The 248,389-nt window shown below is 37.2% G+C and overlaps 1 protein-coding gene across 1 annotated transcript; it reads left to right on the top strand.

Moving 5' to 3' along the window:
* Nucleotides 1-47,558: 47,558 nt before the first annotated feature.
* On the top strand, nucleotides 47,559-201,014 carry LOC131669470 (steroid receptor seven-up, isoforms B/C). The gene is made up of 3 exons (XM_058944359.1): nucleotides 47,559-47,916; nucleotides 58,683-59,234; nucleotides 200,675-201,014. The coding sequence occupies exons 1-3, from the start codon at nucleotides 47,559-47,561 to the stop codon at nucleotides 200,947-200,949; spliced, it is 1,185 nt and encodes a 394-aa protein (XP_058800342.1). The 3' UTR covers nucleotides 200,950-201,014.
* Nucleotides 201,015-248,389: the final 47,375 nt, after the last annotated feature.

Here is a 248,389-nt window from a genome sequence, read left to right as displayed (position 1 = left end):
TCCTCAAAAAAGTCCTCGAAAAAGTCCTCAAAAAAGTCCTCAAAAAAGTCTCAAATTAGACCTCATAAAAGTCCTCAAGAAAGTTCTCAAAATAGTCGTCAGAAAAGTCCTCTAAAAAGCCCTCGAAAAATCCTCGAAAAAGTTCTCAAAAAAGTCCTCGAAAAAGTCCTCCAAAAAGTGCTCAAAAAAGTCCTCAAATTAGACCTCGAAAAAGTCCTCAAAAAAGTCTTCGAAAAAGTCCTCAAAAAAGTCCTCAAATTAGTCCTCAAAAATCCTCAAATTAGACCTCATAAAATTCCTCAAAAAAGTCCTCAAAATAGTCGTCAGAAAAGTCCTCAAAAAAGTCCTCATAATAGTCGTCAGAACAGTCCTCAAAAAATTCCTCAAATTAGTCCTCAAAAAAGTCCTCAAATTAGTCCTCAAAAAAGTCCTCGAAAAAGTCCTCAAAAAAGTCCTCGAAAAAATCCTTAAATTAGTCGTCTTATACGTCCTCGAAAAGTCCTCGAAAAAGTCCTCAAAAAAGTCCTCAAAAAAGTCCTCCAAAAAGTCCTCAAAAAAGTCCTTAAAAAAGTCCTCGAAAAAATCCTTAAATTAGACCTCATAAAAATCGTCAATAAAGTCCTCAAAATAGTCCTCAAAAAAGTCCTCCAATTAGTCGTCATAAATGTCCTCAAAAAAGTCCTCGAAAAATTCCTCAAAAAGTCCTCAAAATAGTCCTCAAAAAAGTCCTCGAAATAATCCTCAAATTAGTCCTCAAAAAAGTCCTCAAAATAGTCCTCAAAAAAGTCTTCAAATTAGTCCTCAAAAAAGTCCTCGAAAAAGTCCTCAAATTAGTCCTCAAAAAGTCCTCGAAATAATCCTCAAATTAGTCCTCAAAAAAGTCTTCAAATTAGTCCTCAAAAAAGTCCTCGAAAAAGTCCTCAAAAAAGTCCTCAAAAAAGTCTCAAATTAGACCTCATAAAAGTCCTCAAGAAAGTTCTCAAAATAGTCGTCAGAAAAGTCCTCTAAAAAGCCCTCGAAAAATCCTCGAAAAAGTTCTCAAAAAAGTCCTCGAAAAAGTCCTCCAAAAAGTGCTCAAAAAAGTCCTCAAATTAGACCTCGAAAAAGTCCTCAAAAAAGTCTTCGAAAAAGTCCTCAAAAAAGTCTCAAATTAGTCCTCAAAAATTCCTCAAATTAGACCTCATAAAATTCCTCAAAAAAGTCCTCAAAATAGTCGTCAGAAAAGTCCTCAAAAAAGTCCTCAAAATAGTCGTCAGAACAGTCCTCAAAAAATTCCTCAAATTAGTCCTCAAAAAAGTCCTCAAATTAGTCCTCAAAAAAGTCCTCGAAAAAGTCCTCAAAAAAGTCCTCGAAAAAATCCTTAAATTAGTCGTCTTATACGTCCTCGAAAAGTCCTCGAAAAAGTCCTCAAAAAAGTCCTCAAAAAAGTCCTCCAAAAAGTCCTCAAAAAAGTCCTTAAAAAAGTCCTCGAAAAAATCCTTAAATTAGACCTCATAAAAATCGTCAATAAAGTCCTCAAAATAGTCCTCAAAAAAGTCCTCCAATTAGTCGTCATAAATGTCCTCAAAAAAGTCCTCGAAAAATTCCTCAAAAAGTCCTCAAAATAGTCCTCAAAAAGTCCTCGAAATAATCCTCAAATTAGTCCTCAAAAAAGTCCTCAAAATAGTCCTCAAAAAAGTCTTCAAATTAGTCCTCAAAAAAGTCCTCGAAAAAGTCCTCAAATTAGTCCTCAAGAAAGTCCTCGAAAAAGTCCTCAAATTAGTCGTCAGAAAAGTCCTCAAAAAAAGTCCACAAATTAGTCCTCAAAATATCCTCGAAATAGTCCTCGAAAAAGCCTTCAAAAAAGTGCTCGAAAAAGTCTCAAATTAGACCTCATAAAAGTCCTCAAAAAAGTCCTCAAAATAGTCGTCAGAACAGTCCTCAAAAAAGTCCTCAAAATAGTCCTCAAAAAGTCCTCGAAATAATCCTCAAATTAGTCCTCAAAAAAGTCCTCAAAATAGTCGTCAGAAAGGTGCTCAAAAAAGTCCTCAAAAAAGTCCTCAAATTAGTCCTCAAAAAAGTCTTCAAATTAGTCCCCCAAAAAAGTCCTCGAAAAAGTCTTCAATTAGTCCTCAAAAAAGTCGTCAAAAAGTCCTCAAATTAGTCCTCAAAAATTCCCTCAAATTAGTCGTCAGATAAGTCCTCAAATTAGTCCTCAAAAAAGTCCTCGAAAAATACTCAAAATAGTTCTAAAAAAGTCCTCGAAATTAGTCCGCAAAAAAGGTCCTCGAAAAAGTCCTCAAAAAAGTCCTCTAAAAAGTCTCAAATTAGACCTCATAAAAGTCCTCAAAATCGTCGTCAGAAATGTCCTCAAAAAAGTCCGCAAATTAGTCCTCAATAAAGTCCTCAAATTAGACATCATAAAAGTCCTCAAAAAAGTCCTCAAAATAGTCCTCAAAAAAGTCCTCGAAATAATCCTCAAATTAGTCCTCAAAAAAGTCCTCAAAATCGTCGTCAGAAAAGTGCTCAAAAAAGTCTTCAAATTAGTCCTCAATAAAGTCCTCAAATTAGTCCTCAAAAAAGTCCTCGAAATAGTCCTCGAAAAAGCCCTCAAAAAGTCCTCGAAAAAGTCTCAAATTAGACCTCTTAAAAGTCCTCAAAATAGTCGTCAGAAAAGTCCTCAAAAAAGTCCTCATATAGTCCTCAAATTAGACCTCGAAAAAGTCCTCAAAAAAGTCCTCGAGAAAGTCCTCAAATTAGTCCTCAAAAATTCCTCAAATTAGACCTCATAAAAATCCTCAAAAAAGTCCCTCAAAATAGTGGTCAGAAAAGTCCTGAAATTAGTCCTCAAATAAGTCCTCGAATAAATCCTCAAATTAGTCCTAAAAAAGTCCTCAAATTAGTCCTCAAAAAAGTCCTCGAAAAAGTCCTCAAATTAGTCCTCAAAAACTCCTCAAAAAGTCCTCAAATTAGTCCTCAAAAATTCCTCAAATTAGTCGTCAGATAAGTCCTCAAATTAGTCCTCAAAAAAGTCTCGAAATAGTCCTCGAAAAAGCCCTCAAAAAAGTCCTCGAAAATGTCTCAAATTAGACCTCTTATAAGTCCTCAAAATAGTCGTCAGAAAAGTCCTCAAAAAAATCCTCAAATTAGTCCTCAAAAAGTCCTCAAATTTGTCCTCTTAAAAGTCCTCGAAAAGTCCTCGAAAAAGTCCTCAAAATAGTCGTCAGAAAAGTCCTCAAAAAAATCCTCAAATTAGTCCTCAAAAAAGTCCTCAAATTTGTCCTCTTAAAAGTCCTCGAAAAGTCCTCGAAAAAGTCCTCAAAAAAGTCCTCAAAAAAGTCCTCCAAAAAGTCCTCAAAAAAGTCCTCCAATTAGTCGTCATAAATTTCCTCAAAAAAATCCTCGAAAAATTCCTCAAAAAAGTCCTCAAAAGTCCTCATATTAGACATCATAAAAGTCCTCAAAAAAGTCCTCAAAATAGTCCTCAAAAAAGTCCTCGAAATAATCCTCAAATTAGTCCTCGAAAAAGTCCTCAAAATAGTCGTCAGAAAAGTGCTCAAAAAAGTCCTCAAAAAATCCTCAAATAGTCCTCAAATTAGACCTCATCAAAGTCCTCGAAAAAGTCCTCAAATTAGTCGTCAGAAAAGTCCTCAAAAAAGTCCACAATTAGTCCTCAAAATATCCTCAAAAAAGTCCTCAAATTAGTCCTCAAAAAAGTCTTCTAATTAGTCCTCAAAAAAGTCCTCAAAAAATCCTCATATAGTCCTCAAATTAGACCTCGAAAAAGTCCTCAAAAAGTCCTCGAAAAAGTCCTCAAATTAGTCCTCAAAAATTCCTCAAATTAGACCTCATAAAATTCCTCAAAAAAGTCCTCAAAATAGTCGTCAAAAAAGTCCTCAAATTAGTCCTCAAGAAAGTCTTCAAATTAGTCCTCAAAAAAGTACTCAAAAAATCCTCATATAGTCCTCAAATTAGACCTCGAAAAAGTCCACAAAAAAGTCCTCGAAAAAGTCCTCAAATTAGTCCTCAAAAATTCCTCAAATTAGACCTCATAAAATTCCTCAAAAAAGTCCTCAAAATAGTCGTCAGAAAAGTCCTCAAATTAGTCCTCAAATAAGTCCTCGAATAAATCCTCAAATTAGTCCCAAAAAAGTCCTCAAAAAAGTCGTCGAAAAAGCCCTTAAAAAAGTCCTCGAAAAAGTCTCAAATTAGGACCTCATAAAAGTCCTCAAAAAGTCCTCAAAATAGTCGTCAGAACAGTCCTCAAAAAAGTCCTCGAAAAAGTCCTCAAAAAAGTCCTTGAAAAAATCCTTAAATTATTTCTCAAAAAAGTCCTCGAAAAAGTCCTCAAAAAAGTCCTTAAAAAAATCCTTAAATTAGTTCTCTAAAAGTCCTCGAAAAGTCCTCGAAAAAGTCCTCAAAAAAGTCCTCAAAAAAGTCCTCCAAAAAGTCCTCAAAAAAGTCCTCAAAAAAGTCCTCGAAAAAATCCCTTAAATTAGACCTCATAAAAATCCTCAATAAAGTCCTCCAAAAAGTCTTCAAAAAAGTCCTCGAAATAGTCCTCGAAAAAGCCCTCAAAAAAGTCCTCGAAAAAGTCTCAAATTAGACCTCTTAAAAGTCCTCAAAATAGTCGTCAGAAAAGTCCTCAAAAAAGTCCTCAAATTAGTCCTCAAAAAAGTCTTCCAATTAGTCGTCATAAATGTCCTCAAAAAAGACCTCGAAAAATTCCTCAAAAAGTCCTCAAAATAGTCCTCAAAAAAGTCCTCGAAATAATCCTCAAATTAGTCCTCAAAAAAGTCCTCAAAATAGTCCTCAAAAAAGTCTTCAAATTAGTCCTCAAAAAAGTCCGCGAAAAAGTCCTCAAATTAGTCCTCAAGAAAGTCCTCGAAAAAGTCCTCAAATTAGTCGTCAGAAAAGTCCTCAAAAAAGTCCACAAATTAGTCCTCAAAATATCCTCGAAATAGTCCTCGAAAAAGCCCTCAAAATAGTCCTCGAAAAAGTCTCAAATTAGACCTCATAAAAGTCCTCAAAAAAGTCCTCAAAATAGTCGTCAGAACAGTCCTCAAAAAAGTCCTCAAATTAGTCCTCGAAAAAGTCCTCAAATTAGTCCTCAAAAATTCCTCAAATTAGACCTCATAAAATTCCTCAAAAAAGTCCTCAAAATAGTCGTCAGAAAAGTCCTCAAATTAGTCCTCAAATAAGTCCTCGAATAAATCCTCAAATTAGTCCCAAAAAAGTCCTCAAAAAAGTCGTCGAAAAAGCCCTTAAAAAAGTCCTTGAAAAAATCCTTAAATTAGTTCTCAAAAAAGTCCTCGAAAAAGTCCTCAAAAAAGTCCTTGAAAAAATCCTTAAATTAGTTCTCTAAAAGTCCTCGAAAAAGTCCTCAAAAAAGTCCTTGAAAAAATCCTTAAATTAGTTCTCTAAAAGTCCTCGAAAAGTCCTCGAAAAAGTCCTCAAAAAAGTCCTCAAAAAAGTCCTCCAAAAAGTCCTCAAAAAAGTCCTCAAAAAAGTCCTCGAAAAAATCCTTAAATTAGACCTCATAAAAATCCTCAATAAAGTCCTCCAAAAAGTCTTCAAAAAAGTCCTCGAAATAGTCCTCGAAAAAGCCCTCAAAAAAGTCCTCGAAAAAGTCTCAAATTAGACCTCTTAAAAGTCCTCAAAATAGTCGTCAGAAAAGTCCTCAAAAAAGTCCTCAAATTAGTCCTCAAAAAAGTCTTCCAATTAGTCGTCATAAATGTCCTCAAAAAAGACCTCGAAAAATTCCTCAAAAAGTCCTCAAAATAGTCCTCAAAAAAGTCCTCGAAATAATCCTCAAATTAGTCGTCAGAAAAGTCCTCAAAAAAGTCCACAAATTAGTCCTCAAAATATCCTCGAAATAGTCCTCGAAAAAGCCCTCAAAAAAGTCCTCGAAAAAGTCTCAAATTAGACCTCATAAAAGTCCTCAAAAAAGTCCTCAAAATAGTCGTCAGAACAGTCCTCAAAAAAGTCCTCAAATTAGTCCTCGAAAAAGTCCTCAAATTAGTCCTCAAAAATTCCTCAAATTAGACCTCATAAAATTCCTCAAAAAAGTCCTCAAAATAGTCGTCAGAAAAGTCCTCAAATTAGTCCTCAAATAAGTCCTCGAATAAATCCTCAAATTAGTCCCAAAAAAGTCCTCAAAAAAGTCGTCGAAAAAGCCCTTAAAAAAGTCCTCGAAAAAGTCTCAAATTAGACCTCATAAAAGTCCTCAAAAAGTCCTCAAAATAGTCGTCAGAACAGTCCTCAAAAAAGTCCTCGAAAAAGTCCTCAAAAAAGTCCTTGAAAAAATCCTTAAATTAGTTCTCAAAAAAGTCCTCGAAAAAGTCCTCAAAAAAGTCCTTGAAAAAATCCTTAAATTAGTTCTCTAAAAGTCCTCGAAAAGTCCTCGAAAAAGTCCTCAAAAAAGTCCTCAAAAAAGTCCTCCAAAAAGTCCTCAAAAAAGTCCTCAAAAAAGTCCTCGAAAAAATCCTTAAATTAGACCTCATAAAAATCCTCAATAAAGTCCTCAAAAAAGTCTTCAAAAAAGTCCTCGAAATAGTCCTCGAAAAAGCCCTCAAAAAAGTCCTCGAAAAAGTCTCAAATTAGACCTCTTAAAAGTCCTCAAAATAGTCGTCAGAAAAGTCCTCAAAAAAGTCCTCAAATTAGTCCTCAAAAAAGTCTTCCATTTAGTCGTCATAAATGTCCTCAAAAAAGACCTCGAAAAATTCCTCAAAAAGTCCTCAAAATAGTCCTCAAAAAAGTCCTCGAAATAATCCTCAAAAAAGTCCTCGAAAAAGTCCTCAAATTAGTCCTCAAAAATTCCTCAAATTAGACCTCATAAAATTCCTCAAAAAAGTCCTCTAAATAGTCGTCAGAAAAGTCCTCAAATTAGTCCTCGAAAAAGTCCTCAAATAAGTCCTCGAAAAAGTCCTCGAATGAGTTCTCGAATTAGAAAATTTGAAACATTCTATCATTATTTTATTCAATATCAATAAACGTGTTTATAATTTTAAATAAATTATTATAAGCTACTACAACCGAAAAAATTGAATTTACCTTCGTCTATTTCATCTTTTAATCTCAAATTCATGAATTCATTTTCCGCAGTACATAGTTTTTATGAACCAAATGGTCTTTGTCTTCAGATAAATTTTTCATAATTGCAAAAATAAAGTATTTTATTATGAATTTATTAAAAATATTTGCAATCTATGACTCAAATGACTATTCGATTTGCTGTATTAGCCTGTTTACTGCGTATAAAATTTACTCCAAGTCATTACCCTAACAATTACTGGTTCAATAATTAAATATTTTTACATTCATATTTATCTCACTTATTGTAGAATTCATCAAAATTGAATGAAAATAAGAAAGGACCCATCAAGGATATAATTGGAATGGTTTTTTAAAAGGCTTTTCGTGACTATAAAGGTTCACTAAAAATATCATAACTCGCGTTTTAGCTAATAGAAAAGTGAAGAGAAAAGTAAAAGTAATTTAATTTTAATTTGTATTTATTTTTTGACTTACTTATAAATGGTTTTAAAATATGACCTAGGCTGTTCTTGCTCTAAGACCCTTGATGAAAAGTACAACTGACTCACTAACCGAACTAAACTGCAACTGCAACTGCACTACTAACCAAATTGAATTGAATTGTACTGCTTATCAATTCGAAAACTTAATTAATCTCTTTAATAAGCAATGACTTAAAGCCCCTTCCTCGGCCCTTCAACGCCCAAAAAAACTGATCTGCCTGAATTATGAAAAAACTCGACTGTTACAGACAAGGGCAAGAAGCCCCTTTCTCAGGCCCTCACGCCCTAAACAAATTGTCTAATTGGAGGAAAAGAAATTACTCACTCTTTTTTTCTCCGTCCTCCTCACACTTTTCATCTTAAATATAAATTCGACTTTAAAAGAGAAAGCACAACTAATGCAAGTGTTCTTTTATACCCTAGAGTATTTCTCGTCGACTGAGAATACCTCTGGAGCCTGTCTCGACGACAGAAAAGACCTCCAGAGTACCTCTTGACGACTGAAAAAACCGCTGCAGTATTTCTTGAACCTTTCGACGACTGAAAATACCTCGTCACATTCGTCGAAGACGTCCTCCTGCATAACCAGACTATAGCAAGTTGAACTTCTTCATTACTATTTTTGGTTGCAAAACATAATTAAATGATGATCGATAAGTACTGTCATTTGGGAGAATACCGCCCAATTATTTTCCACTGTGTTTCGCCGTTTTGATAATCAAAAATAGTTTCCTGGGATTTTTAATACGTGCGTGAGTGAGTGTAGAGGCAATCACAGCAACAACATGCGGATAGCAGCATTAAGTGCTGCAACAACAGTTTGGAAGCGAGCGAGGCAGCGCAGCTGGTTCCTGAGGAGCACCAACATTAGATTTGCTTCAACAATTACGGCTGATCACCATAATTGCACAGTAGTAGATAAGCAATGTATGTTCTGGGACACAAAGGAGCCGCCCGATGAAGGTGTGAAGGTAGTGACACCTTTTAATTTATGGTCAGACCCCATGTTGAGTGTCTAAAAGGCATTTGATGTACCTTTGACACCTTCCGCGTGCCAGTGGGCCCCATGCTGAGTGTTTAAAGGGCAATTTGATGTTGGTTTGACACCTCGCGCGCGCCACCAATGTATAAGGGATATGTGTATGTTCTGGGACACAAAGAGGCCGCCCGACGAAGGTGTCGCGATAGTGACACCCCATTTAATCGCGATAAGGTGAGACCCCATGCTGAGTGTTGCATTTGATGTTGTTGTTCCGCGGAAGTTGTCGTTTGACAACTTCCGCGTGCCAGTGGGCCCCTTCGAGGGGGCCAGTGCCCCCCCCACCCACCCACAGAGGTTGTTAAGGTAGGATGCTGTAGAAGTCGGTAGGGTGTTTGGTAAACTATATGATGGTCTCTCTCTCTCTCTTTTTATCCCTCTCTCTCGCTCTCCTTCGATAGTAGGGCGCTTATGCTGGCTGAGTGTGGACCCTCGGAGAGAGCGTCTCTAGCTTGCTAGGCGCGTACACCGTATAGTGCGGATGCTGTTTTCTCTCTCTCTCTCTCTCTCTCTCTCTCTCTCTCGCTCTCCTTTAATAGTAGGGTATTTGGGCCCTTGGAGAGAGGGTAGCATATAGCTTGGTAACTATATGCTACTCTCTCTTATTTCTCTAAGCAAGCGCTATAGTATTTTCATTAGTTTTCGGGAACCTTTCAACCTCACAGTTGATTTTATTCGAATATTAATTAATAAAACTTATAGAATTTTCGTTTAATTATGAATTTATTGTTCATTCAACTATACATTGAATATAATACAGTCTGTCTATAATCTTTATTTTCAGTAGTTGACATCGCTATATTGAAATATTGAGTTAAATTTTTATATGTAATATTGTCAACTTCATCAATACCTTTCATTTCAGATTGCTTCAGTCTAGCTTTTATCCATGAAAACAATCTTTGTGCATTTGTAACGGCACATACAAAGTTAGCTGGTTTATTATAATGATATGTACATATTGTTTCTAATAGGTAAGGTAATGCGCTCATTGGTGGACATCTCATCTCGCTTTCAAGTTCTAAAATTTTTCTAAAAAAGGAAAAAAATTTTTAATTAATAATGATTTTAATTTAAAAAAAAAAATAAATAAATAAAAATACTTACTTTTCAGGTAAAATTTTTTATAACCATTGTTTCTTTTTTAATCCTTTTACATAAATATTTCTAGAATTATTTAAATGATTGTTTAGTACACGTGCTATATTTTTATATGGAATAAGACCGGATTTCCATAATAAACCATGATGATACGTTTCTAAGAAATGATTCACTTTTCGACACTTGAAAGGAAGTTGAAACCAATGATATGGTGGTTCGAAGAAAAATACAGTTGGAACGGTATCTACATCTAATGGTAGATATGCGAGTTCTTTACAAACAAAAGTCTCGTTTAAACTTTGAAAGCCTTGAAAATCTATTACGAAATCCATTTGAAAAGATGCTGAAGTTAATGTGAACTCTACTAGTTCTCAAAACCGTTATGAGAGTAGAGGCACGTGTTTGTTCTATACAAAGCCTATACCTTACTATTTGAAAGTAGAGGGCGCCATAGTCACCATACCTCACCAATCGAAAGTATAGGGCGTCATAGTCACTATATAGTATGGTTATAGATATTTTTTATTAAATTCCAACAATATATATAATTTATTTTCTTTTTTATTGAAAAGCATTGTATACATTGATTACATAATGTCTTGTTAATTTCAAACTAATTTTTTAACATCACCACTAATTGGGTTATATTGTACAATACGATCATGTAATATTAAGCAGTAGGCTGCAGTATCTTCAAATTCTGCAGTTTCAAATTCTAGGCGAACATCGACTGGAGCGCTTTTTAATGTTTCATTTTGTTTGGAGCAGTCTATAACTATTAACGGCACTTTATTAATGAAATCCTTTTTATTGAGTAACGGCTCGTTTTCTTTACCATAGTAAGCATTTTGAAAATTAGTATACATATCGTAGACAACAGCATACTGATTTTGATTGATATTCAAATTGAGATTTCCATACGGATAGCATTGTGAATTGATGAATAGCTTCACATTACTAATATTACAATGATCAAAATTACTAGAATTAACACTCGCCGAACTTTTACGTTTAGTTTGAAAAGCTAAAATAACAAAGTGAGGCTTTTCCAATTGATTGGAAGTCTTAACACTCCAAACGTGCATTGATGTACGTGGTAATTTTGGATACTCATACATTTCCCAAGTACGATATCTCATTGTAATTGCACGATCTCGTCTGATCTGATTGAGTAATTTGATTTTTTCTTTGTCTGCAACCATCACATATGGCATCAACAATTCAACCTTAGTTAAAGTAATTTTTGTTTTTTCTGAAGCAGCAGGATTCCTTATTGGAGCAAACAAAATAGCATTCAAATCATCTCTTGATCTTGTGAGAATAAGTTCATGCTTGACATTGACTACAATTTTCCGATAATCTTCAGCAAAGCCCATCAACATACTAAGAGGTATAGTAATATCAAAAAAACCTAGAGCATTACATATTAAAACTTCATTGTTATCACCATTCCAACCGGCATTTTCAGCGATAGAACTCTGACTTGGATTGAGTGAAAGCCAATTTTTCATGAGAGTTGTTAATCCTACATTTTTCACTTTATCAATTTCAATAGCATTTATTTCATATCGTATTTCCTCGAACAAATGAGAGAGGGCGTTGTTGACTAATAAAGTGTTCTCCACTGTCGTAGTACCGTCCGGCTTGGTCAACCTACCACAAATATAAATCATACTGCGCGATGGAAGCAGAGATAAATCTTGATGTTGAATTGCTATATGAATTTCATCGCTATTATTGAAATATGATAATGAATAAGGCTGATGCGCATGAACTTCATAATGAGCTATAGACTCATCGAAAGCGACAGCTGAATGGATGTCTAGAATTCCCTCTATATTGTTGTTGTTGTTTTATACAACACACTAATATGCACAATATTTTCTTCCACGATTTTCGACGACTTCTATTCTCAAGCTTATCAGGAATTGAACGTTCTGAGGTGTGAGTGGTCTGATAGCTCGCTGTTGACTGGTTGCTGTTCGACATTTTTGTCTTTTAATATAGCCTCGGCCGCTCTTTATATTGTAAATGATACCTATTATTAAGATATGGTCTTTATATATACTCGCACTGTGATGACTTCTCCTCGAAAGTTAACTAGGTTTCCGTCTTGATCAACTATACGAATTTGAAAATGATCAATGCTCCTCACAGCGACTGGAAGGTAAATAACGTGAGAGGGAACTTCTATAATTTTATATCCAGGTGGGACTGCTGGGAAAAATTCATGTATAGTATGTACTTTGCGATCGTTTATGTAAGAGCCTGTAGTAATATTACACTCTACACGTAAAGCATTGACTTTGAGATAGTGACGGGTAAGTCAGAACTATGTGATTCGTTTTCAACGAGCGTGCGTTTAGTGAAGCCTAAAATTGATCCAATAGAATCTTCTGGTTCAAAATGTATTTTTTGACTGCACTGAATGACACTACGTAAAGTATTATTATTTGGTTTTAGGCTAAACGATATACCTTTAGGTACTAATGCGTCTATGAGAAAGCTTTCAATATCTTCTATTTCGTAGCTACCAGTCGGTAAAGTGATAGCTTCTTGACCTTCAATGTAAAATATATTATAACCAACGTCAATGTTTGGTATTGAATTAAATATCAATAGATGAACTAGACCAAGAACGTATTTTTTGTTTGCTATCAATTCGATCGGTGGAAAATAATATGATTCGAGTACGGATGATGCTCCCGAGAGACTCAACGTTAGTGTATTCTCCATTACAGATTCATATCAAATAACAGTCATTTGTCGAATGAGTATTTTTTATACTAGTTGTCTTTTCTATAGTTTGTTTAAAAGAAATTTGAGACAAAGATGGCCGCAATTATATGTATTAAAATCTTGATATCTAATATAATTATACATGATTCTATTAACTTTGAGATAAAGCAATAGATCTATAGGCGGCTGTAGATTACCAAAACTATCAAAATACATAACCTCATCGCCTTTCTTTTTATATGCTACCCAATGAGTACCTGGCCCCCGTTTATTATCCAAATTTACAATAGCTGTCTCTTGATATCGAGGTCCATCGGTCGGTAGAGCATAACGCATAAAAACACCTCGAAAATTTGCAATTTTTAGTATTTTAGCATATTTTCTTATATCATTATCTGTCAGTGCTCGATTAGGTAAAGTTATTTCGACCTTTTTTTTTTAAACCTTTTCCACTTGAATATGGTTTCAGATGAAGACCATAACCTTTACGATGTGGTTTCAAATAAAGTCCTTTACCAATAGCAATAGCTTCCATAGTTTTATTGTGTCTATGAGCTACTTTGAATTAATTTTGAACGGCCTTAGCACGGTTAACAACTTTTGCTATTGAAGCAGCTCCTCCAGCTAAAGCTCCAGTGGCGCTCAAAGCGGCAAATAATGGAATTAAAAAAGGAAGAGCTCCACCCACTTTAATAGGAATTGGTAGAATACGAGGAATATTTATTTTTCTTCTTCCTCCAGCCTTCTTCACAGCTTCTTTAGCGCCTTTTATCGCCGAACGAATGACAAAGAGTGATTTATTACTAGGTACAACACTTCTCGAGGCAGCATTAATAATTTTTTTCAATGTAATTGATAGATTTTTACTTTTTACATTTGTCTTTCGTCGCTGTCGTTGTTGTTGGCGATTTTTTAAACCCTTACCTCGTTTCTTTCCTCGTTTTAAAATTTTAATCCCCATACCAAGTTTACTTTTAACTTTCATTATGTTGGCTATAGCAAATGCAGCAATTTTCTCACCAAAACAACAGCTGACACTCCCTATAAATTTCGATATTTCAATAGTACTGTTAATGACTTAAATTCAACATTACATCCGCTTGATTCTACATTTGAATCCGCTGTGTCTATTGCTGATGCTACTGATGATGATGATGAAGACGAATTTAGTAAGACTAGTGAATCAACACGTGATAGAACTGCAATAAATTTAGACAATGTTAGTTCAAATGTAACTACAAAACAACAAAAACAGCTATTGGATGACTCGACTGTAGGAAACTATATTCGACTATTGCATGAACCGCAACAGAAAAGTAATTTAGACAAGACATTTGGCGTTCGCTTGCATGAAAATACATATGTCATAGTCAATTCTCCAATTTCTTTCCAAAACGATAATGTGACTGTGAATGATAAAGCATTCAGCAAGACGCCTGGATTAATGGAACTTCTATTTCGTAAAGAACCTAATTCTAAATTAATCAGTTCATCCGATATTGAAAATTATATAAAAATTCTTGAAATCACTAACGCTCATTGTAAGAGATATGAAAAAAATGGAGAATATCGCAGTAAGCGTGTAAATGAATTCAAAAAGTATATTGGTCCAAATTTATCTTTAAGTGGTAGTGCTAAGAAGCGAAAATTGACTATTGATGGAAGAGGTCTTTTTCCTAACTATAAAATAGCAAGAAAAGGAACATTATTTGATTATGTATATTGGGATGATCCAAACGAGCTCGTTGATCGATTGACATTGCTTATCGCCGAACAACCCGCTGGTAATTCTAGTCATATTAATGAAATTCATTCAATCATTGAAGAATTACGCGAAGCTGGCTATATATATTAAGAGAATCGTAAATATTCCTCAGTAATAAAATGAGTGTTGATGTGTTTGGACGTATATTGAAAAAAAAGGAGGGTAATCAAGGTCCCCCTGGTATAAGGTATAATATAACTAAAGACGGACAATACGACGCGAATGACAAAAGAATTTGTTATATAGCCGATCCTCAGGAGAGTAACAATGCTGTAACTTACGAACGTTGCAAAAAACTAGTGAAGCTAACGTCGCTACGCTTACGACTACAATAATTAATCTGCAAAAAACTAGTGAAGCTAACGTCGATACGCTTACGACTACAATAAATAATCTTAAAAAATCTTTAAATATAATAAGAATACAATTACGATCGTATGGAGAAGCGATTCAATATTTACAAACAAATAATAATGATAATAAGGAGAAAGAAATAAGGATTAAGCCGTCTGACTTTTCATTCATTCAATTATAACAAATAGATTGAAATAATGAAACATCAAAGAGTGGTGGATGAGTTACATAAACCAGCACGTCGAAACTATCCTCGCCGAAAAGTCGATAAACGCCGAATAGATGAGACGTGGCAAGCTGATCTTGTTGAGATGCAAAGCTATTCTAGAGAGAATAAAGCTTTTCGCTATCTATTAACTATTATAGATACGTTCTTTACATATGCTTGGGGAGTTCCAGTAAAACAGAAAACTGCTACAGATGTCACTAACGCATTGGAGTCTGTATTAAAAAAGGGACGCATTCCTAAAAATCTCCAAGTGGATAGAGGCAAAGACTTCTACAATACAAATTTTCAAAGTTTAATGAAAAAATATAAAATAAACCTTATAATCTATTTTATTTTCCTTCGAAATATTACTAATCTCATATATAAACAATGGTTAAGGAAAATCCCTCATGTAATTAATACAACACTCTTGAAATTTCTCAACGTTTCGCCATAAATTCATGGCCTCTTCAGGAAAACTTTATTAACAAAAAATTTTATGAACAATTAAAAACTTTTTTTTTTAAACAAATCGACATGATCATAACACTACAGTACACATCCAACAATAATAATAAACTCATTCGTACTCACAACTATAGAAAACCTAAGTCATAGTAATGTTAATTAATAAAATATTTTTACGATTCAGAAACAAACCGAAAAGTCAGAGATATAAAATGAACTGTGAATTTCAAAGTGGTACAACTGTCTATATATACTAGAAATGTCAATATAGTAAGCAATTTAACAACCAATCAGAGTCAAGCACGAAACGGAGATGCCCGAACAATTCGAATCACACAAATAAAATTCAATGACAAGAGCGCAACTCTTTTACAACATTTACAATCCGACAGTATTGTTTATTGAGAAGCTTCACATCTTCTTTTCTGTTAATCGTGTTATCACTAATATTAATATTAATCATCTCAGATGTAATTCTTTTTTTGTAATTTGATTCTCTATCCAAAATAACTGTTTTCCCAATCAAATTCATGGTTAGGAAAATTCTCTATGTGAGAAGATACTGGTAACTTATTTTTTCCTATTGAATCTTTGTGTTCTTTAATTCTCTTTTTTAAACTACGTTTTGTTTCCCCCACATAATTCGCAGGGCATGATTTACAATTGAATTTGTAAACGACTCCAGTTTCATCCCACTTTGACAATTTGTCCTTGCCTAGTTTAATTATATTATTGAGTTTTTTGCTTAAAATAGGAACACATGTGATTTTAAATTTCTTAAAGATAGAATTACAATTATAATAAAAATTCTCACATAACGGCAGTGGTAGTATAGTGTCTTGATTATATTGTTTATTATTGTGAACTGATTCAATAATACCTTTGATTTGTTTGTATCTATGTTGTCTTAGTCTACGATTGATATTTGAGTTTATGAATTTAATCGGATAATTATTTTGTAATAATGTTTTTTTTATTTGTTCAATATTAGCATCATGAAAGGTCGGATCTGATAAACGTACTGCTCTATCAACTAAATTAGAAATAATATTTTTCTTCTGTTGAATAGTGTGATTAGAATTGTAATTCAATAGTCTGCCTGCCGAAAGTGGTTTCTGATACCAATTAGTATAGATAGAATTGTGATTTCGGTAGATAGTTACATCAAGAAAATTTATACTGTTGTTTTGTTCTATTTCATATGTGAATTTCAAATGTCTGTTATAGCTGTTAAAAATGTCTAATACTGATTGTACATGTTCTTTTTTTATACACAAAATTGTATCGTCAACATAACGGTAATAAAAAATTGGAACACAGTCAAAATCCTTTTTAAGTTGATCCAAACAATAAATTTCTAAGTCATCCATGACTAAATCTGCAAATAATGGCGATATTGGGGATCCCATTGGAGAACCAAACATCTGTTTATATATTTTATTATTAAAACAAAAATAAGTATTATCAAATATGAATTTGGTAATATCAATTATTGTATTGAATGGAATTTTTGAGTGTGATTTTATTCTATTGTAACGTTTGTCTAAACTTTTGATAACCAAATCACAGGGAATGTTCGTAAAAAGAGAACTTACATCAAGCGAAAGTAAATTATAATCATCCGGAATATATATTTTTTTAATCTTATCTATCAATGAAAAACTATTTTTAATATATGATTTGGGTGGTTCAATACATTTTCTCAGATTTTTATCTAATACTTTTGAAAGAAAATAAGTAGGGCTATTTATTAGTGAAATAACTGGTCTAAGTGGGCAACCACTTTTATGTATTTTAGGTAATCCATACGCTCTCGCTAAAGATGTATTAGTTTGTGTGAGATTGATTCTATTATATCTCTGATCCAAGAATTCTTCCTCATTTAATTGTGATAATATCTGATAAACCTTTGATTGAAGATTTTTTAACGGATTTTTTTCAACTATTTTATATGTATCTTTATCAGCCAACAATAATTCCATATTTCTCATGTAATCATCCTTATTCAAACATACTGAAACATTACCCTTATCTGATCGTGTGAAAAATAAATTATTATTATTTTTTAAAAATTCTTGAGTTTTTTTGTAATCTTTAGTAATTTTTTTCTCGTATGTACTAATATGATTTGTTTGTCTACAAGCGAATTCAATGTTTTTAATTAAAATGTTTCTCATTTTTGGAATGTTTTTTGGTTCTATGTCTACGTTTTCATCTATTGTCAAATCAGAATTATTATTTCTTTTACTGAATTTACTAACTGCATATTCGAAATTTTTTATACTGTTTATAATGTCTTTTTCCGATAATCTATTTTTCAAATTATGTTTTTCACCTAAAGAAACAATATTTGTGACTTCTTGTGGAAGGCTAACTTTTGACAAATTAATTACCCATTTGTCATTGTTTTGAGGATATACAACTAAATTTTGTTTATTAATTAATTTATTTAATTTATTATCTAACCTCTTTTTTGTATTATTAAATATTTTTGTACTTTTGTTTTCTATGTATTTTCGAAATTTAATTAGCATGTATGAATACCTGTGAAATTCTTTGAAAAGAGAAGCCAATGCATTGAGACGTTTTCTAAGAAAATTAATATGTATGAACAAGTCTGTGCAGATTTAGTCATGGATGACTTAGAAATTTATTGTTTGGATCAACTTAAAAAGGATTTTGACTGTGTTCCAATTTTTTATTACCGTTATGTTGACGATACAATTTTGTGTATAAAAAAAGAACATGTACAATCAGTATTAGACATTTTTAACAGCTATAACAGACATTTGAAATTCACATATGAAATAGAACAAAACAACAGTATAAATTTTCTTGATGTAACTATCTACCGAAATCACAATTCTATTTATACTAATTGGTATCAGAAACCACTTTCGGCAGGCAGACTATTGAATTACAATTTTAATCACACTATTCAACAGAAGAAAAATATTATTTCTAATTTAGTTGATAGAGCAGTACGTTTATCAGATCCGACCTTTCATGATGCTAATATTGAACAAATAAAAAAAACATTATTACAAAATAATTATCCGATTAAATTCATAAACTCAAATATCAATCGTAGACTAAGACAACATAGATACAAACAAATCAAAGGTATTATTGAATCAGTTCACAATAATAAACAATATAATCAAGACACTATACTACCACTGCCGTTATGTGAGAATTTTTATTATAATTGTAATTCTATCTTTAAGAAATTTAAAATCACATGTGTTCCTATTTTAAGCAAAAAACTCAATAATATAATTAAACTAGGCAAGGACAAATTGTCAAAGTGGGATGAAACTGGAGTCGTTTACAAATTCAATTGTAAATCATGCCCTGCGAATTATGTGGGGGAAACAAAACGTAGTTTAAAAAAGAGAATTAAAGAACACAAAGATTCAATAGGAAAAAATAAGTTACCAGTATCTTCTCACATAGAGAATTTTCCTAACCATGAATTTGATTGGGAAAACAGTTATTTTGGATAGAGAATCAAATTACAAAAAAAGAATTACATCTGAGATGATTAATATTAATATTAGTGATAACACGATTAACAGAAAAGAAGATGTGAAGCTTCTCAATAAACAATACTGTCGGATTGTAAATGTTGTAAAAGAGTTGCGCTCTTGTCATTGAATTTTATTTGTGTGATTCGAATTGTTCGGGCATCTCCGTTTCGTGCTTGACTCTGATTGGTTGTTAAATTGCTTACTATATTGACATTTCTAGTATATATAGACAGTTGTACCACTTTGAAATTCACAGTTCATTTTATATCTCTGACTTTTCGGTTTGTTTCTGAATCGTAAAAATATTTTATTAATTAACATTACTATGACTTAGGTTTTCTATAGTTGTGAGTACGAATGAGTTTATTATTATTGTTGGATGTGTACTGTAGTGTTATGATCATGTCGATTTGTTTAAAAAAAAAAGTTTTTAATTGTTCATAAAATTTTTTGTTAATAAAGTTTTCCTGAAGAGGCCATGAATTTATGGCGAAACGTTGAGAAATTTCAAGAGTGTTGTATTAATTACATGAGGGATTTTCCTTAACCATTGTTTATATATGAGATTAGTATAAAATAAACCTTTATTCTACTTATAGCAATCTTAAAGCATCAATTTGTGAACGTTTCAATCGAACACTAAAAAATATTATGTGGAAAAAATTCAGTTTAATAGGAAATTATAAGTAGATTGACTTTCTCCCCAGTTTAATACAATCTTATAATAATCGAAAACATCGTACTGTTATGTCTAAGCGAGGAGATGGTACAGCCAGACGTAATAATATATTCAAGTATTGTCGCGTTGGTAAAGGTTGGATCTTAGTCAGGAGTTAAGCAGAGGTTGGTTAAAGGGATAGCGCCTTTATTATACGTAGGGCGTTTTAAGTAAATAAAATAGTTTCTTACCTTATTAGGATTGGATTTCAGAAGAGGTTTTTTACGAACAGTCTCAGGTGTTTGCGCTTGATTTAAGGTTTATTGTTTAAAGTTAATTATAATACTTAACAGAGTATAATCCCGGTTCTAAGTAGCCGGATAGTTAGACTTAAAAAATAACTTTGCGAAACTACCAAACTGCTGAATCGTCAACGGTGTACTACGTACTGTGTTGTGCGAATTCCAATCCAGCCTTTTTATACCGTAGGCTGATATGCCCCTTCCTGTGTTTTCGCTAATTTAATATGCGGTGAGTAATATTCGCGGAAATATTATGGATACGTGCTTAGACTAATCTATCCCGCTAGATAGATTTACAAATCTTCCCGGGAGGGTCGGTATAATAGAAAACTGAATTATCGATACCCGATTTGTTACCATAACTTATAATTCGTCACGTACTTTTTCTTACGTATCGACGTGACATGCCCACCCCTCGGAGTCCTTTGCTGATAGAAAAAGGGACTAGCGTTCTCCGAACGCTACTGTAATTATTTGGTATGAGTATACTTTTTGTTTTTGTTGTTTTTTTTTTGTGTGTCTTATATATATATATATTATTATTTTTTTTTTTGTGTATTTTTTGTGTTGTTTTTTTGTGTTTTTTTTTTGAGATTATTTTTATTATTTATTATTATTCAATTATTCTAAGAATAGGAAGGACTGGGGATAGGATTACAGCAACTCCAATCGATGAACCTGCAAGCTCCTCTGGAACCTACATAAAAACTCCTTGCCAATGCATTTGGCACAGGGGGCATTACTGAGCATAAAATGCTCCTGGCGGACACATTCGGCATCCATGGCTAGTTGTTGATCTTTTGAAGCGGCTGCGATGCGTGCTCGGCAGAAGAAGCATCCCTGCCAATGTGCGGTATCTTGCCCGCACACACGGCATGGATTAAAAGGGGCTCGTCCGAATCCCTCTCCTCCATAGGTTTCTTCGAAGAGGAATCTTAAGTGCAGGTGTACGTGATGAGCCTCCTGGAAAATACACCGCGTCAGCTCGTGGTAGTTCCAGCCTCCGTCGTCGTCTAATAGCGGCAGTTCGGGATGTTGCATGCTCGTCTGGGCCTTCCGGTTCTCCCCTCTTGTAAGTAGTCGTTCCATCGTTGCCGCCGACGTCCGACTGTTGCATATTTGTTCCGTCGTCCAAGATCGATTAGCCTTCTTGCATGGCGGGCCGAGTGTGGTAGTTGCCGTATGTTTCATCGTGCTGATTTTATGGAGTGTCTGATATGACAGGGGGTATGTCAGCGTTTTTATACCTTTTTTATTTAGAGAGCGGGAAGAGTTGGAGGAGTGTCTGCCGTTTCGGATTTTTGGAGTGGGACCACTTGCACGGCCACGGGTGGGGAGTGAGGAGTGTCATAGTTGATTGGTAGCCTAAAATATTTTCCGTCAAGTAATGTCTGTGCAGATTTGCAGATCATTCTTTTTTGAGGAGTTAGTGGTGGATTAATTTCTTGCATTGGTATATTTTCGAAGCCGCGGTCTTTGTTACTGCACACTCTATATGCGCAGAGTATGCAACTTACTGCGATTACGGATACGACAACGATTACAATGGTTACACATAAAGTTAAATATACGTGCAATAATTTCGCTCGGTCCGAGTGCTCGTATCTGTTCTGATTATTATCTATTTTGTCTGTAGTTATCAAAGAGATTTTCGGAATTACAAAATTTTCCGCCTTTAGTTTTTTCTTTGCCCCTAAATAAATATAGTGGCTTGTTCTAAGTTCGCACGGCTGGGGAATCTGTATTAATCCGGTACTATTCAAAGGAAAGGGTTGTACTACACCGTTACAATTAATATCAAAAGAAGTATTGAGAGTCACTGAGTATCGCAAAACATTATTTTGTAACGTTGGTATAAGATAATAGTCAGTTTCGGAGCTAGTTTCAAGTTGGCAAAATACAAGATTTGACTCTTCCGGTGATGTTAACAGGTTAAACTCGCAGGAATTATTGTTTGGCTTGCGTATAGTCGGGCGCGGGCACAGATAGAAGGAAAAAATACGTTTACACTCGTTATCAATTAAATTCTTGCTTACAAAGGCATGGGTAGCTTCTCCCTCTGTCACAGTCAGGTAATCACTTTGTGGTCTAATGAACTTAGCGATTTGGTTAGTTTTGTTAGAATACTGAAATACTGGCAGCGAATATAATTTGAAACTCTGTGTATTGCTGCTTGCAACAAGGGGAAAAACTACTTCGACAATGATGTTCTTACGAAAATAGACTACGTTAACTTTTGCAATTTGTTGTAGTGTTATGATATTGATTTTTGACATATGTACTGGCAACTTTAAATTAGTAATTGCCTTGATAGTTTTTATCGCGTTTAGCAAAAATTGCGGATTGAAAGAAAATTGTTTGTTTTGCAGGAGGTGACGTACTTCAATTGATATGTAAGTAAACTTATGTAAAATGTCGTTAATTTCGGCTAAAATAAGGCTAATGTGTGTAGAATTATATACTGGGCTCATTGTGCTAGTAATGAAATCTGCGCGAGATTTTCTAAAAAGCAAAAGATTTGTCTCTGATTGTAAATTATTTTCGGTAATATAAGATAAGTCATACTCGCCCATTTGTTCGGTCAAATTACTCTCGCGCATATACAAGATATCTTCCAGGGCCTTATCGGCATGTTCGAGTAAGAAGCTGTCCAGCGATGCTAGGGCATCCCGCCCCCCGTTGGTAGTGTCAAAAGCGTACGCGTTGAGAGAGGTGCTGACTGCTTCGTTGATGTGTTAGAGTTTTTTTATTTCTTCATAGGCTGTGTATATAGAATTTTTGATGAAATCGTTTATCTCGATTGAGTTGCAAGCTGCAGATATTTTTTCCAGTGTTTGGGTGAAATTGTAATGAGAGTTAAGCACTAAGTTGATGTCGACAGCGGTGATAATATTCCATTTTTCTTGAATAAATCGTATGGTAGGTCCTCTTTCGAAAGCGATTCCAGGCTGACTATCATATCACTTTGTAATTGGTTGATTTTGGCATATGACGGTAGTTAGTAGACTGATGAGAAGTACTCTGGGTAGGGGCATTTTGCTGGTGTTAGCTGGAAGAGTTGTTTTTTTTTATTTTTAAAAATTTTTGTCTACCGTTGACTGCGATTTTGTTAAAAAGCTCCATCCATTCCCAATTGTCTATTTGGTCAAAGATGTTTATTAGTGTGGTTGGGGAGGTGTTATAGTTTCTACGGAAAAGGAGCGGTGCTACTCGTGGGGACGAGTCGGAAGGGTAAGTGGTACTGGAATTGAGTAGTTCGCTGAGCATTGTATTTTTATCTTGGATGTCGCGATGATTACTAGCGGTGTAATGTGTTTGTGTAGGTGTGTTTTGGTCAGTGTGTTTCTCAAAGATATCTCTTATCTCTGCTATATATTTCATGGCTATTTGTAAGCAGTTAGAGTAGTGTTCATGAAATTGTTTTAAAGAGCGGATGTTTTTTGTTCGGAAAGGTAAAAGGCTGTTAATGCCGGGTGGCTTAGGGATTGAGTCTATAGGCAACTCGAGGTTGGGATAATGTAGAACAACATAATTTATGCAGTCTGTGCATTTAATGCATCGTATGGCGTATGGTGGTTTGTGAGGGCCGATGATTTTGACGTAGACAAGGTTATATGATAATTGTTGTTGCATGGGTAGGGCGTAATGACAATTTGTGCAAGTAGGTGAAAAGTTACTATTTACATTATAAGTAACTTCTGCTTCCATTAAATTAGATTTGTTATGCAATGTGTTTTCAGTATGAGGTACTTTGCTGGGGGGTGATTGTTCATTAGTGTTATTTTTGTACATTTTTTTGGGAGTTTACGGAAGGAAATTGATAACAGGTAAAGTCTTTCGGTGTTTAGCAGCTGGTGGTTACTGCAATGTTTTGTAGTTACTTGTTAGTATCCTAAAAAAAAGAAAATAATGCAAAACAGTTATTTTTTTTTGTGTAATGTTCAGTGTTGTTATTTTCTAAAAGACTCTGATATGGGACGGATTGAATTTCTTTTCATACGATTGATGTCTATCAGATTTTTTCTATTTGTACGGCATGTGAGCGTGCGTCTTGTAATTTGTCGTAAAACGTAAAAAGGCAAACGTAACGTCTGATTTCATGTTTGAGGCCTTTAATAAAAATGTAAATAGCTAATTTTTCTCTCTGAGTTTCGTCTTCTGTAACTTCGAATAAAAACATTTGCGCGGCCTTTCCCATGACAATGTATTTTTGTAAATATGTATTTATTCTGTGTCCGAATTCTATTGCGGTTTCGTCTTGCATTTGAGTTGATATACTTAATCTCTTGTTTTCTATTATTAAGTCTTCTAGTAGTTTTTTTTTGGCTCTGTGATCCATGTTTTCAGACATATAGCTATTGTTGACGTTTATGTTCTGTTGATTAACGGTGGAATTTCTGGTTCTGATAATACTGGATATATCTGTCTCTGTGTGTAGCTTGGTTTCTGGGTCAATTGATCGTCACGTTCAATTTTAAAGATAGTAGTTCGCTCTTCGGGCTGTATTGCCGACGGGGCTTCCTTGTTTAATTTGTCTGGGTTTGTTCCTCTTTCAGGTTTCCTAGCTAGGTAAAGTAGCAAGTTAGTCAAAGAATTCCAGAATGCGCCAAGTAGGTGTATGCTAAAGCCATAGAGGGAATGAAGGGCATAACCGTGTATAATGGTATCAAGGACAAACTTAATTGCTCTAAAGATCATCAGGATGGCCAAAACAGCGGCCCTCGCTGATCCCAATGTAATGAATCGAGACCATAGCGATTCCCACGTGGAATTCGCAATACGATTCAGGGTATCTTCGTCGAGTAGTTTAGCTATGGATATTCCCGGGGCTAGATTGGATTTTCCAGCAAAACCGAGCGCGATTTGATTAAGAACCGCGTTCCGTTCTGTAGGGAACATTATAAACGTGCGAAGGTGTTCGATGTCGTTATATGTGTAAATTCCGCTTGTTGCCGTGTTTATGGGGCTATTATATTCCCAATTTTGCTTGGCCTGTGGTTTGATTATGTGTGGGGTTTCTTGACTAGTGACATCCGGAATAACCTTTACCCATGAGTCACCGAACTTATACATTACCGACATTTTAGTATCGCAAGCGGTTTTGGTTCCATATTGTTTTATTATATGCGTACGAGATGTGATAAACATCGGAGTCTCACCGCGCGTGACCGGTAATTCTTGGTAGCATGTTTCGGCCTTTCTAGATTTGACTTCGGCAGATACGCATTTAATAATGTGTACTACTTCACCCGCCAGCATGGCCATGTATCCGCGTTCTCTCATTAAATAATATGCTAAAAGGTCCGGGGATAAAGTGGCAATATTTAACGCATTCGTAATAACTTTTCTTTCTAATTCGCATTGCTGTAGTAATACGTCATGGTATAATTTTTGCAAATGATTTTTGATATGTTTTTCAACAAATAATATTTTTGAATTTACATAAGCGAAAAGATCTAGATCGTGCATATTTTTAACTTTGTTACAAATGAAATGTTCACCGAGCCGATTTTCTAATATGAATAATCTCGGGTGTTCTGTTTTAATAATTTCGAAACCGCATTGTATCATTTTACCGAGGTCTTTGAAGGCAAAAGATATATCCTCAGAATCTAATACGTAAAGTGGTCTTCGGTCATTGCCGATCTCTGTTACTTTAGTGACGGGTCCTGAATATAGATTAGTATACTTGCTGGCTTGGCACGCCTGAGACTCGGTTCTGTCCCAGAATGCGTATCCGAATATGCTATCAATGCAACGTTTTTCAGTAAATTGACAAGAAGTTCCGGACTCGAGTTTGATTTTATTTGTTTCCAGTGTTACAGAGTTAAATCTTTCTTCGAGTGATACTTTAACATAGCCGGTAACGTGTACATTGCTGAATGTGCCGTAAGGGTTGGAGAAACTTCCTGCGTTAGTGCAAGTGCCGTCTGGGGCAATGTATCCTGCCAATTCTATCGGGTGTACGGTTGTTTGATTTATCATTAAGTTTTGTACTAGATTATCGCTGATCGTCATTATTCGATAAGAGTGCATTTTAACGCATTCTTCTCGTGTTACTTCCTTAATATATTCTATTTCGGAAAAAGGGGGGGACCATTCGTGAGAGAGCGCGCCGCATGTCTTGGCTGATCGTTTGACCTCTATTTTGCAATAACGAACTTTTACAGTTGCAAAATTATTAAGTTGGAGGAGGGATATTTCAGTTACAGTAGAATTGATTATCGGATTAGGAATGTCGCATTCAGCAATATCTACAAGAGAGAAGGTAGTGAAGTTAGTAAAACGTTGAAAACAATCATAGGCTATGAAAGGAGTGACTATTTTCAAGTATTGTTGAACAAAGATGCTGAGAATTACTGCTTTCATCTGAAACATAATTTTTCAATTACTACTTGTTTCGATGTACGATTTTTTTAAACGATTGGCGTGGACCGTTCGAGTTTCTTTTTCGTTTATTTTTATTTGAATATTTTCTTTTTCTCCCACTTCCAGGACCAAGTAGGAATCGGCAAAGTGACTGCCTGTGAGTTAATGAGGCTTTGGGCCGCTTTTTAGAAAAACCCATTGACCGACTTTGAATTTGCTAGGATTTGTTTTTTTATCATATTGTATTTTGGTTTTTTCTTTATATGTTATTAATTTTTCTCTAGCTATTTCATGTATATTGTGTAACCGTTTAATCAAGTTTTCCACGTAGCCTTCGTAGGAAGGTAGTAAATCTTGCTCTAGCAAGGGCTCCGTGCTTGGTAGGCGTGGCTTGCGAGCGAACAGTAGTTCCCATGGTGAGAACTGGTGGCTGCTGTGCCAACTCGTATTATAATTAAATATAGCAAGTTCGACATACTCGTCCCAATTTTTGTTCTTGGAAGTGAACATTTTTAGATACTCAATTAACGATAAATGAATTCGTTCAACATTGTTAGCCGTTGTAGTAATATGCTTAATTTTGAAGCGAGCTGCAATACGTTTCATTAGTTTTGAAGTGAAGTTAGTGCCTCTGTCACTTACTATGACGTTAGGTGCTCCAAAGGTACATATTAGTTTTTTAATAAGGTTATCAGCTACAGTAGTAGCTGTTTGGTCTGGCATGGGTGCCGCTATGGCGTATTTGGTAAACGTGCACATGCAGGTAAGTAAGTAAGCGTTTGCCGTTTTGGTAGGCTCGAGTGGGCCTACCACGTCTATGCTGACTTTAAAAAAGGGAACTGGTGGGGTATCGGTTATGATCATTTTTTGTTTGACATTATGCCTATTTAATTTTCTCAATTGGCATGGTAAGCATTTTTGAATGAACTCTTGCACATGTTCCTTCAGGTGTACCCAATAGTATTTATTCTTAATACGTTTGTAAGTTCTATTGCAATCGTTATGACCGCCTATAGCTGAACAGTGGGCCTCTTCGATTACTTGTTGACGATGCTCGATGGGGGCGAATACTATAAGTCCCTGACAAACTATAATCTTGACTCCAGTGTATTTTTTATCATTCGTAAAATTTCTAAGAAATCGACGAGCTCAACCTTTTTACTTTGGGCTATACTGACGGTTTTAATTTTATTTTCAGTTATATTTATTACTAATTGCTTCAGTGCCTGGTATATATAATTTCTAATGTTTTCGGTGGTCTCTCGAGTTTCATGATGGATTGGGATAATGAAATGCATCTTGTTTCCTATCTTGATTGTAGTGGGAACGGCTAATTGCAATTTGTTCATTTGTGGTAGTTTATCATGTTTAAATAAACTCAGTGCACCTTCATCCAGGGGGGGTAGAAAATGTGTCAGTGAAGTATAAGTAATTGTCTCGCCTCATAAATAGTGCATCCCGACAATAGATAATGTTTTCATTGGGTAAAGTCACGGGTCCGGTAGGGGAGTTGGCTGAGTCTTCAAGCATCACGTCTTTTAAAGAGGTCATTTCCTGTTTTGGTTGTGAGTCCTGTTTATTTTTAGAGTCTTGATTATGAGTATTATATTGTGTGCCAATTTTATTGCCTTCAGAGCAGTACGTGTTTTCAGTAACTGTAGGGTAATTAATATTCGTGTCAGTTTCCATTACTGACGTGTCTACTTCCTGAGGAGGCGGATTCTTTTTCTGACGCGGCAGGAGGGACTTGATGGCTTCCAAGTATTTTGCACTTGGTTGTCGGCCCCTTGCGCATCGCGTGGTCATGGCGTGCGTATTTCCTCACCTTTTTGTATTATCATCTAGTCGAGCTGTCAAGACCAGTGCTTGAGCCGGATCTTGCCTAGTTGCTTGTAAATGCTTATTGAGCTGTTCGACTTCCTGTATTGGATTTCGAGAGAGTGCATCTACATTGACATTCGACGCTCCTTTTTTATATCTGACTTCGAAATTAAAATTTTGTAACAATAGTCGCTGATGAGTTGCTTGTGAATTTGGGTCACTTATTGAATATAGATGTACCAAAGGTCTATGGTCAGTAATGATGATGAATTTTCGGCCGTACAGATAAGGTCTGAATTGCGAAATATTCCATACTATTGCTAATAGCTCGAGCCGGATAGCGGGATAATTACTTTCAGCAGGTGTGAGGGTACGTGAAATGTATGCTACAGCGTGCTCTCGCTCTTGGTCGTCAAATTGGGAAAGCGATCCTGCGATTCCGATTATAGATGCGTTATTGGTAAGAAAAAATGTTCTGTTGAAATCTGGGTGTTTGAGCACCGGAGGTTCACATATTTTATCGCGTAGAGTCTCGAAAGCTTTTTGCTGCTCTTCCGCCCAAACGAACGGCTGGCGTTTCTTTAATAGAATAGTAAGTGGTTTTGCGATCTTAGCAAAATTTTCTATAAATCGTCTATAGTATCCTGCTAGGCCGAGCCATTGTTTAACGTTCTTTGGCGTACGCGGGACTGGGAATTCTTTTACTGCGCGCAGTTTATCGTTGCACGGGCGTAGTCCGTCTTTCGAGCTTACATGACCGAGGTATTCGATTTCCGGGCGTAGAATTTTGCATTTCTTCGGATGAAGGACCAGATTAGTTTCACGAAGGCATTTCATTAACTCGATGATGCCCTTGCAGTGTTCGTCGAATGTTTTAGAATATACGCAAATATCATCGAAAAATTCTACTACATTTTTTAAATCTGATACTAGTACATTTATTTGTGACAGAAAAACTGGTGCGCTAGTTTTAAGTTCAAAGGGGGAGCGACAAAACTGATACAAGCCTGACTCGCATTGAAATGCCGTTTTGTGCCTGTGTTCCTTTTTAATACTTATCTGATGATATGATGAATACATATCAAATGATGAAAATAGTTGCGCACCGGCCATTCGTTCAAATAAGTCGACAGGTAGAGGGACTGGGAAATGATAATCTGGGATAATTTTATTTAGCGCGCGATAGTCAAATACGATGCGCGGTGATTGTGGTTCGCCATCTTCCGTATTCTTTTTGGGCACGCAAAAGACTGGTGCGCAATATGCGCTAGTTGATTTTTCAATAATACCTCTTTCTAGCAATTCCTGCATTTGTTCATTTATAAATTTACTGATCTGCGGGGGGTGCCTAAACTGTCGTAGTCTGATTGGTACTTCGGAGGTAGTATAGATCTCGTGTTCGATAATACTCGTGGCCCCGAGCTTGTCGCCCTTAACAAAAAATCTGTCGCTGTAATTTTCGACGATTTCTTCAATTTTTGTTCGTTGATCTTGTTTGATATGGTCCAATTTAATCAACTGAAGTAACTGTTTGACTCTTTCGTGACGATTATTCGTTTCTGGGTTAACAAGCAGTGCTGCGCAATGCGCTCTAGGTACTTTTCCCCTAACAATCGAGCGGGCCGTTAACAATGCACTTAATGCGTTACTAGCTATATTTGGCTTTTGTAAGTTACTTTGTGATTTAATAATTGGATCGAGGTACCTATTTAGTATTTCGAGCAAGTATAAGCGATCGCTATTAATTTCAGATTCTTTATTATTTAGGCAAATAATAATACTGCTAGTTAATTCTCGTATTGACGGGTAATCTGATTCTGATTTTTCTGATTTTTTAATCATTTCCGATGCTTTGTTTAAAGCGTAGGGTAAATCGGATTCGTTTTTCAGAGTTTGCATGCGCATGCCAGAAGTTACAGATACAGAGTTAAAGTTAAGTTTCTCGGAAAGGTAGTTAACAGACAGGTTGTACAGTTTGTTGGAATCTGATTTTTTTAGTGCTTCTCGGATTTTGTTTTCAGACGGCTGAGGTATATACTCTTTAGAAGTCAGTATATCACCTTGTTTTATGGCCTCGTGACCATTTTTTTTACATGGGTTTTGTATATAGGTGCGTTCGTCCTCTGAGTTTCGACTGCTAGGTGCAGTAGCTTTCTAGTAGGGTCGTCGACCGAATGCAAGGAGTTATTGCCAGGCTGTGCCTGTCCTTCGTTTACGAGAGGTATTTTGCTGGGTGCCTGGTTAATTTTTTTTGTTACGGGAATAGCTCCAATGTAACAGGACTTACTTTCGGTGATAATTGAGAAAAACAAGTCATTAATTTTTAAGAGATTCCTGGCGTAATCAATATACGCTCTGTATTTTTTTAATGACTCGCTTCCTATTACACCGTCTTCTAATATAGGAAAATTTTCCGTTACTAAGTGAAAATCTAGTACAAAGTTATAAAAGGTTAATGAAACTTTTCCCAATGTCGAGATACTTTCTTGCGAGATTCCCCGTAGTTCGTATTTGTCAAAGATATCTACGTGGACATCGTCTGGTTTGCTTGAAATTTTAAGTAGTGAGACTGCTGCCTCGGTGTCTACGATGAAGCTAAATTTTTGTTTAGTTGTTTTTATTTCAAGTTGAATTGTTGGTGACTGACTGTTAAAATGTAAAAGGATGCTTTTTTGTGCGTGCGACGTTTGAGGCGCTGTATTTACAGGGGCTCCCGGGCAGCGCCGAGTGTCTGGGAACCCTTGTCTTTTTCCGCCTGTTGTAATTTTTGATTTCTGAGTTTTCGTTTTTCGCAATCACTCTTCCAGTGTCCAGTTTCTTTACAGTAATTGCAAATCGAGGAATTAATTTGTTGTAATTTTTCTTGCGAATTTAAATTGACTGGGGCGCTTGTTTTTACTTGATTTTGGGCGGCCTAAAATGGCTGATGGCTGGAGCGGGGATTAGTGTTATTGTTAGCTGCCGCGCGAGGCTCCGCCCACGGCTGCTGTTTGGGCTGCTGCCGTTGCTGTTGCGTAGTTGGCCGAGTTTGATTTTGATTCTGCGGTATCCAATACCAACAGTCTTTAGCTGTGTGTTTTGATCTATTGCAAATTTGGCAGATGCTACTATCTTCCGATTTCATTAATCGAACCGGCTCTATTTTAGGTTGGATTAGCGCTTTTACAGTTTCGGTTATTTCCTCAGGTTCCTGTACGTTGAATTCTCGTTCAATTTCTATTGCTTTCGTTGTAGCTAATTCTAAATTTTCCCTTACTGCTGCTTCAAAAAGTTCGTCAGCCACTGTTTTTATTCTATTAGAAAATGTGATTACATTTTCACCACGTTTTTGTTTTAAAGTTGCCAATTCGCCTGTTAATTGATTACAATTTTTTGCTGATCCGAACAGTAGGTCTAAAAATTTAATCATTTGTTCTACATTATCAAACGTTTTTCCTTGCACGCTTTTAAGTGCTTCACCGCTTAGTTTAATTTTAATTAACTTGGCGAGGTCATTTTCATTGATTGTCGGGACTATGCTGCGTGCCTCTCGACAACCGTCGATAAACAAGTGTAAGGGTATGTTAAATCCGTCGAACTTAGGTACGAAGTTAACAGCGTCTTTCAAGCTAAAATTTTTTATTGGCGATACTATGTTTTGAGTGGAATTCATTAGTCCCATTCTAAAAGTCCCCGGTGTATAATACATAGTAAATGGGCTGCTTGTAAAATTAGTTTTGTTTGTAGGGGTAAAGTGTCGAGTTGGAGTGAAATCAACTTTTTCCGATTTATTATGAGTCATTTCTGGTGATTTGGAAGCGGACGGTGTGTTAGTCATAGATACGTTTGTAGTGGGCGCGTTGTACGTGTCTGAATTTTCAATTGCTGTCTCGTAACTCGTTTGATTTTCGATGAGCTCGAGTAATGGAATTTCAGTTTTATCTAATTTTAATTTTTCAAAATTTATATCCGTAATAGCGTTAAGGAGGAATGCTGGATTTAAATTTGTACTAGTCATTTCAATGAGGATGTCAAATATTAAGTCATCTTTACATAGAAAGTCTAATGGGCTTGTATCAATGTAGTCTTGTAAATTATATTTTAATCTTTGTAATTCTTTGACTCGGGTAATTTGCTTTGTTTCGGTGGGTGGAAATCTTTGATGCAGATATGAGTAGTTCCCTAGATTTTTGAAGATTGGAGCGTCGTAAAAATTAAAAAAAAAATTAATGGCACATCTACGAAACATGATTTTTCATATTATAGGCTGTATAAGTACCCTAAAAAATTCAGTGAACATGATTTTTTTTACATGTTATTTTAGAAAAACGAATAGGAACAAAAATTATTTTTTCAACTATACAAAATTAATTTACAAGTATGATTAACGAAAAAACTTTATTTATTAAATCAATTATTTTTTTAACAATATAACAAAACATTTTATACATAAATATATTACAATCACAAACAAATGATCACAATTTTGGTCCAAATTTGAGTATACGCTAATTTTTTGTCGCAATAACTTTATTCTTCCTAGCCTTTTTCAATTTACTATCTGTTTTCGCACCTTTTTTTAATGAATTAACTTTTTTGGCTTGAACAACTTTTTTCATTTTGCTTTTTGTTTTTTTGTTTGGTTTGTTTTTTTTGTTTGGTTTGTTTTTTGCAACAATAACTTTTTCTGTACGACTTGTTTGTTTTTTAACGCATAAATTCCATCCGTTTTCAATTAATGAATAATGCTTACATGGTGGATTTTTAATGCAGTGTAAACATGACAGATAATTGAGAAATAATTTTTCTGGCTCCTTTTTAGTCCACATAAGTTGGAAAATTTGAGTTGATTTAGGTGCTGCTTTGATATTCGGATTTACTAATTTATCAATTTTTTCCACGTCAGATAAATAAACAGGGAAAATTTCAATTTTACTATCAGGTGCACGTTTGACTGCATCTATCATGTCATTAACTGATAATATATCAGTACCTGATAGCACGGCTTGGTCACAGATTCTTTTTACTGTACCTCCTGTTGCATCAGCCGAACTTTTGCCGTGTCCAGGAGTTGAAAAATTCCACGTCGCATGATGAAGGCCTAGTTTTTTACAATGGTATTGGAATAACTGAAAATTAGTCTTATTTTTGTATTGAGTCGATGGGCCATCGCTCTGAAAATGAATAGTATTTACTGATGGCAAAATCCTTTTTATTAATTCTAAAACTGGCTGTAAGTGAGCCCAAATTGCCGCTGCATCATGCCGCAAACATTCTGAGGTAGTACAAAAAGATTTACATTTTAGTTTACCATCCGCAAGATCTATATAATAGAAAACCCCAGTGTGTAAAGAAATTTGTTTTCTAGACGCCCCGAAATGGACTGCTTGAATTTCCTTACAGTATTTGCTGTTGTAGTTTTCAGAAAAGTCAATAATAATTTTGACTTCATTCCGTTTTAATCGCAAAGTGTTTTTTTCATGGAATGAAAATTGATGGTTAGTGTCATAGACATGTTTCAAAAATGATGAAGTTTGAGAATTTACTTCATTAATCAATTCAGACACCGTACACATTATTTTCTTTTTCAACGTCACAGTTACATTGAAAATTTTATTTTTCGCGCCAACTCTTGTTTCTTTCTCAGTTACCCATTTATAATAAAACGTATCAACATCATCCTTACAATTACTAACTTTTTTATCTTTACATTTACTATATGCTCGATACATACAATCTTTATTTTTCACGTCACAAACAAGAGTCTTAATAAACTTCTGGACATTCTTATACGGCAATAGTTTCAAATAAGCTAATTTGTTTACCAGAAATTCAAAGTTTGCATGAGGTTTGCACAAACAAGTATCTTGAGATGAAAATTTTTTTTTCAAAATCCAAAATGGTCTGTATTTATAAAATAGCGATTTGGATATTTTGAAAGTTTCTTCACTTTTGTATTTTCTGTATAAATTAAACCATGAATCAGCTACATATCTTTTTCTCATAGTCACACCATTTTTCGTTATTGTTTCTCGTATACCTGGAGCTACAGAAGAATTTTCATCTTTTTCTAAAAAATTACAAACCGCACTTTCGACTTTTTTCCTAAACGCTTCTTGCTTCTTTCTTTGCCTAGCAGCCATGATTTCATCTGCGTCGATCATTTCTCTTTGATGATACTCACTAGCGATTGATTTCATATTTCCCATTAATTTATATTTTTTAACTATTTTTCCGGATACTAATCGAGCTAACGTGGATTTTTCTGATTGCGTTTTTGTTAACTTTTTATTGTTTTTTAACTGAGTTTCTAAGACTTCGCAATGTATTAACTGTTTCCTAACCGCTTCTGAACCTTTCATTTCAATTTTCTCAACGCGATCAATTATATCATGTTTTTTCAGTGTTCTGTGTTTAGCTAACAGTTTATAATATTTTGATTTGTATCGATTGGTTTGTTTACTTGTATGTTTACGCTGAGCAATTATCTTACGCTCTAATTTGGCATTTTGTCTGCGCAGTCGCGTTTCTCTCCTACGCGAAAACAAGAGAGCTCGTCTCAAACGAGTGACTGTCTTTGATTCTTTTTTTTTCTGTCGAACTTCCTTTGTACAAGGCAATCAATACTACCTTCGTTGAGTAAACATTCATCTCGGCCGTCATTGAAACACTTATTAGTTTTACTTTTTTTAACAGGAACAATTTCATCGCACATAAAGTCACTTTCAACAGAAATAGATGAGTCATTCACACATGTTTGAAAATTAGAATTTACTTCTATGGTATTATCATCACTTGAATGTTTTCGCTTACGACGAACAACACTTTCACTAATTTTGCACTTTGCGTTCGATTTCTCAGGCCTTGTTGTGATTTGACTACAATTGTTTTCGACAATTACTTCCACTTTATCACAGGCAGTTTTTTGTTGACATTTAGGATCATTTATACTGGTGACTGAACTTACTAATTTTGTTTGATTAAAGATATGCAAACGTTGCTTTTCTTTTATTTTTTTTTCCTCTGCATTTTTTCTTTTCACAGCAATTGCTTCTCTTTTCAATCGTAATTTCTTTTCTTGAGCAGTTTCTTGCTCACTTTCAGTCTGATTTTGAGTCACTGTCATAACGGTATGCTATAATATAATATGAATCAATGAAACGTAAAATCTCGCTTTAGAATAGGCAAAAAATATTAAATTACTCATTTAGAAAATTACGGGTGTTATTCGTACAAAATACCGACAGTAACTGAAGACATAGATTCAAAATATGAGATTGATTTGCTGTGTTTACATTATACACGACCGGTATAATACGCAGCAACATAACTAGTTCATACGAACTTCTGTTATCAATTGCGTCAGATAAATATAAAAAATAATGGTTATTAGTTGTATACTATATATAAAGTTTCATTATCCACTGTGTACGCAATCAATTTCCATAGTTTTAAAAAATTGAGAAAATATAAATTTTTACTAAATTTATTGAATATCACTTTCTCAGAAGAAAAAAATATTTCTGATATAGCAATGCTATTTTTAATTAATATATACTAAAAGCTAACGTTCACAGTTATAATAAAATATTTATGTATATTTTTTTAGATGTGCCGTTTGTTTATGTGTTTTTTTGAAACCGTGTACGTTTGATCATATAGACTTTTCCATGATATATATATGTTATTTATTGAGGCACAGTATTTGGCAAATAAAATTTGCTATTGTTACTGCAGAAGCAACTTTTTCCATATTTGTAAAATTAATTACCATAAATGTTACTTTCATAAAATAGCTAAATAAAAAAAAATAAATTTATTGATAAACGTTAGTACCTGGAAAATTTCGGTCATATCTTTTTTTTGAAAATAGACACATCGATCTAACCAATATAATATGAAAGTACAATCACTAAATAAGTTTCTATGTGATTTTCAGGATATCAGAAACAAAGTTATTTTTTTTATTGCCTGAAGAATTACAATAATTCGAAAGAGTACCCTCAAAAATTGCAAAATTTTGTCCATATTTTCGTGGATTATGGCTTTTTATCATTGGTAACATGTAGAAAACTTACAAACCTATGTTTGTGACCATATTTCAATGAAAATACATCATTACTTAAGACTCAAAATACTCAGGTTATAGCGCAAATCACTAGTACCAGCAATCTTAAAAAATGTAGGGAATTACTCATATGTGAGACATTCTGTGAGCGTAGGCTCCCTGTTTGTTGTGAAGTTTGGTTCTATTTCGCCAATTTTTTTTTGTTAGTATTTTGAGTGTGATTAGTTTTCGTTCGTAAGGTGTTTCGACCATTGTAATTTTGCGATAAGATCCTAATTACCAAGAAATGAGGGGCCCCTAATTGTTATGTCTAAGTGAGGAGATGGTACAGCCAGACGTAATAATATATTCAAGTATTGTCGCGTTGGTAAAGGTTGGATCTTAGTCAGGAATGAAGCAGAGGTTGGTTAAAGGGATAGCGCCTTTATTATACGTAGGGCGTTTTAAGTAGATAAAATAGTTTCTTACCTTATTAGGATTGGATTTCAGAAACAGTCTCAGGTGTTTGCGCTTGATTTAAGGTTTATTGTTTAAAGTTAATTATAATACTTAACAGAGTATAATCCCGGTTCTAAGTAGCCGGATAGTTAGACTTAAAAAATAACTTTGCGAAACTACCAAACTGCTGAATCGTCAACGGTGTACTACGTACTGTGTTGTGCGAATTCCAATCCAGCCTTTTTATACCGTAGACTGATATGCCCCTTCCTGTGTTTTCGCTAATTTAATATGCGGTGAGTAATATTCGCAGAAATATTATGGATACGTGCTTAGACTAATCTATCCCGCTAGATAGATTTACAAATCTTCCCGGAAGGGTCGGTATAATAGAAAACTGAATTATCGATACCCGATTTGTTACCATAACTTATAATTCGTCACGTACTTTTTCTTACGTATCGACGTGACAGTACAATAAATATGAAGCCAAAAGACGTAACTAAAGAAAATGAAATGCAGGTCTTGACACGATTCTCTTACGATCATCGTCTTTTCAAAAAACCGAAATTCCAGGTAGAAGATAAAGTGCGAGTAAGCAAGTCTAAACACGTTTTTGAAAAAGGATATACGCCTAATTGGTCTACAGAAATTTTTACTATTCATCGTATTTCGAGAACTATGTACATATCCTGTAACATATCACCTACTAGATTACACAGGCCAACAAGGTTTCAGAACCAGAGACCAGACATAGCACACCTAAAGGATTTTAGTGCGCTGAATCCAAATCCGAGCTCAGAATTGCGCCAGCACATCAGAATTTTGAGATATCCTAACCTAAATATGTGAAAATCACGTTTTTTGACTATATTCGGTACCTTATAACATTGTGAATAAATTTTTTCACGCAAAACTGATAACGGCATCTGAAAGAGCAACTCTTGGTCTACAAAATGCACTACCGATTTTTGTTTTTATGTCTTTTGGTAATGGAGATATCATCGTTTGAAATTTAACACCTATGAATTTGTTTATACTGCGACACTATAGAACGAGTGACCAGACATAGCACACCTGAAGGATTTTAGTGCGCTGAATCCAAATCCGAGCTCAGAATTGCGCAAGCACATCAGGATTTTTAGATATCCTAACCTAAAAGTGCGAAAATTACATTTTTTGGCTATATTTGGTACCTTATAACATTGTGAATAAATTTTTTCATGCAAAACTGACAACGGCATCTGAAAGAGCAACTATTGGCCTACAAAATGCACTACCGATTTTTGTTTTTATGTCTTTTGGTAATGTAGATATCGTCGTTTGAAATTTAACACCTATGAATTTGTTTATACTGCGACAGACCAGAACGAGTGACCAGACATAGTACACCCGAAGAATTTCGATGCGCTAAATCCAAATCCCAGCTTAGAATTGCGCCAGCACGTCAGTATTTCGAGATATTCTAGAAGGCTATAATCTGCGTGGCCATAACCCTAAATCCGTTAACCCCAAAACCCTCGACCCCTTAACCTTTAACTGTCCCCTTAACCTTAAATCCGTTAACTCTGTAGCCCTGAAACCTGTGATGTTATAACCCTCGATGCCGTTACGCAAATCCCAACCCTTAATGCCTGAGCCCAGTAATTTGCGCCACAAGGAATCGATGGCTATTGTATCGCAGGTTACAGGATTCCGAGGTGAAGAAATTCAGGGTTAAGTTGGCAGGTTTTATTGCCGCGCTTGTTATAACCTTCTTGGGTTAAAATATTTGGGGTTAAGGGAACGGGGATTATTGCATCGAAGGTCACAGGACTCGGGGGTTAAGGGATTTAGGGTTAAGTGGACAAGGTTTATTGCCCGGCAGGTTACAATGCTCCAAGATCAGGGATTTGAGTTATAATAGTCGAAATTCATTGCGTTGCCGTATAAACCAATTGATAAGTAGTACATTTCAATTGACGATAAAAGAAGACATAAACTAAAGATTATTAGTGCTTTTGTACAATAAGAATTGCTTTTTAGATGCCGTTGTCAATTTTGCACGAAAAAAATTATTCGCAATGTTATAAGGTACCGTATATAGCAAAAAAAACTTGATTTTCGCACTTTTAGGTTAGGATATCTCAAAATCCTGACGTACTAGCGCAATTCTGAGCTCGGATTTGGATTCAGCGCACCAAAATCCTTCAGGTGTACTATGTCTGGTCACTCGTTCTGGAGTGTCGCAGTATAAACAAATTCATAGGTGTTAAATTTCAAACGACGATATCTACATTACCAAAAGACATAAAAACAAAAATCGGTAGTGCATTTTGTAGGCCAATAGTTGCTCTTTCAGATGCCATTATCAGTTTTGCATGAAAAGATTTATTCACAATGTTATAAGGTACCGAATATAGCCAAAAAACGTGATTTTCACATATTTAGGTTAGGATATCTCAAAATTCTGACGTGCTGGGGCAATTCTGAGCTCGGATTTAGATTCAGCGCATCAAAATCCTTGGAATATATTATGTTTGGTCTCTGGTTCTGAACCTTTGTCAAATTTTGTTGGCCTGTGTTATCAAGAAAATCCCATTGTTGGTGGTTTTTATGAGCAAGAACTACAGAAAGCTATGTATCCTGATATTTATCTTGTAGAAAAAATTCTCAGAAGAGGGGGTAATGAAGTCTATGTAAAATGGCTTGGCTTTGATAATACTCACAATTCTTGGATAAATAAGGAGACTATACAACAATGAATTACAAATATAAATTTATATGTATCTAGATTGTATTTAAATAAATAATTGTTTTCATTTATAAATATTACATTGTTTTTTTTTATTTTAAGGATAAGAGCCCCAACCTTCGCTCTTACCTGTGAGGTACTTCCATTTTTTATATTCGACACTAGTGAGTCCATTAAGACAAGTCGAAACCTGCTTTAATAGAAACACTAATGACTCTTTTACCCCTCCAGAAATTAAATTTATATAATACAATCTTTATTGAGATCTAATAAGATATACAAATACATTTACTTAATATTAAATTGAAATCGATCACATCCATAATATTGAATAAATAATGGATATTTTTGTACTCTATCAAAAAGATAAATAAAAAGATCCAAATGATGAATTATCGCTCTTGACACTTGGTCCGGTAGAACAATGTCGAACTCACAATCGAGTTCAAGAATAATTCGAGATTCATCTTGTCTCATGAATGTTATTAGATAATTCTCATCTTCATGCAATTCATAATGACTTTTTTCAGGAAGTATATCGAAAAGCTTCATTCCAATGTTATTCAACATTTCAAAATTCATCTTGCTGTAGGTAAAGAGATCTAGAATGTTACGTATTCTTCTTCTAATACTACTTCTACTACTACTACTTCTACTACTGCTCTCACTGCTGTTTGTACTGTTACTGCTGCTGCTGCTACTGCTGCTGCTGCTGCTACTACTGCTACTACTGCTACTACTGCTACTACTGCTACTACTCGATTCTTGAGGCAGAATGAAGCTCTTCGAGGCTCACAGCTCTTTTAAAACCTTTCCCCACTACTTTGGTTTTCGAGCCGCCACAACTGCCTCCCTCTACTTTAAATTAGATTTCGATTTTATTTAACATATATATAGTGTGATGATTTTCTAATATAGGACCAAGCATTCTATTCATCATCAATATACGTTTCTTGAGTAATACTCGTGATATAACTTTATTCAATTCAGCAATACGTCTTTGGAAACGTTCGTGATCTCGTGCTATTTGCTCCCAAATACCTTTTCTAGAGTCTTTTTCTTCGTATGGAAGATGATGTATTTTAACATTCTTCGCAAACCATACATGCTTAGAAGAGGAGTGAGATCTCCTGTTTTCTCTTATAGCTGGCATGGCTAAGCTTCTACTACTACTTCTTCTTCTTACCAATGCTTCGAACAGAATGGTATTCCTATTAACATCTTATCGATATTTTCCGAATATAACCCCACTACTTCGTTTTTCGAGCCGCCGAAATCGCCCCCCGCCTTCTCTCTTTCTTATTTTTTGTTAGGGAATGGTGAGAGACCCAACCATCGCTCTCACCTGTGAGGTGCTTCCACTACTAACATTGCTTATGAGACCTTTACACTAAGTCGAAACTCGGCAGAAAGAACGCATAAGTAATTACTTCAACCTCTCCAAAAAAAAAAAAAACTATTGAAAAAAGGATTTGAAGGAATAATTAAATTAGGATTAAAGATATACTTAAAATTTTAAATATAAATTTATTTACTATTTATACATTTACATATTATGCTAGATTAATTTTTAAATTCAAAATTTGAGCCTTCTCGATGGTAAATAAACAACTCCTTTTTTTCCATAGTCTCGAATAATTTTTTCAACATATCTTCATCTTTTTCTAACGCTAAGCTTACTCGCTTAGGTAGAAAAATTTCGAATTCGTCGTCTACTGTTATAACAACACTGAATCCATAACGAGTATTAAGCCATCTTAATTTCATTATAATGTAGGTGCAGTTATTTTCTAATTGTGCCATCGTTTTTCTTAGTAAGAATGCCGATTTGGTTAATTTATTAATTGATGAAAAGTCCATTCTACAATAAAAAAATCATTCAATAATTAATACTACTAGGATATATAGTGAGAGAGCTACTAGTATACAAGAAACTTACTTTTAAGAGAAAATCTAGAAGTCTAATAGGAGAACTAGGAAGAGAGACTACTGCTGTGCTTGAACCTACTGCTGAATAACTGCGACGGACTGAATACTCCTCAGACTTCAGTCGCCATGTCTGCCGCTGTCCCCCACTCTACCGTTGTCCCCATTCTCTCACTATTCTATCCTTAGTCTTTTCCTAACTAAGCCTTCTTCCTCCCCACTATTACTACTCTGTTCTGAGCGACTTCTGTCGGAGGTTGGAGGAAGCTTACAACTTTCTTGAGGATTTTCTTCCATTTCTATGATCTTTCTTTTCCTGCATTGTTCCGCACTCTCGATTTTAAGCTTTGACGTTTCAATAGTTTTGGAATGACCCCATGGAAGTGTATCAGGATTTTTATCGAATATACATCGTTTATCATCATATGGACTTAGTGCTACTTTCTGCACTCCTTCTGTTCTTACTTGATGCAATACACTTCGTATATTACATTGCTCACGCCTAATAATTTCTAAATCCAATAAACAGTTTCGAAAATCTTCATGATCTATTGTTTTTATGACAGTATGTGTTTTTACGCCTTTTGCTTTCTTTATTGCTTGATGGTTTTCTATTAGTATACTATACATTTTACTTCGAAGTCCAATGAATTCTCTCATAATATTACCATTGCATTCATCTTTCATAATACCGAGAACCTTTTTATTAACTAACGGCATATTAAACTGATTATTTTCTGAGTAATCTGATGTATCAAATTTATTGATATCTTCTTTCATTATTTCATATATATCAACATCTTGAAATTCATATACGAGGCTATCTGTATCAGTATAAAGTAATTTTGCTTTATGAGGTAGACTTTCTTTTATGTAGCCATAGTGGAAGTCATATACTAATGTTTTTGAGAGATCTAACACACAAAGTCCAATATATATTGGTTTTTTAAAACTAATAGACGTCCATGATAACTGTATTGCTACTAAATTTTCATCAAAGATTGAACTACTATGAAAGTTGGGTTGTGCGATCCATGCTTCTGCTCCATATCTATCACTCCATGCACTAATTAATTTAACGTCTTTTCGTTTCCTTTCATCCTCCATAGTCTTACCGTATACTCCATTAATCATGAGTTTATAGAATAACTTTTCAAATTCATTTTTAGCTTGTTTTCTTTTTTCTGTATTCAAATCTACATAAGTTTTAAGCCACGGCTTTTGATTAAACTGAAGTGCTCTGTGTATTTGTTTTATTTTGAGTCCGTATTTAATAGCCTGCTTTAGCGCTCTATAATGAATGACATACCGTTCTTTATTATACAGTGTAGTTAAAAGTTTTTTTTATCTTGATCCGGGTGGTGTGTTATGTTCAAGAAGGTCCTTCTGTTCGTCGTGTAGTTCTTTTGGATACTCTAGATCAACTTCTAAAATATATCCAACCTCATTATTATCGGAAACATTGAAAAAATGAGGATCGTCGATGTTAGAGACCTACTTAAAATTTTTATATGGTAATGATTGCGTCATCGCCCATCCATATAAATTGTTAACGTCAAAGTACATCAATGTCTTGCTAGGTTCTTTTTCATTATATTCTGAGCCCACATATCGATTATTAGCTTTTGAGTATCTATTACAGTATTGACTAATACCTCCTCGAATGCCTTTTTGGATGAATAAAACCATGTCTATATCGGTTAAAAGTTCTAGCTCAATTTTTGTACACTTTAACATAGCATCCCATGTTAATCCAGAAGTAGTATAATAGTGTGCTGGGTTGAGTTGATACGCGTCCATACAAGTTTTACGAAAATTTTCAAAAATATCGGCTAAGAGTAATACGTCATTTTTTAAATATAAATCAGAATACTGTCCTAAATCAATAATGTCAAATGCATTACACACTTTTTGAGCATGCTCATAGTCAGCTACAGATATGTTGCTATCTATCAATTAACTATGAAAATCTTCGATAGGTGGTAATTGAGTCTGTTTTAATCTTTCAAAACTGTTAACATACTCATATGGAAAAACGCCTTTTCTCTTCAATTATTCTATTTGTGTTTTTGTATATTTATCTATCTTGAATTCATGCTCTACGATATTTAGTTTGGTTAAGTATGAAGATAGTTTTTCGAGAGATGATGGCATAAAACGAAACGAATCAATAAATCGAAAATTTATAGTACTACCGTGCACGTGTTTTGTAAAAGCTATATATCTTTCCTTGTTTTCAGCTAAAAGCAGCACCTCTAAATCGACCCGTCAAATGACAATGATCTCTGACTCTTGTTTCATCAGGTTGAAAATATTTTCTACAAATATGACACATTTTGCTCATCTTGAAATCCATTTGATTACGCCATGAAAGATTCATTTCTATTGCATTCTTATATATTTGATTCATTTCATCTAACAAAATCTGAAATTGTTTGATAATCTATTGTGCGGGTGATTGTTCTTCATTCAGTTTTTTTCTATACATCTTAAAGACTGATTTGGAATCATCATAACTACATTTTATATAAAGCCCCACACTAAAGGCTTCATGATCTTGGAAGGATCGTCCGTTATTTACTGGTTTCAATAAGCACTCTAAATCAGCATAGATAATAAACGGAACCATTTCTTTTCGATCATAATGATTAAATTTCAGAAGAGGAAAATTAGGTAGATTAACTCTATATTTATTTAATTTTGAACAATCAGTCTCATGAATATTCAATTTTTCTTTATTATTAAAATAGTGGAGACAGCGTTCACAGAGATAAATTTGTGCAGTATGTTTCGTTACTTGACTTCTAACAAGAGCAGATAAGTTTTTAATCCATACATAGTGGAATTTTAATTTGAAATTATCACTGTTATTTGATCTATTAGATTTTTCTGTTTCATTCTCATCAATATAATCGCTTTGTAGTAACAAAAGATTTACATGCTTATCTTGTTTTAAAGTTGATATATAATATGGTGAGACTTCGAATTTCAAACCGTATTTTTTTAGTATATATAGATTTATTGAAATACTATTTAATTTTTCAAATTTAGGAATATTCTTTACCTCAACAGGAAAGTTTATATCATCGAATTTCAATTCATTCGCAAAGGGCATATAATTTTGAACTCTTTCGCTATGAAATCTAGCTGGATGAAGACAGGCAAGCATAGCCCATTTAAAACATTCATTATCTGTATTTTGAACGTTGATAATTGCTTTTTTATCTGCTATTTGTTTTGGTAGTTGAATATATGAGCCAGGTTTGAAAGGATTAAATTTATTTATATTAACAGTAATACCGATGATAGTTTTTAATGTCCAACCGGAATCTTTTTCTTGAAATTCTTCTAAATTTTTAAGTATAACATCTTCAATATTTTCTTTAACCCATTACGTCCCAAATGGACGATTTTTTTCTACTGTTTTCAATTGATTTTCTAAATGTGAAATCGATGTTAAAAAAAATCGAAAAAGGACATTTCTGACGTAAAATTGTCTGTACTTTCGATATACGGTGTCAGAATTCTGAAAAAATGCATATTAACAAATTTATAATTGTTTATTTAACAAAAAATGCGAAATTTTGAGTGGTAAAAATTTTGAAATCCTTGTTTTCGAGTTGAATCTAAATGTAGATCTTAATAAATAGCACATAAAAGACGTCCTCGCATCCTGGACTTTAAGTTATAGTGGTAGGTTTTTCGAAATTCAACATGGCGGCATCCAATATGGCGGTTCAAAGAAGGACATTTTTTGCTACTTTGCGTAATTTTTTGAAAAATAATATTTTTTTACCAATATTTATGAAACTTCGTGTACAGGGGTTTTTTGGGTCGCTGATTACGAATTAATTATCGGATTTTTAATATTCAAGATGGCGGATTCATTATGGCGGCTAAAAATTTAAAAATTGTCTCATTTTTTATAAAAATTGGTACTTGTAGGTCTTTTAAATCACTGATTAACAATTCATAGGCAAATTTTTAAAACTTTACATAGCTAATTCAAAGTTTTCTATCCTGTAACAATATTCTAACCTAAGAAAATGCATGTATAAGGGTGTCTTGAGCTTATGTCATGTATATACTAACAGTTTTCAAAGTTTTGAATTGTCGGTTAAAAATATGGTCAAAAGCAAGATTGATCAATATTTTCAAGCTTTTGACTACTAGAATTATTATATTCCATATTTTATAAAACTTCTGATCGCAATAAAAAATTACGAAATATTTAAAAATAAAAATAAAAAAAAGGAAATAAAAAAATAAATAAATAAATAAAAAAATAAAAATAAATAAAAAAAAAATAAATAAAAAAATTTAAAAAAAGGCTCCCTGTGTTGCGTTCGCCTCTTCGTGGTGAGAGCTGGGCAACGGCATATTTTTTGACGGCTAAGTAACGTACTTTATTTCGATAAAACATTTAAAACCCGGAAAATTCTCAAAAACTGACTATAACCTGAGAAAATTTTCGAATTTTTCGACGCCATATTGAATCTGTCATCTTGCCATCATTTTTCATTTTTCAACCGCCATATTGGATCCGCCAACTTGAATTTTAAAAATCTGATAATTAATTCGTAATCAGCGGCCCAAAAAACCCATATATACGAAGTTTCATAAATATTGGTAAAAAAATATTATTTTTCAAAAAATTACGCAAAGTAGCAAAAAATGTCCTTCTTTGAACCGCCATATTGGATGCCGCCATGTTGAATTTCAAAAAACCTACCACTATAACTTAAAGTCCAGGATGCGAGGACGCCTTTTATGTGCTATTCATAAAGATCTACATTTAGATTCAACTCGAAAACAAGGATTTAAAAATTTTTACCACTCAAAATTTCGCATTTTTTGTTAAATAAACAATTATAAATTTGTTAATATGCATTTTTTCAAAATTCTGACAACGTATATCGAAAGTACAGACAATTTTAAGTCGGAAATGTCCTTTTCCAGTTTTTTTTAACATCGATTTCACATTTAGAAAATCAATTGAAAACAGTAGAAAAAAATCGTCCATTTGGGACTTAATGGGTTAAACCATAATTTAAGATCTGTCGTTCTATAAATAGAAACATTTTCGGTGTTGAAATACTTTACTTGAATGTCCTCTACATTATCTTTTATTACGATAAATTAAGCTGACATTTCTATATTTATTTTTAGAGTATTATGAATTGAAAGATATTTTGGTATTTGTAATTGTAATAGTTTACTTGCTGCTTTTAAGAATGACTTTATATCTGTATGTTCTTGATTAGCTATGAATGCAGTAATGATACATTTTTCAAATGCTGAATTTATTTCACGCCAAATAACTCCGTCCCCTTCAATTTGGTTTGGAATGACTCGTAATGAATTAACATTTCCTCCGACTTTTACGGAATTATTTAAATTAATTTCGATTGAATTCAAATGAGTAGCGCATGTTTGACATCTCTGTCGTATTGCTCTACTTAAGTTGAGCCGTAACATATATTCTTCAAGAGAATGCAAAGCGGTAATTATTATATTTTTCCATCTAATAAAATCATCCTTATTAGCATCTGAGTTGTAATAGGCTTTCCATAAATCGCGTACTGTATTTTCCAAATAAGAAATAGAAGCCATTGTAATGAAAATGCACGTGGGATAACTAATAATACTACTACTACTACTAGTACTACTACTACTACTACTGCTTATCACTGCTAAGAAAGCTAGTGAAGCTGGCTGTCTCGAAAGACTGCGCTCTTTTCCAATCGAGCACGGCTTTTAAGCACTATGGTGGCGCTGAAAGCAGCGATTTCGGCGCTGTAGGTTGAAGAGGGAGTAGTCAGACGAAAGGTAGGAGGTGGGTTAGAGGGTGGGTGGGTGGTGGCTGCGCCTAGCAAGCTAGAGACGCTACCCCCTCTCCAAGGGCCCACACTCAGCTACCATAAGCGCCCTACTATCGAAGGAGAGTGAGAGAGAGGGATAGAGAGAGAGAGAGAGAAAGAGAGAGAAAGAGAGACCATCATATAGTTTACCAAACACTCTACCGACTTCTACAGCATCCTACCTTAACAACCTCAAATTCAATGAAAAATTATATCTTATAAGCTACAACTGAAAAAAATTTTGAATTAAGTATGAATGATCTAGAAAAATTTATTGTTATCATAATGATTACTATTTTTAATTCGAGAAAGAATCTCCGTGACTATTGGTCAACTAAAAAAATCTTACAATGTCCAGTTATTTCTGAACTTATGACAAGAAATAAATTTATTGAAATCAAGAAGAAAATAAGATTTTATAAACTTCAAGATGAAAATAAAAATGATAAAGTCTGGAAAATTAGAAGTTTATATCATTATTTTCGTGAATATAATTTGCAGTTCGGTTTTTTTGATTACAACTTATCAATAGATGAGATAATGGTAAAATATTTCGGGAAGTTTGGCATAATAAAGTGTATTAGAAATAAGCCAATAGATTTGGAATAAAATTATGGGCCCTTTGTTCCTCAGATGGATATTTATATGAATTGGATATTTATATAGGTAAAGCAGGACTCGATGAACCCTCTAGTTGCTGTTTGTTTGGGATCGAACGTTGTTATCAAGTTGCTATCGTCTTTACTACAAGTAACTAATAAAGAAGATCTTACTAAGTATCATGTGTATTTTGATAATTTTTTCACCAATCCAGATCTTATGTTACATTTGGAAAAAATTGGATTATCAGCAACTGGGACGATCAGACAAAACCTCGTCAAAGAAAAAGTTGAAATGCCAAAAAAAGCTGAGTGGGGAACAACTATCGCTCTCAACGATCAAAATTCCAAACTGAATTATATAACTGTGATGGATCCAAACCTGTATCAATGTTATCAACAAAATTTGGGGATGAACCGAAAATGGAAGTGCAGCGATGGTATGAAAAAGCTAAGAAGTCCATTCTTTTCCCTCAAGCGTTTTCTTCCTATAACCAAAACATGGGTGGGATTGATTTGCATGATCAACATTGCAATGCTTTGATGCCTTCAATTAGGAGTAAAAAATGGACATGGTGTCTGTTCTTACGACTTATTCAGGCTTCATTGACTAATACTACTGTGATTTATAATAAACTGCACCCAGACTTGCCTAAAGGTTCAAAAGATATTGTGCAAGAAATTTGCGAATCAACGTCCTAACAAGCGAAAGAGATCAAGTGACACATCACTGCATAAACACGTAATCAAACAAAGTACCATATGTACAAAACATGGGGTATTATCGTGTGAGATGAAAACTGAATTTTATTGCCAAAAATGTGCTATACCCATGTGCAAAAGACACCGAGAAGATCACGAAAATAAAACTGAATAAAAATTCAATCGAATTACATGATCAATGTTTGATAGCTGTTTTTCATGACAAATTGAAGTCCGACAAACAAATGTTACATATATTTTTTTCATGTATTTTCCCGTATAATCGATTCCCGTAATCAGATTTAAAAAAAAATTACTTTTTTGGTAATTTGTTTAAATAACTTTTTATAAACAATTGCAAATGGCAAAAGAAAAAACACGGGTATTTTTTTTTCGATTTGCCTATGAATGGCATAGTTAGTTTTTCGCTATCAAATTATTAATTTTATTCCACTATTTCTAAAGACACTATCTAATAAATACTCTATTTCTAACCAACTTAAATTTTCTACATGTTTACTCTGAGCAATACAGACTTCAGTTTGATTAGTATTAATTAGTAAATCTCTTAATATTTTTAAAGTAATGTGTATATAATCCTTAATATAAGTTAACGATTCTGGGCGGTCTCCTCGTATGCAGAGTCCAAATTGATGATAATTCTTCTTTTTCTTTTCTTTTCAGACTTCACCCACTTGTAAGATTACCTTAGTATTAATTTTCTTATTTTCTATTAATTTTCGAGCGCCTTCATCACAAGGTTGTCCATTGCTGCTTATAAAATAAGCAACATTGTCGTTGCGCACATGTATGGCTTCTTTAACCTTAACTATATTAGCGGTATCGTTGTCGTTATTTACGGACTCATCCGAACTATTATTCATTGAGTCCTCTTCGGAATCGGGATCTTGTATATTGTGAGGTAGATTCTGATTGGGTCGCACAGGTATTTTGGGTATAACTTGTGCCTCACCTTCAAGTTCACTATCGTCTAGATCACTTTCTACGTAATCAAGTATCTCATTTCGAGTTCTTTCGGGGTAACGTTTTGAAACAACTTCGACAGATTCAGGTATAGGCAACTTCTCTACGGGAGGTGTTCTTGGGTGTGGGATAATATTTTTATTATCATTATTAATAGGAATTTTCCGGGGTCGTCCGCGTGGACGTTTTATTGGTTTGATTTCTTCAGTTTCCTTTTGAACTACCAAAGGGTCAGATGACTGTTCCAATCGTTGTCTTTGCCTTCTAGTAACTACATTTATTTCAGGAATTTGATGTGTTTTGTCTGCTTCGGTGATTACAGATATGTAACTATCATTTTCTTATGTTGGTATTTTCCGTCTTCTAAAAGGAATGTAAGTGTCTCCTATTTTTATTGTCTTCGTGTCAAAATTAACACTTACTTTACTAGAAAAAAGGAAATCAGATCCTATTATGCCTTTGCAATTTACAGGAAAGTCATTTTGTACAATATGGAATTTCATTGGCATCTCAAATAATTTCAGTGTTATTGATCCTAAAGTTCTATGGGTTAAACCATTAATATCTATTAGGTCAATTTGATCGGTCTCATCATGAATTCCTAAAGCATACTTTTCCTTTATTAGACTCTGTTCAGATAAACTATTAATCATATACTGTGTCCATCCGTATTTTGGATTATATATATTCAATAAAGGAGGTTCTTCGTCAACGAGTGGCGTATATAAATTATAAATTTTTCTATATTTTTGCATGTTACTATCACTAACAACAGGTTTTATTGCGTCACTTTCGTTTATGCTATCGTTATTATAGTTTATCTTCGTACTGGTGTTGTATAAAAAATTTTTACCTATGATTCCGTGATATGGCATTTGACAATTTGCAACAACATAAAATACTATTTCATTTCCGGCTATTGTTAACTTGACAAATCCACATTCTTGGTAATCATCTTCAGCAAAAATACTCTGCATGGGTAAGATATTGGACATTTGGATAGGTATATCGTCCGGTACACAACAGGATTTAATGATATTGGTAGTGGAAGTAGAATCAATTAAGAATTGAACCTCTTCACCTGTCTGTTTGCTAATATAAGAGTAAACTAGATTTTTAATTTCTCTATCATTCTGACGTATATGTTTTACATTAATTGGTTCTATCGGATTCCGTGATAATGCATTGGCTGTTGCATTGGCTTTACCTGGGCGATAAATTATCTCATAGTCATATTCAGAAATTTGGAAACGCCATTTCAAAACCCTGGTATTGAGGTCGGCTGACTTAAACCAAACTAAAGGTTGGTGATCAGTAATAATGGTGATTTTCCTTCCGAAGACATATGATTTGAAAGCTTTGATACTGTGAATAATTGCGAGCGCTTCCTTTTCGTAAACCTCGTAATTCAACTCCGGACCACGTAGTACTCGAGAGGTGTATGCGATAGGTTGGTCTGATCCAATAGTGCCTTGTGAAAGTATTCCTGCTATTGCAATTCCAGAGGCATCCGTACGGATTATGTAATCTTTATCAAGATTTGGGAATTGTAATAATGGAGCGCTACACAGCAACTCTTTAAGTTCACAAAATGAACTTTCGATTTTATCTGTCCATTCAAACACCGTATCTTTTTGCAAAAGTCTGGTCAAAGGTTTAGCAATTTTCGCAAAATCTTTAATGAATCTACGATAATAGCCACATAACCCTAAAAATTGACGTACAGCTTTAACCGACTTTGGTATTGGGAATTCCTTAACTGCTTCAATTTTTTTCGGATCTGGTTCTAGACCATTTTCACTTATTATATGACCTAAGTAATTAACTCGTCGCATTAAAAATTTGCATTTTCCAATCTGCAATTTCAATCCTGCTTTTCGTAATCTTTCCACTAACATTCGGAATTTGCGATCATGTTCTTCAAGTGTATTTGCATATATAACTATATCGTCTAAATACACGAACAGATCTAACCCTTGAAGTCCGCGGAGCAACGTATCCATTAAACGTTGAAAAGTCGCGGGTGCATTCTTTAATCCGAATGGCATACGCACAAACTCATAGTGACCGAAAGGAGTACTGAAAGCCGTTTTATGCGCATCTTTTGGGTGCATCTTGATTGAGTCTTAGTCTCGACGTCATAACCGTATACCCATGTTTCGTCACCTGTTATAACCCTGTTGAGAAAATCTGGATCATCGTTGACGTCATTCAGTAGCTCTTGGGCGATGCTCATGCGACGTTTCTTTTGGTCGAAATTGAGCAATTTCGGAACAAACTTCGCTGACACACGTCTCATGTCTAAAACACTCGTCAAAATTGATTGGCACGAACCAAATGAGATGCCAATATCATCAGCAATTTCTCTAATGGTAATTCGACGATTTCCCAACACTATTTTCTTCACTTCTTCAACATTCTCATCAGTTGTTGATGTGCTGGGGCGTCTAGAACGAGGTTCGTCGTCGGTGTCTTCTCGGCCTTCTTGGAAGAGTTTATACCACTTGTAAACATTTTTTTGGCTTAAAGTAGACTCACCGTATGCCACTTTCAGCATTTCAAGTGTTTTGGAACATTTGATTCCATTTTTCACACAAAATTTAATGCAAACTCTTTGATCCATGTTTTTAGACAGCAGCAAATCGTGGAGCACGCAAAACACTTCTAACCTTGATGCCTTTCACAAACAAACCAAACATACTACAAAGCTGAAATTTGGAACGTATGTTCTAGACGAGTGTACCGACATAACCAAATAAAAAAGTCGAAGATCGAACGGACGTAGCCCGCTAAATTTCAAAATTCACCTTACTTTTTGATCACACCTCGTACATACATACATGATGTACTTACATATATTGCTTTACATGCCAATGTCTTGAATTTCATATGTCAGACTGTAGTGTCAGTATAAGGAAACTAATATTTTTCAATGATTCTATGCTTCATAATCTACAGTGAAACTCATAGACACATGTTTTTTACAGGTCAGGCACACAAAGACCAATGTAAAAGGGTTTTCTAGTGTGAATAGTGGTCCAAGATAGTTGTATTGCAACTATATTTTCGTCAAAAATAGAGCTACTATAAAAATTAGGTGGGGCAATCCGCGCTTCTGCACCATAATGACCAAGCCATTGATAAACTAATTTAACATTTTTTCGTTTTCTGTCGCCTTCAATTGTCTTCCCATAAACAGCGTTAACCATTAGCTTATAAAATAATTTTTAAAACTCGTTTGTAGCTTGCTTTTTTTCTGTATTCAAATCCACATAAGGATTAAGTATAGGTTTCTTATTAAATTTTAGCGCACTATGAATCTTTTTAAGTTTTAGTCTCAACTTTATAGCCTGTGTTAACGCTCTATAATGAATAACATATCGCTCTTTCTCATAAAGCGTAGTTTTGTCTGAAAAAGTTTTTTCTGAATCGAACTAGGTGGTTCACGATGCTCAGAACAAAGAGGAAGATCCTTATGTTCGTCATATAACTCTTTCGGATACACTAGATCTACATCTAATAACAATATCTAGCTTAGGTAAATATGATGCTAATTTCTTTCTAGAGATGAAGGTATAAAAATAAACAAATCAATAATACGTTAATTAATGAATAACCCTGAACATGTTTTGTAAAAATTATATAACGCTCTTTATTCTCTGCTAGAACAGGAATTTTTCCTTCGACATCTAGATTAGTAGCGATTTCTGTTACGATAAAATGAGAGTCATAACCTGTCAAATTGTGAAATACTACTGGAATGAAATTGTCCTGTTTATAATTCAAATTACAATGATTGTGAGCAGATCCTCTAAATCTACCAGTTAAATGATAATAATCTCTAGCTTGCCTTTCTTCTTCCTTAAAAGTTTTATTGCTAAAGTATTTTTATATACTTCTTCCAAATGAGCAAACAATATTTTAAATTGTTTTATAAGCCATTGAGCAGGCATCTCTTCTTCAATTGTTTGTTTTTTATAAGACTCATACTCTGACTTACTATCATCAAATATACATTTTATATATAATCCAATACTAAAAGCTTCATCTTCTTAAGTAGATAAGCAATGTATGTTCTGGAACACAAAGGAGCCGACAAAGGATGCCGCTAACGTATAAGGGATATGTGTATGTTCTGGGACACATAGGAGCCGCCCGATGAAGGTGTCACTAGCGTGACACATTTTAATTTATGGTCAGACCCCATGCTGAGTGTCTAAAAGCCATTTGATGTACCTTTGACACCTCCCGCGTGTCAGTGGGCCCCTTCGACAGTGCCCCCCCCCCCACCCACCCACAGAGGTTGTTAAGGTATAATGCTGTAGAAGTCGGTAGGGTGTTTGGTAAACTATATGATGGTCTCTCTCTCTCTCTCGTTCTCTCTCTCTCTATCCCTCTCTCTCGCTCTCCTTCGATAGTAGGGCGCTTATGCTGGCTGAGTGTGGACCCTCGGAGAGGGGGTAGCGTCTTTAGCTTGCTAGGCGCGTACACCGTATAGTACGGATGCTGTTTTCTCTCTCTCTCTCTCTCTCTCTCTCTCTCTCTATCCCTCTCTCTCGCTCTACTTCGATAGTAGGACGCTTGTGCTGGCTGAGTGTGAACCCTCAGAGAGGGGGAAGTGTCTCTAGCTTCCGTTAGCAGCGTTTATATCTCTTCCACCAAAGATGAAATTTCTTAAGGTAAGAATATTTATTATTATAGATAAATACATTTTTTATTTAATAATTAAATTTTTAAAAATGAATTATATTTTTTAGATGAATGTTGCCACTGATGCTGTGGATAGACACTCCATGAGTAGCATCGAAAATGCCCTTCCACCGACAATCATCGCTACCAGCAGCAGCAGCAGCAGCATGATTTTACATACCGCTAATACCACGAGCACGCAGAAAGTGGTAACTAAGGTAAAATGTATTAAAATAACCCCGGACCCTAGTGTATTTTCTTGTTTTAACAGGAAACTTACACGACCTACCAAACCATGTGGTAGGAAAAATAATTAAAAAATTAAAAAATTTTTGCAATTTAATTATAATTTAACGTAATTTAATATAATTAAATAAATTGATTTAAATTAAAAAAAATATATATATCTCTCTCTCTCCCTCTCTCCCTTCCTCTCTCACTCTCCTTCAACAGTAAACATGCTGACTAGATGCAAGTCCTAGGAGAGGGGGTAGCGTCTCTAGCTGCTTGCTAGGAGCGTACACCGTATAACCCTTGGAGAGGGGGTAGCGTCTCTAGCTGCTTGCTAGGAGCGTGCGCCGTATAGCCCTTGAAGAGGGGGATAGCGTCTCTAGCTTACTAGACGCATACGCTGTATAGTGTGGATGCTGCTCTCTCTCTCTCTCTCTCTCTCGCTCTCCTTTAATAGTAGGGTATTTGGGCTCTTGGAGAGAGGGTAGCATATAGCTTGGCAAGCTGCTCTCTCTCTCTCTCTCTTTCTCTAAGCAAGCGCTATAGTATTTTCATTAGATTTCGGGAACCTTTCATCCTCACAGTTGATTTTATTCGAATATTAATTAATAAAACTTATAGAATTTCCGTTTAATTATTAATTTATTGTTCATTGAACTATACTGTTTTTAAACTATAAGTTAATGTCACGAATATTATTATTATTAACAATGTATTATACTCCGGACGGGCAAACCGAAGGTGCCGAAGAGATAATACGCGGTATTAAATAAGTTCGGAATTAGGAATGGTTGATTGCGTGTTACAAATGATAAGTATTAATTAATGAAAATACACAAATATGACTTTAATGAGATTATTAAAGAACGGAGATACTCATCTGGCATAAAAAACCCCAGTCGTAAGTGGGGGAAAAGCCATCGAGTTCCGAGATAATAATTACAGAGCTTTTTAGTTATTATTTCCTATAAATAATGCGGAAGTCAATCATAAAGTAGAAAACTACAATACTAATACAAAAATGGAGAGAGAAATATTGGTTGCGCTCACAATAAGCTACCTGAGGCTCGCTGAGCCTGTACAATTCGCACGGTTGAATGGCCATTCAAAGCAAAAGCGTGTGTTCGATTACCAGTCGACGCTAACATAGGAAGAGGGAGGGAAGGTGCTACCACACACACACATACATACATCGGCGTACCGCAGCCCCAACGTCTTGGGCACACAAAACTACGATACCACCTGGTTTGCCGACTGATGGGCAGGAAAGACCTGGTAGCACCCCGGAGACGTGAGAGCGTCCTCCACTGACGTAGTCAGTCCCCTGAAATGCGTCACTGGGATCACGAGACACTGGTGAGTCAGTCGCACACAAACACTCTCACCCAGTTGAGCACGCACAGTTTCTTTTAGCTCGGTGTCGCGGACACGCACTTGCCGTGGATGAAAAGAGGACGCGTCGCGTACAACCTTTCGGGATATACGGAATACACGATAGAGAGCAGAGAGTGTCGACCGTAGCTGTCGGGTTTCGGGAAGTAACTAACTCTTCGTCGCATCATTCGAAGACGCGAGAAGAATAATCGGAAAAAAATTCTCCCTACTCTTGAGGCCCTCCGAGAAGAGCCTAATGACTACATTGAGACATGTGGTGCGCAGATGTGGGAAATGCGCGCTGCAATTGGCGACATGCAATAAACAACAGACGCTCGTATTCCCATCTGTAAACGTGCCCGAACGCTGACGTCGATGGTTTATTGTCCGTGCGTCGTTCCTTGTATTGTTACCGGTCGCTTTCTCTTTTTTTTTTTTTTCGAAGCGTAAATGACTCGAACATATACATTGAATATAATACAGTCTGTCTATAATCTTTATTTTCAGTAGTTGACATCGCTATATTGAAATATTGAGTTGAATTTTTATAAGTAATATTGTCAACTTCATCAATACCTTCCCCATACCTCACTAATCGAAATTATACGGCATCATAGTCACTATATAGTATGGTTATAGGTAGTTTTTATTAAATTCCAACAATATATATAATTTATTTTCTTTTTTATTGAAAAGCATTGTATACATTGATTACATAATGTCTTGTTAATTTCAAACTAATTTTTTAACATCACCACTAATTGGGTTCTATTGTACAATACGATCATGTAATATTAAGCAGTAGGCTGCAGTATCTTCAGGAAAATCGGTCCGAGTTGCAAATTCTAGGCGAACATCGACTGGAGCGCTTTTTAATGTTTCATTTTGTTTGGAGCAGTCTATAACTATTAACGGCACTTTATTAATGAAATCCTTTTTATTGAGTAACGGCTCGTTTTCTTTACCATAGTAAGCGTTTTGAAAATTAGTATACATATCGTAGACAACAGCATACTGATTTTGATCGATATTCAAATTGAGATTTTCATACGGATAGCATTGTGAATTGAGGAATAGCTTCACATTACTAATATTACAATGATCAAAATTACTAGAATTAACACTCGCCGAACTTTTACGTTTCGTTTGAAAAGCTAAAATAACAAAGTGAGGCTTTTCCAATTGATTGGAAGTCTTAACACTCCAAACGTGCTTTGATGTACGTGGTAATTTTGGATACTCATACATTTCCCAAGTACGATATCTCATTGTAATTGCACGATCTCGTCCGATCTGATTGAGTAATTTGATTTTTTCTTTGTCTGCAACCATCACATATGGCATCAACCATTCAACCTTAGTTAAAGTAATTTTTGTTTTTTCTGAAGCAGCAGGATTCCCTATTGGAGCAGACAAAATAGCATTCAAATCATCTCTTGATCTTGTAGCCTACTGCTTAATATTACACGATCGTATTGTACAATATAACCCAATTAGTGTTGATGTTAAAAAATTAGTTTGAAATTAACAAGATATTATGTAATCAATGTATACAATGCTTTTCAATAAAAAAGAAAATAAATTATATATATTGTTGGAATTTAATAAAAACCATAACCATACTATATAGTGACTATGATGCCCTATACTTTCGATTAGTGAGGTATGGGGAAGGTATTGATGAAGTTGACAATATTACTTATAAAAATTCAACTCAATATTTCAATATAGCGATGTCAACTACTGAAAATAAAGATTATAGACAGACTGTATTATATTCAATGTATAGTTGAATGGACAATAAATTAATAATTAAACGAAAATTCTATAAGTTTTATTAATTAATATTCGAATAAAATCAACTGTGAGGATGAAAGGTTCCCGAAATCTAATGAAAATACTATAGCGCTTGCTTAGAGAAAGAGAGAGAGAGAGCAGCATCCACACTATACAGCATATGCGTCTAGCAAGCTAAAACCGCTATCCCCCTCTTCAAGGGTTATACGGTGTACGCTCCTAGCAAGCAGCTAGAGACGCTACCCCCTCTCCTAGGACTTGCATCTAGTCAGCATGTTTACTGTTGAAGGAGAGTGAGAGAGGAAGGGAGAGAGGGAGAGAGAGAGAGAGAGAAAACAGCATCCGTACTATACGATGTACGCGCCTAGCAAGCTAAAGACGCTACCCCCCTCTCCGAGGCTCCACACTCAGCCAGCATAAGCGCCCTACTATCGAAGGAGAGCGAGAGAGAAGGATAGAGAGAGAGAGAGAGACCATCATATAGTTTACCAAACACCCTACCGACTTCTACAGCATCCTACTTTAATAACCTCTGTGGGTGGGTGGGTGGGGGGGGGGGGCACTGTCGAAGGAGCCCACTGGCACGCGGGAGGTGTCAAAGGTACATCAAATGCCTTTTTTCTTTCAAACTTGAAAAAGTCACTCGCCGGATAGATAATGAGGAGGTAATCGCTGCCACGGAAGCCTACTTTTCGGACCTCGAGGAAACGTATTTTTCAGACGGGTTAAAGAAGTTGGAGCATGGCTGGGCCAAGTGTATCGAACTAAAAGGAGACTATGTTGAAAAATAAAACGCCACTTTTTCAAAATTTTCGTTTTTCGTTTGTAGGCTAAGTACTTATCGGACCACCCTGGTACCTACGAAAGAGGGAATCTTTAAATCGAATTTAGCCGATGTTACTTTATTTTTAGAGTATCGAAAATATTCTAAAAAGAATAACTCCCCATTTTATAAAGGCATACTGCTTATATTCCAAGATTCTCTACATCGAATATTACTACAATTAACTTGCATAGATACAATGTTACATATAATACACATAGCTGCACCAAACTTTGAATTTGAATGACAGTCATAATGTCATTCAAAAGACGTCGAGCGCTCGCTTAGTTGCATCGTCGCAACTGTATTTTCAAAATTAATATAATCTTGAAAACAAATACAATTCAATATTTACAGCGAATATTAAAATTACTAGCATTACATTTGTCGTCTTTCTTAATAAATTTTCATATTAGATCTTATCTCAAATTTTGTTAGTTCTATAAAATCGGCATTAATATGACGAAGTAGCCCATATCTACAGACGGTCAACTTGACAGATATTACTCAATTTCTATTAAAATTAATTTGAAACCTTAATATTTTATTACTATATAAATCTTCCATTAATATTTCACACGTATAATTCAGTATTATTATTTACAGCTGTCCAAAGAGGCCGAGTACCACAAAATCAGCACGGTACGCAAGGTTTAGTAGGATCATTTCCTTCTATAAACGACGAATCAGTAACATGTGTAAATCGAGATACGCATCCATATCTATCTTCTTATGTAAACTTATTACTGAGAGCAGAACCATATACAACTTCAAGATATAATCAAAATTTACAAACATATAATGTAATTGGAATCGAAAATATTTGTGAGGTAGCAGCACGACTTTTGTTTTCAGCAGTGGAATGGGCCAAAAATATTCCCTTTTTTCCAGATCTTCAGATTACTGACCAAGTAGCATTATTAAGACTAGTATGGAGTGAGCTATTTGTACTTAATGCAAGTCAGTGTTCTATGCCTTTGCAAGTGGCATCTCTCCTGGCAGCTGCTGGACTTCATGCTTCACCAATGACTGCAGATAAAGTAGTTGCATTTATGGACAATATTAGAATTTTTCAAGAACAAGTTGAGAAGCTTAAAAATTTGCATGTAGATACAGCAGAATATAGTTGCCTTAAAGCTATTGTTTTATTTACAACAGGTACTCATTCTCATATAGATGTACATATATATGTATATATGAACAATTGTATACTTATTTTACTTTTCGATTGAAAATAGTAATGTAATATATTATAATACAATATATTATGTAATATCAACGAAGACACGATTATACAAGAGTAAGCCTGTGTATAAGATTTCCCAGTTAAAATTTGACCGAGAGATAGCGTGCAGATGATCCGGTGAGATATTTCGGTAGCAAGGCAAATCATAAGAGAAAGTGCTCGATAAAAATATAGAGTAGAGAGAGGGAATTACAGTTACAACGAGTAAACAGTCCCTCAGAGTCAGTTCTCCATCTCTCTCACTCATACGGATCTTCCCTCTCTCTCCCGCTCTTCTCTGTCTCTTTCATACTCACTCAAGTATAGTTTTTCCTCTCCCTCTATTACTCAGAGATTTATCACGAGATATTTATCATGAGTCGCGCATTTGAAATGTTTAAATCCAGTGCAAAATTGTTTTTAATAACGGTATTTTCAATAAATTACAATTTTGCTGCATATAAAAATTTTATTTTATTTTTTAAATGGTTGATTAAAAAATAGACATTAAAAATTTATTGTATTAGCAAAAGACACTTCATTTCAAGTTCGTGTTCCGCAATTCGTTTTAATTTGTTATTGTACAAATAAGAAAGACCGATTTGGGAATAAGGCCGACACAGCCAAAGAGTTCAGCATAATTTGACAGCGAAGTAGACCGAATGCTGCGGATAATAATCCTCTTACCTATTACTCAAAAAATTGAGCAACTAGAATGTCAATAAATAGTTATTCAACTAACAAGTCTTTGTTAACAAAACAGTGATATAGTAATTCTATAAAAAATACTATTTATTCTTGTTTGTGAATCATAAAAATCCCACTACGTTAACAGAAACTTTAACTTGAAAGTGATAGGAAAAAGGATTATTAGAGACATTTTTATTTAAGCATAAATAATTACGTGATTACATTTAATTAATGATATAAAACAAATTGAATGCCTACTCTTAGCTAATATTGTTTCAATATTAATAAGCTAATATTAATAGATAAGCAATGTATGTCCTGAAACACAAAGGAACCGCCAATGCATAAAAGATACAGTGCCGGTCAGCCACTTTTACCCCCCCACGGGCAAAATCAATCTAACTTCAAAGTTTTATATCTCTGGTAGAAATTAACGTACAGAGATGCGCGTGGGTGCGTTTGAAAGGTCTTTCGGAGAGCTTTCAAATGATATGACTCACGGTTGCCATCGATTGTTTTTTTAAATTTTGCAACAATTATGCAAAATTGAAAATTCTGAAATTTTTTTATTATTTTTGACAATTAGCCAATTTTGGAAAAAAAATCATACGAAAATTTAAAGTACACCATTTTTTAGCTATTACCAAGCCCTATCTGAATCACTCATCAAAAATTTATTTTCGTCAAATATGACGCGCGCACGGGCATTTTTTCCTGGAAGTGACAGTTTTTTTCAACATTTTTTATCTCCGTCAAATTGTAACAATCGAAAAAAATTTATAGGAGAAAAAATGTTTGTTTTTTCACGTAGAAAAAAAAATTATTGCAGTATTCTACTCACCGGATCATGGCTACATCCACCCCGGAATCACGTTAGCATTCATTTAAGATGGAGCCACTTTTAAGACCTTACCAAGGGCCTACGCTTTTCCGCGATCCTCTGCTCGCTCTTTATGCCGATACTCCACAGTGATGGAGAAGCCCATGCACTCTCACAGTCCCGTCCCGCCGTAGTCAAGCTTCGATCTCCCCCTGCTGCATTGTTGCGTCTTACACTGCTACTCCCTTCGGCTCCATCGATATGATAGATCGTTCAAGCTCGCTTAATATATATATCTTGCTTCACGTAATTCTTCAATGACTGAGTGAATTTCATTAATATGACTAGGATTACCAGCTGCTTGTTCGGCTATAAGTAAGATTCGTCGATCAACAAACTCATTCGGATCATCCCAGTAGACAAAGTCAAATGAAGTGGCTTTTCTTGTAACTTTGTAACGAGGTTAAAGGACTACTCCCACCAATAGACTTTCGTTTCTTAACACTACCGCAACGTTGTCGAGAACAGTTAAGTAAGGACCAATAAAGATTTTGAATTTTTTTACATACTGATTTCATTCATTCATTCATCATTTAATTCAAATCATTTCCCATGAGGATTAGTGTTGTCAAGAATTTTTATATAATTTTCTTCATCTATTTAGCTAATTAATTTAGAATTAGGTTCTTTATGAAAAAGAAATTCCATTAAACCTAGAGTCTTGGTATATCTTTCAACATTCATTAATACTTTATCACTTTCGAAATAAGTAGGCTAATCGCCAATCGTGTATTTATTTTCCTTTAAATGAACACCAAATATTTTATTTAGATTACTTTTCATATTAGGCTCATATAACAGTTAAACGTAGTTTCCTAAAATTAACTTATCATGCTACTATGATAAATAAGTTTTATCTAAATATATAGTTGTATCTGTAGATTCATTATCATCAACAGAATTATCGAATTCATTAACAGTATTATCATTACCATCAGTAGCAGATTCATATGTAGTATTTAACGGTCGTAAAATAGTAGCAAACTCATTGGTTGTACTATTAAAGTAGTTTAATTTCTTAGAATTGTCTGCTTTTGCTGCTTTTGACTTCAATATTTTTTTCAAAGTTGATTATATTATTTTTTGGTAGCGTTTCAATAATATCAGTTTTCTCAGTAGCTGTCTCTACAAGTTTCTTTAATAGATCAAAAACCGGTTTGTTGTCAGTTGTATTAATGAAAGAGAAATAATGCTCTTTTAGTTAGTCTACGACATTTGTAGCAAAAGAATGAAATCCTTTTCTATATCTTTCATGATTTATTGGTCTGTCTCTGACGATAACCAAAAACCCATGATTATCGTCTCTCCAAAATTTTAAACAAATTGCTTTAAACTTTTCCAAAGGCAAATCTGAGTTAACATGATCATTATAAATGTGCTTAATATTCACGTCATCTTGTAGAAACAAAACAAGTAAATTCACATTATCTCGAATGAGATGCTTCGGAATGCGAGCGTACGATTGACATAGATATAAGCTATCTACTTTTTTATGTCTTCCTATATAGAAAAATGCTCTTACGTTATCTTGCTTCTCAGTGGCTATATCGTCAAAAATCATGATAGAATTTGGTCGTGTTTTATCTGGTGAAACATCTGTCTCAGTCTCGCTGAAAGCATGATACTCTGTACCATTAATTGGCTCTAATAAATCTTTCAAAAATTTATACTTGAGTTGATTAAGGGATTTTGAGTAGACATATAGGTTTTCAAATCTATAACCATTAGGATGAGTGATTAATGTTAATAAACAATTAGTTTTTCCGTCCACAGAAAACGGCACGTATACTGTTAGGCAATAGTTCACCATGTGTTTTTTCTTGTTTTTTCGTCTCTACCACTGTATCGAAATTAACGACTTGAAGCTTAAGAGGCTGTTCTTTGAAATCCATGTTGTTTACCCGTCACCGATACCTCAATAAATGAGTTTGTTAAATATAAAAAGACTGCTTATATATCTTTTATTTCATTAACATGTTGTCTTTCAAAGAAGTATAATCACGTACTACAAAAGAAAGACTGGTGTTGATCTAATGAATAAGATTATAAATTACTTGCCTATTGAAGCTCACTTACTTGGATATCAGTATTTTGGTCCTGGTACAAAATTGAACAAACGATTGGCGCTTGGAGATCTTGGTAAAATCCACTAGACGTTGCTTGTAAAGAACACGATATTGCTTATTCGCAAAATCGAGAGGATATTGCTACAAGAAATAAAGCTGACAAAATTCTAGCTAAAAAAGCTTGGAAAAAAGTGCTAGCTAAAGATAGTAGTTTTGGAGAGAAAGTAGCTACCTTCATCATAACCAACATTGCGAAAATTAAAAGACCTAGTTCAGTGTCTCACCCACACTCAGCTCGAGAAGTAGTCTTTTTCTACACTTCTTCACCTACTCTCCCACTTTACACTCTCCCACCTCCCTCAGATATATTTATTTGTAGTAAGTAGATAATGTAATTATTCGCAATTATCTATTTATTTTATTTATTATTTTAATTGGATAAGTAGACAATAAAATTAAAAGTATGCAGACAATTAAATAGCATTCATTTATTTACTTTTCTAATTATACATAGAGTAGAGAATATTGTTGATAATCTTTATTCTCTTCAGTTAACATAGCTATTTCAAAATATGCAGATAAATTCTATAAAAATTATAATCATCTTCAAATGAACCTATTATGTCGATTCCTTGTGGTTTAGCTTGTTTTTGTCTCTTCCTAATTCAAGTATACAATTTTTGTTCATATGCAGCAGCACAGACGAAAACATTATCTTTTTTACAATGAAATACGCATGACGTTTTCAGTGGATTTGATAATTCTGCTAACGAAGGACATCTCATATCACTTTTAAGATCTAAAATTTTACTGTAAATAAAAATGTAATTAAAAATTATCTACATAGGTTAAATATTCAAACATACATTACTAAAACTTTTTTTTTTTAATTTATTTAACGTCGCTCTATTTATGCTCCATCAGTGCTAATCAGCGACGGGAGCTTGTAATGTGTTTGAGAACAAAGCACATGAAACTTTTTTCAGTGGTGCTTGTATCAATCAGCAGGGACTGGGAATCGAACCCGGGCCTATCGGGTTCGAGTCCGTCGCCCTACCGACCGAGCCATTGCAGGCCTCATATTACTACAAACGCGTTTCGCTAATCTAAAGCTCATTAATTATTGACTAGATGTATTTACATTTACCACATCATCTCTGGATCTTTTTTTTTCATTGTATTAACTTTGTATTCTGATAAAACATACTACGTCTATCCGATGTCTCGCAACTTTGCGATTCTAGCTTTTATATTTAGTATGCTTCTGTGATTGTGCGATCGAAATGCATATTACGATCACGATTGTTAAAAAACACTCGGAGCACCAATGCATGTAGCAGAACTGAAATTCAAATGCTTCTTTAAGACTGTTTTCGTTGAAAAATATTCATTTTTTTGTAATGGAAACCCCTCTTTTTGACCCCGAATTCGCACATAGCGCGAAACTCAACACAATACCTTATCCAAACGTCGGATTTCGCGCTTTGTGCGTATCCGGGGTTAAAAAGAGGGATTTCCATTACAAAAAACACTTCGACCTTGAAATGACCTTCAAAATGAGGTTAAAGGTCAAAGGTTTTTGGTGCATTGGGTGGCCTACTCTGTTCTGAACAAATTTTGTAGAGGTCATTTTTCGATATCTTAAAAAGTAAAAAAACGCTTTTAGGCAGTTTTTCAAGCATTTGACCTTAAATCGACCTTCTCAAGGCCATGAAAAAAAATTTTAAAATACCGTTTTGGACGTAAAATTTCCCGCTCTTTCCGAATCCGGGGTCAAAAATGGGGGTTCCTATTTAAAAAAACAAAGTTGACCTTGAAATGACCTTGAACATGACCTCCAAGGTCAAAGCCAAGGTCGTACGGATATGTCCCCATCGAAGCCCAGCAACTTTTGTCTGAAGCAGTTTTTGATTAATCCATTATTTTGGATTCTAGAGGGGGTGTACGGGTGGTCTGGAACACCCTGTATATTATAGTGAAAAACTTCGAAAAGGTTAAATAATAATATTATATAAAATTCTTGTAAATTTTTTTTTAATAAAATTCAATATAAAAAGTCTTTGGGTTTTAATTTTATTTACAAATAAAATACAGTAATGCAGAGAATTGCACAAAGAAAAGAGGTAATATTTCTTTATCGTTACACAACTAGCGAAGATTCGCATAATTTCATTGCTCTAAAGTATAATTCTCTCTATTACTCTCTCGTTTTATCTCATCTGGTTAATAACATCATGCTAATAACAGAAGGTCATTGGTTGAAGTACCCCTCGAGTCGATTGTAGTTACGCACTCTTTTTACCACTTTATTACTATTTCTTTCCTGCCTCTTTTAACTATCCTATCTCTTTTGATATAGCATGATACAAATTATACTCTACTACTACTTTTTCTATACACACAGTTTGCCCACTCTATAATATTATTTCTCAAACTAGATATATAACATAACTGGCTCTTCTTTTCTTCTTTTTGCGGCTATCCACCGTCATCCCATCTTTATGCACCTCTTTGTAGCTAAATGATCCTATCCACTGTTATAGAAGATTATATTTTAGCTGTTATTTAGTACCTACAAGTAAACGTCATGGGTTCACATCGACTATTTTATCTTTTAACCGCTGCAATAATTGACGAATACACCCGAGTCGAGTGAAACAGGAGTACGTTCTGTATAGTATTTATGGAAGCTCAATACTGTATATACAAGGTCAATAGAACTCGTGAAAATGCATTGCTTTTTCAATTTTTCAATTAATCAAATTTTTCAATAAATTCAATAAATCAAATGTTCAAAATCTGCAGTCAAAGATATAAAGTCTGATATAAATAATCGTAGATTATTCCGTGATTCTTACTCGATGTTACCAAGTATCATGTGAAAGATAAATAGTGATATTAGAGAGACCTAGGATGAACACTCACAAAAAAAAGCAGACAACAATGAATATTCGTAGAAAGAGGAGAATGAAAATGAGTTGTGTCGTATACTCGAGGATTAGGATAGTGATTTGTCTGGATACCGGTAAAACTTCGCTTCGAACACATAGTTCTTATGACACATCAGCTACATGGATTGCAACCTGCTCTTTAATGGGAGCATTCATACGTGGAAAACGCCATGCACACTGAAAATTAGGTGGGCAAATTACCGTATACGACTATGTGACGAGAGAAGGCAGTAAGGCTGCTTTTTATTAGCCTCTCTTTCTCTCTCTTCTGCTTTCGGCATGGCATATTGGCCATCGTTGAGGACACAATAAGAATGCACCCAACTTTTGGCCTCTTTGTTTCAGCACTAATGACTATCGAAGAATAGCCGAAGCCGTTCGAAGAGCTTCAGTAATGGAAGCGGACGAATGAGAGAAAAAGAGAGCACAATGCGCACTATAGAGGACTCGGGACAGACGTGTTGCACACGTCTAATAAGCGCTACGTCGCACATCACGAAAAAATGAGATCAAGTAGGAAAAAAGAGTGCGAACCGACGACTGCGAGTACCTCACGGCCTGTAACTGAGTTCTCAGGATGTATCTTGTTGATCCTGTTGAGTGAGCCGCAAGGCCGCTCTTGCCCGCCCTTTTAATAAAGATTTCTTTCTGCGAGAGAGAAAACAACTCTTTGGGTGACTTAGAAGATCGGGCACGATCAGTACGCAATTTTTCAGCCATAAGCACGCATTGAATACGGAAAGAGGTATAGAGGACGGTTAGTTTGCGAACTATCAAGGCATTCACTTATCGTGCAATTCGTTTCCCTCATTCGCTGTAAAATTAGTTAGAGATATTTTAGCTAGCGAAAGTTATACAAATAATTGTATTACTTTCACTAGTTAAGATTTGAGTTATGTTAATTAGAAATAAGATTTTGAGAGTTTGAAATATAATAGTTGTGTGTGATTATTTGTTGAATTGTCCACTTTTTTCTCCTTCGATTGATTGAAAGTGCCCCTCTTATCCTTTTAAATAATTGAGTAAACATTGCACATTCGTTACGACTATATTTTTGCTGTCGGTAATTCTCATTGGGGTATAATTTTCATCCGGACTTTCAGTTCGCAGTTTGTCTGCGACGTTTGTTGCTCTCACACCCTATACTATTCTATAGGCGCGAACACTTATTTCATTTATGTCATTGCATGCAATCAAAATTCTCGGCCATAACATGGAGGCTTATGTGTTGTTGAAAGGCGCAATAAATACAACCGATATCTTTCTTTATTTTAAGTCATTATCAATATTAGAATTGTTATTGATGTTTATCTAATCCTTTCTCGCAGTAAAAATCCGCATTAAGTGTCATTTACCTCTGACTTGATTTTGCGCGCACTTTCAGTTAAGCGAAGTGCATGTATAATAGCATCAGCTTGTTAAGCAGCAAGTCAAGGCGGCAGATAGTCTCACAGCGCTAAATAAAAATGACTTTAAATAATACAGCTCCACAAACCAAAATTGCAAGTACCAAAAACTAAACCAATAAATGCCTATATATTTTCGAGGTTGCTGATTTCAAATCCGTGACTTAGTTTTTATAGCTTTCTTCCAAATTCGACACTATTTATTTTCTAGTTTAGACACTTATAATTTCTTAAAGTTGTTAACTAACTCCTCTAAACCCAATGATGATGTTTTCTTTTTTTATTAATTTTTTTAACAAAATTATCATCATTTATTAGCTTACGAATCTGAGATACGTCAAAACTGTCTTCATTCATTTTAGCATCACTTAATTAAGCAAATAAATTTCGGAGATATTTATAGTAACTTCGATCTTTGTTTAAATTTTTTTCTAATTATTCTAAAAGCTCCAATTTAGTATGCAGAGATGGTATAGAAATTTTTGATAGATCAACAAGTGGACCTTTCATTACATTCTTACAACCAGGATTGAAAGTTTTTCACGGAGATCAGACACTCTTCACATAGTGCTTTTCCCGATCTATTGCTGCTCGCTGTGCCAACAAAATTTGCGCAACCTCGCAGGGATTGAGATTTATTTGAAGCACTTTAGCCATATCTGTTTGATCTTTTTAACCATTGTCTCTTATCGATCTTCTTGACTGGTGGGCAGTCAGCTGCCTTAGGGCAGTTTTTATCACATATGATGCATTGCTTCGATCGATCCACTGTGTTCTTGCAATTTTCTGCGATATATCCCGTTTCATGATATCGATCGTACTATTACGTTGTCTCTCGGAGCCGTACTCAACAGATGATCCAGCTTTTCCTTAGCTTCCCATTTTTCAGCAACCTACTTACAGTAGCTGTGCAAAGCAAAATACTGGAAACTGCGTTCCTGGATACGATGCTCTGACGTTTATGGTATTAGAGCCAACGGAATTTGGCCCTCTTACCACTGCAATGGGTTCTAAAACTTTTTCCTTGGAGGTGACCTCGTCTGTTTCTCAAGACTTAAAACTTGACAGATCATTACAAGCGAACTAGAATTCAAAGACAAATAATAATTTGAACGCAAACTCGATGGTGAGGGTGCTAATAAATGAAATTTACTATTATGAATAATAACGAAATGAATAATGTATACTGCAAAATACATAGCAAGAATAATGCGACTCATTATATACAGGATGTTTCATTTTAATCCGACCAAGCGCATAACCTAGTATAAACAAACGTTATCAAAAATGAACTCTACAAAAGTTGCAGGGGACAGAGGGGGCAACCAAATACTACCATGAACTTTGACCCTTAATACGCTTTTCAAGGTCATCTGAAGGACAAAGTGCTTTTTTAATGGGAATCCCTATTATTGACCCCAGAATCGTATAGAGCGGGAAAAATTACATCCAAAATGATATTTTAAGTTTGTATTTGTGACTTGAGAAGGTCAATTAAAGGTCAAATGATCAGAAAACTGTATTTTTGTCATACCGATGTCTCTGTATAATTTATTAATTAAATTAATTAATTCTCTGATTCTCCATTATGAATTTGTCCCCTATTTATTAAAGTAGATAATTTTTTCAGTTAAAAATAATTTTTTATATTGACTTTGACCCCTGCTTATTGTTACATACAGTTAATATTTAATATAGCACTACTTATTAAATAGTTAAACTAATTAAATTACTTTTGTTTCATATTGTTTTCTTCTTAAATTTAATAGTCGCAGAAAAATTATGTCGTTTTTTTTATCTTGTTATAATCAAAATTTTCACTATGGCAGATTATCCAGCGGCTGAAATGTTTGATATTCTATTGGTTCTTGGTGAATGTAGGCGTAATTACCGAGAAGCTGCTGCTCTTTATCGAAATCGATATCCCCACAAGAAACATCTGACAAGGAAAGGTACCCAACCCGAACTCACCGATTTTGAGGATTTTGATACATATTGTAGAACATAAAAAAATAAGAGACACGTATTTTTTTTATCGACTAATTTTCACTTTTAAGGAGTAAGAACCTCCCTTAAAGTTAACCCCCAAAAAGAGCTTTTTTTAATATCGGTTTAAAATTAATATTTTTCAGTGAAACAAATTGGAGGTTATTTCTTACAAAAGGAGCAAGTATTTCATGGTGATTTGAAGAGTAAGGGTAGCATCCCCTATTTTTAGGGGTTGAAAACATATATTTTTTGGCATAATTTTATAAAAAAAAAGTTTAAACCTACTAAAAAAAATTGGAAAAAATGTTTAAACATCCATAATAATAAAATTTAGTTGACGTCTTTTGATGTTTTAATAAATATTACGTCTCAGGGGGGTAAACCACCCTAACACAAAATAACTGTAAATTGGTAATTCAATACATAATATTTCGTAGAAAGTTTGTATATAGAGGTTTTCGAGGCCGCTGATTACAAATCTGTTATCAGATTTTGAAAATTTAAAATGGCGGAACCAATATGGCGAACGGTAATATCGAAAAAAAAATTTTATATAATAAAAAAGTTTTAAACGACTAAAAAAATTTTAACTTCCATAAAAACTTGTTTACAAATGTGTGATCTTTGTAGCCTGTACACGTGAACTATAGAGCTTTAAACCCTAAACCCCTAAACAACAAATAGGCTAAATGGTTGTACTTTCTAACCAAACGACTCCAAACCCAGACAGGCCGAAGGCCTATACTTTACCGTAGACCGAGTATAGACATATTACCGATATTTTATTCAATCATTTTGTATGTAACAAATAACGTCTCGTTTTATGTTTCAATCAAAGATTATTTATTTTTCTGTTTTTATAAATCAGCATAATTTCAAAAGTAATTTCATAAATTATAAAGTATTTCATAAATTTCATAATTATATAATTTTATTAAATCAAAAAGTTCACACTTTTTTGCAAATGAAAAAACAGGTTAATAAAATTAGTTTATCAACCTCTTTTGCATTTTGTAATAAATTTTAATGTTGTTAAACTTAGGAGTTTTTCATTGTTACAATTATTTCGTAAGCCAAAAATTTTTTAGATAAATTCTTGAAGTTATGATTATTTTATCTATAGTAAAATATTTACAGTCTGGAATTCCATAATAATACTATTTGATACAATTAAATGAATATATCAAAAAATCTAAATTCAATAATAAATATTATTCTCATTATTATTATTATTTTTCATTATCATTGCTATTATCAGTATTACTGTTATTTTTTTTTGTACAAGGAGTTGCGGAATCCTTTTTGCGGATTCCCTTACAATTAGTCTTTCTGACTGAGGGGTTATGTGGGACTCCCCGTAAAAAAAAACAGGCCTACCCACTAAACCGACATCTCCTTCCCCTAGCCAGGGACTATATTGATATTACTTCTGACTGGAGGTTCTGTCTGTGTTCGTCCGTTCGTATCGTTCCTCCATATCTCTTTACGTCGCGTTACTTCGTCTTCTCAGTCATTTGTCAGGCAGCCGGCCGCGTTCTTACATCTTAGTATAGTTTCCGTATAGGTAGCGACTAAGCACCACCATTCGGGTTCACGTAGCATCACAGCCACAATGTTATCGGGGGTGATGCTGCCGACCGTTTCTTCCAGTTCCTGTCTGAATCTTGTCCAGCGCTCACACGCGAAATACGTGTGTTCCGCGTCGTCTCGTTCGTATCCACAGTACTTACAGTCGGGTGTTCGTAGTCTGTTCATATTGTAAAGGTACCGTCGGAAGTACCCGTGGCCCGTCAAGAGCTGGGTGACGTAGAAATTTACATCACCAAATTTCCTTCCGAGCCACAGCCTCAAGTCCCGTATCAATCGTCTCGTCCAGTTACCACCTCGTTCCTCTGTCCATCGGCCTTGCCAAATGTTTATTGTCCTGTCTCGCTCAGCGATTGTCGCGTTCTTTCGTCCTATTTCCGCGCTGCTCCCGTAGATCCTTTTGCGTGTAAAGATCTACGGGTATTAAGCCAGCCACCACCAAAACAGCCTGTGCAGAGACTGTTCGGTAGGAGCAAGCGATTCGCAGTGCGCCCTGTCTCTATACCATCATCATCGACTTACAGTATTTCTTTATCTTCAGGGAGTCTACCCATATTTCCGCGCCGTAAAGAAGGATCGACTTAGCTGTCGTCATTAACAGTCATCGTTTTCCCGATCTTAGTCCCGTCGTATTTACCAACAGTCGACTCAAGGATGCTATCCTCTCTGCCGCTTTCCGGGTTGTTTTCTGTATATGAGGCCAGAAGGTCATCTTCGTATATCAAGGTTTACCCCAAGGTACTTGACTTCCCTCTTGGTCTCCATCTCGTATGTCCCCACCCTCATGTACAGTAGCGTCTGCATGCGTCTTCTCGTGAGAAAGATCAGTTCCGTTTTTTTCTGTTGCGAGTTGTAGTCCGTGGTCTGTCATCCATCGGTCGACTCGTCTCATGGTCTGGTTCAACGCCAGCTGCGCCAGCTCGAGGGACCTCTCCATAATCACCGCCGCCACGTCATCAGCGTAGGCGACGAGGGTCACTCCGAGCGGCATCCCAAGCCGAAGCAAGCTATGGTATAAGCCATTCCAGAAGTCAGATCCCAGTATCGACCCCTGTGCCACCCCAGCGGTGACCTGTTTCGTTACTTGTCCTTCGATCATCTCGTACGTTATCCGTCTGTTTTTTAGGTAATCCTCCACAACCCGAAGCAGGTATGGTAGGATACCGAAGTTGCTTTTTAGCGCCTCCAAGATATCCTTCCACCTGGCCGAGTTGAAAGCATTCCTAATGTCGAGCGGCGCCAGCAATACTATAGATCGCGCTGCGTGACAGTGTCTGTCTAGTTCCAGGAAAGAGTCGACCACCTTTTGGATCGCTCCAATCGTCGATCGACCCCTCCTGGAACCGAACTACAAATCTGATAAACCCCCTCTGGTCTGTATCGCATCCATCAGTCTCGGTCTCAGTAATTGTTCAAAGAGTTTACTAGTCGTGTCGAGTAATCTCAACGGTCGGTAAGCCGAAGGCGTGCCAGCATCGCTCCTACCTTTTGGGATAAGAACGATCCTTGCCACCTTCCACCGATCGCTGAACGTTCCTGTCGTCAAGCACGTGTTGTACAAGTCAAGGAGTATCTCCGGCTGTAGACGAGAGACAAAGCCGGAGAATCTCGGATGGTATCCTTCAGAAATAAAAATATTTAGAGCAGTACAGTCTCTTGTTTAGCGATTTCGAGTGTAAGAATTCTATCGTAATAATTTTGAACTAATATGAGTTCTCTGAAGGTGCCATGTCTGTTTTCAAAGCGAAAACACGCGCAATTTTCGGTGATTTTTTTTAAAAGAAGTTAAAAACTATTTTATTACAGAAAATTGTTGGTTTAAAAGGGTATTTTGAAAAATTATTTTAAAGAAAATGGCGGTCGTTTTATAAAATAACGTGGTTTATCGAAGACTCAATTTTTCATGTTGCTTCCTCCCAGAGAAAGTTTATAATAGTAAAATTTTCAGTTAAAATTTTATAGAAGTAAGTTTGAAGGTGTTTGGAGGTCGAATTACGTATTTTTAGAAAATGTTTGGGACTCGTCGGATTTAGTTTAAAAGATATAACATTTTAAAAAAAAAAAACCCTTTTTATGAATAACAAAATTATGGTTATAGCTAATTGTAAGTAAATTTTCTTTTAGTGAAAACATAAGTATTTTGTATTCTTTCAAAAACAAATTGTACGATTTAAATATCTTAATTTTTTTCATCTGAAGAATGGAAAAGCTGTTATTCAAAATTCGAAAATTCACTATAAATCAAAAATGTGTGACAAAATCAAAATGGATACCAAATTTTATCGATATCCGATGGACAGTTCAAAAACGGTATACGTACATACACACACACACATATCCATACGGACATTTTCTAAAAAGACGTTTTTTGAACTTCAAACGAAGTTTTTTTATGAAGCTGAAAATTTTACTATTACAAAGCTTCTTCTAGGAGGAAGCAAAATTTTAAGACGATTGCTTTTACGATTTTCAAGATATCTTGGTCACCGAAAAACAACTCTGAAAAAGACAGGTTTCGTTAACATGGCTATAATTCCCTTAATTTACAATATTTTTCAATACCAAAATTCATGAAAGTTTTTTAATATATCTACTTTGGAACAAATAATTTGCTGTAAGTAAAAAGACATGATTTTTCGCCTTGCGACTAAGCATAAACCATCATTAGTATGTTACGCATTAAGGGTATTATTTTCAACATGTATGTAACCATGGTACATGAATGTAATAAAGTTTTTTAACAAATTCAAAAAGTTTTTATATAACATGTTAATAAAAACTACCATTTTCGGCGCCTATAAAGTGAACCAAAAATAGAGTTTCCCGAACATCACAAAGTGGAACGAGAATTCTTCTCCAATGCATAAATTAATGATTTGATTCAATTTACATTCGCTCGTTTTATTCTGGTAGAAATGTACACTTACATGCAAAAACACAGCTTGTCTAAATTTTACTGCTTGTTTTTATTTCAGATTGAAAAATGACAATTAATCTGTTAAACGTTCTAAACTTATTATTAGCATACTTTCAAGCGTTAAACATACCAGATAGTGTCACGAATTATCATGAAACAGAGTTGGCTGTACAAAAAAAAGAAATTTTAATAGATGCAACACATGATTTTAACGATGTAGAAATGATTACTGATGACTCTTTGGATTTTCAAGCAGAGTATAATGTAAAAAACACCATAATGCGGAAATAATTGAAGATGAAGTGCAACATCATTTTCCTGATCCGGATATAGCATCAACAAATCAATGTACAGCATATAATGAAAAACTAGATTTTGAATACAAAAAAAGAGCTTTAGATTTTTGGAGAAGTAGCAAAACAAAGTAAAATTTAAGTCTCAAAACAGTGCAAAACAGATTAAAAAAAGTATCATCTATTAGTCAGCTACGTCGTTGGGCTCATTCAATTAATAAAGGTAGCACGTATAGAGAAAAAGTAGCACAAATTTTTTAGTATACCCTGGATAATTTTAATGCAGCTCTCGACAGTGGTTCAATTATTATCCACCATGAACATATAATTCGATCGGCCTTACAAGCTAAAAAAGAAATTGGTTTTGATGATATTAGATTAAAAGCTTCTAAACTTTGGTTACTCAAATTTAAGCAAGCGCACAGAATAGTGTCTAGGAAAATAAATAAGTTCATAACAAGAAAAATGCTAGAAAGTAGTGCAGACCTTACGGTTAAAAAAAAGAATTTATCGATGATGTTAATTCGTGTATACCAAGGATTGGACTCAAAAATTTGTATAATTAAGATCAGAGCGGATTTTAGCTAGAAATGCATTCTGGAATAATATTAGCAGTAGAAGGAGAAAAGCAAGTGCAATGTCTGGTACAGTCAATTTCAGCAACAACGTTATACTATACAGCCACTAATATCAGCTACTGAACAACTGTTGTCACCGCTATTTCTAGTTTTAAACGAACCAAGTGACAAGTTTGGCCCTATTGTAGAAAAAAACATATTTAAACCAGAACACGTGTACGTGGAAGCATCCAAATCTGGAAAATTAACAACAAGTAAGGGAACTAATAACAATTTTTACATTGTAATATCGTTGATCAGTTAATTAGTAAGTCGTTTAATTGCAGATCACTTCAAAATCTGGTTGGAAAAAATATTTTATCCCCATATAGGTCAGTTATAATATTTACAGTTATTTTGTGTTAGGGGTGGTTTACCCCCCTGAGGCGTAATATTTATTAAAACATCGAAAGACGTCAACTAAATTTTGTCATTATGAATGTTTAAACATTTTTTCCAATTTTTTTTAGTAGGTTTAAACTTTTTTATTATGAAATTATGCCAAAAAATATATGTTTTCAACCCCTAAAAAATAGGGGATGCTACCCTTACTCTTTAAATCACCATGAAATACTTGCTCCTTTTGTAAGAAATAACCTCCAATTTGTTTCACTTAAAAATATTAATTTTAAACCGATATTAAAAAAAGCTCTTTTTGGGGGTTAACTTTAAGGAAGGTTCTTACTCCTTAAAAGTGAAAATTAGTCGATAAAAAAAATACGTGTCTCTTATTTTTTTATGTTCTACAATATGTATCAAAATCCTCAAAATCGGTGAGTTCGGGTTGGGTACCTTTCCTTATGAGTCATACAACAATTCGAGAAATTTACCGTAGAGCTCAACAAGGGCAACTAGCACGGGTTAGAGAACGTCGTAATTACAATGAAGAAGATATTCGTGTAATAGTGGTTCTGGCAATGGTTCATTTAAATCGTAACATCAGTACCCGTGACATTCGAAAGCAAACTGATATACCAATGGCTACTGTTTGGAGAATACTAAGAAATTATCGTTATCATCCATATCATATCACTTTGACTCAAGCCATCACATCTGCTGATATGAGATTACGTCTACAGTTTTATCAATGGGCACGACAAATAATTGCCAATGATCCAAACTTTTTCCGATACGTAATGTTTTCAGACGAAGTAAACTTTCTAAGCAATGGCCAGCTTAATCGACATAATTGTCATTATCGGTCGGATATTAATCCGCATTGGCACAGGCAGATAGATATTCAAAATCGATGGAGTCTTAACGTATGGTGTGGAATTGTTAATGGATACTTTAAAGGCCCGTATTTTTTCGATGGAAATCAAATATGCATAATTTTTTACAGTTTCTGAGAGACCATCTTCCAGTACTTCTCGAAGAAGTAGATTTTTACACAAGATTAAGAATGTGGATTCAATTAGATGGAGCTCCTGCACACTACGCTCGAGCTCCTGCATACTACGCTCGAATAATTGAACAATATCTCAATCAATATTATCGTGACAGGTAGAGAGGACGTACCGAGCGTGGTGATTTTGGTGTTCGATGGCCATCAAGATCTCCAGATTTAACATCACCTGATTTTTATTTGTGGGGCTATTTAAAAGATATTGTTTATGAACACGAAGCAACAACAAGAGAAGACATGATGCAAAGAATTCGAACCGATTGTGAAAACATCCCAAGGGCTGTATTACTCAGAACGGTAGAACAATTTCAGCAGCGAATACAATTATGTAATCAAGAAAATGGTGGGATCTTTGAAAAACTACATTGAATTCTAAAGAAAAGTGGGCGGCAAGGGGACTCACTATAACCAAGCACCTCAAAGGGAACACAATCCTATTACGTCCACGTTGTTCTTCCTGAGTAATGCTAATGGTAGGATAACAATTTGATCTTGAAATGACCTTGAATATCGTTAATAGGGTTCAGGACATTGTCATATTTGAATTGTATATTTTTCTATTTTCGGATCCTTAATAAAAAAATTTTCTGTTACAACAAGCACTGTAACTTTCAAATGACCTTGCAAAATGGCTTCAAAGACAGCATGGCATTTTACACAATTACTTTCAAAAGTTATCTTTACAATATTTATTCTACCAAAAAATTAAAAAAACTAGTTATTGGGAGGTTTTTTGAGCATTTTACCTTCAATTCACCTACTCAGATCATAAATACAAACTTAAAATATCATTTTGGATGTAATTTTTCCCGCTCTACACAATTCCGGGGTCAAAAATAGGGGTTTCAATTAAAAAAAGCACTTGGACTTTCAGATGACCTTAAAAAACGAATTAAGAGCCAAAGTTGATGATGACATTTGGTAGCCCACTCAGTCCTCTACAACTTATGTAGAGGTCATTTCTTGATAACGTTTGTTTTAACTAAGTTATGCGCGGGATCGGATTAAAATGAAACACCCTGTATAACTTAAAAAGAAAAAGAAAAATACATGTATACGACTGCCAAAATTCCGTTGGCGTACTCAAAAACGACAAGTAATTAGTTAAATAAAGTTATGTGATGAAATTTAAATTTCTAACGAAATTCGCTAGTCACGTCACGATCAATAGGCGATTGACAATAATATTTGATTTCCGACTGCATCGAAAATGAGATAAGAGTAGGGGTAGATCATTCTCATCAATCAATACTGATCGACTTAGTGGAGAAGGAGGGGGGGGGTGAGAGAGAGAGAAATAGCGATGGGTAGGAGATAAAATGAGAGCATTATTAAATACTTAATTTGTGTATCGATCAATGAATTGACTTTTTCTCGGAATGAGGAGACAATGACGATCTTCTTTAGCGGAAAAATGCCACTACTCCATTTTGCCACTGGTAATGATCTCAGCCGCTGGTAATGATCACACCCTGTTTTTTAAGATCGAGTGATTTAAAAATCGCACTGATAATGAGAAAATACCAAAATTAAATTGACGTGTTTCCGGATTTAAAAAAAAAATGTTTAAGGGGTGTTTCACCCCCTAAAAACGACCCCCGTCAAACTATCAGCAGGTTAATCCACCTAACCCTGGGATAAACAATTTTAGTCGTTTGTTATATCTTGAAATAATTTAATCCTATGCATGAGCGAGCTACCTCAACTAACCAACCTGCCTCTAACCCACCAAACTCCTATAAACCACCCTTACTGAAACACAAGCAGGCTAAACCTCCTAACCCTGGGAATCACGAATTAAGTCCTTTGTTATTTCCTGAAATAATTTAATCCTATGCCTGAGCGAGCTACCTCAACTAACCAATCTGCCTCTAACCCACCAAACCCCCATAAACCACCCTTACCCAACCAAATGTAGGCTAATAGACCTAACTTTGAGAGAATTGAGTTTATCAGTTGCTTTTTCTTAAAATAATTGATTTCTACACCGTACGTGGGGTATCCCATTTTTTTTTAATAAAATATATCTGTAGCTCAAACATAATTTATGACAAATAAAAATATGTTTAATACATTTTATTTTAATAGTACCAAAATGGCGAGTAATATCTCTTAAAAATAAACACGAGAATAACACGAGGTCTAATTATCATTTATAGATGTATACACACACACACACACACATATATATATATATATATATTGCAACGGTAGTCGATTCAATTAATCGAACCGTTCGCGATTCTGATTTTCGCGCGTTAGTTGTAAGTATTGAGAGAGAGAGAGGGCGCACGATCTTTTGAATTAGCAGTTACGTCTCAGCTGTTACTTGTGTAGTACCGCCAAAATAGTTTAGCACAGTGTTCCAACAATTTGCCAATAAAAAAGTTTACTTGGATTTTGGATACGTGGGCAAGGGTGAGCGAGGAAGCAGCAACAGTAGCAGCATAACGGAAGCAGCAGCAAAAGCGACAGCAATTATACAGCAGATTTGCAATCGAGGCAGCACAGCTGATTCGGATCGGAGGAGCACCTTTAATTTGCTTCAACAATTACGGCTGATCACCGTAATTGTACCGCAGGGTAGGTGCACCTCCCTTAATTATCGCGTGACAAAATACATTTGATATTTTGTCCAACGGTGTTAGCGTTAATTTTTTGTATTCGCGTCGAGCGTTAGATCGCGCTAATATTCGTATCTTCTCTCTCTCTCTTTCTTACCGAAAGTTATTTAATTGTAAATCCTATTCGCGTGCGTCAGTCTTTCGGCCCGACAAAGACTGTAGAGATTTTTATTAATAAAATCTATTAAACTTATTCGCCGATTTCGTCTTATAATTTTTCCTAGTAGTTTAAACAATTGGAAAAAGCTTAGGTTTTAATCCTATTATAGCTAGGGGATTAAGTGGATTAGGAGTAAAGTCGCTTACACTTAAAACTCATCGTGTGTCATAAGGCACGTGACTTAAGGTGAGTTCAACTCCGCTTGATCGAAGACAACTAAGTTAAATCAGCTGACGTTAAGGTGAATACACGTATTAACATACGTGTTAACGGAGCGGCGGTTTGCTCTGCATCGTGGGAGTTTGTTCTTAAATAAATTTCTCATTTTGCAGATTTATCCCTCCCGTTACATGGCGTCCAACTGGTATTAAGACCCGTGTCGTGCGAATAGGATTGTGTGTCGAAGGTAATCGACGCACGAAAGAGAGAGACGATTGCGCGAGCGCTTAGGAAGGTTTGAGCGGGTGGAAGAGCGAGATTGTGAGCGGTACGCCCTCTTCTGGGGAAAAAACGAAACCACTTCGAACCTTTTGTTAAAAATTGTTAAGATTATTGTAAAAAGGGCCGAAAGCGATAATTATTGGTAGGTCGAAGTGATTTCAGATCGTACGGGATAATCAGGTGTTAACCTATTTCAGCCACAGTTTGGTGGATAAAGGGCACCTGATCAACGATAAAGCAGAGAGCGCGACCCAAGCGTGCAGTCCAAATATTAGCCAGGCGGAGCAAGCAAACAGCAGGCTCCGACCTTAGGTAGGATATTTTTATAATATTTATAGAAAGTTTGCGGAGACTGCACGCGCTCATAATCTCCTTTTAAAAGGCCTTATAAAAGGAGGAATTAAAAGTAGTAACACTAAATAGTGTACACCCCGCTCATACCTTGGGTGATAGGAAGCGGTAGTGGTCGATTAGGCCGAAATTTTAAACCTCAACCGCATCCTACACCCGTGCGGAGGCAAGATGGCTCTGTTGTCAGCTCAAATCGACAATTGGGCATTAGAGCTGACCTCCGCACAGCGCGAACACTATTTAGCGGATTTGGAACTGCGCAAGGATGGAAGTGTCATCCAACAGGCGGCTAGGCTTGGGAGATGGTTGCTGGGTGAGTACACCGCCACAGATTTTCAAGAGACCACGCACAGCAAAGAGGTGGCGGGGCGCAGGAGGCGAGCCCGACAAGCGTGGCTCGACACAGTCTGTGACGAGTTGGAAAACTCCAACGCGGATGATAACAGCGACCATCCCCTCAGGATCATCAATAGGGAGGGAATATCATTGACTGATATGTCAAGGACATTCACCTGCCCGGACGAGGACTCTGAGGGTGAAGCCAGCCGCCAAGAAGAGAATGAACTCATCCAGAAAGCCCTCCGCACGCAAGAGTAGGAGGAGGGGGAGAGGAGACAGAGCAATCCGGATCCCAGGTCGCAGGAATCCTGCACTCGGAAGGAACCTCAGGAAGAATTATCCTTGAGTGAAGCCTTCCGGGAAATAGAGTATGTGAAGGAGGGAGTAGACCATAACCAAAAGTTGGTAGGTGGAATCCTAGAAACCCTTCAGACTCTGCAGGGATTACAGGTGTGTGCGGAGCGCGAGGCGCAGGACATGCGCATACGAATTCGAAAGCTGGAAGACGCAATGCATGATATGGCCAGTGCTAACCGTTCTTCTCAGCGTGACTCGGTTCAACCGCGCTCCGGACGTAATGTGGACTTTCAGGACACATTCACCTGTCACTACGACTCGGGGATTCCGGGGAGTACACCGGCTCCTCCAAGACTAATACCTAGGAGAAGGGACGTCACCACACCGGAAGTCCTCCAACGAAGAGGAGGTGAAGAGGATCCGGAAGTTTATGGGAGATCCGCACCCGTTCGACAGAGGAGTCGAAGCGGATTATCTGGCACCGGACATCAGATATTCTCAGGGCTCTCCACAACCTGAGATATTGGGAAAATTGTCCGCGGATGGAAATTGAGGTTTGCGGGCAGTAGGGCACAGAGCGTAGATACGTTTCTGTCGAGGTTGGAGGATCTGCGCGTAGGTGCAGGACTAACTGACGACGAAGTGCTTTGTTCCGTATCAGAGATCCTCGAAGGTAACGCGAGGACCTGGTACGATAACAACAAGTACCAGTGGCTCAGTTATGACGAGTTCGTCGCGGACGCCCGGGATTGGTTTGGCACAAGTACGCAACAGCAACAAAGGCTGTTGCAGGAAGCCCAGAACCGGTTCCAGGGTGAGGACGAACTAGTGCGAGACTACGTGTCCAACCTGGTGGCTCTTGTCAATAGACTAGAACCGCCCATGCCCTTGGAGAGGTTATTAGACCTACTCCATGCAAACCTCCTTCCAAGCATCCAAATCCAGCTGCGTCAGAGCGAGATGACGTCGATACGCGAATTCAACAGGAGGGCGACCGAGGTACAGAACACCTTATCTTATGGTCGCCGTCCACGTGTATTCGCTGACCCCAACTCGACGATCTTCCCTCAGCATGCCTACCAGCCGAGCAAAAGAACGGCTGGTAGTAAATCCCAAACCGCTGCAATGGCAAGCGAAGGGAAGGCGCGTGCGAAGAAGGAGGGAGATCCGCAGCGCGGACTGGGCGTGGAGAACCCCGCCAGGAGGCCTACCGAACAAGCATCGGTATCGGCTACGCAAGCTTTCACTTCTGATAAGAAGATGGAAGAACGTCTGGAGGGCATCGAGCGGATATTGCGCAAGTTGGCCACTGACAAGCAAGGCAGCCCTCCAGAACAGCGTAAGAGCCGATGGCGTGAAGGAAGGAAAAATTCTCCTTCTTCCAGGTCTCCTGGCGAGCGGCGAGAAGGGCAGAGGCGGAAGATAGACTTTACTAAGCCTCTCCAATGTTCCGCTTGTGGCAAACTGGGATTTAGTCGCAAGTTTTGCCCAGATTGCAACAAGGGAAACGGCAAGGAGAGCGAAGAGAAGAGGTCATCTTCGCGCCTCCAGTAAATTCGACCTCTCGCTGCGGGTCGCCGATGGGAAACAGCAAGTTGTCGGCGACCCAGGGATCCAAACAAGTCCTGGGAGGGAATCAAGAGAGCCCAGGACATAGCAGTATATTAGAGCGGAAGGCAATTGAACCCGATGTCAGCCCTCGGCAGAATAGGGGAGTGGTTATCCTGAAAGGATCAGATGGCCACATATAGGTTGTGGAGGAGGGGGAAGACTCCAGGGAGAGCCTCTCCACACAAAAAGCTCCTCTGCCGAAGGGATCCACGAGTAGAAGCCAGCCCACCGTCATCGGGGCAGCGGAAGGAAAAAAGCCGCTGAAAAGCACGATGAAAGGAGGCGAAGATGGGACTCGTGGATATGACCCAGAGGATGAGACCAGGTGGTGGTTGCGGGTAGACATAGGTGACTTTAAAATTAGAGCACTCTATGATACCGGCGCCTCATCCACGGTCATGGGTCAATTAGGGCTGAGATTGGCATCGGAGATGGGACTCGGGTTGAATGTGACCAGGGCGGGCGATGCAAGGCTTGCTGATGGACGCCCGTGCCCTATAATTGGTCACGTGATGTTACCTTTTAAAGTAGGGGGAATCACGAAGACAATCAGAGTCGCCATTACGCCGCTGCTCACAGATGACTGCTATGTAGGCGCGAACTTTATAAGAGAGTTCCGCGCAATTTTGGATCCCGATGAGGATGAATTATGACTTAAAGACGCCCAAGTGAAAGTACCAATGGAAGTGGCTGCAATTGATGGTATGGCATTTCTCGCACCGGTAGGACTATGGGAAGCCACGGAGTCACAGCTTGAAGAAATTGAAGACCTCGTCAGAAGGTTGATTCATGACGGGGGTCAGGCTTTAGGTTGTGCCGTGGGGGTTGAGCATGAAAAAGATGTTGGAAATGCTCGACCCATCAAACAGAAGTACTACCCAGTCTCAGATAGAGTGCGAGAGGAAATGCACACGCTGGTCAAAGATATGCTGGAAAAGGATGTTATCGAACCAGCGACCAGCGGATGGTCAAGTCCAGTAGTAATGGTAAAGAAGGCAGATGGAAAATATAGGTTTTGTGTAAATTATCAAAGGTAAATGCAATTACCAAATCTGATGCCTATCCTTTACCATATATGAACGACATCCTAAGACGAATAAGGGATGCAAAGTTCATATCTACTTTGGACTTGAGCAGTGCGTACCATCAAATTCCCTTAAAGGAAGAATCGCGTCCAATATCAGCGTTTACAGTTCCTGGATTAGGGCACTTTCAATTTAGGAGAATGCCCTTCGGACTGTCATACGCAGGAGCGACCTTCCAGAGGTTGATGGACAAGGTGATAGGCCCGGATATGGATCCATTCGCTTTTGCTTACCTTGACGACGTAATTGTGGTTTCGTCGTCCTTTGAGGAGCATAAGCGGCACCTAGAAAGGGTATTAAAAAGAATTCTAGGTGCGGGCCTAACCATCAACAAAGATAAAAGTCACTTCTGTAAGACGGAAGTCAGGTACTTGGGAGTTCTTGTGAACCAGGACGGAGTAAGTCCAGATCCCGAGAAAATACGCCCGATATTAGAATATCCAACACCCCGGACTGTCAAACAGGTGAAGCGATTCATGGGAATGACCTCGTTGTATAGACGTTTTATACCCGACTTTGCCATGATCGCTGAACCTATAAACCGCCTGACAAAGAAGAATGTACGTTTCTCTTGGGAGGAGGAGCAAGAGCGAGCTTTCACGAAATTGCAGGAGGCGATGACTTCCGCCCCAATACTGCAATCACCCGATCCGAACGGTCAGTTTGTACTGCAAACTGATGCCAGTGACAGTGGTATTGGGGCAGTTCTCGCACAGGATGTCAATGGAGAGGAGCGTGTAATAGAATACGCCAGCCGATCACTCAACAGTGCCGAGAGAAATTATACGGTCTCCGAGAAAGAGTGCTTGGCAGTGGTATGGGCCCTTGGAAAGTTCCGGCCGTATATTGAAGGGCATCACTTCAAGGTCATCACTGATCATAGTTGCCTGAAATGGCTCCACAATATGAGAAATCCCACGGGAAGATTAGCGCGATGGGCGCTAGCATTGCAAGGCAATGTCTTCGATATCGAATATCGAAGAGGGGATTTCAATGTGGTGCCAGACGCTTTATCTAGGGCCTATGAGGAGGAGGGGATTGAAGTGAGTGCTATAAATAGTCGCCCGGAGACCACTGACGCCTGGTATTTGCAACAATACCAGGAAGTATGCCAGGACCCACACTCTCACCCTACTTGGAAGGTGGTGGGAGGGAGACTGTATCATTATCAGCCTGATGAGGATGATGAAGGGTCCATCGACAACGATAAAGCATGGAAGCTTGCGGTGCTTAGGGAGAAAAGGTACCAGGTGCTCCAGGAAGTCCATGATGCTCCTACTGCAGGACATCAAGGACGAGAGCGTACGTTCTCCAGGGTTAGGCGCTTGTACTACTGGCCTAAAATGTATGATCAGGTCAGGGAGTACGTAAAGAGTTGCCCGGTATGTCAGCAATGCAAGGTGGAACAAAAAGCACCTTGCGGGCTGATGGGTCGTAGACAAGTATCACGACCCTGGCAGGTGGTGGCCGGTGATATCACTGGTCCATTTCCCAAAAGCTCTCGAGGTTTTGAGTATATCTTAGTGTTTGTAGACTTGTTTACTCGCTGGGTAGAGTGTGTTGCGATACGCAAGGCCAATGGGAAGACAATCGCAAGGGAATTACACGAGAGGATCGTCACTAAGTTTGGTGCGCCAGAGGTATTCTTGTAGGATAATGGAACCGAATTTAATAATCAGGAGGTCGATTCATACCTACAGATGAACGGCATCCAGCGCGCTTTAACTCCCGTGTATCATCCCCAAGCGAATCCCACAGAGAGAGTAAACAGGACACTCAAGACCATGATCACGTCTTACGTAAACCGTGATCATAAGAGCTGGGATGAACACCTGTCAGAGTTCAACTTCGCGTTGAACTCGGCAACTCATAGCGCTGTAATGTCGCGACTACGTAGCCGTGACGTGTAGTTTTAGAATATGTATGATCATTCATTTATTAGTAATTATTATAGTGACAGGAACTTACCTGGGTTATTAATTCGAGTTAAGTTGGCTGTTTAGCTCTATCTTGATAAAGTATATATGAGGTCGGTCGGTAATGATGCACGAACACTCGATTCAAGTAATTATTTATTTATTCAAAGACAGAAATGGTTTCTCAAAAATAACAATAGGTGAATTATACTTTATTCGGCTGTCGCGCGTCGCGAATCAGCCCGTAAGAACTTTAACAAATTTTAATGTTATTGAGTAGTCGCGCGTCGCGAATCAACTGCCTAATAGTCGAGTCTTCTGTTTTTATATTGACTCTTCGGCCCATATTAATATGTTGAGTAATTAAAAAATCAAAATGTCGGGCGCCCCAAATTTTCGGACTACTCATCTTTTAATTTCGCTGAGTTTGTATTTTGTAAAAATGCCGTTCGTTGTTTATACATTATTTCGTTTTTCAATTGATTGCTGATGAAATCAAAATGAAGAAATAGTTACGTCTCGGGACGTAACACCTCCGTGGCTAGATCGTTGTATATCGGTGTGATATCAACGCAAAATAAACAGAGAGAAATGAGAGAGAGGGAAAAAAATAAATAAATAAATAAATAAATAAATAAATAAGTAAATAAATGTGCGTTACTCTTAGTTATTCGGCAATCGATTGAATACGCTTTAATTCTACCTTAATAGTACTTTTAATGTTACGCGGACAATAATACTCCGTATCACGGTATAGTAGAGCTTCATTTCAGGGTTCAATATGTATATATATAACAGATTTGTGTTTTTAACTAATGTGATTCTAATGTGAAAATTGGGATATGTTGCTTCTTTCTGGTGGAAATTTCTTTAGGAGTAGGGACGGAGGATGTGGTGTTTAAGGTCTGATTCGTGAATGGGGTTATTGCTTGTGGGTTCTCATTTTTTTGTTTGTCTATTACTATTTCATCCAATGCATATTCTTCCTCTTTTGACGGAGTTTGGTTTCTCTGTTTGAGCAGCGGTTTGTTAAGTGCCACCAGTAATTGTGTTATTGAACTAAATATGGCTCCTAGCAAGTATGCAGAAATTCCATATATAGAGTGTAGAGTATAGCCTCTGATTATTACATTGATTAGACTTTTACCGCATTGAAATATAATGGCGGTCATTATGATGGCAGAACTTATAGAACCAAATTTAGTTAGTTTGGTGATGAACTTATTCCATGTGCTTCCAGCGATGTTGGTTAATGTTTGTTCTGTCAGTATTAGGTTTGATACTAATCCTCCCTCTACACTTTTGTCGCCTCGCATACTTCTCGCGATTACGTTGAGGAGTGATGCTTTCTCCATGGGAAAGAGGATGTGATTTTGTAGTTTTTGTAGGTCTTCTTGGGAGTAGATCCCACTGGTTGCCAATGATTCTAGTTCCGTCGGTTTCCATGTTATTTTGGTGGTCGGTTTCAAGGTTAGAACTGCGTTGGTTGTTCTTCTCGGAGTTGGTGTCAAATTTATCCATTCGTTTCCTATTTTGTAGTATTAGGGAATGATTGTGTTGCAGTTTATTTCTGTTCCTGTTTTCATTAAGATGTGTGTTTTTGGTGTGAGGTAAAATGTTTCGTTTCTTGAAATGACTGGAAGTTGCGAGAAACATTTGTCTGTATGAAGTAGTTGAACTTCTGTAGGCGTACATTGTATAATATGTACGGCTTCCCCTGCCAGGCGAGCTATGTACCCGGGCTTCTCCATGATGTTGTACGCAAATTCATCTGGTGAGAGGGATGCCAGGGATAAGGAGTTATATAGGACTTTCCTTTCCAATTCACATTTTTGTTGCAATATATCTCTATAGAGGCTTTTTATTTCGACCCTGAAATGCTTTTCTACATACACAAATTTGCTATTGAAGTACGTGAATAGATCATAGCTAAGTATCCCTTGCTTCGTTTGAATATCATTGTCGTACAAAATATTGAATTGGGTTCGTTCATATATAAAAAGTTTTGGATGTTCAGTTGTTATTAAGATTCTGTTGCAAAAACTCATGTTCCCTCTAGTTGACAATGCAAAGGATACTTCGTTCGTACTTATGCTAAAAATGGTTTCATGATCGGGTGAGCTTATTTTAGTGACCGTTCCCCTATACAGTATATCGTATTAATTTTTGAAACAGTCTTCGTGCGGTAATAATGACCAAAAGGTGTAACCTCCTTCCATATCGATACAATGTTGGTCCGAAAACTTACATACTGTACCCGAATTTAATCTTAATCTATCATTATTTAATTCGACTGCTGCATAGCTTTCTAACAAGGTTATTTTTATAAGTCCCTGTACGAGAACATCGCTCCACGTACCAAATCGGTCGGCGTAGGTTGCCCCTGAACAAGTTTTACCCTTAACATTTCCTGCTAGATCTAAACCTACACTTTTTGTCGAGTTAATCCTTAGGTTGGCTATTGTGTGTGTGTTATCATATTTAAAAATACCCGTATCATGTATAGCTTTACAGTTGTCGTGTGATATTTCGTAAATGTATTCTTGGATTGCATTTTTGGTTGGGCCTAAATGACTAAACATACCGCAATGAAAAATTGTTCGCCTTATTTGTATTTTACATTGTATGATTTTCATTGATTTGAATTCCGTTTTTTGTAATAGTTCGATAGTGGCTTGTGTGTTATTTACTTGAATTTCTTGAAAATTGCATTCCCCTGCATCCAAGAGTGAGTATGTTGTAATAGTAGGGTTCGTTGAGCCGCAATTGAAGCCAATAAGTCCTTTGCTTGTTGAAAAGAAGGTGATTATGATTAAGATAGTCATTGATTGTTGCGCCATTGTGTTTCCTGGAAATAGAATAAGATTACTATGCTTGCTTTGCTACGCTTAATTTATTGGCATGAATTGTTTTTGGTTTTCCATTGTAATCGATTACAACACTGCCTTTTTCAGTTATTTTTAATATTTCAAAAGGTCCTAAATATTTATTTTTCTCTAATTTCCCCGGTTTTGGTTCTTTCATGAACCACACTTTATCTCCAATTTTAAAATTTACTGGATTTGTAAATCGCTCATAATAATTTTTTGATTTTTGTTTTGAGATTATTAGATTTTCTCTAGCCATGTGTGATATTATATTCATGTTTTTTATTAAATTCTCTAGGTATCCATTAAAAGTTGGTAATTGTTCGGATTTTTTTAATGGTACGCTAGATGGTAATTTAGCTGGAAAAGCAAAAACTAATTCATGTGGTGTGAAATTGTGACTAGTGTGTATGCTGGTGTTGTAATTGAATTGGGCCAACTCTAGGAGTTCGTCCCAATCACATTTTTTTGATGTAAATTGTTTTATGTATTCTCAAAGCGGATGGTTAGCCCTTTCGACAGATCCATTAGATTGAGGTGAAAATGACGTTGTTTCAATTTTTTCGAAATGAAATCTTTTGGCAATTTGCTTTAACATTTTGCTTCTGAAGTTTTGTGCTCTGTCCGTTAGTACTATTTTTGGAGTTCCGAAAGTACAAATAAACCTTTTTATAAAAGCTTCGCTTACAGCTTCCGCTGTTTGGTCTTTTAATGCTACTAATGTGATAAATTTTGAAAGTTGGTCTTGAATTGAAAGTATGTACCGATTATTACTTTTTGTAATATCGAATGGCCCCATTATATCCATGGCAACTTTATCAAAAGTTTTGAAAGGTGTATCTGTTATAATCATTGGTTGTCGTGTAGGTTTACGTTTTAATTTGTTTCTTTGACATTCTATACACATGGAAATTCTTTTTTGTACGTCGTTCTTTAGGTTTTCCCAACAGTATTTATCTTTAATTCTATTGTAAGTTCGATTCATTCCCGAATGACCTCCTAATCTCGAAGAATGATATATTTCAAAAATTTTATTTCTCTGGTCTATCTCACATATATATTCAACATGATTCATACAAACAATAGTCTTGATGTTAGTTCCTATGAAAGTATCATTTATGATTTCTTCTATTTCTGACCATTGTATGTTTCTTATGTCAATATTTTTTTAAATACTCAGCATAGAGATCTTATTTTGTAATAGAATTCTTTTCAAATTTTTGAACAATTCGGCTAAATCTTGTTTTACTGTTTCCGTAGCTGCGGCAGTGTTCAGGCACAAAGTAAATATTTTTCGTTTACCGTAGTTTAATGTTTCTAAATTATTACTGGAAAAATTTTTGTTTATTTTCAAATTTTTCTCTGCAAGTATGTTACTCGTATTTTTGTCTAGCCCTTCATGTTTTTCAGAGATTAAATGGATAATGTTATCATTACGAAGTTGTATGGAACTTTTGCTATAAATGACATGACCTCTATTATAATCATTATTAATGCTACTATTTTTTATACATTTTTTATCTATATTGTTGGATTTGTATGCATGTTTCTGTTTGCTCTTTTTTTGAATGCATGCGTGATTTGTAATTTGTTCCTTTTTGTCAACATTTAATGATTTTGTCTGTACTACCTCCTCTAAGTTCTCGGTTCTTTTTTTTTTGTGCTCGTGTCATAACACAAATTTTTGGTTCTACCGCAATCCGCGATAAACAGTCAGCTGGACCGTTTTCTTTGCCTGGACGATAAATTATGTCAAAGTCGTAATCAACTAGTATTAGTCGCCATTTTTATACTCTACTATTATTATCAGTCGACTTTAATGAAAGTAAAGGTTTGTGGTCTGTTACTACCGTAAATTTATTTACGAATAAGTATGTTCTAAATGTTTTAATAGCGAAAATTATTGCAAGAGCCTCTCTTTCATAAGTCATATAATTTTGTTCTGTTTTGTTCAAAACCCTTGAAGCTTATGCGATGGGTCTATCGTACCCTAATTCTCCCTGGGAAAGGACCGCGCCCAAACTATGATTCCCCTATTGAAAAAAATGACGTCACAAAAAGACGTCTTTAAATGACGTCTTTAAATGACGTCATTTAATGACGTCATCGGTCATGTCATGGATTGGAACAAAAATGACGTCTTTTGAAATCTTTTTGGACCATCGACAAAAATGAAATGACGTCATTTTCCCAACAAATAACGTTATTTTATTACGAAATGACGTCTTTTGAAATCTTTGTGGACCATCGACAAAAATGAAATGACGTCATTTTCCCAACAAATAACGTTATTTTATTACGAAATGACGTCTTTTGAAATCTTTTTGGACCATCGACAAAAATAGAAAGACGTCATTTTTTCCAACAAAGAACGTTATTTTACTACGAAATGACGTCTTTTGAAATCTTTTTAGACCGTCGACAAAAATTAAATCACGTCACTTTCCCAATAAATAACGTAATTTTCAAAATAAAATGACGTCTTTTGAAATCTTTTTGGTCCATTGACAAAATGAAATTACGTCATTTTTTTAACAAATCACGTCATTTGAAATGTTTTCAAAGTAGGATCAAACGCATGTAACGTAATTTCTCGAAAACAAAATTTACGTCATTTGTAAATAAAATCATTAAAAAAAAGATTAAAAACTCAAGTGACGTTATTGAAAGTCTCAAATAACATAAGCTTTTGCTGTTAAAATGTTACGATCTTGTTTATAATAAATGAAACACATATGATAAATGACAAACATATTTATGAATTAATAATTTTATATTCTAGGCTGCTACAAAAATGATACTTATAGTCCATTTTGATTGATAAATAATTTATAACGGTCAATACAAATTATTTTTTATAAATATTAAAGTTATTGGAAGAGTTATTTTGTCAAAATAAAAAACATTTTAGCAATATATTAAATACTTTGCATCTTTAAGTTGTGCTTAATCATAAAAATGTAGAAGAAATTGTTATCGTAATCAAATACTCAATAAAACTCGTCATTCTCATCGAATAATTCTTGATCCACATCTCTTGCATCAATCGACGGAGAATAACGATTATCAGGATCATCATCTGCATTTATCAAGTTGGCAGGAGCTTCCTCTTCATCGGTTTCTCGATTATCATTGGATATGTTTTTTGCCCTTTCCTGAGATACGATAATACCTAGCTCCCTGCCGTATTTATTAATCTTTCGTTCGACAACTTTTTCTTCTTCTGGTGTTTTTGGGTTGGGATCGATAAAGCCTTTCTCAGCGAGATATTGCGCATATCCACCTGCAAATATAAAACCTATTAATAAAATAATAAATTAACAAAAATTAAAAAAAATTTTGTTCTTACGCTTGAGAGCTTCAAATTTCTTTCGTTCAAACGGCTCTCGATCGTCAACACTTGTAGTTTTCTCGACTTGAACCGCCTTGTGCCAAAAATCTTCATACTGCCAAACGTATGGGGTTGCTACTTGACGTAAGAAAGCTGAAGAGGATTTCTGCTTCAAAGCTTTTTTCCATATACGATATGGAACTGAGACACCGAAATGCAAGTGAAACATTGGTACCTGAAAAAAAGATTTGAATTTATTAATTGTAATTTTAAATATTAGCACTTGCGAGATACGTACTTCGACCATCAATCCTGTTTGCTCACTTCTTTCCACTTTCATCCACTTAGTCAATCTTGGTTTCTTCAGATGTGCTGGTTCAGAATCTGAATTTTCCCAGTCGTCGGTATCGTACAAGCAAGCTTTCTTTTTCTTCACATGAGTATGCTTTGCTTTTTTTTTTGGATTTGTTTATTTCCACCCATCTTTCCTACTCTTGCTATTTTATTCGCATTTCCCTTGGAGGTAGCTGAGCGCTTCTTAGTTGGTAGTCGAGCAGTATTGTTTTGCAAAGTCATTGATGAAGAACTATTTTTATTTGTTGAATTTGAAATTTGAGCTGAAAGTGTTTCTAACGATCGTTCTTGAAGAGGTCCTGATGATTTACTACATGAAGATTTACTGTAAATTGAATTAACAGAGGGGACTGTTTTTGTTGTACCTGCTCGACATTAAAAAAAAAATTATTTTTGAATTACAGGTATAATATTATTTTGTCACACTAACACTTACGAAGAAAACTTGGTAAACGAGAAGTACTAGGTAAACGAGGAGTACTTGGTACAGCAGAAGTGCTGGCTACATCAGAAATATTCGGTATAGCTAGAGTGCTTGATGAACCAGCAATGTTTGGTAACGGAGGTTTTAAGATACCTGGAATACTCATTTGATTTCCTGTATGGATTACATCAATATGATATGATAGTATAACATTGAATACATAAACTTATTATCACAGATATTGTTTACTACGACTATCACTAACCTCGTTGCTGGAGTACAGTTGAATTTGTAGACTTTTGCTCATGAAATCTGGATGATTTTGGAGTACAACTTAATTCTATTTGGGATTCTACTACAATGGACTTTGTTGGCAAGCTTGCAGGCATCTCAACTTCACTATTGGCCTTCTTTTGCATCAGTAGCTCTTCTCTCAGTCTTGCTATTGTGGCATCTTTTTCAGATAACTGTTCTTTTAAGTTCTTGTGTTGACTAGCTTCATCGTTCACATCAAAACTCAAATTTTCCATACCAGCAACTGTGGCTTCAGCATTTTTCAAAACATCATCAATATTCACATGACTGACAGCTACGGGCAAGCCCTACATAAGAAAATAAAATAAAATTGTGTAATTGATAAACTGTTTATAATGATAATTAATAATGCTTGACACATATATCATACCTTCTTCAAAGCTCCATTTTTCTTAGCAAAATTTGAATTTATCACTTGAGGTTCAATTATCTCTGAAGGTTCAGCCGCCACTTCATCTGCATCTTTTTCCAAATGCTCAAGCTCTTTGCTTGCTAGTAAACTCACAACATCGCTTCTACGTTGTTTTTTTATAATATATCTTTTGGGGGGATTTTTCAACTCATCTCGGTTGACTTGAAAATATAGATTAATTATTAGATAATCAAATAACTTAAACTGTATAATTATAAATCATACTTACATGATACATTATACACAACTCCAGGCTCAAAGACCATCTCTCCATCATTGTTCAATCCAGTACTGATGTAAGCGTAGTAAGGAAAATTCTTTCTTTCTGCATCAAAATTTTTGATTTCTTGCGATGACACAACTTTGACATCTCTATCGATAAGAAGTTTTGTTGCAGCCAACAAAACTGTTGAGTTCATTTCATCGCTGTCTTTTTCAGAATTCCTGCTTGGTTTGGATTGACTTGTATGGACAGAGGCAGATGTACTTTTTGATTTAGACTTTTTCTTATGGACAGATTTGTTTGTTTCTTGTGACTGATTTCTATGACCAGACTCACCCTCTGAATCTGATGAACTGTCCCTAGAAATAGTCTTTTTACTCCTGGTTCTGGGCATTTTATCAATTATCTACAACACATCATTTAAAATTAATGGTAAAATATCCAAAATGATAAGGTTTTCTATGTGAAATTTGATATTAAAATCTACTGAATATGTTATGAAATATCTTGTCATGATTTTATTTCAGTAACATCATATTTAAAAAAAGTTTGAAATAACTCATTAGCTATCGAGTAATAATGGGTAATTTTACCACAACCCATTATTTTAGTCTCAAATATTATGATTCAACACCACTATCATTACAACTCAATCACTTCAATCTCACTACCACCTGCAGATTGATTCAAAGTAAATTTACTTAAATATTATCAGTGAGAATATTAAATTACCATGGAATTTACTATTACCTGTATAATACAAAAAGCTATGAAATGTTTATATATTTATTTACCAGTTTATCTAATATCAAAACTAATATTAACAGCATATTCAATAGGAAATACAACTATCAATAGCCTAATTCACAACTTAAATTGCAACACAAAAACTACTTGAATAGCAAATAGGTTATGAATTTGTCAATGTCAAAAATTCTAGCTAATAATATTTTCAAAGTCAATAATAATTTGTTATCTTTTATTTTATACAAAATTATATTTTTTTTATTTTAACTTACCAACACAATTCAGCGGAGAACTATACTGATATTAAACAAATTGTGAGGAGAAAGCGAAACGTGGCTGACGTATGACACTTACGATGCGAGTCGTAAGACAAAAGTTCCGCGAAATGCGATTTTCCTTTTGTTTCAGACTGACAGAATTCAGTTTCTTTGTTGGCGGTGAGCCCCCAAAACTTCGGATTCTCTTTGACAGATACGGGTTATGAATCTTGTCTGTGATTGGTTCCTCTATATACCAATACGAAGCATGCTATAAAGTTACAGCGGAAATAAATGCGCGGCGTGGCGAGCTGGAAGTGCCAAATCAGGCGGGAAAGAAAGTCGAAAAAAACATGCTTGCTACGTTCATTGATAACAGAAATGTTAACAATGTTTAACACAAAAAATAAACATAAAATTACATGTACGTGTAAATGTTAACGTATGTGTGTTGGAATGGATGCGTGGAACTCTGATTCGTTCAGGTAAGCGATATTACAAACCATAAACTTTCATTTTATAACCTCCAAACTTTTATAAAATTTGTTCACAACAGATAAAAATATTTGTACTACACAAAAATTTTGATATATCATGCAATGCAGTCGAATTATTTGGGTAAAGTTAATTTTTTTCAAATAGATTTTATTAAAACCATTCATTCATTTAAATAGCTCACACCTACTCATTTCTATCAAAATTGACTGTTAAAATTTGCTATTATTTCATGTAAAAATATTCAGCTCTATACTGATTGCAGAATAGTTTTGACATTCATATTTTTTCATTGATATTATTTGAGTATACTTAATGTACTTAATGATTATTTCTTTTGATTATTCAGCTTTTTGATATGGCCCATTACAATCGAAGCAGGATTGATCCTAATGCTACAACACCAAGAACCACACGCTACAATAGACAGAGACAGAGGGAAGATGGTGAATCTTCAGATTCTAGTGCTGACAATCAGAGAAGACGAGATATTTACCCAGTACGTAATAAGTTTTCTGTAATTACAATTACATTTGGCATTTATGTATTTAATTTTTTTATTACAGCAATTGTCTGCACTAATAAACTCAGTTAGAAACATGAGAAGCGATTCATCTGAATCAAGTTCTGGTACATCAGTCGCAGATTCTGATACCACAAATTCTCCTGAAGCTCGTAATCCAATATTGAATCACAATCAAGTACATGCAAATATTTCAAGTTCTGTAAGTAAATTACACAAAGTGCTGCAAATAATTATACATATCATTAAATATAAATGTAAATAATCATAAATACTTTTTGTAGGACTCAAATGCATCTCCTCGTGTTCTTGGACATAGAGTCAACATTGGGATGCCGAATGAGTCAGAGTCTGATTCAGATGATATTGTGGATGTAAGTGCGCATACATATATATTTTCAGTTTCAATAAGATATTATGTGATTATTAGGCAGTAGAAAATCCATTTTGTTAAATTGACACAGCAAATGACGTAATACAAAATAGCTTTTGCTGGTTGAAAAAATTTCAGTGATTTGAGTGCCCAGTAAACTATACATTACAAAAAAATCCATCAAGTTATTTTAGTTAAATTTTCAATTACAAAATTGCATGCCTTTCCATTACATACAGCAGTTTCAGCGTACAGTTTCTGACTTATTGCAACTCAAATTTTTGACTGTCGAATCTTATTTGGATATAAATTAACCAATTGGTCCATGCGTCAAATAAAGGTTTTTTGCATAAACCTCAAAATTTCAACGCTGTCTCAACTTTGTTCAACTAATTATTTATTTTGGGATAATGCTATTTTATTTTACTAATGTATATATAAAAATTACAATTTTAATCAAAAAATCATCTCAACTCTCAAAATGGGAACCAAAGAAACAAATGAAAAGTTATTTCTTTGAAATCTTTTATGGCAACATCAAATTAATTTTTATTCCGTACAAAAAGTTTCAGTGCAAAATATATGACTTGACTCTCAAATTGATAACTCAAATTTTCCACTACATAATCTTTATTAAGGGGACAAGCTGGTGTTTATCTTAAGGGGGCCAGGCAGTGTTAAAGCTGAAAAATTAAAATTGATTAAATGTTGTAGTAACAAGTAAAATATTATTATTTTGAGCTTTTATCCTTATAATAGACTGTACAAACAACCATTCCAAGTCCCCACCGATGTGATTTTTCCTTACGTATACCTATTATTGTCTTATGGGCTCAGCATGACCAAAACCTCTTTGCCATAGACTCCTGGGCTGAGTTTTCAACGGATCAGGCTGAAATTTGGTTTAGATACTCTTCATTACATTTGGATCCACTTAAGTGGAGCATTTTTTTGATAATGGTCTCACTTGCTTTGGTAAAACCCATAGAAACCCCATTGTTCACTATTTTACATTTTTTTTCTAAAAATAACTTATTTAAACAACTCCTATACACTTATTCCAAATTCTGCTTCACTTAAGTGGATATAGCTTCCTCTTAACAACCCACACCACAAGTCCCTCATTACTGAATCAAAATTATATCACTACACATCACTCTAACATGTATTTTTGAATACAAACCACAATTACACATTCACTTGATTGACCTCGAGCAGCTGTCAAGTCCTAAGTACCATACAAGGCTTCTCCAGGTCCAATATAAAGTCCACAGTAACATGTAATTACCTCCTACTTTCATCACACTGCAGTGACTCTTATCTTGTCTATCAATTTCCACCTGCAAAAAAATAAAACACATACACAAAGCAACTAAATTTCTTTTTTATGATCTAACACAAGATTTGGACTTATCTGATGGATGCTAGATATCATACATTTCCCTCGGTGAATATAGAAAAACTTGTTGAACTTTTCAACAACTCATATTCAATAAATTAAATTAGAAATATCTCAACACTTAATACTCAACTGTAGAATACACAGTACCAAACTTAACCCAGACCAAGCAGAAGTAATTAGTAAACACATATGACAGGCATGGGAGAGACTGTAGGTGTGTAATAATGTGTTTGTAATTAGTGACAGTATCGTGACGTCCTCGACGGTAGAGTAACGCGGGATTTCGTCTTCGTTTGATTTTTATGTTCGAAATTTTAGGATTAAAATTTTTTAGATGCTTTAAAATTAACAATTAAGTATAAATGTATAAATCATAGAAATAACTTTTAAATTTGATATAGTATGATGGATATAAAGTTTAATTGTTTATAAAATCATCAAAAACCATGCAAATTTAAAATGTTTAAATCATAGTCGGGATGAAAAAAATCATATTATTAATCTTAAAAGTTGGTTATTATGCTTGTCATTGTTTATAAAACTGACATTTACAAATTATTTTGTCAAATAATATGTTTAATAACAAGAAAAATGGCATTTCATCATTTTTTATCATATTACGTAAAAAAATTATAATACTATATAGCGTATATCACTAGAACGTAACGGAATTTTTCAAAACGGACAACGGCATCTTATTCTACGGAAAATTTGCAAAAAAAAGAGTAAGTAAAAAAAAATCGACTTTTTCGATCTGAAACACTGTCTGGCCCCCTTAAAATACTTCAAATCATGATTAAATACAAAAGTAACTGTATTTATGTAACTGTAGCTATTATTCTGAAAGTATAAGTTTAAAATAAATAATTTTTGCACTCCCAGATACCAGAAGTCCACCCGGTTAGCCACAATCATGGTATTAGTTTAACATGCTCTTTTTGGCTTTACCACAGACTTTAAATAAAAGAGAGACGTTATTCATAAATTATAAAAAGGACATTAATTTTATTCAAAGAAAAAATATTTGTTTGGTCTTGTTTTGTCTCTTTTTTTTTCTTTCAAAAATTGACCGTTTTTTTATATGAAAAAATAGACTTCACGATTAAGCCAACCTTGATCAATCTTATATTCCCAGGATGCCCGTAGAAACCGCTTACGTGAACGATTGCTCTTTGAACAAGACGATGACGATGCCAGTGATGAGGACATTCATCGGTTCCGTAACATCCTTGAGAACGGAGAAATGAATGGCGCACCTATTCATAACAGGTTGGATGAAATATTAACAGGTGATGCAGCAAATGAAGTCTTGAACGCGAGAGTTAATGTAACTAAAGCTGAAATTTTTTTAGCAGTCCTTAAATATTCGATAGTTCATAATTTATCGCAATCTGCTATAGCTGACTTGTTTAAAATGTTGAATTTTTTTTTTCGACGTCTGCCTTGCCCGAATCACGATATTTGATTGATCAGATGTTCAACTTAAACGATAGCATCGATTATTATGCTCTTTGTCCGACTTGTAAAAATTTCGTCACGCAATTTAATCGCAATGAAGATCACCGTGCGCATTGTGAGCATTGTAATATAGATTTTTCTTTGAATGATCCGACTTACAGAGATTTTTTTTGTATAATCAATCCGGAACATGAAATATCGCAATTACTTGAAGATCATTGGGCACATTTTGAATCAGTTGCAGAGACTCGAGCGCAAAATGAAGATAATTTTGGTGAATTTTATCACGGTTTGTTGTATAAACGATTGAGAGATTCTTTGCCCGATAACAAAAAAGATACATTCGTAACAGTTACATTTAACAGCGACAGCTCACCAGTGTTTAAAAGCTCTACTTTTTCTGTATGGCTAATACAAGTTATAGTAAACGAATTACCCTTCAAATTGAGAACTTCAAAGCCAATATTATGTGGTTTATGGTTTGGCCAAAACAAACCTAATATGAACATCTTTTTTGAGCCTTTTGTCACAAGAATGAATCAGTTGGCGGATCAAGGTTTAACGTTTAATGTTAGAAACATACCGCGTACTGTCTACGTTTATGCTATCTGCTCTTGCGTTGATTCCGTGGCTCGAGCGCCCATGCAGGGCCTTACTCAATTCAATGGGTATTTTGGGTGTAACTGGTGTTTACATCCAGGATATTATATCGCAGTTGGTCGTGGGGGTAGCGTAAAGTATATTCTCTTAGATGAACCCATTGAGCAGCGAAATCCTGTTGATACTGTGCAGAATATGCGAGACGCTGTTCGTGTTGGACATTCTGTTAACGGGCTTCTGTATCTATCAATTTTAACGTTTTTAACCCACTTCAATATCGTCTTAGGATTTGTTGTTGATGGAATGCATTGTGGTGACGCAGGCATTGGCAAACAATTTCAAAATTACTGGCTTGAAGCAAAAAATATGCCATATTCACTAACTAATGCTGAAATCACTTTGATTGATAACGCATTAAAGGCTTTAAAAGTCCCCAGTAAGCTTATGCGCAATTGTCGTTCTATGAAAGATAGAAAATACTGGAAAGCAAAAGCATTCCAAAATTGGATTTTGTATTATAGCATAGTAGTGCTACTAATGATTCCGAGAATGAGAGGCTACGTTATACATTGGGCATACTTTGTTAAAGCTTATCATATCTTACTACAAGACAATATCAGCAGACGACAAATTATTCACGCACACCACCTATTGAGTATGTTTGTGTCGGTAACAGAAATGATTTATTCCAGAAGTGCGATGAATTTTAACGTGCATCAGCTGCTTCATTTAGCGCAAAGCGTTATCAACTGGGGACCTTTACATTATCATTCTGGGTATGGATTTGAAAACAGTAATGGGCAAATAGTTAAGCAAGTCCACGCTGCAAAAGGTGTAATACATCAAGTATAGTATGTAGAAATGTAGGTATTAAAAGAAGCGAATCAACACTATCCAAATTTGTTTTGCGTCATAACCCAGAATCAGAAGCGCTTGATTATATTGAATATTTAGAAACAAAACAATGTACCAAAGTACTAAAAACTGAGAACGGAAGATATTTTGGTACTTTTTCTCGACCACAGCCTCGTTGGATAAGAGAATTAAATTTGTCTAATGCATCCTATGTATATAAAAAATTAGTAAGAATGGAATGCACATATTTGTCTTGTGACGTAATAAGATTACGATCAAACAATTCTTTTGCAAAAACAGTTGACAATGCTTACATTCAAATTGTTTTTTTCATTGTTGATCAATTAAATAGACAGGAGTATACTGTAGGCAAAAATGTAGATGTAGTTGAAATATTTAACGAGTTTCCTGATTTGAGATCATTTCCTATAAAAAGAATAGCGAATATTGATCAAAACTTACGAGCAATCTCTACTAATACTATAGATAGAACTTGCGTCTACATGAACAGCGAGGATACCTGTTACATTTGTCCAGTTCCGAATCTGAACTCATATTGAGTACTTGTATATATAAGCATTGTACAAAGAAATTTCATTTATCACCAAAGTAACATAATGAATAAAAGAATGTCACTAATGTTTATTTACAGTAATATATTTTAAGCCACATATGATTATACCTTCATATTAATTACCGAAAATACTTGTAAGATAACAAATCGAATAAAATTTGTATTCATCAAATAATGTTATATTTTTTACAAATAAATTGGCTGAATGTGCTCATTTCCCAAAATTTATCAATGACATTACATGCCTTTGATCCTACTTTGAGAACATTTCAAATGACGTGATTTATTAATAAAGGACGTGACTTCATTTTTGTCGATGGTCAAAAAAGATTTCAAAAGACGTCTTTTTGTACTCAAAATAACGTTATTTCTTAGAAAAATTATGTCTTTTCATTTTTGTCGATGGTCCAAAAAGATTTCAAAAGACGTCATTTCGTAATAAAATAACGTTACTTGTTGGGAAAATGACGTCATTTCATTTTTGTCGATGGTCCACAAAGATTTCAAAAGACATCATTTCGTAATAAAATAACGTTATTTGTTGGGAAAATGACGTCATTTCATTTTTGTCGATGGTCCACAAAGATTTCAAAAGACGTCATTTTTGTTCCAATCCATGACATGACCGATGACGTCATTAAATGACGTCATTTAAAGACGTCATTTAAAGACGTCTTTTTGTGACGTCATTTTTTTCAATAGGGTCGACGCGTCTGTTCTAACGATGTAAGGTTTGTTAAATTGTGGATATTGTAGGATAGGTGCTTCGCATAGTAGTTTTTTTAATTTATTTAAAGCTTCCTGTTGTTCATTGTTACAGAAAAATTTTGTGTTTTTATGTAAGAGTATAGTTAATGGTTTTGTTACTTCTGCAAAATTTGGAATAAAACGTCTATAATAATTGCATAGCCCTAAGAACTCTCTAACGTTTTTCGTAATTGTCGGTGTTGGAAAAGCTTCAACAGCTTGTACTTTTTTTTTATCTGGTTTAATCCCATATTCACTGATAATATGTCCCAAAAAGGATACTTCTGTTTTGAGCCAATCGCATTTTTGAGGTTCAAGTTTTAGGTTAGCTTCTCTTAGTTTTTGAGCTATTTCAGAAAAACGTTTATTGACCTCATCCACTGTTTCTCCAAAGATGATTATATCGTCAATAAAAACAAAGCATGTATTGGCGATTAAGTCCCCCAAAATTGTATTAAGAATTCTTTGAAATGTTCTAGGCGAGTTTACTAATCCGAATGGTAAAACGAGAAATTCAAATCTTTCTAATGGATGTATGCTAAATGCTGTTTTGAAGATATCTTTCGGGTGCATTGCTACCTAATGGAAACCGGATTTTAGATCGACAACATGATAAAATTTGGCTTTCCCGAGTTGATCAAATATTTCTGTTATGTTTGGAATTAGATATGGGTCAGGAACAGTTTTTTCATTCAATTTCCTGTAGTCAATTACTAATCGCCATCTAGCTTTCCCGTCTGCTAAGCTTTTTTTCTTCACTACCCATGTTGGTGCATTGAAAGCACTTTTCGATTTCCTTATTAAATTATTAGATATCAATGATTTTACTTCTTCAATAGCAATGTTCCGTAATTTGTGTGGCAAGGAAAATTGTTTGACGTAAACCGGTTTGTTGTCTGTTAAATTAATTTCATGTTGTTCTATATTACATGTACCTAATCTGTCGCCATGTAAAAATACATCTTCGTTTTCCTCAATAAGTTCTTTCATTATCTTATAGTTGTTTCCGACTAAATCTCTCAAATTTGTTTTTTCTAATACTCTTTCCTTGTGGCTTAATTGATTTCCTTCATTTTTTCTTGTTCCTCTCCTAAAAACTTTATGCTCCCCGCGTATACAATTTCATTTTCATTGACGTTGAAATCTATATTTTCCGTTAGTTCAATACTGTTTGGAAAGTTTTCTAAGTCGAAAGATAAATATTGATATGTTTGGATTTCTTCTGAAACAGTATTTTCCGAAGGGAATTCTATTCCTATATTTTCTTTTATAACCGATATAAATTGTTTATAATCGTAATTGTCTGCATAATCATCCTTTGTGTTAGTCATTTCATCAGTACTCATTGCTACATTTATATTGGTAATCATGTGTTCTATTTTGGAAGGGTCTTTCTCTAATTCAGTTTCCAAGTTCGTCATTCCCTTGGGAGAAAAAGGTATTAGTAATGAGCTTTTACAACTTTCGATCTCGCGTTCTACTTTTAAATCTTTTGCAGTCATTGTTTCATTATTTATTTTATCCGTTGTTGTTGTGCAAGGAAATGTAACAGATTCGGGGTCCTCTAGTATATTTTCTCTTTCTAGTGGAGGAAATTTGTTATTTTCCTCAAAGATTTTTGATTCTTCGTAGTGTTTTTCTTTTTCGTTTTTTGTTTTATTTTCCTTATTAATGCCATGTAAAATTTTACTTAAAAATCCCTTTTGTTCTTCTGTTATCCTTGATTCCTCTTTCTTTTTGTTTTCGGTAAAAACGATTGAGTTCATTTGAGTTAACGGTATTGATACAAGTTTTATTTTCCTACTATTTATTTCCAAATAACCTTCATCTAATCTTAACTTATTTTCTTTCAGAACAGGTATGCCAAGAATGCCATCATAAGGGATTGAAAATTCTCTTGGTACAATATGAAAATCAATTAACAACCCATTAATTGTTATTTTTTTCAAACCTAATGTTTGAATTGTTTTATCAGTAATACCGGATAATGAAATTTTTTCTGAGTCCAAAATAGTGTTTGATGGTATACAATCGCTTTTTATGATATTGATTTGAGCTCCGCTATCTATAAGTAAATTAAAATTAACACCCGAAAACGGATTCGGTACCTGTATGTATTGTAACAAATTTTTTAACTTTAGGAAATACATTGGCATTTTAGTTTCAATGATACTTGTAAGTTCTATATTGCCATTACATTCATTATAGAGTTTCTTTTGTTTGTCATTTCGGAGGCATACTTTATTATTTTTTTCCGTTTTGGTTTGCGACTCATATTGTCTTGTTAAATTTAATGCGTGAGTTTCATTTTGGTCATCAATGTCCATTTTTCGTGTTGTCGTTATTTCGTCTCTTAATTCTGCAGCGAGTGACTTTTTATTTGTTTCCTCCGTGCACTCATGTTCGGAAGAATCTATTCGTTTCCCTGATTATTACGTCTGAAACAAGTCGACTCTGTATGATCGGTACGTTTACAAATTGTACAAAATTTTTCTTGGTTATTTTCTAGTGATTTTATAATTGGACATGATTCGACTTTATGACCTGATTCCTTGCAATAAGTACAAATACTAGTGGTTTTTGCGTTTCTTTCTAAAGCTCTCAATTTCAAACAATTGTCAATTACATGATTATTCATGTGGCAATAATCACACTTAGTGTCATTATTTCTTTTCCCAAAATTATTGAATCGTGAAGGTCCGTTATCGTAATTAAAATTTCCATTTCTGCGTTTATTGTCACTAGAATTTGTATTTGAACTGATTTTATTATCGTTACTTCTATTGTTCTTACTATAGCTAACCAGGATTCTTGCCAATTCACAATTATTTGCTTCATGATCTTTTTCTTTACAGATTGTACATATTGCAAATCTACATTCTTTCGTTTCGTCCGCGTTTGGGCAATATTTTACTGAGTGACCGATTTCATTGCAACGCCTGCATGTCACATTTGGGCAATTGCGTATCGTATGGTCGCTGCTGTCGCAAACAGCGCAAAAGTTCGTTGATTTGAAAGATTTTGAACAGTTGTGCGGGGCGTGTCCGCTTTCCTTACATTTCCAACATACTTCAAATTCTATAATAAATGGGCATTGTGTAACTGTATGACCCATCACCTGACAATATTGACAATGATTTCCTTTAACTCTGTTAAATTTTCAACCGTCTATAGAATGCCCCTGAGCATTACAGAATTTACATATCAATTCGATCTTTTTATTTACAATTTTACAATTGTTTGACAGGTGATCTTTGTTCTTACAATATACACAAGCTCCTTTGTAACAAAATAAAGCTTCATGGTTATAGTCCTGACAAATTTGACAATTATATATGTGAATAACATTTGTTGAAGCAGTAACCGAGTCTACATTACTATGAAAGGGACTAGCGATATCACCCCTCAATAATCTTTGTTTTTTTAAATTTGTTTCAATTTCAATAGCGTCTTGTAAAGCAGTGCCCAAATTAATGTGATTTCCTAATTCCAGACGAATGTCTTGTTGTAAACCTTGTTCAAAAATTTTTAACGCGTCAGCATTTAATACTGTTTCATACGTTTTGAAATCTTCGTCAGTTACATCTGCTTCTAACTTTTTCATTTCTTTAATTTGTAAAACTATTTCCTGTAAACGGTTTGCATATACTAAGACGAGTTCATTTGGTTTTTGGATGATTTCTGTAAATTTCCCATATAAACTATGAATATTGTCAAAGGAGGGAAATAGCTGCCTTATCACTTTGATATAATCATTTATCTTATCTATTTTGATGTTTACTAATGCTTTATAAACTTCTCCGTCCAATTTAATTTTCAAAATTGATATTAAACTTGGTTCATCTAACTCAGAAACAATTGTTTTTACGTGTTTCAATTTTTCAATATATTCATTAGTTGTCATATTTTTTCCATCGAACTTTGGAACTAAATCTGCAACGTATTTAAGTGGTAAACGTAACGGTGGCGTCATTTTGTTGCCTGTTTTTATACCGTCGTTATCGACTTGTTCAAAGTTATTTGTTTGGATGATTGGATTATAGAATGCTACTTGTCTGGTCGTTCCGTTCGTATCTATTGTACGTTTCGCGTCTTTGCAAATACTCTCTTCGTTACAAATACCACCAATGTCTGTGTATTCGTTATTATTAAATGAAAATTCGTAATTCTGATCAAGAGTAAAGTCCAAATCTAATAATGAATTTGAGTGTTCAAAATTTTGTGTTAATCGTTTAAGTGGATTTTCTACAGAGTTGTTTACGTCCAATGTATTAAATACTTGTACTTCTTGTACCGTGTTTTCGTTAGGTGTTACTATATTATTTAATGCTTTTTCCGTATTTTCCCTATTAACTCCTTTAGGAGGAGAGTGTACTAATTTCCTTGATCGTTTAAAAGGATCTATAACGGATGTGCTCGGTTGCACTATATCACTTTCCAACTCTGGTTTATTTTTTACCTGAAGCCGCGTCAGTCGTTTTGCTTCAATAGGGCTAGAGAGGTTTTTGTTACTCATTAAAATGTGATTTCATTTAGGATGTTATTTTATATAAAACAAACACCCATTTAGTACCGGAACCAATTGTTATGTCGCGACTACGTAGCCGTGACGTGTAGTTTTAGAATATGTATGATCATTCATTTATTAGTAATTATTATAGTGACAGGAACTTACCTGGGTTATTAATTCGAGTTAAGTTGGCTGTTTAGCTCTATCTTGATAAAGTATATATGAGATCGGTCGGTAATGATGCACGAACACTCGATTCAAGTAATTATTTATTTATTCAAAGACAGAAATGGTTTCTCAAAAATAACAATAGGTGAATTATACTTTATTCGGCTGTCGCGCGTCGCGAATCAGCCCGTAAGAACTTTAACAAATTTTAATGTTATTGAGTAGTCGCGCGTCGCGAATCAACTGCCGAATAGTCGAGTCTTCTGTTTTTATATTGACTCTTCGGCCCATATTAATGTGTTGAGTAATTAAAAAATCAAAATGTCGGGCGCCCCAAATTTTCGGACTACTCATCTTTTAATTTCGCTGAGTTTGTATTTTGTAAAAATGCCGTTCGTTGTTTATACATTATTTCGTTTTTCAATTGATTGCTGATGAAATCAAAATAAAGAAATAGTTACGTCTCGGGACGTAACAGCGCCACCGGATATAGTCCTGCGATGCTCATGTTTGGGCGTCAGCCGGTACCTCCTTTGGCGTTCAGAAGAACCCAAGATCAGCAGGCCCTTGAATGTTCGGAGGGTCAGGCTGTGGAAGATTGGGCCGAACATATGGAGAAGCTTCCTAATTTGTGGGAGAGAGCTAACTCCAAGTCAAAGGAGGAAGCTGCGCGTCAGGCGGCTTATTATGACCGGAAGAGACGGCAACCCGAGTTTAAGGTCGGAGATTGGGTTTGGAAGAGGAACAGGATTCTATCTTCAGCTGCTCGAGGTATTTCAGCTAAATTAGCACTGAAATATGCCGGCCCGTACGTGATTGAAGAGGTTTGTGGTTCCAACACGTACAGGCTAAGCAATCAGCTGGAGATCCTGTCTGAACTCTTCCATGCCAAGGACCTAAAACCATATTACGGTCCGGGTGAGGATGGGGAAAGCGAGGAGGTCATCGAACCTTGCGAGCCGCCAGATGAACTGCCGTCGGAGGAAGCGAACGATTCCGCGAATGCGCGCGAAAATCCGGGAGGGGATTTATCGGATAGCGAGCGGATCCAATTAGCAGCCCCCACGGCCGTAGATAAAGTTCCCACCGAGGCGTCGGATTTACCGGAATCTGCCCCAACTAAGAGAGGTCGCGGTCGACCTCGAAAGGTTCCAGAGACGGTCACCGGTCCAGCGAGGGGCAACAACTTTCCCGTGAAGGAGAATAGAGGGAGAGGTAGGCCTTGAAAGACCGTGCCCGTCGTACAAAGGACGGTTGGGCCGATAAAAACGAGCGGTAACCGACGAGGGCCAGGACGTTCCCACAAAGAATCGCGAGGGAGCGTATAACTCAGTGGTATGCGGCTTATATTAGGATTTTTTCTTCGCGCAGGGAGATTCATCCGAAATTTGTTGTTTTGGATGTTTCAGATGGACCGGAGAATCGTCGTCGAAGAGGAGACCTTCGAGGTGGTCACGCAGATGCTGTTAGATCTGCAACTGGGCCCTGATGCGAGGCAGCTAATTGAAGATCTGCGGAGCTTCGCCAGGGTTCAGTTGGAAGGGACCACCCGAAAGGAACGACGCAATGCCTCGGTGGCAGAGGTTATCCGGGATTCATCGTGGGTCGCCCCGAAGAAGGCTTCTCGGGACGCTTCGACACAGACCGAGGACCAGGACAGTGTCGAACGTCCCAAGTCTACAGTGGACCAGGGGGTGCAGACCCTCAAGTCCGGCGTAACCCTTACGTCGGACAGTGCGAGCCAATGCCCAGGACCCAGGGAAACCTGTGGGGCCTCGCACTGGGTCTGCAATCATCTCCGGATCCCTGAGCAGCCTACTCTTCTCCTCGACTTCAGACACGTGCGTCTGGGGATCAACGAGGTGGAGAGTGCATGGCGGTTCACTCAAGAACTCCAGTCTCAGGTGCAGGAGCATCTGAGACTCTCTTTGAGCCGCCAGGGCGCAGAAGAGCTGCTCGGGGAGTGGGCAGGGATGGCTTAGCGTCAGAGGGCCTACGGAGAGGCCCTGCTGCGGGTGGATAACGGACAAGAGTCCTCCGCAGCGCTCCCGGCGCCGGCTCAAGAGAAGAGAGCCCCGGGAGCTACTGACGCTGGACCGACGCTCACGGTCCATGTGGACGGGCGCTTGGCTCCTGATACCACCATCGTGGTCAGGTCGCAGGATGGACGTGCGACCGCCACGGTGGGAGGCGTGACCATCACCGCCTCACAGGGAGTCAGTGCCCAGCAGTCCCCTCTGGCTGCTGAGCAGCCATCACAAGATCGGGAGGCTGCTCAATCTCGGTCGTAGTTGAGGGGCTGCTACATCTGTGGGGAGCCTGGGGTGACCAGCTCTCAGCGGTGCCCGAAGAAGGCTACACACTGGCGCTACCCGAAACATCGCGCGCCAGGTGTAGCCAAACGATGATGTAGGCCCTGGAGGGCAAATAAATTAGCCGAAATAAAGAAGGGAGTTATTTGTTTTGTTTCCTTTCCTTCTTTATTACTTTCAGGTTCCTGATGGCAGCGAATCGCGGGTATTCGTCCTGCCCGGGTAGTCAGGACTTGGAGGGGGCTGCAACGGTAGTCGATTCAATTAATCGAACCGTTCGCGATTCTGATTTTCGCGCGTTAGTTCTAAGTATTGAGAGAGAGAGGAGGCGCGTGATCTTTTGAATTAGCAGTTACGTCTCAGCTGTTACTTGTGTAGTACCGCCAAAATAGTTTAGCACAGTGTTCCAACGATTTGCCAATAAAAAAGTTTACTTGGATTTTGGATACGTGTGCAAGGGTGAGCGAGGAAGCAGCAACAGTAGCAGCATCACGGAAGCAGCAGCAAAAGCAAATAGCAATTATACAGCAGATTTGCAATCGAGGCAGCACAGCTGATTCGGATCGGAGGAGCACCTTTAATTTGCTTCAAAAATTACGGCTGAATATTCGTATCTTCTCTCTCTCTCTTTCTCACCGAAAGTTATTTAATTGTAAATCCTATTCGCGTGCGTCAGTCTTTCGGCCCGACAAAGACTGTAGAGATTTTTATTAATAAAATCTATTAAACTTATTCGCCGATTTCGTCATATAACTTTTCCTAGTAGTTTAAACAATTGGAAAAAGCTTAGGTTTTAATCCTATTATAGCTAGGGGATTAAGTGGATTAGGAGTAAAGTCGCTTACACTTAAAACTTATCGTGTGTCACAAGGCACGTGACTTAAGGTGAGTTCAACTCCGCTTGATCGAAGACAACTAAGTTAAATCAGCTGACGTTAAGGTGAATACACGTATTAACATACGTGTTAACGGAGCGGCGGTTTGCTCTGCATCGTGGGAGTTTGTTCTTAAATAAATTTCTTATTTTGCAGATTTATCCCCCCCCGTTACAATATATATATGGGTTACATATATATATATTATATGGGTGATTCCAGCAGTTTTTAGAATTGGCTGCGCAGGGGGGTCAGCCGATCTTCTCGGCGATTTTTTCTATGATAGAGTATGTCAAAAGAAGCCTTTTGGCTATCTCAGATTTTCGTTAAAATATATATATGTCCATATATATTTTTTCAAAGTCTGAAAATCTGCCTGTTTTTGGCTATTTTTGAAAAATCGTAGCTCCGCGAGTTTTCAATATTTTTCAACGTGCGACATCTCATTTGATTCGTCTACTTTTATACTTTCAAGAAAAAAATTGTTCATTTATAAAAAGTGACAGCTACCGGGTGTACTCTGACGATATTCGTACGCTTTTTAGGATCAATATAATGCTCATATTCCGAGTACTGTAACTTGGTCAATTTTTAATATTTTTGAACAAGCCGTTTTTTTGTCTTTTTAAGACCTTTCATTTAAGATCCAGCGCATCTCAATCGATGCATTAGAACCAGAGATATAGCCGATAAAAGTTGGCCGTTTTATTAAAAATAGACATTTTCAAAGGCGAAAAAAAAAACTCATTCAATTTTTTTTCTACTTTGAGGCGGTTTTAGTTAGCTTAAATCGAGTAGAACATGCTCTGAAATTTTCACGATATGACCCTTTTTCATTTTCAAATAAAGCGATTTCAAAAATTGGCGATTTCGATTTTTTCAAAAAATGTTCATATTCAAAATTTAGAGTATAAAACATGGATATCCAATAAGGGCATACAAACATACGCTGGAAAATTCGTATCTCAGAAAACTTTTCATATTTTTCGACATGCGGGGAGTCATTTGATTCGTCAACTCTTCCACTGCTGGAATCACCCATATATATTTATATTCGTATGTAGATACATAAATATATTTGCGTAAGAGCCATCGTACGCGATACTACATATATTTTGATTTTTCATAATAATTTTCATCTTTTTCTTTTTTTTATTTATTGGTAAATTAAAATGTATCATTCAACGAATTCCTTACAGAAATGATAATCATCGAAAAAGTGTTTGAAACATAATGATCTTTTACACCAACCACACCGTGTTATAGCAACATTTTTACATGCTTCTACTTCGCAATGTATATTGCAAGGATCTCCAAAACTAAAATCAACAGGGTTATCTGTTTTAGCTGGTTTTTCAGCAATATAGCCGCTTTTATACCAAGCTTGTTAGAAATATTTGTATATCTTGGTGAAGAAAGCTGGTTATGGACGAGAGACTGCATTTTTATGATGTTATTTTTTAAATGTAGATTCATTTCATAGTCCATCAAAATTACTTGATCTGATAAACGTCGAACGAAGTTTTTCCAGATACGAAATCCATAAACATCGAGTGGTTGAATGTTCCCTGTCGTTCCTGTGGGAATTTTTTTTATATTAACAATTTTGTTTGTCGGCATCGTTTCCCTTACAGCTTTATCGCAATGTCCACTCCAAGAGTCGAGTAAAAGTACAGATTGAGGTCCAACATTTGGGTAAAAAATTTCTTTCAACCAAATTTTAAAATGATCTAAAATAAAAAAATGTCAAAATTTTGTTATGTCATTGCATTATAATAAACAAAAATATACTGACTTGTCGTTAATTTTCCAGATTTAGATGCTTCCACATGCACATTTTCTGGTCTAAATAATGAAGATTCCACTATGGGACTGAATTGACCACTTTTTTCTTTTAATACTATAAAAAGTGGTGATAAAAGTTTCCCGGTTGATGATATAGTTGGCTGAATTGTATAACTGTGCGTTGTCGATGAAACCGACTGTACCAGACATTGCACCTGCTTTTTTCCTTCAACTGCTAATGTTCTTCCTAAGTGCATTTCTAATTGCAAACCACTCTGATCTGAATTATAAAAGTTTGCAATGCCGATTTCTGGAATACATGATTTAACATCAGCTATAAAAGCATCAGCATTAGTTTGTAGTTCTTCTTTACTTTCTCATGTTTTTTTGGTGATAAATTTATTTATTTTTCAAGATACTATTCTATGAGCTTTTTTAAATTTTAGTAACCAATTTTGAGAAGCCTTAAATCTTATATCTTCATGGACAACAATTTTTTGAGCTTGCAATGCCCATTTCCGTATATCTCGATGATGCACTATCATACCAGCTGCAATTGTGGCTTTTAAATTCTCAAACGTGTATTGGCAAATTTGCGCAATTTTATCTCGGTAAGTTACATTTTTATTAATTGTTTTCACCCAACGTTTAAATTAACTTATAGATGAAACTTTTTTGAATCTATGTTGTACAGTATCCAGTTTTAAGTGTTTGTTTTTTCCGCTCCTCCAAAATTCTATGGCTCTTTGTTTATAATCAAATGTGATTTCTTCATCATCATTTGTGCACTGATCTGTTGGTGCAAAATCAGGATCAGGAAAGTGATGTTGAAATTCATCTTCTATTATTTTAGTATCAGGATCTTTATAATCTTCATGAAAATCTAACGTCTCTACAACAATCATATCAATATCATTAAACTCATACACGACATCTATTAATATTTCTTTCAATTTTTCTGACAATTTAATTTCTTTGAAATTAATCTCGCTATCTGGTATTTACAAACATTGAAAATATGCTAATAATAAATTGACTACGTTCAAAGGATTGATCTTCATGTTTTAATCTAAAACAAAATCAAGATATAAATACTCTTTTTTGCAGTTGAATAATTTTACAAAAGACAAAAGAAAACCTAGTCTATAGATAGAATTCGATCATACGTTTTTAACAGTTATATTTCACATGTTTACGAATCAAAATATTTGAATAAAATTATATATGATAAGTGACATAAATACTTACGTAGTAGATAAAAACTTTTCTTCTTGTTATGTACTATATTTTCGTGTTCGGGAAATTTGTATGTAAATATAGAAATAAGTTTATTTATAAATCCAGCACCATAAAAAAACTTTAACTTTTTAAATACTTGACTTTTCTTCAACTACTATGAATAATGAAATATGTATCGCAAGTCTTATTATCGTTAAGGGGCGTAGATTTGATATAACTTATCTTCTTCGAGCCATTGATAAGACAAAATTGTAAATAAGATAAAGTGTACAGCAAAGTACAGTACCAACAAAAAGTAAACTAAACACAAGTGAAAATTGAAAAAAGTAAACAGTTTATAAGTTTAGGAATTGAGACTATAATAACTATTTATAACTATTAATATAATCAATTATTTGTTATAATTGTGTCACGTCGATACGTAAGAAAAAGTACGTGACGAATTATAAGTTATGGTAACAAATCGGGTATCGATAATTCAGTTTTCTATTATACCGACCCTCCCGGGAAGATTTGTAAATCTATCTAGCGGGATAGATTAATCTAAGCACGTATCCATAATATTTCCGCGAATATTACTCACCGCATATTAAATTGGCGATAACACAGGAAGGGGCATATCAGCATACGGTATAAAAAGGCTGGATTGGAATTCGCACAACATAGTACGCAGTACACATTGACAATTCAGCAGTTTGGTAGTTTCGCAAAGTTATTTTTTAATCTAACTATCCGGCTACTTAGAACCGGGATTATACTCTGTTAAGTATTATAATTAACTTTAAACAATAAACCTTAAATCAAGCGCAAACACCTGAGACTGTTCGTAAAAAACCTCTTCTGAAATCCAATTCTAATAAGGTAAGAAACTATTTTATCTACTTAAAACGCCCTACGTATAATAAAGGCGCTATCCCTTTAACCAACCTCTGCTTCATTCCTGACTAAGATCCAACCTTTACCAACGCGACAATACTTGAATATATTATTACGTCTGGCTGTACCATCTCCTCGCTTAGACATAACAATTAGGGGCCCCTCATTTCTTGGTAATTAGGATCTTATCGCAAAATTACAATGGTCGAAACACCTTACGAACGAAAATTAATCACACTCAAAATACTAACAAAAAAAATTAGCGAAATAGAACCAAACTTCACAACAAACAGGGAGCCTACGCTTACAGAATGTCTCACATATCTGCATCAAAGATTTCCACCCACCGAAACAAAGCAAATTACCCGAGTCAAAGAATTACAAAGATTAAAATATAATTTACAAGACTATATTGATACAAGCCCATTAGACTTTCTATGTAAAGATGACTTAATATTTGACATCCTCATTGAAATGACTAGTAAAAATTTAAATCCAGCATTCCTCCTTAACGCTATTACGGATATAAATTTTGAAAAATTAAAATTAGATAAAACTGAAATTCCATTACTCGAGCTCATCGAAAATCAAACGAGTTACGAGACAGCAATTGAAAATTCAGACACGTACAACGCGCCCACTACAAACGTATCTATGACTAACACACCGTCCGCTTCCAAATCACCAGAAATGACTCATAATAAATCGGAAAAAGTTGATTTCACTCCAACTCGACACTTTACCCCTACAAACAAAACTAATTTTACAAGCAGCCCATTTACTATGTATTATACACCGGGGACTTTTAGAATGGGACTAATGAATTCCACTCAAAACATAGTATCGCCAATAAAAAATTTTAGCTTGAAAGACGCTGTTAACTTCGTACCTAAGTTCGACGGATTTAACATACCCTTACACTTGTTTATCGACGGTTGTCGAGAGGCACGCTGCATAGTCCCGACAATCAATGAAAATGACCTCGCCAAGTTAATTAAAATTAAACTAAGCGGTGAAGCACTTAAAAGCGTGCAAGGAAAAACGTTTGATAATGTAGAACAAATGATTAAATTTTTAGACCTACTATTCGGATCAGCAAAAACTTGTAATCAATTAACAGGCGAATTGGCAACTTTAAAACAAAAACGTGGTGAAAATGTAATCACATTTTCTAATAGAGTAAAAACAGTGGCTGACGAACTTTTTGAAGCAGCAGTAAGGGAAAATCGAAACTATGCTGGATTTAAAAACTAACTTGAGAAAGACAAAGTAAAATTCTTCATCCGCGGTTTATACTGGGTCATCAAAGCACGCATGGGGGAAGCAGAAAATTTAGAATTAGCTACAACGAAAGCAATAGAAATTGAACGAGAATTCAACGTACAGGAACCTGAGGAAATAACCGAAACTGTAAAAGCGCTAATCCAACCTAAAATAGAGCCGGTTCGATTAATGAAATCGGAAGATAGTAGCATCTGCCAAATTTGCAATAGATCAAAACACACAGCTAAAGACTGTTGGTATTGGATACCGCAGAATCAAAATCAAACTCGGCCAACTACGCAACAGCAACGGCAGCAGCCCAAACAGCAGCCGTGGGCGGAGCCTCGCGCGGCAGCTAACAATAACACTAATCCCCGCTCCAGCCATCAGCCATTTTAGGCCGCCCAAAATCAAATAAAAACAAGCGCCCCAGTCAATTGAAATTCGCAAGAAAAATTACAACAAATTAATTCCTCGATTTGCAATTACTGTAAAGAAACTGGACACTGGAAGAGTGATTGCGAAAAACGAAAACTCAGAAATCAAAAATTACAACAGGCGGAAAAAGACAAGGGTTCCCAGACACTCGGCGCTGCCCGGGAGCCCCTGTAAATACAGCGCCTCAAACGTCGCACGCACAAAAAAGCATCCTTTTACATTTTAACAGTCAGTCACCAACAATTCAACTTGAAATAAAAACAACTAAACAAAAATTTAGCTTCATCGTAGACACCGAGGCAGCAGTCTCACTACTTAAAATTTCAAGCAAACCAGACGATGTCCACGTAGATATCTTTGACAAATACGAACTACGGGGAATCTCGCAAGAAAGTATCTCGACATTGGGAAAAGTTTCATTAACCTTTTATAACTTTGTGTTAGATTTTCACTTAGTACCGGAAAATTTTCCTATATTAGAAGACGGTGTAATAGGAAGCGAGTCATTAAAAAAATACAGAGCGTATATTGATTACGCCAGGAATCTCTTAAAAATTAATTACTTGTTTTTCCCAATTATCACCGAAAGTAAGTCCTGTTACATTGGAGCTATTCCCGTAACAAAAAAAATTAACCAGGCACCCAGCAAAATACCTCTCGCAAACCAAGAACAGGCACAGCCTGGCAATAACTCCTTGCATTCGGTCGACGACCCTTCTAGAAAGTTACTGCACCTAGCAGTCGAAACTCAGAGGACGAACGCACCTATATACAAAACCCATGTAAAAAAAATAGTCACGAGGCCATAAAACAAGGTGACATACTGACTCCTAAAGAGTATATACCTCAGCCGTCTGAAAACAAAATCCGAGAAGCACTAAAAAAATCAGAATCCGACAAACTGTACAACCTGTCTGTTAACTACCTTTCCGAGAACTCAGAAAAAATTAACTCTGTATCTGTAACTTCTGGCATGTGCATGCAAACTCTGAAAAAACGAATCCGATTTACTCTACGCTTTAAACAAAGCATCGGAAATGATTAAAAAATCAGAAAAATCAGTGTTAAGATTAAATGGGTTATTCAGAGATTAGGATTAAAGAATGTGGTTTATTATACAATATATACAAAGGCATGCCAAGCATGCGTCTGCTCTCTATGAGCATCCAGCAACCAGAAGTCCGACTCATAGTCGCGCAGCGTCGCATAGTCGCGCGACTCTCTCACACATACATACGCTAGAGTGGGGAGACTTACATTTGTGTGTCTCTACCACTACAGCTATGCTATCTCTCACGCATAAGCAGAGCTCGCGCTTCGAGAACTGTAGTTAGCTGCGCACAACGCTTCTGCGCAACCTATCTCAATGGCATAATGTACAGACAAATGTACTATATATTCAACAATCAGAATCAGATTACCCGTCAATACGAGAATTAACTAGCAGTATTATTAGTTGCCTAAATAATAAAGAATCTAAAATTAATAGCGATCGCTTATACTTGCTCGAAATACTAAATAGGTACCTCGATCCAATTATTACATCACAAAGTAACTTACAAAAGCCAAATATAGTTAGTAACGCATTAAATGCATTGTTAATGGCCCGCTCGATTGTTAGGGGAAAAGTACCTAGAGCGCATTGCGCAACACTGCTTGTTAACCCAGAAACGAATAATCGTCACGAAAGAGTCAAACAGTTACTTCAGTTGATTAAATTGGACCATATCGAACAAGATCAACGAACAAAAATTGAAGAAATCGTCGAAAATTACAGCGACAGATTTTTTGTTAAGGGCGACAAGCTCGGGTCCACGAGTATTATCGAACACGAGATCTATTCTACCTCCGAAGTACGAATGAGACTACGATAGTTTAGGCACCCCCCGCAGATCAGTAAATTTATAAATGAACAAATGCAGGAATCGCTAGAAAGAGGTATTATTGAAAAATCAACTAGCGCATATTGCGCACCAGTCTTTTGCGTGCCCAAAAAGAATACGGAAGATGGCGAACCACAACCGCCGCGCATCGTATTTGACTATCGCGCGCTAAATAAAATTATCCCAGATTATAATTTCCCAGTCCCTCTACCTGTCGACTTATTTGAACGAATGGCCGGTGCGCAACTATTTTCATCATTTGATATGTATTCATCATATCATCAGATAAGTATTAAAAAGGAACACAGGCACAAAACGGCATTCCAATGCGAGGCAGACCTGTATTTTGTCGCTCCCCCTTTGGACTTAAAACTAGCGCACCAGTTTTTCTGTCACTAATAAATGTACTAGTATCAGATTTAAAAAATGTAGTAGCATTTTTCGATGATATTTGCGTATATTCTAAAACATTCGACGAACACTGCAAGGGCATCATCGAGTTAATGAAACGCCTTCGTGAAACTAATCAGGTCCTTCATCCGAAGAAATGCAAAATTCTACGCCCGGAAATCGAATACCTCGGTCATGTAATCTCGAAAAACGGACTACGCCCGTGCAACGATAAACTGCGCGCAGTAAAAGAATTCTCAGTCCCGCGCACGCCAAAGAACGTTAAACAATGGCTCGGCCTAGCAGGATACTATAGACGATTTATAGACAATTTTGCTAAGATCGCAAAACCACTTACTATTCTATTAAAGAAACGCCAGCCGTTCGTTTGGGCGGAAGAGCAGCAAAAAGCTTTCGAGACACTACGCGATAAATTATGTGAACCTCCGGTGCTCAAACACCCGGATTTCAACAGAACATTTTTTCTTACCACTGACGCATCTAAAATCGGATTCGCAGGATCGCTTTCCCAATTTGACGAACAAGAGCGAGAGCACGCTGTAGCATATATTTCACGTACCCTCACACCTGCTGAAAGTAATTACCCCGCTATCCGGCTCGAGCTATTAGCAATAGTATGGAGTATTTCGCAATTCAGACCTTATCTGTACGGCCGAAAATTCATCATCATTACTGACCATAGACCTTTGGTACATCTATATTCAATAAGTGACCCAAATTCACAAGCAACTCATCAGCAACTATTCTTACAAAATTTTAATTTCGAAGTCAGATATAAAAAAGGAGCGTCGAATGTCAATGTAGATGCGCTCTCTCGAAATCCTATACAGGAAGTCGAACAGCTCAATAAGCATTTACAAGCAACTAGGCAAGATCCGGCTCAAGCACTGGTCTTGACAGCTCGACTAGATGATAATACAAAAAGGCCAGGAAATACGCACGCCATGACCACGCGATGCGCAAGGGGCCGACAACCAAGTGCAAAATACTTGGAAGCCATCAAGTCCCTCCTGCCGCGTCAGAAAAATAATCCGCCTCCTCAGGAAGTAGACACGTCAGTAACGGAAACTGACACGAATATTAATTACCCTACAGTTACTGAAAACACGTACTGCTCCGAAGGCAATAAAATTGGCTCACAATATAATAGACATAATCAAGACTCTAAAAATAAACAGGACTCACAACCAAAACAGGAAATGACCTCTTTAAAAGACGTGATGCTTGAAGACTCAGCCAACTCCCCTACCGGACCCGTGACTTTACCCAATGAAAACATTATCTATTGTCGGGATGCACTATTTATGAGGCGAGACAATTACTTGCACTTCACTGACACATTTGCTACCCCCCTGGATGAAGGTGCACTGAGTTTATTTAAACATGATAAACTACCACAAATGAACAAATTGCAATTAGCCGTTCCCACTACAATCAAGATAGGAAACAAGATGCATTTCATTATCCCAATCCGTCATGAAACTAGAGAGACCACCGAAAACATTAGAAATTATATATACGAGGCACTGAAGCAATTAGTAATAAATATAACTGAAAATAAAATTAAAACCGTCAGTATAGCCCAAAGTAAAAAGGTTGAGCTCGTCGATTTCTTAGAAATTTTACGAATGATAAAAAATACACTGGGACCTTCTGGAGTCAAGATTATAGTTTGTCAGGGTCTTATAGTATTCGCCCCCATCGAGCATCGTCAACAAGTAATCGAAGAGGCCCACTGTTCAGCTATAGGCGGTCATAACGGTTGCAATAGAACTTACAAACGTATCAAGAATAAATACTATTGGGTACACTTGAAGGAAGATGTGCAAGAGTTCATTCAAAAATACTTACCATGCCAATTGAGAAAATTAGATAGGCATAATGTCAAACAAAAAATGATCATAACCGATACCCCACCAGTTCCCTTTTTTAAAGTCAGCGTAGACGTGGTAGGCCCACTCGAGCCTACCAAAACGGCAAACGCTTACTTACTTATCTGCATGTGCACGTTTACCAAATACGCCATAGCGGCACCCATGCCAGACCAAACAGCTACTACTGTAGCTGATAACCTTATTAAAAAACTAATATGTACCTTTGGAGGACCTAACGTCATAGTAAGTGACAGAGGCACTAACTTCACTTCAAAACTAATGAAACGTATTGCAGCTCGCTTCAAAATTAAGCATATTACTACAACGGCTTATCACCCGCAGGCTAACAATGTTGAACGAATTCATTTATCGTTAATTGAGTATCTAAAAATGTTCACTTCCAAGACCAAAAATTGGGACGAGTATGTCGAACTTGCTATATTTAATTATAATACGAGTTGGCACAGCAGCCACCAGTTCTAACCATGGGAACTACTGTTCGCTCGCAAGCCACGCCTACCAAGCACGGAGCCCTTGCTAGAGCAAGATTTACTACCTACTTACGAAGGCTACGTGGAAAACTTGGTTAAACAGTTACACAATATACATGAAATAGCTAGAGAAAAATTAATAAGATATAAAGAAAAAACCAAAATACAATATGATAAAAAAACAAATCCTAGCAAATTCAAAGTCGGTCAATGGGTTTTTCTAAAAAGCGGCCCAATGCCTCATAAACTCACAGGCAGTCACTTTGCCGGTCCCTACTTGGTCCTGGAAGTGGGAGAAAAAGAAAATATTAAAATAAAAATAAACGAAAAAGAAACTCGACCGGTCCACGCCAACCGTTTAAAAAAATCGTACATCGAAACAAGTAGTAATTGAAAAATTATGTTTCAGATGAAAGCAGTAATTCTCAGCATCTTTGTTCAACAATACTTCAAAATAGTCACTCCTTTCATAGCCTATGATTGTTTTCAACGTTTTACTAACTTCACTACCTTCTCTCTTGTAGATATTGCTGAATGCGACATTCCTAATCCGATAATCAATTCTACTGTAACTGAAATATCCCTCCTCCAACTTAATGATTTTACAACTGTAAAAGTTCGTTATTGCAAAATAGAGGTCAAACGATCAGCCAAGACATGCGGCGCGCTCTCTCACGAATGGTCCCCCTCTGTTTCCGAAATAGAATATATTAAGGAAGTAACACGAGAAGAATGCGTTAAAATGCACTCTTATCGAATAATGACGATCGGCGATAATCTAGTACAAAACTTAATGATAAATCAAACAACCGTACACCCGATAGAATTGGCAGGATACATTGCCCTAGACGGCACTTGCACTAACGCAGGAAGTTTCTCCGACCCTTACGGCACATTCAGCAATGTACACGTTACTGGCTATGTTAAAGTATCACTCGAAGAAAGATTTAACTCTGTAACACTGGCAACAAATAAAATCAAACTCGAGTCCGGAACTTCTTGTCAATTTACTGAAGAACGTTGCATTGATAGCATATTCGGATACGCATTCTGGGACGGAACCGAGTCTCAGGCGTGCCAAGCCAGCAAGTATACTAATCTATATTCAGGACCCGTCACTAAAGTAACAGAGATCGGGAATGAACGAAGACCACTTTACGTATTAGATTCTGAGGATATATCTTTTGCCTTCAATGACCTCGGTAAAATGATACAATGCGGTTTCGAAATTATTAAAACAGAACACCCGAGATTATTCATATTAGAAAATCGGCTCAGTGAACATTTCTTTTCTAACAAAGTTAAAAATATGCACGATCTAGATCTTTTCACTTATGTAAATTCAAAAATATTATTTATAGAAAAAAATATCAAAAATCATTTGCAAAAATTATACCATCACGTATTACTACAGCAATGCGAATTAGAAAGAAAAGTTATTACGAATGCGTTAAATATTGCCACTTTATCCCCGGACCTTTTAGCATATTATTTAATGAGAGAACCCGGATACATGGCCATGCTGGCGGGTGAAGTAGTACACATTATTAAATGCGTACCTGCAGAAGTCAAAGCTAGAAAGGCCGAAACATGCTACCAAGAATTACCGGTCACGCGCGGTGAGACTCCGATGTTTATCACACCTCGCACGCATATAATAAAACATTACGGAACCAAAACCGCTTGCGATACTAAAATGTCGGTAATGTATAAGTTCGGTGACTCATGGGTAAAGGTTATTCCAGATGTCACTAGTCAAGAAACCCCACACATAATCAAACCACAGGCCAAGCAAAATTGGGAATATAATAGCCCCATAAACACGGCAACAAGCGGAATTTACACATATAACGACATCGAACACCTTCGCACGTTTATAATGTTCACTACAGAACGGAACGCGGTTCTTAATCAAATCGCGCTCGGTTTTGCTGGAAAATCCAATCTAGCCCCGGGAATATCCATAGCTAAACTACTCGACGAAGATACCCTGAATCGTATTACGAATTCCAAGTGGGAATCGCTATGGAGTCGATTCATTACATTCGGATCAGCGAGTGCCGCTGTTTTGGCCATCCTTATGATCTTTAGAGCAATTAAGTTTGTCCTTGATACCATTATACACGGTTATGCCCTTCATTCCCTCTATGGCTTTAGCATACACCTACTTGGCGCATTCTGGAATTCTTTGACTAACTTGCTACTTTACCTAGCTAGGAAACCTGAAAGAGAAACAAACCCAGACAAATTAAACAAGGAAGCCCCGTCGGCAATACAGCCCGAAGAGCGAACTACTATCTTTAAAATCGAACGTGACGATCAATTAACCCAGAAACCAAGCTACACACAGAGACAGATATATCCAGTATTATCAGAACCAGAAATTCCACCGTTAATCAACAGAACATAAGCGTCAACAATAGCTATATGTCTGAAAACATGGATCACAGAGCCAAAAGAAAACTACTAGAAGACTTAATAATAGAAAAAGAGATTAAGTATATCAACTCAAATGCAAGACGAAACCGCAATAGAATTCGGACACAGAATAAATAGATATTTACAAAAATGTATTTACAAAAATACATTGTCATGGGAAAGGCCGCGCAAATGTTTTTATTCGAGGTTACAGAAAACGAAACTCAGAGAGAAAAATTAGCTATTTATATTTTTATTAAGGGCCTCAAACATGAAATCAGACGTTACGTTTGCCCTTTTACCTTTTACAACAAATTATAAGACGCACGCTTACACGCCGTACAAATAGAAAAAAATCTAATAGACATCAATCGCATCAAAAGAAATTCGATCCGCCCCATATCGGAGTCTTTTAGAAAATAACAACACTGAACATTACACAAAAAACAACTGTTTTGCATTATTTTCTTTTTTAGGATACTGATAAGTAACTACAAGACATTGCAATAGCCACCAGGTGCTAAACACCGAAAGACCTCACCGATTACCAATCCCCTTCCGTAAAATCCCACAAAAATGTACAAAAGTAACACTAATGAACAATCCCCCCCCAACAAAATACCTCGTACTGAAAACACGTTGCATAACAAATCAAACTTAATTCAAGCAGAGGTTACTTATTACGTAAATAGTAACTTTTCACCTGCACAAGTTGTCATTATACCCTACCCATACAACAACAATTATCATATAACCTTGTCTATGTCAAAATCATCGGTCCTCACAGACCACCATACGCCATACGATGCATTAAATGCACAGACTGCATACATCATGTCGTTCTACACTATCCCAACCTAGAGTTACCTATAGACTCAATTCCTAAAACACCCGGCATTAACAGCCTTTTACCTTTCCGAACAAAAAACATCCGCTCTTTAAAACAATTTCATGAACACTACTTTAACTGCTTACAAATAGCCATGAAATATTATAACGAATTTAATTCATTCGTTATGTCTCTCTCTCCCCACGCATGCATGTACATAATTCATATACTTATACTATATTTGAATTCACATTATATTATACAGCAGCCTGCAGCTGCCGACAACGTCGAAGTGTAAGGTAAGAGAGAGAGCCCGGCATGTCTATTAATGAGCCTATAAGCAGGGAGAGTCGCGTCCGCGTGTATGCGTGTATGCGTGTGGTCGCGCTGCCGAAAAGCGCGATGAAAGAGTGGGGACGCCTCCCGCGGTAATTGACTGGCGGACGTAACACGGGCGACACGTAGTTAAGCGCGCGCTAAAGGATTTGCCTTTTTTGCGGATTCGGACTTCCAACCCGGCATTGCCTTAGATTATTCGCGAGTGCGTGCAGTGGTGCGACACCTTGACACGACGGTATGTGCGTGCAAGGACGTAGTGCTAGGTAGCCCACATTTCGTCACCACTGCAACCGGCGTCCGGGAACGCTGTTCAGCGAGCGAGCGTTTACCGCACGGAGGGCCTGGCCATTGACGCCTCATTGTACGTACCGGCTCGATTATCTCTCTCTCGCTTGCCCGCTGGCTTCTCTCTCTATCTTTACCGATTTACTACTGTACGCTTTCTCCTTAATAATTTATATAAATTATTTTTATCCTTCGTATTCTCTGCGTTTCTTTGACTTTGCGCCCGACTCCCACTCCCAATCCTTGGCGAATTCTCTGCGCTCGTCACTACTTTTCGCGCTTTCCAGCCACCGCTACCTGCGACGCTCTACGCGGGCCACGAGGCTGCTTGACATTGCGGCTGGTTGAAAGGCTTGGCCACACTTGCACCAGCGTACTAGCCCCGTGGCATTAGTAACTGATTAAGCCGAGCTGTCAATTAATCTATCCTCTCGATTATAACGGCAGGTTAGCCAAAACCCCGTTATAATATATAGCAGAGATAAGAGATATCTTTGAGAAACACACTGACCAAAACACACCTACACAAACACATTACACCGCTAGTAATCATCGCGACATCCAAGATAAAAATACAATGCTCAGCGAACTACTCAAACCCAGTACCACTTACCCTTCCGACTCGTCCCCACGAGTAGCACCGCTCCTTCTCCGTCGAAACTATAACACCTCCCCAACCACACTAATAAACATCTTTGACCAAATAGACAATTGGGAATGGATGGAGCTTTTTAACAAAATCGCTGTCAACGGTAGACAAAAATTTTTAAAAATAAAAAAAAACAACTCTTCCAGCTAACACCAGCAAAATGCCCCTACCCAGAGTACTTCTCATCAGTCTACTAACTACCGTCATATGCCAAAATCAACCAATTACAAAGTGATATGATAGTCAGCCTGGAATCGCTTTCGAAAGAGGACCTACCATACGATTTATTCAAGAAAAATGGAATATTATCAAAAATCAATATCATAACACTACAACAAATTGCAGAAGTTAACGTAGTCTATTTTCGTAAGAACATCATTGTCGAAGTAGTTTTTCCCCTTGTCGCAAGCAGCAATACACAGAGTTTCAAATTATATTCGCTCCCAGTATTTCAGTATCCTAACAAAACTAACCAAATCGCTAAGTTCACTAGAGCACAAAGTGATTACCTGACTGTGACAGAGGGAGAAGCTACCCATGCCTTTGTAAGCAAGAATTTAATTGATAACGAGTGTAAACGTATTTTTTCCTTCTATCTGTGCCCGCGCCCGACTATACGCAAGCCAAACAATAATTCCTGCCAGTTTAACCTGTTAACATCACCGGAAGAGTCAAATCTTGTATTTTGCCAACTTGAAACTAGCTCCGAAACTGACTATTATCTTATACCGACGTTACAAAATAATGTTTTGCTATACTCAGTGACTCTCAATACTTCCTTTGATGTTAATTGTAACGGCGTAGTATAACCCTTTCCTTTGAATGGTACCGGATTAATACAGATTCCCCAGCCGTGCGAACTTAGAACAAGCCACCATATTTATTTGGGGCAAAGAAAAAACTAAAGGCGGAAAATTTTGTAATTCCGAAAATCTCTTTGATAACTACAGACAAAATAGTAATGAAAAGCCCAAACACAAATAATAATCAGAACAGATAAGAGCACTCGGACCGAGCGAAATTATTGCACGTATATTTAACTTTATGTGTAACCATTGTAATCGTTGTCGTATCCGTAATCGCAGTAAGTTGCATACTCTGCGCATATAGAGTGTGCAGTAACAAAGACCGCGGCTTCGAAAATATACCAATGCAAGAAATTAATCCACCACTAACTCCTCAAAAAAGAATGATCTGCAAATCTGCACAGACATTACTTGACGGAAAATATTTTAGGCTACCAATCAACTATGACACTCCTCACTCCCCACCCGTGGCCGTGCAAGTGGTCCCACTCCAAAAATCCGAAACGGCAGACACTCCTCCAACTCTTCCCGCTCTCTAAATAAAAAAGGTATAAAAACGCTGACATACCCCCTGTCATATCAGACACTCCATAAAATCAGCACGATGAAACGTACGGCAACTACCACACTCGGCCCGCCATGCAAGAAGGCTAATCGATCTTGGACGACGGAACAAATATGCAACAGTCGGACGTCGGCGGCAACGATGGAACGACTATTTACAAGAGGGGAGAACCGGAAGGCCCAGACGAGCATGCAACATCCCGAACTGCCACTATTAGACGACGATGGAGGCTGGAACTACCACGAGCTGACGCGGTATATTTTCCAGGAGGCTCATCACGGACACCTGCACTTAAGATTCCTCTTCGAAGAAACCTATGGAGGAGAGGGATTCGGACGAGCCCCTTTTAATCCATGCCGTGTGTGCGGGCAAGATACCGCACATTGGCAGGGATGCTTCTTCTGCCGAGTACGCATCGCAGCCGCTTCAAAAGATCAACAACTAGCCATGGAGGCCGAATGTGTCCGCCCGGAGAATTTTATGCTCAGTAATGCCCCCTGTGCCAAATGCATTGGCAAGGAGTTTTTATGTAGGTTCCAGAGGAGCTTGCAGGTTCATCGATTGGAGTTGCTGTAATCCTATCCCCAGTCCTTCCTATTCTTAGAATAATTGAATAATAATAAATAATAAAAATAATCTCAAAAAAAAACACAAAAAAACAACACAAAAAATACACACAAAAAAAAAAAAATAATATATATATATATATAAGACACACAAAAAAAAACAACAAAAACAAAAAGTATACTCATACCAAATAATTACAGTAGCGTTCGAAGAACGCTAGTCCCTTTTTCTATCAGCAAAGGACTCCGAGGGGTGGGCATGTCACGTCGATACGTAAGAAAAAGTACGTGACGAATTATAAGTTATGGTAACAAATCGGGTATCGATAATTCAGTTTTCTATTATACCGACCCTCCCGGGAAGATTTGTAAATCTATCTAGCGGGATAGATTAATCTAAGCACGTATCCATAATATTTCCGCGAATATTACTCACCGCATATTAAATTGGCGAAAACACAGGAAGGGGCATATCAGCCTACGGTATAAAAAGGCTGGATTGGAATTCGCACAACACAGTACGCAGTACACAGTTGACGATTCAGCAGTTTGGTAGTTTCGCAAAGTTATTTTTTAAGTCTAACTATCCGGCTACTTAGAACCGGGATTATACTCTGTTAAGTATTATAATTAACTTTAAACAATAAACCTTAAATCAAGCGCAAACACCTGAGACTGTTTTTAAAAAACCTCTTCTGAAATCCAATCCTAATAAGGTAAGAAACTATTTTATCTACTTAAATGCCCTACGTATAATAAAGGCGCTACCCCTTTAACCAACCTCTGCTTAACTCCTGACTAAGATCCAACCTTTACCAACGCGACAATACTTGAATATATTATTACGTCTGGCTGTACCATCTCCTCGCTTAGACATAACAATTGCTTTTCTCATTGACAAATTGTAAATGATTAAAAAAGAAATAATAACTATATTAAACTTCCACTTTGGAATTAATAATTTTTAACTGTTATTACTTGTTATTTTTCTTTATTACGAATTAACTTTACGTGTAAAAAATAATTACTGATATTATTACTCTTTTATACACAACTATATGTAATACAATGCAAATAATATTTAAAAAAAAACTAATACTATAACTGTTATTATTAATTTCGAAAAAACAAAATAGTTAATATTTATTTATAATTTATTTTAATCTGAAATCGTATATTTATAAGCCGTTATTAATTATTTTTAACTTTTTTGTATTTATAATGAAAGGAAAATAATAATTATTACATAAAATTTGTAATACTTCGGACATATTGTTATGCATCATGAATGTTATTCAAGAAATACATTTATTTTTCGCTATTTATATAAGGTTAGCCCGCATGTGGTTCGGTAAGGGTGGTTTATAAGGGTGGAGGTTTGATAGGTTAGGAGTAGGTGGATAAGAGGTATGTGATTCAGCTGGGATAACTCGCTTATCGTGTAAAATTCAATTATTTCAAGAAATAACAAACGACTAAAGTTGCTTTTCCCAGGATTAGGTGGGTTATCCTGCATGTTGTTCGCTAAGGGTGGTTTATGGGGGTTTGGTGGGTTAGAGGCAGGTTGATTAGTTGAGGTAGCTCGCTCATGCATAGGATTAAATTATTTAAAGAAATAACAAACGACTAAACTTGTTTATCCCAGGGTTAGATGGATTAACCTGCATGATAGTTTGACGGGGGTGATTTCTAGGGGGTGAAACACCCCTTAAACATATTTTTTTCAGGGTGGATTTCACCCCTTAAAAGCCCTTATGGGCCAATAAAAAAAAACACGTATCTAATTTTTTTTCAAGTACTACAACATATCCCAAAATCATTTAAATCGGTGAGGTCGGGTTGGGGTGGTTCCCCTGTTAGTGAAACTAAAGTGTTACCGAGCGTAACGTACCCTAACTAGTTAATAAAAGAAAGTCATGTGCTGATTTTAGTTTCAACCGCGGACGGTTTGCAACAAGAATTTATTCGAACAGTTTCGGAAGTTGGGTAACTGCATGCGCTAAATCTATCGAACCCTCAACCCGAGATGAGGAATTGCTACCCGAGCTACCGACATCCCTAGTACGTTGAGAGGACAGGGAGCAACCTATCGACCATTGGAGCGGTCTCGAGTAGAGTTATCGGCATGAGACCAATCTCTTGCCCACTCTGCGCAGTCACTATGTACCGATTTCTGACTTTTATTCCCACCTTTATTCTTTGTTACACTCGCCGTAACAAAGAAATAGCGGTCTGGCTCCCTTATAATCTAGTTGGGGAGGCAAGTCATCTCTAGGCCTTGTAGCGGAAGTATTTTGTGTGCACGACTTAAACCTCCCGAAATTCTGGTGGTCACAGCCATAACCCCCGTAGATTTTCTAATTTTCCAGCGTAATAGGATATATAAAAGATGTAGGGGCGAAAATAGGATATGGTTAGCTAGGGTGAAAAGTGATGAGATGATTGATGCTAGGCAGGAGCCATGGATGGTGGAGAACGATTGGATCTCCATACTGCGTCCTCTGTGGTCGTAGAAGGTACAGGCTAGAGCGCACATTCTTTGAGTACTCGTATTTAGCATGAGGATAAATACAGCATCTAGAAAAATTTATAGTCATAGACTTTACGGTCAATAGTGTCACGGAAATGATGGTTAGAAGTAAGGAAGATTGGGTTCAGATGTTAGATACGTAGAAAGTAACTACATATGTTACCCTTGAAACAATATTTTTTATCCTTGAGTACTATGTTTGCAAGCGTACGACTGTTTTTAAGCATATCTAATTTTCTTGACTTTTATGAAATCTCTTTTGCTTTTGTTTGAGAGATCTTGCGTTAGAGTGACCAGCAATAATCCACTAATATAGCTGTAGACCATTTTCCTTGATAACGCCTTTCTATTTCTGCTATGTCTTGATGAAAACGTTCACCCTGCTCTTCACTAACATCACCTAAATTTTCAGGAAACAAATCCAAATAAGAATGCAAACAGTGGACCTATATGCTCATATTACCATCTAAATTTTTGAAGCTTGTTAGCACTCCACTTATCAGCTCTTCATAACTAAGAGGTTTTTTGATACCCAAAAATTTATTCACAACTATTTTGAAACTTATCTAGGCTTCTTTTTCTTTTACACTTATTACCTTTTCGAAATTGTTTTCATTAAATCACGAATCTGAGGCCCTACATATATACCTTCTTTTATCTTTGCATCACTCAGGTTAGGATATTTTTCAATGAGGTACTTGAAACAAGCATCATTTTTATCAAGAGCTTCCACAAATTGCTTCATCAGTCCTAATTTGATATGTAGTGGCGGTAGTAGTATTTTTTTGCATCAATCAATGGATTTTTTAATATATTAGGATCGCCTTTTTTGAGGGAAGTACGAGTAGGCCCATCTTTTTTAACGTAGTGCTGTTCCCTTTTTCTGCTATCCCATAAACATAAGAAACATAGGTGCTTTGTAAACCCTCAGTATTATCCAAGAAGCATACCAACAATTTTCAAATCTCCACATACATCCCATTTGTGATTTTCATATTGAATGGCTTGGAGAATAATATCTACATTTTCATATGATTTCTTTCAAGTGAGTGGAATGAGCAATAGGCAAAGACCCATATTTATTAGAGTTATGTAACAAAACTCCTTTCAAACTCCTTTTAGAACAATCAGCAGGATCATATATCAGTCCACATTTTTGCATCAAACCATGAACATTATGGAAATAAACATAGTTCTCACCTTGGGAAAAGAGCGGATTAAATGACATTTCTCGATGTCTGTACCAAGAAAATGTAGTTTCAGGGGCAAGAAGATTTCTCTCTTTTTGCCGTGAACCCAGTAGTTCAGATTTGTCTTTGAGCGAGATTAAGTCTCGGACTAAGTCATTTAGTGCAGCCTGATCAAAAAGAATCGATAGAGATTTAGAATCTTAATAATCATAATAATCACTATCTGCAGAATCTTGGAGATCTCTTTTCTCACCACCCATATTGGTATGAGCATTTTTCTTCCAACTTGGAAGGTTAGAAGGGATATCGTCAGGTCTCATCATCATAGGTTTCGTGATACTTGATATATTTGGATACACTATTTTATGAGAATTTTTAGAATTGAAGCCAGTAGTTTTAGATAAACAAAAATAGCAGTGATCGTGAATAAAAGACTCCCACCATAACATTGGTGTTTTCAAAGACATGAGTGTAACTGTGTCTGTGGCATTATTCCAACGTCTTAAAGTTTCAACACAGGATTTACAAGTTTTGTGTATAACCCCAAGTTTATTTTGACTTGAAATCTATATATTGAAACATCTCTTGTAAAACTATTTGACTCTATCATTGATGTCAATTTTTTTCTTTGAAAAAATAAAACGACCGCAGTTACAACAAAAATTGTCTGAGTCTTTTGAACACCTACGAATGTCCATTATAACGAAAACGAAAATGTGAAAACTGCTGATAGAATATACTATAAACAATTCCAGATAGCTATAGGAACGTCTGATAAAGACTACAAAGTAGAACTCACCAAGAGCAGAGTTGTGAAAATGATTGATGAAAACTGCTCGTCGATAAGTCCTCCCTGGAAAGGTAGCCGTGAAAATGGTATTTGGAAACTGTTTAGATAAACTCTCCGTGAATGAAGTCACAAAAATGAAAGCGGCTTACCAGGTAATTTTACCGTAAATAAGAGGTTATGATATTAATATAAAAAGTATCGCAGGTTACAGGGCTCGAGAATTAAGAAAATTAGAGTTCAAGTGTCTGGGGTTAAAGCATCATAGATTACAGGGTTCGAGGATTAAGGAAATAGGGATTTAAGAGTCTGGAGTTATGGCCTCGTACTTTACAGTGGTCGGGGGTTATGGAAGTTAGGGTATAAAGGCGTGAGATTATTGCCTTACATATGCCATATGTGCGCATCCGGGAAAATAGCAGTAACGGGACTGTTAAATACTTGATTTGAATCAACGATATCTTGATGGAAAAAAAGATATCTTCAATCTTAAATATTGGTTTGAAAGTGTAAGATTATAATTTCTGATTATAACTTTCTGATGGTTTTCTCCGTTCAAAAAAAAAAAATTTCCGCGTTGTTATGGGACCGCAAATATACCAAAAAACTACCTTTTTTGCCCTTTTAGATTAGGATATCTAAAAACCTGACGTGATGGACAAAATCTGACTCCAAATTCGAATTCTACGCAAAAAATTACTTCGGAAATAATCTTTCGTCCAACAACAATCATAACCCCTTATTCTGCAGATCTGTGCTATTATCAAACATAGTGTGCACCTATTTTCGGAGAGCCATAACTGCTGTAAAGTCGATATATGATTTCCCTTCATATTATAATGATCTATATAGCCGCAACCTTTGATGATTCAGTATTCTTTATAACTATATATTTTAGAGATTTCTATTCAACCTTCGGTGTATTCGAGATTGCTATCAATGAGTTTTATCTATACCGTGAGAAAAAATTAAAAGAGGCTGGTCCTACAACTTTTATCAAAAAAGGTGGTCCCTGAAAATGGAAAGTTCCATCTCAATTCGTCGAGAGCATTTTCTACTTAAGAAGGAATGAGTGCAACTGAAGGAGCACAGTTTTCCGTAGAAGCAATTCCATCAGATATTATAAAACTTTCACTAGTGAAAACATCGTTTCAATCATAGTGCAGTATTGTGTTCTTGATAATATATAAATCGGTTTTATAAATTTTTAGTTAGATAATTTATTGAAATACGTTATTGAAGCTGATTTCAAATCCCGTTAATTAAAGTTATTGTCATCAAAACTGATTAAAATGGAGGTTGATATATTTTTAAAACATTATGCAATTATTTATAATATAAATGAATTGTGATTATTTATTAGTTTTTCAACAATCAAATACAGTGATGTTTCATGAACTTCTGAATATCACGGTGATATCATTGCAACGTAATTTATGAAAACATCGGCGACTATCAGGATCTCAGCCGCACACTCAAAGTACTTCCGCCACAAGGCCTGATTAGACCATTTCCCCCGACTAATAATAAGGGCGCCAAATCGCCGTTCCTAATATACAGCGATCGTTGGGAATAGGGTCTGAAAATCGCAGCATAGGTCTATTTGCCCACTGTGCAATTGCGAAGAGTGGGCAAGTTGGTGACCTTACGGCGATATCTTTTTCTCAGGCCGATGGTGTCAACCAATAGTTGATCTTCTTCATACTCTCGCGTACTGAAAGTGCCGGTAGCTCAGAATACAACTCCTCATCTCTGGTTGGAGATTCATTCGATCTAGCGCGTAAGTCACCTACTGTTCGGAACCGGTAATAAAAAAAAAAAAAAAGAATCGTCGCTACAAACCGTCCTCGACTGAAAATAAAATCAGCATGCAAGGAGGTAAGGGTCAACGAGGTGTAAATAACAAAGATCGGTTACACTTCACTTTCCTTTATTCGGTGGCTAGGGTACAAATGCGGTCGGAATGGTGGATGGTCAGCGCGGCTCAACGCGATTTACGAGGCGGGGTCAAGAAGTCTTTACAAAAAGAAGGAAAAAAAAGTTTTGCGTATGTAAGTTTTTTTATTTTCCAACATAATCTCGTTGAAGGTCGATACATTTTATTTAACGGTCTTCCAGTTCTTTTAACCCTTTCAGGGGCGGGTGCCAGTATGCTGGCACCCTATTTTTCCTCAGTTTTTTCTTTACAGCTTGAATAATCTGAGATCTAGATCGCTTTAATCTTTTTTGTTTGAACACTGAATGCTTGGGGAACAGATTTCTTAGATCAAAATTCAGGATAGCACTATATATAATCCTTTATAAACAATTAACAAACAAAAAAAGGAGATATTTTTAATGGAATTCGGTTTTGAGCTCATTTTACGACTAAATTCGCTAATATTTGGTATACAGCGGTTTTCAAGGTCGCTGATTACGAATCCAGTATGGGATTTTGAAAATTTAAAATGGTGGATCTAATATGGCAGCCTGATTGTAAGGAAAATCTAAAAAAATTTAATTATTTGAGCTGGTATCTATGTAGGGATTTTTGAAGGTGCTGAATACAGCCTAATTGTAAGAAAAATTCACAAAATTCTGTTGTCTTAGCTGTTATCACTTGTTTTTGAGGTCGCTGATGATGAAATGAGTCTTGGGTGTAGAAAACTCAAAACAGTGGTTTAAATGTGGTGGTAAAGTTTTCATAAAATGTACTTATTATTATGTATTTCTTTTCGGCTAGATAATTGATTGCATCCGAATTATCCTAATAGGATGGATAAAATTTTTTTTATGACGATTTTTAGTATACTAGAAAAAGAATATCTGAGAAAGAAAAGCAAGGTTTCATGTATGTGAAATTTTGTCCGTGTTAGAGATCACGTTTAAGGAGCAGGCAAACGGTCAAAATAGTGTTATCATAGTTTTCACTTTGTTATATATTCCTATTTTATTAGTTAAATAAAAGAGGCAAGTAGTTTCGATAAATCCAGAAATTTTGGCCGTGTTAGAGATTATGTTTGAGTAGTAGGCTAACGGTCAAAATAGTGTGATCCTAGTTTTAACTTTGTATTGAATTTTCTTATTGATTAGTTGAATAAAAGAAAAACAAATAATTTTGAATAAAAAATAAGTGATTATGAAGAAGAATATAAAGTAGATCAAATCCCATCAGACGATGAATTTGTCGATGGGAATGCCATAAGCGATGAAGAATGTTGTGACCTGATTGTAGACTTTGGAAAACATTATGAGAATGATTCTCGTAGGTTCGAAAACAGTAAAATTTCATCAGATGAAACTTGGTCCAACCAATCTTTACCTTTCTATAACTTACCTTTCACACAGAACGTTGGGTCAAAGAATATTCCTGATATTGTCAGAACACCTGGTAATAGTTTCTTGATGCTCTTATTGGTAGAAAATATCGAAGACATAGTTCAACAAACAAATCTATATTATCAACAGAATAAAATAAAAATGACGTTCCCGCGACTGCAGATGAGATAAAGAAATTTATTGGAGTGAACATAATGATGGGTGTCAAACGTTTACCGTCTTATCGTGATTATTGGTCTTCAAATCCTCAGTTGAATGATGCTTACATATGCTCGTCAATGCCGGTCATAAGATTCTCTTTTCTGCTTAGTAATTTTCATTTGAATGATCAAACTAATGAACCGAAAAAAGGAGAAGCTAATTTCAACAAATTATACAAAATAAGGCCATTTATTGACAGAATTTCTGAAACTTATATGCAATATTATGATCCGACCAGAGAGCAATCTATAGATAAGAGCATGGTATAGTTTAAAGGCAGAAATATTATGAAACAATACATGCCTCAGAAACCCGTAAAACGAGGATATAAGATATGGGTAAGATCAGATATGAATGGCTACGTGTGTGAATTTTAAATTTACACGGGAAAAATTAATAATGTTACTGAGAAAAATTTAGGAGAAAGAGTTATCATGAATTTATCTTAAACTCTGAAAAATAAAAATACCACATCTATTTTGGCAATTACTTTACAAGTACTAATTTGCTGATAACATTATTGAAAGATAGAATTTCTGCCTGTGGGACAATTTGAAAGGACAGAAAAGGTCTTTCTAAAAATCAAGGAAAAGATAAAGACATGAAGATGGGTGACAGCGAATACCGTACGACAAATGAGGGCATTAAATATTTGAAATGGGTAGACAAAAAACCAGTTCATTTTTTATCAAATTTTCATGATCCATCTAATTTATCTAAGGTAGAGAGAAGACAGAAAGATGGTTCATTGAAGACTATAGCGTGCCCTCAAATGGCGAAGGATTATAATGCTCATATGGGATGTGTTGACAAATCAGATAAGATGAAATCATTCTATGAAATCACAAGAAAAAGTAGAAAATGGTGGCACCACTTACTATGGCACTTCATAGATGTCACTCTTGTCAACTCTTTTATAATTTTCAAATTACTCAATCCAGATAAAGATTTGAAATTGAAAGAGTTTCGTTTATTAGTTGTAGATGAGTTGATAGGACTAAATTGCCAAAAGAAGTGAGGAAGACCATGTTCAAATAATCCCAAAACTCCTGCTTCAAAAAAAATCAAAACACCTAAAAGTATCAGAACGTCAGTACAGAAACATTTGCCTGGTGTTTATGAAGGACTCTACAAAAATGGTGAGTTTTTTAGTACTAAAAACAATCGAGTTCAATCCCAATTCTACTACAACATGCAATGTGACTTTATGCATCAATGCGAAGAAAAATTGATTTGCTGAATATCATAAATAAAAAATTACTGCAGCATGGTACTGAATATCAAATTCATATTGAGCAAAGCTACAATTAGATTCTGTTGGTAGAATTTTCCAAATATTTATTCAATACTTTAGGTTCATAATCTTTATTTTGAAAATTCGGGACTACACCCGTGATGAACTGATTGCAAAACTAAAAAATAATTACAAACATATGTAACAAGTAGAAGATTTTCTAGAATGCTGAAATCAGAATTAACGACTCCTCAGACTCTCATATAAAAAAATTATTTTCTAATTTCAAATGTTTCACCAGTCATATTGCATCCGCCATTTTCAATTTTGAAAATAGGAGTTCAGATTCGTAATCAACGACCCCAAAAACCCTTATATACACTTTCATGTCTAGGATAAGTGCAGCAAAATAATATGCCCCTGAAAGGGTTAAACCATCAGAAAAATATGATTTCTGAAAACCCTCAAAACAGGCATTTGTTTCGGCGATGACTTCTTCATTCGACGTGAATCGTTGTCCGGCAAGCCATTTCTTGACGTTAGAAAATAAGAAAAAATCACTCGGAGCCAAATCAAGCAAATATGGTGGATAGTCAATAAATTCGAACTTTAAATCGTTAATTTTTGTCATCGAAACTGCACACGTGTGAACTCGAGCATTGTTTTGAAGAAAGAGGAATATTTTTTGTTCAAGTGAGGACGTTTTTCTCTGATTTTTTCTTTCAGCTAACCTAATAATGACATACAATATTGTCCAGTGATTGCCTGGCCCTTTTCCAAGTAGTCGATGTAGATGATTCCATACGCATCCAAGAAAACCATGGCCATTATCTTACCAGCTGAATTTACTGTCTTTGCCTTCTTTGGGGCTGGTTCTCCTGCGGTAATCCATTGTTTGGACTGTTCTTTGGTTTCAGGAGTGTAGTGGTCTATCCGTGTTTCGTCTACAGTTACGAGTCGACGCCAAAAATCTTCCGGATTACGACGTATACGTGCCAAAAGAGCCTCAGAGGTGACCACGAGGGTTTGTTTCTTTTCGATAGTGAGCAAACGCGGCACCCATATTGCTGATATTTTTTTCATCCCCAATTTTTCATGCAAAATTGAAATGATTGTACCCTTTGATACCCCTGTGGCCTTAACTAATTCTCGCAATTTTAATCTTCTATCACTCAACACCATATCATAGATTTTGTTGACCATTTCGGGCGTACTCACTTCTACGAGGCGTCCAGAACGAGGTTCATCTTTTGTTGTTGTACGGCTGCGTTTAAATTCATTTACCCAGTTATAAACAGTCTGAAACACAGGGGCAGACTTACCATGAACGGCGTTCAACTCAACTGTGATTTCTTTTGGTGTAAGGCCAAACGAAAATGTTTTATCACTGCTCGAAACTCCGTTTTTTCCATTTTTCAAATAAACCAATAACTTTTTGTTCAACCCACGCTCACAAAAAAACGACTTAATGAATCGAGCTGAAACATTGTACGATATCTAGTTAGTAGTATTGCTTGTCAAAAACATCATAATTTAAGCGTGACGAGCACCATCTCTTTAATACTGTAAAGACTTATTGACCCTCCCTCGTAATATGTTGCGGAAACGGATCCACGCGTCCCGGGGAATCAAACATGCGACGAACTATACGCTCAATCCCTAATTCGTGACGGTGATTCGAACTTCACCTAGATATCTAAATCCCCCACACTTCTTACACTTAAGTTAGTTCGAGAAATGGTGGGTGGTCAGCGCGACTCGGTCGGAGCACTATATTCCCGGCGTCGACGGTTCTACACGTCACGACAGGATTATTGGCACGAAAAATCGCGCACAGCACTCCGCAACTATCACTAGTGAGTGGCACTTTACCTGCTTACAGATTACAGCTGAAGACTCACTCAGCGAAACACAAAGTCCTTTGATGGTCTTAGCTAATTCGGGAATTGCTTCTAACAGCGTTAGCGATCAGCGATAAAGTAGATAAGAAACGGCTCTTCGCGGTCAAAGATCCTTTTACTTCTTCTCTTTCCGAGAAGAAATCATATGATTGGCCGATATGCTAATTCGGATATCGGTAATGCCCTCCGAATATTTCGTCATTGGTCAATATGCAAATTAGAAAAGTAACAGTGCCCTTATTTTATCTCTTACTTCGTCGCTATTTACCCTCTCTTACCCTCCACTAAGTCGGTCAACATTGATTGATGAGAAAGATTTACCCCTACTCCTATTTATTTTTCGTTGCGAACGGAAATAAAATTTTATTCTAATTCGCTTATTGGTCGTGACGTCACCGGCAAGTTTCGTCAGACATTCGAATTTTATGAATAAATTATTAATTTAATTTGTCTGATTATATGTCGCTTATTAAGGGATTGTAGCGGCCACATACAACTATTTTTTCCAATTTTTATTAGTACGTTTCACATTTTAAATTGTATCGCTAAATATTTTATAATATGATGCAATAGTTGTATGTCGGTTTCATTTTCGTAGTGCCCTCATCATCAAATTTGCGTTCGAATTAGTATTGTATTCGTTCTAGTTCGCTCGCTTTCATATGGTTTGTCTCGCTTGTTATTGTTTAGTCTGTCTCGCTCGCTCTTGTTTAGTCTGTTTCGCTCGCTACTGCTTAGTCTATCTCACTCTTCAAAATAGCCACCCTCACTCCCGCGTGTTATCCTCGTATTTTGCTGCCGGTCTCCGAAACGTCTCCTGGAGCGGTCCCCCTCGGTTGTGTGGTGTATGTGTGTATTCGGGTGTTGTGTATGTGTATCTCCGGGTGTTACTAGTGGTTAACAGCAGTGTATGTATGTGGTACTCAGGATGTCACCGATGCATAGAGATTATTTATGAGAGAAACCTTATCCTATTATTACTATAAATAATCAGAAGAATACTTTTCTATCAAAAGAAATATTTAAAAAAAGTGATAGTGAAAAAAAGTAGTAAAATTTGAAGTAAAAAAGCAGTGAAATCTGAACTAACAAAAGCTTCTAAACATGAAGAAGTAACGAAAAAAAGAACAGCGGAAAAAGAAAACAGATATAAAAATGAAAAATATGAAGAAATTGAGAAACTTAAAAAACCAACGAAAAAAAAGAAGATGAAGCTAAAAGAATGCAACTTACTACAGTAACCAAGGATCTAATCAAAAATATCGATTTTACAGTTCCACCTCCAGCAACACTAAAACAATATTCAGGTAAAATAATTATAAAATCTATAAAAACCATTATTTCCAAACTAAATATAGTAATATTTAAAAAAAAATTTTATGGAATAGCAAGTATTGCAGATATTATGAAAAGTATCACTGAAAAAAATTAACAAGATTAAGGGGATCCTTGAAGAAATATTTAGTTGGAAAAAATCCGTTCATCAATCCAACCAGTAGAAGGATGACTGTTCCGTTGAAATCAGGTACAAAATTGACGACTAAATAATTGCAAAAATAAATTCTCAATAGAAATATACCTAGAATTGTTTTAGCTGAAAAGTTTTAATGAAAAGGTAGGACTAAATTTTTTTTATAAGCTATTTATTTTTAATCAATTATATATTTTATTTTCCGTTTTAGGACTTTCTTTTGATGGCAGCTATAGAACCATCGGTTTTTATAAGTGTAATTATTTGTAATAATTTGTATTAATTTTCAATAAATAACATAATACAAAATAATAAAAAATATAGCATAATATAAAATATTATCTTTGTATGAGATAGATAGATAGATAGATAAGAATTTTATTCACCGTGATGGCAAAACATAAAATACAATAATATATAACATATATACAGTAATTGTCACAGCTTTCAGTCAATTTACATTATACCGTACAGGCATCACATTTCATCACAGTTCGATTACAATTGTAGTTCCTCAGTCAATAAATAAGATTATGATTGTAGTCATTACGTTAAAATAAATAGACTAGGATTTGACTAGTTCACAGTTCGATATTCCAGAGGAAACAATAATTCTTATCACTACAGTCTAGCTTGCTTATCTTAAAGCTAGTAATGCAGTCAAAAGTTTAGACTAGTTTTCGTCATACAGACACAAAATAGCACAATAAATAAATAAATAAATATAATACACTACAAACACGTAAATAAATAACTGTATAAACAATTATACAGTAAACAATAGAAATAAATATACTCCAGTGGTACCACCCTACGCATTCAATGACGCAAAGTATCCGCGCGCCCCCCTCTTAAAGCTGGTAAGCGTCGGCGCATGCCACAGGTCAGATGGAAGAGTGTTCCAGAGATGGGCACCCATCACCTGGAAAGACCTGCGAGCCGTCTCCGTTCTAACCTTAGCAACTCTAAGCTCAGCCTGCCCCGCCCTACCCAGATACCTTGACTTGTGCCCTATGAAGAGCTCAGCCAGGTAGCCAGGCTCACGCATGGTCAAGCACCTGTACATTAGCAGGGACATAAAATATTCCCTGCGCACGTCCACGCGAAGCCAACCCAACCGCGACCTATATGGAGAGACCGAGACATCGCGCGGGATACCATAGATGTATCTTACGCACGCGTTGCTCAGTCTCTGTAGCCGCTCCCTCTGCTCCGCCGAGGCCCCCAAACACACCACGGTGCAGTAGTCCAGGTGAGGCTGGACCATCGACTCCACCAGTCTGCGCCGGAGCAGCTCCATAGTACACGGCCTAACAAAACGCAGACCGTACAGAGCTCTCCAAACTTTCGCCGCGACCCGGTCAATGTGCGATCTCCACGACAGCTTGCTATCGAGAACGACCCCGAGACTGGTCACTTCATCACTAAAGGGAACAAATACTCCCTCTTGCACCTCAACACCAGGCAAGACCTCCGCGTATATGTCATTGACATGTTTGTTAGTTCCAAATATGATAGTTTTGGTCTTGCCCGCGTTCAGGCGCAGATCCGAATCCCGGGCCCAGTTCGCCACCAATCTCGCAGCCTCCGTCAGCATTCGGATGCCCTTCGTCAATTCATTTTTATGTATATGCAGATAAATCTGCAAGTCATCTTTCAGATCGCTGACATACAGACAAAACAAGAGCGGTCCCAGCACCGAGCCCTGTGGAACCCCCAGATTCGTCTCCCGCCACTCCGAGCCCCCACCCCCAGCAGTAACCCTTTGCGAGCGACCACCGAGGTAGGACCTCAGCCATTGGAGAGCAGAACCAGAAAAACCAAGAGCACGGAGCTTGTGCAAAAGTCTCGAATGTGATATAGTGTCGAACGCCTTGCTGAAATCGAATAACAGCAAGAGCGTCACCATCTTTTTGTCAACGCCCATTCGGATGTCATCCGTCAACTTTAATAACGCTGTCTGAGTACTGTGGCCCCGCCTAAAGCCGGCCTGGAGGGGATCAAAAAGATTTTCTCTATTCAGATACTCCGTGATCTGGTCATGGGCAAGCTTCTCGAGAACCTTTGAAAGAAAGCAAAGCAAAGCTATCGGACGAAAGTCCGAGGCCGAGGAAGGGGTGTTGTTCTTCCTCAAGGCAATCAGCTGTGCCCGCTTCCAGGCTCCCGGGAACTCCCCCTTAGCAAATGAGGAATTAAATATTGACCTCAGGTGCTCACCTATGACTGGAAGAGCCTTCACCACCACCCCACGGGGAATCCCGTCCACGCCGCTCGCTTGTGATGTAAAATGGGAGACAGCTAGGATGACGTCATTAATGCCAACAGGTTTCAAGGTAAAACCTCGCTCATCCGCGACATCAACTCCAATCATCCCACTATCTATATCCTCAAGCGGCGAGGCCGAAACCCCAGCGAAGTGGTCATTCAGCTCGTCCAAGGTAAACCCATGAAGGCCATCCCCACCCGCCCCTGGCAAGAGGCCAAGGTTCCGCATTTCTTTCCAAATATTTTTACCTTCATCAAGAGCGCTAGACAGATGATGTTGAAGGAAATTAACGCGCTCCAGTTCCAAACGAACCTCAACCTCCCTACTAAGCCTAAGAGACTCCTCTAAGACATCCGCCCACCCAGTACGCTTATAGCGTCTTCGCGAGGCATCACGTCTGTCGACAAGCCTCCTCAGCTCTGGACCAAACCAAGGAGCATACTTTTTCCTAAGGCATATTGTCTTCTCAGGTGCAAATTTATTTATGGCCTCAATTAAATTGTAGTTGAGGCATTCCAGCGCTCCCTCCAAATCCGACTCAGCAGCGCCAACAAATGCCCAGTCGCAGCGTGTCAAGAAGTCTATAAGCATATCCGGGCGAATGCCACGAAAGCTGCGATAGGTAAAGCTACCCGTCGAAGGAGAAGGCACACGGATGTCAATCATGACCTCTATAACCGCGTGCTTACCGAATTCGGGGAGCAATTCGTTCTTCTGGTCCGTGATCGTGTCACATGCGTCGGTCAGCATGACATCAATCCATGTATGGGAATCACCCACATGGTGAGTCGGGCCATGCCGAACCAAATTCAGCGACAACTCCCCACCCAAACGCACGATGGAGAGAGCATCATCCGAGCCCGAACTCATATCGGCATTAAGATAACCCATGGCTTATGACTGAAATCACCACAGAGATCCCTCATCACCTCAAAAAGATCCGAGCCCTGCTGCAGGGCACCTTAGGCGGACGATAGATGACGCCGATAAGCACCGGAGGAGAATTGCCCGTCTCAATACTGCAAAATAGGTACTCTGGTATTCCCGGTTTCCCAGGTCCTTGAGTGGCAGATGAAGCCAGCCTTGTAATTTTAAATTCCTCGCGTATGAAGAGGGCAACACCGCCCCCATTAATGTTACGATCGCTTCTTATCACTGAGTACCCCGGAACCCGTATGATGTGATCATCAACCACAGGTCCCAGCCAGGTCTCAGCAACCCCAAAAACATGACAGATGACATCCCCAGCCAGGAACAGACGAAGCTTCTCAATACGCGCCCTAAGCGAGTTAATGTTGAGAAACCCAGGCCTGAGGAAACCACCGCGACATGCAACATCTTTGGTGCTCACCGTCCCGAGTCATGCCATTAGCGAGTTGACATCAGTGCCCTCGCCGATCCGCTGCATGCTCTCTCCTCCCGATGGAGTCGCGCCCCTCGAACCGGTGCTCAACTCCGCTGACGATCGCGACCCGCCAGTCGACTCCCACGCCGACCTAATCGCCTGCAGATCCGCTGCCGTCTCGAACGCGTACGCCACCTCTCCTGTCCTTCGTCGGACCAGAAATCTCCCACCACTGTGCCACACATACCTGAAGCCAAGCCCCTTTGCTACCGGCTTCAGGGTTAGGAATGTTTTGAATTGAGCTTGGGGCAGGAGTTCATTAATAAATAATTTCCTCCGTGGCACCTTGGCAGACAACTCCGGCCCGAGAAGGTCCTTGTCTAGGTCCGCAGTCGTAATGCAAGCACCGGGCATGCCGCGCTTCGCCTTCATTATGTCGTGTAAAAGTCCTTCGTCTCTGACCCTTACAATGCAGGAGGGCCGGGATGACCCTGCTCTCCGTTGTCCCTCCTGACTCACCGCCCCCGCACCTACAGCGCCCTCAGCAGGCCGGCGACGAGGCTACGAGACCCTAACCCCCGTCACGCCCTCTGGCGTTACCGAAGGCAGAACGACCTTCAGGGCCGCAAGAGCCAGCCCACGCATGCCATCAGGGGAAACGTTGGACGCTTCGTCCAGAAGGCCATGTATTATGACCTCATGGCCTTCAGCGCCTCTACTCTGTGGTAACGAGACCCCCTCCAGCACACCAGACCGCACTGCGTCCCCTTCCAGGTTCAAAGCGGCACCACTGGAGCTTGAAGCGGGTGTTACATTGATAACCCCTTTGTCAATGCTGGCTTTGGGCTTGTCATGATTCACGTTCTTTGGGCTGCATTTTTTGTTGGTGACCCGGCAAGCACACCGGACATCACCAGACCTGGTACATGCTTGTTTTAATCTTTCTTCTAGAGAGCGGTTGCTCTCCAGAAGAGTACCGCATACTTTTTGCAGGTCTTTGACCATCGAGGACTGATCTCGGATCATGCCCTCTAGTGTTGCAATGCGCCCTTCACTGGTAATTTCTCCTTCAGTCACAGGTAATGTGGTGACCATAGAAGTATTTTCCAGTTCCGGATCCCGCTTCACAAGGGCCTTTCCTTCATCGACTTGTCGCTCAATGGCATCGAAACGCTGGAATAATAATTCCAGGGTGCTTACCGGAATCAGTATATTATTAATACTCGGCAGCTCCGGCGTCCCTAGGAAGTGCTCATCTACACTTTTGTGCGCATCGTTCTTATTTGTCACTTCCGCGTTAACGCTATGGTCAAATCCAGGCGCCTGTATAGCGGCAACCGGTTCTGACGCACCTTGAATTTCGGTAGGCGCCATCTCACCTGCAACCAGCTGAACCGTCGTCTGCTTATCGCCAGCCGGCAGACTCGGCGGGCGAGGTGTTCGTTTCGGCGATAGGCCACGCCCCATCGTAGGTGAGGGCGTAGATAGAGCGCTCGAGCGACGATGGATTGGTACGCTCATGATGGTGTTTGCGCGCAGCTTGCTCACCTGATTTTTCGCTGACGATGGGATTGGCGCGGCACTCACGTTTCTATCCGCTGATTTTCTAGTAGCCGAGTTGCTGGCTTCGACGGGTCAGTTCGGCAGTTGTCACAGGGGCCATCCTTTCTGTTGCCAGAACACTTGCTGTGCCGTGGCTTCTGGCACACCGTGCAATTTTTCAGCCTCCGGTTCGACGTTTCCCCGCAGACAATACACTTGAGTTCACTCATATTGCTCGAGCGATTCAAATTTTGGCGGGTATCTGCGAGGTGGAGCTGTTGTGGTCGATCGGCGTAGGCGCGAAGATGCGAAATTTTTGCGCCAAAAATTCGCAAAGAATCGCACGGCCTTCCCTAACCTCTCTCCGGTAGCACTTTAAATATCGGACTCCCTGGCTCCTTTAATGGAGCCCAGCAGATCACGCTCCCGGCATGTGGAGCCTGCGGGAGACCGGAATGTCCGCAAAACACACACACTCCCACGAGCGAGGCGAGTAACCGATTCCAGCTGCCAGTTGACGGAGCAAAGTCGCACACCCCCAACAGAGAGAGAGAGAGAGAGATGTGATGTTAATATCACTTATTATTTATATTGTTCGTACTCTCGAGGTTGTCCCGTTAATGAGTAAGAATTCGTTTTCGTATTGAATTTGGAAAATTATACAAATATATATATATGATAATTTGAAGTATAATTAAGGACTTTACTCTAATTAGACTTTACTCTAGTTTCTTATGGCACGAAATGTTCTATGGGTCGAACGTAAATCACAATAGGAAAGGAAAGAATTGAATAACTTAGGTATAAGCCAAGTTTATTCAATCTCGAGCGCTCACTTTGCAAGGCTACAGAATACCAGCCTCAGCAAAATTCAGCGTATTTATACACAAATTTTTCCGCCTATTTTCACAAGACAATCCTCTTCATACTATTTACGCAAGTGTACAAAATCATTTTCTCTTGTTTACAATAGAACAGACAGCGCTAACGAAAATCTAAATCATGTAAAAAATACAGAAGTTGATATAGATAATTTAAGTATAATTTACACTTATCGTAAAAATCGGAGTTAAAAGTTATTAACTAATGAAGTTCGTTAGTACAATAGTGCAAAATTTACAATAAAATAATACGAATTTTTTACATATAAAAATAGTTTATCGATTTCGGATGTAGTTCCATTATTTTCTTTATCTCTCTATACCCAGACAAATTGTAATTCTGCACGCGAGCGTTAGTCTTTCGACCTAAATTGAGACTGTAACCGCTTAACAGAATTAAAATAATTTTAGTGGTAAACTCGCGTTCTTTGATTTTTCGTTCCTTTCAAAGTCAACAAAAAGAAATATTTTAATACTAAAAACGACTGTATCTATAATATAACAGACTTCAATTCTTGGTTTGAAAATGATTTCAAACACATAATATTAAATAAATGGAAGAATTTGCAGAAAAAGATTCAGATTGGACTCTGAAAACAATAGTTGGTTTAACAATCAGTATGAATAAGGATAATCCTATCAAACTAGTTTTATATATTCCATTACTATTATATATAATAAATAAAAAAGCATGTATTAGCGTTAAAATGATGATAATGAGTGTTTTAAATGGGCTGTTCTATCTACATTTCAGCGAAGCAATAATGGATTTAATGTGAATATAAAATTTATGTAAATATAAAAAGTTTGAAAGCAAACTGAAGTTTAATGGTATAAGTTTCCTAGTTTAAATAAAACATATCAAGAAATTTAAGAAACTGAATAACATATCAAACAATTAGTATATACTAAAAAGATGTGATAAACGATTTGAAACGTATTCGTGTCATGTAATAAAGTTAAAATAAGATAAGTATGTTAATCTTTCATTAATTAGAAATTCTAAAATAAATTTAACAGTAAGGATCAAGAAAATGCACTATATGATTATGAAAATTTCAGTTTAAAATTGTATTACGTATGGATGAAAAATTTGTCTGCATTAGAAATAAAATTTAAAAAATCATAACAACTTATATCTTTGTGATCGTTGTCTACACTATTTTCAACATAAAGAAAAGTTTAAGACTCATGACATAGACTGTTCGAAAATAAATACATATACGATTGAGCTATCTAAAAATAATATTCTTAAACTTAAAAATTTCAAACGAGCAAAAAAGGTTTCATTTATCATATATGCTGTTATTAAATGTATCTTAAAACAAATTGATGATGATCATCGAGCATTTCAAGAGCATAAAGCTTTTAGTATAGGAATATACTTGAAATGTAGTTTTGATAATTTAAGATCTATGTACGTATTTAGAATATAGAAAGAAGATCGATGAAGATCAGACGCCAGTTCAATGGATAATAAAGCAATTAAAGATATTGTTAATACAATTACATGTGTATAACCATGTTGTAAAAATGAATCCATCAGATTTTGAAGAACAAATTTATCAATTCATGAGAAAATGCCACATCTGCTTACAAAAATTTCAAGATAGCGACAAGGAAGTTAAAAATCATTGTCATTTAATTTACAAATTTAGAGGAACTACTTAAAATAAGTGTAATTTACATTACAGAAATGTTTCGTTTATACCTGTCATGTTCCATAATTTTATTAAAAAAGAATAAACATTCTTTTCTCACATTTTATTATAAAAGAAATTACCACACATCCTGATTTTGAAAGTGCTGTTAAAGTATTAGCTGAAAATAAAGAGAGATATATATCTTTCTATCTTTATAAATTATAAATCTTATTTAACGAAATTAACTGTAGTTATATAGAAATTTAACAAAAATGATTATATTCGAGATCAGATCGAATTATTGTGAGGAAAAGGTATCTTCCCATATGAATATGTAAATAGCTTTAGTAGACTAAAAGAGCTTCGATTACACAGTCCTACAAAAATACCTTAATTTTTTGCAGAAGCAAACCATATGTTTTCCCAAAGAATTTTTGGCGCTGAAACCAAATCCGGCCTCAGAATTGCTCCAGCACGGCAAGATTTTGAGATATCTTAATTCAAAAGTGTGAAAATAGCGATTTTTACCTATATTTGAGGTTATGTAGCACCACGACATTATCTACGCGTAAAAAACAACAAACGACATATTAAAGAAGCAGTCTAGTCCTTTTAAATGTCGTTGAGTTTGCTGAGTTTGCTTATTTTTTCTTTAAGATATTAAATTTCAAAGTTTTTCATTTCATGAATATTGTACCTTTCAGAACATATAGCTTTGAACGTTTCGACGTCGAATTTTGTGTCAAGCGCCTTCAATCAATTACTGTTCTACAATAAAATTAAGATATATACCATGGACAGGCTAACCCAACTTCAACCTAAATTACGTCATCCCCACGAACCCTTACAGCCCTTATAAACCACCCCTACCTGAGGAGGGGTATATCAGAGACGATGTCAATGAGATATTCATTTTTTTACAGAAAAGCAGTTGATAAAACTCGCTATACCAAGGGTTAGGTAGGTTAGTTTGCTTGGGGGTTGGTAGAGGGTGTTTCTGAGGGTTGTAAGGATTTATGGAAATGATATAATTTAGGTTAAAGGTAGGTTAGCATGTCTATGACATATATCTTAATTTTCTTGCAGAACAGTAGTTGATTGAAGTCGTTTGACATAAAATTCGACGTTGAAACTTTCAAAGCTAGATGTTCTGAGAGGTACAATATTTATGAAATCGAAAAACTTTAAAATACAATATCTCAAAGAAAAAATAAGCTATTTGAGCAAACTCAACGGCATTTGAAAGGGCTAGACTGCTACTTTAAGATGTCGTTTATAGTTTTTTGTGTATAGAGAATATCGTAGTGCTACGTAACCTCAAATATAGGCAAAAATCGCTATTTTCACACTTTTAGGTGAGGATATCTCAAAATCCTGACGTGTTGGAGAAATTCTGAGGCCGGATTCGGTTTCAGCGCCAAAAATTCTTTGGGGAACCATGTATGGTTTGCTTGTGCAAAAATCTTGACGGACTGTGTTATCTTTGATAGAAATATTTTATAGTTGATTAACAGATAGGGATATCAATGAAGTCGAACATCATCATGCACAAAATGTTTGGAATACTTTTGATATTACAGATTTGGAAATGTACTCTGATTTATTGTGATGTTTGTATCACTTATAAATAATTCAAACTCCCGTATCTAGTTGCGCTAATGAGTACGAATTCGTTTCTAATAAATCTACTCTACTTGTCAAATAAATTGAAAACATAAATACAGGTTGTCCCATTTTAAAGGAACCACCCCGAAATTTTCGACGGTTGGCGTTGTACAAAAAAATTATTCAGACAACAGTGGTTTGGGACAGTTAGTGTTTGTGTGTTGTCATACTTTTCCGATTTGAGGGAGGCACAGCGTAATCAAACATTACCACCCTTCTCACTGGGCACCAACAGGTTGGCATAGCCCACTGTCTTTCACTCCTTCGCTTTCAAACATTTTTGGAGATCCGGAAGTCAAGTTTGCTGCGACATCCCTGACGCACACAGTGAGTCGGAACCTTTTTCATCTAAGGCGGCGACCTCCTCGAGAGGAGTACCGATCTTTTCAAGGTTCAACGCTCAAGGAGAGCGGAACTAAAGGCTTGACCCTCGGTTTGGGCGCGACGGGACTCTAGTTGCCCCAACGTCTACTGCGTCGGAAGCACGCAGCATACAAATCTTATGAGATTTGCTTGACCTGGTACCACTACCCCGCAGAGGCCAACCCAAATTGGGATGTCAGAAGAGAAACTCAGCTAGGACAGCCAGAGGAAATACCTAAGATGATCAACCAACTAAGCCTCCCCTCCTCGGCTCGCGTTCGAAAAACATCCCACCCTGCGTACCTGTATTAAGGGATTTCTCCCACGACTCACAGGTCCATCGTTTCGACGTACCGAGGCACATCTTCCCATTGTGTTTCGGTCATCCCCGCTCACGCTGGTGGGTATCCGTCATTCGAAAGGTTGTTTTTACGCCGTTTGTCCCAAAGTCGGATCTCGCTTTCTAAAGAATGGTTTTATGACTTGGCTGATACTGATATTTGCTCTTTCGATTTGATTTTTGACTTGTTATGTCAGGGCGGGGTCTCGTCTAGCCGACAAGGCGATTCCCCAGGCAGTTTTCAGTATCTTTGCCGGTCATGCTACGCATTCGGTTCAAAACTCCGTCGTTGGGTCAAATGGGGCAAATTGCGTTCGAGTATTCAAGCTTCAGAATTTAGTTCTGAAGTTGATGTTCAAAAATTATCGTTCTAAGTTTCAAGCTTTATAAGCTTGTCTGCGTTCAAAATTTCAAAAATTAGGTTATTGTGGGAGTTTTTGTCCTTTGGTCAGGGACCTTGTAAGAGGCGGCGTCTTTCTACCATAGTTCGTGACTATTTTTCTGCGCTTTCTCTTTGTTATAGGTGCTCCCTCTCTGGGCTCTATGACTTTTCTAGCAAAGTCTTCAAAGGCTTTGTAGATTTTCCTGCTAGATACTAGGGCCGTTTCCGGGCAAGGCCATGTATGACCCTCCTTTTCGACAGCCTCTATTAATGGCTTCCTTAGTTCCTTTATATCTTCGCAGTTAAAGAGAATATGACTTTCACTTTCTATTTCCCCACAGTTACACAGTTGGTCTTCGCATAGTCCTCTTTTGTGGAGGTATGACTTAAAAGCGCCATGTCCAGTCATAAACTGGACTGTGTAGTGATTAGGATTTAGCCACCTCTTCTTTAATCTGTCCTTGATTACTGGGAAGTAGCAGTACGTTCTCCTGCCATTTGTGGCTGACTGCCATCTCTCCTGCCATACCCTTTCGATTTCATCGTTGATGAATTGTATGGCTTTCGAGATTTTTAGTCTGTCCGATCGAAGTTCTTCGGATTTAATTCGGATGCCGTGCATTTTAATCGATTTCCCTTTCCTGACGCAGTACTTTGCAACTCTCGCGTCGAGCTCTAGAGCTATTGGTCGAGAGGCTGCTAGCACATGCGCCGCTTCATGAGAGATCGATTTGTAGGCTTTGAGTGTTCTGCAAAGAACTGATCGCTGCAATCTTTCTAAAGCAGATTGTTGTTTGATGTTAGTTCTTTGCCACCAGCCCGCAGCGGCATATGTAACTTTCGATAGTAGGAAGCCATTATATATCTTTTTCATGGAATTGAATTTTAGGCCCCAGTTCGCTTTTGCTATTTTACTTAGCTTGAAGTAGGTGTTATTACAGTCTTGAACTACGTTTCGAATATGTTCTTCCAATCGGAAGCCCTTCGAGATCGTGATTCCTAGGTACTTGACTGTTTTGTGCGTTCTAATGTTGTCTTTCCCAATTTTGACTGTAGGGTTCCTATTCTCGCTTAGCTGGCCTTTAAGCCATATTAGTGCTGACTTTTCCACTGCCAACTTCATTTTGTCAGACTTGCACCAGTTCATCATTATATTAATGATTTCTTGGGCTTATCTTTCAAGATCAATGCGTGTCTTCGCCTTAATGATAGGAAGCACATCGTCTGCGTTGGCTAGTACTTCGTATCCTGCATCCCTGATTGCCCGAAGTGGTTTGTCAAAGATGACATTCCAGCCTACCGGTCCAAATACTGAACCCTGTGGGCACCCCTTCGTCACTGTTTTCAGTGTTTCTTCGAAGTGAGCATATATGCCCACCTCTCGATCACTGAAGTAGCTCTGGAGGAGCTTGTAGATGTTCTTCGGGCAATTTCTTTCTTTCAATTGGGAAAGCAGGCTTGGCCACCATAAAGCGTCGAATGCTTCTGAGACGTCCAGTGGAATAGCGGCTACGTACTTGGTCGACGGATCAGATTCTGCCTCTTCTACTATTTCATGTAGTCTTCTAATGGCGTCCTCTGTAGATCTATTTGCCTTAAAGCCAAATTGATCTTCCGAAGACCAGTCCGAGCTATTAAGAATGTTGGATATTCTTTGAATCACAAGCCTCTCGAGTGTCTTTCCCGCTATAGGGAGTAGACATACGGGTCTATATGATTTAATCTCGTTCTCGGGTTTTTCAACCCCTTTGAGTAACGTGATTAGCATTCCACTTTTCCATCTTCTGGGGAACACTCCGCATTTTAAGCAGGCGTTGAAAAGTCGCGTCAGTTCCTGGTGTAATGGTATTGCGTTAACAAGCATCTCTGACTCTATTTTATCTTTGCCTGGTGATTTCCCTGCCTTGTTCGTTCTAAGGGCCATTTCGATTTCCCTTGTTAGGAAAGGCATTGCGTCGCCGGTTGTTGGAACCTCCCGCATAGATCTGCGAATTTCTGCATGTGCATCGTTTTCGCAGCTTGGGTCGTCATTAGGCATTAATCCTTCTAGTAGAGCCATGCTTGTTTCTTTCCAGTCTTTTGTAACTGAACCATTACGGTTAACCGTGCACATTGCTTTTGAGATTCTGACTTTGTTGGATGCTTGTTTGTATGGATACGCCCAAGCGTTCTTTTCGCTTTCAATAGTGCAGAAGTCTCGCCAGCTATTGCTTTTGGCTCTTTTAATAGCCGTTGCATATTGGGAATTCATTTGACTCAATTTTCCAAGTGATCTCTGGAGGGTTTTCCTTTGTTTTATATTCGGTCTTTCCTTGTTTTTCAGAGCAGCGATTTTTTGTTGTCTTTGTATCGCTCGCTTCTTACTTTGCAAATCAGGATTCTACCAGGGTTGAGAGCGCGTTCTTCTCATTTTTGATGGAATAGAGTCCTTTGCTGCCCTTATCAGAACCTCTTCAAATTTTGAAACATAAGTTTCAATGTCTTCAGAGGTTCTTAAAGGGAGTTTAGCTAGGTTCTCTTTCTCGAATTTACAAAGTCTCCCGAATTTCTCCCAATCAGCTTTTCTCATGTTAAACCTTGGTTCTAATCTTTCTTCGGTTCGTATGAGTCTGGCTGGTTGTGAGGCAAAATCCAGTTCAATCACTATGGGCCTGTGGTCACTGGTGGTCCATTCTTTCACCGCCCAGCTAGCCAAGAGGTTTGACAGGTTCGACGTGTGTAAAGTTACATCGATATCCGTCTCGCCCCTCGTGCTACGGCACGTTGGAAGTTGGTCCCTTCTATTGGCTACTATTAGCCCGAATTGGTCTATGAATTCTTCAATGACTATTCCATTCTTGTCCTATGTGTTAGACCAGATCTTTGACTTGGGATTTGCATCCATTCCAACTAAGACTCTTTTGCCTTTCAATTACTTTAGAGTCTCAGCTAGTTTGTCAAGATAGGTCTTCCTGCTGTGGCTGAACTGGCAGTAGATGCTTATGAAATAAATTTCACCAAAGGCTCCGACTATTTGTGCGCAAACACAATGGGAGTCACACAGATTAGAAATCTTGGTAGCGGTGACTTTGTGCGGATTGTAAAGTATCGCAGCTTAAATCTTTTCGCCCTTTTTGGATCCATGAATAGCTGCGATGCTGCCCATACCTGAAATTGCGTTATTCCAGTGATATGGTTCTTGCACCAGTGCCACCTGTATGTCAAGATTTCTGTCTGTCATGATTTCTCCCAGCTCATCGTTGGCTACTTGCCTTTTGTTGAGGTTCAATTGTATGATCCTCAATTTCGGGCCCAGTTCGGGGTTTTGTTGTGCGTTCAATTTAAACCTTTTAACTGGTGGGCAATCGTCTTTGCTTTCGTCATTGTTTGGTTGCGAGGGAAACTGAGTTGACACCGGAGTGTTAGAGCAGTGCTCTGGTTTCTCAACGGTCATCTCCTGCTTATGTTTCCTCGCTTTGTTATACCTAGAGTGGTTGACCATATCGCTTTCAAGGTACAACACATTGAGATTCTGGAGGGTAGCTTTCGACTTTAGTCCTGGCGTTAACGTGCGCGTTCAATTAAGCAAGTGGCGTTCGAGTGCGAGTAGTGAGTGCTTGTGTGTTGACGTGAGCTTCTTTAGTTACCTTTGCGGGTTTCTCCATGGTTTTCCATGGCTTTTTTATTTACAATTTGATTAAGCTAGTTATTTTCCTAGCATTTTAATCTATTATTAGATTATTTATTTTGTCTTTGTTTATTTTATTTTATTTCTTTTTGATTTGATTTATATTTTGAATCTGGGCTTAAATCTGTAATTTCTATCATTTTTGATTCTTTCTTATTTGTTTTACTTTGGTTGGTAACTTTCTTACTATTTTCTATTTACTACACTACTGCTTATACTATTGCTTAAATTTATTGTTAACTACTTAAGAACTAATATAATTATAATATAACTTAAAACTAATTACGAGTGTATAAGCGTGTTTTTATTTCACGCTGGGTTTGATTTTTAATCAAACCTCGTTTGGTCAAGTCCGGGTTAGGTGTTAGACGAATTGCAACCAAAGTAGCATTTGAGTGAGCATGTCGGGTTTCCGCCTTTACTATCATCTTAGCCTGTGTTCGCCATTAGCAGCACTGGATCTAATGGACATTTAGTGCATGGTTTTCGCTTTCAAAGGGAACTGACAGCCACTAATTTCGCTTTCAATTGCAAAATTGCTTTAGCTATTAGGGCTTAAACAATTCCTTAGCAGGAAGGATGCTGCCCTTCTGTGGAAATATTTTTCCTAAGGGTTTTGGCATCCGTAGTGCGTTCTAGTCATCGAGAGTTACTCGGCCCAATGGACTGTTCTCTCGCACAATTGGTGTCGGGCCTTACTCCGGGAGCTCGAGGCAAAGAACTTTGGGTGGCTGCTATGACCACGGCCGCGACTCTTTACCCACAGTAGTGGCACCTACCGATTGCCAGTCGATAGGGAGTAATTTATTATCTACCCGAATTAAATTCGGATTGCCGGGACCATTGGTCCTCTGCAACTAGCTCCCGGAGCGGTCTCCCGTCCTCTAAGAGGGCGCGCGGTACCACAATCCTAAGAGATTTCCCCTCAAGTGACTCCCGGATTTTGGCTTTTCTGGGCTCGAGTTGAGCTCTTGGGGTGTGGTAGACTCCGCGTTGAATGTTTGGGCGTTTACAGGCCGCACCTCACCACGTATTGTCATGGTCCGTGTTGTTTGTTTTGTTTGGCCGGTTGGCCTATTGCCCTGGGGCAAGCGTTGTGTGTTTTGCCTACTGTTTCTTTACATAAACAGCGATTTCAACCCCACCACGTGAAGGTACACACATCCGCACATGTGATTGCAAGTCTTCGTTCAAATATACATTGCATTCACTTCGGGTCGACTAGCATTAGTTGCTTGTCGAGGGCAATCGGTGACGCATTTTGTACTTCAGCATTTGTATATGCCCGTACACAAAAGAGAGAAGTTTCGACGTCCTTTCCTAAAACAACGAGTTGTTTGTTTGAGGAGTCTCCGTTCTCTGCTAAGGAAGACAATTACTGTCCGCCGCTTTGACAAAAGATTTTTGCACAAAGTGACCTGGCCAGCCTCGCGGCTGGCCATATGGTGCACTATATGCATCATCCATGTTTGTGCTAAGCGGATTATAATCGAGCTTCCTGAGAGCGTCGTGATTGCAACCGCCAGTGGTTTGGGACAATGGGAGATTCGGAAAGAGCGGAAAATTCTACGTTCAGATAACGTATTATGTGTGTGGTGCGGTTAACCCCCCCCCCCCCCCAGCCCCTCGCCTAAGGTCATGTAGGGGTCAAATTTATGATTTTCTTCATCTATGCACAGGGATGATCGGGCAAGGGTAAGGTTAATTGTAATAACCCAATAACTCCAATACCCAATAACTCGATAACCCCAATAACCCCAATAACCCAATAACCATGAGATATTTTAAATAAGGACCCCCATTTTTTATCCCGGATTCGAAAAGATCAGGAAATTCCACGTTTAGATAAAGTATTATATTAGGGGAGCGGTTCACCCCCGATCCCACTAGGGCAAGGGTGAGGTTAATAAGGTATTGATTACCCAGCCAACGAAGGTAAGGTATCGATGACCGAGCCAATGAAGGCAAGGTATTGATTACCCAGCCAATGCAGGTAAGGTATCGATTACTCAGCCAATGAAGGCAAGGTATTGATTACCCAGCCAATGAAGGTAAAGTGGGAATGCTCAGCCGATCAAGACAAGACGTTGACTACAGATAGAGTTATGGTCAAGATTGTAACACAAACATTTATCTCATAAGATGTTCAAAAATACCCCCGTTCAAATTTATGCAGTGTTGAATTCTACGTTCAAAATTTTCAACTGTGGACATCAAAACGTGACGCGGAATAGCTCTGCAAGCTTGTATGATGCGTTGCATCATATCTTGCCATGTTGTTGGTTGCTGTGCCTAAACAACATTTTTCAAATAGCCCCATAAAAAGAAATCTGGACTTGTCAGATCTGGTGATCTTGGACACCACTCAGTAATGTTACTACCAATACCTATTCATCATCTTCGGTATCGTTGGTTCAAGAAGTGACGAACCATTAGTGAGCGATGACACGGTGCACCATCCTATTCAAGCCATAATCGTCTTCTGTTTTCCAAGTCCACATCTTCCAATAATTCCGGTAATTCATTCTGCAGGACATCAAGATATGCTGCGCCGTTGACATTCCCATCGAAAAAATAAGGTCCTATCAGATAACCATTTATTATATCGCACCAAACTACGAGGCTCCATCTATGCTGATTATCAACATGACGTACCCAATGAGGGTTCTGGATAGACCAATAATGACTATTATGGCGATTGAGTTGGCCATTACCAAGAAATGTAGCTTCGTCCGAAAACATGATGTATCTGAAAACTTCAGGATCTTCACGAATCCTTGCTTGTGTCCAATTGCAGAATTCGAGTCTGCGGCGGAGATCATCTGGCATCGAAACTTCAGTCAAAGTTATGTGATACGGATGAAATCTGTACAGCCGCAAAAATCTAGCGGCAGTTGATCTTGGGATTCCAGTACGTCTCTGAATTTCACGCAACGAGATATGATGATCCAAATCAACCATTGCTAAAACGACGAGAATTCGTGGATCATCGTTGTTCGGCATCATAATGCGACGACGATTTCTGCGTATTCGGAGTTGAGTTGACGTCTCTCTCTTTGCTCGATGATTCGGATTCTCACGTGGTTCTGGTAATGAAGCCTCCCTGGGTAATTTTGGCGGTAATACGTTGCCGCAGCACGATATCGGCCTTGACATGCCCCGAGAGACAACAGAATATCAACAATTTCGTTTCTCGAATAATCCGGCATATTCCCTCCTTTTAAGTCGACTAAGAAAATTACACTTGAACTATCCTGAGAAGGACTGTTCGCGAATCACTATTGTCATAAACAATACTACAAAAGTGTTATTAAACAATTTAGTTGAAACTTTGTAGGCTTGTCCGGAATCACACCAGAAAAAAGAATGGAAATAACATGTTATCCCACAAAATGGAAAATGACACTTCTCATGAAGGCTTTGAATACATGAAATCGACTTTGAAAATTAACCTGAAGTTTAAGCTCAAGGTCACTGTTGCTTGACCCTACAATTTTTTTGGGATATTAGGGTTATTGAATTATTGAGGTTATCGAGTTATTGGGTTATTACAATTAACCTTACTCTTGCCCGATCATCCCTGTGCATAGATGAAGAAAATCATAAATTTGACCTTAGGCGAGGGGAGGGGGGTTAACCGCACCCCACACATAATACGTTATCTAAACGTAGAATTTTCCGCTCTTTCCGAATCCGGGAGCAAAAATATGGGTTCCTATTCAAAAAATGACTTTGACCTTCAAATAACCTTGAAAATAAATCTCAAGATCAAATCGGATTTCACAGAAAGGTTGCCCCCATTGTCCCAAACAACTGTTGTCTGAACAATTTTTTTGTACAACGGCAACCGGCGAAAATATCGGGGTGGTTCCTTTAAAATGGGACACCCTGTATAAGGTGATAATAATAACTTGAAAAATCAAATATATGCGAATATGGCTAAGTATTTAAGGAAAGTCCGACTATGCCCTAGTTTCTTATGGTGCGAATTGTCCCATAAGCAGAACTAAAGTCTTGTTATGTATAAGCGAGGAGATGTTACGGCTAGACGTAATAATGTTTAAACTACTGTCGCGTTGGTAAAGGTTGGATCTTAGTCAGGAGTTAAGCAGAGGTTGGTTAAAGGGATAGCGCCTTTATTATATGTAGCGTGATTAGGTAGATAACTTAGTTTCTTACCTTGTTAGGATTGGATTTCAGAAGAAGTTTTTACAAACAGTCTCAGGTGTTTGCGCTTGATTTAAGATTTATTGTTTAAAGACAATTTTATAATGCTTAGCAGAGTATAATTTCGGTTCTGAGTAGCCGGATAACGAGACTTAGAAATAACTAAATCAGTATAAGTACGAGTACTAGAGTATGAGTGCTAATATAAGCGCTGATGTAAACTTTAATATGAACTGCGCGAACTGTGTATTGTGTGAACTGAACTGCCTTTCGCGGATCCCGATCCAGCCTTTTTATACCATAGGCTGTTGTGCCCCTTCCTGTGTTTTCGCCGAATTAATATGCGGTGAGTAATATTATACTACCCGGTTAGTTACCATAACCCGTTGTCTGACATTTACTTATCATAGTTCGTCACGTACGTTTTCTTTGTATCGACGTGACATGCCCACCTCTCGGAGTCTTTTGCTGATGAAGCAAGGGACTAGCGCTCTCCGAGCGCTACTGTAATTATTTTGTTGGGGTATATATATTTTTTTGTTATCTTTTTTTTTTGTATCTTATCATTCTACATACATATTTGTATTGTGTCGTATTATATATATTTTTTATTGTTTTTTGTTATTATTATTATTTTTATTATTTATATATATATAAATTGTTTTTATCTTATTATTCTAAGAATAGGAAGGACTTGGGATAGGATTACAACAACTCCAAACGATGAACCTGCAAACTCCTCTGAAACCTACATAAAACCTCCTTGCCGATACATCTGGCACAAGGAGCATTACTGAGCATAAAATGCTCCGGGCGGACACATTCGGTCTCCATGGTCAGTTATTGGTCTTTTGAAGCGGCTGCGACGCGTGCCCGACAGAAGAAACACCCCTGCCAAAGTGCGGTGTCTTGTCCGCATACACGGCATGGATTGAAAGGGGCTCGTCCGAACCCCTCTCCTCCATAGGTTTCCTCGAAGAGGAATCTTAGTTGCAGGTGTCCATGATGGGCCTCCTGGAAAATATACTGCGTCAGCTGGTGGTAGCTCCAGCCTCCATCGTCGTCCAATAGTGGCAGCTCAGGATGTTGCATGCTCATCTGGGCCTCCTGGTTCTCCCATCTTGTAATTAATCGTTCCGTAGTTGCTGCCGACGTCCGGTTGTTTAATACCTGTTCCGTCGTCCAGGATCTATTGGCCTTTTGTGCGGCAGGACGAGTGTGGTAGTTGCCGTGCGTTTCATTGTGCTGGTTTATGGTGTATCTGACATGACAGGGGGTATGTTAGTGCTTTTATACCCTTTTTTTTTATTTTAGAAAGTGGGGAGAGGTAGAGGAGTGTCTGTTATTTTGGATTCTTGGAGTGGGACTGCTTGCACGGCCATGGGTGGGGAGTGAGGAGTGTTGTAGTTGATTCGTAGCCTAAAATATTTTCCGTCAAGTAATATCTGTGCAGATTTGCAGATCATTCTTTTTTGAGGGTTTAAGGGCTGATTCAGTTCTTGCATTGGTATACTTTCGGTCCTATGACCTTTGTCACTGCACACTCTATATGCGCAGAGTATGCAACTTACTACGATTACGGATGCGATAACGATTACAATGTTTACTCCTAACGCTAAATACGCGTGGACTAATTTCACTCGTTCCGAGTGTTCGTATCTGTTCTGATTATTATTTATTTTTAGGCTTTTTATTACTATTTTGTTTGTAGTTATCAGAGAGATTTTCGGAATTACAAAATTTTCCGCCTTTAGTTTTTCCTTAGCCCCAAATAAATATGGTGGTTCGTTCTAAGTTCGCACAGCTGGAGAATCTCTATTAACCCAGTGCTATTCAAAAGAAAGGGTTGTACTATGCCGTTACAATTCACATCAAAGGAAGTATTGAAAGTCACTGAGTATAGCAAAACATTATTTTGTAACGTCGGTATAAGATAGTAGTCAGTTTCGGAGCTAGTTTCAAGTTGGCAAAATACAAGATTTGACTCTTCCGGTGATGTTAACAGACTAAACTAGCAGGAATTATTGTTTGACTTGCATATATTCGGGCACGGGCGGAGATAGAAGAAAAAAATACGTTTACACTCGTTATCAATCAAATTCTTGCTTACAAAGGAATGGGAAGTTTCTCCCTCTGTCACAGTCAGGTAATCACTTTGTGGTCTAATGAATTTAGCGATTTGGTTAGTTTTGTTAAGACACTGAAATACTGGTAGTGAGTATAATTTGAAACTCTGCGTATTGCTGCTTGCGACAAGGGGAAAAATTACTTAGACAATGATGTTTTTAAGAAAGTAAACTACGTTAACTTCTGCATTTTGTTGTAGTGTTATGATATTGATTTTTGACATATGTACTGGCAAGTTTGAATTAGTAATTGCCTTGATAGTTTTTATAGCGTTTAGCAAAAATTGCGGATTGAAAGAAAATTGTTTGTTTTGCAGGAGTTGACGTACTTCAGTTGATATGTAAATGAATTTATGTAACATGTCGTTAATTTTGGCTAAAATAAGGCTAATGCATGTAGAATTATATTCTGGGCTCATTGCGCTAATAATGAAATCTGCGCGAGCTTTTCTAAAAAGCAAAAGATTTTTTTCGGATTGTAAATTATTTTTGGTAATATAAGATAAGTCACACTCGCCCATTTGTTCGGTCAAATTACTCTCGCGCATATACAAAACATCTTCGAGAGCCTTATCAGCATGTTCGAGAAAGAGGCTGCCTGGTGATGCTAGGGCATCCCGCCCCCCGTTAGGTGTGTCAAAAGCGTACGTGTTGAGAGAGGTGCTGACAGCTTCGTTGATGTGTTGGAGTTTTTTTGTTTCTTCGTAGGCTGTGTATATCGAACTTTTGATGATATCGTTTATCTCGATTGTCTTGCAAGCTGCAGATATATTTCGAGTGTTTGGGTGAAATTGTAATGTGAGTTAAGTACTGAGTTGATGTCAAGAGCGGTGATAATATTCCATTTTTCTTGAATAAATCGTATGGTAGGTCCTTTTTCAAAAGCGATTCCAGACTGACTATCATATTGCTTTGTAGTTGGTTCATTTTGGCATATGACGGTAGTTAGTAGACTGATGAGAAGTACTCTGGGTAGGGGCATTTTGCTGGTGTTAGCTGGAAGAGTTGTTTTTTTTTATTTTTAAAAATTTTTGTCTACCGTTGACAGCGATTTTGTTAAAAAGCTCCATCCATTCCCAATTGTCTATTTGGTCAAAGATGTTTATTAGTGTGGTTGGGGAGGTGTTATAGTTTCGACGGAGAAGGAGCGGTGCTACTCGTGGGGACGAGTCGGAAGGGTAAGTGGTACTGGGTTTGAGTAGTTCGCTGAGCATTGTATTTTTATCTTGGATGTCGCGATGATTACTAGCGGTGTAATGTGTTTGTGTAGGTGTGTTTTGGTCAGTGTGTTTCTCAAAGATATCTCTTATCTCTGCTATATATTTCATGGCTATGTGTAAGCAGTTAGAGTAGTGTTCATGAAATTGTTTTAAAGAGCGGATGTTTTTTGTTCGGAAAGGTAAAAGGCTGTTAATGCCGGGTGGCTTAGGGATTGAGTCTATAGGCAACTCGAGATTGGGATAACGTAGAACAAGATAATTTATGCAGTCTGTGCATTTAATGCATCGTATGGCGTATGGTGGTTTGTGAGGAACGATGATTTTGACGTAGACAACGTTATATGATAATTGTTGTTGCATGGGTAGGGCGTAATGACAATTTGTGCAAGTAGGTGAAAAGTTACTATTTACATTATAAGTAACTTCTACTTCCATTAAATTAGGTTTGTTATGCAATGTGTTTTCAGTATGAGGTACTTTGCTGGGGGGTGATTGTTCATTAGTGTTATTTTTGTATATTTTTTTGGGAGTTTACGGAAGGAAATTGATAACAGGTAAAGTCTTTCGGTGTTTAGCAGCTGGTGGTTACTGCAATGTTTTGTAGTTACTTGTTAGTATCCTAAAAAAAAGAAAATAATGCAAAACAGTTATTTTTTTTTTTTGTGTAATGTTCAGTGTTGTTATTTTCTAAAAGACTCTGATATGGGACGGATTGAATTTCTTTTCATACGATTGATGTCTATCAGATTTTTTCTATTTGTACGGCATGTGAGCGTGCGTCTTGTAATTTGTCGTAAAACGTAAAAAGGCAAACGTAACGTCTGATTTCATGTTTGAGGCCTTTAATAAAAATGTAAAAAGCTAATTTTTCTCTCTGAGTTTCGTTTTATGTAACTTCAAATAAGAACATTTACGCGGCCTTTCCCATGACAATGTATTTTTGTAAATATGCATTTATTCTGTGTTCGAATTCCATTGCGGTTTCTTCCTGCATTTGTGTTGATATACTGAGTCTCTTTTTTTCTATTATTAAGTCTTCGAGTTATTTTCTTTTGGCTCTGTGATCCATGTTTTCAAAAATATAATTATTGTTGACTTTTATGTTGTATTAATTAATGGTGGAATTTCTGGTTCTGATAATACTGGACAGATCTGTCTCTGTGTGTAGCTTGGTTTCTCGGTCAGTTGATCGTCACGTTCGATTTTAAAGATAGCAGTTCGCTCTTCGGGCTGTATTGCCGGCATGGCTTCCTTGTCTAGCTTGTCTGGGTTTGTTTCTCATTCAGATTTTCTAGCTAGGTAAATAGCAAGTTAGTCAAAGAATTCCAGAATGCGCCAAGTAGGTGTATGCTAAAGCCATAGAGGGAATGAAGGGCGTAAGCATGTATAATGGTATCAAGGACAAATTTAATTGCTCTAAATATCATAAGGATGGCCAAAACAGCGGTACTCGCTGATCCGAACGTAATGAATCGACTTCATAGAGATTACCACGTGGAATTCGCAATACGATTGAGAGTATCTTCGTCAAGTAGTTTAGATACGGATATTACCGGAGCTAGATTGGATTTTCCAGCGAAACCGAGCGCGATTTGATTAAGAATCGCGTTCCGTTCTGTAGGGAACATTATAAACGTGCGAAGGTGTTCGATGTCGTTATATGTGTAAATTCTGCTTGTTGCCGTGTTTATGGGGCTATTATATTCCCAATTTTGCTTGGCCTGAGGTTTGATGACGTGCGGGGCTTCTTGACTAGTGACATCCGGAATAACCTTTACCCATGTGTCACCGAACTTATACATTACCGACATCTTAATATCGCAAGCAGGTTTGGTTCCGTATTGTTTTATTATATGCGTACGAGGTGTGATAAACATCGGAGTGTCGCCGCGCATAACCGGTAATTCTTGGTAGCACGTTTCTGCCTTTCAAGCTTTGACTTCTGCTGGTACGCATTTCATAATGTGTACTACTTCACCCGCCATCATGGCCATGTATCCGGGTTCTCTCATTAAATAATATGCTAAAAGGTCTGGTGATAAAGTGGCAATATTTAATGCGTTTGTAATAACCTTTCTTTCTAATTCGCATTGCTGTAATAGTACATCATGGTATAACTTTTGCAGGTGATTTTTAATATGTTTTTCAACGAATAATATTTTTGAATTTACATAAGTGAAAAGATCCAGATCGTGCATATTTTCAACTTTGTTAGAAGGGAAATGTTCACCGAGCCTATTTTCTAATATGAATAATCTCGGGTGTTCTGTTTTAATAATTTCAAAACCGCACTGCATCATTCTACCGAGGTCTTTGAAAGCAAAAGATATATCCTGAGAGTCCAATACGTAAAGTGATCTTCGTTCATTACCGACCTCTGTTACTTTAGTGATGTGTCGTGAATATAGATTGGTATACTTGCTGGCTTGGCATGCCTGAGACTCGGTTCTGTCCTAGAATGCGTATCCGAATATGCTATCGATGCAACGTTCTTCGGCAAATTGACAAGAAGTTCCGGACTCGAGCTTCATTTTATTTGTTTCCAGCGTTACGGAATTAAATCTTTCTTCGAGTGATACTTTAACATAGCCAGTAACGTGTACATCGCTGAATGTGCCGTAAGGGTCGGAGAACCTTCTCGCGTTAGTGCAAGTGCCGTCTGGGGCAATGTATCCTGCTAACTCTATCGAGTGTACGGTTGTTTGATTTATCATTAAGTTTTGTACTAGATTATCTCCGATCGTCATTATTCGATAAGAGTACATTTTGATGCATTCTTCTCGTGTTACTTCCTTAATATATTCTATTTCGAAAAAAAGGGGGGACCATTCATGAGAGAGCGCGCCGCATGTTTTGGCTGATCGTTTGACCTCTATTTTGCAATAACGAACTTTTACAGTTGCAAAATCATTAAGTTGGAGGAGGGATATTTTAGTTACAGTAGAATTGATTATCGGATTAGGAATGTCGCATTCAGCAAAGTCTGCAAGAGAGAAGGTAATAAAGTTAGTAAAACGTTAAAAACAATCGTAGGATATGAAAGGAGTGACTATTTTGAAGTATTGTTGGAAAAAAATGCTGAGAATTACTACTTTCATCTGAAACATAACTTTGAATTACTACTTGTTTCGATGTACTCGTATGATTCTTTTAAACGATTGGCGTGGACTGTTTGAGTTTCTTTTTCGTTTATTTTTATTTTAATATTTTCTTTTTCTCCCACTTCCAGGACCAAGTAGGGACCGGCAAAGGGACTGCCTGTGAGTTTATGAGGCTTTGGGCCACTTTTTAGAAAAATCCATTGACCGACTTTGAATTTGCTAGGATTTTTTTTTTATCATATTGCATTTTGGTTTTTTCTTTAGATGTTATCAATTTTTCTCTAGCTATTTCATGTATATTATGTAATTGTTTGACTAAGTTTTCCACGTAGCCTTCGTAAGTAGGTAGTAAATCGTGCTCAGGTAGGGGCTCTGCGCTTGGTAGGCGTGGCTTGCGAGTGAACAGCAGTTCCCATGATGAGAACTGGTGGCTGCTGTGCCAGCTTGTATAATAATTAAATATAGCAAGTTCGACATACTCGTTCCAATTTTTTGTCTTGGAAGTGAACATTTTTAGATATTCAATTAATGATAAATGAATTCGTTCAACATTGTTAGCCTGCGGGTGATAAGCCGTTGTAGTAATATGCTTAATTTTGAAGCGAGCTGCAATACGTTTCATTAGTTTTGAAGTGAAGTTAGTGCCTCTGTCACTTACTATGACGTTAGGTCCTCCAAAGGTACATATTAGTTTTTTAATAAGGTTATCAGCTACAGTAGTAGCTGTTTGGTCTGGCATGGGTGCCGCTATGGCGTTTTTGATAAACGTGCACATGCAGGTAAGTAAGTAAGCGTTTGCCGTTTCGGTAGGTTCGACGAGTGGGCCTACTACGTCTATGCTAACTTTAAAAAAGGGAACCGGCGAGGTATCGGTTATGATCATTTTTTGTTTGACATTATGTCTATTTAATTTTCTCAATTGGCATGGTAAGCATTTTTGAATGAACTCTTGCATATCTTCCTTCAAATGTACTCAGTAGTATTTATTCTTGATACGTTTGTAAGTTCTATTGCAACCGTTATGACCATCTATCGTTGAACAGTGGGCCTCTTCGATTATTTGTTGACGATGTTCGATGGTGGCGAAGACTATAAGTCCCTGACATACTATAATCTTGACTTCAGAAGGACCTAGTGTATTCGTTATCATTCGTAAAATTTCGAAGAATTCGACGAGTTCCATTTTTTACTTTGGGCTATACTGACGGTTTTAATTTTATTTTTAGTTAAATTTATTACTAATTGTTTCAGTACCAGATATATATATATAATTTCTAATGTTTTCAGTAGTCTCTCTATTTTCATGACGGATTGGGATAATAAAATGCATCTTGTTCCCTATTTTGATTATAGTCGGAACGGCTAATTGTAATTTGTTCATTTGTGGTAGTTTATCATGTTTAAATAAGCTGAGTGCATCTTCATCCACGTGGGTACCAAAGGTGTCAGTGAAGTATAAGTAATTGTCTCGCCTCATAAATAGTGCGTCCCGACAATAAATAATGTTTTCATTGGGTAAAGTGTCGGGTTCGATAGGGAGTTGACTGAATCTTCAAGCGTCACGTCTTTTAAAAAGTTCATATCCTGTTTTGGTTGTGTATCCTGTTTATTTTTAGTCTTCATTATGCGTATTATATTGTGTGCCAATTTTATTGCTTTCGGAGCAGTACATGTTTTCAGTAACTGTAGGATAATTAGTATTCGTGTCTGTTTCCGTTACTGGCGTGTCTACTTCCTGAGGAGGCGGATTCTTTTTCTGACGCGGCAGGAGGGACTTGATGGCTTCCAAGTATTTTGTACTTGGTAGTCGGCCCCTCGCGCGTCGCGGGATCATGGCGTGCGTATTTCCTGACCTTTTGGTGACATCATCTAGTTGAGCTGTCAAGACCAGTGTTTGAACCGGATCTTGCCTAGTTGTTTGTAAATGCTTATTGAGCTGTTCGACTTCCTGTATTGGATTTCGAGAGAGTGCATCTACATTGACATTCGACGCGCCTTTTTTATATCTGACTTCGAAATTAAAATTTTGTAACAATAGTCGCTGATGAGTTGCTTGTGAATTTGGATCGCTTATCGAGTATAAATGTACCAAAGGTCTATGGTCAGTAATGATGATGAATTTTCGGCCGTACAGGCAAGGTCTGAATTGTGAATTACTCCATACTATTGCTAATAGTTCGAGTCGGATAGCAAGGTAATTACTTTCAGCAGGTGTGAGGGTACGTGAGATGTATGCTACAGCGTGTTCTCACTCTTCGTCATCAAATCGAGAGAGCGACCCTGCGATTCCGATTTTGGATGCCTCTGTGGTAAGAACAAATGTCCTGTCAAAATCCGGGTGTCTGAGAACCGGAGGTTCGCATAATTTATCGCGTAGTGACTCGAAAGCTCTTTGCTGTTCTTCCGCCCAAACGAATAGCTGGCGTTTCTTTAATAGAATAGTAAGTAGTTTGGCGGTTTTAGCAAAATTTTCTATGAATCGTCTATAGTATCCTGCCAGGCCGAGCCATTGTTTAACATTCTTTGGCGTTCGTGGGACCGAGAATTCTTTCACTGCGCGCAGTTTGTCGTTGCACTGGTGTAGTCCGTGTTTCGAGATTATATGTCCGAGATATTAGATTTCCGGGCGTAGAATTTTGCATTTCTTCGAATGAAGGACCAGATTAGTTTCACGAAGACGTTTCATTAACTCAATGATGCTATCGCAGTGTTCGTCGAATGTTTTAGAATATACGCAAATATCATCGAAAAACGCTACTACATTTTTAAAGTCTGATACTAGTATATTTATTAGTGACAGAAAAATTGGTGCGCTAGTTTTTAGTCCAAAGGGTGAGCGACAAAATTGATATAGGCCTGACTCGCATTGGAAAGCCGTTTTATGCCTGTGTTCTTTTTTAATGTTTATCTGATAAGATGATGAATACATATAGAATGATGAGAATAATTGGGCACCGGCCATTCGTTCAAATAAGTCGACAGGTAGAGGGACTGGGAAATTATAATCCGGAATAATTTTATTTAGCGCGCGATAGTCAAATACGATGCGCGACGGTTGCGGTTCGCCATCTGGTGCGCAGTATGCGCTAGTTGTAGCTAGTAGTAGATTTTTCGATAATCCCTTTTTCTAATAATTCCTGCATTTGTTCATTTATAAATTTATTGATCTGCGGGGGGTGCCTAAACTTTCGGAGTCTGATTGGTACTTCAGAGGTAGTATAGATCTCGTGCTCGGTAAATCTCGTGGTTCCGAGCTTGTCGCCCTTAACCAAAAATCTGTCGCTGTAATTTTCCACGATTTCTTTAATTTTTATTCGTTGATTTTGTTTGATATCGTCCAATTTAATCAATTGAAGTAACTGTTTGACTCTTTCGTGACGATTATTAATTTCTGGGTTAACAAGTAGTGCTGCGCCACGCGCTCCAGGTACTTTTCCTCTAATAATCGAGCGGGCTGTTAATAATGCATTTAATGCATTACTAACTACATTTGGTTTTTGTAAGTTACTTTGTGATTTAATTATTGGATCGAGGTATCCATTTAGTATTTCGAGCAAGTATACGCGATCGCTATTAATTTCAGATTCTTTATTATTTAAACAACTAATAATACTGTTAGTTAATTCTTGTATTAGCGAATAATCTGATACTGATTTTTCTGGTTTTTTAATCATTTCTGATGCTTTGTTTAAAGCGTAGAGTAAATCGGATTCGTTTTCCATGCGCATGCCAGAAGTTACAGATACAGAGTTAATTTTTTTGAGTTCTCGGAAAAGTCGTTAACAGACAGGCTGTACAGATTGTCGGAATCTGATTTTATTTGTGTTTCTCGGATTTTGTTTTTAAACAGCTGAGGTATATACTCTTTAGGAGTCAGTTTGTCATTCTGTTTTATGGCATCGTGACCATTTTTTTTTACATGGGTTTTGTATACAGGTGCGTTCGTTCTCTGAGTTTCGACCGCTAGGTCCGGCAATTTCCCGCTAGGGCCGTCGACCGAATACGACGAATTATCACCAGGCTGTGCCTGCCCTTCGTTTGCGAGAGGTATCTTGCTGGGTGCCTGGTTAATTTTTTTTGCTACGGGAATAGCTCCAATGTAACAGGATTTACTTTCAGTGACAATTGGGAAAAACAAGTCGTTAATTTTTAAGAGATTCCTAGCGTAATCAATATGCGCTCTGTACTTTTTTAATGAATCGCTTCCTATTACATCGTCTTCTAATATAGGAAAATTTTTCGGTACTATGTGAAAATGAAGTACAAAGTTAGGAAAGGTTCATGAAATTTTTCGTAATGTCGAGATACTTTCTTGCGAGATCCCTTGTAGTTCGTATCTGTCTAAAAAATTTATGTGGACACCGTCTGGTTTGCTTGAAATTTTAAGTAGTGATACTGCTGCCCCGGTGTTTACGATGAAGCTAAGTTTTTGTTTAGTTGTATTTATTTCAAGCTGTATATTGTGGGTGACTGACTGTTAAGATGTAAAAGAATGATTTTTTATAACGGTTTTTTCTATAATCTTATAATGCAATTACTATTTTAATTATTTAAGATTTATAAATTATAAAGTTGTCATTATTAAGTATAAAATTAACGCTTTCGTTTTATATACAACTTATTGTTTAAATAAATTATTCATTGTTTATTTATTACTAACAGTTATTATTAAGCTGTTATTAATGAAACAAATTCTTACTCATGTTCATTTCTAATTCATTTTGCATTGGGACTATTTACATTTTTCTAATAATTCATATTTTTAGTGTAATAAATAAATTAACTTTGCATATTAAAATTCATTATTATTTAATAAATAAACGCAATTCGTATGACTATATTCTAAATCTACGTACTGAAATCTATATAAGAAATGCTTTGTTATATCAAAATTATCTTTAATTAACATATTTTTCTTAACCCATTAACGACCAAAATGCTCAATTTTTATGTCGATTTTCAACGCGTTTTTTTCGGTAGCCATAGGCTTAAGAAATTTTTGCAAACACGTATTTAGATGGGAAATTTAACGCTCTTTCAGAATCTTTTCGCAAAATTGCGATTGATTGCGTTATGAAAAAGTTATAGCCAATTAAACAATAAAAACCTGAAAAATTTTGCGAAAAATCAAGTTTGCGATTTTTTTAGCAATGTTACCGCTAAAATATCATCAAACAAATATGATCAGAGGTGATCATGACTGTCAAAGTGTCTACAAGAATTTTGGTGGAATTTTTGAACCACTTCTTCCAACAAAATGGTGGCAAAATAAAAAAAAATCCATGAAAAACGGTTCTCATTTTTTATCTCGGAAACCATTAAGTTTAGATAAAAAATTCATTGAACAAAAAAGTTTTTGAATTAAACGAGAAATACGCCTGAATTTTTTCAGAATTTTCCAAGGCGATTTTTGAATTTTCGGAGAATACGGGAAATCCATTTTTCCAAAATCATCTCCAAAAATTCTAAAAAAATTCATGCGTGTTCCTTGATAAGTTCTAAGACTTTTTGTTTCATAAACTTTTTCTCCAAACACAATAGTTTTCGAGATAAAAGACGTTCTACTCTTAGCATGACCCAGAGACAACGACGAGGACGTAGTAGAATTTTGTCTCCTTTGGGGTGCTTGATTTGAGTGAGGCCCCTTGCCTCTCACTTTTCGAGTTGCTTGATTTGAGTGAGTTCCCTTGCCTCTCACTTTTCGAGGTGCTTAATTTGAGTCCCCTTTCCTCTCACTGCAATTTTTCAGTGTTTTTTTTTTTTGAAACATTCAACACAAATCGATAAATCACATTTTTCACAGATAATTCTCGTTCTTACGGGACAATAAGAACAAAGTTTGAGTTTTGTTTGTTTGGATATATTGTGTTTCTCTTTTTTGCATTGTCTCTGCGTCATGTAATTTTTAGCTATTGAAAATGCAAAATCTTTTGTTCCAACCCTTTTTTTCTCATCATTGACAGCATTGAATAGTACAGTAGCATTTACTATCGAAGCTTGAATTAGTCTTAAAAAGCTACCCACGTCTACTTTTTTGAACGAATACTCGGAAGTAAATTGTTACAATGTCCGTCGTGGACATCATTGCCACCCATAAAACTGTTATAGACGCTAATAGCCTCGGAAAAGGTATTTCAACTTTTTTTCCTTCTTGCTTACTGTATCTCTTTGAAAAGGATAATGGAGTTACCCCTGCAGCAGTAGAAATAATCGAAACTGGTTTTGAATCCATCACAGTGATGTAATTTATACCACTGTTCTTATCGTGCTTCACGGCATACTTACCTCTTTGAGCTTTTTTATTTGGAACATTTTTATCTTTGACTCTATCTTCTCTAATAGTACCTGTACATTTTAGCCCAAGCTTCTTCAAATGCACAGCGAGATCTAAGCTTGTGAAATAATTATCAAAATAAAGATGGAACATAGATATTTTGCCCGGAGGTATAACACGAAAAAAATTTTCTAGTAAATTAATAACAACGCGAGAACCTAATGCACACTTACTAAATTTACTTTCCGTTGTAGAATTTTTTTCCGCAGTATAAATCAAGACCTAATACAAAACCATCGGTAGTACAAAGACGCCAAAATTTGAGACCAAATCGTATGGGTTTTCCTCAAATGAATTGTTTTAGAACCGTCCTCGCATAAGACTTAGCCATTATTTCATCGATGAAAAGAGCAGTTCTCCACACACCGAACTTCATAATATTAATTTCAAATAGGTTTAATACTGAACGGACACGCCAAGCATACTATAGTCAGTTGGATTTTTCTCTTTCGTTTGTGAATATTTTAATTTTGATTTGATCTCTTCAAACTTATTACGTGACATAGCAGAAGAAACAACGTTACAAGATAAAAAAGGGTCACGTGACCAGTCATCCCTCTGAGATTTCCTTTTGTTGAATGAAGTCAAAATGATTATTCCCACGAATGTATTTAAGTCTTTTAACTTTAAATCAAAATTATTTTCTTTGCAAGCATCTATAATATATTGCTTTATTTCAGTTGAGAAAAATGTTTCAAACAGTTCTACTGGCCCTATTTCTTGTATATTGGAAGGGTAACTATATCATCGTAAGTGTTCTTTGAAGTATCAATTGCGTACATTTCATTGGAGCGAGTGGAAAGTCTTTTACGTTTTTGCGACATGTTATATAAAATAATAAAAATACCTAATGAAAATAATTACTACAGTTTTCAATGCTTCTTGTCAAACCTAGACTTTAGAAAGCGAAAATAATCTTTTCGATTCGATTTACTGTATGGTCTCAAAATAACAAGAGACTAGTAAATAATAAAAATGAGCTCACATACAATTTTCTGAATTGCTTTTTTGATATGTGTATATTAGTATACGCTGCAACGATTACCGAAAATCGTTCGACTCGCGTAGATTAATAAGCGGCTGAGCGGAATAGCCGCGATCGGTTCGAGAGAGAGAGAGGGCGCGTATGGGCAATGACCGGGAGGGGAGAGTTCGGTAGTCAGTATGACTGTGTCACTCAGTCCGGTAGCATCCAAGTTTGTGAGCGTGGAGCAGACATTGTGTTTGTTTTTTTGCGAGCGAGAGCAGAGGGTTCAGCAAACAATTGGCGATAGGTGAGCGAGTGGTGCGCGCACTGGTAAACGTGCGCGGCTGTAACAGCGGTTGGAGTTGCCTCAGCAGCAACAACGACAGCAGCGAGTCTCTCAACGGCGACAGCGGGAAAACCGGCTCATAGGCAGCGACAGCGTCAAGCGTAATTGGATACGGTTGGCCACCGTATCCACAACAACTCCGCGGTAGGTGCACGTCATTATATCCATTGTTGTTAGGTGCGATCCCGCGCAGCGTGCGCGAGGAAAGTATTTACAGCGTGCGAGTGTTTAGTCCGCGACCATTGCGGAGTTCTCCTCCCTCTCTCCCCGTGTATATTGTCACCTGAATTAGCGTGCGTGAGTCTCTCAGCAAATCCCCCGTGTATTTGGTTAATTTGAATAAAGCGATCAATAGTTGTTCTTAACCGAGATATTGTTTTGTCTTTCCTTTGTCCGGAGTGCATGTTATTGTTGACATTCGATTCGAATGAGCCGGTAGCATAGCACGGATCGGGCGGATACCGATAGAAGCGAATTGCAAACCGAGTTTCCAGCAGCGACCGTAGGAGCGCTGCTAAGCAAGAGCGACAGCGCCGCCAAGTGGCGAGTTGGGGAACCCAACTCGGATTGGCGAGGGAACTCTGCGCAGGTTCACTCCCGGACAAGGTAGGTTAACGTGCTTACGGCACGTTGCTAACATGGCGTCGTTTGACCGAAATAATACAATTAATAGGTCACAGGTTAAACGGCAGCCTGTTACAACGCTATACAAACTGCACTTGTATACACATAAAAAGGCAAAACATTATTATATTACACAGGCCCACAAAAAAAAATGAACTTGGATGTCCATCGACAAAACCCATGTACTCCTACGTATTTTTGCGCGCTGAGTCCGAATCTGGCATTCGTTTAACCTCAGCACGTCGGGTTCAAGGGCATTTGAAGGTCACATTGCAGAAATCAGCAATAACTAATACAAGACATCTGTCTGTTAAGTTTTTGGTGTCGCTGAGTTTAAATCCGGTATTTGTTTTTCTCCATGAGGTAAGTTTGAAGGTTAGTTCAAGGTCAAAGCTGTTTACTCGAGGAAAAATGAATTTTTGACTGCAGATTCTGAAAGAGCGGGAAATTTTACGTCCAGATACATATTCAATTTTTTTTAATATAACCCTCAAGGTCATGTGAAGGTCACTTAATCTTGTTGGATGGAGGATTCGTATGACAATAAGATAATGGAATTTCATGGGGCAAACTACCATGTCGTTATGTTTTCAGGGTCGCCGAATCCAAATCCGCGGTGTTCGTTTGTCTCCATCAGGCCGCATTGAAGGTCGTTTGAAGGTCAAATCCTCGACAATTAGTGAAATCGAGTCAAGTTATCATTCTAACATATTTTTTGAGCATCTGAACCCAAATATAAAGACCGCTTAATACCTCAGGGTCAAAATCAAGGTCGTCCCAAGGTCAAATATACATTTTTTCATTAAAAAAAGAAAATTTTGACCACAGATTCAGAGAAAATGGAAAATCTTACATCTAGCTGTGATCGTTACTTATTTTTTTGATCACACTCCCGAAATAATCGTGTGCCGCAACCCAGGGTACCTCCACGTGGTGACGGCGGAAAACGGCTTTTTTTTTGGCTTTTTGTTTTCCGGCAAAACCCTGGGGTGAAGGCATGATGCCGTCATGGTTGGCACACGAAGAGGTACGATGCAGGGTTTCGGATGCCCAGTATCGGCGATTGGTCAGGATGAGCAAGCAGGTCCGCAATCGTCGTCATCATGCGACTGCAGCTCTACAGTGGTTGGAAACTTGGTCTCTGTAGAGTACAACAATACAAGAATACGCTCTAATTCTCATAGTTGTAAGCAAAAAGTGAATTCCTTTTGCTATGTGTGTGGCAAATACTTTTTGAAAAAGTCGGATCTTCGCAAATTCACAGATGATTTGAAACTAGTATACGATGAGTGTTTCGGTTGTAAAGTCACTGATGGTGAGCAAGATTGGCTGCCACAATTGATATGCAATAGCTGTAGGCTGATGTTTAGCCGGTACAAAAAGGACAAAACTCCATTAAAATTTGTCAAACCTATGGTTTGGAGTGAGCCAGAAAATGTAGAGAATTGTTATTTTTGTATGACAAAAACTATAGGTTTTAACTCATCTAATGTCCACAAAATTGTATACGCGAGTGTGTCTAGTGTAATCAAGCCGTTTATAGCTCCAACAGAAGAAAGAGATACAGATGTAGAAAGTGACCTTTCTTCTGCACTTACTGAATTAGAGATTTCTAGTTCTGATGAGGCCGAGAGTGAAAGAGAAGAAACGGACGAGAGTAATGACGAGTATGTGCCATCTGGATCACAAACAAAGATAAAAGGAGAATTTGATCAGAAAGAACTTAATGACCTAGTTAGAGAGTTAGGCTTATCAAAGGAGGGAGCAGAGTTGCTTGCTTCGAGGTTGAAGGAAAAAAATTTACTGGCGAAAGGTACTAAATGTTCTTACTATCGGAATAGAGAAAAAGACTTCAGAAAATATTTCTCTACGGAGAATGATCTCGTATTTTGCAACAATGTTAAGGATCTGATGAACGAATTTAAGAAGGATGTTTATAAATCTGAGGAATGGAGATTATTTCTGGATTCTTCTAAGCGAAGCCTGAAGGCTGTATTATTACATAACACTAATAAATATTCTGCAATACCTCTGGCCCATTCGGTTACCCTGAAAGAAGATTACAAAAATGTTGAGTTGGTATTAAATAAAATACAGTACAAGAAACACAACTGGCTAATCTGTGGTGATCTCAAGATTCTTACCATCATGCTAGGTCAGCAATCAGGCTTCACAAAGTTTCCATGTTTCTTATGTATGTGGGATAGCAGGGATCGTAAGAATCATTATGTAAAAGCAGAATGGCCTAGTAGATCAACGTTCGAACCCCGTAAGGATAACATCATTAACAAGCCATTAGTAGAGCCATCCAAGGTCCTTCTTCCTCCTCTCCATATTAAACTTGGTTTAATAAAACAATTCGTTAAAGCGTTGAATAAAGAAGGGCTATGTTTCTCGTACCTGGGAACAAAATTTCCAAGAGTATCTGACGCTAAATTGAAAGAAGGTATATTTGACGGTCCCCAAATCCACACATTGTTAAAGGATGAAGCATTCATAGACAAGATGGACGATAAAGAGAAAGCAGCATGGATTAGCTTCAAGGATGTAGTGGAAAATTTCTTAGGGAATCACAAGAGCGATCACTACAAAAAACTAGTTGAAGACTTACTTAAAAATTACAATAGTTTGGGTTGCTTGATGAATTACAAGCTACACTTTCTTCATTCACACTTAGACTACTTTCCACAAAATCTTGGAGATTATAGCGAAGAACAAGGGGAACGGTTTCACCAAGATATTAAAGTAATGGAACAGCGATACCAGGGCCGGTGGGACATAAATATGATAGCGGACTTTTGTTGGACATTGAAAAGAGAACATATTATCGACGGAAAGAAACGAAAGCGGAATCCCCTACATAGATCATTCGAAGATAAAAGAACAAGAAAAAAAAGAAAATCATGAGTTTTGTAATACATGATACCCATGTCTCCATATGTGGCTGTTTGTCATGCGACGATTAGTCAGCTTCAATATTTTTCTCAAATACTAATTTATGGCACATAATTCACTAATATGTGAAATTTTCTATTTTTCATGCAACTGTGGTCAAAATTTCCTTTTTTTAATAAAAAAAATGTATATTTGACCTTGGGATGACCTTGATTTTGACCCTGAGGTATTAAGCGGTCTTTATATTTGGGTTCAGATGCTCAAAAAATATGTTAGAATGATAACTTGACTCGATTTCACTAATTGTCGAGGATTTGACCTTCAAACGACCTTCAATGCGGCCTGATGGAGACAAACGAACACCGCGGATTTGGATTCGGCGACCCTGAAAACGTAACGACATGGTAGTTTGCCCCATGAAATTCCATTATCTTATTGTCATACGAATCCTCCATCCAACAAGATTAAGTGACCTTCACATGACCTTGAGGGTTATATTAAAAAAAATTGAATATGTATCTGGACGTAAAATTTCCCGCTCTTTCAGAATCTGCAGTCAAAAATTCATTTTTCCTAGAGTAAACAGCTTTGACCTTGAACTAACCTTCAAACTTACCTCATGGAGAAAAACAAATACCGGATTTAAACTCAGCGACCCCAAAAACTTAACAGACACATGTCTTGTATTAGTTATTGCTGATTTCTGCAATGTGACCTTCAAATGCCCTTGAACCCGACGTGCTGAGGTTAAACGAATGCCAGATTCGGACTCAGCGCGCAAAAATACGTAGGAGTACATGGGTTTTGTCGATGGACATCCAAGTTCATTTTTTTTTGTGGGCCTGTGTTATTATTGAATGGCTGTTCTTTATTCTGTATCAAAAATATTAACACTGCTAGGATTATAACCTAACTCACTTTTTATCTCGAAAACTATTGAGTTTAGAGGAAAAGTTTATAGAACAAAAAGTCTTAGAATTCATCAAGGAATATGCCTGAACTTTTTAGAATTTTTGGAGATGATTTTCGAAAAATGGATTTTCCGAATTCTCCTAAAATTCAAAAATCGCCGCGGAAAATTCTGAAAAAATTCAGGCGTATTTTTCGTTTAATTCTAAGCCTTTTTTGTTCAATGAACTTTTCATCTAAACTTAATGGTTTCCGAGATAAAAAATGATAAATGTTTTTTATGGATTTTTTTTTATTTTGCCACCATTTTGTTGGAAGAAGTGGTTCAAAAATTCCACCAAAATTCTTGGAGATACTTTGACAGTCATGATCACCTCTGATCATATTTGTTTGATGATTTTTTAGCGGTAACATTGCTAAAAAAATCGCAAACTTGATTTTTCGCAAAATTTTTCAGGTTTTTATTGTTTAATTGGCTATAACTTTTTCATAACGCAATCAATCGCAATGTTGAGAAAAAATTCTGAAAGAGCGTTAAATTTCCCATCCAAATACGTGTTTGCAAAAATTTCTTAGGCCTATGACTACCGAAAAAAACGCGTTGAAAATCGACTAAAAAATTGAGCATTTTGGTCGTTAATGGGTTAAATAACAAAAATCATTATATCTATATCTATTACTTCGTAACGTCACGCTCCTTATTTTGGTTATGAAATTAGACTCTTGTACTAATACAATTAAATAATCGGTGAGGTGGCGCCGTTTAATGTGCTGATTTGAGTAAACAGATAGATGCGTTTGACGTGTTGCGGTGATTCAGTAATATAATACACTAGCTCATAGATAGGACCGTTACATTGTATTTAAAAAGTGACGTACTATTATTACCTGATATTTTTGAAAATTTTCGAATTTTCATTCAACAGCACGCTATTATACAACACCCGGTTCAACATGGGATGTAATGCTAAAGTATACAAAAGTTGAGCTCCAACTCCTGACTGATATTGATATGGTATTATTTATTCATAAAGGTAAACGTGGAGGTACTAGTCAATGTTTTAATAGATATGCAAAGACTAATAATTAATAGATGGTATCAGAATTCAAAAAGGATGAACCAAGTAAAATTTTGATCTATGTTAATAATCTTTATGGTTGTGCTACGATACAGTCTTTACCATACAAAAATTTTGAATGGATTAAGATTATCGATGTTACATACGTTTTTTATATTTGATGAATTTGATAAACTATTTAATAAACTTATGGCGAATACAGTATACGCTAAAACGATGGAAGATGAACGTAAAAGAAAAGATGTGAAAATAATTAATCCATGGGAGGGTTGATTTAGAGCACGTATCGCTCTCATAAATTTTCACAGCATTTTATTTTTAATGAAAATTTGATTGCAGTACAATTATTGTCGACAAGTATAGGAATAAATAAACTGATTTATATAGGGCTTGTTTTTTAAATCTATCAAATACACTTATGTATGAATTTCATTATGGTTATATGTTAAATCGAGTTGGCTCTAAGTATAATTTATTATACACCGATACAGACAGCTTTGTATATGAAATTGAAGATGTTGATATGAATAAACTTATGAAATAGGACATTGATAAGTTTAATACATCAGATTATCCTGAAAATAATTAATTTGGTATGTCATACGCGAAGGTATTTAAGGAATATATGAGGTTATGAAGCAAAATCTATAGTATTTAAATAGAAAATCAGCAGCCCATTAAAAAAGCAAAAGATATAATAACATATATTGTTAAGAATAAAATCGATCATGAAGATTACAGACCTTACTTGGAGCAGTTACAAATTATCAAATGCATGCAATGTAATATACGAAACAATTTATTTATACTTCGAACCATTCAAGAAGAAAAAGTTGCTTTGATATCCAATGATAACAAACGTTGTTTGTATCCTAATAATCCTGAGAGTCTCCCTTGGGTTATTATAATACATTAGAAATATCTCGTCTCAAAGAGAGTTGCATTCAACGAAGGAAAATAAAATCATCTACAAACAGTGGTCAAAAGCAACAGAAGAGTCAAGAAGTTTTTCAAGATACCGATAAATTTCGTTCAGAAAAAAGTTACTGTAATGGGGGAGAAAGTCATGTATGTAAGAAACGAATACTAGATATGGTGAGAGGAACAGCGGTGACCGTGACGACTCGAAACCTAGAAATGGAGCAATGCTTGTCAATAGAAAAGAGCTTGAACAGGAATACCATAGAGAGGAAATGAAAACGACGGCTTAAGTTCGAAGAGTGGGGATGACCACAATATAACTGAAAGCACTTCTCAGATAGGCACAGTTGTTCAGCATCAGCACAAAACATTAGTCTCTTCTCTTCCTTCAATACTCTAAAATCATCTTAACTAAAATTTATAAAGTATGTTCTAATTGTATGAAGATTAGAATTATCTAATAACATGTATGAGGCAAGATAAATCTCGAATTATTCTTTAACTCGATTGTGATGATGATTGTTCAGAATCATTCTATCAGACTGAATTTCAAAGGCAATAATCCATCATTTTGATTTTTTTATTGATCTTTCAGAAAGATATGGATTATTTATACAATATCATGGATGTGATAGATTTAAATTTATTATTTAAATGTACTTAATCGACTCACAAAAGACGAAGATAAAACAAAAGTTGTTTGTTTTATCCTCACAGATGAGAGCGAAGTTTAAGTCTCTTATCCTTAAAATAATAACAATATGTAATATAAAAGATCAATTTATTTCAATAAAAGCTAGATACATATAAATTTATATTTTGTAATTCATTAATCTATAGTCTCCTTATTTGTGTAAGATTTGTAGGTATTTTCAAAAACAAGCCATTTTACAAAGACTTCATTACCACGTTTTCTGCGAACTTTTTCTATAAGATAAACATCAGGATACGTTTCTTTTTGTAGTTCTTGTTTGTAAAAACCTCCAACAATAGGATTTTCTTCGTAATCTATTACATGATATGTTATAGGTTTTATTTTTGAAATATACTGAAGAGTAAAAATTTCAATAGTTCAATTAGGAGTACGTATATTCTTTTTCAAAAACGTGTTTTAACTTGCTCACTTGCACTTTCTCACCTACTTCGAATTTTGGTTTCTTATAGAAAAGCCGTTGATCGTAAGAGATTCGCCTCACCATTTACATTTCATTCTCTTTAATAACATCTGTAGGCTTCATGTATATTGTATCATGTTTTCGATTATTGTAAGATTCCATTAAATTAGAAAGAATATTAATGCACCTATAATTTCCTCTTAGATTAAATTTTTTCTACTTAATATTTTTATTAAATGTACGATTAAAACGTTCACAAATAGATGCTTTGAGATGACTATACGTAAAATGTAGATTTAATTTATATTTTATCATTAGATTTTGGAAACGTGAATTGTAGAACTCTTTGCCTCTCTCTACTTGGAGATTTGTAGAAATACGTTTCTTTTTTTATACAGTTTCCATTGCACTAGCGACATCTTCACCAGTTTTCTGTTTTACCGGAACGGTCGAAGCATATTTTAAGAATGTATCTATGATAGTTAATAGATAACAAAAGCTCTTGTTCTCCCTCAAATAACCTTGCATTTCGACAAGATCATCTTGCCACGTCTCATAATAGATGAGTGGAATACAGGTATATCGAGTTTTCGAAGTGGATATTGGCGATGTGTTGCTTTATGCAGCTCATCAGCTACTTATTGATGTTCTATATTTATTACGAATATTTAAGAAGATTAAGCAAACGAAATCGCTGGAATAATTTCTTAATCATCTTCTAATTTTACAATCGCTTCTCGATGTATTTTCAATTCTACCATTATTTTATTTATAGATTTTTGAAAATTATCAATTACATTCATAATCGCAGTAATGTCAGCTTCATAAGTTTTTCGCAGCGCTCGTAAGTTTACGGCATCGTTATTCTCCTGAGGTTCAGCTATATTACAAATTCTTTTGTTATCAATGTCGTATTGACCGTCTTTAGTGAGTTTATAACTATGAGAGCCCTTTAATTCTCGTCCAAACACATCAACGCTCATGATGATTATTGATTAAACCCTGCTACTCTATTTTTATATATTTCAAAACTCATCATTCTGTTGCTGGAAATGATTGAAACTTTTCTGCAATCGAGTTTTTATACTCTTGAAACTATTTATTTCAGCTTCAGTTAACTGATTAACAAAGTTTGAGTTTATTGAGTGATTTGCTTTATAAGAATGAGTAGTATTACAAATCGTTTTGTTATCTGCATCGTACTAATCATCTACAGTGATTTCATACTCTATGACAGGAGGACTTCGAGTAGTTTCCATTTTATTCAGCTTATGACCAAACACATCGACACTCATTTTAATACAGATAGATATTCAGGATTCTCTTAATATACGAGGTGTGATCAAAAAGTAAGGTGAATTTTGAAATTTAGCGGGCTACGTCCGTTCGATCTTCGACTTTTTTATTTGGTTATGTCGGTACACTCGTCTAGAACATACTCGTACGTTCCAAATTTCAGCTTTGTAGTATGTTTGGTTTGTTTGTGAGAGGCATCAAGGTTAGAAGTATTTTGCGTGCTCCACGATTTACTGCTGTCTAAAAACATGGATCAAAGAGTTTGCATTAAATTTTGTGTGAAAAATGGAATCAAATGTTCCAAAACACTTGAAATGATGAAAGTGGCATACGGTGAGACTACTTTAAGCCAAAAAAATGTTTACAAGTGGTATAAACTCTTCCAAGAAGGCCGAGAAGACACCGACGACGAACCTCGTTCTGGACGTCCCAGCACATCAACAACTGATGAGAATGTTGAAGAAGTGAAGAAAATAGTGTTGGGAAATCGTCGAATTACCATTAGAGAAATTGCTGATGATATTGGCATCTCATTTGGTTTGTGCCAATCAATTTTGACGAGTGTTTTAGATATGAGACGTGTGTCAGCGAAGTTTGTTCCGAAATTGCTCAATTTCGACCAAAAGAAACGTCGCATGAGCATCGCCCAAGAGCTCCTGAATGACGTCAACGATGATCCAGATTTACTCAACAGGGTTATAACAGGTGACGAAACATGGGTATACGGTTATGACGTCGAGACTAAGATTCAATCGTCTCAGTGGAGGCATTCTGGATCACCACAGGGTAGAACAGTAAACAAGGAATATTACCTGCAAGTTATGCGCAATTTGCGCGAAGCAATCCGCCAGAAACGTCCGAATTTGTGGAAAAATAAAAATTGGCTTTTGCACCATGATAACGCCCCTGCTCACACATCGTTGCTTGTGCGCGAATTTTTGGCTAAAACCAACACAGTAACGATGCCACAGGCACCGTATTCCCCAGATCTGGCCCCCTGTGACTTCTTCTTGTTCCCAAAACTGAAGAGGCCCATGAAAGGACGGCGTTTTGCCACGATTGAGGAGATAAAGACGGCATCGAAGGATGAACTAAACAAGATCACAAAAAATGATTTTTTGAAATGCTTTGAGGATTGGAAAAAGCGTTGGCACAAGTGCATTATATCCGAGGGGGATTACTTTGAAGGAGATAAAATAAAAATTGATGAATAAATAAATATTTTTTGAGAAAAATAAAAATTCACCTTACTTTTTGATCACACCTCATATATAGTCAGTTTCACGTAATTTTTCAACGATTGAATTAATTTCATTAACATGACTAAGATTACCATCGGTTCATTCGGCAATGAGCAATCTCAATCGATCAACGAGCTCATTTGGATCATCCCAATATACATAATCAAATAATGTTCCTTTTCTAGCTATTTTATAGTTAGGAAAAAGACCTCTTCCATCAATAGTCGATTTTCGGTACTTAGCGCTACTGCTCAAAGATAAATTTGGACCAATATACTTTTTGAATTTATTTACATGCTTATTGCGATATTCTCCATTTTTTTCGTATCTCTTTCGATGAGCATAGTGATTTCAAGAATTTTTATATAATTTTCAATATCCGATGAACTGATTAATTTAGAATCAGGTTCTTTACGAAAGAGAAGTTCCATTAAACCAGGCGTCTTGCTGTATGCTTTATCATTCACATATTTTCATGCAAGCGAACACCAAATGTCTTGTTTAAATTACTTTTCTGGTTCAAGCAATAGTCGAACATAGTTTCCTATAATCGAATCATCCAATAGCTGTTGTCTCTGTTCTGTAGTTACATTTGAACTACTTATGTTCAAATTTATAGCAGTTGTATCATATGATGATTCATCATCATCATCATCAATAGAAATAGCAGACTCAAATGTAGTATCAAGCGGTTGCCATGTAGAATTTAATTCATTAGCAGTACTATTGAAATATCTAGATTTGTAGGGAGTGCCAGCTGCTACTTCTGACTTGAAAACATTATCGAACGCGATTTTCTTTTTCTTAGTCGATTAACGAGCTAATTTGGATCATCTCAATATACTTAATCAAATAATGTTTTTTTCTTCCTATTTTACAGTTAAGTAAAATACTTCTTCCATCAATAGTCGATATCCGCTTCTAAGCATAATCACTCAGCGATGAATTTGGAACAATGTACTTTTTGAATTTGTTTACATGCTTATTGGAATATTATCTATTTGCTTAATATCTCTAACAGAGAGGATTAGTGATTTCAAGAATTATTATATAATTTTCAATATTTCATGAGCCGATTAATTTAGAATTAGGTTCTTTACGGATAAGAAGTTCCATTAAATCAGGCGTCTTAACGTATGCTCTATCATTCACAGTCACGTTATCGTTCTTGAAGAGAATTGTAGAATTACCTGTGACATATGTATTTTCTAGTAGACGAACGCCAAATGTTTTGTCTAAATTACTTTTCTGTTGAGGTTCATGCAATTGTCGAACATAGTTTCCTACAAGCGAATCGATCAATAGCTGACGTTGCTGTTCTATAGATATATTTTTGTTTAAATCTATAGCATTTGTACGAGTAATGATTCTGCAGTCTTATCAAGTTCGTCATCATCATCATCAATAAAAATAGAAATAGCTGATTCAAATGTAGTATCAAACAGCTGCAAGTAAGAATTTAATTCATTAGCAGTACCTTTGAAATATCGAGATTTATTGCGAGTGTCAGCTGTTGCTTTTGACTTGAAAACATTATCGAACGTGATTTTCTTTTACGTTTTCTTTGTCTGTTCAGTAGTAGCCTTAGTTTTATCAGTAGCTTCTTCTACAACCTTTGTCAATGGTTCAACAATAGGTTTAAAAGTTTCATTCTTTGTTTTTTCTAAATCAGCTTTGTCACGTTTTATTAGTTGATACTTGCGTCTGACGACATCACGAGCCTCAGATAGTTGCTCGAGAATCTTTTTTTCTCTTTCAAAGTCAACCATGTTTACGCTCTTAATTTCTAAAATTAAATAATCTTCTTCGGCTCACTCCGCTATATTTTGTGACGGTAAACGTCTTGTTTGCGCTACTGTCTCGAACACACGGCTACCTAGGTGGGTAGCACCTATCGGCCGGGGAAAGCGGAAAGCGGGAACTCGGACGGGAACACACGCGAAGATAGAAGAACCAATCGAGGATTAGCCACCCCAGAATTGAGAAGCACATAGGAGCCGGATCAATACCCATGAGAATACGGACGTTTAAAAGAGTGCGGAAGCGGGACCATTGATAATTTCCGTTGGTGTTGCTGTCCGGAGTGATTGGTGATAACGCCATCGCAGGCCAACCTCGAAGTCGCGGAATCCATCCGACAGAATCAACAGAACGACGGAGAAAACCCTGTTTCCAGTTAAGAAAAGCGGCAACCTGAGCTGTATCTTGAAAGGCGACAATAATCTGCTTCCCCTGATAGTGCGACTATTCATATGCGGTAAGCTGGTCAGCTTCGCGTCACCATTTTTGTTAATCAACCGCACATATTAATTCTCTCCTCACACCGGCGATTACGAGAAAATCGGTAGCGAGCATGCAAACAAATTTTGCGAACGAGGGATTGTGAACGAATTGGCGATGCGTAAGATTGTCGTGCGCACCGTATAAATGTAAATGCGCGGGCTAAACGTATTTTAAATTACATAGAAAATAAACCAGCCTGTATCTGATTGAAACATTCATCTATTGTTGTCATTGTTAGTAAGTTGGTTGACTGACACCTGTCCTTCCTGCTCCCCGGTTAGCTAGCAAAGTTTGATTATTTCGATCTCGCCGCGCGCATTCCGATACGACTGCACATTGGGCAAGACAATAAAAATAAGATGGAATTCACACCCCATTACAATTTATAGCAAAAGAATCAAATTCCTTTCTATATCGTCCATGATTTATCGGTCTGTCTCTGTCGACAACCAAAAATCCATGATTATCGTCTCTCCGACATTTTGAACATATTACTTTAAACTTCTCAAAAGACATTCGAATTAATGTGATTATTGTAAATATGCTTAATATTCACGACATTTTGCCGAAACAAAACTAGTAAATTTACATTATTTCGAATGAGAAAGTAGCGAATTCGTTGAATCGTCGTTTTCATTAGAAAACATTATTAACGCTGCCTCAAGAAATGTTGTGCCTAGTAATAAATCACTCTTTGTATGCATTCAGCTATTAAAGTCTCTAAGGAAGTTGTAAAGAAGGCTGGAGGTAGAAAAGAATAAATATGCCTCGTATTCTACCGATTCCAAATAAAATAGATGCATTTCTATCTTTTTTAATTCAATTGTTTGGCGCTTTGAGTACCAGTTATGCTAAGGAAGCTGCTTCATTAACAAAAGCTATCAGTGCTAAGTCCACTCTAAATGAATTGAAAGCAGCTCATAGATACATGTCATGATCATAGATATAAGTCCTTGGTAAAAGACTTTATTTGAAACCGCATTGGAAAAGTTATGGTCTTCATCTAAAACTATATGCAAGTGGAAAAGACGTAAAAGAAATCTCGAAGTAGCTATATCTAATCGAGCACTGACAGATCACTATATAGAAAAGTAGACTCAAATACTAAAAATTGTAAATTTTCGAGGTGTTTTCATGCGTAATGCTCTACCAGCGGAAAGGAGGGCGATATCAAAAGATAGCTATTGTCAATTCGCAATTTGCTTTGAACTCGTTTTTTCGAGTTCAAAGCAAAATTTGATGGAAATTCGTTAATCTTGTTTTTCAGTCATTTTTGACAATATGAAAATCCAACGAACGCGAAAAAGGCACTATAAAACAAAGACACGCTGCGCATGAACTATACGAGGGTGGTCCGATAAGTATTTAGCCTACAAAAGAACAACGAAAATTCTGGAAAAGTGGCGTTTTATTTTTCAACATAGTCTCCTTTTAGTTCGATACACTTAGCCCAGCGATGCTCCAACTTCTTTAGCCCGTCTGAAAAATACGTTTCCTCGAGCTCTGAAAAGTAGGCTTCCGTGGCAGCGATTACCTCCTCATTCGACTCAAATTTCTGCCCGGCGAGTGACTTTTTCAAATCTGGATACAAAAAGAAGTCGCACGGGGCTAAACCTGGAGAATACGGTGGATGGGGCAGCAGTTCGTAGCTTAATTCGACCAATTTGGACGGCGGAGGTGTGAGCCGGTGCGTTGTCATGGTGGAAGAGCACTTTTTTCTTCGCCAAATGGGGCCGTTTTTTCTGCAATTCGACGTCGAATCGGCCCAATAATTCGGCATAGTACAGCCTTGTGACCGTTTTGCCCCTCTCCAGGTAGTCGATGTAGATCACACCTTGTGAATCCCAGAAAACGGTGGCCATCACCTTTCCGGCCGATGGTGCAGTCTTCGCATTCTTCGGAGCACTTTCGCCGGGTAAAGTCCACTGTTTCTACTATTCCTTGGTCTCTGGTGTATACCAGTGGATCCATGTTTCGTCGACTACCACGAAACGACGCAGAAACTCCTTCGGATTGCGCTTAAACAGCGTCAGACATTGCTCTGAAGTTGTCTCACGGTTGCACTTGTTGTCCGGAGTGAGCAAACGCGGCACCCACCGCGCCGACAGTTTTATCATGCCCAAAATTTCATGCAGGACATGACCCACGCGGTCTTTTGAGATGCCTACGATCTTAGCTATCTCGCGCACCTTCAATCGTCGATCTGCCAATACGAGATCGTGAATTTTTGTCACGTTATGCTCCGTGGTAGCCGTTTTCGGAGCACCTGGACGTGGCTCTTCAAAAATCGACGTGCGACCACGTTGAAACTCGTTAAACCAATTTTTGACGGTCGCCATCGAAGGAAAAGAGTCACCGTACACAGCATCCAAGTGCTTTTTGATTTCCCTGAGCGATTTCCCTTCTAAAAACAAGAATCGAATCACCGACCGATACTGCTCTTTTTCCGTTTTTCAAAAATCAACGGGCACACTTGGTTTCACACGCTCTCAAAAATAAACTACAACTCCGATCCGGCTGAAATCTTGACAGTAATCATCGAGAAGGTTGTACTACGTGATGGAATATTTTATTTGCGAGAGTGGCGCCATCGGGCGGTGAGGCTAAGTACTTATCGGACCACGCTCGTACGTCCGGTATGTGTCAGTAAGTAACCAATAGATTCGTGAGGCTTTACTGTTGATGTTTCTGTCCGGTAGAGGTCGCTCGAACACTATGGCGCGAAGATATAAACGTAGGCCCGATACTTTTCGGACAGACCTCGTATAGTCATTCAGTGTAGTCCTAAAACAAATTTTAACCAGAGGATTCTATTGGATCAATTTTGAGCTTCATTAGACACACATTTATTGAAAACGAAACGCATAGTTCTAAGTTATCTCTGACTATTCTCGAAGTTAAAGCTTTATATATAGAGTGTAATATTACTACAGGCTCTTACATAAACGATCACAAAGTACATGCCATACATGAACTTTTCCCAACAGTGCCACCTGAATATAATATTATAGAAATATCCTCCCACGTCATTGACCTTCCAGTCGCTATGACGAGCACTGATCATTTTCAAATTCGTATAGTTAATCAAGACGGAAACCTAGTTAAGTTTCGAGAAGAATTCATCATAGTATGAGTAAATATAAAAAATATATAGTAATAAGACAATAATAAAAATAGAAGAAAGTTCACAAAGAGAAAAATGAAGCAGATAATAGAAGACATAAGGATAGGTAAGGAGAAAATGATCTAAAGAGTGGAGAAAAGGATCGGATGTAATGTGAAATCAAAAAGATGGGATATAAAATTTAGGAGAATTTGTTAAATGGAGAGAAATTGACGGAAAGGTAGCTGCCGGGGGCTTGAAGAAAGTGAGAGGAAAAGGTGAAAACTGACACATTGAATGGAAGGGAGACTGTTGGTAGTTTAAGTAGTGCAGAGATATTGGTTAGAGACTCGAATTCAACTCTGCAACGAAAAAATTGTTTTTCAATAATCATGAAAAACGAAAACCACTATGTCTTCAGTTCGTTGTATCTACGGATGTCAAAATCAGTGATAGAGAGCTGATTAAAGAAGAACATACCATAGATTGATACAGAGTGGAGGCAAGCCTCCATTCATGGTACCGAGTATATAGAAGAAACCCATAGGAGGATTGTGAGTCGAGCGCTTTAAGTGGAGTTGGTTTGAGGGGCAAAGATACGTTGTGAGATATGCTGAATACGATGTACAGACAGTTTTGTGCGAAGGATAAATGTGATGTGTCTTAGTGATTCGAAGGAGAGCCAACCTAATTGTAATCTGTGAAAGGATATATGAGACTCAATATTGCGAGAAGGGATGACCAGAATGTAACCGATTATGAATTGAACATAAGCGTTATGGGCAATATGAAGAACAGCTGATCTGGTTTCATCCAGTTTGTGAAATTTCAGAGAAGCATAGGTAAAATGAGAGAAAATAAGAGTTTCGACAAGATATTTTCCAGTGGAAACGGCTAGAGATTTTCTATAAAATTCAAGAGAATTTAAGTTTATATAAATCTTTTTTAGAGTGTTTGAAATGTTAATTTCCAGTTCAGAGTAGATGAAATAGTGAGACCATGACTTTCAACTGAGAAGGAGAAAGGGATGTTAGTATTATCTGTGATGATTTGAGGAAGTTAAGGGGGAAGAAGACTATGAAGTTAAATACACACGTGGACTGATTTGTCATGAAAAGGTTAAGTATGGTACGGGTGATGTCCCTACTTTTTGATATGGGATGATGTGTTGGCTTATAAAAGACTACTGTAAGAGCAAGACAGCCGAGTAAATCTTGGAAAGGAAGAACATGAGAGAGATGAGACCGGAGGTAAGAAATTAAATCGCCGGTAATAACTATATCATCAAAAATCGGGAGAAACAGAGAAAGGGAATTGAGGAAAAATGAGGGGATCGAGGAAGATGGACGACGGTAAACTACTGCGAATAATAATATAGCATGATTCTTATATTACACTTCTTCTATAATAAACTCTGGCGTGTCGTCAAAAATCGGATCAGAAGTAAGAAATATTTTAATTTTCAAATCCAAATAAGCATAAAAACCGACACCACCAACCTCCCTGCCTGAGCGATTAAGTCTATAAAAATTTTAATTTGTAAGAGAGAGATGTGCACCTGAGACCAAGTTATTCAGCTTTGTCTCAGAGATTGCAATCAGGTTGTATTTGTTTAAGTGTGCTTCAGCTTCTAGGAGCGAAAAGTGCTATAGCATATTGAGACTGTTGATATTTATATGCGCAATAAAGAGGACTGATATATCTTTAGTAGGTGTTGATAATTATCGGTTTTTAGGATGATGTCAGACGGCTCTGCGAGTAGACTGGGAAAAAAGTGGGGGTGGGGAGCATTTTCTGTGCGCTTGGGTTGAGGGTGACCGTTGGCAGTAGGGGAGGACAAGCGCTGCAATGGAAGAAACATTTGGAGATCAGCCTCTGCTATGATAAGGATTGAATCGGAATGTTGAGTGGCCCTGCAAAAGACCCTCAGGTTTCGAACGATGGTCCAAGCATGGCCAAGATTGGTGCTAATCTTTCTTGTCTTAATGGTAAAGTCTGAAACCGACTTCGGCCAAATTGGACGGACATAAACCTTCATTGTGCCACTACATCCAAAAATCGATTGCGCAGTGTGTTCCCTCAGTCTCAGCGAGAGGCAGAGTATCCTGTCACGAACAGAAGTTGACTCAACGAGAAACGCAATGGATCTGCGAGAAGACCGATGACTCAGCCCAGGGGGCTGCCGATGAAGCGAGGCGGCAGTGGAGTTCTGGCTTAAGGCTATCGATGGCGTCCACTCACAGATGTGGATCATAGATGGGAGGATATGATCTTCACCGAAACCAAGGGCTTGAAGGATAGCAGTGGCTACCTGGAATAACGTGCCCTTGAATTCAAGGGAAAGACCGTGCACAAGTAGTTCAGGGTCATCAAAAATAGAAAAAAGGGCATCCCTGCATGATTTTCAGTGCATAGCTGTGTCCAAATTTGGCGAACCTCCTCATATCGTCTAGCATTCAGTTAGATCTCCCTTTGGAACTACTCAGATGCATCCATTCTGTCGCCCAGTTGGTCCCGAGCCGTGATAAGAGAAGAGCCCGCAGGAGACAAAGTGTGAGTTCGGTCTACAGGCGAAGCGGCAACAACAGCAATCGAAAAATTAGGCGAAAAATCGCGGGGTAATGTGGAAAGATGCCTGGCGACCGGTGAGATTGATGGCCGTGAAGGTGAGGCCAGGCGCTTTCTAACCAGTGAGAAAATGGAAGCTTTGTGGCTAATAGGTATGACAAGTAGAACCGCTAAGGTATTGGCAGTCGGTGTAACCTTTGCGGGTGAGGAACCGGAACAGCAAAACAAAATTGGCAGATTTAGAGATGGCTAGGCGGAAATTTGGGGAAGTACAGTTGTAATGATAAATGGAGTTGCAGGATCGAACAATAGCGACCGATCAAGATGCCGCAAGAAAAAATTGCACTTATTACATTTGCGGTTTGACATTAAAATAAAAAGTCGCGCAAGGTTTGTTTGGCAAAGTAGAGTACTGAGAAGCCGACTGGAACAAACTCAAACAAAGGAACAGCTGCTAAGGTAAAGTGAATTGTAACAGATGGTTGATTATGATTAAGGCACATCGTACGAAAAATCACGACATATGAACATAACCTCGCTTAATGAGATTGAAACGGTACAAATAATAAATAAATTACGCAATAGTATACAATAACCGAAATACTAAACAAGACGATATGGACGATACGATAGTCATGCGCGGCAGTAAAGCTTGCAAGCTCGATTAGGTAGCGTACCAACAGTAAGCTACCAAGAAAGAGTAACGAGCATAAAACAAAAAAAAGAGAATTCTCTCACTCAATAATCAACAACTAATGCATGTAGCAATAGTTGCAGTTTAGCGACGAAACCAAAAAATATCAAAGTGGCAAGAGTGATTCCGTTTTCCCGTGAAGTGCTGTTTTGGTTTGTAGGTGAAAGCCAGGTTATGTAAGAGTGTCGAAGAAGGTAATGCAAGATTCCAGGGCAAAATGCAAAAAATGTGCAAATGATCAGCACTAACCTGGTTACTCGATGAAAATCGCATCACCTAAAATAATTTTCTCGAGAAGTCGAAACAAAATATTAATAATATTGCAGAAAAATCAGGTGCTGTTTCGAAATACGTTTGATGTTCACTAGAGAAAGAGGGATATGGAAGAAAGAAGAAATGACGCTAGAGTCGAAAGAGGAAATCTGGTCGGTGATATCGGTTACAGCTAGGGACTGGTTTTGAGCTCTAAAAGCGCGATGGGAAACGCGGAATGAGAGTGAGTCAACACAAGAGATATTGTCGATGTAAGACACATTGCAGCAGCAATAGCAGAAGGAGAGTTTTAAATTAGGGTGGGCAGAAGCTCGATCATTCATGACCAACGGTGCACGGTATCTCCATCAGCCAAAGCAACCATCTTCCCCCGGGAATAGCGCACAACATCATTATTAACCATTGCAGCGGCCATTTTTCGGGAATACCAGCAGTACGTACCTGCGACACAGCCAGCAAGCAGCTGTAAATCTTCGTTTACGCCCGGTAACAACTTTACTGTCCGCCACTAGCACCAAGTTCAGTTGTACCGGCGTGGAGTAGTCAGTATCTCTCTCTTTTTTTACGATGAATTATTGATGATCTAGTAAGGACCCCGCACTATCCTTATGGGAAATGGCTTTCGGTTAAAAATTTTGAAACTCAGCTATTTGGCAGATCTTGGCACATTGATCAAAAGTGTCCATGGGCTTAAAGCTCAAAAGTTGATGGTTCAGGATGTACAAGTCCCCGAAGTTGAACTTTGCAGGATATTTTATACACAGTAAGAAATAGGTGACTCGGGTTTTTAAACTATGTATATATTGACGTACCTGCATATACTTATACATGCTTCAGTGTACTCAGAGTCAGTGTATATATATATATATTTTTTTTTTTTGATTAGGCAATGGAATGGATTAATCATTTATAACCTGAACTGCAGGATTCGGAATTGCTCGATGTGCAGCATCTAGAGTGGTTTCAAGAAGTGATTCATCAGGGTATCTGATATTAGGCTGATGTCGTGCAAATCCAAGATACCATAAAACACTAGCAACATGCGTACATGAACCTAGAGTACGTGCATCACTTTGGCAGGTACAATAGTAACCCAAAATCGGTTCATCACCATTTTCATTCTGCTGGTCGTCGTCATTCTGGACTTGATATGAGATAAATATCTGATGCCTGACTGCATTGCGAAACCTTGAAAATAGTCGTACTCTAAGAAAACCTGGTTCATTGATGTTTTGATCAACTTCGAAGTGCTCATCATTGTCTCTAACCAGTTTATCTTGAATATACGAGGCCTGCAATGGCTCGGTCGGTAGGGCGACGGACTCGCACCCGATAGGCCTCGCTTCAATTCCCAGTCCCTGCTCATTGATACAAGCACCACTGAAAAAAGTTTCATGTGCTTTGTTCTCAAACACATTGCAAGCCTCCGTCGCTGATTAGCACTGATGGAGCATAAATAGAGCGACGTTAAATAAAAAAAAAAAAAAAAAAAAAATCTTGAATATAAGACGGAGAAAGCTTGATTTGATACGTTCCAATAGTTAAATCTTGCAAGTAGTTCAATTTCAGTAAGGAAAAATTCGCTATTTCTTCACCGTCTAGCGGTGCCCACTGTCCATTTCTTCTAGTCAAGTTATCAACTTCGACTTTCGCTTGCACAATATTGGGCATCCTTGATCTTTGAATTATTTCTCTTGCGAGTTCTGCATTCGTGTCTTGCATTCTGATTACCGAGCGATAGCGATTCAAAATAGCTCCAGCTATTAGATATAGACTGTGTAGATTTTTAGCATGTTGCAAGTTTATTGTATGTGATAAGAATTTGAAAACAGATCTGAAGTGTCCATTGCGTGCTTCAACTACCCAGCGATGTTTAGTCAATATCCTATTGTCATTAGAATCCTGCGTAATGAGTTGTCTTTGACCATGTTGAAGAAGAGCAGGCATTCTATGATCAATCCCAAGACGTTGCAGTAATGGTATTACATCGTGATAACCTCTATCTATCAAAACAATGTCACCATTGTGGAACCAGTTTCCAAGTATACTAGCATCCCTCTCGAATTCTTCTCGTAGAATTTCAGCACCATTATTTCGAGCATCCGAAAAATATGGGCCTAAAATTCTTAGAAAATAACCATCTGGAGCTACAATGAGAGTTGGCTTCAACAAATGCCGATGTTTATGAAGAGAGAAAGATTACCGCAACACTCGAAAGTTGGTTCTCTGGTGTATGTAGGCATATATACTATCAATTATTGCAATTGCTCTTCTTTCTCCAGGTACAGGATTGTAGAGCTCGTTGGCAAACTCGGTTACATGTTGGTCAATGAACTGATCTCTAGTTATAGATTCAGGTCCAATATTTTCTGGAGCAAATCTTTGTAATAGTGACAATCTAACATAATCAACAATCAAACTGACATTTTGTCTACTAGATTCATTGAAAATCACTTTTAAAAACTCATCGCTTAGTCCCTGTCTCATCTTACACAAAAAAATCAATAAATCTTTCCCAGTAATATGCCTCAGCACTCCATGCAATACTACTGGATCGCAATAGGTCAGGAGGTCTTCGAATTGATTTTTATTAATTGGAGCTATGCACTCTAAATCGTCATCAGATAGGTTGTTATAATCAATATCCGAACCTCTATTTAACGCGACGTTTCTCATTTCTTAAAAAAATACTTGTAATTGCTGTCCTCTGATAACATACGGTTGATTGATGTACTGTAAACCAAGCAAAAGTATGTTGAAGAAAAGACCATTCTGATCAAGATGATGTACACAGCATTACACATTTTCTGGGATGAATATATTTCTTTTAATGAATACCTGAACTCTACATTGCAACGTAAGTCTATGAACGTCATTTTGTGCTTGACAAATGAGACACGTTTGAGAGGGGGTTTGAGTCAGGACATTTAGCCGTAGGCATGTTGGATCTCGTTCTTCTAAAACTATCTCATCAATGATTGACCGATTGCAATTAATACATATTCTTGAATTCTCATCTAGTTCTAGAGGAGGATAGCGGTGCTCGTCACGTCTTGTGATAGCTTTTTGTCGCTTTTCATATTTCATATTTTTCGACATGCGGGGAGTCATTTGAAACGTCAACTCTTCTACTTTCAAGAAAAAAATTGTCCATTTATAAAAAGTGACAGCTACCGGGTGTACTCTGACGATATTGGTACGCTTTTAGGGTCAATTTGATGCTCATATTCCGAGCCTTGTAACTTGGCCAATTTTCAATATTTTTGAACCAACCGCATGTCATTTTTTTTGTCTTTTTATGACCTGTAATTTGAGACTCGGCGCATCTCAATGGACGCAATAAAACTAGAGATATAGCCGTTTGAAAATGAACATTTTTTGAAAAAATCAAAATCGCCAATTTTTGAAATCGTTTTATTTGAAAATGAAAAAGGGTCATATCGTGAAAATTTCAGAACATGTTCTACTCGACTTGAGCTAACTAAAACCGCCTCAAAGTAGAAAAAAAATTGAATGCGTTTTTTTTTCGCCTTTGAAAATGTCTATTTTTGATAAAACGGCCAACTTTTATCGGCTATATCTCTGGTTCTAATGCGTCCATTGAGATGCGCCGGGTCTCAAATTACAGGTCATAAAAAGACAAAAAAAAATGACATGCGGTTGCTTCAAAAATATTAAAAATTGACCAAGTTACAGTACTCGGAATATGAGCATTAAATTGACCCTAAAAAGCGTACAAATATCGTCAGAGTACACCCGGTAGCTGTCACTTTTTATAAATGAACAATTTTTTTCTTGAAAATATAAAAGTAGACGAATCATATGAGACGTCGCACATTGAAAAATATTGAAAACTCGCGGAGCTACGATTTTTCAAAAATAGCCAAAAACAGGCGGATTTTCAGACTTTGAAAAAATATATATGGACATATATATATTTTAACGAAAATCTGAGATAGCCAAAAGGCTTCTTTTGACATACTCTATCATAGAAAAAATCGCCGAGTAGATCGGCTGACCCCCCTGTGCAGCCAATTTTAAAAAACTGCTGGAATCACCCATATATATATATTTTATACAGAGACCATTAGTTATATATACACACACACACACACACACACACACACACATACATATATATATATACAGTGCCGGTCAGCCACTTTTACCCCCCCCCCACGGGCAAAATCAGTCTAACTTCAAAGTTTTATATCTCTGGTAGAAATTAACGTACAGAGACGCGCGTGGGTGCGTTTGAAAGGTCTTTCGGAGAGCTTTCAAATAATATGACTCACGGTTGCCCTCGATTGTTTTTTTAAATTTTGCAACAATTATGCAAAATTGAAAATTCTGAAATTTTTTTATTATTTTTGACAATTAGCCAATTTTGGAAAAAAAATCGTATGAAAATTTGAAGTACACCATTTTTTAGCTATTACCAAGCCCTATCTGAATCACTCATCAAAAATTTATTTTCGTCAAATATGACGCGTGCACGGGCATTTTTTCCTGGAAGTGACAGTTTTTTTCAACATTTTTTATCTCCGTCAAATTGTAACAATCGAAAAAAATTTTATAGGAGAAAAAATGTTTGTTTTTTCACGTAGAATACTGCAATAATTTTTTTTTCGGTTTTTCGAAAAATTTTTTTTTTCGGTTTTTTTTCAATTTTTTTTTCTCACAGTCGGTACGCTAAAAAGATGAGAAACCACAAAAAAAAATTTTTTTCCACCCATTCAATAATACTACATAACAAGTATCGTAAATTACATTAAAAAAAAATCTTTTTTTTTTCGACCTTGAAAAATAATTTAAACCGAAAAAAAAAATTTTTCGAAAAACCGAAAAAAAAATTATTGCAGTATTCTACGTGAAAAAACAAACATTTTTTCTCCTATAAATTTTTTACGATTGTTACAATTTGACGGAGATAAAAAATGTTGAAAAAAACTGTCACTTCCAGGAAAAAATGCCCGTGCGCGCGTCATATTTGACGAAAATAAATTTTTGATGAGTGATTCAGATAGGGCTTGGTAATAGCTAAAAAATGGTGTTCTTCAAATTTTCGTACGATTTTTTTTCCAAAATTGGCTAATTGTCAAAAATAATAAAAAAATTTCAGAATTTTCAATTTTGCATAATTGTTGCAAAATTTAAAAAAACAATCGAGGGCAACCGTGAGTCATATTATTTGAAAGCTCTCCGAAAGACCTTTCAAACGCACCCACGCGCGTCTCTGTACGTTAATTTCTACCAGAGATATAAAACTTTGAAGTTAGACTGATTTTGCCCGTGGGGGGGGGTAAAAGTGGCTGACCGGCACTGTATATATATATACAATATATATATATATATATATATATATATATATATATAGAGAGAGAGAGAGAGAGTTTATTCAACTTAATGTTACAATTTGATTATTTACAATGTACATTTCAATTTTATTGAGTGACGTGTTTTGTTTCTTTTGCTAGTGTTTTGTGTTGTATATGTGTGTGATTGTGTTTTCCTTGTGTTAGTGTATTTTGCACTTCCTTTTCCTCTTCTTTCATCTGTCCGTATTAGGGCTTTTACACCTTTCCTGCGATATCCTCCGCTCCCTCTGCTTTCACTCATGCTTACTACAGTTCTCTCTTACCAATTTCTTTCTTCTCTCTTTTCACTTTTCTTTTTCTTTCTCTTTCTCTTCTTCTTTTCTTCTTCTTTTCCACTTTAGTTCCATCATCCATGCTATTTTTTCTTTGATCCCAACCATTATTTCTTCCCACTTTTCTCCTTCTTTTCTTGTCATTTCGCATTTTTCTACTATGTGTTTCCAGTCTTCCTCTTCTTTTTGGCACAGTCTACATTTCCTATTTTCATCTTTTTCCCAGTATCTACACCCTCTTGTCTCGTTCCCTAACCTAAACCTCTCTCTTATCTGTAGCCCTCTTATTTTCCCTTCATTTTGTATTTCTTTTAGTCTACTCTTCTTCATTTCTTCCTTTATCCCCTTCCACTCTCTTATATATCTTGATTCTTCCATCTTGTCGTCCATTTCTTTTTCTTCTTTTTTCTTCAATTCTTCTCTTACTTCTTCCCAGAACTCTTCTCTTTCATCGTCTCCTTCTTCTCTCTCTCTGTATTTTTTACTTTCCCCTAGTCTTTCTTCTCTCTCTCCTTTTTTTTCATTTCTTTCTTCTCTTTTCCTTTCGTTTCTCTTCATTTCTCTCCATGCTTCTTTCTTTATTGTTCCATCCCTCTCTTCTTTTATTTTATTTTCATATCTCATCGCTCTCTCTATTGCTTTTTCTTTTATTTCTTTTCTTCCTGTTTCCCATTTTATCAGATAACTCGGTGTGTTTCTGTCCAAACCCAGTACCCATTTTATATATTTCAATTGTAGTCTTTCTATTTCCTCGTATCTTTTCCACCCCCCATATTTCTGCTCCATACATTATCACGCTTTTCATTAACGCGTCAAATAACATCATCCTTAGCTTCCAATTTTCTTTAAATAATCTTTCTCCCAACCGCCATACTTTTCCTAGTCCCATATTTATTTTACCTTCTGTTTTCTTTATATGTCTCTTATTCCCATTATTTTTGTTTATTGTGAATCCCAGATAGTTATATTCTTTTACCATTTCAATTTTCTTTCCTATCCACTCAAAACTTTCTTCCTTTCCTCTTCCTCCTCCTTTCTTACATCTCATCATTTTTGACTTTTCTACATTTAATTCCAACCCTCTTTCCTCTAGGAATATCCTTAGTTTTTTCAGCATCTCTTTCATCCCATTTTCATTTTTTGCCAACATTACTATATCATCCGCATATCCTATCGTCCAGATTTTCTTTCTTCCTATTACCACTCCTCCTTCCTGAATTTTACTCATTTTCTCTTCTAACTCCACAAAGGCAAGATTGAATATCGTGGTGCTCAGCGGGCACCCTTGCCTTACTCCCTTTTCTGTGTCGAATTCCCCTATTATCTCTCCTCTAATTTTTATTCTGCATCCTGTTTCTTTATATATTTCTTCTATACTTCTTCTGATCCTTTTATCTATTTCTTTTTCCTTCATTCTTTCCCATATCTTCTGTCTTCTTATCCTGTCAAACGCTGCTTTGATATCAGCGAAGAAGACAAACAATTTCCCACCTTTTTCCCTGATTTCTATTCCTATTGCCGTTTTTAGCACATATATTGCGTCTGTTGTTCCTCTTTTTAGTCTGAATCCCATTTGCGTATCGCTTAGTATTCCTTTTTCTTCTATCTCTCTGTCTAGTCTTTTCCTTACTATTTCTGCATATATCTTGTAACCTGTGTCCATCAGCGTTATACCCCTGTAATTGCTTACTTCTTCTTTTTTACCTTTCTTGTATACTGGTATTATTATTCCCTTTCTCCATTCCTTCGGGTATCCTTCTCCGTTCCATACTCTATTTAGACATTTTGTCAGGTCATTTATTAGGCTTTCAGTCCCTGCCATCCACGCTTCATTTGCAATCCCATCTTCTCCTGCTGCTTTTTTCTTTTTCATTCTCTTTATCACTTCTACTACCTCCCCTACTTTTATTTCCCCTCCCTCCTCTTTTTCACCTCTTTCCCATTCTGCTCTTTCTTCTTTTTGATTGTAGTCTTTTTCTTTTTCTCCCAGCTGCTTCTTGAAGTGTTTTAGCCATTCCTCATTACTTATTTTTTTGTCTATTTTTGTTCTTTTTTTCTTTCCTCCGCTCACTTTTTCCCAAAATTTCCTTCTCGTTCTATCTTTGCTTATTTCCTCCGCCACTTTCCTTCCTTCCTCTTCTTTTTCCTTTCTTATTTCCTCTCTGTATTCCCTCTTTGTTTCCAAGTATCTGCTTCTATCCCTAGTTCCTCTTCTTAGTTCTTTCAGAGCATTCATAACCTTGTCTCTTTTTACCTTACATTCTTCTCTCCACCAGCTTTTTCTTGTTCCTTTTTTACTTCTTATTTTCTTTTTTGTTACAGCGTTCTGCACTTTGATTTTTATCTCTTCCCATTTTTCCGTTCCTTCTACTGCTCCTATCCATCTATGATACTCTTTTATTCCTTCTTCGCTCCAGTCTTCTCTTAACCTTTCTTCTTCTCTGTTTTCTTCTTCTTCAACCCTGTTTTCTAGTTCCACTTCTACTGGTAGGTGATCCGATTTGGTTCTCTCTCCCATTTGCATTTTCTTCACTCTCTCTTCCCCTCCTATATTTCCTATTATGTAGTCAATTGTCGACATCCCTCTCGCTCCTATATATGTAATTTCTCCTTCTTCATCTCCTTCTTTTTTCCCATTCATAATCACTAATCCCGTCTCTCCTAGCCATTTTACCATCTCTTCCCCTTCTGCGTTTATCATACCATCCTTTGTTTTTATTTCTTCTATCTGTCCTTCGCTGTCCCATTCTCTTCCTTCGCCTCCTGTTCTAGCGTTAAAGTCTCCTCCTATTATTAATATTTTTCCTCTATTTTCCTCTATTTCTTCGGTTAGGTACTCATAATTTTCTTTTTTCTTGTGCTGCATGTAGACTGATGCAACCGTGCATTTCTCTCTCTCTATCTCTATTTCCCCTACTATGACTTCTTCTGTCCTTTCTTCCTTCCATTTTACCTTTATTCTCCCTTGTCTTTCTCTTACTGCCATCAGTCCACCCCCTATCTCCCTACCCCTTTTTCCTTCCCTTCTCGAGTCCCTCCATTCAATGTTATACCCATTCAGATTTCTTCCTATTCCTATTTCTGCTTCTTCTCTTTTCACCCATGTCTCCGTAAGTCCTACTATATCAAAATTTCTAATATATTTCCAGTCCTCTTCTTCCAAGCTCTTTATTCCCGCCACATTCCAAAATAACATTTTTACTGTTTTCCTTCCCTTCACCTCTTCTCTCCTCTCTCCTCTCCCCCCTTTAATTCCGAAACCCCTCCCTTCCTTTCTTTGTCATTCTCTCCTCTCTCTCGTTCCACCTCCACTCTTCCTCCCCTGCTCTTAGCCCATTGTGCCATATTTTAACTTCCTTACCCTTATTTTTCAAAATTCTCTTGCTTTTCTTCTTACCTCCTCTCTTATTTTCCTCTGTTTCCACGTCCAGTCGTGATCTATACATATTTTTTTCTCCCCTAATTTACTTTTTTTCTTCATTATTCCCTCCTTTTGCTCCCATGAGGCACACTTTATTTGCCACATCCTCTTCCTTCTATACTCTATCCCTTCCTGTCTCTGTTTTATTTCTGGTCCTCCTATACTCCTTAGGCTTATTATTTCCCCCTTAATTCCCATTCTGTCCTTTAACCATTCCTCTGCATCTCCTTTTTTTTCCCATTTCAGTTCTCTCTCCAGATCTGTTACAATTATATTATTAACCCTACTTTCTCTATCCATCCTCTCCTTCATGTGATCCATTTCTTCCCTATTATCTACTCCTTTTTCTTCTACCCTTGTCTCTCTTCCTTCCATGTATTTTTTCATCTTATTTATCTCTTCTTCCAATCCTTTCATTCTTTCTTCCCACTTCTCTTGTCTTCTTTTTTCTTCTCTTTTCTCTTTTTTCCTTTCCTCTCTATCTTTCTCTAATTCTTCTCTAAATTTTTCCAAACCTCTCTCCCATTTTGCCTCCCTTTTTTTCTCCGCCTCTTCCATTCGTCTCATCATTTCATTTAGCAGTTCCTCTTTCTCTTTCTTCCCCTCTCTTCTCAGTTCTCTCATTTCTGCTAGTACTCTTTCAAATGCATTGTCTTCTCCTTTACTCTCCCCCACCCCTATCAATGTTCTGTCCATTTCATTCCTTTCATCCCCCTCTGTTTCACTCCCCTCGCTTTCACTTTTGTACCTTTTCGTCTGCCTCACTTCTTCCTTGTTTCCTCCTCTCATGCCCTCTTCACTCTCTCTACCTCTCACCCCCTTTGCCTTCCTCTTATCTCCTTTACCGTCCCTCTCTCTCGCTGTTCCTGGCGTTGTAAACATCTCGTTCCTGTTCCCTATTCCAATTCCCCGCCTTGCTCCCGCCTTAACTCTCTCTCTTATTCCCTCTGTCTTCGCCTTTATGCCCCTCTCCTACGCTCCTCTTTTCCCGCCTTCTGTCTTATCTACCCTAACCTATCCTTTTTCCCTTTATTTTTTTTTCACCTTTCTTCCTTCGCCCTTTGTCTCGTTCTCTTTTTCTCTTCTCCGAACGCCCTTCTACTCCTCCTGCACCTTTTCTCCACTTTTCTCTTCACTTCCTGCTCTCCTTCTCTCCAGAATCGGCCTATACTTAGCACTCACACAAGACACGTCTACTCTCATCCAAGTCACAATATAACCTCCATATATATATATATATAAATGAATGGTCTCTCCGAGGATGGAAAGCTCTTTTATCGAATGCTTGCAAGGTACCGTGTTTTTCGGATGAACAGTATATATGTATATACTGTATAGAGAGAACACACTGACGCATGTATAAGTATATGCGCGTACGTAAATATTTACATAGTTTAAAAAACCCGAGTCACCTATTTCTTACTGTGTATAAAATATCCTGGAAAATTCAACTTCGGGGATCTGTACATCCTGAACCATTAACTTCTGAGCTTTGAGCCCATGGACACTTTTGATCTATGTGCCAAGATCTACCAAATAGCTGAGTTTCAAAATTTTTGACCGAAAGCCATTTCCCATAAGGATACTGCGGGGTCTTTTAACCTAATGACCAATAAGTAAGATAATTAATTTATAATGACTATTCGAGTATCATACATCTTGCTAAACAGTTCCCTATTAGGAGTCGGTCGTTTAATATATGTACTTCACAAAAGACTAATTAAGAAGTATAAAGATAAATTGCTGCTTCAAAGCATAATTATTTTAAACTAATGGAAAGCTATTAATTTTATACAGATATATGATCCTTTTAGATATTTGAAACGTAAGTACTTGAATATTTTATCAGAATTTCATTCAAATTTAATACTCGAAACCTAAACTAATGATACGATTGCTTATTGCTACCTCCCGAACTTTCATCTTTGGCTTCCTCGACTATCGAAATATTTTTCCGGTGGTTTCGAAAATCATGAAATATTTTCTAGTCTGGTCTGAGCTATTCATATCTAAATATCTTATATATAAAGAAACTTATAAATGCTGTCATTTTACATATATTCAACAATTTATTAAATTTCTTTGATGAACTAAAAATAAATACACTTATTGCTACCATTAATTATAGTTATATATTTAATTTTTTTCAGATGCATGTGGTTTGTCGGATATCACTCATATAGAATCTTTACAAGAAAAATCGCAATGTGCGCTAGAAGAATATTGTCGGTCTCAATATCCAAACCAACCAACAAGATTCGGAAAACTTTTATTAAGATTGCCATCCCTGCGAATTGTTTCGTCGCAAGTTATTGAACAATTATTTTTTGTAAGGCTTGTCGGTAAAACTCCAATAGAAACACTAATAAGAGATATGCTCCTAAGTGGTAGTAGCTTCAATTGGCCATACACATCATTAATTTGACAAATAATATTTAAAATTACTTGAATCAGAGTTATTATTAGCAACATATGGTATACATGTATATAAATAAATGAACAACAATTTTAACTAAGAAAGTATTTCAAACCTATCAGCGAATTTTAGATTGAGCAATGACAAATGAAGCTTATTATGATTTTATGTTTAATAAATTTCATTTACAATATTTGTAAATAAATGATAATAATAATAATTATAATATTAGCTTTATAAAAAAGGACTTTTATAGTTTTTTACATCTTGAAACTTTAAGTGTTGTATCAAACAAATTCTTCGCTAATTGCTTTTGATATTTAGTAATTTTGTTAATGTAAATTTTGTGTGGAGCTACTATTTCTTCTTTTACAGTTTATACTTAATTCTTCTTTTAATTATTTCATACGTGATATGCCATAGTACGTTTAAGATGAATCTTGAGAATTTAATTTCAAATCATTCAAAAATATCAACGTTTAGTATTATTACCATGCTCCATAAATGGATTCCATAAGTAAATTTTGTTGAATTATGCGGTTATAAATTAATAATTTATTATTAATTGACAGTAGTGCTTTTCTGCCTAGCAGCCAGGGAAATTTTTCTCACTACAGGTTGAGATGCTTTCGCTTGGTCCAAATAAGATCTTGATATATTAATCTACAATCTAAGTACATCGGAATGTATTTTTATTTGTTTGACTACTATAGGTTGATTTTTTAATTGAACTAGATGATAAACTTTCTTTTCAAGGTATAAATTATCTGTATTTTAGTTTGTTGATTGTTATTTTTTATTTTCTGAAACAAAATTAGGCCGCTTCTAGATACTTTTCCATGTTTATGTAGGCTTTTGTAGCATTAAGATGAAAGTTTAATATTATCGAATTATCTGCTTAAGTAGAAATACTCATACTTTCTACAATAATCGTGGATGATTTTTATTTGTTCTTTACTACACAATGACAACCCACCGTAGTCCCGAACATAAGAAAAAGTGCTACCTAGAGTAAGATGCTGCGTTCTCTATAAGCTTAGTTTTGTTAGCGCAACTGATCAAATTATAAACTTATATTACATGGATCGTGACGTCTAGACGAAACCTGACGTTTACTAAGCATAATCTATAGATGTAAATTTTTCTAACGAACAAAAGTACTTCTCAAATTATTTTGATGCGTATTCCGAATATAAACTTTTATAAATATACGTATCAATGAGTTATTAACTAATAAAACTTAATATACAAACATATTTTACAAATGATTTAGCACAAAACAATTGTAACATTAATTCTAATGTAGATAGGCGTAGATACCAATGTAAAAAGATGAGTAAAAATTTTACCTATTGAACCAATATAACCAATTATTCAGGTGTACAAATAATTAATAGGTAATTTTCTGTATCACAAGCCAGCTACGATATTTCTGAAGATTTTTGTACACTGAATCTAAAGCCTCAGAATTGTTCCATCACGTCAGGTTTTTAAGATATCCTAATCTTAAAGTGCAAAATGCACTATTTTTTGACATATTTAAAATCGTAAATAAATGTTATCACAGAAAACAATTCAAAACAACATAAAGTAAAAATGTTTCCCTTCAAAATGCCGTTGAATTTGTCTTAATATCTTTTTTTTGCCAAGATATCGCATTTTGAAATTTTTATATTTATAAATTTCTCAAAATTCGAAAATCCATTAACCCATTAAATCCTAAGTGGACGATTTTCTTTCATTCTTTTCAATTGATCTTTTATCAGGAATAGAAATCAGGAATAGACATTTCTGACGTAAAATTGTCTGAACTTTCGATCTATGCTGTTAGAATTTTGAAAAAATGCGTGCGTGTGCGTTGACTTCAGATTCGTGATCAGCGACCCCAAAAACACCCGAGTAACAATGTTCAAGTAAATTCACTGAACAGAAAAATTTATGCAATAAAGGGTTAATGGATTTTTGAATTTTGAGAAATTCATAAATATAAAAATTTCAAAATACGATATCTGATCGAAAAAAAATTATTTAAGCAAACTCAGCGGCATTTGAAAGGGGATGATTTGTACTTCAAGATATTTCAAATAGTTTTTTTGACAAAATTTATTTACGATGCTACGTAGCCTCAAATATGTCAAAAAACAGTATGTGTTATACTGTTGTTAGGGTTAGAATATCTCAAAAACCTGACATGATGGAACAATTCTGAGGCCAGATTTGTATTTAGCGCACCAAAATTCTTCGGGAATACTATAGCTCACTTGTGATATAAAATCTTGTATACCTGTGTTGTTTACCAAATTTATACATAATAAATAATGAATAATTTATTTAAACAATAATAGTTACGCTGTAAAATAGCAATCAAAATGTATAAATTTTTGTATCTAGTAAATACAATTGTTATTCACTCGTCCAATTTAGATATGCAAAAAAATAAAATTGCGAGAAAAACTTCTATGCATGATAAGCTATTTCTCCGTATAAAGATTTATATAAATTAATTGCAAATGTTCTATTATTTATTTGTTTCACTTAGTTTGTTTATAATTCTGTTATGCGATTTTGCGATTTTAATAGAAATACATTGTAAAATTCTGTCTCGATTTTGATTTATTAAGAAACAAACTTTTCATTTAGCAAACACGTCTTCGCATAATAGTTTATTAAACGTTTCTGCATTAATGCAAAAATATTATTGTTAAGGCGACCCGACAGTCTCCACTACAAATATAAATTTTTTCGTCACTGCAGCAATTTAAGACTTTTGCTTTAGCCTTTTTTTGCAACATAAACACTGTCTGAAAGTGAATTAAACTGTCAGCCCTTTACCTAAGTTATGTTTTGCTTATTCAGCAGTTAGCCTTGCAATTTTTTTTTTCTTAATGATTTGTTTCTTAGTAGTTTTACTCGTAAAACGTTCAGTCTTAATGAAAAAATAGCCTAAATCAATCTCTTCTTCTGATGTAACAGTTATAATCCTAGTGAATTTTCTAGATGTTACAAAGAGAGATTTGGGGGAGGGGGTATGCCGCCAGCCAAAATCTTGTCACCAAATGGCCAGACTGCTCACCTTCGGTCGTCGGGAATCGAAGTTTCAGTTTGTCGAACGCTTTTTGTTGGTCAGTTTCCCAGTTAAATACTTGATGCTTCTTCAGAAATTTTTGCAATAGTAATTTTATTTCTGAGCAATTTTTAATGAATCTAGAGTACCACTCGATCATCCCCAGAAAACTACATAGTTGCTTCACTATTTTAGGTACTGAGAATTCGAGTACTGTTTTGGCCCGTCAGGGTCAGGTCACAATTCTTCTTCGTCTAACAGGAAACCTAGGTAGTTTAGGTGAGTACAGCCGAATTCACATTTTTTTGCGTTTATTTGTAAACCAGCTTCGTTGACTCGTCATAGTACTAATTCTAAGTACTTCGTGTGTTTCTCGAAGGTCTCGGTGGTAATAATTATGTCATAAAGGTATAGGAATACCTGAGGTTTCCAGTCAGATTGACGAGGCCGAATGGCATGACCACAAACTCCCATAATCCTTCTCCTGGGCTTGCAAAAGCTGTATATTCGTAGCTATTTTCTTCTAGTGCCACTTGGAAATATGCTTGTTTAAGATCAATCTTGCTGATGTATTTGGCATACCGCAATTTGTCTACTATTGAGTTCATATTGGGTAGCGGATATGCATCTTTTCTTATGACCGTTTTTAAGTCTTGAAAGTTAATGCAGAATATCCTCGAGCCGTTAGATTTGCGTATCATTACTGGTGCACTACGCCAGGTACTTTTGGATGGTCGAATAATACTCATTTGATACATGTTTTGGATTTTTACTTTTACTACTTCTTGGATAGCCGCTAACATTCATTAAAGACCTTGCCTAATCGGTTTTATGTCACCCACGTCAATTATGTGTTTGACAATTCGCGTTCTCCCAAGCTTGTCAGTCATGGGCGGTATTAATCATTCTGTAATTTCTTTTATCCTTTCTGTTTGCTCAGTTGTAATTTCTTCTAGGCCCGCATATTCTGCTAGGATGGCTGCCCATTCTGACATTTGTCTGGGCTGCAGATTGTGCCATTTACCTCCATGTACACGCCATTTTCTTTCTCGAAATAGTATTGGCATATTCCATTGTTTTAAGAAGTTTAATCCTAATATAATTGGAGCTCCTGGAAAATTTTCCATGGCTTTGAATTTAAATTCATGAGTATATCCATCTAAGTTTATTTGCAATGGCAGTTCACCAACTGTTCTTTATGTTTCACCAGTATTACCTTGTATCACCATGTTGTCTTGCAGTAACCTGGCTCGTAATTTGTTCACAATTTGTAACCCAACTAGTGATAATTTTACCCCAGAGTTAATAAGAGCTTCATAGCTTATACCTTCTATAATAATTGGAATAAAATATTTACTATCTGAATGTATACCGGCAATTAGTCGGTTTTCAGAGGTTGTACAGTTAAGATTTTTATCTGTTTTGTTATTGACAATAAACTGGACGATTTTCTTTTTCTTTTTTGTATCGTCAACTATTCTGTTTTCATTTACAATCGGGTTCTCCACTTCGTAATGCGTTTTTTCGCTTTCAATGATAGTTCGTTAAATAATTTTCCACTTAGGTTATCTTGTTTCAGGCTCATTTTGTTTTTAAGATTTGCTACTATATTAAACAATCTGAATGTTTCTATTATTTCACGCCGTCAGGGTTTAAATAGGTTTTCTAAGTGTTTATCACAGCAAGTAGCTTATTGTATGTGCATTTTTACCTATATCATGGTGTAACGGCGCGTTATTTTTTTACTCTTTTCTCTTTCTTTTTTCAAATCGTTCAAAATTAAGAGTTCCAAATGAGAAATTTTGTCTTGTAAGAAAACAAAGTTGAGTATCCGCGCTTGAAAAATATTTCTCAGAGTTTTCAAATGAAAATCGCAGACTAAGAGTTTAGGAAAAATAGTCAGTAACCTATATAATAAAACCCTCTATAAGATAAGCATTGGCCGCCGCTAGCTGGCATGCTTTATATCTCTCGCTCCCCAGACTTCCTGCCGGGCCTAAGAGCAATAAAACGTAATTTATAACCTGTTTACCAAAATTTTTCTTGAAAACTTTTTCTTTTGCTTGTAGCATATAGAACATGAAACTATTTTTGTCGAAAAGCATGTTTCAAAAGACAATTGTAAAAATTGATAGTACAATATTGAAATGGGCTAAATTATCATTTCATCTTATTCTAACTATATTACTTTAAACTCTGCCCTGTATTTTCTCGTCAATAAATAGAAATAATCTAATAGTTTAAACTGGACAATTAAACTTAGAAAGTAATGTGCATTAAACATATTATAAAATATTTTATTACTTAATACCTCAATATATAGATATAAATGTATGCCTTTTCATGTACTTTTGTGTACAATGTATATTATTAAGTAAAATAGTCAAAATAATGTTCAAATATCGATCGAAAAGACATAGTTTAGACAAATTAAGTCTCTTTCACCATGCAATATTCGTTAAAAGACACGAATAAAAGAAATGTTGTAAACTACATATTTGCTATATAAAGAACAACATTTTTTCGCATTGTATTGATATATTCCGTAATAAATAATAATAGTTATAAATTAAAATAAGTCTTGCATTGATAAATAATGTAAAAGCTTTGCGCATCTTGTTATTAACAAAGTCATAACGAAACGGAACTCGAGGAACCATCTCTCGAGGAACAAGCCCAAGTTGACGAAGTCACGCCCCGATCTCCCCGGAAAAATCACGCCCTCCTGTCAATTATGATTCTAATTTTAGATAAGAAAACCGAAAGACTAATTCGAAAGATTGGAGCTAACTTCATAGTCTTCTGCAGAATGGACCCGAAGAAAGGATTTTCCGCCTATCACCCCCAAGGATTTAAAAGGCTGTGCATGCCCCTAGAAAAGGCACGAAGTAGCTTACTCTGGAGTTCAGCTATCAAGTAACCAATAGCCCTCTGCCGCCAAGAATTTCAGAAATCAAGCAGAAGAAAGAGGATCCAGCCAATTCAAAGAATCAAAAAAAAAGAGAGAAAAAATAAAGAATAGAAAATAAGCGCGTAAAACTTTTAAAAACAACATCAGTGGAAAGAAAAAAACAAAAAGGTCGTAACTATTTTAAATAATTTCTAGTTCTTCTCTAAATGCTATCTCTTTTAATTGGACATTCGCAAATTTTATCTATTTACTTCATCTTGATCAGCACAAGTTTGAGCTTGTTGAAGTAAAAAGCAACGACGTCTAGGCATAGGTTTTGGTCTAGGCATAGTTTTTAGTACTTGAAAATCGTTACTTTATTCTTTCTGTACGACCATTGATTATAAGTTTTAAAAGGCACTTAACTGCTTTTAACTTGTAGAAAAAGGAATATGAGAAACGACTTCACCAGTCGTCCTGAGAAATACGGGAAATACGAGAGATTTAAGCACAGATTTGTGATTCACTGCTAGACGTACAATGGTATTGTTAGTATGGGAGAAGAAAAATGTTGTGAGCGATTTATTTTTTTGTAGCTTTCTGGAGTAAATAGCATGTAGCAATTAAATTTTCTAAATAAAATTGTATTCACACATTTATTTTTCTTCGTAGATTATAACTTTTTATTCTTTAATTGATCTTTTATACTTTGTTTTATCATATTTCTTACTGTATTTACTTTATTGCCATATTATTCTTAAATGTTTTTATTTTTTAACTTTTGTAAAACAGTTGTGGCGGGGAATTTTAAGGGGTCTCAACCGCGCATTCGAAGTACTTTCGTCACAAGGCTTGATTGGATCGTTTTCCCCCGACGAATAATAAGGGCGCCAGACGGCCGTTCCTAATTTACGGTGATCGTCGGAGATAGGGTCGGAAAATCGTAGCGTAGGTCTATTTGCCCACTGTGCGACTGCGTAAAATGGACAAGTTGGTGACCTCACGGCTATATCTTTTCCTCAGGCCGATGGTATCAACCAATCGTTGATCTTCACCGTCCTCTCACGTCCAGGAAGTGCAAGCAGCTCAGGATACGACTCCTCGTCTCGAGTCGCAGATTCATTCGATCTAGCGTGTAGGTCACCTAACCAGTAATGAAAACAAAAGAATCCTCGTTATAGAGCGTGCGCGACTGAAAATAAAATCAGGGAAATTCTAACTTCATCTAGATATCTAAATCCCACTTGATTCTTACACTCACCCTAGTTGGAGAAATGGTGGTTGGTCAGCGCGACTCGGTCGCAGCACTATATTCCCGGCGTCGACGGATCCACGTGTCACGACGGGATTATTCGCACTAAAAATCACGCACAGCACTTCGCAACTATCACTAGTGAGTGACACTTTGCCTACTTACAGATTACCGCTGAATACTCACTCGGCAAAACTTAAAGTCCGTCTATCGTCTCAGCGAATCCGGGAATTGCTTCCAACAGCGTTAGCGATCAGCGGTAGAATGGACGCAAAACGGCTCTTCGCGATCAAAGATTCTTTTTCTTTTCCTCTTTCTGAGAAGAAACCATATTATTGGCCAATATGCTAATTCGAATATCGGTAGTGCCCTTCGAATACTTCGACATTGGTCAATATGCAAATTAAAAAAGTAACGGCGCTCTTATTTTATCTCCTACTTCGTCGCTATTTACCCTCTCTCACCGTCCACTAAGTCAGCCAGCATTAATTGATGAGAAAAATCTATCCCTACTCTTATTTATTTTTCGTTGCGGACGGAAATCAAATTTTATTCTAATTCACTTTTTGGTCGTGACGTCACTGGCAAGTTTCGTCAGAGGTTCAAATTTTATCAATCAATTATTAATTTAATTTGTGAGATTATTTGTCGCTTATTAATACGCTTAAGGGATTGTAGCGGCCGCATACAAGTATTTTCCAATTTTTATATTAGTATGTTTCATATTTTAAATCGCATCGCTTGATATTTTGCAATGATACAGTAGTTGTATGTTGGTTTAATCTTCGTAGCGCCCTCATCATCGTTCGAATTAGTGTTATATTTATTCTAGTTCGCTCGCTTTAATATGGTTTGTCTATCTCGCTCTTCAAAATGGCCGCCCTCGCTCTCGCGTGTTAACCTCGTGCTCTGCTGCCCGTCTCTAAAGCGCCTGCTGGAGCGCTCCCCCTCGGTCATATAGTGTATATGTGTATCCGGGTGTCATTAGTGGTCAGCAGCACTGTGTGTGTATGGCACTCAGGATGTCTACGATGGCGCGCAGTAGCCTAACATAGCTGATTGTCAGCTGCCGCTTCATCGATGATTTTCTGATGGCCTCAAGTGTGTCAGCTTCTCCAAAGTGACCATGTCAATTCCTGGGTGTGGAACGAATCCGCATATATCGCTAACATGCATTTCCGTTGAGTCGAGTTTAATTATTCGGTTGGTCACGGGGCGGCAGGGGACGGGGATGGCTCCTCTGAGCTGTTGCAAATAATGCAACACTCTCAGGCAAAGCTTTGTAATGCACCGCATTACACAATTATATAAATATTTTTATTTAAATATTCTATTGCACTATCTATGTCTAGATTAATGTTGTGCAGTATTTTATACGTTAAATTTTTGTTTAACATTTTTCTATATATATACCGTGATGTTAATATCACCTATTATTTATATTGTTCGTACTCTCGTGGATGTCGCGTCAATGAGTAAGAATTTGTTTTGGTATTGAATTTGAAAAATTACACACATACACACACACACACAAAATATATAAAAGAGACAAAACACACAAACAAAATATATATAGAATAATTACAGCAGCACTCAGAGAGCGCTAGTCCCTTGCTTTATCAGCAAAGGACTCCGAGGGGTGGGCATGTCACGTCGATACTAAGAAAACATACGTGACGGACCATGATAAGTAATTAAATGTCACGGGTTATGGTAACTAATCGGGTATCGGTTATTTAATCCTATCGTATCAACGCTCCCGGAAATATTTATAAATCTATCTAGCGAGATAGATAAGGTTGAGCACGTTCTCCATAATATTACCACAAATATTACTCACCGCATATTAATTTGGCAAAAACAAGGGGAGGGGCACATCAGCCTATGGTATAAAAAGGCTGGATCTGGATCCGCGGTAGCTCATATTCAAGCTAATACTCATACTCGTACTTATACTGATTTAGTTATTTCTAAGTTTCGCTACCCGGCTACTCTGAATTATACTCTGAATTATGAACCGGAATTATACTCTGCTAAGTATTATAAACTTGTCTTTCAACAATAAATCTTAATCAAGTGCAAACACCTGAGAATTTTTCGTAAAATCTCTTCTAAAACCCAGTCCTAACAAGGTAAGAAACTAAGTTATCTACTTAAATACAATACATATAATAAAGGCACTATCCCTTTAACCAACCTCCGCTTAACTCCTGACGAAGATCCAACTTTTACAACACGACAGTATTTTAAACATTATTACGTCTAGCCTTAACATCTCCTCGCCTAGACATAACAATAGCATTATTTTTTATATATATATTAGCGCTTTGGGCTCTATACCAATTGTGTAGCCAATATACACAAGAAGAATTGTCCATGGTACTAGTGGTAGTGGATCTAGCGATAAAGCATCGGTCTGCGGATCCAGAGGACGCGAGTTCGATCCCCCGACCTATTTGTTCATTTTTTGTCAATAAAATTTACTTTATTACGTCTAGAAATTTAACACACACACAATGCAATGAAAGCGTGGAACACAGAACGCACGGGCATCAGCTCAGGGAGCCTACTAGTTCAGTAACGGGAGGGGAGGAAGTTAGTTGACAGTGCCGAAGCGTAAATGCTCACTGAGCTGATATCCTCCTGAGCTAAAGCCTCTTTAGTTTACCTGCTGACGCGTGTACATCGTTGCCCGCAATCATGGCATATTTTACCGACATTGTGTATCGATGCGTACACATCATTACCTACGATTTTGCATATGCGCATGCCTCGTGGCATAAAGTTTATTGAAAAAATCAACAAATTTTAAACGTTTAAATTTTTAAACACATTTATTTGATAAAAAAGTATGCATAACTGTTATATTGTAATAATTATATAAGTTTTATAAATCGTTAATTAATATGAATATATGATCATTTGCTTTTCTTCGTTTCATGGTTTTTTGTTCTGGAAAATTGCTAGTGTTAGTTAAAAATTTGGAAGTGTGTTGTTGTGTTATTTATAATAGTTGACCATTACGTTAGTTATACAGCCAAGAAAGTAATCCCGATTCCGTGTTCGATAATTTTCAAAGATTGTAGCACTTTTACACAGGATCATCTTCGACATGTGTAAGCCGAGTAAGCAGAAATACTTTTCACTTTAAAAAGCTTAACTTCAAATTTTTGATCAGAATCAGTATAGTATTCACATTGTTGATAAAAATCTGTAAATATAAAATGTACATCCATATCCAATTCATTTTAGAGATAATTGTCAATGGTGATGCAAACACATTCAGCAACGTTTAATATGAAATAACTGACATTGATCACAACTTTTGTAGAGAACCTGTAAGTAAAAGAACTAGGAATATCTTCTTGAGTAAACTCATGAGAAGTCTCCATAAAATATTCAGCTATCTTCGTTTTCCTATCCTTTGTCATATGCCAGATACCTTTCAATAAGGCTATTGAGTATTTAATTATTTTGGGTTCATTCGATCACATCCATACCTTCGTCAATGAGTGACTGTATATAATCCATCGTTGTTTGAAGCGTAGAATCATTTACATTGAATGGTATAGTGAGATATTGACGCATGCAGGTTATAGCCCGGCTTTAAATGTAATTCCAACTCTTTGAATTTATGATGTGTCCGATGCTGCTATAGATAGTAAATAAGCTGCTGCGAATGAATCACGCTCTTTTTGTGACAGCAAGTGAATCATAGTGAGGGTAAATGACTCTTTTAACTTGTGAATGTCAGAAAAAACTTCTATGAATTGCACATAAATGTTTTAATCAATCAATTTATTAGTTTCTTTTAACTCAGCTTCTATTTTTGAAATAGAATCTTTAATATATTTAATCTCTTTTAAAAGAATCTTCTGTAAAGATTTTAAATTAATTTCATTAGCTGCTCTGAGTTTGCATCCAAATACATCAATGTTCATTGTTTAGATGAATTAAAAATGAACCGAATTGATGATGAATAGTGCATTTAATCGAATGGTATTAATGTAATGAAGTGTTACTTTCATAATAAGGATCATTTTTTTTTTGGCTACCTGAATACATTATCTCTAAATAAATATAATTTTTCCACGTTAAAATGTTCTTAGATAAATCTATCAAACATTATCAACAATTTAATTAATAAATCGTAGTATCTCAATAAATATACAAAATGTGAACATTATTTTGATTGCATGGATTTCAGTTTACGCAGATACGAGAAAAAAAATTTCTACATCATCAAAATATTTCATAATATGGTGGCTAATATTAATAATTGAATTATCATAACACTGGCATTCGAACTGGACTCAATCAGCAAATTAACGGTCATATTATTAAATATTTTGATAATATAGTATACTTCTCAAGTATATGTGTGATCTGAAATTGATGCTATCTGATATCTTGTATATTTTTGAGACACTATAATTTATTTATTAAAAGTTTTAATACCTTTTACCATTGATATTCAGTTTTAGAGTATAAAAAAATACAAATAAAAATTATATTTACGCGGAGACCAATCAATGCTCATACAAAATACTGGTATTCTCAATTATTAGCCATAAAATCGTGTCCGTCAGTTAAGTGTGATACTGCGCTACGATATATACAAGGTACTCAATGTAGAAAGGATCAGCATTAATTTTATTATTGGAAAAATACAACGAGATACAACTATATATTTTCTGTATAAGTGTATTTTGTTCAAATAAAATGTGTTAAATAAAATCTAATAGATTGTGGGCCCAGGTCTCTAGTGCGCGAAAGTTACATTTCTTGATATGCGAGGCATAAAGGCAGACTCTTCACTTCTTGAAGATTGTGAAGTTAATGTGAATCAACAGGTTCTTGATGATCATCAAGACGATAACAGCTTTATTGCGGACAGCAATTACTTAGACATTGCACTAGACTCGAAGGACAACAGTAGCAGCGAGTATGAAAATATATACCTGAGAGCATGAGCACGAAGAGGCGGCTAACAAGTGTTCGAAAAGGCTTAACAGAGACGTACTGCCTCAATACCTACATGCCTATACTAAAATTGGCAAGCGAAGAACTAGCTAGCCCAAGAATAGCGCTATGAAGGCCCGACAAAAATAGTTGGAAAAAAGGCTATGGACCAGGAAATCAACTGACTTAAAAAAACGACACGTGGGAAATCGTACCACGGCCACATAGCAAAGATATTGTAACCTGCAAGTGGGTTTTCAAGAAAAAAACAAAAGCCGAGGTACAGGTAGAGAGAAAAGACTTGTCGCCCGCGTTTTTCCCCAAAAGTATGGAACCGACTGCGATGAAGTGTTTTCGGCTGTCGTAAAACAAATGACTTTCTGTACACTTCTAACAATAGTAGGGAATGCAAAAATACATGTGAAGCACTTTGACACGAAGACAGTAATTCTCAACGGCAAATTAAAAAAAGTCATTTAAATTGAACAACACTTAGTCACTGAAAGACGGATTGCCAAAAAAAGAAGCATTACAATGAAAAATTATAGCTAACATAAAAAGAGATAGATTCTCTAGTAGACACGGGGACAGCAGTATCCTTATGCAAAATATCTAAAAAATCCTCGAATTTTGTCATTAACACTAATGAATTCTTACAATTAAGAGGAATTACTCAAGAAATCACACCTACTCTAGAAAAAACAACATTACAGTTTTACAACTTTAATTCAGATTTTCACCTAGTGCTCAATAACTTTCCTATTCAAGAAGACGGTCTAATCGAAAATGATACCTTTATAATGTACAACGCTCAAATTGGCTATCGAAAATTTTACAATAATAAATAACTATTTCCTTGCTATACAGATCGAATTAAACACATCCCAGAAACCCTATCATATTCGAGCCATAGTCTATATGCAAAAAAAGTTTTACACTCAAAAAGCAGTGTTACACTGCAGTGAGACGACCCACTATTGAGTAGTCTCGGGCATCAGGGTAGAGACTTTGGCATCGGCTAAAGGGCACTACGCACGAAAGAAGTTCCCCGACAGTTCAGCAGACGCCTTGGTGCTTTCACTGAGGGGTTTGCTCAGTCGGGGGTTAGTAATAGGCAGGAATAGTTAGTAGTTTTAGTGAAGCCCCCTTCCGTGATGCATGCAATAGGCGACACGTGCGGGAGTCGACACTAGGACAAAAGGAACCACGCAGAATTCCAGTGGTCGCCTTTCGTGTGCAGTACGCTATGGCTTGCACTTTTAGAATAATCTGCTTTAGAATCTTTATTTAAATATACATAGCATACTTATTTACTACGGCATTACATTCAGTGTGTGGGCCGAAACATGCCCTCTAACGGTAATGTGGGAACCAACTTATCTGCCTGTTACTCTCTGAAATCACTAGTAAGTGATGGGATGGACTGTTACATACCGAACGCTACAACATGCGTCGAAAAATTCTGTTACATGTACCTCAATGACAGCAGAGTTAGAACACGGACATGCAAAGCAAATAGTTTACTTTAATATGGATTATTACATCATTATAATAAATACATAAAAAGGTGTAAACAATTAGACATTTTTGACGAAAAAATTATATCTTCGTAACTATTAAAGTTATCGAAACGAATTTTTTTTTAACTTACGTGTAAAAAGAGAACTTTGAAGATATTAAGCGAACAATACAATTTTTCAAAAGTTATTAACATTTTTATAAACACTTGGCCATGTCTCAAAAAGTGATATTTTCATTTAAAAAATTTTTTTTATTGAATTCCTTGACATTTTTTCTTTAAGAATCCGTTTTTAAATTCGTCGAGCGATCATCAGATGCAACATAGTACAGTGACAACGCACGCGCGACCTCGGCGTACAACAGTAAGGAGCAGGGATCATACAGCAACCGTGACAGCAACAGTAGCATGGACAGTGGCGGATCGTCGGTCATCATGGTACAGATCGGTGCCGCTCATTTTCTCTCTCTCTTTCTCTCTCTCTCTCTTTCTCTCTCTCTTTCTCTCTCTCTCTCTCTCTCTTTCTCTCTCTCTTTCTCTCTCTCTCTCTCTCTCTTTTTTGCATGCTCGGGTTTTGGCGCATATACACGCGTGCGGCCTGGCAGTATTGCTAGCTTTCGTACCGGATTTAAAATAACGTGCGCGATCACGGCTTAATCAGATTATCAAAAATTAGTGCAGATAGTCGGATTGAGCAGATTATATGTATTAAGTTACCGTTGAAACGTAGATAAAGTGTGCATACTCCGTCTTGAGATTATAAATATTCTTTTCATCCTTTGTTTGGTTCGTGTGTAATTAAATTTGATTTCCGATATTTCGCAAGTGTCATTGTAGATTAACCACTTCGCATCCTTTTTCCTTTATTTTACGTGTTATTAACACACACACTCAGTATGTTATTTAGTCTTGGGAGCATTCGTACCTCACGAACTCATCCCTTTTAAATATTGTGCGGACAGCTGCGAGCAAAATTTTTAGTGAAATTGTCGGCTTGGTCAATCCCGTTACATGGCATCTCTTGTAGGAAGAGCGTAACGCGTGTGCGAGTAGGAATTTGGAATCAATTGCAGTGATACAAGCACGAGCTTTTCTCGTTCTTTTCAGAATTGTAGGTTGGCGGTCGAGTCGTCACTGTCATTCGATGTAATTACGATTTCTTAGGGGTAGTAGAAACGGATTTGTTTATATATCACTTAACAAGACAACCGAAGTTGAAGCACCTACGGACAATCATTACGAAGATCTCGAGAGGATATCTGGTAGAGTATATACAGGCTCAAGGGCTGAACTCGGAGGGTAAATTGTTGATACTCAACGATCGCGTTTTCCACGTATTTGTGTCATTGGCCTAGTCCGAGATCGAGGCTCCCTTTTTCCCCTGCGATTGATTGTCGGGGCGATTGCCGCAACGTGCGTTCAGCCCAAAGCTTCAAGTTCAACTGCTGCGTAAGCAGCTGCTAGCCGAAAATGTACATTAAAATCTTTCAAAATTTTACAATAGAGATGTATTTCAATGTAGTACAATGTATTTAAGCTATGTATATGCCAGGCAGGTAAGAAAAAGATCCCTATAACTCGAACAACGGTCGAACGCACAGCTGCCGTTACATACCTGTTTTTAAGCACTCGAGGTAGGTGTGTTCTAAGTTGTATATCTCGGTGAATAATGGTCCGATAGGTCTAATAATTTCAGAGAATACTTTCAAAATGTTATACTTTTAGAAAATGTAATAAAAAGAAAATCGATTTTTTGAAAATCATGACTGGACCTAACCCCTTAACCCATTAACGCTCACAGGACGGTTTTTCGAGACCTGAGTTTGAACTATTCTCATGTCATGAATTCTCATGGAAAAAATTCAGGAACCATTGTTTCTTATGTTTTCGAGTGTCCTCTTTCCAATGATGCTGGTTAAAATTGTCGCTGAAAAACTTTTACGGTCCAAAAATCAAAAATAAATAAAAAAAACATGATTTTCTGATTTAATTTTTTTTTTAAATCGACTTTTCGTTCCCTAAGCATTTTTTTTAATGCCTAAAACCCTTATAGATCGCGGCCTCGAGGTTTTAACTACAAGTTACTATGGTTCTCCGGATATGAAAATTTTTCGTATAAACAAAATGGCGGCCGAAGTGAAAATATTTATCTAAAACTTTACAAATTTTTTTCTCGAATACTATAGATTTTCATGAAAATTTTTAAAGAACAAAAATGTCTTAGAATTAGTTATAAAATACTCTCAAATTTTTTCAGAATCATCCGAGAAAATTTTGGGATTTCGGAAAAGTCTCTGAATTGAAAATTTAAAAATTATGTCGGAAAATTTTGAAATAATTTGAGAGCGTTCTTTGTTTGTTTTTAAGACATTTCTATTCTCAGAAAAATGTTCCTAAAGAGTATACTTTTCGAGAAAAAAAATGTTAAAGTTTGCTAAACAAATATTTTGTTTACCAAAAACCATGCACTTTACAAAAGTTTTTCTGAGAATAGAAATGTCTTAAAAACAAACAAAGAACGCTCTCAAATTATTTCAAAATTTTCCGACATAATTTTTAAATTTTCAATTCAGAGACTTTTCCGAAATCCCAAAATTTTCTCGGATGATTCTGAAAAAATTTGAGAGTATTTTATAACTAATTCTAAGACATTTTTGTTCTTTAAAAATTTTCATGAAAATCTATAGTATTCGAGAAAAAAATTTGTAAAGTTTTAGATAAATATTTTCACTTCGGCCGCCATTTTGTTTATACGAAAAATTTTCATATCCGGAGAACCATAGTAACTTGTAGTTAAAACCTCGAGGCCGCGATCTATAAGGGTTTTAGGCATTAAAAAAATTGCTTAGGGAACGAAAAGTCGATTTAAAAAAAAAATTAAATCAGAAAATCATGTTTTTTTTATTTATTTTTGATTTTTGGACCGTAAAAGTTTTTCAGCGACAATTTTAACCAGCATCATTGGAAAGAGGACACTCGAAAACATAAGAAACAATGGTTCCTGAATTTTTTCCACGAGAATTCATGACATGAGAATAGTTCAAACTCAGATCTCGAAAAACCGTCCTGTGAGCGTTAATGGGTTAAGACAATCTCTGCTACTTTCCACTGAGAAGGAAAATAGCAGAGACGCAAGCATGCATTGAAAACAATTGTTAAGTATCTTATTGCAATTTTATGTAACGTTAATCATTTTTCCTGTGACATTATCTAATCCTGAGGCTTTTCTATTTTTAATATTATAAATTATTTGCAATAATTCCTTTATTTTTATCGAATCAATCAGTGACCTGTCTTGGACATTAGAAAATTCCAGTAAGATTTCTTCTTCATGATCGGAGATTATTCTTTGGTGAGGTGTGAATACTATACTTAAATGATTTGCAAACATTTCAGCTTTTTCCTCGTCCGATCTTGTCTAGTTTCTGCCAGGTTTTCTGATAGGCGATATAAATGCGGTTGGTCTTTTTAGTAATTTAGTAACTTTCTATAAAGAGTAGTCTCTTGCTTCTATTAGACTCAGTGGTCTAAGATAGTTTTGCGTTTGTATATTTTTTTCTTCGTATAACAATTTCTTTAGATCTTTAGATGCTTTATTTACTCGTGTTTTATCTTGGCTTGATCTGATTATCTGATATATTTTTCTTAACGATATTTTTTCTTTTATTTTTTAGCATATTTTATTGAACTTATTTTGTTGTTTTATTTTTATTTATTTCTGTAGATTATTTACTTATTGATTTAGTTAGTAGTAGATTGAGCAAATTTATGCTGTCTTCAATATTTGTAGCTGTTTTAAGAGGAACGTTACGCGTTCTATATAGGAGGCATATTTTTTCCAATCAACTTTAGTTTGTTTTATAACGGATTTTATAATTCCTTTACCGTTATAATCGGGAGGATTATTTGGTTGACTGCTCGGTAAAAATTCTGAGTTTAACGCCACAATGTCATGTGTGTGGCCCAGCCTCGTAACTCATACTTACAATATATTTGCCTTGTGGCCCGCGTAGAGCGTCATGGATTGGCGTAGCTGAAAGCGCAAAATATGTATACACGAACGCAGTGGAACCACTGAAAAATGGGAAAAGATTCAGGCAATTGAGAAAGACGCAACAAATGAAAATAACATCGGCTTTATACAAAAGAAAATATTTAACGGATGCAAGGCATCATGCGTAAGCAGCACAGCAAAGAGAGAGAAAGTGGATAAGCGGAGAGAGAGAGCCTAATCACGAGATGGTACTTACGTGCTCGTCGGCCATGTCCTTTGTAAATATCGATGCTCTAGTATCTATACTAAGTCTCCTCGCTGGCTTTCTTGACGGGTTCCTCAGCTAAGTCCGTACAAGGCACTGCCGTACAATAAAAGAAAAGGTTAAAGTTATCCGCGCGAGTAAAGACACGTGTTGTGGGCCTCAAGTTCACCAGCTAATTACCGCTCGCGATGTCTCTTCTTTCCCGCAGTCTTAATCGCGCGCGTTCTGACCTGTCGAAACGTTCTTAGCATGATGTATAAGGCATATCGCTCTCTCTCTCTCTCTCTCTCTCTCTCTCTCTCTCTCTCTCTCTCTCTCTTTTACTAATGTGACTCTCTGTTGCTCTTTCTCACCTTTCGGCTGCGTCGGCTGCTGCTATATATATTAAGTATAATATAGTATAATATAATAGTATAATATTTATATTAATACATAAGGGGGAAGAGAGAGAAACATAACAGATGAAACTTAAATTTGTTATAGTTTGTATACCTTTTTAAATACTTGTTGTATGTAATCAGTATCGGCGAGTGATTTGATGACAAGTCTAAGCATGATGACATTTCAAAATAATTCTTGTTTATACTCTTTACTATAGCAAAGTCAATCGAATTGGGGATCTTGTTTATGTCTGTAGACCAATATGTTGTTTCTCTAGTTGATATCAAGATGAAATTATTTTTTTGTACTATTTCTTAGAGTACTTTGCCTCTATATGTTGTTGCTCTATATGCACCTGCTATAATGCGATTTCCTAAAGTTTTGAAAAAGTCTATCCAGTTTTCTGTAAAAATTGTTTTGTTTGGAGGACAGTAAACAGCTGTAATTGTTATCGGTCCGTTTTTATCTGTAATATCTGTAATAACGCTGGTTGCTTGTAGGTTAATTTTGCAAATGTGTTAATGGTGTAGTGATTTATTTTTGTTTTGATTATGATCGCAGTACCTCCGTGTGCTTTATTAAGCGGGTGATTTGTTTTGTATACAGTATCTGAAATCAACTTGATGTCTATGTTTTCGTAGATTAGAAATGTTTTTAATTCCAGGTGCCTCTGCATAAGTCCATTTGCATTCCAGATAGCGAGTTTTAGGCTGTTCATTGTGCTATTTTGTTAACTAGTTCAGTTAAAAGATTTAACATAGTGTCCATTCTTTGCATCAGTTGTTCCATCATATGTTCGAGTTTGTTTGTGTTATTGTAGTTGTTTTAGTGTATATTTAGCTCTACCTGTGAATAAAAATCTTTCAATTCTGCTGTTGTAAATTTGAATTAGTATTAGTGTTTGTGTTTGGTTGCTCTTGTTTACTGTTTTAAATGTAACTCTTTCCTCCCAGCCTGGGAAATAATTTTTGTTGCAGCTGTTTGAGAATTATGCATCCTTTATATCTTGCAGTGTGGTTTCCTTGGCAATTCGTACATCTTACTTCTTCAATTTTTTCTTTGATAGTACAGTTTTCTGTTGCATACTGCTTTGCACATTTCACACATATTGCACTCTTGAAGCAATAATTTTTGGTATGCCCACATTCTTGACAGTTATGACATTGTGGGATCTCTCTTTTGACATTCGGCGGTTCAAACTTTATTATGGTATTTAGCAATTTGTTTACTTAATAGATATCTTGGCTTTTGTAGTCATATTCAATTTCTACAGTAAATAGTGGTAACGGTATTTTTGTCACCCGGTGCCTAATATTCCGGATGCTCATAACCTCATGTCCGAATTCCTCAATGGCAGATTTTAAATCTTCAACGTTCACGAAAAGATGCATACTTCTCAAAATTACTTTAAATCCTTTATCTTCTTTTATTTGATGTGTGTAAAATTGAGTGTTTTTTTTTCTTTTTATCCATTAACTATAGGCAGATATTTTTCAGCTGTTGACGATTGGATTTTTATTTTATTTTGTCCTATAACTTTTATTGTGTAGTTATCTTTTGCTATTTCATTTAAGAGATTTTCAAGTGGATGAACTGTTTTCTACATTGGAGACAAAAATTGGAGGTGATTTAATTTTTAAAGAGTGTATATCACTATTTACCGTGTTTTCTTCTATTTTTTGTTTATCTTTCAAAAACCTAGAATTTATTGGTGGTTTAACTGAGTCAGTAATCTAATAGCTAGGTTTGCTGTTTTTTATTTGGTATTTTAATGTCTGGGCTATTTCTTTGTCGTTTTCCACTTACAGTTGTCCATTTTTCTGTGTTATTTTGTGTGTTATTTTGGTGTAGATATTGTGTTCTCTACTTGTGTGGCCATTTGGCCTTTATTCTATTGTTATTATAACGTTGAGAAATTTATTTGAATTAACTATAACTTTTCCTGATTAACTGGTGTTTTTGATTTTTGAGTAGAGCGCAATACAAAACACATACGCTCCGCTCAAGGATCAAATACTGACAGCACACTAAATAAGCACAAAAAGAACTACACCGCATAAGAGATTGAATGCCTCAGGCTGCTGTTCGGTATCTAGAAGATCAGATCGTATATCGAAGGCGTACATTTTTTTGCAGTCACAGGCCATACGGCTCTGCCCTGGTTAAAAAATAAGAGGAATACGACAGCGTCTAGTCCGCTGAATTCTCGAGTTGCAAAAAATGGGACTTCCAGCTGATGTATCGTAAAGGGGCACTTCACCATGTTCCTGATGCGTTGTTTCGTGGGTTCAGAAGAGACGTGGAGACGGCAGCATTTGAGATCATCAATGACCCGTGATATCTAAAAAGAAGCTCTTCCGTAAGAAGAAGTTTGGCTGGCTGCTCGACTTCACCAGGGACGTAAAATTTCGCTATATCCGCGACGAACACACTTCGGAACAGGAGGTTAGTCTTGTTTGCCGATCAAGACCAGACGCATGTAGCTTTTGTTAATTTGTTTTTATTCAGTGTTTTGTAAAATTTCAATAAAAGAATTTAAAAATAGCAAATTGGAAAGTTACGATAATATTATAACAAAATGTAATTAAAAAATACATGGTGTTCACACAAAACTTCATTATAATTATTTAGTAGCTTTAATCATGACGAAATGAACTTTTAAATAACTTAAATAATAACAATATAATAATAATAATAATAACAGAAATCATAATAAACTGTTAACTGGTTGATAATAGTTTTTTCTGAAAAATTTTTAACTAAAATAAAATTATTTTTTGAGCCAGAAAAACTGCGTAAAAATCATTTTTCAAAAAAATTTGCATAATATTTATAATAAACAATAGAAAAAAATTAAGAAACAAAAACAAGCGAAGTTTGTGAAATTCAAAAAGTCCCAAAAACCACAGGTTTATATTTTTGGTGCCACTTTGGTACTCAAAATACAAATTTTTTCGGTAAAATTTGATATCACATTTGAACGTGTAATTTACCCCATCACATAGGTCCTTAGCAGCCGGAAATTTGAACAAAAATGACGACAAAAAGTGGCAACGGGGTTTCATTTGTTATCACAAAATATACTAAAATTTATTGGAATGAAAATCGGCGGAGCAAGGATATTTCTTTTTTACACAATTTTTCTTTCTTTCTAGTCAACCATTAATAATTTAATAAAATAATTTAATTGTTAAGCTAGATTTATTTTTGATACATAATTATTCAATTTTTATTATACAAATAACGCTTTACAAACGCTTTACAAACTTTACAAACATCGAACTCATATTGCATTGACAAATAAATATAATTAAATATGCAGAGATGAAAATTCAACAACGGCCTTTTTTAGTCTGTGAGGATATGAAGCATCGGTTGTTACATTTATTTTATATTTATTCCAGTATTTTAAAAATTCTTTGTGAACTGATTCCCCAGCCTATTCAGACCATACCCCCAAGCCAACGTTATCCAAGAAACCTAAACAATCTTTTAAATGTTCCGTCACAACATGAACTTTTAACGTTGTAGATAATTCTGTCGCTTGAAAACTTTTTTTTAAATTTACGATGAGAGTATCTATATCACTTTTTGGTTGCGTTGTTGAAAAGCAGGCAGTATCTACTTTATCCATGGCTTTCAGGGCGTTCACAAAGCGTAAGAGTGCTAATTTTCCTACTCCGTTGCAAATGTCTGAATCAAACAACTTATCAGATTCTTTTAAAAGTTTCCGACAAGCGTTGCCCTCAAATATTTCTCCATGATAGTTTTTTGGAATCACATTCAATTTTTTTGGCCACGTAAGAGCTTTTTCCCGACCTAATATAGGTACTAATCCCTGCCAGAAAATATGGTTCACGTAACCTTGAAGTACGTGTAATTCAGGAATCACACACCGTTCCAACACGCAAAAATCGGTCTTTTCTTCAAATAGAGGTCGATTAATAACGCTGTGGTAATTCTTGGCTACCTTCTTATCTTTTCCGATAGAACAAAAGGCTTCATAATCATTTTCAAGCATCCCATAAGTTTTCAATGGTAATACATCGCTACGATTTGAAGAACGTCTCAAAGAGTCCAGTGTTATATTGCAGTAAGGGCAAGAGAAAGAAGAAGTAGCAGTCTGTTGACCATTTATTAATAAGAGCAGCTTGAAATCGGAGCAAAATTTAAAGGAAATATTATTGATCTGTATTAAATCAAATAAAATTTTAACGTTTCCGTAGGTCTCTTTGATGTCAGGAACTATACACAGCATTATCAAACGATAAACACTAGTTATCTTGGATTTTGCACTCACACTTCCTCCTTCGTGGTACGTTTTTCTTTTTTTCTTGAAAGGTTGATCATTGTTTTCTATAACATCATCAGCTGGTATAATCGACATACACACTTTAAAAAAACCTTGTCCGCCGTCGGCCATTACTTTTACAATATAGTTGCCGACTACATGTCGTTCACATAATATAGCGTCTAATAATTCACTTGCATCCGCCCAAATCACAGTCCTGTCTTCTTTTGCTTTACCGCTTCCGACATCAAATTTGAAAGCACTGGATTTGTATAAATTATTCAAAAATGAAGATTTTTCAGTCATATGCTGACGATAATTTGTAGGTACGGATTTTTTGCCAGCAGAACAACGTATGAAATTTGTTAAATTTTTCATTTGTTTCGATGAAAAACCACTAGTACTTTTAAGACTATCTAATTTTTCTTCCGAAAAAGATACATTTTCTTGTTTTTTACTATTGAGAATGATTTTTCTTTTACGCCCTTTAGTATTTAAGTTTAGTTCAACATTATTGTTGTAACTTATGGATTTAGACTGTTTTTCTTGCATTCTCGTTATAATAGAAGAGGCAACTTGCATTTGAGATTTTTCGGAAAGATTATTAAAAACTAAGTTTTCAATATTTTCACTGATATTTTGACATTTGTGACTAATACCTTTTTTTATTTCTTGTAAACATTTTTTACAAAGTTTAATAACTTTTTGTGCATTTCTTTCTATTGGTTTCACAACACCAATCTTACTAGAAGGCAGTGCGCTAGAAGAATTAATTTTTTGTTCTTTACCATACATTCCATTTGCGGTAGTGATTTTGTTTGAAATATTAGACCGAACCATTCCTCTTCCCTTAACATTTTTTCTTGAAACACTACTTCTCGCTGTAATGCAGATGTAACAGTAACAACGCTAGGCATCACTGTTGATATTTCTGGTTTCTTTTATTAATTGAATATCACTGAAATTAGGCATTGAGGGCAGTGGCCTTTTTTTCTGTTTTTTATCGTGCTCATTTAATGTTAATCTGCACGTCACACAGATACTTAATGGAAACTTATTGTCACATATTGTAAATTTTTTGTTAATTAACTTTCTAATTAAAGCACTACATGTTTCATTAATTAAATAAAACTCAAGCTTCTTTTGTCTAAGGAATATTTTGTTACCACAAACAGCGCACAGTTTTTTTCTATTTTCTTCGTGACTTAAATGAGGAGGCATTTTCAAAATTAACAAAAATACAAAGCACCACACAAAATCTGTCCGAATAAATAAATAAACATGTACAATAGCTTAACAGTTTTTCTTTTCTGTTTTCTGTTTACTTTTCGCCACATACCCGTATCGTGCAAAATTTCTTATACTTAGATACACAAAGTAAGTATTTTTGCTTACTGCCATATTCACGCTCGCAGTTAAAAACAATATTTTCTTCAAAATTATCGACAGCTATGCAATATTAAATATATGAAAAAAATTAATTCATTGTGACGGAGAATCACGGCTCGACCGTTGCTCTCCGACGGGCTCTCGCCTTTTCCCCGTGCGCTCTGACGGGCTGGGAGTGTGCATTAGTTGAGCACACTCTCATTGCTTTGTTTCTTTCTCTGTTCTGTTCTTGAGGTGCGACGGCGACGGCAGTGAATTGGGGAGAACGAGAGCCGACACAGAGAGCACAGCGAAGGAGAGAGAGAGATAGAGACAGAAGATAAGCGCAAGCCGGCGAGGCGCCGGCAGACCTCGCTGGCTTGAGGCAGGAACGAGCAGTAATTGCTGAGCTGCCGCACGGGCCACCGCGCGCACACGGTTTTCTCTATCAAGTTTTGTTTATAATCTGTGAGTTCCTGCGCCCTCGCCGACGATTTGCGCTTTTGGTTTGGAGATACGTGGCCGGTGCGCGAAAAATGTGTTCGAGGAGATCGTTCGTGGAGGCGACTGGATCGGCACCGGTACACGTGGCAACCGGCGAGGTGACGCGGAAGTGTGCGCGCGTGGCCATTTTGAGAGTGAGTTCCGTCGCCGGTCTACAGCGTGAGGCGGAACGCCGACGGATACATACACACCTGCACGGATACATACACACCAACACGTACACACATACACGTACGCAGCCACGTACTAACCAACACAGCAATAACAACGATAACAACAGTAGCAGACATAACAGTAATAACAGCGATAATAACAGTAGCAGACATAACAGTAATAACAGCGATAATAACAGTAGCAAACACAACAGTAAGAACAGCGATAACAACAGTAGTAAATACGGTAACGACAACGGGAGCGACAAGTACACGACTAACAACACCGACCGGAGCAGCGAGATTGGCGAGAGAGGATCCACGGAGCAAAAGGGGATTTTCATTTAGCCGCCGTCTTTGTTTCTTCTCTTTCCAGAGTGCCTACTTGTGGAATCTGCGGGGACGAGGACGTGATAGGAGCTCTAAGTCGACCCGGGCAAGATTGGTGCGGTGTTCTCTTTCTCTCTCTCTCTCATCCTTGGCGCCGGACGGACACCTCGCAGATCGGCAGCTCTGCCGATTGCGAGGTCGCGTTTATTGTGTTCGGGCGGTCGTTGCTATTGTACATCGGGTCGTCTTTATTTTCTTTGTAACCTTTTTCTTTATATTCAAATTTTCTTTGATTTGTTATTTTATTTTATTTTATAGTTTTCTTCTTATATTTTGTATTTCTTTTATTTGTTCGTTCTGATTATTTTGTACTTCCTTATTTTATATTTCTTTAACTATTTGTTTTATATTACCGATTATTTGAGTTGATTTAAGTTCCTTGGTTTGTTTAATTTCGCGTTAGCGTTTGCTTATTCTTTTGTTTTTTTTTATTATAATTATTATTAAAGATTACTGTTCCACCTAGTCTCCGCCTCCCTTTTTTTTACCTATACAGTCACTCCTATCCCGAATACAACAGTCCACGTACGATTAACGCGCGTGCTCGGCGCGTTATTCAGCCGTGGGAACGGTTTTAGTTTCCCGAATCCCCAATTAAATAATTCGTGCGGGCAGTCGAGAGCTATCCGAAACGGACGACTGAGATTCCCCTTTACATGGCATCCCTTGTGGGGATTTGCGACTGTCCTTTCGTTGCGGTTACTCGCGTTAGTTTTTTTTTACTCTTTCCCTTTTCTCTGACGCTGTTAAGGAGGGACTGTCAACCTGTTATCGTTGTTCCCTCATTGATCCCATCGTGTGCGTGTGCCGTAACCGCTGGTAAATAGACGTGGCGTACCTTGGTGCGGTGATTGGAGAAGCTGAGGGGAACGCCTGAGAATTGGTGGGCTGTCCTGAGAGCGTACAAGCCCTCACAGCCGTAAAGTCCGGGTGATAGAGGAGAGGGGGTTCGATCCCCAAATCGGCAGGTGAGGACACGCCGTGCTCTCAACTAGGACCTAGCAACGATGCCGTCTACTTCGGGGAAACAAGAATTGTTTATCCGCCGGTTGAAGAGGCAACCTGAGCTACAGCAGTTGCGCGTGCGGATTCTGCGCATGCCTCTGCAGCAACTCACCGAGCTGATGCTACAAGAGGGCCTGAGCCCCGAGGGGGAGGTGGCCATTCTCCAAGATCAATTTTTCCGTGCCTTCATCACGGCCGCGCGGCCGGAGACGGATGCCCCCCCTTTTTCCTGAGGATTTCCTGGCGGGGCGATTACCAGAGCACAGTCAGGCTGGAGACCGTGATTCGGGGGTCGATCAGAGCCTGGCCACGTTGTTGGAACAGGCCCTGTCTCGGGGGACAGACGCCCGCCCATCGGGAGCCGGGGACACTTCCCTCCTTCACCCTTCCGGACGAAAGAAAGTCCAACATTCCCCACCGACGGCAAGTTTTGTGGAACCGTCTGATCTCGCCAATCGTACCCTGATCAGGGAGGGGGATGCGAGCAGCTCATCGGACACAGAAGGTAGGGACAACCAGGACATCTCTGTATTGGGCCCAGTGGCCCCTCAGGTGGGTTTGATGAGCGAGGGCGAGAAGGACGAGGGGGGGGGGGGGGGAACAATGACGCTGTCGAAAGTGATACCCCCAAACCCTGCTCTACCGGTTCCGACATCGTCAAACCCCATGTTGCCGCCAAGCCTTGCGCAGATCGACCCGGCGGTCTTGGACCAGCTGGCCCTGGTTCTGCAGGCATTCGGGTTTGGAGCGGGAGGCCAAGTCCCAACAATGCCCGGGACCTCACCGCTCCGGGCCCCGAGTGACTTGCCAAACCCCCAAGCCCTGCCGACGCGAGCAGTAATTGAAGCGGGGCAGGGGGAGGCCAGGAAGCGCTCCCCCGGGCGCCTGAGCTCTGGCGGCCTGACCGACCGACTCGAACGGATGATCACCGCTTCGGGCACGAATGGGAGGGAACGTCGACCCAGGCCGACAACCACCCACGACTTTCCGGCATCGTCCCCAAGATCCTCAGACGGACCCGATGGGACGCGACTACGTAGCGAAAGACGACTGGGCAGGAGACGGCGGGAAGCGCGCGTGAGCTTCTCGGAGTCGGGGGAGGAGAGTACTTGGAGCTCCTCGAGCGGCCCCGAGGAGCCGCGTATGCGCCGCCGACGTCGGGTTCGTCGGGGTGGACAGGCCAGGTCTAGCTCCTGCGACTCCATGCGGGACATCTCTCGGGGGCGTTTGAACGGGAAACGCGCGGACGCGGTCACAGCTTTTCGCACGTGGAACCTCAAATTCAGCGGTGCATTGGGTTCGGTCGCGGAACGCTTCCTGGAGAAACTCGAGCGCTATGTGCGAATGTACCGACTCCCGGACCGCGAGGTGCTGCCGGCCCTAGACGTGATCTTCTTGGACCGCGCGGAGGTATGGCTGGCCAACAAACTTGGAACGTGGCGCACGTTCCGGGACTTCGCGGAGAGTTTTCGCCGGCACTACTGTCGGGCATTATCAAGGGAGGAATTATATGACGTACTGGCTCGTCGGACGCAGGCTCAGGACGAATCCATTGGGGACTACCTGACCGCGTTCGAGAGCGTCGTCAGAAGGATGAGGCCCCCCCTCGGAGAGGAAACAGGTCCGGTTGGCCAAGGCGGGCCTTAACCCTGAATACGGAAGGTATATCAGAGAGAGATCCGTCCACACTCTGCGCGATCTGGAGTACTACGGCGAGAGCCTGGAGAAACATCGGGAGTGCGAGAAAAGGTGGCACCCTCCCTCCGCTAAGGACAATCTACCAGTTGAGGACGCCGCCTACCGGGGAAAGGGAAAAAGGGCACATGTGGCAGCCAATGCCGTGCCCGCCCCGGTGGAGACGACCACAACAAACAAGTCTAAGGCCAGGAAGAAGAAAAAGAAGGGGAAGGCTTCCGGCGCGGTATCAACCGAACACTCATCTAACAGTGAATTGGGGGGGCAGTGTGCGGCGAGTAGCCCGATGCCGCCCACACTGCCACGAAACGCCAACCAGCCGACCCAGAGGAACGCCGGGGGTACGGGCGACAACCCGCGTACTGCCCCATCATTGCAGGCGCCAGCGCCGGTTGCGAGACGCCAGCAGAACGCAAGGACCGGACAGGGCCGGGTCGATTTTCAAGGGAGGTGTTACGGCTGCAACGGAGAAGGCCACCGAATCTCCGAGTGCCCAAGTACTGGCCGAAATCAAACCAACCAAGTGCAAGGAAGCCCAATTTGCTTCCGTTGCCGCCAACCAGGACACTACGCGCCGGGCTGCCCCCTTAGTCGACTGAGGGAGTCGTGCCAAAATTGCCAGGCCCCAAATTGTACGTTCCGCACCTGCGTAGTTTGCGAACCAATACGCAGACTAGCGGAAAACCAGCCCGCGGGAAGCGGTGGCCCAACGCTCTCGGCGATGACTCGCGGTGGGCCGCAGAACCCAGGCGCGACGATCTCGATCTAAAGTTACGAATCCGAGCCGGGGAGGAATTGGGGACGAACAGGGAATATTGGCTAGAGCTTGAGGGACGTCTTGAAGGCCGCTGGCAAGCTACGGACGGGGAACATGGCCAGAACTCGCACAATGGTCAAGAGGACGGGTGGCGCCGGCCAAGGGTGGCAGCGCCCCCCGGCGGGACATCGCAGCGGGTTGCCCCCTCGGCCGAGGCGCCGACCGGCATCGACGAACCACCGAGCTCTACTGATTCGTCGCCTGATGCAACACCCGTTCCGGTGGGCGGGAACGCGACGAAGAAACTGGAAGCTTCGTCGGTTCCGGCGGGGGCGGTGGTCGTGGAGATCACGACTGACGGCTCGGTTGCATCTGACGGTGAGGACCCTGTACTAGACGCCGTCGTGGAAAACCGTCCGCTACTTATATTGTTCATTGGCGGTAAACCATACAGCGCCCTGTTCGATACAGGGGCACAGGTATCGGTTGTGGGCCGCCGGATCACACAAGATTTCCGAACTCAAGTGCAGAGAACCCCTGGCGTGGTGAATGGTTTCTCAGGCACATCAGTCAGCATGCTAGGAAAGCTGCGGCTGATGATCGAGATCGACACGGTGATCCGGACAATTGAGGCATATGCGTGCGAGCAGGACTTGCAGTACGATATGTTTCTGGGGCAGGACTTCATCCGTGCGTTTGGCTTCCGGCTGGATGCCAAAGAGGACACGTGGAGTGTCGAAGGCCGAGAGATGTGGTACCACATCGCGCGGAGAGCGGGGGACCGCGTATACTTTCTCGACCGGCCGAGGAACCTGAGTTTGGTAGCGGAGGTGGGAGGGTTCTCGACATTACGGGAACCCCAACGACTTCAGATTAAGGCGCTGGTGCGACGTGTAGTACCAAAGGAGTCACCCGCGCAGACGGACTTGATTGAACACGTCATCGACGTACAAAGTGCGAGGCCAATCAAGACACCCATGCGCAGATACTCCCCGCAGGTCACCGAGTTCATCCTCTAGGAAATCGCGGATTGGCACAAAAAGGGGTTGATCCGCCCGTCCCAGAGCGAGTGGTGCTGTGCACACCGGTGGTCGTTAAAAAGCACGACGGAAGTTATCGACTGTGCATCGACCTGCGACCGGTGAACAAAACCACTCGCATCGACGCGTATCCGATGCCGGGGGTAGATGTGGTACTAGATCGGTTGCGGGGAGCCCGGTACATTTCCAAAATTGACCTAAAGAGCGCGTACCTCCAGGTACCCGTGCACGAAGACAGCAAGAAGTACACGGCTTTCGGGGCACCGGGTTGTGGTCTTTGGGAATGTAACCGGATGATCTTTGGGTTGGTCAATGCCCCGGTAACCTTCATGCGCTTGATGGACGCACTGTTCGGACCAGATTTCGAGCCGCACGTGTTCAAGTACCTCGACGACGTGATCATAGTCACGGAAATGTTCGAGGACCACCTAGTGTGGCTCGAGAAGACGTTAAGGCGCATGGTCCAGGCGGGACTGGAAATTAACGTCGAGAAGGGTGAGTTCGGCTGCTCTAGCGTGACATTCTTGGGGTATCTCCTCGACGAGAATGGACTGCGGCCAGACCCCGACCACGTGGGGCCCGTTCTGGATTTTCCAGCCCCGCGGAACATCAAACAGCTGCGCCGATTCCTGGGAATGTGTGGATGGTACTCCAGGTTTATCGAGCACGAGTCGCATTTAAAGGTACCCCTAAAGAAGCTGCTGCGCAAGAACCAAGTCTGGCACTGGGGCTTCGAACAACAGCAAGCGTTCGATTCGCTGAAGCAAGCGTTGACTGAGGGACCCGTGCTGGCACGTCCGGATTTCACCCGGAAGTTCTACGTGCACTGTGACGCGTCGTCCTATGCGTTAGGAGCCTGCCTGATGCAGAAGGACGACGAGGGGTACGACCACCCGGTGTGTTACGCGAGCCGCACACTGAACGAACACGAGAGGAACTACACCGTGTCAGAGCTCGAATGCCTCGCTCTGCTGTTCAGCATTCACAAGTTCAGACCGTACATCGAGGGCGCGCAGTTTGTTGCAGTCACCGACCATACGGCTCTGACTTGGCTGAAAAATAAGAAAGATCCGTCGGGGCGGTTGGCCCGCTGGATCCTTGAGCTACAGTAATGGGACTTCGAGCTGGTGTATCGCAAAGGAGCATTCCATCACGTTCCGGACGCATTGTCTCGTGGGGTGGGGGCCCAGGAGGACATTGCAGCGTTCGAAACCATCGTCAACCCATGGTACCTCCAACGACTGAGGGACGTGGAGTCAAAACCACAGAAGTTCCGACACTGGAAGGTTGAGGCCGGAATGCTGTACAAATATGGTACCAATGAACTCCTGGACCCAGTAACCCATAAAGAGCAGTACTGGCGGCTCGTCGTACCGGAGGAGCGCCGATCACAGGTCATGCGAGACGCCCATTGCGAGCCGTCCGCGGGACACCTCGGCCGCGAGAAGACGTACGACCGCATCGCTCGCGAATATTTCTGGCCAAGCATATGGTACGATGTGCAGAAATTTGTGCAGTCATGCCAACTGTGCCAACGTCATAAAGGTGAACAAGACGTGCCGAAGGGCCTGATGAGCAAGCGGGTGGTCGAGCGTCCGTGGGCAGTCATTGCCACGGACGTAATCGAGCTACCCCACAGTAAGAACCGGTATAAATACCTGGCGGTATTTCAGGACCTGTTCACCAAATGGGTGGAGTTCAAACCACTTACAGTCGCTACCGGAAAGACCCTGGGGAGCGCCGTTGAAGAACTAATCCTCTTCAGATGGGAAGTCCCCGACTACCTAGTTAGCGACAGTGGCAAAAACTACTGTGGGGCCGAATTCAGGGCTATCCTCAAGGAATTCGGAATTGAACATGTGCCCTGCCCACCCTACCATCAACAGGCCGACTTTTGCGAGCGGGCGATCAAGACATTAAAGACCATGATCTCAATTTTCATAGATCACGACCATCTCGACTGGGACAAGCACCTACACGAGTTCCGGCACGCGATGAACACGGCTGTACAGTCGACTACGAGGGTATCGCCCGCATTCCTGAACTTCGGAAGAGAACCTCGCCCAGCCAAGAGCTTACGCAGCGAGGTGGAGAAGAAGGGACCGCTGGTGCGTCTCTCCCCCGAGGAATAGGTCGACCGAATGAAGCGTCTGAACGCCCTACGGAGCCTCGTAATCAGACATATCGAGCAGGCGCAAAACAACCAGAAGAGACATTACGACCGCGGTCGTCGATTGGCCCAATTCCGAGAGGGCGACATGGTGTGGCGAAGGTCGCACACCCTCTCTAACGCCCCGAAGGGTAGGAGCGCGAAGCTAGAACCCCTGTACAACGGGCCGTATAAAGTGCTGGAAGTACTGTCCCCAGAGCTGTATATTCTGACGACGGACAGCAAGAAGCAGATGAACCGCGTCCACGTAAAGGAATTAAAGCGGTATATCCCACTGCGAACAGAAAAATAGAATGTAGGAAGGAAAAAAGGGGGGGGGCGAGCTAGGAACTTCCGCAGACCTCGGCACACGCGTCCATCCCCTTTTCCCCAACTTTCAAAGGGACTACCGAGCGAGAATGTAACTTGTTCTGTCTGCTTACAGGAGGCTCTCAACATGAGTCGGGACGAGAAAATCGGCCACCTTCAGGTGCTGGTGAACCCGGACCGGGGACGGGACGTGACAACTCCCGCAGAACCTCTGGAGTGCGGGGGTCCGCCCCCCGCCCCGGTCCTGATGGGCAAAGCCCGGGTGGAGATCCCGGCTCGACTCCCGGACCGGACGCGGACGCGGCGGGCGAGGCCAGTGGTGGCGCGCCCCCGGCGCCGCCGGCCGCACCTAGAACGGCAGGCTCGGGAGCAGCGGGAGAAGGAGGCCCTCAGAGCCAACTTCGTTCCGCTGGAGTCGGTCCCTCATCCGGGCCGGGCCGAGTGGGATAACCATCTCAACACCGGCCCAGCTCGTCAGGCGCTCCCGCTCCAGCAGGCGCTAGCCAACTCGGCTTCTCATGGACCGCGGGACTGCATTCGGGTCGAGCGCGCCTACGCTGGGGTCGCCATGGGCCTCCAAACCGCCCGCACCCGGGGCTTGCGAACCCATATAAAACGGGGCACCCCGGGTTTGCATTTTGGAGAGGCGAAAGGGGAGGACCATGGCCCCCCGCCGACGGTCCGGGAGGAACCCCTGGTTCTACCGCGTGCCCCCAAGGGGGAAGTAAAAATCCCCCTCGAGGTGCAGTTCCTCCCGGCGTCGGCCGAGTCGGAGGAAGGACCACGTAGGGCGCTCCCTCCGATGCAACCCGGCGGTCGAGGCCTCTTCCCCCCTGAGGGGTATCGAGACGAGGACGTCCCCGAACCCTCGAGGAAAAAGAAAGCTGGGCGGCTACTCGACTTCTCCACGGACGTAGAGTTCCGCTACGTCGGCGATAGCCCGTCCTCGCGGGAAACCTTGACCGCGAGGGTGGAGGCGACGAGCCGATGTGAGACGGACCAAGGCGCGTCCGGAGAGGTCGAGCGAACCCAAACCTCGAGGGTGGAGCCGGTTCTCCCTGAACGGGTGAACCTGGACGAGTCTGATCCCGTGGGGGTGGAGAGCCCTGGGCTGGTCTCGCCCCCGAGGTCGGAGGCGGCCGGCGGTGAACCTGCAGCGGGGGGGGGGGGGAGACGTCGGGCCAAACGCGCTTGTGGCGCCCGTTCATCGACGGTGACGGGGTCTTCTGGAAGATATACCCGGATGGCCGTCGCCGCCGAAGGACACGGGCTGGAGCCAAGCGCGTCCCGGCCAACAAGAGGGCCCTCCTCGCCGCCTACTCGAGTACGCCGGAGACGCCCTTGCCGCGTCGACAAATGAACCCGTCGCCCAATGCCCAACACGGCACCCAACACCCTCGGCAGCCATGCCGGCAGTGACGTCAGTGGCCGCACTACCCTTGGCGCCGCCGGAGCCGCCGACGCCGTCACCGCTTTTTCCCCGTTCGATCGCCCTGGCATACCTTGCCGGACTGTCGATCGAGGACCGCCTACGTCTCGTCGCTGAGGCGAGCGAGCTCTCGCAGCCTCCACCCCTTCGGGAAGACCAGTAAGACGGGGAAGCGACGAGGTAAGTCTTGCATAGTTTCACCTAGTTCACTTCGGGCGTCCCCCGTCTTTATAGTACTTCTATGTCTGCCTCAAACTAACCCGCTTCTCTGACTATCTCTGCTAACTAGAAACTAAGGGTCGTCTTGTCGACGGCCCGGAAGACGATCGTGTACGGATTTTCAGGGTCCGCCCGTTCATTTTCTGTCCTCCGGACCATTATGATTTTGTTTAATATTATTTTGTTTTATTCTGACCTAGCATCCTCCCAGCTTGCACACGGCGCCCGGATGGCGAGAGCGGGGGAACAGCCCCCGACCCTAGTTAAGGATCGGTTGCTTCGGGGGGGCTGTGACGGAGAATCACGGCTCGACCGTTGCTCTCCGTCGGGCTCTCGCCTTTTCCCCGTGCGCTCTGACGGGCTGGGAGTGTGCATTAGTTGAGCACACTCTCATTGCTTTGTTTCTTTCTCTGTTCTGTTCTTGAGGTGCGACGGCGACGGCAGTGAATTGGAGAGAACGAGAGCCGACACAGAGAGCACAGCGAAGGAGAGAGAGAGACAGAGACAGAAGATAAGCGCAAGCCGGCGAGGCGCCGGCAGACCTGCGCGCATATCTCGCTGGCTTGAGGCAGGAACGAGCAGTAATTGCTGAGCTGCCGCACGGGCCACCGCGCGCACACGGTTTTCTCTACCAAATATTGTTTGTAATCTGTGAGTTCCCGCGCCCTCGCCGACGGTTTGCGCTTTTGGTTTGGAGACACGTGGCCGGTGCGCGAAAATTGTATTCGAGGAGATCGTTCGTGGAGGCGACTGGATCGGCACCGATACACGTGGCAACCGGCGAGGTGACGCGGAAGTGTGCGCGCGTGGCCATTTTGAGAGTGAGTTCCGTCGCCGGTCTACAGCGTGAGGTGGAACGCCGACGGATACATACACACGTGCACGGATACATACACACCAACACGTACACACATACTATACACGTACGCAGCCACGTACTAACCAACACAGCAGCAATAACAACGATAACAACAGTAGCAGACATAACAGTAATAACAGCGATAATAACAGTAGCAAACACAACAGTAAGAACAGCGATAACAACAGTAGTAAATACGGTAACGACAACGGGAGCGACAAGTACACGACTAACAATACCGACCGGAGCAGCGAGATTGGCGAGAGAGGATCCACAGAGCAAAAGGGGATTTTCATTTAGCCGCCGTCTTTGTTTCTTCTCTTTCCAGAGTGCCTACTTGTGGAATCTGCGGGGACGAGGACGTGATAGGAGCTCTAAGTCGACCCGGGCAAGATTGGTGCGGTGTTCTCTTTCTCTCTCTCTCTCATCCTTGGCGCCGGACGGACACCTCGCAGTTCGGCAGCTCTGCCGATTGCGAGGTCGCGTTTATTGTGTTCGGGCGGTCGTTGCTATTGTACATCGGGTCGTCTTTATTTTCTTTGTAACCTTTTTCTTTATATTCAAATTTTCTTTGATTTGTTATTTTATTTTATTTTATAGTTTTCTTCTTATATTTTGTATTTCTTTTATTTGTTCGTTCTGATTATTTCGTAATTTCTTTTTCTTTTGTACTTCCTTATTTTATATTTCTTTAACCATTTGTTTTATATTACCGATTATTTGAGTTGATTTAAGTTCCTTGGTTTGTTTAATTTCGCGTTAGCGTTTGCTTATTCTTTTGTTTTTTTTTTATTATAATTATTATTAAAGATTACTGTTCCACCTAGTCTCCGCCTCCCTTTTTTTTACCTATACAGTCACTCCTATCCCGAATACAACAGTCCACGTACGATTAACGCGCGTGCTCGGCGCGTTATTCAGCCGTGGGAACGGTTTTAGCTTCCCGAATCCCCAATTAAATAATTCGTGCGGGCAGTCGAGAGCTATCCGAAACGGACGACTGAGATTCCCCGTTACATCATGAAAAAAATCAAAATTTGGGTAAAAAACAAATATCCTTGCTCCGCCGATTTTCATTCTAGTAAATTTTAGTATATTTTGTGATAACAAATGAAACCCCGTTGCCACTTTTTGTCGTCATTTTTGTTCAAATTTCCGGCTGCTAAGGACCTATGTGCCATAATTCGAATCTGCCATAAGCAACAGTAGTTTCCATTTGAAATTTTCAAGTTGAGCCAGATTCGGGCCAGTTTTTGTAATTGGACCCAAAAAACTGAGTTTCCCATTTGAAAGAATGTAAAACATTACAAAAGGAACACTGTAAATCTTTTCAAGTGCACAAAACACGACTTTTACACATATTTAAGGTTATGTAAGATCATAAGATAATTTTTTTCGGTCAAACTAATTAATATATCTTAAAGTATGAGTCTTTCCCTTCAAAATGAATTTTGAATCGTTCAGATATCTTTTTCTTTCACCGAGATATGATAATTTGAATTTAGCGTCTCGCCAACTTATGCACTTCAAGCGTATGTAGATAATTATAATTGGCAACCCTGTTTTTACCACCTAAATTACCGTATGGGCCGCTAAAAAAAATACGTGTCTAATATTTTTTGATACTCTAATCGTATGCAAAGTTTAAAGAAAATCGGTGACGGACACCTCCCTGCCTTCCCTTGTTAGTGGGGGGTGAGAGAGGGTAAATAACGACGAAAGTAGGAGAGTTCAGAAGGGTGCTGTATCCTTCTAATTTACATATGGACCAATGATAAAATATTCGGAGGGCGCTACCGATATCCGAATTTGCATACCGACCAATAATAACATTTCTTCTCCGAAAGAGGAAAAGAAAAGCGATCTTTGACCGCGAAAAGCCGATTCTCGTCCATTTTGCTGTTGTTCTTCGAGCCAGAAGGAGTGAACAAACCTCTCGTTACGCAGGATTAATTGCGCTAACACTTCCTTTTCACGCTACTTTCGTTCGCCGAATCTCAGCAGGAAAACCGTAAGTAGGCAAAGTGCCTCTCATTAGTAATAATCGCGGAGTGCGGGAGTGGATTTTTCGGTGCAGTAGGTCGTTGCGACGCGTGGATCCGTCGATGCCGATGCCTATTGATTCGCGCTGACCTTTCCGCTATTTCGTAGAATCGAACGTGAGTGTTAGGATCATACGAATTAAAATCAGTGATTAAGTTATTCGCGCTGACCTTTCCCCAATATAGTAGTTATGGCGAATGTAGGATTAGACAAACAAAATCATTGATCCTATTAGTCGCGCTGACCTGTCCGCCATTTAGCAGAATCGAACGTGAGTGTTAGGATCAGACAAAGAAAACTCGTGATTTAAGATATTGACGCTGACCTTTCGTCAAATTAATAATCTATTGGGAATATTGGAAGTAGAGGAATTAAAACTCGTGATTCAATTAATTGCGCTGACCATTCCACCATTTTTGTCAATCAAAGACCGACCGGAAGAATATTAGTATTTCGATTACTTCGTGTCCTTACTATTTCATAATTATGCAGTCATACTGACCCTAATTAATCCGACCACTTGCTTATGAATTAATAAATAAGTCAATAAAAGTGATTAATTGTTCTTTATATAAATATTACTTTTGTTACCCTGCCTCATTTGCATGCTGATGATTTTCAGTCGCGAGCGGTTATAATCGGGTAACGCTGATTCGCTATATTTTCGGGCCTCACGATAAGTAACGTACGCGCGAATTCGAACGGACTTTTGACCTGAAATAAGGAGTCATCATCTGAGCTGCCGGCATATCATAAGCGAAGAGACAAATAGGAAACGAATTGTTGGACACCGAGGCCTGGAGCAGAGGATATCGCGAGTTTGCCCACCTGTTTGCCTATCCGGCGCAGTCGCCGTGAAAGCAAACCGGGATATACGACCCTTTTAGGCCCTATCCCCGACGATCGCCCTAGTCAAACGGCGGTCTGGCGCCCTAATAATCGGGGATAAGGAGTCAAACAGGCCTTGTGGCAGAAGAGATTCGGTAACGCGGTTAAGGCCCCCGAAATCCCCCGCCACACAGTAAAAGCTCTACTTGACAGTGAAATTTCTGCTATCTCAAAGGAATTTTACAATCAAAACTCAAGTGATTTTAAAGATAAACCTACTCTTATCCTAAGATTAGTGGACATGTTATTAAAGTAGCTACAGGCCAAAAATCGATGAAATTTATTTAAATGTAAAATGGGGTAATCAATATATTGATATTATTTTCATAATCATTCCTAAATTAATAAAACATTGTATTATCGGTTATGATACAGTGAAAAATATAAAGCTCAAACTTGATACATATAATGAACAAATTTATTTTGAAATTAATAATACTTTAGAAAACTTGAAATATAACGATACATTTATAGATGAAAGTACATATCAAAGCTTAACTATTCAGTATGATACTGTCTCGGAATTTGGTAATGATATACCATCACTCATTGATCTAACTGGTAATGAAATAGACGCAGGCATCACAAATGCTGATTCTGTGAATCTTACTCGAGGGGAAATTAATGAGAAAGTAGATGAAAGCTCTAACCTTACCGATGCTCAAAAAATGAGATAGCTTCGCTTGTGTATGAATTCAGAGAAGTATTTTGTAAAAAACTAGGTTTATTAAAAGTTTATACTCATAAATTGATTCTAAAAAATAAAGAGCCATATTTTTCAAAACAGTATCCTATACCATTAAATTATAGTGAAAACGTTCGAATTGCAATCAAAGAAATGTTAAAGGATTGCGTCATTCGTCGATCAGTTAGTAATTACATTAATCCAATTGTTATAAGCATTAAAAAAGACGGATCAGTACGATTTTGTTTAGATGCTCGAAAACTAAACAAAAAATTAGTAAAAAATTATGAAGCCCCACTACATACGAGGTGTGATCAAAAAGTAAGGTGGATTTTGAAATTTAGCGGGCTACGTCCGTTCGATCTTCGACTTTTTTATTTGGTTATGTCGGTACACTCGTCTAGAGCATACGTTCCAAATTTCAGCTTTGTAGTATGTTTGGTTTGTTTGTGAGAGGCATCAAGGTTAGAAGTGTTTTGCGTGGTCCACGATTTGCTGCTGTCTAAAAACATGGATCAAAGAGTTTGCATTAAATTTTGTGTGAAAAATGGAATCAAATGTTCCAAAACACTTGAAATGCTGAAAGTGGCATACGGTGAGTCTACTTTAAGCCAAAAAAATGTTTACAAGTGGTATAATCTCTTCCAAGAAGGCCGAGAAGACACCGACGACGAACCTCGTTCTGGACGCCCCAGCACATCAACAACTGATGAGAATGTTGAAGAAGTGAAGAAAATAGTGTTGGGAAATCGTCGAATTACCATTAGAGAAATTGCTGATGATATTGGCATCTCATTTGGTTCGTGCCAATCAATTTTGACGAGTGTTTTAGACATGAGACGTGTGTCAGCGAAGTTTGTTCCGAAATTGCTCAATTTCGACCAAAAGAAACGTCGCATGAGCATCGCCCAAGAGCTACTGAATGACATCAACGATGATCCAGATTTACTCAACAGGGTTATAACAGGTGACGAAACATGGGTATACGGTTATGACGTCGAGACTAAGACTCAATCGTCCCAGTGGAGGCATTCTGGATCACCAAGACCAAAAAAAGCACGCCAAGTTCGATCAAATGTAAAGGTTTTGCTTACAGTTTTCTTTGACTGCAGGGGCGTGGTGCATCATGACTTCTTGCCACAGGGTAGAACAGTAAATAAGGAATATTACCTGCAAGTTATGCGTAATTTGCGCGAAGTAATCCGCCAGAAACGTCCGAATTTGTGGAAAAATAAAAATTGGCTTTTGCACCATGATAACGCCCCTGCTCACACATCGTTGCTTGTGCGCGAATTTTTGGCTAAAACCAACACAGTAACGATGCCACAGGCACCGTATTCCCCAGATCTGGTCCCCTCTGACTTCTTCTTGTTCCCAAAACTGAAGAGGCCCATGATAGGACGGCGTTTTGCCACGATTGAGGAGATAAAGGCGGCATCGAAGGATGAACTAAACAAGATCACAAAAAATGATTTTTTGAAATGCTTTGAGGATTGGAAAAAGCGTTGGCACAAGTGTATTATATCCGAGGGGGATTACTTTGAAGGAGATAAAATAAAAATTGATGAATAAATAAATATTTTTTGAGAAAAATAAAAATTCACCTTACTTTTTGATCACACTTCGTATGAATGATATTTTTCAACATTGTTTCGAAATAAAATTTATTTCTAGTTTTGATTTGACAAGTAGTTTTTGGCAAATTCCTCTCGAAAAAGAAAGTAAAAAATATACGGCATTTATTATCGAAGGTAATACATACGAATTTAATGTAGTACCTGTCGGTATATGTACTCGTACTAATACAGCAGCATTAGTAAAAGCTTTAAATTTGTTACTTGGCGATATAAAACAATTTATAATATCGTTTGTGGATGATATACTATGTATTGCTAAAGCATTCAATGAACATATACTCGTACATCATTTACGTACATTATTTATATGCTGTCGTAGAAATAATTATACTCGTACATTAAAATTTTCAAAATCTGAATTAGTTCAAGAAGAAATTGAATTTTTAGGACATATTACTCCATACGGTATAAAAGCTCAAAAAAGTAAATTAGAAAGAATTCAAAATTATAAAGCTCCAATAAATTTGAAAAGCTTGCAAAGCTTTCTCGGATTTGTTAATTATTATACAAAATTTGCAAAAAATTATGCTGAAATATGTAGACCTTTAATGAATTTATTGCAACAAAGCAAAGGCTATCAATGGTTACCGGAGCATGAGACAGCTTTTAATAATGTGAAAAAAATACTTATTGATACTATAACTTTAAAATTTCCTGATCCCAGTAAGCTTTATATATTAACAACTGATGCTAGTTTTCATACTATAGCCGCTGCTTTGTCACATTAAATAATGAAGGCGATAAAGAAGTTATAACATTTATATCTAGAACTTTGAAAGGTGCAGAATTAAACTATTTTACAACTGAAAAAGAACTTTTAGCTGTAGCTTGATCATGTCTAAAATTAGAAACATATCTAAGAGGTACGAAAGAAATAATTATACGTACAGATCATGAAGCGTTGAAATTTTTAACTACTTGTAAATGTACGAATGCGAGATTAGTGAGGTGGTACTTGTTTCTTCAAGACTATAACATTACGTACGAGTATTTACCAGGGAATAAGAATAAAGCCGCTGATTTTCTATCTAGCCATATAACGGACTGTAGCAACGACTACACCGATAAAATTCAAATTCCTATGTTGATGAAAAATCCTTCTCGAAATTTGATTAAACATTTCAAGAATTTGGATTTATTACAATAAAAAGATGACTATATAAAAAATTTATGAAATAAAGAAAATTTTAATCATAGATATATAGTTAATAACAATTTAGTATATAAAAAAGATAATGTTAACAACAAATTCTTATTACCGGAAATGGTAATTCCAGAATTAATTCAAGAAATACATGAAGTTTATGATCATATTGGATCAAGAAAAATTACAAAGATGTTACAAGAAAACTTTTATATTTACAAGCTTCGTAAAAAAGTCGATGAAACAATAAATCGTTGCGATTTATGTCAACGCACAAAATATTACACAAAAAAGATATCATCAATAATGCAGCCAATACTTATTGAAAAACCAAATGATCTAGTATCGATATATTTCTATAGCCCATTATCTACTTCACAAGGTGGAGTTAAATACATTCTAAAAACTATAGATTGTTTTAGTAAATTTATAGAAATGTATCCTATAAAAAGATCAACTACCTATACAACTATAAAAAAGATCTTTGAACATTATATACCTAACTATGGAAAACCATAAGCAATTATATGTGATCATGGGACACAGTTCACAGCAAAAGCATGGAAAGAGAAGCTTTCATCTAATAATATAAAGTTAATATTTTCTATTATTCGTCATCCACAAAGTAATATCATGGAAAGAATTCATAGAGAACTGGGAAGATTTTTAAGAGCGTATGCCAACGATAACAATAAAGGTTGGGCTCCATTAATCCCCAAAATACAACAAATAATGAACTGTGTGTATCACGAAACAATTGAAATTACTCCTATGGAAGCACACCTCCATATTAAACCGGAGAGGTTTTGGCATTGATGGATATCAGATACCAAAACGAATGTGCCAACTGATTGTAATCAAATAGAAGGAATTAAATAAAAGAATGCACTCAAAAATTATAAAACGTGCAAATAATATTAATAAAAATATCTGTCATTATCAATATAAAATGAATGACAATGTTTTATTACGGAGTCAAAATATAAGTAACAAAGAAGAAGAAATAATTAAAAAATTCTTAAACTTATATGAAGACTCGTACATAATCAAAGCTATAATTGGCTTAGAAACGTACTTACTAAGATACAAGAACGGTAAGGATAGAGGCGTATTTCATACATCTCTATTAAAGCCGTACCAAATTTAGCCACTAGGGGATACATTCTCTCTCCAAGCAAATTTGCATATTGATTTGATATATGTGAATACTGGAGAAAGTGAGCTAACAATTTTTGAAGATGAGGAAAAGTAAAGGGACTGATACGCCTGATCTAAGACACTACATTCTTTTTCCGTCATCTAAAATTTTTGAGCCATCGCAAAACATGGTGCCTTGGTAATTGTGCAAAAGCACACCGACACCATCCAAGTCTTCTTGGATAGCGAAGACAGAAATCAAACAAAAGTCCACGATTCCTTTCCTACCGTCTAGTGTGACCCGTCCAGTTGCTCCTGTGCCTTCCATATTCATACCAACCACCTTAAGGAAGCGGAAGCGCAGGATGCAAAAGAAAATCAAGAAACTGGCTGCGAGGATTGCCAAGACGGAGGAAAGGATCGAAGAATTAAAAAAAAATATAGTCTCAACACAACCAGAGCGACCTCCTACCCCAGGAAAATTTTTAATAGAATAATGTAAATAAATAATTAAAAAAAAAAGAGAGAGAGAATAATAATAAAAGCTCATAGAGAACTGGATCATGAGACTTCTTTCTCGTGGATCATTCAGTCTCAAGAGGGGGCTATGTAACGGTCCTATTTATGAGCTAGTTTATTATTTCACTGAATCACTGCAACCCGTTAAACTCATCTATCTGTTTACATCAATTAGCATATTAAACGGCACCACCTCACCTAATATTTGATTGTCTTAGAACAAGAGTCTCATTTCATGACCATATAAGGAGCCTGACGTCACAGACTTATAGATATAGATATCATAGTTTTTGTTATTTAATAAAATATGTTAATTAGACATAATTTTAATGTAACAAAGCATTTCTTATATAGATTTTAGTACATAGATTTAGATTATAATAATTCGATTTGCGTTTAATTATTAAATAATAATGAATTTTAATATGCAAAGTTAATTTGATTATTACACTATTAATATTAATTATTAGAAAAATATGAATACTCCATATTCAAAATGAATATCTGAAAAACATAAGTAAGAATTGGTTTCATTAATAGCAGTTAAATAATAACTGTTATTAATAAATAAATAATCAATAATTTATTTAAACATTAAGTTGTATATAGAACGAAAGCGTTAATTTTATACATAATAAGGATAGCTTTATAATTTATAAATCTTAAATAATTAAAATAGTAATTGCATTATAAGATTATAGAAAAAACCGTTACAAATATGAAAATTTGTTATAATTCAAATGTTACTAACTAATTTAAGTATTTCTTTTTAGAAATTACTTCTAAAAGTAATAAACAATAAAGTTATGTAAAAATTTAAGATTGTTCTATTGTAAATATTGTAATATTGCATTGGTTAACTTTATTAGTTAATAACTTTTGAAGATACTATTTGTGATAATTGTAAATTACACTTAATCGACCAATAACTAATTTTGTAAAGTTTACATATGTTAAAACTTTAGTATTGATGTTTATTTACTTGTAAATTAAGACAATTCATTTCTCATAATTTGCGAATATTTCTCAAAAACTTCTCGAAGAGAACTCTCCTGCGAAAATAAGCGGGAAAATCTCTGTATAAATACGGTGATTATTGCACAGGTTGGCATTCACTCCTAGCCTTGCAAAGTGAGCGCATGAGATTGAATAAACTTCGCGAATACCTAAGTTCTATCTCTCATTATGATTAACTGAGCAACACCTTTCCTTCCTTTAATTAATGCTCAACTTATAGAACATTTCGCGCTATAAGAAACTTGGGCTGAATTATATCCTATATAAAATAGACTTTAGCTCTGCTTATGGGACCATTCGCACCATAAAAAACTAGGGCAGAGTCTGACTTTCCTTGAAAATTTACTTATATTTGCATATGCATGATTTATCGATTTATTTCATATTGACAATTAGGGTAAATTTGAAAAGAAATGAATTCTTACTCACTAACGCGACAAGACCACGAGAGTACGAACAATTAATTATATTATAAGTGATACGATTATCGCAATCAATCTACCCCTTCGAATTAGCTCAACTCGTGGGCCAAGTAATCGTAGACCGGATTTTCACGATCCTTGCAACTATGGTCTGGATTTGGGTCATAATGAATAATTGGCCTAAATTAGAGTGTAAACCTCCTAATGTAGATTTCGATTTCATTTGAACTACATTAGATCAATCTACCCCTGCGTTTTAGCTCAACTCGAGGGCAAAATACTCGTAGACCGGAGGACCAGGACACATGCGTCTTTCGTCTAATTCTGAATTATAAAGAATAATTTGCATAAATGAGAGTGTAGACCTTCTAAGAAAGATTTTGGCTTCATATGAAGTATATCAGATCTATACCCCTCCTTTTTAGCTCTACTCGTCGGTCAATTAATCGTATACCGAATTACCAGGACACATGCATCTTTCGTCTAATTCTGGGTTATAATGGATAATTGGCATACATGAAAGTGTAGACCTTTAAAGGAAGATTTCGGCTTCATTTGAAGTATATCAGATCAATCTACCCCTGCGTATTAGCTCATCTCGTGACTATATTCAAGAGTTAGTTCAATTTTATATTTTGTTTCTACTATTAAAAAATGACGATTTATCTTTGTTAATCTTAATCTTAACAAAAACTCTATATAAAAAGTTTTAGATTCTACTCTTATAAATACTTAATTAATGTAACTTTGAGATAAAACTTATGTGTTAAGGAAAACAAATGTGATTTAATTATTATTATAAAATATCCTTAAGTTCAAAGATCAAATCATTTAATTAAAAACAAAGCTGTAATATTCTCATCGTACACTATTTTGTCTAAGATAGATATAAGCAGTCAAATAAGGTAGTGAATAATAGTCAAATAAAAATGTGAATTATAAAGATATATATGGTTACAAGAGTTGAAATATTGGTACTTGAAATTGTAGTTCCTGATAATTGCTGGTAATGATTATGAAAAAAATTAAAAGCTGTATACTTTATTTCACTATCTCATTTTAAAAATTTTGTTACCACAGACAAATTATTTATGTACAACATACATATCAAATTATTTTAAAGATATAAATCAAGTTATTTAAATGATTTTATGAAGCTTTTTTTAAGTAGTTTTATATAAGCTTAGGAATTAATATTACTATAAAGTTAAACATGGTTACAAAAGAACAATATTGATAATTGAAAGTTGTAATTAAAAAAATGAATTTATAATTTATTGATAGTAAAATTTATAAATAACGAATAAATATTATAAAATTTCTGCATGACTGCTGATGCTTGCACAAGAATTATAATCTCTGTCAATTTCTGCTAGTGATGAAGCTCTTGGTTACGTAAAAAATTAATAGCTGGATACTTCAGTTCATTATCATCTTTTAGAAATTTTATTACAATATTTTTATCCTTATGAACCATCATTAAGTGTCTAGCAAAATGGGTTATTGGGTTATTAGGTTATTAAATTTAACATTACTCTAATTACTCCAATTATTCTAAGCTTTCAATAACACTGAGATCAGGTCTAATAAGTTAGCACTCAAAAATTGCAAAGATGATTGTCTAAAATTAACTTTTTGGATATACTATAAAAAAGTAACAGAATTATCCCCTCAAGTTCCTAGGATTTTTGCTATCAAAAACAATCATAAAATTCAAGGGCCCGGCATATCGGAAGGCGTAGCCCTAATCAAAAGAAGATGCCTTGGTGTACGTCACAACAGCAGCGGGACGTCTTCGTGGTCTTACGCTGAGGCGTCTTCTTTTGATTAAGGCTACGCTTTCCGACATGTCGGGTACTTGAGTTTGTCGGGAGACAAGAATGTCGGGAACATGCAGGAGCAAGAATTTTTCAAAAAAAAATATACTTTTTGAGATATTAGCAATTTTTTAAACAAAAAGTTAACTTTTGAAAAAAATGTTTTATTGTTTATTATAATTATTTCGAAATTTTAAGGCATTATAAGTATTTTCAAAAAAATCCGACTTCGATATCTTTATTAGTTTTTAAATTACAGCCGTTTGAAAATTTTTTATCATTTTTCTTTAATTATTAATAACTTTTGATATAATTAATGTATCGTCTTCAAATCTCACTTTTATGTGTACAACAATTGTGCAAAATTAAAAAAAATTCCTAACATAAGGGTTACAAGTCAATCGAAATAGCCAAGAATTACCCATATACGTGTGTGTGTACAGAACGGTACAGAGAGAGCGGCGAGTTAGGCAGAGCGAGAGAGAGACTTAAATGATGGTCAGTACTTACATTAGTCGATGCCTCTTTGTTAAAAATCGGCAAAATTGCTGAACACGCGTATGCGTATTATCGTTTGTCACAAAAAGGGAGGAGATGCAGCGCGCACAGTTGCACCTCATTATCTACGCTCAATCGAGGATCACTCCCTAGCCACGAGGCAATTCACAAAGAAAACTAATAAAGTATAAGAACGACCGAATACCTACGTACGGCTCGCAAGCTATCAGCTAATTGCCGGCCCTTCGTCACGCGGCACGCGGCACGCGGCGCGCGGCTCGCCACACATAGTTATACATACACGCGCACGCCGTCTCTTTGCCGGCACTCTCTCTTACCTTGTTCTACGCAGTTGTCGTCTGCTGTAGCTAAGGAGAAACATGATTCAAAAAATATCACATATTACAATTATATGGTTTTCTCTATATATTATTGCCGTAGAGAGAGAGAGAGAGAGAGAGAGAGAGAGAGAGAGAGAGAGAGAGAGAGAGAGAGACATGACAAGATGACATCAGACTCGTTATACACTGTATATATTTTTACCATGAATGGATTTTTTTAATGTGTTGAGACTCTTTCTGAAGCTATCCATCAACTATTTATCGAATAAAAGTAAATTATTCTTCATTATAAAACGGCGGATCTAATTTGAAACTAATGGCGTTTTAAATATTTGTACATACAAATAAGCTGCGATATCAATGTTTTACGTTTATATAACTATAAGTTCATTTGTTCAATGCAGAAATGCAATAGTTTCATATGAACATTGATTTAAAAAATTGAAACAAAAATAGATATTTTAACTTTGGTAAGTATAATAAAGAAATGTATTCAGTATAAATATAATTTTCCTTTTGACTCTATATGGAAGAAAGGAGAACTAGAAAATGGTAGTATAAAAAATATTTGTAAAGGTTGACAAACAAATTACATATTATCATCTTTAACTTTAATCTTAGCAATGTCATCTTTCTATAAATTACACTAGAGGGATAGACTTTTTGCAGCGACGGATTTTAGAACGAATAGCAAAATATCTATGTTTGTTTCAAAGCTTATGTAAGGATTTAAAAATTTTATTTAACTTTATGTCTTATAATCTAAAAACATTTTTCAGATGCTGA

Source organism: Phymastichus coffea, unplaced genomic scaffold, assembly GCF_024137745.1.
Source record: "Phymastichus coffea isolate CEN01 unplaced genomic scaffold, Cenicafe_Pcof_1.1 PCOF00007, whole genome shotgun sequence".
In the NCBI taxonomy this organism is placed as follows: domain Eukaryota; kingdom Metazoa; phylum Arthropoda; class Insecta; order Hymenoptera; family Eulophidae; genus Phymastichus; species Phymastichus coffea.
This window is presented reverse-complemented; position numbering and strand designations above follow the sequence as displayed.

What these genes read in the sequence shown, in the direction of transcription:
- LOC131669470 (XM_058944359.1), top strand. Translation starts at nt 47,559, where the DNA reads ATGAACCCTCTAGTTGCTGTTTGTTTGGGATCGAACGTTGTTATCAAG. An exon ending in AAAATGGAAGTGCAGCGATG is followed by an intron (nt 47,917 to 58,682) that starts GTATGAAAAAGC and finishes TATTATTTACAG; the next exon opens with CTGTCCAAAGAGGCCGAGTA. An exon ending in TATTGTTTTATTTACAACAG is followed by an intron (nt 59,235 to 200,674) that starts GTACTCATTCTC and finishes AATTTTTTTCAG; the next exon opens with ATGCATGTGGTTTGTCGGAT.